Source organism: Pinus tabuliformis, chromosome 4_2 (assembly GCF_031772625.1).
Source record: "Pinus tabuliformis cultivar Carrire ecotype Pingquan chromosome 4_2, CPIR1, whole genome shotgun sequence".
Taxonomy (NCBI): domain Eukaryota; kingdom Viridiplantae; phylum Streptophyta; class Pinopsida; order Pinales; family Pinaceae; genus Pinus; species Pinus tabuliformis.
In genome coordinates, this window is record NC_142304.1 from 590,917,464 (window position 1) to 591,205,821 (window position 288,358).

The 288,358-nt window shown below is 36.4% G+C and overlaps 1 protein-coding gene across 2 annotated transcripts; it reads left to right on the forward strand.

The window, feature by feature from the left end:
- The first annotated feature begins 191,848 nt into the window (after positions 1-191,848).
- LOC149170681 (uncharacterized) lies at positions 191,849-194,389 on the forward strand. Of its 2 annotated transcripts, none has more exons than XM_089423974.1 (5): positions 191,849-192,654; positions 192,746-192,934; positions 193,082-193,253; positions 193,760-193,953; positions 194,044-194,389. In XM_089423974.1, exons 1-5 carry the CDS (start codon positions 192,367-192,369, stop codon positions 194,071-194,073), a joined length of 873 nt encoding a protein of 290 aa, XP_089280100.1. In that variant the 5' UTR covers positions 191,849-192,366; the 3' UTR covers positions 194,074-194,389. The 2 variants fall into 2 exon arrangements, with proteins under 2 accessions (XP_089280100.1, XP_089280101.1); XM_089423975.1 differs by having other exon boundaries at positions 191,862-192,654; positions 193,784-193,953.
- Positions 194,390-288,358: the final 93,969 nt, after the last annotated feature.

Consider the following 288,358-nt stretch of genomic DNA (forward strand, 5'->3'; position numbering starts at 1 on the left):
GATGAACATGAAGCATTCAACCTGATCAAGCAAGCTATTATTAATGCTCCATCTTTAGCAACTCCGAATTTTTCAGAGCCTTTTATTTTATACACATTTGTCTCAGATAAGTCATATGCTGCGATTCTAACTCAAGAAAATCAAGAAAAACCGGAAGCTCCAATTGCGTTTTTTAGCTCAAATTTGCAGGGTGCTGAACTGAATTATTCAGACGTGGAAAAACAAGCTTATGCTATTTTCAAAGTGGTCAAATACTTCAGACCTTTCTTACTTAAAATTCATACTAAGATCATAGTACCGTTTCCAGCGGTAAGGAATCTTCTAGTACAGAAGGATGTGGATGAGAAAAGGGCCAATTGGGTTACTGCCTTACAAGAATATGACATTGAAATCAAACCAGCAAACATTGTAAGAGGTCAAGGCTTCTGCAAAATGCTAGCTGGAGTATCACAAATTTCTGAAATTCCATCTGAAGAGGTACAAATGTGTGAGGTAAGCCTAAACGATGCAGAATCATTATATGCTGATATCATTTATTATCTTAAGAACAGGTATTCTCCTTCACACCTTGATCATACTAAGAAAAGAGCCCTAAGGTTGAAAGCGAAACAATATCAGCTCATAAATGATATTCTTTTTAGAAAAAATTATGATTATGTTCTTCTTAGGTGTCTTGAGAAAACTGAAGCTGAAAAAGTTTTGCAGGAACTCCACGATGGGTCGGCAGGCGGACACTACGCTAGAGATGCTACTGCACATAAAATCTTACGTGCAGTATATTACTAGCCCACGCTGTTTAAAGACTCGCACAGTTACGTGAGAAGATGTCAAGTCTGCCAAACCACTGCTGGAAGACAAAAGAAGTCGTCCCTGCCACTACAGCCAATAAACATCGAGCAACCTTTCAGTCAGTGGGGCTTGGACATAATAGGTGAGATCGTTCCTTACTCTTCTAAGCAACATAGATACATCCTCACAGCAACTGATTATTTTACTAAATGGGTAGAAGCAGTTCCGCTCAAGACGGCTAATTCTGAAAATATCATTGAGTTCATAGATCAATTTATAATCACCAGGTTTGGATTGCCATCCGCTTTAATGTTTGATAATGAATCATACTTTTCAGGAAATGCAACGACTAAATTTGCACTTAAAAGAGGATTCAAACTTAAATATTCAGCCAATTACTACCCACAAGGTAATGGGTTAGCTGAGTCAACAAATAAAAACATAATCAGGATTATTAAAAGAACAATTGATCAAAATCAAAAAAATTGGCACAAGGCTTTGATATATGTTTTATGGGCAGATCGGATAACGCAAAAAACTTCTATCGGCATTTCTCCCTTTAATTTAGTTTATGGGAAAGAAGTGGTTCTTCTGACTCACTTTGCAATTCCCTCTTTGTCTTTAGTGTTAACTCCCAGGTTGTTCCCTATGACTCCCAAGGGAATACGGCCGGGGTAACCACTAACCAGTCTTTGGATTTCAGCTTCTGGCCAAGCTGTAATCAGAGAGGGCTCTCTCTTTAAAGTTTAGCTCTGTTTTGATAGTATTTTAGGCCAGCTATGATGTTCAGGGTTTTGTTTTTGAAATGTGTTTGGTGATGATTCCAGTTAATATATATATAGGTATTTACTAGCATGTCTTAGTCCATTGGGCATGGAGTCAGTGGTCCTTTAGTTTGTTTGATACTGTGTGATACCTTAGTGATGCTGCAGAGCCAGATTTGTGTCTGAGAAACAACGTTAAAAATAGTTATTAAGTGGGTGTATTCAGTTTATGTAAGGCAATTAAGAATCTCACAAAAAAACTGCTGAAGAAAGGACAGTGGGAATGTCAATCTAGAAGCAATGAAGAATTTCTAGTTAACATTAACACATATAGAATTAATAGACACATGAGCAGTTAAGAATTCATGTATATCGTTAATCCTGAAGACAAACATTCATAGCAGTAAAAATTGAGCACAAGGTGTAGTGAAACAAATCCTGTACTATTCTTTTTCTTTACTGCTAGCTTAGTACAACATAAGTATGGTTTGATAAACATAAGAAGACAAAAAACAGAGATTTGAGAAAAACTTGTTATTTCATTAGACAGCACAGGAATTCTGCATCAGCACATCTAGCATCATCCATACATCAAATACTTCAGGAAATCACTGAGCTGGTCCAGCCCTCTGTATTAGATAAAACTGAAGGTATACAATAGATTCTCCTTGGAGTCAAAAATCACCAACCCCTTATGCGTTACTAAGGGGAGTATTTATACAAAATTTACATGTAAAAATATCAAGAAGAGGAGTTAATGGCTCATAAATGTTTTATGCCAACTCCTGGAGCTTGGTAGCTGAGGAAGTAAAAGCTGTAGTAACTTTTATTGCTTTAGTTGTCAAAAATAGTCAGAAATTTATGACTTGGTGGGTGTCGAAGTCGGCTAAGGCTAAGCTGTCCAAATATGCGCATTTGCTTATCCTTTAGGCTAGCTGTTATTTGTCTTTATGCTGAGTCACCCTCTGAGTTGCCTTTATTTCTGACTTTGTCATGCTGTTTTTCTTGTAGTGACCTGGAGCTGGCAGTGGCCGAACAACTGAGGCTACCGTGGCAAAATCTGAGGCATCGCTTGCCACCAATCCTCCTTAGGCATTTGATGTCTCCGAATTTTAATTAGGGTCTCATCTGCCTCTGTATACCTATAAAAGTTAGGAGGAGTTTCAAACAGATGATTTACCTCATTTTCAATGAAGAACAGGCCTTCAAGTTTTTCATACAAGCTCTGTCCTGTGGGGGGCCCTGTTTGCTCAGATGTACTGCCAGATGCAACAATTTGATTTTCAATAGTGGTTGCCATTCTGTTGGCAAATTGATCTCGAGAGATCAGTCTTCCTGCACCACTTAGGAGGCTGGGCAGTCCCTTTGATTGCAGCACTACCATCTTGACTTTATATTCCTCCACCTCAGCTTGTATCTCATAGCACTTCCTCTCCACAGTTTGTACATAGTTCCTGAGAGTTAGTACCTTTTTAGCAGTGAGGACAGCCTCGGTTCTGTTGGAAATGCCTATTGCTGCCAGTTCCTCCTTTTCTTGCCTGTTCAGGAAGTCTATCATCGTGTTGGCCTGTTCTGGCTTGTCTCCCAGTGTTGTCTTGACCTTATGGATTTCTGCTTGTGCTTGGCCCATTAAGTCCATCTGTTCATGTATTGTTTTAATTGACCTCCATTGTTGATTGATGGAATGGCCAATTTTGGCCCATAGAATCCTCTTTATGTCGGCCATGGCAGTCTCTAGATTCAGTTCCTTCTCTAGAGCCTTGATCTTGACCTTTAGGGCCTTTATTTCTCTGCCCTGCTCTGCTATAGTTACTTTTGACTTGTCATATTTGGCATCCAGTTCTGCCAATTTTTCCTTGGCCTTCTTTATTTCATTGGCCTGGAGCTCCATTTCCTTGATGGCCTTGGTCAATTCTTCTACACTTGTGCCGACATCTGGAGCTGCTGCTGTTCCTGCTGCTTCTGTTGTGGGGGCCACTGCTGCCCCTGAAGTTGTTGCTGTTGTCGAAGTAGTTGGAGTAGATTGGGAAGTGGATTCTCCCTGTTTATCTTGTAATGATCCTTCCAGCTCTTTCTCCAATTCCCTGATCCTCTGGTCTTGCTGCATTAGGAGGTCTAATTGGTCATCAGCCTGTTTTTGATTTTGAAGTTCTGTGGTTTGAGGGTGCTCTGTGGGCTGCAGCTTCAACCTCTTCTTTAATGCATTCAGGTCATCATCTTTCTTCTTCATAAGGGCCTTCACACCCTTTGGATCACTAGGATCATGTCCTAGATCAATGATGATGTCCTCAAGAGACTTTATTCTATTGTCCTTGGCCAAGGAGGACATTCTCTCAAAGTCCAACTGTGTATTGGTGTTTTTCAGGGACTCTTTCAGCTCATGGGCCATGGTTGCCCTCTCCACCAAGGTTGCATAAACCATTTCTCCAGCTTGCTTATGGAGTTCTATTTGGTCCATGGGATGGATGTCTTTGGCCATGACCTCCACCCTTGTCTTCACAAAATCTGCAGCTGACTTAGGCTGCGGTATTGTAGGCTTAAAGTGACTGAGGATTATTTTTTCCTCTTTAATGTCATACACAGACATTAGCCTTTCTTGCTGGGCTGGTGTTGCATCTATAAATTGCTTGTAGACCTCAGCCCTCAGCAGATCATTCTGAGCTTTTATTTGTTTGAAAGAAGCCTTAGTGCTCTTGGGCTTCTTGCTCTGCTGGGAGGAGGAAGATACCTCCAAACCAAGTTGCAATCCTTGCTCCTGCTGAAAGGAGCTTGTCCCTGTGTGCTGGCTGCCCTCCCTATTTTTCCTTGAGCTGTCAAGGAATTCTTCAGTGATGTCTTCTACTTTTGGGGAGTCTAGCCTTTGCCTTTTGGCTCCTGGTTGTTGGGAGGATCCACTAACTGGAGTGGACTCTTCTCTGTCTCTTTTCATACCCCTTTCTTCATGTGCTGGGGTCTGCAAACTAGGAGCAGTCAATGGCTCAGTCTGTGGAGGTGGAGTTTGCATTACTGGGGCTGCTGGTAGCTCCGTTTGTTGAGGGGCAGTCTGCTCTTGCTGCTGTTCTGTTTGCTGCCCTTGTTGGGGCTCTTGATGCTGCTCATTTGCAGGGGCAGGCTTTTCTTTCATTGTTTCCTCCTCTGCACCCATTATCCCTTTGCCTTTGTCTGCAGCTGGTGCTGCTGTGGAGGGTGCTTGTGTTACTGGTGCAGTTCTTGAGGCCGAGGTCCCTTCTCCTGTTGAATAAGGTCACTTGAAAGGTACCTGCTGCACAGAGTCTAGGTCAATGGTTTTTTCAAGATCCTTCATATTCTTTAGCATTATCTCTTCTTCAGTTAGCTTTTCTACTAGAGTACCTTACAGCCATTCTTGCTGGTTGGCATATCTCTCAATGTGTGGGTATTGACAATGCCTATAACCTAGAAGCCTGTATTTGTTTCTTCTGGCAGTAATGAAGCCCTCAGGTTCATAAGGGACCCACTGGAAACTGTATGATAGTTTATATTTGTCCTTGAGGATGAGGTCAGCATCTTCCCATCCTTCTTTTTTGTTCATGATGAAGGGGCCCAACTGGTGTTTGAACTTGAGGTGGGCCTTCTTTCTGGAGCTGTGGAAATGGGTGAGGTCAGACTGTATCAACTGCCTATAATATTCCAAGGCAAACATCCTCATGGGCACATACTTTGGGAGTCTGTAAGGACAGAGCTCACAGCCATAGACTCTGATGACTGTGTGATCCTCATATAGGTACCAATCACCTATTTTACATTTTTTGGAAAGCTGCAGAGCCTTCTGTATCTCAGTTGACATCCTGGGAGGAGGGGACCTCATCAATAGGCAAGATACTGGATACACAAATTGGTCAACAAACTCACAATAGGAATAGGGTGAGTTTGTGACTTTGTGGTAGACAGAGGTCCAGAAGATAACAGACCTTCTTTCCCCTCTATAATCCAGCTTTTTGATATAGCATGGAAAAGCCTCAGACTGATAGTACATGAAGAGGTGATAGATATAGGCCGAGTATTTGAAGACCCCCTGCCTATCCACTGCACCCAACTGATCGTGGATTTTGTTAGCAATGAACTTGGCAAAGTTATATTTGTGGGCAGGGGGTTGGCCTGGGCTGTAAACAGCTAGTAATACTAGCATTGTCTCATCCACATGTTCGCTGGTTTTGTATCCCAGCACATAAGCAATCATGTCCAGGAGCAATCTGCCTACTTCAGTGAAGTAGACATCCAAATAAGGAGGTGACCCTGCAGGCTGGCACTCAGGTCTCATGAATGTCCTGGTGACCTTTTGAATCTCCTCACTGGTCATCTTGGCACCAGTGTCCAGCAGATAATTCATGGAGAATGGGATTAGCAACTCTGTCTGATCAAAATGTAGCATTTTGTTGATGGACTCTGGATTAATGTAGAAGAGGATCCTCCCAGATGGGGTGCTGATGGCTCTGTGCTGCACATCATAGTTTTCAGCACATAGGCGAATGATTTCAGGAAACACATTTACAGAGGGGAGACAATAGTATGGCAGGTTGGACTCCCATATGCCATATGTATCATGACCATTCAGGTAGTCCTCTCTCAACTGCCTGAAGGTCTGCAGAAAGTCCTTGTCTACCACACAGTCTTCAATAAGGTAGTCCTTGTCAGCAAGAGGCAAGGACTACAAGTCTTTGTTGGGTGGATTTAATGGAGCAACACTGAGAGCTGTGGGTGCAGGGGCAGCCATTGTATGATTTGATTTTGAGGGAGATGAGTGCAGTGGTTTTGCAAACCTCCTAAGAGCTCAAATGATAGGCCAACTGTAGACAATGTCTGAAATGTTCTTCACAGTGAAAAAGGCAGGCTTAGCAAGCGTGCTTCTGTAGTTTTTAGTAAATTCACAAGGATTGTGAATTGCTAGGGGTAAATTGCAGAGGGTATGTGAGGTCTACTTAGGAAAGCAGCTGCAGCTGGTCTACACCCGGCAAAAGGGAACAATGCCGGGCCCCTCGAGGATAAATTTAGAATCTTGGGCCGCGTTTTTAACTGTTTTAGTGTTAAATTCTGGTTCCGGGGTAATGCAGGTTACCTTAGCTTACTTTTTGGTGGTAGACAGAGCTTGTATGGAATCTTGACAAGTGCTTTAATGGTGATTTTTACAGAGAAATGGTATGCACGGGCAAAATGGAAGAATTATGGTGAATACCTGGATATAACGCTTGAAAAGCCTGCGGGTCGGACTGTGGAGGTAGAATTGATGAGTTGGTATGGTTGAAATTTTGAATTTGCAGGTCCGGAGGCGCTTTGGCAGTGAACCAGCTGCAACGACTATGTCTTCTTTTGCGCGAAAATGACATAAAAACGGCTTAAACCGTGACTTTAACGACAAAATCGGAAAAAATAGGTAATTGGCGCCTTCCCGCCGATGACGTCAGCATGACGTCATGGCGAGCCCGGGTACGGGGGTGACGTGGCTGCTGAGGTGTGGGCCAGGGTGGCAGGACACGGTGGCGAATGGATAAGGTGGCAGGACTACGTGGAGGGCCACACGGCGCGGGGGCGGGGAAGGGCGCTACGTCAGGATGACGTATGCATGTCGTAAGGGGGAGGTGGTAACGGGATGGTGGTAAGTGGTTTCCCCGCACTACCTTTGGGGAAAGGAGGTATCGGGGAGCGGGGCTCCGAACAGCCCCGCCGCCTGCCACGCGTCCTGTGTACGGGGCGGAAAACCACCGTTCCCCGGATGCTAAAGGTCGGCAGATCCGACACTGAAAATGCCCGCCCACCGTTGGATCGTGGGTGGCAGACGATCGACGGCTGGCGGGCCTTCCGCCGGATCGTGCAGGTTGGGGGGGGGTCCCGCCCGCATATTAAATATTCGTTTAAATAATCTGGCGGAGAACCTTAGGTTTAGTGCTTTTTGTGGGTTTTTTCGGGGTAAGGTTAATCCAAGGGGGGAAAGGAGGTTTAAGAGTGGGTTTTGAGCAGAGGGAGGGGGTTCTTGTGGAATTTATTGGGCAGAGGTGAGGTGATGGCTTAGGGGGAGGCTGTCACTCCAACCTGAGGTCAGAGCAATCCCATAACAGGGTTGACCATAGTCCCTGGTGGACTAATGTCTCCCTTGACAAATTTATTTGGCTATAGTGCTAAAGGGAGGATATCTATTTAATGCTGGGATTTATACACCATAGTGTTATTATAGTAGGGAAAGGGGGACATAGGGGATTTAAATAGTAAAGTTAAGGGTTAATATGGATAAAAGAGGTAAATGAGGAATGAAATCACTAAGTTTATTTGAAAACCACTTAGTTTTAGGGAGTAGATCAAAATGAAAAGAATTTAGACAAGAAATGTGGCTTTTTTAAAGGAATAATCACCAACTGATGAGGGGATGTTAGTAATGAATGGAAAAGGGGAAAATTGGGAAGTTAGACATGCTTCTTTGCTTTGCTGCAACCTGATGGAGAAGAAGATCTTCTCAATCCACTGATTTTGCTTTGTGAAAATGGATTAGCATACCTTCAATTGTAAGGAAGGACAGTTCTGCAACCCCATCTGCCTACCCATCTATTTTCCTAGCATTTTTTGTTTCTTCTTGGAGGGTGCACTTAGACTTGCAGACCCTTATTTGCCTTTTCTTTTCTCTGGCTTTTTCCTTTTGATTTTCTATCTAATGCTACCCTTATTGCTTCCAAGGTCCCAGATTAAGCAGTTGGGAGCCTTACTTCTCTACCTAAGCTACTTGTCTGCCAAGATTAAACAGTTTGGACAGACTTCTTTCTCTATTCTACAGCTGAAAATTTAAAAGATGGCATGATCCAGATTAGGCTGTTGGACCATCCATGAAAATTGAGTCCACATCAAGCTATATACACACCTTGTCTTCTCTTGGAAATATGGGATCTTTGCATCATCAAAGCAGAGCATATTTGGACCTTCCTTTGCCAATCATGAAATATGAAACCTATTGGTATAGGTATCTAACAGTGGCTCCACATGGGGATGGTTTTTCCATTTGAAAGACCAAGAACAGCAGGTCAGAATGCCTTGGCCCTTGACTGCTTTTACCAAATTTGAAGTATGCTGCTTTGAAATGCCAAAATTGTGTTCTTCCCACCTTGGTGGATCTCTAAACCTATCTGCCTTTTGCTGACAGTTAATAAAACTTGAGAGGCTGCATTTTTACATTTTAACAGAAAGTAATATATACACCTGAATATGTACAGGGAAACTCAGGCTGCACTTATGGGTAGTGGTCAAAATAGTGCTTCAGCATCCTGCCATTCACAGGACCTTCATCCAAATCAGTTTCATTAAGACTTTTAAGGAAATAGGTATTGTTTCCTTGTACTGCTTGGACAACAAATGGTCCTCTCCAAAGGGAATCAAATTTTCCATGTTTTCCCTTGTCCTCTCTTCTTGAGTCCCACTTGAGAACTTTGTCTCCAATATTAAAGTCTTCTGCCTTAGTTCTTCTGTCAAACGCTTTCTTTAGCTTTTCTTGTAAAACTTGAACTCTGCTGTACACTTGATCTCTAGTTTGCTGCAAACATATTATTTGATTTATCCTTCTCTGCATATCATTTGGTTCAGCTTGACTTTCTTGAAGAAGTTTCATGACAGGAATCCCTAGTGATGAAGGGAATTTAGCTTCTAATCCATAGACTAACTCATATGGGCTGGTCCCAATCGATCTCTTGGTTGTTAGTCTGTCTGCCCATAAGGCATTCACAAGCTTCTTATGCCAATTCTTTTTGTTCTCTTCTAGCAATTTCTTTATGATGTTTACCAGGCTTTTATTTGATGATTCAGCAAGGCCATTGCCTTGGGGATAGTATGCAGTAGAATGGCCCAAGGTAATGTGAAATTTGTGGCAGAAATTCACCATTTTCTTGGATCTGAAAGCAGCAGCATTGTCTGTTATTATCTTGTCAGGGCAACCAAATCTAGCCAATATGTTATTCTCCAAAAATTGAATGATTGTTGAATCATTTGCTTGTCTGCATGGAATAGCTTCAATCCACTTAGTGAAGTAGTCTGTAGCTGTTAGAATCCATCTGTGTTGGCCTGAAGATGAGGGATGAATTTCCCCTATGAAATCCAAGCCCCATTGTTGAAAAGGTCTCTCTGTTGCAATAGGCCTCAAGGGAAGTGGCAGTAACTGTCTCTTTCCCTCAAACACTTGACATTTGTGACATGAGGTTGTGAATTTCTTGACATCAGAGAACATGGTGGGCCAGTAGTAACCAGCCCTCAGTATTTTATCCACAGTGGACTTCCAGTACAAGTGTCCACCACAGTCACCTGCATGCAATTCTTTTATGATATTGTTAGTTTCATTCTCAATTAAGCAGTTTAACAATATCCCTTCATGGTTTTTCCAAAGTAAATTTCCATCCATAATACAAAATTTAGAAGCTTTCATTTTTAGGAACCTACACTTAGTTCTGGACAATCCTGGGGGAGCACACAGGTTTTGTAATACATAACATATATCAGAGTACCAAGGGGATTGTTCAAAGGCTACATTGATCTTTGGAGTCGCCAGCTCCGGTTCACTGTCCAGCTGGTTGATGTCTAAGGCTTGGAAGTTTGCCTCTGTCAGTAGTTTGGCCAAACCTTGCCCTTTTATCAGTTTTGTAGGTTTTATTTCGATGTCAAATTCTAGAATATTTGCAATCCATTTTCCCCTTCTGCCCTCTAAGTTCTCTTGGGTGAGAATGTCTTTAACAATAGGACTTGGCACATAAGCTATAACATGGGAATAAAGGATATAAATCCTAAAGTCCTTAATGGCTTTAACCAAAGCATAAGCTTGTTTCTCCATGATTTGGTATTTCAGAGGTGCATCCCTAAGAGCTCTGCTAAAGAAAGCAATGGGCTTTTCATTTCCTTGGTCATCTTTCTGTAGTAAAACAACAGCAATAGTATGTTGGGAGGCAAAGGAAAAAATGATGAATTCTTTTTCAAATTGAGGATTTGTTAGGACTGGAGTCTGAGTAAGGGCCAATTTTATACCTTCAAAGGCTTGATTTGCTTCAACAGTCCATTTCACTTTTGAATCCTTCTTTAGCATGTTATTCAGTAATCTGCTCAATTCAGCCAGATTTGGGATAAATCTCCTCAGGAAGTTGATTTTACCCAAGAAGGCTTGTAATTCCTTTATATTTCTTGGGTGGGGCATTTGTAGGATAGCTTGTATCCTATCTGGGTCAATTCTAATGCCATCTTTTGAAATGATATGTCCCAATAGCTTACCTTCCTCTAAACCAAATAAGGATTTCTTGGGATTCAAGGAGATTCCATATTTCCTACATGTTAGGAAGATCTGTCTCAAATGTTTCAAATGTTCTTGGTCTGATTTTGAGAAAGGTGTAAGGTCATCTAAGTAAATGACAAGAAAGTCATGAATCTCCTTGGCAAAAGCAATATCCATTGCTCTTTGAAATGTTGCCCCTGCATTTTTCAATCCAAAAGGCATCTTTACATATTTGAAAGTTCCCCATGGGGTTGTAAATGCAGTTTTGTCTTGATCATCAGGGTGTACCAGGATTTGATTGAAGCCTGAGAATCCATCAAGTAGTGATATCCTTGAGGCACCTACCACTCTTTGGAGGATGTGATCCATCTTGGGTAAGGGATAATTATCTTTGAGGGATACTTGATTCAGATTTCTTAGATCTACACAAAGCCTTATTTCACCATTTTTCTTTCTTGTAGGGACCAAATTTGAAATCCAATCAGAAAACCTGATTGGTGCTATGATGCCTGCTTTAAACATTTTTTGCAATTCCTTTTCAATTGAAGGGAGGAGCATGGGATTAATCCTTCTCAATTTTTGTTTGAATGGCTTCTGATTAGGCTTGAGAGGGATAGTATGCTGGATAACAGAGGTGTCATAGGATTTTAAATCCTCATAACCCCATGCAAAGACATCCTGGAACTCTTTGAAAAGGTCAATGTATTTGGGTTTTTGATCAGGAGGCAGGGATGCAGATAGCTTTATTATCTTGGGCTTATCAACCGTGCCAATGTTGCACTCTTCAATGGCTGCATTTAGGGGCTGCATTTTTGGTTTTCTAGGGATGTCATTTGAGTCAAAGATGTCTTCTAATGGAGTTAGGCCTGTTGGGAGAAAATTGTCTCTCAGCTCTATGATTTCATCCTCTACAATAGCTGCTTCCTCATGATTGGTTTGTTGAATTTGTTGTATGTTCTCCTTGTTGAAAATAGTTGGATTTAGCATTTGTTTTGCTGTTTTGGGTGATATTGGGTGGTTGGTCTGTTCAAACTGTATTTGTGATTGACTTGCTCTTTCAGGTATTTGTGATTGACTTGCTCTTTCAGTGTCAATATTTAGTCCTGCAAATTCTTGTTGCAAGGTCAAGAAGTTGTTTATTTGTGCATCATCTTCAAATACCTGCCAGTCTTTGACATTGTTTGGAACAGAAGGTCTGTGTTTTACCTCAGCTGTAAAACAGTGGTGGGGCTCAAAAGGTAGCTTACAGGTACTTGCAAATGTGGCTAAACTGTGGGCATGCACGTTATGGGTTCTGGGAATCTTAGTAATTTGAAATTCAGTGAAGAAGCTTAGTGTTTCAGCCACAGCAGACCTATAAGACCCCAGCCTCTTGTCATTGGTGACAAAATTTCCCTTCACTTGTTGGATGACTAAATCTGAATCCCCCATAATTGAGACTTTTGTGGCTTGTAGGAACTTTACTAGCTTGAGGCCTAGTAAAAGGGCTTCATATTCTGCCATATTGTTAGTACACTTGAAATTCAGTCTATAGGCTCGGCCTTCTGCATGACTGTCTTGTTTATTATGTATCCAAACTCCAGCTCCTGCCCCTAATTTGTTGACTGACCCATCAAATTCAAGGAACCATAGGATCTCTTGTTCCGGGGAGAGATTAATGGCCTCCTTGTGTTCTGGAATTATAAGTTGAAGATGTGGTTTGCCATCTAGTTTGTTTTCTAGGGCAGTCTCCTCACTTGATGGAACCTGTTCACTTTCTTGAGCAGCAGCAGTGTTTAATGTTTGCTTAATCATGGTTTCTTGGGTAGCAGTTTTCTCATTGGTGTCTTCCTCTTGTATGAGTGTCTTGGGTTCAACCTCATTATCTGAGGGAGTTGTATTATCATTGAAGAGAATGTATGAGTCTGTGTCTGAATGGACAGCATATATGGGAAAGTTTTGAGGCTTTTCTTCACTGCTGACCATGTATTTCATTAATGTTTCTCTGTATAATCTCTTTGGTTGCCCAAAAACAGTGATGGTGGCATATGACATATCTAACTGCAGGGAACCTTGAAGTTTAGCCCCCCATGACCTTGATAACAACATCCCATACTTGGGTGGGATGTCAGCAACTACAACATCCATTAGAATTGTTTTGTTTGGGTATTGAACAAGAGAGACACATAGATCTTTTATTAGGCCTAAGCACTTGACTTGGCTGGAATCAAAGGAGAACAGGTCCTTGTATGGTCTGGTAATATCCAGGTTTAGTTTTTCCATGACTGATTTGGGCATTAGGTTGTGAGAGGCACCCGAGTCAAACATTGCATTGTGTAATATCTTGTCATGAACATGCAGGCTGACATAGAAGGGTAAAATGCCTACACCTGCTGTCTTTCCATCCACCTCTGGGCCAAAAAGTAGCTCTGGGGTATCATCCAACACATTAACATCATCTTTGTTGCTAGTAAGTTGGAGGGATTTCCTGATTTGTTGTTTGTAGATGCTGTGTTTGGCCAATTCTGAGAGAGGAATTGCTATCTTCAATTTACTAATTTCAGTTTCTAGGTCAAAGGGTTTTTCGGATTGGGTCTTTTGGCTGTGGATGACATTTCTTTCCTTGTTCACTAACTCTTCTTCTTGATTCTGATCCTGATTTTGAGGCTTGCCCTTCTTGCTCATCTCTTGAGGGGTGACACTTGGGTTAGGGTGCAAGGATGATGCATCCATGGGCTGCTGTTTTGAAGAAGTTGGTTCAGTGACTTCTTCAATGGTTACTTCTTTTGTAAGCGAATCTGTTGGGTCATTTGGCTCTGTAACTATGGCTCTTTTGGGCTGCTGATTATCTTTTATCTTTTCAGGCTGTGTTACATTTACAGTTCTGCTTCTTAGCTTGTATTGCTTATGGACTTCATAAACAGCTGTGTCATAGCCTTGTTTGAAGTCAAATGACTCACCTGATTTGATTGGGAACAGCTTGATTACCTCATCCTCATGGTCTTCTTGTGTCAAAAAGACTTGACTTTCTCCATCTAGACCCATTAAATTAATCTGAGAATCTTCATTGGGTTCACTTGATGTGGAAGTTTCAGCATAGTTTTCTTGGAAAGGGGGTCTTATGTCTTGGTCAGCACTGGTCTTGCCAACGTTTGGATTTTGAGTTCTCCTAAAAGTTGGATTCCTAGGAGGGTTGTTTTGTGGTGCTTCCCATGAAGACTTTCTCTCAACTGATTCCACTCTATCTCCCAATCTTTTCATACCAGTGAGTATTGCATCCAGTTTTTGATCAAAAGCTGAGGGTTCTTCTTTGAAGGTGGTTCTCTTTTCCAACCTTGCTCTATTTCTTTTGGCAATTAGGTTAGCTTCCACTGTGACAGCAACCTTTTGGGCATCTGCAAGGGTTTGAGGGTCTCTCTCCTTCAACTGATAGGCCATATCAGGGTCAAAACCATCAGGAAATTTGTACAAGGCCAAATAAGGGGGAGGTCTTAAATTTTGCGGGATTGCGTTATATACATTGTTAAATCTTGCACAATACTCCAAAACAGTCTCTTGGGGACCTCTTTTGATAGTTTCATATTCACCAAGTATGTGCAGAGGATCTTTCTTTTTCTCCCATCTGCTAGTAAAGGCTTGATAAAGTTCATCAGGAGTTGTGATGGAATTTGCATTCAGGGATCTAAACCAAGTTCTTACATCCCCAGTCAGACTTTGAACAAACATCCTCATTCTCACACTGTCATCATCTATTTCATAGGTCTCAAAATGGTCTTGCATCCTTTTGGCATGCTGAATAGCTGTAAGATGGCCAGTGGAGTCAAAATATGAGATTTTAGTTTGGTAGTCTTGGGGTAGAGCTGCAGCATTGGCTGGTAACTGCAAGGGTGCATATCTGTTAGCCATATTCACAAGGTTTTGGGGGTTTACAGGAGCAACTGGGATAAGAGGAACGATGTGTACCACAGGGGTAACAGGTGTGGCAGCACCTAGAGTGCTGGTCAAGGGGATATGTGCAGTTGGTGAAGATGTAAAAGGAGGGCTTTGAGATGTAGATGGTGAGCTCGGGGAGACAGGGGTAGACCTAAATAGAACCTTGATTGGGGTTGGAACTGGTTCAGGGTGGGCTGTCTCGGGAGTCAGATCAGTAGGATTTTCCTGCCTTTGCTGCTTCCTAATGATTCTAGGGATTATATTAGGATTCTCAAACACAGCTGGTGGATTTGGGTCAGGGTTTGACCTAGTGTGCCTGGTTTCCTTTTTAGGAGCCAGCTTCTGAATTTGTTTTTGGTATTTTCTAAGATATTTTTAGGGTTGTTTAAGGGACTGCTCAAGCCTTTTTAAAACCACTGTCTTGGCAGACAACAGTTGAAAAATAGTATGCTCAGGTCCCCAGTGGAGTCGCCATTTATGTTAACACCCAGGTTGTTCCCTATGACTCCCAAGGGAATACGGCCGGGGTAACCACTAACCAGTCTTTGGATTTCAGCTTCTGGCCAAGCTGTAATCAGAGAGGGCTCTCTCTTTAAAGTTTAGCTCTGTTTTGATAGTATTTTAGGCCAGCTATGATGTTCAGGGTTTTGTTTTTGAAATGTGTTTGGTGATGATTCCAGTTAATATATATATAGGTATTTACTAGCATGTCTTAGTCCATTGGGCATGGAGTCAGTGGTCCTTTAGTTTGTTTCATACTGTATGATACCTTAGTGATGCTGCAGAGCCAGATTTGTGTCTGAGAAACAATGTTAAAAATAGTTATTAAGTGGGTGTATTCAGTTTATGTAAGGCAATTAAGAATCTCACAAAAAAAACTGCTGAAGAAAGAACAGTGGGAATGTCAATCTAGAAGCAATGAAGAATTTCTAGTTAACATTAACACATATAGAATTAAAAGACACATGAGCAGTTAAGAATTCATGTATATCGTTAATCCTGAAGACAAACATTCATAGCAGTAAAAATTGAGCACAAGGTGTAGTGAAACAAATCCTGTACTATTCTTTTTCTTTACTGCTAGCTTAGTACAACATAAGTATGGTTTGATAAACATAAGAAGACAAGAAACAGAGATTTGAGAAAAACTTGTTATTTCATCAGACAGCACAGGAATTCTGCATCAGCACATCTAGCATCATCCATACATCAAATACTTCAGGAAATCACTGAGCTGGTCCAGCCCTCTGTATTAGATAAAACTGAAGGTATACAATAGATTCTCCTTGGAGTCAAAAATCACCAACCCCTTATGCGTTACTAAGGGGAGTATTTATACAAAATTTACATGTAAAAATATCAAGAAGAGGAGTTAATGGCTCATAAATGTTTTATGCCAACTCCTGGAGCTTGGTAGCTGAGGAAGTAAAAGCTGTAGTAACTTTTATTGCTTTAGTTGTCAAAAATAGTCAGAAATTTATGACTTGGTGGGTGTCGAAGTCGGCTGAGGCTAAGCTGTCCAAATATGCGCATTTGCTTATCCTTTAGGCTAGCTGTCATTTGTCTTTATGCTGAGTCACCCTTTGAGCTGCCTTTATTTCTGACTTTGTCATGCTGTTTGTCTTGTAGTGACCTGGAGCTGGCAGTGGCCGAACAACTGAGGCTACCGTGGCAAAATCTGAAGCATCGCTTGCCACCAATCCTCCTTAGGCATTTGATGTCTCCGAATTTTAATTAGGGTCTCATCTGCCTCTGTATACCTATAAAAGTTAGGAGGAGTTTCAAACAGATGATTTACCTCATTTTCAATGAAGAACAGGCCTTCAAGTTTTTCATACAAGCTCTGTCCTGTGGGGGGCCCTGTTTGCTCAGATGTACTGCCAGATGCAACAATTTGATTTTCAATAGTGGTTGCCATTCTGTTGGCAAATTGATCTCGAGAGATCAGTCTTCCTGCACCACTTAGGAGGCTGGGCAGTCCCTTTGATTGCAACACTGCCATCTTGACTTTATATTCCTCCACCTCAGCTTGTATCTCATAGCACTTCCTCTCCACAGTTTGTACATAGTTCCTGAGAGTTAGTACCTTTTTAGCAGTGAGGACAGCCTCGGTTCTGTTGGCAATGCCTATTGCTGCCAGTTCCTCCTTTTCTTGCCTGTTCAGGAAGTCTATCATCCTGTTGGCCTGTTCTGGCTTGTCTCCCAGTGTTGTCTTGGCCTTATGGATTTCTGCTTGTGCTTGGCCCATTAAGTCCATCTGTTCATGTATTGTTTTAATTGACCTCCATTGTTGATTGATGGAATGGCCAATTTTGGCCCATAGAATCCTCTTTATGTCGGCCATGGCAGTCTCTAGATTCAGTTCCTTCTCTAGAGCCTTGATCTTGTCCTTTAGGGCCTTTATTTCTCTGCCCTGCTCTGCTACAGTTACTTTTGACTTGTCATATTTGGCATCCAGTTCTGCCAATTTTTCCTTGGCCTTCTTTATTTCATTGGCCTGGAGCTCCATTTCCTTGATGGCCTTGGTCAATTCTTCTACACTTGTGCCGGCATCTGGAGCTGCTGCTGTTCCTGCTGCTTCTGTTGTGGGGGCCACTGCTGCCCCTGAAGTTGTTGCTGTTGTCGAAGTAGTTGGAGGAGCTTGGGAAGTGGATTCTCCCTGTTTATCTTGTAATGCTCCTTCCAGCTCTTTCTCCAATTCCCTGATCCTCTGGTCTTGCTGCATTAGGAGGTCTAATTGGTCATCAACCTGTTTTTGCTTTTGAAGTTCTGCGGTTTGAGGGTGCTCTGTGGGCTGCAGCTTCAACCTCTTCTTTAATGCATTCAGGTCATCATCTTTCTTCTTCATAAGGGCCTTCACACCCTTTGGATCACTAGGATCATGTCCTAGATCAATGATGATGTCCTCAAGAGACTTTATTCTATTGTCCTTGGCCAAGGAGGACATTCTCTCAAAGTCCAACTGTGTATTGGTGTTTTTCAGGGACTCTTTCAGCTCATGGGCCATGGTTGCCCTCTCCACCAAGGTTGCATAAACCATTTCTCCAGCTTGCTTGTGGAGTTCTATTTGGTCCATGGGATGGATGTCTTTGGCCATGACCTCCACCCTTGTCTTCACAAAATCTGCAGCTGACTTAGGCTGCGGTATTGTAGGCTTAAAGTGACTAAGGATTATTTTTTCCTCTTTAATGTCATACACAGACATTAGCCTTTCTTGCTGGGCTGGTGTTGCATCTATAAATTGCTTGTAGACCTCAGCCCTCAGCAGATCATTCTGAGCTTTTATTTGTTTGAAAGAAGCCTTAGTGCTCTTGGGCTTCTTGCTCTGCTGGGAGGAGGAAGACACCTCCAAACCAAGTTGCAATCCTTGCTCCTGCTGAAAGGAGCTTGTCCCTGTGTGTTGGCTGCCCTCCCTATTTTTCCTTGAGCTGTCAAGGAATTCTTCAGTGATGTCTTCTACTTCTGGGGAGTCTAGCCTTTGCCTTTTGGCTCCTGGTTGTTGGGAGGATCCACTAACTGGAGTGGACTCTTCTCTGTCTCTTTTCATACCCCTTTCTTCATGTGCTGGGGTCTGCAAACTAGGAGCAGTCAATGGCTCAGTCTGTGGAGGTGGAGTTTGCATTACTGGGGCTGCTGGTAGCTCCGTTTGTTGAGGGGCAGTCTGCTCTTGCTGCTGTTCTGTTTGCTACCCTTGTTGGGGCTCTTGATGCTGCTCATTTGCAGGGGCAGGCTTTTCTTTCATTGTTTCCTCCTCTGCACCCATTATCCCTTTGCCTTTGTCTGCAGCTGGTGCTGCTGTGGAGGGTGCTTGTGTTACTGGTGCAGTCCTTGAGGCCGAGGTCCCTTCTCCTGTTGAATAAGGTCGCTTGAAAGGTACCTGCTGCACAGAGTCTAGGTCAATGGTTTTTTCAAGCTCCTTCATATTCTTTAGCATTATCTCTTCTTCAGTTAGCTTTTCTACTAGAGTACCCTGCAGCCATTCTTGCTGGTTGGCATATCTCTCAATGTGTGGGTATTGACAATGCCTATAACCTAGAAGCCTGTATTTGTTTCTTCTGGCAGTAATGAAGCCCTCAGGGTCATAAGGGACCCACCGGAAACTGTATGATAGTTTATATTTGTCCTTGAGGATGAGGTCAGCATCTTCCCATCCTTCTTTTTTGTTCATGATGAAGGGGCCCAACTGGTGTTTGAACTTGAGGTGGGCCTTCTTTCTGGAGCTGTGGAAATGGGTGAGGTCAGACTGTATCAACTGCCTATAATATTCCAAGGCAAACATCCTCATGGGCACATACTTTGGGAGTCTGTAAGGACAGAGCTCACAGCCATAGACTCTGATGACTGTGTGATCCTCATATAGGTACCAATCACCTATTTTACATTTTTTGGAAAGCTGCAGAGCCTTCTGTATCTCAGTTGACATCCTGGGAGGAGGGGACCTCATCAATAGGCAAGATACTGGATACACAAATTGGTCAAAAAACTCACAATAGGAATAGGGTGAGTTTGTGACTTTGTGGTAGACAGAGGTCCAGAAGATAACGGACCTTCTTTCCCCTCTATAATCCAGCTTTTTGATATAGCATGGAAAAGCCTCAGACTGATAGTACATGAAGAGGTGATAGATATAGGCCGAGTATTTGAAGACCCCCTACCTATCCACTGCAACCAACTGGTCGTGGATTTTGTTAGCAATGAACTTGGCAAAGTTATATTTGCGGGCAGGGGGTTGGCCTGGGCTGTAAACAGCTAGTAATACTAGCATTGTCTCATCCACATGTTCGCTGGTTTTGTATCCCAGCACATAAGCAATCATGTCCAGGAGCAATCTGCCTACTTCAGTGAAGTAGACATCCAAATAAGGAGGTGACCCTGCAGGCTGGCACTCAGGTCTCATGAATGTCCTGGTGACCTTTTGAATCTCCTCACTGGTCATCTTGGCACCAATGTCCAGCAGATAATTCATGGAGAATGGGATTAGCAGCTCTGTCTGATCAAAATGTAGCATTTTGTTGATGGACTCTGGATTAATGTAGAAGAGGATCCTCCCAGATGGGGTGCTGATGGCTCTGTGCTGCACATCATAGTTTTCAGCACATAGGCGAATGATTTCAGGAAACACATTTATAGAGGGGAGACAATAGTATGGCAGGTTGGACTCCCATATGCCATATGTATCATGACCATTCAGGTAGTCCTCTCTCAACTGCCTGAAGGTCTGCAGAAAGTCCCTGTCTACCACACAGTCTTCAATAAGGTAGTCCTTGTCAGCAAGAGGCAAGGACTGCAAGTCTTTGTTGGGTGGATTTAATGGAGCAACACTGAGAGCTGTGGGTGCAGGGGCAGCCATTGTATGATTTGATTTTGAGGGAGATGAGTGCAGTGGTTTTGCAAACCTCCTAAGAGCTCAAATGATAGGCCAACTGTAGACAATGTCTGAAATGTTCTTCACAGTGAAAAAGGCAGGCTTAGCAAGCGTGCTTCTGTAGTTTTTAGTAAATTCACAAGGATTGTGAATTTCTAGCGGTAAATTGCAGAGGGTATGTGAGGTCTACTTAGGAAAGCAGCTGCAGCTGGTCTACACCCGGCAAAAGGGAACAATGCCGGGCCCCTCGAGGATAAATTTAGAATCTTGGGCCGCATTTTTAACTGTTTTAGTGTTAAATTCTGGTTCCGGGGTAATGCAGGTTACCTTAGCTTACTTTTTGGTGGTAGACAGAGCTTGTATGGAATCTTGACAAGTGCTTTAATGGTGATTTTTACAGAGAAATGGTATGCACGGGCAAAATGGAAGAATTACGGTGAATACCTGGATATAACGCTTGAAAAGCCTGCGGGCCGGACTGTGGAGGTAGAATTGATGAGTTGGTACGGTTGAAATTTTGAATTTGCAGGTCCGGAGGCGCTTTGGCAGTGAACCAGCTGCAACGGCTATGTCTTCTTTTGCGCGAAAATGACATAAAAATGGCTTAAACCGTGACTTTAACGACAAATTCAGAAAAAATAGGTAATTGGCGCCTTCCCGCCGATGACGTCAGCATGACGTCATGGCGGGCCCGGGTACGGGGGTGACGTGGCTGCTGAGGTGTGGGCCAGGGTGGCAGGACACGGTGGCGAATGGATAAGGTGGCAGGACTACGTGGAGGGCCACACGGCGCGGGGGCGGGGAAGGGCGCTACGTCAGGATGACGTATGCATGTCGTAAGGGGGAGGTGGTAACGGGATGGTGGTAAGTGGTTTCCCCGCACCACCTTTGGGGAAAGGCGGTATCGGGGAGGGGGGCTCCGAACAGCCCCGCCGCCTGCCACGCGTCCTGTGTACGGGGCGGAAAACCACCGTTCCCCGGACGCTAAAGGTCGGCAGATCCGACACTGAAAATGCCCGCCCACCGTTGGATCGTGGGTGGCAGACGATCGACGGCTGGCGGGCCTTCCGCCGGATCGTGCAGGTTGGGGGGGTCCCGCCCGCATATTAAATATTCGTTTAAATAATCTGGCGGAGAACCTTAGGTTTAGTGCTTTTTGTGGGTTTTTTCGGGGTAAGGTTAATCCAAGGGGGGAAAAGAGGTTTAAGAGTGGGTTTTGAGCAGAGGGAGGGGGTTCTTGTGGAATTTATTGGGCAGAGGTGAGGTGATGGCTTAGGGGGAGGCTGTCACTCCAACCTGAGGTCAGAGCAATCCCATAACAGGGTTGACCATAGTCCCTGGTGGACTAATGTCTCCCTTGACAAATTTATTTGGCTATAGTGCTAAAGGGAGGATATCTATTTAATGCTGGGATTTATACACCATAGTGTTATTATAGTAGGGAAAGGGGGACATAGGGGATTTAGATAGTAAAGTTAAGGGTTAATATGGATAAAAGAGGTAAATGAGGAATGAAATCACTAAGTTTATTTGAAAACCACTTAGTTTTAGGGAGTAGATCAAAATGAAAAGAATTTAGACAAGAAATGTGGCTTTTTTAGAGGAATAATCACCCACTGATGAGGGGATGTTAGTAATGAATGGAAAAGGGGAAAATTGGGAAGTTAGACATGCTTCTTTGCTTTGCTGCAACCTGATGGAGAAGAAGATCTTCTCAATCCACTGATTTTGATTTGTGAAAATGGATTAGCATACCTTCAATTGTAAGGAAGGACAGTTCTGCAACCCCATCTTCCTACCCATCTATTTTCCTAGCATTTTTTGTTTCTTCTTGGAGGGTGCACTTAGACTTGCAGACCCTTATTTGCCTTTTCTTTTCTCTGGCTTTTTTCCTTTTGATTTTCTATCTAATGCTACCCTTATTGCTTCCAAGGTCCCAGATTAAGCAGTTGGGAGCCTTACTTCTCTACCTAAGCTACTTGTCTGCCAAGATTAAACAGTTTGGACAAACTTCTTTCTCTATTCTACAGCTGAAAATTTAAAAGATGGCATGATCCAGATTAGGTTGTTGGACCATCCATGAAAATTGAGTCCACATCAAGCTATATACACACCTTGTCTTCTCTTGGAAATATGGGATCTTTGCATCATCAAAGCAGAGCATATTTGGACCTTCCTTTGCCAATCATGAAATATGAAACCTATTGGTATAGGTATCTAACATTTAGTACAATACATTGATGAAGTACCCACTTCCTCCTTACAACTAAGACAAATGGAAATAATTAAATTAGAAGAACAACGAGAACAAGCTAGGAAAACACATGCTCATCATCAAGCACTAGTAAAATCCTCTTTTGATTCAAACATAATGACCAGAAAAGATTTTCAGATGGGAGATTTCGTTTTGAAGTGGGACAAGGCTCATGAAGAAAAGGGAAAACATAAAAAATTTCAAAGGATGTGGCTTGGTCCTTTTCAGATTGTAGAAGTCGTAGGTCCATCAACGTTTGTGTTACAGGATTTAGCAGGTAAGAGGGATCCTTTGCCTGTTAATGGAAAAATTCTCAAGAAATATTTTCCATAGAAGATTATTCTTCTATTTTTGTAGAATAGTTGTTTTTCTTTTTCATAATAAAACCAGTTGTGAGTGGTTACATTAGGCATTTACGAAAAAGACACCAATTCTCTTTCATATTTTGAACTTTTCGCTTGTATAAATAGCAAATCTTTTGAAAAACTGATCTTTATTATTGATAGATACAGTTAAAAACTTTAGCTTAGATATGATACTAGTTTCAACTTCAAAATTTTGATGAAAACAACCTTTAGTAAAGAAATTGTTTTATCTCAGTACAATGAAAGGTATCAATAACAAAATAAAGATTCTCTGTAGAACAGTTGTTTCCAAAAACTCTATTATTGTCGTCCAGAGCTATCTTAAGGAAACAATGACTTCCTCCCTGCTAAGGAAAATCGCAACTTTCAGAGGAATAACCCAAGGATACACTTTATCTTGAAGAATAAGAGGTCTCATCACGAGCCAGCTTATCATTATCACATATATTATAACTTGCTGACTTTGCCAATACTGTACACCACAACAGGGCAATGACTCAAGATTGTTGCAATCAAAAGACAAGGGGTCTCATCACGAGCCAGCTTGTTCAGCAAAGTTATAAATCAAGTGAATGACTGTGTCATAATTTGGCTACCAAACCAAGACATTGTTCTTTAAGAATAAAAAGAAAATCAAAGCAATAAGTGTGGATATGGATTTTTCTTTGAAAGTTGTAGGTCACCTTAAGTAGGATACAGGATCATTGCTGGGTAACAGCTAACCCTGTCGAGGCTATAAACGCCTGCTGGTAGCAGAGGCTCTACCTACAACAAATGAGCATATTTGAAACTGGTTTACAGAGGAGACTTTGTTTTATATTTACAAGACCAAGTAATGGCTGATGTAAATACAAGGACTAGCCTGAGGAAGCAAATAGTCAAAGTAGAAAATGGTTGAAACAAAATATCATTGACGGTTTAGAGCGTAATGTACTCTATCTTTCCATAATAAAGTTTAATTTTCTGAAAATTTTTATGTTTTGGAAGTTTGAAAAAATTCAATAGATAAACAGAGATAACTGGTTCTTCCAAGTGAATCGCCAATTGTTGTGGCCACCAACAACCCCCCTCCTTATATAGTATTAGCAATAACACTAGGTAAGTGGGGATCCTTAGTAAAAAATTCAAGAAATTCAATTAAGGCTCATGCATTTTACTCCTTAAGAAAACATCGCATCACGCAAATAATGATAGGACATTTCCTTATGAGCAAAAATGATAAACTGTGAAGGTGCAACACGAATTCCATCACATCGCATGCATTAAGATATGCTCACATTGGAAAACCTTAAAAAATCGCCGATATCTGATATCGCATATCGCAATGTCGCATGAAAAACACATAACCATTTAATGATTGTAGCGATCCGCGATACTGCGATCTGCGATCTTGCGATAGCGCGATCGAGCGACCCTGCGATAACACATCTTAATGAAATTTGCGGTAATGCGATAATGCGATACTGCGATGCTGCGATGCGAATCGCAGAAACATTCCATTGCAGATTTCCCCGGATCAACATTTAAGAAAAGCTTTCCATAAATCGAGAACTGGATACGCGCTTTAATGATAAATAATGAATGATACGCCAGTTGTTAATGAAAAACGATTTTGTGTTTTTCGAAGAGTCAGTTCACGTCAGGTGGCATGTTTTTTGTACATCCGTAGAGCTTAAAGCTTTCTTGTCGATTTTTATTATCATTACTCTCTCCTCATGTGTGAACTGCAGGAACAAAAAACAGAAGTAACACAAAAGCAATGTGCAGGAAGCCATGAGGGAAAAGGGTAAAGCTCCAATGCTCAGAGACAGAGAAAATATGCCATCATAAACGGATACCACATGCAATAGAGTTGCAGATTCACAAAGCGCTGTTGAACTATCCATTACAGATCTTTCATTCACAGCCATGGTTGAATGAGTAGTTGAACAATGCTAATATCAACAGGCGGTTTAACGCTCAAGGTCAAAAGCTCACGAAAGCAGTATGTTTACAAATTTTGAAGCTTATACCTGGTGAAGGAAAAGGCGCTAAAGGCGAAAAATGCATCAGAGAGGTCCGGATCAAAGAACGGAGGCAGTTTCCAATGCGCGATTAGCGCCTATCGGAAAATTGCTCAAAAAGCAAAGCCTCTAACTGCTCAGTCACTTGTAAGCCCGAAAAACGCAAGAAAGCAATGGTAAAGAATAAACTGGAAACATAAATCTGAAAGAAGAGGCAGAAGCAATTCAAGGATTAACCAAGTGGAACTTGGATTATTACTGGGCATACACAGTAAATCCACATAGCCAGAGGATGACTCTCGAGTATATCATTGATTTTGCTGAAAAGATGGTGCCATCTCTTACCATTTCTGTTTGTTTAGCTCAACCAAAAGCAGAAGACAGTTAGCCGACTTTACCCAGGCAAATATTGAATGCTCGCAACGTTAAGGAGCAAATGCAGAAATAGTTAGATATTAGATTTAATTTTTAGAAATAGTTTTGCTTAGAAAAAGGGCGGTCATTTAAACCGTATCCTGAATCTGTGTAATTAAGATATTTAGTTAGTAGTATTTAAACCCTTCTCATGAATTTAGAGAAGGGTCCAGAAATTTATCAAAACTTGTCCTCAGAACATGCACTTTTGCACCCTCAGAGGAGGTTTTGGTGAATGAATGGATCAAGATTTGTCGATGTTTGCATTTGATATCTGCTACTGATGTTGCACTTCTGTACTCTTAGTGGATGTTAGAGCAAGGAGAGATAAATCATTGTTGCTTGAAGCTTATGAGTAGGACAAGTCATAAATGGTACTTTTATCTCTTGACCATTTCTGCTTATATGTTAAAGTGATATACAGTTTTTAGTTGTTTATGTATTATTGCATGAATGCTTGAGTTATCATTTGGCACTTTTGTACGGTGATAGCTATTTATTTATGCCTAATGTATGAATAGCTTATTATGCGATATGCTATTCACAACTGTTTCGTCTAAATTTTTATGCGAAGTGGTTCATCTTGATTGATTTCCTTTCTTATAATTGCTGAATGATCTTTATTACCAGTTGTTATTTGAAATCTCTTTAGATCGCATAATAGAAGAATTACATCCCGGGTTAGTATAGATTTATATGTGCTGTTTATTAGATTACAATAGCATAGAATTAGATTAAAAGTTTGAAATAGAATATCTTAGATAGGAACTGTTAGATCAGCAACATCAAATTCTACACACACACACATAGATTGGGAAAGTGGTCCCATTATCCCCAGACAGACCCACTATACCAAACGGATAAGGAGCTGCCAACCAAGGTCTGGACCGGGCGGGTATCCCCCTTGTTGTCGACTCGATTTTAGGGGCTTCAACACAAAGTAGGGTTAGAATTTACTTTTGACTAAGAAACATTTCCATTCATTTCAAGTAAAGAGTAATATTTTCATTTTTCAATCATAACAGAATTTTCCTTTCATGCAATTTCTTATTTTCCAATCTAGAGATAGTTGATAGAGTGGTCTTTATATGCCTTGGTATATTCCATTGCTTGAAGGTGGCATGAGAAAAGCTTAAACTACTATGCATATATCATTGTCACCCCTTAAGTTTGTATGAACCACGAGATGATAATTAAAGCTATAAACCTTAGGAGCTGCAACACTCTTGTTGCAATACTGGGATTCACAACTTTTTGGCACCATTGTCAGGGAGGTGTCCAAGTAGGTGATTGTTTCTAATTATAAGTTGTCTTTATATTTCATCTGTTTGTTTCTTTGCATGAACATTGTCTAATATAAAAAATAAATAAATAAAAAGAGGAAACAAAAAACAAACAAACATAGAATTGTCCATGCCTCATAGGAGTAGGGATAATCAAGGGAAATTTCTACCAAAAACCGCCACCCCTTCAAGAAGTCATCCATCCCTCTTCTTTGGTGACTATGAAATAGCCACTTTAACCATGGGGGAGTTAGAAAAATATTTAGGTGAGCAACCCAAATCTTTGAAGAACCCGCAAGGGAGGAAGAACCTATATCGCTTATCCAAAACATGGCTAAGAATAGGAATACTGACCTCTTCCCTATCCAATAAACCAATGTTTCCAAGATGAAGGATATAAGCCTCACTACTCTACCATTTCCATGGCCTAGCCTCTAAGGACTCTGACGCATTCATGTTCAAATTTTTTGAATTTTGTAGGACCTATGATTATATTTTTGATGAATAGGAGTTTAAGTTGTTTCCCTCCACCCTTAAGGATGCAGCCTTGCACTGGTTCATGAGCCTACCTAGAGGTAGCATCACTACCTAGGCACAAATGAAGCAAGCCTTTAATAATAAATACAAGTATTATTGTAGGTCTAAGGAGATAAAATAATAGATATTTAGGATGGTCCTAGGGATAGATGAGTCCTTATAATATTATGAGGAAAGGTTCTAGATCAATTACAAAAGGGCTAACTGTACCCTTGACCCCGAATCACTCAAGCTTGTACTCCTCCAAGGGCATAGATAAGATGTAATGGAGACCCTCGATATGTTGTCTGGTGGAGATATTTACCATTTGTCCTATGAAGACATCAAGATAGTATTCAAGAATCATTCTAGGGCTACAAGGAAGACAGGTAGGCCCAGAAAAGGCCCAGTCTACTCTTCTCCCTCCACCTCAACCATCAAACAAGAGAGAGGGATTATTCTAGAATACTTCAAGAGTGATATGTTACACACTTTTTCCTTACAAATGGATACTATGTAGATTAAGAGGAAGCAAGAGGAAGCATAAAGGACGCTAGCTATCATTTTCCACAGATGCACCAAGAGGCACCCTAGAAATGAGTGTCCATTGAACACCATAGAGGTATGCTCTGTTTGTGAGGAGAACCATGTAATAGACAAATGTCCCTCTCTTCTAGGCCTAAAGGTTGTACACGAAGGGGCATAGAATGGCTTGAAGCATCTTTTCTTCATCAGCCAAAGGAGACCATAAGGCCCTTAGCCATACTAACAAGGAATGTAGGGTGCACAATATCCTTCTTACAATCCATATCAAAATGTTCCCTTCCAACCTTGTTATCCTCTAGCTCACTCATCTTGGTCAATTCCCTCTCCTTGGTCCTATACTACTCAGTACCCTCCTCAACCTATCAACCCACCTTTCTAGACATATCCACCTTAGCCTCCTCAATGGGACAACCCTTCACAAGGATGGGGACTCAAGTAGCCCAGCCTCTTGCCTTAATTCCTCTTCCTCCACCTTAACCATAGTTACCCAACAATAACCCACCTAAGTAACCTCATATGCCTACCCAACCCAATACAAACTTGAACAATAAGCACGCACAATGGGTCTACAATAGGGAAACATCTTATCTTTCTTATGTTGTGTAAATCTAAGAGATCAACATGTATTTCCATATGGTGACCCACTTGCTCCACTTCAATATCTTGAAGAAGAGAAGGAAGATAGTACCCCTCAAGCCAATATACCTCCCTATCTTGAAAGGTTCGTCCAACCTGAACAACACACCCTCTAGAAAAGGTTGAACTTCTAGGAGAATTGAATAACTTGCGTGTTAAGATACCCCTTCTCCATACCATCAAAGGTGTACCCATTTACAACAATCTTATTAGGGAATAATTTTTCAAGAGGCCTAGAAGAAGAAAAATAGATGCCCAAAATATCAATGTTGTTGGGAAATTATCCGACCAAATGTTGGGGAAAGTAATCTCCCTAGAATACTTGGATCTTGGTAGCCTAGTAGTGGATGTGCACATTAATTGTATTGTAGTCCCCAACACCTTGATTAACCTTAGGGCCACAATTAATGTCATGACCACGAAAACCATGTTGAATCTAAATCTCCAAGGAGACTTAAGGAATACCACTACAGTGCTGCAACTTGCAAGTAGATCCACAGTATCCCCCGAGGGAGTTATTTAGGATGTGATGGTATCCATTAACTCTTGGGAATATCCCACAGATTTCCTTGTCCTCCAGCACAAAAGCAAGTTTAATTCCAGTACAATATTATTCTAGGGAGACCTTGGTTAGCCATTGCTTATGCTTATATTAGTTGTAGGTATGGGAACATGACCATTAAGAATGGGCATCTCTCAAATAAGCTTGTATTATATCCCCCTGCTCAACCCTCTGTTGAGCATGATTTACCCTTGTGGGTCGAGGAGGAGGAAGAAGAAGACTGTCATCAATCATCCCTATAACTAGTTTGTACATGAGACAACATTGTAGGAAGTAGGCATCTAGATGAGGATGACCTTATGTTGTAGTACTAAAAAACCCCCCATTTTATTTTGTTTTAGTTATATAATAGATCATGGGGACCCTTCTTCAATTTTAATAAAACTCTTTAGTTTTTAATAAAGATAAGGCAATTTTTAATTTGTAATAAAATACCCGCTCAGATGAAAGTTTCTATTATTGGAATCCAAATATCTTAGGTCCAAACTTACAAATGTTATGATTAATAAAAATCAGGATACACTTTTTGTTATTTAAATAATGCATTATCAACTTACTTTTATCGAATCGTTATAATATCGTAACTTTCCTTATAGGAAAGTTACGATAAAATCATTCTCTGATCAAACATTCCCGATATGTAAAACAAAAAGTTAAGTGACCGCTTCCTTTTAAATTAAATACTTTAAAGAAATTTTGGCCCCACAAACTGCCACTTGGCATATCAGAATCCCCAAACATCGTAACATTTTCACTATGCCTTCTCACAACTCCCGATATCTCAAACCTCTGATACTTAGCACTTCCGTTATACAAAACACTTGATATCGCAATATTCTGCTGCCCCCCACTTCTGATATCTGATATGTCTGATGTTGTTCCCCTCCGATATCTCAAACCTCAGATACTCTTGTATTTATCCATATCGGGACTTTTCATATTGGATGTTCAATCTTTAATTCCCTGATATTCCATTTGCCGATATAAGACTTCCAATATGTCTTCCTGCCTCCACTTATAACCATTGTCTTTAAACATGACATGTTGGGAGTCTCAAATATCATAATTTTTAGGGTGCGTCTAGGTGATTTCTCTGATAAAATTATTCCGATATGATGATGTGTGCAAGCCCCAGGTGAATTCATGTTTTTTCATTTAATATCCAAATGTGGTGAATTTCTGATTTTCGAAATTCTACATAGCCTTATTCATTGCAACTTGATTTTATCATGATTTTCCCTTTAAGATAGAAATCATTATGAAAAATCATTATTTGCACTAAAGTCTTTATGGTGAAGAAATTATCATTTACTCTTGTGTTTTTCCATTGCAGACAAATCCCGATAAGCACAATTCAGAAGAAATGTTTAAGGCAGCGAAAGCAAAGAATAAACTAGTTACTCAACAACAGTCGGCTGCTCTGTCAGCTGAAAATATCGATACGCTAGGGTTTTTTTCTGACACGTTCTCTTCTTTAGATGTTGGGAATGCCTCCTAGGAATCTATCTATTGGATATTCGAAGATGAAGGACCAAGGGTCACCCAAAGAAAAATTACAGCTGAGGATTCTACTCTAGTTTCTAATACTACCCATAGTGATGTCACAAATTCATTTTTACACAAAAATGTTGCTCGAACCAAGATCATTCCCTATAAATATACGATTTGGTGAGTCATGGAAAATTTGAACATTGTAGATAGAAAATTCATGAAAAATAATGATACAATAATTGACTCTTTCAACGGTAGTAATTTCAATGCAATGTACCATTTTCCACCACCTCAGTGAAAATATGACAAACAATTTGTGGAGAAATTCATGAGCAACATTGGTCATGCATCGGAACCCATCAAGGAAAGGAGAAGAGACCCTAACAAGCATAAGCGTGAGGAAAAGGGAATATATGCAATCGACTCTCTCGTTTGTCCTTATTGTCAAGTTGTTGCCATGGTATGTAGACTCTTTGCTTATGCTAATACTAAAAAATTCCTAGATCAATGGACTCCACTAATTGATGCTACCTCGGAAGGATATATATTAGAATGGGGAATATATTATCTGATAACTTAGCCACTCACATTCTAAATTTTAGGAAAAAGCATACACTTTTAAAAAATATAATTCCTCCTTTCTATATGAGTGCTTATGAAATGGACGCCCTATGCTTCACTACATATATCACCTCCATGGGATGGAAATGGCTCTTAGAGGATTAGACTCTTATTCATATATAACATAATATCCTTTGGGACTCTAAGTATCATCATCACTTTCATAAAATATGTCAGGTGTTATGCTGCATATTTATCAAATTATCTTTAATAAGAGAACTCCTAGGGTTTCCCCAGAAGCCGAAACAAACTTGTTCAGAGTTGGGAACTGGTTTGGTAACGAGTTATTTACCTACATCTGGGTCTTTGGTAGTCTTACTAATCCCCATGTCTTACCCCTGTATGTCCCTGAAAAACTTTTGGCTTGAGAGATAGCATACCAAACCATAGGTAATGGTATTTCTAAAGTATTGAAATAATCTGATAAGAAAGTATCGCCTACCCTTCCTTTTCATTGTGGTATCTATACATTAGATAATTTCAAACATGCAATTGGTGAGATTAACTCTATCTTAGATTTTAATTTGCCTACTATCCCTAAGAAACAGTGCGATCCTCATGGAACTGTCAAGAAGGTTACTCCACAGTCAAGCATCAGAAAATTCTCTCATGAACCAGATCAGTTTGATGACTTATTTGGAAAAGTTTCCACCTATTCAATAAATTCCAAACAGATTGCAGAACATCTAACTCCATAGGAAATCACTCAATTTTCCCAATACATAGAAGCAAGACTATCTCATTTACCTTTAGACTCATTAAATCTTTTCTAGGAAAGCACAACTCAAGAAAAGGTTATAGTTGTTCCCTCTACACAGGTTATTGATACCCCTGTACCAAAAGAGATATAGGTTTCTTCTTCGACTTAGACTAAAGGGCATTTGCCAATTTCTAAGCTCGAAGAGATATGGGAACAATGTAGCCAAGTTTTGAAAGGAAAGGAACCTAAGGTATTGAAGACTCCCTTGCAAGAGAAGGTTTTACACACTTATTAAACATTAGAAAAGACTTTTAATACAATAAAGGCCTATGATAGGCCTATGGATACTGAAAACATGGAAATTTTACCAACATTTCCGACATCTGAGTTCATATTAATGGTCGAAGAGATTCCCCCCCTTGACATATTCTATAGTTTTGAACATAAGGCCATTGTTAAAAAGAAAAGAAATAAAAGGAAGATTGATCACTCCCAGGACTTAGTCCCTGGAAACACCTCTTTCGAAGTAGTATGGAAGGGTTCATTGTCCACTCCTACAAAGGAACTAGGAAAAATCACTTAGTTCACAATATCATATTCTTCTACGACTATGGACAAAGCCACTAAGATAGATTAGATTTTGAAGGAAAAGGAGGATATAATTATGCACTTGGAATAGAGCCTTCATATTGAGAAGAAAAATATTTATAATCAATGGAAAGGACACCTTGTTGAGCTCTATAACAGTTTCAACACCCTTAAATTTCAACACGACTCCAATTTGCAGGTCAGAGATGCTCAAATTCAAGAATTGCAGAGCAAGATTGAACAAATGAAGGTTAATCCTGCATTACTAGAGTTCAAAAAGGAAGTCGAATAATTAAATATTTTCATTGCTCAACAACAGGTCATATTCTGTCAGAATTTAGCCATAATTCATAATTTGTGTCACACAGCCAGTTCCTTAGTCGACTAATTATCCAACCTCAGAACATACTTTGATGTTATTGAAGAAAAGATAGCATGTTTCATAACATAGAAAGAAAATGTTGAATGGATATTAGTTGATCTCCCTAGGATAGAGGAATCACACAAAGAAATAGTCTTCAAGGAATGGGAAATCCGCCTTAAGCATGTGGAGACAACAATATTCAATGCAAGGGATATCTCCAATGACCTCATTGAAACCATCATGGATAATTTGTTTCAGGAAAATCTTATTTCAGACTGACCTGAGGGAGCTCTACAAGATATCAAACTGCTAACAAAAATGTGGCAAGAATTGTCCAAGAAAAGGGCTGAAATAATTGAGAAGCTATCTAAAATTGACATAGAATTCCATTGGCATTTTTTAATCAAGCCTCATAGCTAATGGCTAATGCTCAGATGCCTATCCAACACAACCACTCACATGCTGCCAGTGTTGAGGGATGCCATATTTACTTTTCAAATGTGGATTCAGCCAAATTATCCACCTAAATTGAAGCCCATGACAAATATTTACGAACTATAGCAACGTATGGGAGGGCAGGCCTCTTCATAGGCTTAGTCAAGTTGTTACAACAAATTCTAGAATTGTCTTGTTGTTTTATTTTAAGCTTTGTTTGTTAAAAGTGCTCTGCTTTTACTCTACTTTGTTATATTTTTATTTCATTTGAAACCATAAATCCCCTTCATTTGTATGGAGAAGGGGTTCTGAATTTTGGAAAGAAATATTTTTTTTGCACTATTATGACTCAAGTTATCTTAATAGAAAGTTAAACCACTACTATTTTCTCTTGAGCAGAGTTACGATATATCGGGTACTACTATCTGTCTATTATTGCTTTGCTTAAGAGTTAAATGGTTATTTGATTACGTTTATCATATATGTGTTGTAAGCGATCGTACATTTTTCACTATTGATATGTGTGATTGAAATCATATATTATATGCATAAACAACGAAATCTTATGTGTAACGAATTCATCAACTAATTTAATTAAATTAGTTATCATTATCTTCTTTAACCTCATAATAACTTTATAATCTATATTGTCATGTTTCTTATGAGATCCTTTTAAATCACATATATAGATCATCTTTCCCAGGATAGATATTTAGTTTAAATACTCTTTATTTTCAGTTTTAATTACATCATAGCCTTACACTTATATACTCCATTCATTTTTTTAATTTATATTAAAGGAAACTGATCCCATAATTTCCAGTCAAAGCCACCATTCCAAATGGAAAGTGATATGCTCTAAGGTCCCTACCGGGTGGTTTTCCCTGATGTTGAGACAAACATTTCAAGTCTTCAACATTTTTGGCGCTAGAAGGAGGGTCATCAGACTATGAATGGAAGCAAGGCCCAATCCAAAATTAAAGTGTCATTCTAAGAGTTAGTCTCCCTCAAAGTCACCACAAACTTCAAGATCCCATTCCAAATCTCTGAAACCTAGATTTGAAGTTATTCAAACTGTTAAAATAGCAACAAGAAATTCCAATTTAATTTGTCCTTGAATTAAATCTAGAATTAAATCGAAATTCTATTCTCATAGCAACTTGTAATAGTTAACTAAGTTAAATTGACTTTGAAAATTCAAGTTGGAAGTCTATCTAGAGTTGTGTAGAGTGATCCCTAAATTTTAGGGGCCGAGGTTGAGTTATTTTGAGTTGTAATTAATTAGCTCAATCTAATTGAGTTATAGTTAGTTAAACTAGTTCTAACAGTTGGAGGAACTAGTAGGAGGTCTAGTAGTGGGGACGAGCACTAGTTCATCCTCAATTCCACACCAGTTAACTAAAGATCCCCTCATAAATAACTCATGCATGTCAGTTCATAGGAAGACCCAGCTAAGATTAGAGTTTAGGGACAGTGTACTATCAGTGGTATAATTTTCTGAGTTGTACAAATGGTGCATGCAATCAATTGATGGCCTATGGATGGATTGCACAGTTATGGAGTTAGTATTTCCCAATTAAATACAGGCTAATTCTCTCAGGAATTGTTCAAGTAGGGGCTTGGTAGGCAACAAAATTGGCTAAGTGTTGGCTTGAGCTTGTTTGTGAAACATAGAGTTAGATTGTACTAGTGCAGCAATTGTTTCGGGTTGAACAATCATTATATTTTCTTCTGAGATTTTATGGTTAATGCAATATAGATAGTCAGGGTTTGAGCAATTATTTTCCCCAGAGAAATATTGTGTTATGTGCGATTTATATTCTTCCTTTTTTGCTTATTGTTTTCATCGATCAATTTTGGTTTATGCTAAAGAGTAGTAAAAATTCTTGTCTTTTGTTTTAGCTTATCACATAAGTTATTGAATCTACAGTAAAAATCTACATGGTATCGGAGCTAAAGACAATATAGAAGAGGATAATACTAGTTTTTTGTGTAGGTGAAATTGAATTTGCAAGTTCATACTTCAGAGTCAGTAATATGTCATTCTACGGTTTGAGACTTGAGTATGCCCTGGAGGGTAGCTCGAATTACATAGTTTGGAAAGACATGATGGAGGCAGTGCTGGAAGAAAATAGCCTCAAAGAATTCATAGATAAAGATATTCCTAAGTGTCTAGCATTTGATGCTAAAGATCTGGCTAAATAGAGAAAATGTGTGGAAAAAGAGAGAAGGATTATCCTGGAAGGAGTTTGAGATCGCATTGTCTCAAATCTCCATGGCAAGGACACACCATTTTTAATGTGGAAGGTATTGACAGACTTATTTCAAAATAGCAGTGACCCTAGGAAGTTGGCACTGAAGGACAAACTCATAAAGATCAAGATGGAGAAGGGAGACTCAATTCCGAAGTACTTGACCCAAGTTCACTCAATGTTGGGATGAGCTTGGAAGTGTCGGGATTACCATTTCTGAAGACGATTTGGTGAGCCTAGCACTTCTAGGACTTCCCAAGAGCTAACACAGTTACTAGGACACTGTTAATGGGAGGGAGAAGCTACTAGAGTGGGAGCGGTTGTGGTCTAACTTGGTACATGAATATATTCGGAGGAACACTAGAGACAAATCCTCATCAAAGCATGATGATGAGGAGAATTGTGCCTTAGTGGGTAAGGAAAAGAAAGGGAAGGGGAATTCATCCCATTCCAAATCAGAATCTTGTAATGGAGGTAAGAAGAAGGACATGTCGAAAGTCAAGTGCTTTCACTGTCATGAGCTAGGACATTTTGCAACAAAGTGTCTGCTCAAGAAGGCCGATAAGAAGCCCTTAGGAGGGGCAGAAAGTGTGGCTCTTGCCTCACAATTCGAACTGGACTTTACCCTCATCGCTTGCATTGTGTCATCAATGATGAGTAGTGTGTGGTGCCTGGACAATGGAGCTTCTTTCCATATGATCCGTAACAAAGAGGTCTTCAGTAACTTGGAGGAGAAATATCTCTAGATGCATATCTATATCGGTTATGACAGGTGGTATAGTGGTACCGAGATCGGTACAGTTACTTTTCAGAGGGAGTCAGGTTCTCCCCTCACTTTGCGAGATGTTATGTATGTTCATGATTTGAAGAATAACTTGGTATTTGTTTCCATGTTGGAGGATAGAGGCTATGATGTCATATTTAGTAAGGGAAAGGTGTTCCTTTGTTAGATAGCCACAGGATAGGTGAAGAGGATAGGGGTTCGAGTGAAGAATATCGACAAGTTGGAGGTATAATATTGTGTTGCCTTCAGCACAAAAGTAGATAAGGTGTAGAGCCAAGACATTGGTGAGCTATGGCACAGGAGGTTGGGTCACTTGCACCATGGCGCTTTGAAGATAATTCATCAAATTTCTACTGGTCTTCCCAAGGGTACACTAGAGAAGGTAGAAACATTCAAAGGGTGTACATTGAGAAAATACACCAAATATTCTTTTGATGACAAAGACAGTCGAGCACAGGTGATCCTCGATCAAGTTCACTCAGATGTGTGTGGACCATTCTTGATAGCATCCACGACCAAGCACAGGTATTATGCTATATTTTTTGATGATTTTTCTCGTAAGTGTTGGATCTTCTTCATGTAGAAGAAAGATCAGACTTTTGAAATTTTTTGTGAATTTAAAGCACTGGTCAAGAAAAATACTGGCAGGAAAGTTAAATCTCTCAGGAGTGATAACAGTGGAGAGTATGTGTCAAATGAGCTAAAAAAATTATGTGCATCAAAAGGCATTTGATAGGAGTTGATAGCACATCATAACCCATAACAAAATGGGGTGGCTGAAAGGAAGAACAAAAGCATCGTATGAGCAGCACAGGCATTGTTTCATGATCAGGGCCTATCACTACACTTGTGGGATGAAGCATGCTACAAAGTTGGTTATTTGTAGAAACGAAGCCCTCATCGAATTCTTGGGATGAGTACATTGAAAGAGGCTTTTTCAAGGAAGAAAATAGATGCGGGACACTTCAAGATTTTTGGTTCACCAGTCTACTACCATGTAACAAAATATGAACCCAGAAATCTTGAGCCAACAATAGAGTTGGGAAAATTTGTGGGGTACACTGATACACCTCATAACTATCGGGTCTACTTTCCAACTAACAGATGATAGGGGTTCGTAGAGATGTAAAATTCGATGGGGAGAAGGCCATGAGATGTTCCCTTGAGAGGGAGATTTAGCTACATGCATTTGAGGAGCTTCTAGCTCCAAAGGAAGAGCCTTAGGATGATGTGGAGTAGCCACATGCAAAGGATCAGGAAGTGGAGACACCCACTCATGCAAAGTCTTCCATAGATGGAAGAAAGCACACCAGAGAGGATGATAGGTTATTTAATTATGCTAGAGAGAATGTGGGAACACCCACATCACAATGTAGGAAAAGGAGGTCACCGGATAGGTACACTCGCTACATGGCTCTGATAAATGGATGTGTAGAGACTAAGCCATCCTCTTTTGAGGAACCAGTGAAACAACCAGTTTGGGTTGATGCCATGGTTGAGGAGTATGACTCCATTTTCAGGAACAATGTTCCGGATATGGTCCCAAGACCCACAGACAAGTCAGTGGTGAGTTCCAAATGGCTTTACAAGGTAAAGAAAGTAGCAAATGGTAGTTATGAGAATCACAAGGCTAGGTTTGTGGCTAGACGGGTTTCTCAGGTGGAGGGGATTGATTACGATGAGAATTTTTCTCATTTTGCATGGTACTCATCAATCATATCCATTTTGGAACTGTCAACACATATGGGATAGAAGATACATCATATGGATGTAAAGACAACATTCCTCAATGGCATGATTGAGGAAGAGGTGTATATTGAGCAACTTGAAGGATTTAAGACCTTCAATAGAGAGTCACATGTGTGTGAACTCAAATGAGTGTTGTATGGGATGAAACAAGCACCTTGTGTTTGGTACAACAGGATAAATAACTAATTCACCGGGTTTGGCTTCACCAAAAGTGAAGCAGATGTGAACCTTTACCATATAGTGGTTGAAGGTAAATTGTTGATTATTATTTTATATTTAAACGATTTGATTCGGATAGGTGATGATAAGCTGATCAAGTCTTGCAAGAGAGTTCAAAATGAAGGACTTGGGGCTCATGCAATACTTTCTGGGTTTGGAAGTATGGCAAGGTGATGAGTAAATTTTGTCTATCAGGGATAGTATGCCAAAGAGATACTAAAAGGTTCCACACGAAGAGCAGTAAACCCATGGAGACTCCTCTAGCAGGTAACTGGAGGAAGGAGGATGCTACTTCCAATGAAGTAGTGGAGGCTACTATTTACAAGAAGCTTGTGGGTTCACTCATGTATTTGGTGAAAACATGACCGGACATGTGTTATGTAGTTACCAACTTGGTCAAGCAATGGTTAAGTTGACCAAGTTGTATTGGAAGGAAGCCAAACATGTGATGAGATGCCTTAGAGGCATTACTCAGTATGCCTTATGGTATAGAAGGACCGAGGGAGTGAAGCTTTAAGGCTTCATAGATGCATATTGGGTAGCGAGTCCATCCAACAGGAAGAGCACATCAGGTGGGATCTTTTGTATTGGGTCAATAGTTGTTTCTTGGTACAGTAGGAAACAAATATTAGTTGCACTTAGTTCAGCAGAAGCAGAGTACATGGTTGCTAGTCAAGCAGCTAGTGAGGCTATCTGGTTGACGAAGATTCATCTTGGATTGTTTGTTCAGTAGATGGATCCAACTATAATTTACTGTGATAATAATATTTGTATCAAACTCTCTAAGAATCCAGTTTTTCATGATTGGTCCAAGCATATTGATATCTGGTATCATCATCTTCAAGATTGTGTGTAGAGGAGAATTATGTTGTTGGAGTACATTTCCACAAAAGAGTAAGATGCACATATTTTGACAAAGGCCTTGTCAGGATGCAAATTCGAGTTTCACAGAGGCAAGATTGGGGTAGCAGATAATCCCTTTCTTATTGAGAAGGAGTGTTAAAAATAGCAATAAGAAATTCCAATTTAATTTGTCCTTGAATTAAATCGAAATTCTATTCTCATAGTAACTTGTAATAGTTAACTAAGTTAAATTGACTTAGTTGAATCAAGAAATTTGAGTTGGAAGTCTATCTAGAGTCATGTAGATTGATCCCTAAATTTTAGGGCCCCAGGTTGGGTTCTTTTGAGTTGTAATTAATTAACTCAGTCTAACTGGGTTATAGTCAGTTAAACTAGTTCTAACTATTGGAGGAACTAGTAGGAGGTCTAGTAGTGGGGATGGGAACTAGTGCATCCTCAATGCCACACTAGTTAGCTAAATATTCACTCATAAATAAATCATGCATGTTAGTTCATAGGAATACCCAGTTGAGATTATAGTTCAGGGAAAATATACTATCAGTTGTATAATTTTCCGAGTTGTACAGATGGTGCATACAATCAATTGAGGGCCTATGGATGTATTGTGTAGTTATGGAGTGAGGATTTCCCAATTAAATACAGGCTAATTCTCTCAGGAATTGTGCATGGAAGTAGGAGCTTGGCAAGCAACAGAATTGGCTAAGTGTTCGTTTGAGCTGGTTTTTGAAGTAGAGAGTTAGATTATACTAGTGCAAGAATTGTTCAGGTTGAATAAGAATTGTATTTTCTTCTCAGATCTTATAGTTAATGTAATATAGATAATTGGGGTTTTGAGAAGTTGATTTCCATAGATAAATAATGTGTTACGTGAGATTGATATTCTTCCTTTTCTACTTATTTTTTTCATCGATAAATTTTGGTTTTTGTTGAAGAGTAGAGTAGATTCTTGTCTTGTGTTTTAGCATATCACATAAGTTGTTGAATCTACAGTGAAAATCTACACAAGCAACCACCAAATATCCTAGAACATGTTCAAATTTAGTTGGCCAAACTTCTACAAAAGTACCTACATAACCCCCTGAAGTCCAGACTTTGATTCAAAGATTGGAAGGAATTTCCATTTCTAGATACAAATATGTTCAGTCTGATTTATCGGAAGGAAGTGTTACTTCATCCTTACATTCTTATAGTGTATTAAATAGATCCCAGAGTGAGAAACTTGGAGTTAAACCTTTTGAGTTCCCATTACCCACTCATCGGAAAAAGAAAATTACTCCAAAAACTCTCTCTTCTGCTAGTGAGATTACATCATCCTCTCCACTTCATACTACTTCTATTGATCCCACTTCTTCCTCTACCCCTTTTCCTTCCTCTTATCATCCTATAATCCCTTCCATCCACATTCCTCAGTCATAATCAATTGGTGTTATTATAATCAATAGCACTACAGGAGAAACCACTCCAACTGCTTAATCTCCTACAACCTCCACATCATATGCAACTTCCTATGTTCCTATTACTCCGCGAATGGAAAATAGACCATGGAAAAACCCTAGGGAAGTTTAGATGACTCGTCCATCACATCCTCTTCCCAAACATCCAAAAACTTTGGCTACCCAAGTTTAACCCTAGTGATGGTCTCCCTACAGAGGAAAACCTTCATAATTATATGTTGGAAATTAACCTTAATGGAGTTTCAGAAGAAGATTGTGTTTGTATAATTTTCCCTTATATATTTGAAGGATCTGCAAGGTCTTGGTATTTTTCCTTGCCTGTCGAATCAATTACAAATTGGGATATGTTCGAAGAAAATTTTTTGTTGAAATTTGGGGATGACCGCACAACAACCACTTTAATCAACAATTTGTCAAACCTTAAAACTAATCTGAATAAGAAAATCAAATATTTTAACTCAAGATTCAAAAAAAATTTAAACAAGATCCCAGATACTTCCAAACCAGGTACTGATGTACAGATTGAATGGTACATCTCTGCTCTTCCTTCAAATATTGTTATGTTTGTAGATAGAGCTAATAAAATAGTATTGCTTGATAACAAGAAGGAATCTCTATCTGTGGAAAAAAGAATTATTTCTCTTGAGAAGAAAATTACCCTTGAAGAAATAAAGCAAACCAAGTCACTTTTAAAGATGAATTCAAGAAGAAAGCTCCCAAATATCCTTTTGACTTGGAAGGATTGCAGAAAGTTTTGAAAATTATGTCAAACGAGATGGTCGATATCAAGAAACAGGTTGTTAAGTCTTCGAAAAAGTCATTTCAACCTTTTAAAAGGAATCATCCATCATAATCACAACCTCCTGCCAATATATCAAATTCAGAATCCGAAGAAGAGGACGAGGAAGAAGAAACAACCCTATCTGTAGAAGAATCACAAGACAAAATAGTTGAAGCTCATGCTTTATGGGATTTTATTCTAACCACATCAGAAAACGAAGAAGAAGAGGAAGCCCTTCCAGTGAGTACTATAAGTAAGGGACCTGCTGATACTTCTACATCAAATCAAAATAAAAATTCCCCCGCTCCTCCTACAAAAGAAAAAGGCACTATTAAAAATACTTCTGCTCCATCTTCTAATTTTGTTAAAACTACTTCGAAATCTCCCTCATCAGCAAAGACCTTAATAGTCTCTGATACCATTGAATAAAATATCATGGAAGACATGAAGAAGGTCAAAGCCAACATTTACCTATATGAGATCATTAAATTAAAACAACAACAAAAATTTATACTCAGAATTAAAAGCAGTCCCCGCATCTCCTTTACCTATTATTGTTAATGAAAAATCCTCAAAAGGGAAAGGAAAACCTCCAAATGTCCCTTTAGACAAGATTGATTCTTCTGATACTATTTTAGTTGGAAATAGATCAAATTCCCACACTCCTCCTTTTCTTTTGACTTTTAAAATTTTTAATATAAATGTTCACAATTGTCTAGTGGATTCTAGTGCATCATCTAATATCATGCCTTTTTCAATTTGTCTCAAATTGAATATTTGACCTGAGAAATATGTTGTTCAAATTGTTCAATTAGATCGGACAAAAGTCAAAGTTTTAGGAGAAATGAATTATGTTTTCATTAGATTATCTTCAAATTCAGATTTTTGTCAAATAATCGATATCTTGGTTGTAGACATCCTTGAATTCTATGGTCTTATTTTAAGCAGGGATTGGTCCGAGAAACTACATGGTTACTTTTCAACTGATTGGTCACATATGTGACTTCCCTATAATAGAAAGCCCAATCAAATGCGTGTTGATAGGGAGAAACATAAGAAATATTCAGTGACCGATTTAGATCAAGAAAATGAACCAATAGTATTTAAAAATAACATTCTTGGAAATTATTCTCTTGAATCTTTCTTTGGTAATTTTCTAGCACATAACTCTCCCTTTTCAGTTGATTTTGTTTCATCTAAGATTGAAATATTTTCTCAAACATATTCATCTATATGTATCAATATTGCAGAAAATCCTGTAAATAAATGTGACAACTTGTTTTGAACTCTTTACTTTGATGGATCAAAATCCAATAATGGAGTAGGAGTTGGTTGCATCCTATTAAACCTTGATGGACAAAAAACTATGTTTTCATGCATATTGGAATTTTATTTTACCAACAACATTGTTGAATATGAAGCATTGGTACAAGGCTTACAAAAAGCCATTAGTCTTGATTTCAAATATCTTAAAGTTTTTGGTGACTCGGAAATTATAATAAAAAAAGTTAGAAACAACATTCATTGTGCTTTTAGTCACCTCAGGCATTACCAATCTTTGATTCAAGATTTGACTTCCCATTTCACTGCATTCAATATAGCTCTGATCCTGAGATTACATAATGCTAGTGTTGATCTCCTAGACAAAATTGCTTCCAAGCTCATTCCAACTGAAGATTTCAGTCTTGTAGTTTTTCAATTGAATTATTTTTTCGCCACTCCATTCAAACAAAATAACTAATTGAAGTGTGTTTAACAATGAAAATGACATCCTAAGTTTTCTGACATTCAAAGGATCTTACACTGACCAGATCATTGATGAAGATGAGCATGATAAGAAGCTAAATAAATATTCTGAGGAAAATTCTTTGCCTGATCCTGTAGTGAAATTGGAAGATTTGTATGATTTGAAAGATAGGTTTAAAAGAGTTACCAATTGCAAAATTCATAGCTCTAATTTGAGATTCAAATTGGTTAAATTAGGTTTCGGTCATAAGCCTCATAACATCAATTTAGGCCTTGGACTCACACCAGATGTGAGATCTTCTTTCATTCATCTGTTAAAAATATACAAGGATGTATTTTCTTGGAGTTATGATGATCTTAAAACTTATGACACATCCATCATTCGACACATTATTCCTACGCTATCAGATGTAAAGCAAATTCAACAAAAGCTTAGGAACATTCATCCTAACTTGGAACCTCAGATTAAGACCGAATTAAATAAACTCTTCAAAGCCAAAATCATTTTCTCGAATCTTGTGCCAGTTATGAAAAAGAATAGAGATATTCGTATTTGTATAGATTTTAGAAATTTAAATAAAGCATGTGAAAAGGATAACTTTCATTTACCTTCAATGGAAGAAATTTCTCAATTTGTTGCTGGTTCTGAGCTAATGAATTTCTTAGATGGTTTTTCAGGTTATAACCAGATCCTTGTACATATCAATGCTAGATTGAAAACCACATTCAGAACCAAGTGGGGAACGTATGCTTATCAAAAAATTCCTTTTCGACCAATTAATGTTGGAGCCACATTCTAGAAAGCCATGGACATTTCCTTTAGAGGTTTGATCAATAAAACAATTGTAGTATACTTATATGACATTACAATCTACTCAAAAGAGAGAAGTAATCATCTCCATGACTTAAAACAAATCTTTGAAAGATGTAAAAAAATTGGAATCTCCTTAAATCCTAAAAAGTTATTTTTTTTCCCTTAGTGAAGGTAAGCTTCTAGACTTTATTGTGTCCAAAGAGGTAATCTGCATAGATATATAAGAATTAAGGTGATTTCTTAAATCCCCTTACCACACAACAAAATTTCCATGCAATCCTTTCTTTGGGCAGATTAATTTTGTCTAATGGTTTGTCCCATATTTTCACAAATTGTCTTTCCCTTATAGACCATGATAGAAAAGAAATCATTTTTCAAATGGGGACAGACCAAAAGAAACTCATTTGAATCAATAAAGCACGCAATCATAGGTGCCCCCTCGTTATCAACCCATAATTTTTCTAAAGAATTTTCTCTTTACACTTTTACTTCCAAACAATCCTATGCAATAGCGTTGACACAACCTAATGAATAACAAGTTGAGGATCATATTTCCTTCTTTTGTTCCAATTTAGAATGAGCCGAGCTAAACTATTTAGAGGTTGAAAAACAAGCCTTTGCATTTTTTAAGTCAATAAATCATTTTAGACCTTTCTTCCTAAAATCACATACCAAAGTAATTGTTCCTTTCCCTGCAGTTAGACAATTGCTTATCCAAAAGGAATTAGACAAGAAGAGGGATAATTGTGTTACTTCCCTACAAGAATATGACCTAGAGATAAAACCATCTAAAATAGTAGGGGGTCAAGGTTTTTGCAGGTTAATAATTGGAGCCTTCGACACTTCAACCAATGAAGATTCAAGTAACAATGTTCAAATTATAGAGGTATGCCCTGTTGACATTAAATCTCAATATGCTGATTTAATATTTTATTTAAAAAATGGTTATGCTCCATTAGAACTCAATTACAAAATAAAAAGAGCTTTGAGGCTTAAAGATAATCAATATCAACTTGTCAATGATGTCTTGTTTAGAAGAAATTATGATAATGTTTTATTAAGATTTCTAGAAAAATTTGAAGCATAGAAAGGTTTGTACGAGCTACATGATGGACTGGTTGGTGGAAACTACAACGGGGACACTATTTCTCATAATATGCTACATGTTGGTTACTATTGGCTGACTCTATTCAAAGACACCCATGCTTATGTTAGGAAATGTAAAGTCTTCTAAATTGCTTCTGCCTTTGCAACCAGTTAATATTGAGCAACCCTTAATGGGGACTAGAAATCATAGGTGAGATCATTCCTCACTCTTATAAAAAACATAAATGTTGGAAATAATACTGAGAGGGGGGTGAATCAGTATTATTAAGTCAAATGTTCCTTTTTAAAAATCAAATGATATACGCTACTTCAGTTAATTGAACCCGCATATATATGCAACTATGCAGAAGAAAACCCACGTATATAATGCAAACTTTTTAATTTACTTTATCTTTCTGATGTTGATTGTTAATCTGTGATTCAGAAGCAAATAACCAGTAACCAAAACCAGTAAAACAGAGCAAAAAGACAATCACACACAAGAACACAAGATATAAGGTGGAAACCCAATGTGGGTGAAAACCACCTGCTGCAATTCGTCTCTATCTTTTCTTTAATTAGAAACTTCTTTTTACAATTGTACTGGTGCAGTCCTTTACTAGTACGCAGGCTGCAACCTGCAGAGAGCTACAACCCTCTCTCGTTTTCCAGCTTCTCCTGGAAGGGAGCTACAACCCCCTTAGCTCTTGCACTAGCCAAGATACTAGTACGTAGGTGCTGGCCTACAGAAGGCTACAACCTTCTCTGTCTTTCAGGGACCACGTTTCATAAATTTTCAGACTGGATCCACAAATAACATCAATCAAGAATTTCTGCATCAACCAATCACCTTTTCACCAATCAAAACTGAATCAACATAAACACTTCTCTGACTACTGTACCCAGATCACAGTAACAGTACCACACACCAAATCTGAACCCAGAACACTGCAGCAATAAACAGAAGCAGCAAGAATATAAATCAAGATATGTACGCTACTTCACTATTCATCAATCTGCGTGTATACGCTTCTGTACCACAACCAACCTGCGTATATGCTTCTTTCATTCACAGAAAAGGCGTGTATACGCACCTGCACTTAACTGAACCTGCGTACAGATCTATAAAGGATAATTTATTCTTTTAAAACATTCAGTCATTAGTTAACCCAGATTATCAGATTTATAGATCAAGAGAGCGCCACATATAACTGATCAAAATCATACAGAGATACCAATGTTCAAGCCTTGAGATTTTGATCCATCAATAGTCCTTATCCTTCTTGCGCTCAGGTGCCTCCTTCATTCAGATCTAGATCTGCACCATAACCCAATCACCAGTATTCTAGATCTAGAACAATATCAGATATTCAATAAATCAGATGGTGTCTTGCCACATGATCTCCTTCCTCTTTTATAGTTTTAGGCCTTCCACAATACCACGGTCCAAAACCATAATAAACAATACCAAGGGCCCAATACCTGGGGTCAACACTTCTGACGAGATACCATGGTCCAAAACCATAGGTTCAAATTCCAAGGACTAACGACCACGGACCAAAAAATAAGTTTCCCACCATGTACGCGCTTTTATGTGCGTGAAAGTGCGTGTATATGCATACGCGACTTTTGAACGTCTAACCCGCGTGTATACGCGTCTTCGGCAAGGTGAACCTGCGTATACAAGATTTCCTTCATCCTGAGAGCCTGAACTGAGATCTGTCACCAAAGTGAGTTGCCATCAAGGACAACACTTGTACCATAGCGCCACACCTGTGCCATAATGCCAACAATCTCCCCCTTTGGACTTGATGGCAACCCAAGATCCTCATTCTCCCCCTTTGTCATCAAGGGCAAAGGGCTGTGCTCCCCCTGAGTACATGCTGATATCTCTGCTCTGCTGTGCTGAACATGCTCCCCCTGACTGTAGGCAATATCTACAAAATGATGTTCTGTAAAAAGAATCATGAATTACATATCATAAATGACCTTCCTATCACCAAGGGACTCGATACATACATCCATCACCCAACCAAGTGGGGATCATCCACCCAACCAAGTGGGGATACATTAGAAATTTACATATGATAACCAATTACATTGCATCAATCATCCCAGGCATAGTGGGGAAACCAAAATAGGCCGTTACATGACCTTGATAAAGAGAAGATATACATGACATAGAGACGAAATATCAAGACTATGCAAATCACCAAAAACTACTATCAGCGGCATCTGACAATAGCAGCAACCATGTTCTCCTTCTATTCTCCTTTCTGCAGCTGATCAAACAGCTTGAGTAATTGAACCAAGAGCTTCTAAGGTAATGCCAACAATGCATTATTAGAAGATTATCTGCTCCCCCTGAACCTGTGCTAGATCAACTCTGACAGACCCATATCAGATTCTCTGCAACCAGAGTCTGTCCTTGCTGATTTCCTTCAGAAACTCCATATACGCGACTGCACCTGTTGTGGTTGGGAAAAGTATCTATTCAGAACGCCCCTATCCCACTCTAAGGTGTGATAGTGCCTTAGCAACAAACAAGGAAAACTACTTGAGTATTCTTCTTTATGAAATGTAAATGAAGAGGAAGGATGTAACTAACCTGTGTCTTTTGCTAGTTTGTTGATCCAATCGCTCCTCTCTTCAATAGCTCCCAGCTCCCAGCTCCCTTACCGGCCCAGCTTCACCGAATTCCTGCAAGATCACAGAAGAGAGAAACTACACGAAGATATAGATTTACATTCATAAAAAGCTTAGGATCAGATTAAGCTAAACATGCAAATATAACAAAACATCATTGATACACAACATGTAGGAGAAACTCAAATAATTTTATTGATATGATAAGAAAGTCCAAGAGGAGATACAACCAAGTGAGTCCTGATCCAGCATCTACCTCCCAGCAAAGGAATCCCTTCCTCTTGTCCAACAAAGCATAAATCACCCAATATACTAATCTCAAACTCAAACCAACAACAATTCTCTGCAAAGTACAAAATTCCAGCCTCCGGATCTCTGGGATGAGGGATCCATATATAGATGTAAGCAGAGAGGATGAGTCAGCTTATGTTTTTACTTGTGGCTTCTCTCTGTCAGTTCTTGCTTCCACTTGGAGACTGAGAGCCTCTTACTCATCACTGGTCGAATTCAGTGAGGCAAGTGTCATTGGAGAAGATTCTGGAAGCTTCCATTGTCTCTCCACCTCGTTGAATGACTCTGCCACTTGTCCTTTCCCGCTCAACGCACCTGGGTAGTGCATTCAAGTGCGTTGCAACGCACCTAGCCAGTGTATTTGGGTGCTTTGCAACGCAGGCAGCTAGTGGAGCTTCTGAATTGATCCTGATTTGACTAGTTTTGAGCAGTTTCTGGTGGAGAACTTCTGGGAGAAGCTGTCATTGGTTGACCTTGTTCCTTTAGGAGCTGTAACAACATCTTTAGGGACTTAGGATCCCTTGATTTATGGACATTTCATGCTTATAGCTGTAAGGCACAAAAATGTCTATAACAGTTGCCCCCTAAAGTATGAGGCCGTTTATCGGGTGAAATGCTTTATTAGGAGGATCCGAAGTTCTTTCAATGCTGGGAGGAGACCTGTAATAAGATACAATACAATACATTATTTTTCATACTGTTTTCATGATCTAGATGAGGCGGGCATTCCCATGCTCAGCTTTATAAATTCATTTTTATGTACATAGGACAGACAATCGTCTGATGGTAGACCGATGATTCTGATGAAATCATCATCCTTTTGGTAGGATGATTATCTGTTCTGCAATGCTGTACATGTCAATGTCTTTATTTTTCCTGAATATATATCGCAGCCCGGATGGATGAAACTAGATCCGGGGTCTTCAATCTCGTCCGATCTTCACTCTAAGTACAAGTCAATCCATGTGAGAAATGTTTTGAAGTCGAACATGGAAAGACATCGCTTGATTACCAGTCAATGATGTAATCTGTTAACAAGTGCGAGAGGAATCATCGATAAGGATGATGACCCTCAAGGTACTGCAGTACAATTCACGTGGTGGGAATAAAGGACTTGGCGTCGAACACCACGCAAAATCTTTCGGTCGAAGGTCATTGATGTATACCTGTCGCCGGAAGTGAGACACTTGCCATTGAGGCATGCAAGCTTCAAAGTACTGAGTGGGGTGTTCCTAGATCAACTTCTTGGATAATGACCTGATGTCGACAAGAAGCGATCCGTCAAAGGAGGGTCTTAATGTATCCCACATCAGTGACACGGAACGGAGCAAATGATTTTGATGGAGGTGAAAACGATCTGATGATATATGGTTCAGGGTGGCGGTCATGAAAGAATGAAGTATAATGTATGGTAGTGGATGGGACACGGGTGACTTCTCTGGATGACTTCTCTTGAACATGTCGGTGACACTTATGTGATGGATTGGTAGCATTTACCCCAAAGGTGGATGGTATGGCGAGACCATGGTGATGTGACCGGTGAATGAAACAACCCAACCCGACTCAGGCACGGAGTGGAAGTGTCATGTTCAAGAGTGACTTGCTACCAATAAAGGTTCTTTGAGTTTCTTCCCAATTTTTCCCCAGTCATTGCTGACCAGTACCTCTTTATTTTTGTCAAGCTTGAGGAGGATAACATATGCTTGTTCTATAATTTGCCCTTCGGGCAAACCCATCGCTATGTTTTAACGATCCTAGCGATAGTGAAACTCGTTCTCGTCTAAAGACAAGTTTGTCACTATTAATCTTTTTAACAAGTCTAACGACAAATATAACTCGGTCCTTTTCATTTTTAGAGAGTCTGAAAAGGTACGTAATGTTAACTCCGGAGTTCCTTTTTCGTCATCTAATCCCTTAAGTCCGAAAAATTATAAAACAATACCGAAGGGATGAATTTTCGATAGTTTTAACGAGCCGAACAAAACAAGCGCTCGATCTTTTTGTGCAATAATCCCTCAGGTCCAAAAAGATTAAAATCTAGAGGAGGGATAGCACTTCCTGTCGCTTTAACGAGCTGGAAGGCCAAAACTTGGAAATCTTTTCATATTTTACGAGTCAAATGAAAAGAGCTTAAAGAAGACTCGTCTTTTGAGGAACGAGTGATCAAATGGGTAGCAGCTGATTCCAGGTAAGGGTTGGAATTTTCCAAGCACGGCAGTGTCACAAGGATGGCTAGTGAAATCACTCTTCGCAGCTGTTCCTCAAAAAGGGTAAACAATCAAATGGATGTGAATGATCGGCCAATGGAAAAGTGGAGGTGACGGTGCAAACACGACCAAGGCTTTAATGGCTGATAATGTTACATTCACGGTGGTTATTTAGCGAAGGATAGTTCATTTTTTAACGAGCTTAAACGCGGGTTGAAACACTTGCTCGATCTTATGTTTATTTTTTAACGAGCATGAACTATGCGCTAAAACTGCTCGATCTTATGTTTATTTTTTAACGAGCATGAACTATGTGCTAAAACTGCTCGATCTTATGTTTATTTTTTAACGAGCATGAACTATGTGCTAAAACTGCTCGATGATAAGTTTGCATGCCCCCAGCATAATAACGCAAATCGAGGTGCATAAGTTCACATGAACCCAACATAATAACGCAAATCAAGGTGCATGCCCCCCAAGCTTCATTGCATTCAACTCAGTGGTTGGAATGAAGGTTTACCTTTGAGATTTGAAAAGGGGATTTGTTTCATTTTTTAATGAGGTTGACACAGTAAAAGAACTATCCTCATGACTCCTTGTTTCATTTTTTAACGAGGTTGACACGAGATAAGAACCGTCCTCGGAGTCCAAATCCATTAGATATAGAAGGCTTCATATTCCACTGTGGCCACTTCCGCCAGATTACTCGGAGGCGGTAGGGAAAAAGTACCCATTAAGGCAGGGTCTTTTAGGAGACCTACTCCGATATTTTGGAGCGAATGATTGATTCCATGGATCATTGGAATGCTTCCTGTAACTTGTGAACTATTGGGGAGAAATGTTTGTTGGTCAATGATTGTAATTCCTCCTTGGAAGGGAAATGCAATCTTCCTGAAGTAGGTCGACACAACTGCGGCCATGGCATATATCCAGGGTCTTCCCAATAGGATGTTGTAATCAAGGTTTCCGTCGATTACTTCAACATCAATTTCTACTGTTTTCCCTCCTAGTTCAATTTTCAAGTTACTTAGGATACCATATGGTGTATATGTCCTTCCGTCAAATGCTTTTATCGTCGTCGCAGACTGCGACAAGGTTGGAGATCCTAAATTTTTCCAGCAACTCATCGACATAATGCATGTAGATGCCCCCTCATCAATAATTGTTCGATGAACAGTTTTGTTGAGGGCTTTCACTTGAATAAGGAAAGCTAGTTGAGCTGGTAACTGAGGGTCATATCCTTTATGATCAAAGGCCACAAGATTGGAATCCATTGGGTCAATCCCACCTATTGCTGATAATAAAGCTTGCTCTTGGGAGAGGCAATTTTGCGGTAGCTCAAGTGTCGACATAGCGGACGGCGATTGGGCCAGGTCCTCTATTATATTATAATTCTGTGCTATTTTTGCACGAGGATTAAATGTTGATTTGTACACGACTCCCTTTGGCGACTTTATCATTTGTTCAGGAATGATGGGTGGCACAACTTTGGTCAAAGTTGTTGTCGAACTACTAGGTTGTTCATTAGCCTTGTTATTCGACAGCTGTGGATTCCCGTAATCTTTATTCCTTGTCAAAGCATCATTTTGCTGCTCTGAGATAGACAACATAAGAACTTGGGATCGAGAAGCATTTTGATTAGCAACCAGTTTGGTTCCCGGGTTTGGAAACGGATCAGTTAATACTGCTGAGGTTTTTGAACTCTTAAAGAGTTTCTTAACTTCAGCGTTATGTGGACAATCTCTCGTCCGATGATCCTCATCGCATATATGACACCCCGCAGGGGGTTTCCTTTTCCCATAAGGGTTTGTAGAAGCTTTATCGTGCTTATTTTTTCTCCCTTTCTTTCTCTTCTTGCCCCCTGGTTGTTTCAGTTGTTTGCCCTTGTCGGCATTTACTTCTGAGGCGAGAAGTTCGTCTTTTGCATTTTGATCTGAAATATTACGGGCTTTCTTGGACGTAGCCTTTGTCGATTTCGCGTTTGTCGTGCCAATCACGCCATCGTCGGCGTGAGAGTCATTGTTTGATTTAGGAGGAGGAGGAATTGAGAATTCTGGTCTAGGGGCGTCAGGTATTTTGTCGTAGAGCGTGCCAGACTGAGTATAGACCAAGTCCAGATATTGCGCACGAGCGATGATTTGCTCTTCCGTTACGACTCCCCCCTTTTCCACATCTTCCGTAATTGTAGGAAGTAAGGACTTGATAAACCATTCAACTAATAGCTGATAGGGAACGTACGTTTTTACCATCCTACGACGACGTCGCCACTCATGTATATGATCAGATATGTGAGTGGTCGTTGTCTGTTTGAAGTTGGTTAGGAGTTCCGTTCCCGTTTCATACCTTATCGGTAATTGAAAATGGGTTAAGAAAGTCGTGGCTAAGGTACTGAAGTTGTCGAATGAAGCTCTAGGCAATTCGATGTACCATTTTGCCGCCGGACCAGTTAACGTCCTCTGAAAAAGGTGAAGTCTTATCGAATCATCATTCAGGGTGTTTGATGAACACCACAGATGAAATGTCATCACATGATTCGACGGATCTTCACCCGGATTTCCATTAAATTTAGGAATATCTGACGGAAGTTTATGCGGAATCGCTGGCCACCAAGGGGCATAAGCAATTGGATCATTCGTCAGCTGGTTTAGATCTGGTAATTCTAGAGTTGCTACAAAGGGCAACTGTTGATTCAGGTTAGGCGAAGCATACCCAGGATAAGATGGAATCGCTTGAGCAGTGGGTCTTTGCATACCAGCATAATGTATTTGATGCTGGCAACTTTGACAAGGTTGATGGGCATAACCATTATAGTATGGTTGTTGATAACCGCTTTGGAAATGCAGTTACCCATTACTTACAAAGACTTGTTGCTCAGGTCCTTGATATGATTGCTGGAATTGCGGTTGTTGAGATTGAACCAGCCCTGGTTGTTGCACCATTTGCTGTTGTCCAATACTGGATGATTGACCAAGATGAGGAGTCATAGTACTTGTTTGAGCCTGAGTCGCTCCAGATAAGGAGGCACTAACCTGAGGTTGTGATTGAGTTGTCGAGACAAGAGGTTGTTGTATTGTAACCTGAGAAACTTGGGGTTGACATACAACAGGTAGCGCTTGTACTTGCGATGCAATCACCATACTAGGTATAGTGGGAATATTCGACACAGGGTGGACTGGTTGCATTGAATATGCAACCCTTGGTTGCTGAGGCAGTATTGGTACCCAACCGCTGGATGTAATTCCAGTTTGACCTGAACTTTGTTGTAAACTCCCATATGGTTGTTCTCCGGGAGGGAACAATGAAAAGGCATACTGCCCTCCATATGGTGGCAATCCAGTACTTAAAGGGTATATTGGCCTTTGAAGACACATTGGATCAATTTGTCGAGTTTCAACATAAGAAATACCAGATGATAATCCGGATGAAGAAATAGGAACTAACCATGTCGTCGAAGTAGTCCCTGATGGGACTCCGGCTTGTTGTTGATAACTTGCTGGGACAGATGGTATACCATTGAACATCGTTGGAGTAGCAGTAGGAGGCTGTGCCACTGCTGTGTCGGACGACACAGTCCTGGATGTCGACGGTTGTTCAGACATTTGGGGTCTATCCAAAATATTACCTAGCGATTCTACAGGAACTTCCACTGGTGGTAGACTAACTTCTAATGTCGAAGGAAATAGAGTGACCCCGACTCCAAAATGTGTTGGAGTACTTGCTTGCGGATCTTCTACAATTTCCTCTATCGCAATCAAACCAGGTGGAAGGGGAAGACCGTCAGGTCCGTAAAATATTTCTGGTGCCGAAGAAGGGGTTGAATCGACAACGACAGATGTTTGAGGAGCAAGACTCTCCGAACCGGTTGCAGATGGAATTGGTTCAGTAACACCAAGGATAATTTTAGGGGTGAATGTTCGCCCTTTGGCGAAATTAAGGGGTTTTAAATTTTTAGTGGGCGAATATTTTGTATCATAGTACATTTTTACAAATCACCTCAAATAGCCCACCTTATTTTAAGGGAGAGGGTAAAAAAGGTAAATTTAGCCCTTGAAATTAGGACTTACAACCTTCCATTCGCCCATTTTCAAGAATAGGTTTTATTTAAGTGAATCCATTTGCCCATTTTCAAGAATAGGTTTTATTTAAGTGAATCCTATGGGCCAAATACCATATTTATAAAAGAGGTATGGTAAATTAATAAAAATATAAATAAATGAGAGGTATGGTAAATAAATAAAACATTTTTTATATTTACTCCATAAGTCACCTTATATACATGTAAGGGTGTAAACAAATAAAAATATAAGTAAAGTGGAGGTATGGTAAATAAATAAAACGTCTTTTTATACTTACTCAAAAGGTATGGTAAATAAATAAAAATATAAATAAACTAGATGTATCGTAAATAAATAAAACATCTTTTTATATTTAGTCCATAACCCTCGTTCTATTTATGAAGGCTCAAGAAAGAGGTTTTATTTAAGTGAATCCTATGGGCCAAATACCATATTTGTAAAAGAGGTATGGTAAATTAATAAAAATATAAATAAACGAGAGGTATGGTAAACAAATAAAACATTTTTTATATTTACTCCATAAGTCACCTTATATTTACAAACACTCAAAAAATGGGTTATATTTAGGTGAAACCTATGGCCAAAATACTATGGGACAAATACCATGGACTAGATTGTTATTAATACCATTCAAAAAACCATTATTAACCCTAATATTAGAATTAATAAAAATAAAAATGACACATGGTATTGACCCATGGTATTCACCTGGAATGTAGCCTATTTAAATGGGGGAATTAAACCAGCATGTAGCCTATGCTAAGATTCACTAGGACTTTACAAAGTTTTATTATTTAGTGAAAGACTCGCCAAGATCTTACAAGATTTTATAATTGAGTAAAATATTCGCCATGCCTGGTGAGAGATTCGCCAAAAAATTATATATACATATTATATTATTGATAAAATCGCCTTCCATTTTTCCTATATACCATGGAGATTCGCCCATTTATTATATTTATAAATTTAGGGGGGGTTCTTAAAATTTTCCTTGAGTAACACAAGTGTTTGCTCTCAGACTAGGATCAGTATCACTGTCCCTCTGTGGCTGTTGAACTTCTTCTATAGAGGCAGGGTTTCCAGAAATGTTTGGAGTAACCGGAATCTTGGATGCTGTTGGAACACTTGTTCTAACTTTAATAGGAGATTTCGAACCGGTTAAACAAGTTCGCTTTGTCTGTACTGTTTTCGATTCCGGAGACAAAGACGGTTGACTCGTAAGCCTCGGCGAACGACGGGGTTTCAATTGACTTTCTTCCACGATTGCGGATTACTCGATCAACCAAAATACAAAAAGGGGAAATATGTTTCCGGATTAAATGAATTTTAGACGCTTTTAGACACAACTTGCTTTTTCAGTTTTTAAGAGTCGAGAAAAAACAAAAGATGACTCTAGTCTCCTTCAATTTTTAATGAGCCTGAAGTGACAAGTGCTCAGATGGACCTTTTCCGTTAAGGAGTCTGAAAAGGAACGAAATGGACTGCTCTGGAGTTCTAGGCAGAGGGTGTGCCAAACCAATCGCAAAATCGCATAATACTTTTTAAGGTACGGGCGGTCAATCTTCCCGAATGCTGTGTTCAGTGCATTGCGATCAGTAGGGTGACCGACACGGCTTCCTATGGATAAAGGTTTTATGCCTATAGGGGTCTCCCAATATATACTCGACGGTACGTGGGAGCACAATCCGTACTGGCACTTATCGTCTCTCAGGAGGAATCACCCAACCATCAGTGAGGCCGACAGTCACCAGGTTTTACGACGCCGGAACACGTCTCTAGCCTAGACCTCTATGTTGTGCATTAAGTTACAAAGCCTTGTTAAGTTCATTCAATTTATTTTAGGTTGATCTTTCTTAGAAGTTTGCCTTTTTGGATCACCACGAGATGTAGATACAATTCCTAAATGCAGTCTAAAGATGATAAGCAAGCTTTTATCTCTTTTCAACAATGAAAATCCTAGCTACAAGGGAAAAGAAAGACACAATCGTTTCTCAAAGAGCATAGAGCACACTGTAAATGCACTTTTCCTAAATCAAACCATACAAACTGTCAAAATGCAAATGCACTTGTGCATGTATTTGTTTTCACTTTCTTAATATTGATGCCTAAAAAGAAAGTTGTTGTACAAATTTGAATTCGATTTCAAGTGAAAAGACAAACAAGTTTCTTTTTGAAATCAAAAAGACGATTACGACACTTTATGATTTTGAAGTAAACACTTGTTTCGACACTAGAAATTCACAAATTCAACCAAAAGACAAAAGTAAAAGCGCAATCAACTGTCAACAACAAACAAATTTACTCCTAAGATCAAAACGACACTTACGACAGGTCTGGATCTAAGGGCGATAGTATGACTAGTTTACTTTTGTAATGGAAAACTGCAAATGATGTAACAAATACACAAAAAAAAATACAGTTTCTTTTATACAACTGAGGCGGAATTAAGGAAAATAAAAGGGGTTTTCAGATAGGTACACACACTGATAACAGGCTGCAAAAATCAGAGATAAAACTGAACAAAATGAAGCAAAGAACCACAGCTGCACAGGGCAAAGGCTGATCAGCACACCCGTTGCACAGAGAAACTGAATTGCAGCGTAGGTAGCCCTCTCGGGACCTGCGCTGAAATGCAGAACCTCTTCACAGAGCCCGCGCTAAAGCAGAAACGTTAATTTTCTCTGGGTTCTGGGTCACGGTTTGCAGTTTAATCTATGGTTTTTGGCCGGATAAAAGCTATCAATAAGGTACAATTAGAAGGATGATTTAAAGGAGGACTAAGAGCTATCACAAAGGGCAGTTAGAGAATTTGTGGATCAGCTGTTCAGATCATAAACAGGCCCAGTGAATGGACTAGAGTAGCAGATCTCTACTTTGCATTTGTAAATGGCAAATGCAGTTCGATTCGCCACTCCTAAGTTTATGAGAAGAACAACAATAGAAACACAAATAAACTAACTAGATACGATCCCCAGCGGAGTCGCCAATTTGTTGTTGGGAAAAGTATCTATTCAGAATGCCCCTATCCCACTCTAAGGTGTGATAGTGCCTTAGCAACAAACAAGGAAAACTACTTGAGTATTCTTCTTTATGAAATGTAAATGAAGAGGAAGGATGTAACTAACCTGTGTCTTTCGCTAGTTTGTTGATCCAATCGCTCCTCTCTTCAATAGCTCCCAGCTCCCTGCTCCCTTACCGGCCCAGCTTCACCGAATTCCTGCAAGATCACAGAAGAGAGAAACTATACGAAGATATAGATTTACATTCATAAAAAGCTTAGGATCAGATTAAGCTAAACATGCAAATATAACAAAACATCATTGATACACAGCATGTAGGAGAAACTCAAATAATTTTATTGATATGATAAGAAAGTCCAAGAGGAGATACAACCAAGTGAGTCCCGATCCAGCATCTACCTCCCAGCAAAGGAATCCCTTCCTCACCTCCAACAAAGCATAAATCACCCAATATACTAATCTCAATCTCAAACCAATAGCAATTCTCTGCAAAGTACAAAATTCCAGCCTCCGAATCTCTGGGATGAGGGATCCATATATAGATGTAAGCAGAGAGGATGAGTCAGCTTATGTTTTGACTTGTGGCTTCTCTCTGTCAGTTCTTGCTTCCACTTGGAGACTGAGAGCCTCTTACTCATCACTGGTCGAATTCAGTGAGGCAAGTGTCATTGGAGAAGATTCTGGAAGCTTCCATTGTCTCTCCACCTCGTTGAATGACTCTGCCACTTGTCCTTTCCCGCTCAACGCACCTGGGTAGTGCATTCAAGTGCGTTGCAACGCACCTAGCCAGTGTATTTGGGTGCTTTGCAACGCAGGCAGCTAGTGGAGCTTCTGAATTGATCCTGATTTGACTAGTTTTGAGCAGTTTCTGGTGGAGAACTTCTGGGAGAAGTTGTCATTGGTTGACCTTGTTCCTTTAGGAGCTGTAACAACATCTTTAGGGACTTAGGATCCCTTGATTTATGGACATTTCATGCTTATAGCTGTAAGGCACAAAAATGTCTATAACACCTGCATAAATCGGCGTATGTACGCGGATACCCCTCATCCAACTCACGTACACCAATTTTTCTTTGAAATAGACAAGCTTCAATAGCAGGATGAAGCATCAACTACTCCCAGCTTATGTCTGAGGTATTCAAAAGTTTCCCTGGGCAGTGGTTTGGTGAGTATATCAGCAACTTGTTCCTTAGAAGGAACATACTCCAACTTGACCTTTTGCTCAAGCACTTGTTCCCGAAGAAAATGATACTTGATGGGTATGTGCTTGGTCTTTGAATGCATGATAGGATTTTTTGAAATGTTGATTGCACTTGTATTATCACATAAGATAGAGACAGGTGGAGTACAAGTGATTTGAAAATCCTGCAAGATTTGCATCATCCAAAGGAGTTGTGTGCAACAAGATGCAGCAGCCACATATTCTGCTTCAGCTGTAGATAAAGCAATCGAACTCTATTTCTTGCTGAACCAAGATACTAATCTGGACCCCATAAAGAATGCACCACCACTTGTGCTCTTCCTGTCATCCACGCTTCCGGCCCAATCTGCATCTGTGTAAGCATGAAGTGTGAGATCTGTATCTCTAGGATACCATAAGCCATAGTTTTGAGTTCCTTGAAGGTACTTGAAGATTCTCTTGACTGCCTGAAGATGAGTTTCCTTTGGATTTGCCTGAAATCTTCCAACTATTCCCACTGCATGCATGATGTCTGGTCGGGTACCTGTCAAATAAAGTAGACTTCCAATCATGGATCTGTAGGTTGGTTGATGCACTGCTGCTGATTCATCATTTGCACTGAGACTGCATCCTGTAACCATGGGGGTACATACTGGTTTTGCATCTTCCATGCCATATTTCTTCAAGATCTGCTTGAGATACTTGGTTTGAGATAAAAAGATACCGCCTTTATTTTGTTGGATTTGCAATCCAAGAAAATATGTCAGTTCTCCAAGCAAGGACATTTCGAATTCTTTCTGCATCACCAAGGCAAAGCTTTGACTCATAGCCTCTTCATTGCTACCAAAGATAATATCATCTACATACACAACAAGTATTAGCAATTTGTCATTTTCAATTTTTATATAAAGATTGCTATCTGCTGATCCTTTTGAAAAACCTTGTTGATGAAGATATTTGTCCAAACGGTAGTACCAAGCCCTTGGAGCTTGTTTAAGACCATATAGAGCCTTTTTTAGTCTGCATACAAGATTTGGATCATTCCCAAGAATGAAACCATCTAGTTGCTCGATGTATACTTCTTCTTCTAAGTCTCCATTCAGAAAGGCTGACTTCACGTCCATTTGAAATACTTTGAACTTCTGAAAGCTTGAGAGAGCAAGGAACATTCGGATGGCCTCAAGTCTAGCAACGGGAGCAAAAGTTTCTTCAAAGTCTATTCCTTCTTGTTGAGCATAACCCTTACAAACCAGTCTGGCCTTGTTTCTAATTACTTCCCCATTTTCATTCAACTTATTTTTGAAGATCCATTTTGTCCCTATGACATTCTTATCTTTTGGTCTAGGAACCAACTCCCAAGTGTTGTTCTTTTCGATCTGCTCAAGTTCTTCATCCATAGCCTTGACCCAACATTCATCTTTGCATGCCTCTCTTACATTTTGTGGTTCAGTGGAGGAGAGTAATGCCAAATAGCTTGAAGCTTCTGCAATTGTTCTTCTTGTTTGTACGCCTGCTTATTTCTGCCCCAAAATATGAGATTCTAGATGATTCTTCTGAACGTACCTGGATGGAGTCTTCTCTTCTATCCTTATCTGTTCCTCTAGTGCCTCTTGAGGTTCTTCTTCATCATCTGTCTGATTTGGAGAGTAGTCTTCATCCTCTTCGATATTTTCATGATTTACTTGCCTAGGGATGTATCCTTTTGATGCTACATCAATGCTGTCAACAATTCTTCCAAGTCTTTTATTGTAACACTTATATGCTTTGCTATGGGGAGAATAACCAAGGAGAATGCCTTCATCTGCTCTAGGTTCAAGTTTTCCAAGTTGTTCATCAGTATTCTTAATATAGCATTTGCTTCCAAAAATTTTGAAATTCTTTACCGAAGGAGTCTCACCATACTAGAGCTCATGAGGAGTTTGAGTGCTGTTCACTAGGACATTTGTTTTGTTGAGAATAACAACCGAAGCATATGCAGCTTCACCCCAGAAGGTTGCGGGAGTTCCAGACTCATCAAGCATAGCACGAGCCATTTGTTGGATTGTTTTGTTCATCCTTTCCACCACTACATTTTGTTGAGGAGTCCTAGCTGTAGAGAATTCCCTTCTTATTCCATGTTCTTCGCAGAAATCGAAAAATTCATTTGAGGTAAACTCCCCACCTCTGTCGGACCTGAGGCACTTAATTTTGTAATCTGATTCATTTTCAGCCAAGGCTTTGAAGGATTTGAATTTTTCGAATGCTTCGTCTTTGTGCTTCATAAGTCCTAACAAAACAAACCTAGAGAAGTCGTCAATGAATAATATCAAGTATTCTTCTCCTCGAGGTGACCTTGTCCTAAATGGACCACATAAATCTGTATGGACTAGTTCAAGAGGCCTGCTAGCTGATCCTTCCTTCTCAGGAAAGTTAGTTCTGGTTTGCTTACCAAACTGACATGATTTGCATATGGTGTTATCTGGAATTTTGATATCTGGAAGACCACGAACTGCCTGGTATTTGCATGCTTTCCTTATTTGTGAAAAGCTTAGATGCCCCAACCTCCGGTGCCATAACCAGTGTTCATCATCCTTGCTCAAATAGCATTGTCCTTGTCCTTCTTCAAATATGTATAGATTATTTGGAGTTCTTTTGCCTTTGATCACTGTTTTTCCCGTATCAAGATCACGAACACTACATCCATTTGATCAAAATACTGCCTCAGTTCCTTGATCGCACATCTGACTAACACTCAGTAGATTATGCTTCAAGCCATCAACATACAACAAATTTCCAGCTTTGACCTTTTCTTTCAACTGAGCATTGCCTTTTCCTTTTATGGCTGCAGGGGTATCGTTTCCGAAAGAAACCTTCTTTCCCTTTTCTAATGCAGTATATGATTCAAGTTTTTCTTTATCCCCTGTCATATGCTTCGAACATCCATTGTCGATATACCATAGATTTTCCTGTCCTTCTGCATAAAAAGCTATCCCACATCTTTCTAGTTGCGGTTCCTTCATTCTCCATGTTCTGGCACTTGAGGTTTGTTCCTTCTGAGTTGTCTTCCAAAACCTGCTCCTGCATTCAAAATCTTCATGGGCAAAGTTATTACAAATAGAACATTCAACTTCATTTTCAAGGGCTGAAAAATTGTTACAAGTCCTTTTCGTGATTCCAGTCATATTCCTTTGTTTTTGAGCTTCTCTATTCATGATTGTCTTATAGGCAACACATTGAGCTGCTTTGTGACCAAAGTTATGGCAAGAGAAACATTGGCCATTGAAGAAACTCCTGCAATTATCAAATCTATCATCCAACCGATTGTAGTTTCTACTGACATCCATTCTTGAGGCAAATTGGGAAGATTTTACCTGTGGCTGATTGTAGCTTCTGTTTGTCCTTAAGGTAGCTTTCCCCCGATTTTCTTGATAGTCTTTGTTCGTTCTTGAGGTAAATTGTCCCTGATTTACCTGATGATTTCTATTAGGCCTTTGCTCGCTCCTCCTTGCTGCATCAAGATAACTTTTGGAGGTGGTTGCTTGAGATGTTTCTCCATTATATCCCAGACCTGTCTTGATTAGTGGAGAACACTGCACATTGATAATCTCATCCAGAGTTTCAGATCCTTTAACAAATTTAAGATTAATAGCTTTCGTTTTCTCAATCTCCTTTCTAAGACCAACAATTTCACATTCCAATTTTTCAAGATGTTTTTCCCTTTCAGTCAGTTGACATTGCAGAGAATCAATAATCACATTTTTCTCTTCTAAGCAAATTTTGAGATTAGACATCTCTTCATAAAAACCTTCTACATCTATAACATCCATGTAGTCATCATCTTCAAAAGCCATTAAAAGTTTATACTCATTACCTCGTTCATCTTCATCACTATTTGATAGGCCATCACTGTCTTCATGAGTGTAGTAACTTTTCTTAGTTGTATTCTTTTTCTTGTTCCATCTAACAGGTTCCTTCCCCTTGTCAATCTTATCCTTGTGAGGAAATTTGGCAGCATAGTGACCGACTCTTCCACAAGCAAAGCATTTGAAAGGGAACTTACCTCGAAACCGCCTAGTACCCCGTTGAAGATTTCTGACAAAACTTGATTCTTCTTCTTCTTCTGACACGTGTCCTGACTCGTAGTACTCGCCTTTGCCTGAAGCCTTGAATGCAGCTTCTCTCCTGTCTGATGGACCTCCTTTCCTCATTTCATAAGCAGTTAGAATTCCGTGCAGCTGTGACATTTTAAGGCTTTGTAGATTCTCTTTTTCTTCTATTGCAGAAACTTTAGATTCAAACCTAGGGGACAAAGATCTTAGAACTTTTTCAACCACAACAACCTCTTTTATTTCTTCACCCAATTTTTTCATACAATTAACAATCTCATCTACACGAAGAAAATAGTTAGCCACACTTTCATCATTATACATCTTGAGATTTTCATACTGAATCCTAAGGGTTTGAAGTTTTACTCGTTTTACCTGATCATCTCCTTCATAGCTCAGAACAATCTTGTCCCATATCTCTTTTGCAGATTTAAACTGCATTACCTTGACAAATTTTGATTGAGATAGGCATCCTAATAGAGTATTGACCGCCTTTGCATTTGTTTCATATTTCTTCTTCTCAGCTGGATCTGTAGGAGTTGCTGATGGAAAAGTATACCCTGTATCTATGATATCCTAGACTTTTGTACCAAGAGATTGAAGATAGGCAGTAACTCTTACCTTCCAATAAACGAAATTTGTCCCATCAAAAATCGGTGGCCTGATTGATGCTTCCCTCTCGTAGTTGCTCATGATGCAAGATCTTTCTTCAAGTGATCAAGCTTCTTCTAAAGAACCTGCTCTGATACCAATTGTTGGAAATAATACTGAGAGGGGGGTGAATCAGTATTATTAAGTCAAATGTTCCTTTTTCAAAATCAAATGATATACGCTACTTCAGTTAATTGAACCCGCATATATACACAACTATGCAGAAGAAAACCCGCGTATATAATGCAAATTTTTTAATTTACTTTATCTTTCTGATGTTGATTGTTAATCTGTGATTCAGAAGCAAATAACCAGTAACCAGAACCAGTAAAATAGAGCAAAAAGACAATCACACACAAGAACACAAGATATAAGGTGGAAACCCAATGTGGGTGAAAACCACCTGCTGCAATTCGTCTCTATCTTTTCTTTAATTAGAAACTTCTTTTTACAATTGTACTGGTGCATTCCTTTACCAGTACGTAGACTGCAACCTGCAGAGAGCTACAACCCTCTCTCGTTTTCTAGCTTCTCCTGGAAGGGAGATACAACCCCCTTTGCTCTTGCACTAGCCAAGATACTAGTACGTAGGTGCCGGCCTACAGAAGGCTACAACCTTCTCTGTCTTTCAGGGACCACGTTTCATAAATTTTCAGACTGGATCCACAAATAACATCAATCAAGAATTTCTGCATCAACCAATCACCTTTTCACCAATCAAAACTGAATCAACATAAACACTTCTCTGACTACTATACCCAAATCACAATAACAGTACCACACACCAAATCTGAACCCAGAACACTGCAGCAATAAACAGAAGCAGCAAGAATATAAATCAAGATATGTACACTACTTCACTATTCATCAATCTGCATGTATACGCTTCTGTACCACAACCAACCTGTGTATATGCTTCTTTCATTCATAGAAAATGCGTGTATATGCACCTGCACTTAACTGAACCTGCGTATAGATCTATAAAGGATAATTTATTTTTTAAAACATTCAGTCATTAGTTAACCCAGATTATCAGATTTATAGATCAAGAGTGCACCACATATAACTGATCAAAATCCTATAGAGATACCAATGTTCAAGCCTTGAGATTTTGATCCATCAATAGTCCTTATCCTTCTTGCGCTCAGGTGCCTCCTTCATTCAGATCTAGATCTGCACCATAACCCAATCACCAGTATTCCAGATCTAAAACAATATCAGATATTCAATAAATCAGATGGTGTCTTGCCACATGATCTCCTTCCTCTTTTATAGTTTTAGGCCTTCCACAATACCATGGTCCAAAACCATAATAAACAATACCAAGGGCCCAATACTTGGGGTCAACACTTCTGACGAGATACCATGGTCCAAAACCATAGGTTCAAATTCCAAGGACTAATGACCATGGACCAAACAATAAGTTTCCCACCATGTACGTGCTTTTATGTGCGTGAAAGTGCGTGTATACGCATACACGACTTTTGAACGTCTAATCCGTGTGTATACGCGTCTTCGGCAAGGTGAACCTGCGTATACAAGATTTCATTCATCCTGAGAGCCTGAACTGAGATCTGTCACCAAAGTGAGTTGCCATCAAGGACAACACCTGTACCATAGCGCCACACCTATGCCATAATGCCAACAATAAATACATTTGACTGCTACGTATTATTTCACCAAATGGGTGGAAGTGATACCCCTCAAGGTGGCCAATTCTGAAAATGTTATTGAATTTATTGATCAAATTCTTATTAATAGGGTCGACCTTCCTTATGCCCTTATGTTTGATAATTCAACTTATTTTTCCAGAAATACCATGACTCAATTTTCTCTCAAAAGAGGTTTCAAACTCAAATATTTTGCAAACTATTATCCTCAAGGAAATGGCTTAGCAGAATCTACCAATAAAAACCTCATAAGGATCATCAAGCGAAAAATTGACCAAAATAAAAATCAAAATTGGCACAAAGCTCTATTTTTTGCTTTGTGGGCTGACAGAATCACTCATAAGGCCTATTTAGACACTTCTCCCTTTCACTTAGTGTATGGAAAAGAATTTATCCTACCACCTAATCTAGCTCCCTTCAAGTATAGCCCTAGTGCAATATATTGAGGAACAACCTTGCTCTGCTTTACAATTGAGAATGTCCCAAATTTTAAAGTTAGACAAAGAAAGAGATAAAGCCAAACAAGTTCATGCTCACCACTAGCAATCAGTCAAATCTTCATTTGATACAAGTTCAATAAGTGGGTAAAAATTTGAAATTGATGACATAGTTCTAAAATGGGATAAGACCCATGAAAAAAAAGTCAAACACACAAAATTTGGAAAGTTGTAGCTAGGCCCATTTCAGATCATTGAGAAACTAGGCCCATCATCCTTTATCCTTCAAATTTTACAGGGAAAGAGGGATGTTATTCCCATTAACGGCTAGTTTTGAAAAAATATTTTTCTTGAAGATACTTGTCTTGCTGTAAATATGTAAATAATCATATGTACATATTGGTGTCTTTAGCCTAGTAGTGTTAGGTAATACTCTTTTGACTTCATATTGGGGTCTCTCATCATGTACATGAAGTTTGACTAATTAAAGGAGAAGGGCTAGAAATTAAATTATAAAATTGAAGTTTAATATTGTATCTATTACAATCTTTGAAATATTTATATCCATTAAGTTGTAAATATTTCATAACTTGAAACTTTAAAAGATCTTGTTGTCCTATGATTGGTCATGAAATAAATTCTTTAAAAAGTAAAGACTATTTTGAAGTTTTATCATCTTTTGACTTCAATTGTCATCCACAACCCTTAAGGAGTTAATTTACCTCCCCATCCACTAATTGCAAATTTTTAGATTGTAATTCAAAAATATTTTAAATAAACTTGAAAGATAAGAGGTCTCATTATGAGCCAACTTACTATGATCATGGGAAACTAATCATTGTTGACGTTATCATGATTGCTCACCAAACCAAGATAATGGCTTGTGGCTACATAAATATAATACAAGAGGTCTCATCATGAGTCGTCTTGTCAATATCATTATAACTTGTGAATGGCTTTATCATTATCTGGTCACTATGCCAGGACAATGACTTTCAAGTAAATAAAAAGAAAATTTAAAAGAGAAAAAAAAATCAATACCTCTAAAAAATATTACTATAAGTAGATGGGATACTAGTACATTTTGGTTAAATTGTAACCATTTCGAGGCTATGGATACCTGCTGCAAGAAGTGGCTCTACTAGTGACAAATACGTATATCTAAATGTTAAGCTTCTATATTCTCTAATTTATCTTTGCAACTGATTAAATGACTGACAAAGATAATGAAGATTTTCATTAATGACAAGTTGTGAACAAATTACAAAGTAATGGGTTCTTTTATTTAGAGTAATCTTTATCAATCTAAAATTCAAATATTTACATCTTTCTAAGTTTTTCTTTAGTAGTTAAAATTTCATTTACTTTTACAGAGATAACTGTTTCACCCAGCATGTCGCCAATTATTGTAGTACTCAATAACCCCTCATTTAATTTAATTTTACTTATATAATAAATCATGGGGACCCTTCTTTAATTTTAATAAGACTCTTTAGTTGTTAATAAAGATAAGGCAATTTTGAATTTGTAATAAAATACCCTCTCACATGAAAGTTTCTATTATTGGAACCCAAATATCAGAGGTCCAAACTTAAAAATGGTATGATTAATAAAAAGATTTGATACACCTTTTGTTATGTAAATAATGCATTATCGACTGATTTCTATCATATTAGTATAATATTGTAACTTTCCTTATAAGAAAGTTACGATTAAATCAATCTTCGATCAAACATTCCTGATATGTAAAACACAAAGTTAATTGGGTGCTTCCTTTTAAATTAAATAATTTAAAGAACTATCATCCCACAAACTGCCACTTGGCATATCGGAATCCCCAAACATCTTAATTTTTAACTGCGCCATCTCAAAACTCTCGATATCTCAAACCTCTAATACTCAGCACTTTCGTTATACCTAACTCCTGACATTGCAATATTCCAATGCTTCCTACTTCTGATATCTGATATGTCCAATGTTGCTCCCATCAGATACCTCAAACCTCTGATACTCTTGTCTTTATCCATATCGAGACTTTTCATATCGTATGTTCACTCTTTAATTCCTCGATATTCCATTTTTTGATATAAAACTTCTGATATGTCTTCCCACCTCCACTTATAACCGTTATGTCTTTAAACATGACATATCGGGACTCTGAAATATCGTAATTTTTAGTGTGCATCCAGGTGATTTCTCTGATAAAATTATTCTGATACACTGATGTGTGCAAGACCCACATGAATTCACATCTTTTAATTTAATATCCAAAAGTGGCGAATTTATGGTTTTCTAAATCCTAAACAACCTTATTCATTTCTGCTTGATTTTATCATGATTTTCCCTTTAAGATAGAAATCGTTATGAAAAATTGTTATTTTTCCTAAAAGTCTTTATGGTGAATGAATTATCATTTAGTCTTGTGTTTTTCCATTACAGGCCAGGCCAAATAAGCACAATTCAGAAGAAATGTCTAAGGAAGCTAAAGAAAAGAAGAAACCAGTTACTCAACAACAATTGGCTACTCTGTCAGCTGAAAATCGTGATACGCCAGGGTTGTTTTCTGACATGTTCTGTTCTTTAGATGTTGGGAGTGTCTCCTGGGAATTTATCTATCGACTATTCAAAGATGAAGGACAAGGGTCACCCAAAGAACAGTTACAACTGAGGATTCTTCTCCAGTTTCTAATACTACCTAGAGTGATGTCGCAAATTCATTTTTACATAGAATTACTACTCAGCCCAAGATCCTTCCCTATACAGATATGATTCAGTGGGTTGTGAAAAACTTGAACATTTCATATTGGAAATTCATGACAAATAATTATACAGTCATCGGCTCTTTCAGCGGGAGTGATTTTAGTGGAATGTACCATTCTCCACCACATCAGTGCAAATATGACAAACAATTTGTGGAGAAATTCATGAGCAAAATTGATCATGCATCGAAACCCATCAAGGAATGGAGAAGAGACCCAAATATGCATAAGCGCGAGGAAAATGGAATATGTGAAGTAGAATCTCTCACTGGTCCTTATTGTCAAGTTTCTTCCATGGTATGTAGACTCTTTTCTTATCCTAATACTCATGAATTCCTGGATCAATGGAATCCACTAAATTATGTTGCCTCAGAAGGATATATATTATACTGGGGAAATATATTATCTGATAACTTAGCCACTCACATTTTTAATTTTAGGAAGAAGCATACAGTTTCAGAAAATATAATTCCTCTTTTCTATAGGAGTGCTTATGTAATGGATGCCCTATGCTTCATTATGGATTTCACCTCCATGGGATGGAAATGGACCTTAGAGGACCTGAATCCTATTCATATATACCATAATATCCTTTGGGACTCAAAGTATCAACCTCACTTTCATAAAATCTGCTAGGGTGTTATGCTGCCTATTTATCAAATTATCTTTAAGAAGAGAAATCCTAGGGTTTCCTCGAAAGTCAAGACAAATTTGCTCCAAGTTGGGATCTAGTTTGGTGAGGAGTTATTTACCTACATATAGGTCTTTAGTAGTCTTGCTAATAGCCATGTATTTCCCCTGTATGTCCCTGAAAAACTGTTGGCTCGAGAGATAGCATACCAAACCATAGGTGATGGCATTTCTTAAGTATTGAAAGAATCTAATAAGAAAGTGTGGCCTACCTTTCCTTCTCATTGTGTTATGTATACACTAGAGAATTTCAAAGATGTAGATGGTGAGATTAACTATATATTATATTTTAATTTTCCTACTATCCCTAATATATAGTACGACCCTCATGGAATTGTCAAGAAGGTAACTGCACAGTCAAGCATCAGGCGATTCTCTCATGAACCAGATCAGTTTGATGACTTCTTTGAAAAAGTTTCCACTTATTCAATAGTTTCCAAACAGATTGTAGAGGATCTAACTCCATAGTAAATCACTCAATTGGCCCAATACAAGAAGCAAGGCTATCTCGTTTACATTTAGACTCATTAAATCTTCCCAGGGAAAACACAACTCAAGAAAAGGTTAGAGATGTTCCCTCTACATAGGTTACTGATACCGCTGAACCAAAAGAGGCAAGGGGTTATTCTTCCACCCAGAATGAAGGTCATTTTCCAAGTTCTAAGCTTGAAGAGATATGGGAACAATGTAGCCAAGTTTGGAAATAAAAGGAGCCTGAAGTTTTGAAGACTCCCTCACAAGAGAAGGTCTTACACACCTCTGAAACTTTAGAAAAGACTTTGATTACAATAAAGGCCTCTGATAATCCTATGGAGACTGAAGGCATGGAAATTATACCATCATTTTCAACCTTTGAATTCATATGAAGGGTCAAAGGGATTCCTCCCCTTGACATATTCAACAGTCATGAACATAAGGTCTTTGTAAAAGAAAAAGAAAGAAAAGGAAGATTGACCACTCCCAGGCCTTAGTCCCTAGAAACACCTCGTTTGAAGTAGTATGGAAGGGTTGATTGTCCACTCCTATAGAGGAACTGGGAAAAGTCACTTAGTTCACAGAATCATATGCTTCCACGACTATCGACAAAGCCACTGAGATACAACAACTTTTGAAGGAAAAGGAGGACAAAATTATGCAGTTGGAACATAGTCTTGAGATTGAGAAGCAAAAGATTGCTAATCAATGGGAAGGACTACTTGTTGAGCTCCAAAATAGTTTCAACGCAATTAAAGTTCAACATGACTTTGATTTGTAGGTTAGAGATGCTCAAATTCAATAATTACAGAGCAAAATTGAAAACCTAGAGGTTAATCTTGAATTAGCAGAGTTCATAAAGGAAGAAAGAGAGTTAAATACTCTCCTTGCTAAACATCAAGTCATATGTTGTCAGAAGTTAGCCATCATTCATGATTTGTGTCACACAACCAGTTCCTTAGTGGACCAATTAATTGACCTCAGAACATACTTTGATTATATTGAAGAAAATATTGCAGGTTTCATAACGTGGCAAGACAGTGTTGAAGGGAGATTTCCTGATCACCCTAGGATAGAGGAATGAAAAAAAGAAATAGTCTTCAGGGAATGGGAAATCTGCCTCAAGAATGTGAAGAAAATAATATTCAATGCGAGGGATATCTCCAATGACTTCATTTAAACCATCAATGATAATTGGTTTTAGTCGAATCCTATTTCAAACTGCCCTGAGGGAACTCTATTAGATATAAAACTACTAACAAAAATGTGGCAATAATTGTCCAAGAAAAGGGCCAAAACAATTGAGAAACTATATAAAATTGACTTAGAATGTCATTGGCATTTCTTATTCAAGACTCACAACCAATGCCTAATGCTTAGATTCCTATCCAACACAACCACTCACATGTTGTCAACATTGAGGGATGCCATATTTACTAGTAATATGTGGATTTAGTCAAAGTATCCACCTGAATTAAAGCCCATGACATATATTTACGAATTGTAGTAACATATGGGAGGGCAGTCCTCTTCACGGGCTTAGTCAAGTTGTTACAACAAATTCTAAAATTGTCTTGTTGTTTTATTTTAAGCATTGTTTGTTTAAAATGCTTCATGATTTTACTCTACTTTGCTATATTTGTATTTCATTTGAAACTATAAATCCCCTTCATTTGCATGGAGAAATGGTTCTAAATTTTGGAAAGAAAGCTTTTGTTTGCACTATTGTGACTCAAGTTATCTTAATAGAAAGTTGAACCACTACTCTTTTCTCATTAGCAGAGTTACAATATATCAGGTACTACTATCTATCTATTATTGCTTTGATTAAGAGTTAAATGGTTATTTGATTACTTTTATCATATATGTCTTGTAGGTGATCGTACATTTTTCACTATTGATATGTGTGATTGAAATCATATATTATATGCATAAACAACGAAATATTATATGTGTAACGAATTCATCAATAATTTAATTAACTATTTAATTAAACTAGTTATCATTATCTTCTTTAACCTCATAATAACTTGATAATATATATTATCATGTTGCTTGTGAGATCCTTTTAAATCACGTATATAGATAAGCTTTCCCGAGATAGATGTTTACTTTAAATACTCTTTATTTTCAGTTTTAATTACATCATAGCCTTACACCTATATACTCCATCCATTTTCATAATGTATATTAAGGGAAACCGGTCCCATATTTTCTAGTCGGAGCCACCATACCAAATGGAAAAGGATCTGCTCTAAGGTCCCAACTAACTAGTTTTCCCTGATGTTGAGGCAGACATTTCGAGCCTTCAACACCTTATTGATCACTTCTTAATGAATCAACTTCCTACTACCATGCCAATTGATGAGCTAGTGGAAGAATCCTTAGAAAAACATGAGAACAATCCATGGGTTGAATTGTGCTCTATTGTCATTGACCTAGATAATGCTAATATTGTGGAAATAAACCCATCCAAAAATCTAAAAATCAACCCTTCCCTCTCAGCTGAGAAACAAGAGAAACTATGCATTGTGTTGAGGCAACATCTTGATGCCTTGGCTTGGTACTATAAGGAAATGAAAGAGGTGCATACCTAAGTTTTTACTCATCATATTACATCAAGAAGGGATGAAAACCTGTGTGCCAACCATAAAGGAGAATGAATCATCATCTTTAAGGATATTGTAAAAGAGGAACTACAAAAGTTGTTAGATGCAAGGTTCATTTACCCCATTTCAGATAGTGAGTGGTATTTTGGAGAATTTGGTATCTACGAATAAATACTAATTCCCTAGATAAGTAGCCATATCTAGAACGATAGTTTAAAGCACTTTAGCCTTTTCCTATAAGTAATAGATAAGCCAAAGAGAATGAGAAGACCTACTTGTAGTTACGCTTTCCTCTTGTCTCCTTTGTGTCGGTCCCGTCGCTCCTGCCCATACTTAACATGCTTGAGAAGTACCTGTAAACATCAACAAAAGACAAAGAACCATTCAAAGAAAAATATCTATTGATTACAAGTAAATGGAATCAGATACATTCACACATATAAGCATCATATAACAAGATAATCATATGGAAAAAGGTTCAAATACTTTATTGAATAAGGAATTACAAACATCAAGTATGATTCGAAGTCACTCCTCCAGCTTTGATCCCATCCACATCACATCGAAAGCATGACAAACTTGTAACATAACAATACTTGTCTCAAAGTCAATTCTCATAGCAACATTATTTCCATACAATTCAACATAGTCCAGCCCTTGATCACCTAGATGAGTGCTCAATTTATATGAATATGGAGGAGGTTATGTCATATATGGGGGTATTGATTGGCCTTCCATACTTAGAATTAGTTCCATGGAGGAAGGGATGAGAGGATAGGATGCATCTTAACTCATTCCTCATCCATTTTTGAGCTCATAGGAGTTGATAAGTGAGGGAAACTTCTAGAAGACTCCAAGAGATAAGAATATTCCCCAAACCCTATGTGAATTTCGCTCAATCTCGCCCAGCGTAGGTCAAAGAGGGCCTAAGTTCTCTACAGAGCACCCTAGCATGGACTCAACTGCTCTGTAGCACACCCTTACATGGGCCTACCTACACTAGTCCCTTTAGAGATCATTTCAGGATGTCTTCAAGTCATGAAACTATCTGGGAAGGAGGCATTCAAAAGGTTGACTTGTTTAGGCCATGTAGCAACTAAAATTGGGGTTTGATGAGCCCTAAAACACTGATCTAGATGATGGGAGTGATATGCCCAAATGGATCTGTAACAGCTGCCCCCTAAAGCATGAAGTCAAAAAATGTAAATGTCAAATGAAATGCTTTACGATGTGATGAGGAGGTTTCGAAGTGGAAGGTGGCATGCATCAATTACAATACCTATATCATGATATTTTGATTTTTTCATGAATCGCTGAGGGAAGGCATACCCATGCTTAGCATATAAACTTTCATTACATGTACATAGATAGTCGTCTACAGATATAGACCCATAAATGGATGACCATCAGTGTAAGGCCATTGTACATATGATTTAGTACTCTTGACATCGCAGCCTGGATGGATGAAACTAGATTCGGGGTCTTCTATCTCATTCAATCATTCACTCTAGTTCGAGTATAACCATGTGAATATGTGATCTGAAGTCGAACATGGGAAGACACCGTCTGATTACCAACCAATGATGTAAGCTTTTAACAGACGTGAGATAAATCACTGATAAAGATAATGATCCTCAAGGTACTTTAGTACATTCTGTATGGTGTGAATGAATGTTTTGATGTCGAACACCATACAAAGTCTTTCAGTCGAAGGCTAGTGATGTCAACCTGTCACCGGAAGCGAGAAAATTTCCATTGATGTATGCAAGCCTCAAGGTACTGAAAGGGTGTTTCTAAGTCAACTTCTTGGATAATGTGTTGATGTCAACAAGAAGCGACTCATCGCGGGATGGCCTTGATGTATCCCACATCAATGACACGAAACAAGTGTAATGATTTTGGAGACAGAATTTGACTAACAACACAAGGTTCAGGAATGACAGTCATGAAAATGAAGGTTTATGGTATTGCAAAGGATGAATTTTAACTTGATGACTTCTCTTGAACATGTCAACGATACTGAAATGAATTGGTAACATTGACCCAAAACAAAGTTATGGATGGTATGATAGACCAACGGTATGATAACCATCAAACTGATAACCCAACCCAAGTAGTCACAGTGATGAAGTGAAAGTGTCATGTTCAAGAGCGACCTGCTACTATAAAGTGGCTTTCCCCTTTTTCCATTTTCCCCAGTCATTGCTGACCAGTAACTCTTTATTTTTTATCAAGCTTGAGGAGGATAACATATGTTTGTTGTATAATTCCACCCTTCAGGTGAATCCATCGCTATGTGATGTTTTAACGAGTCTAGTGAAGGTGAAACTCTGTCTTGTCTAGATGGACAAGTTTGTTGCTATTTGATGTTTTAACGAGTTTAACGACAAAGATAACTTAGTGCTTTTCATGTTTAGAGAGTTTGAAAAGGGATAAAAAGAAAAATCCACAAGTTCTTTTTGTAGATTTGTCTCTCAAGTCCGAAAAAGTGTAAAATAATACGAGAGAGAACCTATTGACCATGTTTGGTCAACGTATTCCTTTTTCATAAATAATCTATCTCAGCCTGAAAATGGGTTAAACTTATACTGAGTAGATGTCATTTCCAATCTGCTAACGAGATGAAAAGTACAAGCGCTCGTTAATCTTTTCATATTTAGAGAGTTTGAAAAGAGCTTAAAGAGGACTCCAAGGGGTTCCTTTTTCGTTATTTAACAGAACTCGAGAAAGAGATAAAAGTATGCTCTGTGGTCAAAGGTACAATTTACAATCGGGCACATTAAATTCTATAAATCAGCTGTAAAACCTGCTCAAAACACCATCAAATGGATTAAAAATACTTGTTTCATAGGTAAAAATGGGTAAATACTAATATTTACTTGATTAATGAACATGAAATAAACATAAAACAAGTTTTTACCATTGGCTACTTACCATTCATTTTTGTGGTCTGGGCTAGTTTTTTACCTCAAACTTTAGCAGCTGATTGCAAGAGATTATGTGGACCATTTCTTGTGTCATCCAGACCAGGTAGGAGATCTACCCCTCCTCTTTCTTTTCAAGTCATCCTTTCACTGTTTCATGCAAGTTTTAGGGTTTTTTGGGGCTCCGGGGTTTCATTTTTTCACCTTGGGATCAGTGCAGGCTTTCACATCGAAAAATACGCTAAAGAGCACCCTGATAGAAGGCTTCCTACTCTTCAGCACACTATCTCTGTGCCTGGGCTACGTTGGGTGAGTTTTCCAAATTTGATTTAGCTATTTGCTCACAAAATTGTCTAGTTTTTTGCATGGAAAAGATCCTAACTAAGCTTATAATTGGATTTCAGGCTTTCATCAGATCAGAATGTCGATTACATGGCGAGAAAGAGAGAATGAAGAACAAGACATGGTTACCCTAAATAATCCGGGTACAGTTGAGGCCCTCAAAAACTGTGGGTTACTCAAATACTTCAAGTTGTCCGGAATGGGGCAACAAATAGAACTATTGCAGTTCCTTGTTTATGCATGGGATCCGATAGATTAGAATTTTTACATAGGGGACAAAATGGTCCCTATTACCATTGATGATATTTACTCTCTTACCAGACTATCGAGGTGAGGTGCCCCATCTCACTTTCTAGATTTGCCCATGGAGATGAATCGATGAGGGTTACATTCGATAGTTTTGTCAGCCAGTTACACAACCTAGCAAGGATGGGAAAATAAGCAACAGGGATGTAAGTAATTTGAATTTGATAACAATCCTCTTCACAATCACAAAGTTGGTTGGCAGTGTGACGCTTCGTCTGGCGAACATATCATATATGCAGTATGCACTGGAGTGTCTTGAGCCAAAAGTATTCAATTGGTGTGAGGTCGTGCTTTCTTCACTAAAAGAACAACTGACCAAGGTAAAAAGTGGTAAGATGAAGAGTTTATGCTATGGTTCGATCTTAATCACTTTTACCTCACATAGAATTCCATTGATGCAACTGTAGCATGCATCACTGGGTGTAGCTGGTCCTAGAGATCCACAGATGTAGAGGTGGGTCGAATTGATGGCTCGATATGCGGGTCAGTCAACAATCATTTTTTCCACTGCATTCTTCAGTTGGCTTGATCGAAAACACATCATCATCAAGGATCATCCATACTCAGGGATGGATTTTCGTGGAGATCCAGACTTGATTCTACCAGTTGGAGCACAATGGGGTGTTATAGGTAAATTGTTTGACCAAAGTGTTTTTTGATTTTCAAGTTTCTACATGTTTTTGTATTTTTAATGTTTCCAAGACTAAACTAAAATCATTCTTATGCATGCAGATGTGGGTACTATTCAACCTGGGAGACACCAACAAGAGGTAGGTGGGCCAGTGCGGAGAAACATTGGGAGAGTGGTCCTCCAGGATTTGGATTTGGCTGATACCTTGGCAGAGTTGCAGGATCACATAGAGGGATTAACCCTTGGTATTCTAGACGTCCGGATCGACGAGTTACATATGAGGCTTCAGCACCACACTATTGGTGTTCCTAGCTACTAGATAAGGCTTTTGCGCATGATAGCATATGTTTTGACCTATTATCATGAGCATCACTAGGTCTACTTGGGATGTTTTTTGCATGAATTTTGACATTTTGGGTCAGATGACCAAACGTGTATTGGACACAAATTTTGTAAAAAAATTTAAAACATCTATCTATTTGCTTTTAGAGTTTTCTATGGTTATGTGCAATCCTATTCAACTAATGATTTGAATTGAAACTGTTACTTTACATGTGTCGCAAATGTCTATTTAACACATAATTCGCTAGAGAATCAATTAATGTGTTAAAGTTTTTGGAAATATGTTGATATTGAATGTATTCAAAATTCCTTTCCAAAATACGAACTTTAAGGAACATATGAAGAATTGTTGTGTTTTGGATGGTATACACACTTGTAAGTTGTAGTACAACGAGTTGTGAGTCCAACCTAATGATGACACGGCGAATGCCAATTGAAATGGCATCAGAGAGAAGTTCGATCAACGTGCTATACTCAACAATGTTGTTCGTTGATTGATCGATACAAATCCATTGAAAAATCACTAACTTGCCACTTGGAGCACAAATGGCCCATGCTGTAGAAGATAGGTTCTGCGGACTACAAATAGCACCATCAGCGTAACCAGCAAATGGTTCTGAAGATGCCGACATCTACAAAAAATGCAAATCGGATTAAACCAGATAAGAAAACTCTAAAAGGCACACTGACACACACACACATGCAATGAAAGCATATATATAGTGAGTCTTACTACACTTAATTAAGCATAGTAACGTTTGAGGTACAACCCGTTTCGAGGTTGCGACAATGGAATCCCACCATAATCCACTAACTCGTAGGCACCTTTTTCCAAAACACGCTTGACAATATAAGGACCCATCCATAGCGGTTCAAATTTCCCTACTCCAATTTTATCAGCTTCCAGATCGTAAAGTAAAACTAGGTCTCCTTCTGAGAAGATACGAGGCTTGACATTTCTATTGTATTACGCCTTGATTCGTTTCTTATGCGCTTCATTGGCCAATGCGGCATCACGACGGGTTTCATCCAGATGGATAAGTTCCAAGAAACACGCTTCTTCTTTAGAAGTGTCAGGTAATAGGTCAATCGCGAGTTTGAGAGATGAAATTTCACATTATATCGATAAGATTGCTTCCAAACCATACACCAACTAAAAGGGTGTGAATCCAGTTGCATTTCTCACCAAGGTTTGATATGCCCACAAGGCAGAGTACATGATTAAATTCCAGTTTCGTTTATGAACCCCTATCATTCTTTGCAACATTCTCTTAAGGACCTTGTTGATAGCCTCAACTTGTCCATTAGCTTGCGGGTAATAAGGAGTATAACTATCATGTGACAGTCCTAACTTGGCAGTTAACTCACTTGTTATGTGATTGTGAAAATGCGACCCATGATCTATAACAATGCCCTATGGTACACCAAACTAGGCAACCATGTGGTTGAAAAAGAAAAGAGCAGTCGTTTTGCCACTATTGTTTAATGTTGGCATCGCCTCAGCCCATTTTTTAAAATAGTCAATGAAAATTGTACGAAAGTACATGGAAACCAAAACAACCATAGCATATACCCATGGCTTTCCCAGTAAAATGTTGTAATCGAGGGGTCTGTCAACTACCTCAACTTCAACAGTAACTGTTTTGCCCCCTAGTTCAACTTGTAGGTTACTCAAAATCCCACAAGGTGTATATGTGTGTCCTTCAAAAGCTTTTAACATTGTTGGTGATCATGACAACAATGGTGAAGCAAGTGTTTTCCAGTAGCTCATGGACATAATGCAAGTAGATGCCCCCTCGCCAATAATAGTTCAGTGAACATTTTTATTGAGAGATTTTACTTGAATTAAGAAATCTAATTGTGCTGGTAATTGTGTTGTATATCCCTCATGGTTAAAAACCACAATATTAGAATTTGTAGGATCTATTCCACTAATTGCTCACAGTAAATCCTGCTTCTGGGAGGGACAATTTTGTAACACCTCAAGTGTCGACATAGCAGAAGGTGATTGAGCAAGGTCTTCTACTATGTTATAGTTTTGAGTTGCTCAAGCTCGAGGCTTAATATCGATTTATGCACAACTCCCATTGTTGGTTTTATTGTCAATTATAGCGCGATAAGCGGTGGAATATTTTTAGATGAAATCAAAGTCGAAGGATTAGGTTGATTAGTGGCCTGATTATTCAATGATGACGATGGATTTCCATAATCTTTATTTTGTGTCGACACCAAAACTTTGTTTTTAAGCTTTACAACAAATAACATAAGTACTTGGAATGTGGAAGCATGGTCTGTCGCAACCAAATGTGTCTCCAGGTTTGGAAACAGATCAGTCAACATTGCAGATTTGTTAGAAGTCTTTAGAATTTTAGAGACTTCCGAGTGGTGTGGACAATCTCTTGTAAAATGCTCATCATTACATAATAAACATGGATAATGAGGTTTCCTTACTGAAGTAGAGGAATCAGACGATTTCTCTTTAGGGGGATTATCGTGTTTCTTCTTGTTTTTCCCCTTCTTCTTGCCTCCTGGTTGCTTTTGATTCTTGCCTTTGTCAGATGACACGGCATTGACTTCGGAAGCAAGAGTGTTTTCTGATGCATTTGAAGTTTGATTGGAAATTGCAAGTGTTTGACCAGATGGTCTACCTGCTGTTTATGTGCTCAAAGAACCAATAACACCGTCGTCGTCATGAGAGTCCTTACTCGATGGTGGAGGAGGAACAATGAAAGATGGTCGGGGTGCATTCAGAATCTTGTCATAGAGCATGCTAGATTGTGTATAAATCAAGTCCAAATATTGGGCATGAGAAATTACTTGCTCTTTTGTGACAACTCCACCTTTCACCACATCCTTGATGATTGATGGCAACAAGGATTTTATAAACCACTCAGCCAAAAGTTGATCAGGAACATAAGTCTTAACCATTCGATGACGACGCCGCCACTCATGAATATGATTTGATATATGAGTTGCAGTAGTTTGTTTAATGTTGGTCAGGAGTTCTGTTCCAGTCTCGCATCTGATAGGTAACTGGAAGTGGGTAAAAAATGTGGTGTCTAAAGCCGTAAAGTTGTCGAAAGAATCTCATGGTACCTCAATGTACCACTTCACAGCCAGACCAGTAAGCATTCTTTAGAAAAGATGGAGTCTAAATGAGTCATCATTCAAGGAGTTTGATGAACACCACAAATGAAAAGTCATGACATGATTTGATGGGTCTTCTCTAGGATTTCCATTGAATTTCAGAATGTCAGAAGGTAACTTAAGTGGAATTACCGACCACCAGGGTGCATATAAAATTGGATCATTAGTGAGCTAGTTTAAGTCTGGTAATTCAAGAGTTTTTATAAATGGAAACTGTCGGTTCAAGTCAGGTTGAGCATACCCAGGATATGATGGAATTTTTTGAGCAATAGGTCTTTGCATACCAGTATAGGGCATCTGTATCTGGTAACCTTGATAAGGTGGTTGTTGATAACCAGGTTGAATTTGCGGTTGTCCATAACCAACAAGGCCTTGTTTACCAATAACTTGGTAAGCTTGATATTGTCCAAACATAAGTTGAGCCTGTTGGGCAAGTCCAAATTGGGGTTGGAATTGCTGGAATTGAGGCTATTGATATTGAGGCTACCAAGGTTGTTGGGGTACAGGTTGTTGAATCTGATATTTCCTCGCAATGGTGGCTTGACCACGTTGTGAATAAACTATACCAGTGTAAGCCTAAGTCACTCCAGATAAAGGTACGCTAACCTGAGGTTGTTGAACCCCGAACACAAGCAGTTGTTGTACAACAACCTGAGAAACTTGGGCCTGCTGACCTGAAACTTATGGTTGCGAGGTAGGAGGACCAGTGTTTATAGGTTGAGATACAACCATTTGAACTTGTGACTATGATATATTGGTAATAACATGCATAATAGGAATAGCTGACACAGTTTGCATTGGTTGTGTTGGATACACAAGCCTCGGTTGAACTTGCATTGTTGGCTGCCATTGACAGACTTGCATTCCAGACTGACCTGAATACGGTGGGATATTGCCATATGGTTGTCCTCCAAGATATGGAGGATAAGGTGAATAGGCATATTGCTCTCCATATGGTGGCAATCCAATATGTAGTGGATACATAGGTCGATGTTGACTAGATTTCCCGGTTTGATATTGATATGCAGGATCAAACTGCTGAGTTCCTGTAAATGAAGAACCACGTAAAATTCTAGTATAGGACATGGGTAATGACCATGGTGTAGAAGCAACCCCTAAGTGGGTTCCAAATAAAGATTGGTAACCAACCAGGACGGACGGTTCACCATATAGATGTGACTCAGGAGTAGTAGAAAACATCAAAGAGGTTGCGATAAAAGATTATGCCGCAATTGCATCAGATGATACAATATGGGATGTTGACGGTTGTTTATCCATAGTTAACTGACCCAATAGATGTCCTAAAAAATAATGGGTACTTGAAAAGAAGTAGGATCAAAAGGAGCAGTAAAATTAGGAGTATAAGGGTAAAGATAAAGCCCTATTCCAAAATGGAATGGGGTTCCAGGCGTAGTATCTTATTCAAATTCTTCCTCAACAGCAATTAAACCAGATGGAAGAACTTCACCATTAGGTCCGTAATAGACTTCTGGTTTTGGTAAAGTGGAAGTTTCAGTAGTTACAGATGTTTGAGGGTTAACCGGTTGACCGTCTTCTGGTAAGGTAACAACTTCTGAATGTTCAAATTCGAAGTCCAGATGTTCCAGTAAAAGAACAACAGTTTCAGGGAGAGGTTCCTAAACAAATTCAGGTTCAGAAGTAACTTCTGATTGAACTGCGATAGGTTCTGGATTAACCTTTGGTTGAACTGATTCAAGTTCAGAGGTAATTTCTTGTTGAGAAACTTCAAGTTGAGGATCAACTTGTTGTTGAACAACTTTAGTTACCGTTTCACTAATGTCATTTATAGTGTCCTCAGGCAATTGTCAAACTTCTTCCTGAGTAACAGATGTACCAGAAATAGTTGGAGTAACTAGAGTCTCAGTACTTACCGAAATGGGTGACTCTGGTAATTCAGATGAAGAACTAGGAGTTCTTGATGTACTTGTCTCAGTTAAACGAGATCTCTTTGACTGAATAGGTGTAGCTTCAGGCGGAAAAGGCGGTTTTCTCATTGTTCCCCATGAACAACGGGGTAAGGATTAATGTTCCTCCATGATTTCTGATTAATTTTATTACAAAAAGAAATAAATAAAAAGGGGTAATCTAGGTAAAAGGTTTACCAAGCAACTGTGAACTACATAATACCTCCCGGCGAACCGAGAAGTACGAGCAGGCAATCTCCCTAAATGTTGTGCTCGGTGTATCACAATGTACAAGGTAGTCGACTTAGTTACCTAAGGATGGATAGCAACCTAGTGTTGTCCTCCCAAATATACCTGAAAGTACATGGAGGCCCAATCCATATAAGCATTATCTAATGCAAAACCGCATAGTGAGAGTATTCCCATATACTTTACATACTGTAACACTGCCCTATATACCCGAAGGTACGTGGACGAGCTACGATATACTCACATATGTGGAATGAGGTATCACACTTGAGATGTATTGCAGACAAGTTAGCAACAGCTTCTTTGTTTTACGACACCGGAACACGTCTCTAGCCTAGAACCACTAAATGTTTTTCATTAGGTGACAATGCTCCATTAGGTAAATTGAGGTTAATTTTAAGTTGATCTTGCTTAGGAATTTGCCTTTCAAGTTCACCACGTTATGTATTATGAAATTCCTAGGAATGCAACTATGATGATAAGCATTCTTTCCATTCAATTTAACAATGAAAATCTTAGCTAATAGGGATAGAGCAATCAGATTTCTTTCGATCAAAGAGCAAAGAGCACAATCTAATGCAATTTCCCTAAACTATTCCTATGAGCACACACAAACTTTTTCAATGCAAAATGCATGTATTTCTTTTCGATTTCCTTAATGTGAATATGAAAAAAAGGAAACTAATGCACATACAATCAATCAATCTTTAACAAGAACGAATACTTTATGACAGTTCTGTTTCGAAGGAAAAGAAGACTTTTACGACACTTTCTTTCAAACAAAGATTAATCGACTATAATCTAACTTTGACTATGGATCGATAATGACAAAGAAAACATTTAAGAAACATTAATCAACCAAGTCAAAGTAGGGCTAGCAAAGGAGATAAAAACTTGTTTTCTGAGACATGACATTCATTGACCAATCAACAAGCAATCAAACAGAGGAAAGTTGGTAAAAAACTCAATCCAAAGGTGGGAAACTGACCCTAGGAGGATCAGCGCAGCCCTGAATGGGAGACAGTGTGCTTCAGAGCACTATCCCTAAGCCAAGGGTGCTATGCAATGCATTGTGTCCCTCACAAGCCTGCGCTGGTGACAGTGAGCCATTTCAAGAGGCAAATTGACACAGTTTTTTACCAAAATTCAATGCAATAAAGCTGAAATACAATCAATGAAAACAATTAGGGTCTACAAGAGTGTCCTAGGAGGTGGATAAGCTATTAGGAAGGATGATCTTCCCTAGCGGAGTCACCAATTTGTTTTGGAGAATTTGGTATCTGCGGATAAATACTAATTCCCTAGATAAGTAGCCATGTCTAGAAACAACAGTTTAAAGAACTTTAGCCTTTTCCTATAAGAAATAGATAAGACAAAGAGAATGAGAATACCTACTTGTAGTTCCACTTTCCTCTTGTCTCCTTTGTATCGGTCCCGTCACTCCTTCTAATACTTAACATGCTTGGGAAGTACCTGTAAACATCAACAGAAGACAAAGAACCAATCAACACAAAATATCTATTGATTACAAGTAAATGGAATCAAATACATTCACACATATAAGCATCATATAACAAGATAAGCATATGGAAAAATGTTCAAATACTTTATTGAATAGAAGAAGGAATTACAACCATCAAGTCTGATTCCATCCACATCACATCAAAAGCATGAAAAACTTGTAGCATAACAATGCTTGTCTCAAAGTCAATTCTCATAGCAACATTATCTCCTTACAATTCAACATAGGTTAGCGCTTGATCACTTAGATGAGTGCTCAATTTATAGGAAGATGGAGATGGAGGTATTGAATGGCCTTACATACTTAGAATTAGTTCCATGGAGGAAGGGATGAGAGGATAGGATGCAACTTAACTCATTCCTCATCCATTTTCAAGCTCATAGGAGTTGATAAGTGAGGGAAACTTCTAGAAGACTCCAAGAGATAGGAATATTCCCCAAACCCTATGTGAATTTCGCTCACTCTCGCCCACGCAAGTCAAAGAGGGCCTAAGTGCTCTGTAAAGCACCCTGGCATGGACTCAACTGGTCTGCAGTGCACCCTTACATGGGCCTACCTGTGCTGGTCCCTTTAGAGATCATTTCAGGATGTCTTCAAGTCATGAAACTGTCTGGGAAGGAGGCATTCAAAAGGTTGACTTGTCTAGGGCATGTAGCAACTGAAATTAGGGTTTGATGAGCCCTAAAACACTGATCTGGATGATGGGAGTGATATGCCCAAATGGATCTGTAACAAGTGGGTATCCCCTCTTGTCATAGTCCTAAAAAAGGTAAGTGGAGGATATGTTTAACTATAGGGAACTCAACAAAACTACAAAGAAGGACCATTTCCCTTTTCCTTTCATTGACCAAGTCCTAGATGGCCTTATAGGGAAAAAGTTATTCCTGGATGGATTTATTGGATACAACCAAATCCAAGTCAGCCCTGAGGAGTAGGTCAAGACCACCTTTACCTGCCCATGGGGAACCTTTTTCTATAGAATCCTACCATTTGGTTTGTGCAATGCCTCTGCTACCTTCTAGAGGGAAGTCTTGCATATTTTTTTTTATCTCATGCATGACACTATTGAAATATTCATGGATGACTTCACCTTTTATGAAAATGACTTCCAAGAATCTCTTTCCAATCTGTGTAAGATCTTAAAGAAATGCATTGAAATGAATCTTTCATTAAGTCCGGAAAATTGTGATTTTTTTACGAATGAAGGGATTGTCATAGGTCACTTCCTTTCTAAGGAAGGGATCCAAGTTGACCCTAATGAGCTTATCATTATCAAAAGGGTTCCTATCCCTCAAAAGAAAAGGGATGTTAGAAATTTTCTTGGGCCAGATGGGTATTATAGAAGATTCATTAAGGACTTTAGAAAGTTGGCTTCACCTTTGTTTGGATTATTACATAAATATTCAAGAATCATTTGAAGAACTGAAAGAGAAGTTGACCACTGCACCAATTCTTAGAGGCCCCAATTGGGCATTACCTTTCCACATCCACATAAATCCATTAGATAAAGTTGTAAGAGCAACTTTTGGGAAAAATGGAAGACAAATTTACTATGCCATATATTTCATTAGTAAGAACCCCTCCAAAACTGAACTTAATTAGATAGTTACTGAAAAATAACTTTGAGTTATGTTGCACTTGTTCAATAAGTTTAGGAATTATATCATTAGGTACCAAGTATTTGTTCATATTGATCATGTAGCCATTAAATACTTAGTAAATAAACTCGACGTCAATGCTAGAATCATTAGATGGATTTTATTGTTGTAGCATTTTGATCTAACCATTGTTGACGAGCTAGGGAAAGAAAATGTGATTGAAGATTTTTTTCTAGACTAACATTACTTGCAAGAAATGAGGAGATGGTAGATGATCAACTTCCAATTGAACAACATTTTCCTATCTCAATGTTGTCTCCTTCATTTTTTTATATTGAAAATTACTTAGTTTCTGGGAGGTTTCCTCCTAATCTATCCTCCAAGGAGAAGAAAAAAATTGTTAGAAAAAGTGCTCCTTTCACCTGGATTAGGGGAAATCTCTTCAAATTGGGTTCAGATCATATCTTGAGAAGATGTGTAATGGAGGAGGAGGTCTTTGAAATCCTCTCAGCATGTCATACCCTGCGGAGGGCCTTTCACTACTAAGAGGACAACCCTCAAAGTTCTACAAGCTATCTATTATTGGCCTACTCTACACCGAGATGCTAAAAGCTACACTACTAGATGTGATGAATGAAAAAGGATGGGAAAACCTACACACAAGGATGAAATGCCCATGCAACCTCAAGTGACTCTTGAACCATTTGATAAATTGGGAATGGACTTCATTTGGCCAATTAATCCCCAATCCAAAAAAAGAGATACATCATTGTATGTGTCAATTACTTGACAAAGTGGGTTGAAGCAAAAGTAGTAAAGGAAGCAACCAAACAAAAAGTGGAAAATTATCTAAGATAAAATAATCTTCTACAGTTTAGGGTTTCCAAGGTAGTTGGTCATTGATCAAGGAGCTCAGTTTACTTCAAATCATATTAAGGGCATCATCAAACAACATCATATCAAACATAGAAAATCTACTGCATATCACTCTCAATAAAATGGGTAGGTGGAGGTCATAAATAGAGCCTTGGAGAACATTTTAACTAAAGTTGTTAACAACAACAGAAGATATTGGGAATCCTGAATTGTAGAAGCCACTTGGGCCTATAATACATGATTGGAAAACCACCACTGTATTCACCCTCTTTGAGTTGGTTTATAGAAAGAAGGCTTTGTTTTCCATTGAGTTTGAATACAACACCTTGAGAATGGCAGCACAATTGGATTTAGACATCACTACAACTCAACAAGAAAGGCTACTCTAGCTCAATGGTTTGGATGAGTTCAGTTTGTAGGCTCTCATGTACATTGAAGTGTTCTAACCATAGAGGAATATTTGGCATGATTAAAACATTAGGGAAAGGGCCTTCCAAGAGGGTGATTGGGCCTTGCTGTATGATTCTAAGTTCAAGGATTTCAAAGGAAAATTGATGACAAGGTGGTTGGGTCCTTATCTGGTAGAAAAATGTTATGAGAATGGATCTGTCCAAATAAGAACAATTGATGAGGAAGGAATTCCATTGCTTATTAATGGTTACCGGTTAAAGTTGTACAAGAAGCATATATCAAAGGAGGAGTTTACCATCTCAATAAACAAGGATCTGAATTTAATTTAGGGTCTCACAGCTCTCAAATTCATCCAGCTTCTGATCAACAAAAGAAGGAACAAAAAAAGGAAAAATAGAAAATCCTAGTTGAAAACATCCATGAGGCACCTAAGGCCAACTCTAGGGTTGAAAACATCTATGAGGCAACCCAAGAGCAAAATAAAGGGAAAAAAATGAAAATATACCCAGGTGAAAACGTCCTTTGAGGCACTTGTCTTAGGCATGTAGGTTGAAAACCTCTTTTGAGACATCCTGCAGGTCTCAAAAAATAAAAAATTAAAAAAAACCCAAAAAAAAGGAAGGAAAATATAACAAAAGGGGGGAAGTAGGGGAACCCTTACATTAATTCTGCTAACATGCTTTTTTGCATGCTTTCTAGTCATAGTCAAAGGGATAGCAATCAAATGAAGCATCGTGCATACCTCACTTCTCCACCTCCCAAGATAGCTACCTGTGTGTCCTTCATCATTCCATCCATCTCCCTAAGTTCCTCCATCATCATGCAACCTAGCGCACTCAATTCTGCCTCAATCCTGAAGTGTTATAAGATTGTCCTGAACTACTATAGGATTTACCAGAATTTTTGCAAGAATGTGATCAACATTGAGAGAGGGTTCAAATTTTATGTTTTCTTTTGGGGAATGAAGAAACAAGTCCACCACACCACCATCATCCATCCTCAACACCATTTAGCCACTTCTCCATAAAAAAATTAATCTCTACCCATGAAAAAACCCATTTTCACCCCTTCTTCCACAGTTTCACCACCTCCAATGTTTCTAGTCCTTATTCATGAGATCACCATGAATTATTAGAGCTTGTTAATGCATTGCATGAAAGTTATTGTGATTTTGTAGGGGGTTGTGTGACTGCTACAAGAAAGAATCCAATCTTGTAGCAACCTGCACAAACACTACAAAACCACAATTGGAAACACTTGACAACACTAGAATAAATACTTAGTCATGGTTAAGCATTGAAGGACCATATTTGTGATATTGGGCAACCACAGAAATATTGGGGAGTTGATGCAGGGACATTGTTCATCTCCAACAACAACATATCAATCCACCATTTTAAGAACCCGCATCAACAAACTTCGCTCAGTCAAACACCTATAAGAAAATATCTATAAAAACATTTTGTTTTCAAAAGCAAGGCTAAAGCATGAAGAAAATAGCTTGGAAAATGGCACCTTTAGAGACCAATAGATCAACCATTATCTTGGAGAAACATGTAGGCATCAAAGCTTCTAGAGACCTTCAGGTAGGCACATCTATGACACTCCTCACCTCTTCCTTTAAGTGCATGGTAGTTTGAAAATGTTTTAGATGTATGAGGAACAAATTTTTTATAGGCTGGAGGTGGCCAACAATCTTGGCCACCCTTGAACAGTTAACATGCAATTAACTCCCTCACCCATGCAACATGGAAAACAACAAAAAAGGAGGGTGATTATTGCGAGGAGTGGGGCCAGTGGATCTATAAGGGGAATATGTAGGTGGTAGGTGGGGGCCAACTCACATAGCATGTGAGCCCACTACCAGAAGAGGAATAAAAGGATAAGCATGAATCTCATTTGTACCGATAATTTCATTCCAAAAACAGTAAGAGAGACCCATTATGACATCGAGAGTTGAGATAGCTACAATCAAGGGTCCCCTATGGTGCTACAAAGAAGCTGCAAAGTCGAACAACTAGTGCTACAGGATTAGAAGTAGTTGCTATATAATTGCAGATATCTGCTACAAGATTGGCCGAGAGGTGGAAAAGGGTTCAAATTAATGCGAATTTTAATCCAAACCCCCACATCTATGAAGGAGTCTCCTAGGAAGGGATATTCTTTCCTTCATTTGCCACACTTTCCCAACTTGCTCTAATTTCTACATTTTTGTGCAACATTGCTTTCTTCATCCTTGAACAAATCCAACCATCTTCATCACTCTTGAGCTTTATTTAATAGGTCCTAAACCTCTTAACACCCTTATCCACCCTTTATTTCCACTTTCCCACCATTTTTCCACCATCAATCCTCTAAAAACCACTTTCGGCATGTTCCTGTAGAACTCCTTGTAGAATTTCCTGTAGATCCCCTGCAGCCTCCTGTAGAAGATAACGCAAGCAATTTTTCGAGATCTGAGCATGGTGGAAATCTCCAGAAGGGTGCTAGGGACCCTTTAGGTCCTCTCCACACCTTCCCAACCTCTTGCAAACCCCCACTGCATTTCCTTTTGCCAATAAACCTCTGCACAGTAAAAAATAGTTAAAACACATGCATAATAATTCTGCATGAAATTGCTCAAAAATACAAAAAGATGATTTTTCCATATTTTCCTTCAGAAGTAGCTTCAACACATGTATTTTACCTCTACAATAGTCCATGGCATCCATTTTAGTAGTTTTACATCTCTTTTCTTGTACAAGTAGGGTTAGTCAGTAAAACAAGGGTTTGCTAGGGTTTGCATTTCCTTTCATCTTTCATCTTCTTTTTGCAAGTAGACTAACCTCTTTTGAGTTAGCTTTCATCCATCATAGTTAAAAGCTTCTTCTAAGAACTCATAAAAGTTGGCTTAAGCTCATAGCGAACTTGTGCCAACTAATCAAGTGACAGCTTGCAGTAAGAGCTAGTACTTGTGCATATAACACCATCGCTTCCAAGTTTGTTACGAACTACCGGGTTGATAAAAGTAAAGTAGGGAGTCCCAGGAGTTGCAGCATCATTGTTGCAATACTGGAGCTCACCATCTTTTTGGCGCCATTGCCGGGGAAGCGTCAGAGTACTTTGTGATTACTGCTTTCTTCTATTTTTTTTCTGCAACATTCTGCTAAGTAGTTTATTTCATTTCAAATTCTGCAATTTTCATTTCAGCAAGCGTAGATTAGACATTTCCTGCTTTCATTTCAATTCCGCAATTTCATTTCAGCAAGCGTAGATTAGCTATTTCCTGCTTTCATTTCAATTCCGCAATTTCATTTCAACAAGCGTAGATTAGACATTTCCTGCTTTCATTTCAATTCCGCAATTTCATTTTAGCAAGCGTAGATTAGCTATTTCCTGCTTTCATTTCAATTCTGCAATTTCATTTCAGCAAAATAGATTAGTCCTTTCCTGCTTTCATTTCAATTCTGCATTTTCATTTCAGCAAGATATATTTTAGTTAGTTGCAATTTGATGTTCAATCAATTTCAATTTTGCAGGTACAAGGAGAGAAAAAAAAAATCAACCAAAAAGATTTCCTTTCATGCCTTGTAGGAGTAGAGATAATTCAGAAAAATGTTTGCGCAACACCCCCACTGCTTCACACAGCCAACCTTCTCTCTTCTTTGATGGCTGTCATTAAGAAGAACCCTTAGGTGGACAACAAGACATATTTGAAGAACCTATGGGGGAGAAGAAGAAGAAAACATTCCTCTAGAGCAAATGGATGAAAACAAAAATGTTGGGAGCAATACCTTTTCTTCCAACTCATCCATTGAAGGTGAAATTGGAAACATGTGGGAAGATTTCAAGAGTGAGATGAGACAGACTATTACCATGCAAATGGATACCTTGCAGATCCAAAGGAATAAAGAGGAAACCGAGATGGCTTTGGCCATTTTTTGTTCCAGGTGCACTAGAAAGAATCCTAGGAATGAATGTCCATTACACTCCATAGAAGTGTGTTTTGTCTGTGAAGAAGACCATCCTACGAATCAGTACCCTTCCTTGCCCAGAATTAAAGTTTCATATCAGAGGGCCAAAAGCACCACTGAACCACTCTATTTCATGAACCAAAGTAGGCCACATGGATCCAGACCTTACCATCAGGGAATGTAAGGGACATCCCAGACTTATTACAACCCCTATCAAGCCACTTCCATGCCTTCTTGGGGTCCCCTTACTTATCCTTTCTAGTCCACACCCCCTCCCTGGTCGTATCCATCTTAATATCATGCTCAACCAGCTACTCATCCATTTCACCCCTATGCTCAACCACAACCTCAGTGGAATGCACCTCATTAGGGGTGGAGGCCCCAGTACAACTCTCCTCCCGCTCCTTTGCCTCCACCACCTACTCAACCGCAACCATCACCTCCTGCTCCAACAAGGCAGCCCCAAATGCCTGCTCAACCGAACCCAAACCCAAATAACAGGCAAGCTTAGCAAGTATATAGTGGGAAACCACCTGCCCAACCACAACCCCATCCACATCCATCTCAAATATACACCCCCACTCAACTACCCATACCACCATTTCAAAACTGCACATTGGAGTAGCTCAACCCAATTACAATGTTGAGGCACAACATGTCCAAACGAATCCTCTTGAGCTCATCATAGCTCAGGAAGAGTACTGCAAAAAAGAGATTATATTAAAATCATTGAAGGACCACATCCAGCAAAAGAAGATTCAAAAGAGGATATCAAAGGACCATGGGCTGCACTTGATGAAGAAAAGACATAAAAATTAGAGATCGAGAGAGCTCCCTAATGGTTACCATCAAATCCTCCATGTATTCAAGAGAAAAATCAGCAAAAAGAGGAAGATGTGAAGGTCATGATAGAAGAAGACATGAAGAATGATACATATCAACAAAAGGACCAAGGATATCACAACTATATTGAGATATGGTTCCAGACAGTCACTAAGTTGCAACAGTACTCTCTTCCTCAACTATGCTTGATCCCTTCAAAGTCAAATCATTTGGTCTTTGAAATTCGGATACCTATCAAAGCATGCATTCCAAGCCTCCACATCATTTTGTCTCTCATATCGATGTGCACATGGCTCCATTGGAAGTATTCTTATACTTGAAAATGATTTTGTTTTCCAAGTAGAGTAGGGTAAAAAAAAATGAAAAATAAGAGAAAAATAAAAATCTAAGGTGAAAACCTCCTCGGAGGTGCCTCAGATTGGCTCATTGATTCAAAACCTCCTTGAGGCACCCTAGTTGTTTTCAAAAAAAAGAGAAAAAGAAGAAAGAAAAAATGAATTTCTAGTTGTATTACAGGTTCGCAGAACTTCAGGAAGCAGTAGCAGGTTCCAAGAAAGCTCTAAAACCAATAACAACACCTATCCTACCTTCCCTCACCCTTCTCCATCATTCTTGACATCCTTTCCACCTCATTGTGCTTCTTTTCTGAAAACTGTGTTTTCTACAGGAGGATCTTGTAGAAATTACAGAAAGCTAGAAATGGACTTCAAAAGCAGTTTGGGGAATAGGGAAGCTTCATAAAGGGTTTATAAATCCTCCTACAGTCTTCAAACCCCTCTTCCATCATTTCCATGTCTGCATCACACCCCAAGCTCATTTTTCTTACTGTCCAAAAAAACTGCAGAATGCTCTGATACAAAAATACATAGAGCAGAAATTTGTTTTTTCCCTAGCTTGAAAACCGTGCATCCATTTAAAAAAATATTTCATGGGGAGTTGTATAGGGATGATGAAAACATGCCCAAGCAATTTCAGTCAATTCCAATGTACAATTTCCAAGAAATTAGCCTCCATCACCTTCAGCCATTTTTGCATTTTCTCCATATCCATCCATCCATTTAAAAACCTGTTTCATGGGGAGATGCATATGGGTGATAGTAACCTTCCCAAGCAATTTAAGCCAATTCTAGTACATGGTTTCCAAGAAATTGACCTCTGTCACCTTCAGCCATTTTTAATTTTTCTCGAAATCTGTGCATCCATTGACTACAATTTTGCTATGGGAAGTGCATAATGATGATAGAAACATGCTCAAAAAGTTTCAGGTCAATCTAGTCTATTGTTTGGGAGCTATGGGCAAAACAAGTCGTTGTCCTGCAAAAATCTAGCATCTGTAGCATGAGGGTGCGAATCTGAAGGTTGAAACATACTTCTGCAGCTTAGATCCAGCCAAAGGATACCTACAAAAGAAAAATAGCCACACATCAAACAACAAAAAGCATGTAGCAGAAGGGATACAGGCATGCACGAATTGAATATGAGCATGCAGTAGCAAAAGAACCAAGCAACACACACATTTCGACTTACAGGTAAGTGTCTAAACCAATTCCTCTATTTGCATCCATATGATTCGAAACTTCATGAACGAATGAAATGGTTGGATTAAGCCAAAAAGGTGGCCAGTTAACTCGACACCCTCATCTGGTTCGATTGCACTCATCCGGAGATCACCCAGCACACATGTATAGTCAACTCACGGGAAATTTAAAAAACAGGTAGTGGCAGATGTTTTGAACTCTAGCGCAACTGATGTCAAGTGATTAATAGGCAGAGAACATACAGTTCATAATAACACTGCAGTGGGGACCAACGGTCTACATGGGGCCAACGTGCACTTGGCCAGCTCACCCTCCATCAACGGAAGTCTCCATAAACAGCCAATCGAACTCATCTTTGAAATACTCTCACCACCGTTGTTTCCATTTTATCATCATCCCCGCAGCTGCAACAAGCTCTATACCACCTCCATAGCAGCGAACCAGTCGTTCTCTACCATTTTTCAAAACCCTCCTGCTTATCGGCATTCTACAGGAAGCTGTAACAGTTCTACAGGAGCAGGAACAACGTCTACAGGAAGGTTTCTACAGGAAAGGCAGAGAACAGCTCTGCAGAAAGAAAACCCAGGATTTTTGTCGAAATTCAAGCTCAAAATGAGGTAGGCTCAGGAAAACTTCTCTGTGCATGATTTGTTTGAGTAAGGTGGTGAATTAAACACGACATTAGAATAAAAAAAGAGAGTGAAAGTTTGCCTGCATATTTCCCTGAGCCTACACAGTTTCTTTTTTTCTCTGCATCCAAAATCTCCTTTTCCTTTTTCAAATTCTCCTGTAAGGGAGATACATGTAGCAGTAGAGGCCAGCTTGTGTGTGTGAAAAAAAAAAACGAATTTGCATATCTATCTACTTGCTGAGAAAAGAACCTATGTCCTTATCCTCTGTTCTGTCAACAAATTGATTTCTTTTCAAAAACTGAGAAGCAAATTCAGGTTGGAAACTGTTTGAAGAGAGGAAAAATTGCAAATTGTTGTTGTGAAAAAAACACGAAAAATTCCAGGAGCAGTAATAGGTTCTACAGGAGCACCTACAACGAGTTCTACAGGAGGGGTAGTGAGTTTTTTTTTTAGAAGAAAACATGGGTTTTTGCAAAATTTATGGCTTCAGAATGTAGGTTCCAGGCATACCCACCTTGATTATCAATATGTGGAAAGAATGATATCATTTTAAGGAAGGATTAAACCTGAAAAAGAAGAGTAATCACATTCAAAATTTCTGCCTGTTTCTTAAAAAAAGAAGAAAACAAACAATTTTATCTGTTTCATGTTTCTGCAAAAGAAGTGATGCAATTTTAGGGAAGAATTAAGCCTAAAGAAGGGAGAAATTGCGTTAAAAAAGGTCTGCCTGTTTCTTAGAAGAAAAAACACAGTCTTCCCCTGTTTTCTTGTTTTCTTCAAAATTCTTGTCTCCATCCCTACATTTGGTGTTCAGAAGGGGTATAAGCACAATGACAGAAGGATTCATAGACTCTAGCATTAAGTTTAAGGCAGGGAGTCCAGATCAGCTGGCTCACCGTGGGTTAATTAAAATTTTAGTGGAAGAAGCCCTCCATACATTCACACTCCCTATAGCATGGGAAGTCTTCAAAAACATGACAACAGAAGGTGACATAAAAGCCCTCACCTATGATATCAGTCCTTCTGACAGTGAGGAAGAAGAGCAGAAAGGGGGAGAAGATGAAGCAATTGATGACTCAGCAGGACAAGAAAAGGAGAAGGAAGAAACTAAAATAGAAGAGGAAAAGGATGAAGAGACAGAACAGGAAGAAACAGAGCAAACAGAGAAAGAAAAAGAGACAGAAGGAGGAGAAAAAGAGGAAGCAGAGGCAAAACAAAGAAAAGGGTCCCCTGAGACTCTCGAAAGAGAGGCAACAGCTGGTCTCATAGACTTGAGCACACCAATTAAGCCAAAAGAAAAGAGAAAAAGGTAGGCCTCCATGTATTTCAAGGCCAGGAAAAGCACAAGAATTCAAACAAGCAGAATAGGAGGAGCAGTGGAAGGACATGGACAAGAAGGCAGAATTTTATGGCACACATGAGTAGACCACATCAGAAGCTTGGGATGATAGGGAGGCCACCAGGGCCATCAAAGATGAAGAGATAGATTAGTTGCTCAGAGGATGAGCAACACCTTCAATAGGGGGGTGATGATGAGCCCCAGAAATGGGTAATTATATGGGCTCATTTTACCTCTTAATTCGACTTAATCCACCATTCTCATTAGTTTATTGCATGTTTTTGATCATATTTATGCTAATAGAGTGAATTGGGTTAGTCATTATGCCAAAAATTCTAATGTGTGCTTTATGCAGATTTTTGGTCAATTTTGAGACAAAATCAAAGGTTTAATGAGCATTTGGCAGCCAAATTTGTGGAAGAACAAGGGAGAGGATTTGTAGGAGGGTGTCCCCTTCATTTATGAGCCCTTACCTTGAATTCTCCATCAAAGACTTAGAGCACAAAGCCAAAGGGTAGCCAAGCAAGTCAGGTAGGACTGTTGTTATCTGCCTCAGTTTTGTTAGTCAAGTTTTAGTTAGATTTTAGTCATTTGTTAGTCTATTTTCGTACTTTGGTGTAGCCCTGTATCAGCACATTTTCGAGCTTCTTGTAGACAGTTTTTGGGATGTAACTATTAGTTTTTTATCAATGAAAATGAATCTAGATTTGCACCAACTCTGATCTTTCTTAGGAGGCTGTAGCTCTTGGGGTTGGGCCCAACCGAAGTGCCCAATACCTCCTTTGTGTACTTTTATGTGTTTTTCTTGCATTCATAGAATAATTTCTGTTATTTAGGTTAAAATCTTGCTTTATTACTTAGGTTGTTTTTGATGATTAAGATAGTTTTTCATGCTTCAGGTTAATTTGACAGTTTGGTAACAGAAAAGATCCACAAAAAGGCTACCAAGCAGTCCTTGATCTCATTTCTCCCTCCTTGGGACCATGAATTGAGACCAAGGCACACTTGCTGCCACAAAAACATTGTTTTTGCTTTCCAATGCAATTGCTAGTGGTAGATTTTGAGTTGGAAAAGTTGATATCAATTGTGTTTCCATTTTTAGATCTGTTCTTTCTTAGTTTCCATAGTTCTCTTGCATGATTTTTTGTCTATAAACTTATGTTCATCATATTTCTGGTTTTTAAGGGCAGATTAGATCAAAATAGATAGATCTCTGTTTTTTTGAGTCTTTGTTTGGATTAGTTTTGGAAAGTAGTGTGCAGAGCACCTGTAAGACATTCCTACCTACCCCTCCTCCATCATACAACTTGTTCCAGTCCCTCACTCAAGATTTCTTTGCTTCATTCGCCACACTTTCCCAACTTGCCCTAATTTCTACATTTTTGTGCAACATTGCTTTCTTCATCCTTGAACAAATCCAACCATCTTCATCACTCCTGAGCTTTATTTACCATGTCCTAAATCTCTTAACACCCTTATCCACCCTTCATTTCCACTTTCCCACCATGTTTCCACCATCAATCCTCTAAAAACCACTTTCAGCCTGTTCCTGTAGAACTTCCTGTAGATCCCCTACAACCTCCTATAGAAGATAAGGCGAGCGATTTTTCGAGATCTGAGCATGGTGGAAATCTCCAGAAGTTTTTTAGGGACCCCTTAGGTCCTCTCCACACCTTTCCAACCTCTTGCAAACCCCCACTCCATTTCCTTTCACCAATAAACCTCTGCACAGTAAAAAATAGTTAAAACACATGCATAATAATTCTGCATAAAATTGCTCAAAAATACAAAAAGATGATTTTTCCATATTTTCCTTCAAAAGTAGGTTAAACACATGTATTTTACCTCTGCAATAGTCATGGCATCCATTTTAGTAGTTTTACATCTCTTTTCTTACACAAGTAGGGTTAGTCGGTAAAACTAGGGTTTGCTAGGGTTTGCATTTCCTTTCAGCTTTCATCTTCTTTCTGTAAGTAGACTAGCCTCTTTTGAGTTAGATTTCATCCATCACAGTTAAAAGCTTCTTCTAAGAACTCATAGAAGTTGGCTTAAGCTCCTAGCGAACTTGTGCCAGCTGATCAAGTGACAGCCTGCAGTAAGAGCTAGTACTTGTGCATATAGCACCGTCGCTTCCAAGTTTGTTACGAACTACCGGGTTGATAAAAGTAAAGTAGGGAGTCCCAAGAGTTGCAGCATCATTGTTGCAATACTGGATCTCACCAGAGACCATGGTGTTCACAATACAAAATTAATACTCATGCCACAGAGGATTTCCCGAAACTCATTGCAAAGTGGGAAGAAAGGACCAGACAAAGGGGGGCTAACATGGTTAACATTGAACCTCGTACCGATGATGGTATTCCTGCAACCAATATCAATATAGTTAGAAGAGGAGGAAAGAAGATGGGGGAGGATCATAGTACGGTGGACCCACCCTTGATAGTTAAGGTAGCATCCCCAAAGAAATCATATCACCCTGAGCGACAAAAACAGTATTATCACAAGGAAACTCAGTTATTTGAAGGGATGATCGAGGTGAAGGAAGATCAAAGAAAAATGGCCACACACTCAACAGTGATAATTTGATTGAAGAATGGTTTAAATTATTCCTGCAGATTGTCGAAGATGAATGCATGCTAAAGGAGTTGCGAAAAATTTTAAAGGCATCATAGCAGTGGAGGAAGGGGAAGAAGAACGATCATCTGCCAATCTACCAGAAAATCATACCAGAAGATTGCGACAAAACAAGAAGAGAAGTGGAAAGTAATTCCAAATCAATTCTTAGGTTGCAGGATTCCAAATTAGGGACACGATGCTAGACCTGGGATTAGATGTAAACAACCTACCTAGGAAAACGTGGGAGGCAATGGGGAAACCACAACTAAAATACTTGTCGATCCAATTAAGAATGGAAAATCAGTATTGTATCCTACCCATTGGAAGGCTAGAAAAATTAGAAGTATATGTGGCAGGGGTGAAGACACACACTAACAAAATGATCGACATAATGGGAGATAAGGACCCATACCCAGCACTCCTTGGGATCAACTCGGCCTATGAAAAATATGTTGTCATTGACCTAAAGAAAGAATTGATGATTTTCGAAGCAAAAGGAATGAGAGTGATACAACCCTTGTACCCTTATCCAGGACCCAAATTCACAAAACCCATACATGACAAGGACGAGCCAAGAATGATAGACCAAATATACGTGCCGACAGCAGGAAAAAGGGAAGATTAAATAAATCATACTGCAGGAGGATCTATCAGCTGGAGGAGTATTCATAGCTCAGAAACTGGTTCGGAAGCTGCGTGGGATGCATGGCAGCAAGGAGGATATGAACTCAATACCAAACGATGTGCAACGATAGGTCGAATCAATTGGATAGGAGCAGAGGTAAGAAACTATCCCAAGTTCCATGACATTGAACCAGTGGACATCATCTTGAACAAAGTAGACAAAGAAATGTGGGAAGATCAAAAGATACCATTTCTTGATATCACACTCCTTGCCACACCGGCGAGATGGTGAAGAACACACCGCAACACACTGCGGGAATGGGAAGCCATAAAGCAAGCTATGGAGGAGAGGTTCGACTAGGATGAAGACCGATCACAAGATAATATGAAATACATAGGTAATTCAAGTCCCGAGAAGCACGTAGAAGCCTGAATAAAAAGTTTGGAAAGACAAGGAATTATGAAATAACTTTGAGTACATGTATTCATACATACTCTAGGTATTGTTCCTCGAGCTAGGTACATGCAAGAGGAACTTCGGAGGCAAACAATGGATTGGGATGCCTTGGAGGCACAATTAATTAGCAACTTCTCATTCAGGAGTGATAATAAATGCATGACTAAGACACTTCATGCAATAAAAAGAGTTATGTTCATCCCCGGACAATTAGTTGAAGGTTGTATTGATGAAAATTTCCTATAGTGTCTTTATGACACAAACTCTCCAGAATATGCGGCGTAAAACAAAATCGACACAGAACCAGATGAGGATGGGTTAGAAGGATTGAGACACCTGACCTTTGAGGAAATAGAAGGAGAAAGAGACATACGGGAAAGTCCCTCAGGAGAAGGCGCTCAACTTCCACTGATGAAGCTAAGAAAAAAAAATGTTGGGATGGAGGATAAACCCAAAATGGCGTCGGTGGGAGATTATTGGGATGAACAAATGAAAAAAGTAAAAATTTTGACTTGTTTCAAGAGTATCAGGACTTATTTACAGCATCAATAGTAGAGGTAAAATGAAAAAAAAGGGACATAGGGGAGATGAAGATTGTTCTGAGGCTAGATGCTCGTCCAGTGAAGCACAGACCATATAGACTAAACCCCAGGGTGAAGGAAAAGGTTAAGAAGGAGATCGACAAAATGTTGGAGGCAAGGATTATATTTCTGGTGGATGAAGTAGAGTGGATAAGTCTGATAGTCATACAAAACAAGAAGGATGCGACAGAAATCAGGGTCTGCATTGATTACAGAAGTCTCAACAATGCATGTGTGCATGATCCATTCCTGACACCTTTCAGTGATGAAGTCCTAGACAATGTAGCAGGCAATGAATCATATTCATTTACAGATGGATTCTTGGGCTACCATCAAGTTCGAATAGGCAGAGGAAGACAAAAGGAAGTCAACATTCACTATCGAATGGGGGTCATATGCATACAATGTGATGTCGTTCGGATTGAAGAACACACCAACAGTCTTCTCGAGGATTGTCATAGATGCATTCTGAGACTACATTCATAGGTTTCTAGAAGTGTACATGGATGACTGGACAATATATATCCCACTGAAGAAACAAACAAGCTTACTAAGGGTCATGTTTGAAAGGTGACAACAATTGCAAATTTCCTTAAACCTTAAGGAGTGCATTTTTGCGGTCCCATTTGGAACACTGCTAGGCCACATCATCTACAAAGATGGAGTATGCATAGACCCAGTGAAGGTTGTGGAAATTGTCAACATGGAGCCACCACACAACGTAAAGCAACTGAGGTCCACTCTAGGCCATATAGGGTATTACCAGTGCTTCATCAGGAATTATGCATCAATCATAGCCCCAATGGAGAAATTACTGAAAAGGACGAAAGTGTTCATTTGGACTGAGGACTGTCAAGCAACATTGAATAAATTGAAAGAGAAATTGGTAAGCACCACGATCCTTGTCTATCCAGATTGGAACAAAATGTTTCATGTACATATTGATGCGTCAGGGATCACGCTAGGAGCAATCTTAGCACAACCAGGGGAAAGAAATATGGATCACCCGGTGTATTACGCTAGCAGAAAGTTGTCAACTACAGAAAGGAACTATACGACAATAGAGAAGGAGGCCTTGGCCATGGTCTATTCTCTGTAGAAGTTCAGGCATTACTTTTTGGGAGCGTCGTTCAAGTTTTTCATAGACCATTCTACACTAAAATACTTAGTAAACAAACCAGTATTAGAAGGTAGGATATGATGATGGTTATTGCTATTCCAGGAATTCACTTTTGAGGTGGTTATAAAACCTGGTAGATTGAATGTTAGGCCAGATCATTTGTCATGACTAGAGACTGGAGAGAATGAAGGAGAACTAGATAACCAATTACCCGATGTCACCTTGTCCAGAATAGAGGTGGTCGTGGATCACTTAGAAGAGATTGCTACACTACTGACAATAGGGCAATGCCCAGAAGGGTATACAACAACATAGAGGAGAAACTTAATAGTAAGGGCAGCAAATTACCAACTAATCGTAGGACACCTCTATAATATGGGCCTGGACCAAGTACCGAGATGCTGCATACTTTAGCATGAAAGAGAAGATGTGTTATGGGAATTTCATGCAGAGGTCGCAAGAGGCCATGTGGGAGGAAAAGCCACCGCAAGGAAGATACTACATGCAGGACTATGGTGGTCGACCCTTCACAAAGATTCTAAGGAATATGATAAGAATTGTGACGTCTATCAGAAGGCTGGGAAACCTTCCCAGTGGGATGAACTGCCTTTAAACTCCGTTCACACAGTGAAAATCTTCGAGAAGTGGGCAATAGACTTCACTAGATCCATTACACCACTAGCAAGGTATTCACACACAAGATACATAATAACCTCTACGGAATATCTCACCAGATGGGTAGAAGCAGCACTCGTCATAGACTGTATAGCTGACATTCCCGCAAGGTTTATTATCGAGAACATAATCTCAAGATTTGGATGCTCGAAGAGCCTTGCAAGTGACCAAGGAATGCATTTTATAAATGAAACCATAGAGGCTCTTCTAAAGAATTTCATGATTCAACATATTAAAAGTAGTCCATATCATCCAGAGGCCAACGAGACTGTTGAAGCATTCAACAAGATATTGGAAAAGGGTCTCACAAAGATTATATCAGCAAACAGGGATGACTGGGATGAAAGAGTACCAGCAACTCTATGGGCGTACAGAACAATGGTGAAGAGATTTCACAAAAAAAATTGTTTCAGCTAGTATACAAGAATGAAGCAGTGGTGCCAGCAGAGTTCATAATACCAAGCATGTTCATATCTGAAGCAATGGGAATGACGAAAAATGTAGCATTAAGAGAAAGACTAAGCCAACTAGTGGAACTTGAAAAATCCAAATTTCTTGGCATGACAGGCATATCAAGAAGAGGACATTCAAAGTTGGGGATCATGTATTATTATATGATAACAAGTTTTAAAAATTCCCAAATAAACTACAGATGCACTGGTTGGGCTCGTTCATAGTTGCGGAAATCAGAGATTTTGGAGCGGTAAGATTGGCACAATTGGACAGACACATGCTACAAGGATGGGTAAACGACGCATGCCTAAAGACCTTCGATAGATCATCAAACAAAAACTCAAGATAGAGGAGGGCCTCAGAAACGAGCCCGCAAGTAGGTAGGAAGTAATAAAAGTTGACCAGTCATATTAACCAATTAGTTGAAGTCAGGGTTTTTTCTTTTACATCTTTTTTGCAAAAATAAGCAACAGTGTCAATAAGGTTGCGGTAACATTGTCATCACACCACAATCCATTTGTGGTTGAGGGGGGGGGAGTATAATTAGCAGCTACTTGTAGGCGTATGCTTTCACAACCCTTAAGTTACATGTAGGCAGGCGTTTTTTCAGTCTTTATGGTCACACGCTGTATCCGTCCTTTCTGCCGTACCAATAGTCATTTCCATAAGAAGTAACCAATAATGCAACTCTCAAGTGGGAGCCGTAAAATATTTTCCCATTAGGAACAAATTTAGTTAATAAATAACCCCCATCCCAACAAAATTAATAAACCATGCAGCCCACGCTGTCCTTCCAAGCCCACGTCATGAATGTTAGGTCCAAGTTAGCTGACGGCAACAAAGAAGGGATAGGATACATGGGGAAAGTTGTTGGAGTAATTAGTTGCCAAAGTCTAGTCAAGAAACGTCATGTCAAGCCTGGCTACTTAATTTGCAAGGATAATGAAGGAAGCTACAAAATTTCAATTGTATATAGTAGAGGAAATCCAGGCCTGCTTTGAAGAACAACTATAGAGATGCAGGAGTGTGAAGCATCAGGTGAAAATTGTTTACCAGAGACGCAGAGAAATGGTGAAGGGAATTATCTTAGTTCCACAAGATAAGCTAGATGAACGAATTGAGCTGGTGGAGAATCTGTATGGAAAATATGATAAGTCGATCTTAATCGATAATGACCTTACGGATTGCTTCCAGTTCCCGACTCTGAAGAGAGAGGTCTACACAGAAGAAGTCCAGAAGGAATATGGCACCAAAACCTCTAGAGTCAGGGAACAATTCAGGGGATTGCAGAGGTCGACATTAATCAACTTGAGAAGTTTACTAGTTTTTGGAACTCAATTCGCTGCCATGCAATGTACCAAACTACTGGCCAGCAGAATGCATGGGGGGTCCTTGTGGCTTGACAATGAATACACAATTCATGTAGACGATATTCATCATCTAACATGGTTGTCAGCCGGTGAGAGCGCAGTAACCACATCATTCCAGGTAGGCGCTAAAAGAGCCAAGAAGTAGGGTGAAGAGAACTACTATGCGAAATATGGAACAGAACAAGGTGGAAGAGGAGCAAAGATTGACATGATAAGCAAAGTCAACATCATATTTTCCTACTACATAATAGCAAGCAAAACCATGAGACACCTCTCCAGAAACGAATGCATTATGGATGCAATTTTGGTTGCGGAGCACCGCTCGAACGGGGCGGTACTCAAGTGGTCAGATTTTGTTCTAAACAAGCTCTTTGAAGCATGTGAAGATGTTTGTAGGCGGAGTACCAATTTTCTGTTTAGGTACATTCTGATGTCTCTAGCGATGTGGAAATCAAGGAAAATGTTAAGGATGGAAACTTTTCGTGAAGTTTAAAAACATTGGCCAATCTCACTAATCTGTAATATGCAAACTATAAAATGTTTATTGATATATTTGTAAAATTATTCAAATTTATAATGATTTTATATATAGTCTCTATTTAATGTTGGCAATTTTTAAGGTAAAATAATTTTTTATTCTAAAATTTGGGTGAATCGTCTTTTATAAAAATTGGAAATTGGTGAATCTTTTTTGTGGAAAAATCATGGAAAATTAGCCCACTGGGTGAACATTAGCCCCTAAAATTTTCCATGGTGGAAATGGAAGCCACCAAGAGGGAGAGAAATGATGTCTATCGTGGAAGGACAACTATTAGCACTTCGATATGAACCTTGGAGAGCATCAGGGGATCCGAGCACGAAGGAAGTAAATGAAACGACTTTCAAAGAATGGTATGAAATGATACTAATTGCAGTAAGTTCAACGCAAAGGATACCCAAAACTCTGCTAGATGAGTTTTCTAGAGAAGTCTATTTCAGTGCCTCGCATGAGCACACCTACCTTTGACAATGGTGCGTCCATCCTGAAACATGCAAGATGAGGCCACAGAAATTCATTCTCACTGAAGCGGAACTACATAGTGAGCTAGGATCATGGTCGGGAGTGGCATGTGAGATTATTGAGGGGAAGTACAAATATATGTTCAAGGCCTTAAAGCCACAGGGGCAAGAGGGAGAAGCAGGGAAAAGTAGCAGATAGAGACCAGCCGAAGATGACCTCCACTCGATGGTGCTACAAATGGAGGATAAAATGTTCGCACTGAGGTAGACAATCGCAATATTTGACAGGTAATCAAGTGAGAATAACCAACCCTTACAATTTCAAGGTTCCACTATGCTTTTTCCCATTGTTACAACTCTGTGGCCATGAAAATTCCCACTGGGGTTTCTCCCACTCCATCCCAGCCAATAGTGCCCAAGCCTAAGAAGAAAAGAGTTATTCGCAACCCAGTCATTAAAAAGCTGAGAACTGCTTCGACAATTCAAATTGTTGATCTTATTGATGAGGTCATACACTCAGTCTCTGCATTCCTGATAGTTGAAGAAATTTCGCCCACCACCACCACCGTCCTACCTCAGTCGCGAGAATCTTGTCCTCACACGGCCTCCACTTTCGTGACCCTATCATAAACCCTCCCTTCTGAAAGATGACAAACAATTATAGAAATTAAAGTTGAGTCAACAAAGCAGTTTAAGGGCGCCACCTCTGCCAACGGCACCCAGCAAACATCACTATTACCTCTACTCTTTGGGTTGGACCCACCACAGGGAAAACACCCAAACACAACTATTCCGCAAGAGGAAGGGGGTGAATCGTACCAGCCACTCTTTCCTATAAATTTCTCGGTGATCCCAAACCCTAATATTTTCCCCCCTACTCCCCAGTTCACCCCACAGTCAAAGCCCATTCATTCGCCCACCTCCCACTTAAAGAAATCCATAGCTAGCAGCCTGCCAATACAACAAAATTTTCAAGAACCCATCACAATGCAAGTTGATACACTACAAGACTGATCCTCAGCACAGTTGCTTGCATTCATACAACAAGCAGCACAAAGGGTCGAGAAGATACATGATGATCTGGCCAAAGAGCATGAGAAGCAAAGACAAAAACTGTAGGAGGTGACAGAAGAGTGAGATCACCTGCGATGTGCAAATACAGATTTGCAAGCACATGTTGACTAGGTAACACAAAGATTCCGATCGTTATGGCCAACGATCATTGATGCAAAAACCGAAGCCCCAAAATATATTACAGCTTGCATGCTGGTGAGATGTTGTGACCATATTAAAACACCATGCTCAAATCTAGTAGCCACAAATGCTGATATGAGAAAGAAACTGGAGACGGGAAGATCAGCGCTACCAAACCTAGTCGAGATATATGTGAGGACCATCGAGGGCAAGATCAACAAAGTAGAAGCAAAGAAACAAGCACTCATTGATGCACTCGCAGATGGATACGCATTGATGGACAGAGTTCACGACTAGCAAGGAAGCCTGGTGTTGAAAAATCATCTGGTATATCCCATGAGAGAGAAAATACAGATATTGTTCACCAGTACAAGAGACTACATGGATTCTGTCCACCTTCAGCAGATTAATGAACAGATCATTGCAATCCAAGCGCAAGTCGATCAGATCGAGGAAGAGTCAGCAAGAACTAAAAGGGTGATAAGAGACCTGTGCCCACCAGTCCATCTACAGGTTCTAGCTCTAAAGGAGGTTTGCAACACCAGCGGAGAACAATGGGACAATCTACAAAGTCAATGACCAACTGAGTTAACATCTAATATGGCTGAAGACTTCACTCAATAGGCTGACACAATCCTCGCCGGATGGGAAGCCGCCCTACAAAAGTACAAAGAATTCAAGCAGCAGACCACGACAATTGTTCTGGAGTTGGAGCCTTCATTTGAAATGGGGGGTAGTAGAAGGAGGAAAGTGCAAGGGGAGCAGACACCACCCTGCAAGTGTTGGCCAAAACAAAAGAAGCATTAGCCCATTAGTCAGCAAAGTCAGCACAGCCACCAATCGAAGCACCCACGGGAACACCAACAGGACCGATCGAGATCGAAATGAATTAACTTGGGGATGAGTCAAAGAATTATGGTCGAGGCTTGTTGGAGCCTTCGTTTTGATTTTGAAAATATTTTGATTATTTTGGCTTGCCATAGAACGAGGAGGAAAAGGGTGGCGGCAGCAACGGTCAAGTTGCAAGGAGGACAACTGGAGAGGAAAGCAAGAACAAGCAGTTGTGGGGTGGTTGCAGCAAAGTGTCAGTAGAAGCCAGAGGCAGCAGAGTGGATAAGGCAAAGGGGTAGCAACCAAGGGAAGGAATAGCCAAGAGGGAACTAGCAGTCCAAGTAGTAGGGGAAATATAAAAGTAGAGACCCGTAAGGAGAAGGGTTGGTTGTTGCGGGTGGGTTGGATGGTTGCAGTTGGATAGAACTAGAACGCGGGAATATGGCCAAGAAGGACCTTGGAGTTAAAGATTGAACACCTAAATCTATAATCATGTATTCATTGTAATCAACTGTGGATGATGTCGATATGATATGTAATGTTCCTTTCTTGATTTAATATGAATTAAGGTCTAGACTAGTCTACTAGCATGATGCACATGGTTGTTTATGATGTATAGACCCACTTAAAATTTTAGATATAATGTAAGGTTCATGCATGTAGTATTTTCTTAGCATTGAATTGTATTTTGTTGTCTCAAATATATATGTTATGATAGCTATATATATTAATGGTTGATGCATCCTTGATCCGATGACGAACCCTTCTTAGTTCTGGTCACAGCATGCCTCGGGTGAGACTCCTTATCCCCTGGGTAAGGTGAAAATGTCAGCGTTGTCCTAGACTACAGTGGTCCATTGTTGGCCCTTCGCACCTGAACCCGAGGTCTTCTCCCCTAATGACTCTTTTGTGCCAGCACAAATATATATATTGCTAATATTGGAATTCAAACTTACAAACTTTCCTTCATTTCTTACAATCATTATCTCTTTATACTTATTTTCCAAAATCTCATCCTAACAATAGGTTTAGTGTCCTTTTAGGGTAGTGGAATACTATCATAAAGTATATCGCTTCCAATTTTGACTTCATTTGACATCCTCCTTTGATCCATAAACTGCCACGGATATTTCATTGGACAATTCATCACCACACATTTGATAAAATTTTACTTAAAAATCTGAAATCTACACTATGAGGGTTTATTTCTCTTTAGATTTCTAGATCTGTAAATTACTATTTACTGCATGTGAATGCAAATTATAAAAAATAAAGAAAAACCAAATAAAAGGATTCAAAAACCATAATTGGCATAATATATATCCTAGGAAACTCTTTTGGGAATTTCTACTCTCTTTCTCTAGATAGAAAATGGATGCAAGTACAAAAAGTGAGGTTTGTAGCCTGTGGGATAATATAGTGAAAATATCCTCTTTGTGTGCTCTTTCTCTCTATCCCTCTTGGATACTTTTTCATCTATGGAGAAAAATGTAATCGAAAAGAATATAACCCCTTTTCCTCCTAGTGGCTTGGTTATAACACAACTAGATATACAACTAGTGGTCAGGTTTGACTCCTTCAAATCTTTACTGGAGTTACAATATGGACTCTCCTAGAGTCTTGTTCATCATGATCACATGGCCATCCCATTTTCCATGAATAATGGTGGCTAATGTGGCATCCTTTCAAATTATGGTGGTCAAAATAGGAAGGTCAACTTCTGAGTGGCATAACTTTTGCATACATACACTGATTGAGGTGATTCTTACATTGTTGGAGAGGAATCTGTGTAGAATAGGAAAATAATGTGCTACAGTAAAGGGAAAAAAATTTGTCTCCATAAAACATTTTTTTATGCCTCTAAATTATTTCGGAAGGTTTCAGACCCCAATCTTCCAGATTGGATCCCACTAGAAAAAATGCTCCTTTGAGCTAATTCCTTTAATTTTTCCAACCTAAAAGAAATTATATGGATGAAAAACAATATAATGATTCAATATAGATCACACCTTCCCATTTTGGGAGGTGTTTTGTCCTGAAAACTTCTACTAAATAAGGTGCGGAAATTTTTCCTCCTCCTTCTCTCGAGTGTACCATTTAGCATTGCCTAGAAGTTGTCCTTTCAACCTAAAATTCCAAAGGTTATGTTTCCTTAGCCTTGTAGTTATAAACATCTTCTGTAAAATCATATCTTCTTTCAACTTTTCCTAAGAATTTGGTGGAAAATCCATTACATAAAGTAGGACTTGTTCCTCTTCTTGATCTAGCATGGAAGTCTCATAAAGTTTTGAATTCTCTACATTCACAACTAATTAAATGCACATGTATGAGGATAGAATGAGTTTATACGTGTTATCTCCCACCTTTTCCAATATCTCAAAGGGACCATATCACAGATCCTTGATTTTATTACCACGATCTTATAGCCTCACCTTGTTGTATTGTAACCATACTCTGTCTCCCACCTTAAAGAACTTCTCTATTTTGTGTTGATCATGCCTAGACTTATATTTTCATGTGACTTTTGTAGTATCTCTTGTACTTGTATATCGATTTTCCTAATATTTTCTACAAATATTTCCACGCTTAAGGAATCCCCTACAAGATCCTCCCTCACCCCTCCTTACTATCCATATGCAATATCCAAAGTTGATGGTGGAAAATATACAGAACAAGTTTCAAATTGGGACTTATGATTAGAAGTGTGGATTGAATTTTTATAAGAGTGTTCTATATATACTAGACTTTAATCCCAGGTCTTCGGATGCTTCTGATTATAACCTCTTAGAAGCTACACCAAAGTCATGTCAACTAATTTTTTTTACCCATATCTTTGTGGATGGAACATTGTAGACCTATTTAGCTTCATGTCCATCTTCTCCCATAATGTAGTACAAAATGCACTAATAAATCTTGTGCCCCTATCTGAAATGATGCTCCTTGGTATCCCAAAGTGCACCTAGACCTATCTAAAGAACACATTTATTGTGTCTTTCTCTCTAATGGTCTTTTTACAGGGCATTAGAACACACATCTTGTTGAACTTATCAATTACCATGAATAAGTAGTAATTTCCATTCCTAGTTGTTGGTAAACCTCCCACAAACTCCATATAAATTATTTACCAAGGACAAGTGTGTACATGTAAGGGATGATATAGATTGTGTTTCTTATTACTAGGTTTGTTGGTACAGCAAAGCATGCATCCTCTTATGAACCTAGCTACATGTTCTTAGATCTAGGTCCAATACACATACCTCTGCAAGTTGGCCACTGTCTTCCGTACACCAAATCTCCCTGCAACCTTCAAAGTGTGAACCTCTCTAATTAGCTACAGTCACTTACCTTTAGGAACACATAACTTATCCAATCTATAAAGTAACCCTTCCTGGAGATGGTATTCAATTGTGTTGTCACCATCATGCACATGACTAGATCTACAACTATTGAAACACCTCCTTGAAGTCCTCATCCTCTAAATATTCCTCTAACTATGCATCATAGGTTAATGGATCCATGTGCATCAAAGTTACCAAGGCTTTGATATTTGATTTGGGTGGCCTTGAAATCTATCGAACAACTTGTTTGTGTTTCCCTTATTATACTTGATCACTAAATGAAATTGTTGTAGAAACCCCATCCACTTGTAATGTCTATTCTGTTGTAGCTTACTTTGGCCCTGTAGGTATTATAGTGATTGGTGATCTATGTGGATTATTGTCTCATTCCCATCATATAATGTTTCCACTTCTTCACAAATTTCACCAGAGTATAGAGCTCCTTATCATAGGTAGGGAAGTTAAGAGCTTCCCCATGAAATAATTGAAAATGCTAGGACATAAACCTTCTTCCCTGCATCAAGACCATTATAACCGCACTCCCACCCCTTATGATTATCTCAAATAGTGGAAGGTGTTACCTTCTTAGTATAACCTAACCCCCAAGGTATGTTATGAATATGGGGTTACAAAATTCCACTTCTCTAAAGTACATAATTAGATTTCAACTTCACCATGATACTCAAATTGTCAAGAGATTTTTGGTGATATAAAATTTATCTCAATTTGAGCCTCGGATCAAAAGTTATGCTCATTCCAAGTTTGACATATTAAAATAGGTCATTTCATTATACTATATATGTGGCACCCACATGGCCTCCACATAACCCTGATATTTCATCATAGTGGATCCCACCATGGCAAGTCCACACTAGGTCTCATGAACTACTTGTTTGTATTACTGCATCAACCTTATCAATAAGCCAAAGAAAATGGGCAGTGGAAGTCCTCATACTAGAATTATTTCCAGATTGGTCCCACTCCATTAGTGAGCTCATATTGCCTTCACAAGGTAGTGAGTGGTGGGCGATGACAGGTTTCTGTGTTGGAACCATAGTTGGATCTACCTAACCCTTTTTAGTGTTCCTACTCTCATGTTCAATGAATAATAGTTTATAGTGACAAGTGGTGGGACATAACAAGGTTTTGCAGTGAGAACCATGGTCAGATCAGCCAACCTTGTTGGCTTACTTATTATATGGTAATACACATGTAATGGTCTACAACATTGAGTAGCGAGCAATGAGGTATAGTTCTAGTACTCCAGGTTTTTCTTTGTACCCACTCTCATTCATTTGTTTGTTTTCTTAGTATTTGATGACATGTATCAACTCCCAAACTCCTTGTGCACAAATGCTTACAACTGATGGCCAATGTTGGTCTTGAAAACATATACACACATGAAAGAACTAGTTGGATGAACCTTATAAGAAGGAAAGGATGATACCTCACACACAACTTCCTAAGTTTTATGGCCTAAGGATCTGAGGCTTGAGCATCAACTCTTGATTCCAACATGTTAATTAGTACATGAACAAGTTTGAGCTATTTATTCCTTCACAAGATTTAGAGATCAATTGTGAAAACAATAATACATAATTCCTAGCATTCATCGTGAACATAATAATGGACAACATAGTCTAGGAATGCAGTAGGTTCACGAACATGCAAGATGTCATCCTAATAATGAGCATAAAAATGAGCTTTATGACTTAGATATTCATCTACATTCATCAACACACAAGTTCTTGCACCATTCACAACATAACCAGGAACATCATAGTTCATAAGTAAATATGCATGAGTAAGTTACATGCATCTATTTATTTAAAGATAGATAGCAACTGAAGGATGGAATTCAACTCTCCACCCAACCATATGCCAATTTCACTCGCATTTTACCACCCCAAGCTAGATCCATAGTCAGAGGGAATGCTTGTTGAAGTGACTCCACACCAATGGCTTACTAGGCACTTGGATATTGAGTTCATTGTCCACGTGGTTTATCAACTATCCTCTAACAGTAAGCACCACAGTAACTCACTTACTCTCTTGATTCCATTCACAAGACTTCACCAGGGTCCATATGGGGTATTGCTCATTCCAGGAGATTTAATCCAATGTCTAGGTGGTTTATCAATTGTACTTTTATAGCAAACAACAGAGGGGTCAGGGGTCTATAGTCCACTATCCTGGTGGTTAAAAACTCTCTAGAAAGCACCATAGTGACTCAAATTTCCCTATCCAAGTGGTTTATCATCTTTACCTATGATCTTGAGTCAAACAAAGCATCAATATTGGTCTTTTCAACCTGTATATTTATGTGTAAGAGGCTATTATGTTCTTTCTCTTCCTACTGTTGAAAGATAATCACAAAGCTCCTTCTTCACTGATGTAAAAACAATATTCTCATCCACATATGAGTTTATTTCGACCTAGTTTCTCTAATTAGTGTCCATGATATTCTTCTTCTTATTATTTTTGTTTTTGTTCTTGGGGTTAAGTTATGGATGCAACTTCTAGACTTGCTCCTTTGTATGACCGTAAATGTTACAATGGTTGCAGGGATCTTTGCACTGGTGTACCCTGGCTACCTTATTTTTATCTTTTTCCCTTTTCTACTTCTTCTTCCTCCCTTGGAAGTATCTTAGTTATCCTTATGCTTTCGATCCACTTGATTGTCTTTTCTTCAAGCCTCGTCCACCAATATGGGCTTGAACAATATCACTTACTTCCTCAGATGCTTGAGTAGACACCTCAGGTACTTGAGGAGTAAATTTATGTTATTTGGGAAGATACTCAACATTATGGCCATGTTTTTAAATTCTATGGTGTACTCATATACACTCTACCCCTGCTTCTACCTAAAGTCGTGTCACTGAATCCACTAGTTCTCTCATACCTAACAAGGTAAAATTATGACTTTATGAGGGTTTTAGATTCCTCCCACTTAGTCATTGAAGGATATATCTCCAACCTCAAGGTCTCTATGTGGATTTCCCACCAGGCCAAGGCATGGACTTCTAATTTTAGTCATGTAAATGAAATATTTTGTTCTTCTTCTATATGATGAAAACTGAAATAAACTTCTAAATGATGCAACCAATGATTTAGATTTAGAACATTAATATCACCTTGATAAGGATTGATATTGACCTTTTCTTCCATTTTGAACAAGGATAGTGAATGTTTCATGGCCCTTGAACTGGGTTGATGCTTTTTGGCTTGCTTCTTTGGCTCTTTCTTGGTTTCTTCTTGATCTATTTATATCCCCTTTAATCGAACCTCTATGTTAAAACCCCCGTATGTTTAGAATAGAATGAGTTTATTGGTCAAGGTTTTCCTGAGGAGATTCACATTAGGGTTTATATCTATAACTTGTGCTTTCATCCACAAAAACTTCTCGTCTACAGGATCAAGAGGGTTATTCATAGATTCTTCGATCATGACTAAGGTTTTATGAATTTTGGCTTAGTTGATCTATATCCCCTACAAACATCCATAATATACCCAAAGAAACTTATTCTAATACTAATATTATTTGTAAACTATCATTAATATTCCACTAAACAATTTATCACAACAAATCTAATAAAATTATACTTAAAAATATCAAATCTACATTATGAGGGTTTATTTCTCTCTCGATTTTTGGATATGTAAATTATTGTTTATTACATATGCATGAAAATTATAATTATGCAGAAAATAGAAAGCAATAAAATTAAAAACCTCACAAACCACAATCGTCGCAAGGTATATCCTTAAAAACCCTTTTAAGAAAAACTCGGCTAGAAGGTGAGGTCACTCTCCTCTCTTTCTCTAGATAGAAAATGGATGCAAGTACAAAGAAGTAAGGGTTATGGCCCATGGGCTACTACGGTGCACAAATTATCTTTGTGTCCTCTCTCCCTATTTTTCTTGGCTAATATACTCATCTATGTAACAAAATGTAATTGAAAAGAATGAAACCCCGTTTCCTCCTAGTGGCTCGATTATAATAGCTTAATAGCCAGCCAATGGTTAGGTTTGATTCCTTCAACTCATAACTAGAGTTGAAATATGGATTTTTCTAGAGTCTTCTTCATCATGATTATGTGATTAGCCCCTTTTCCATGAATAATGGGGGTTGACATGGCATCCTCTTAGATTATGGTGGTAAACATAGGAAGGTCAAATTCTCAGTGGCATAACTTTTTCATACTGACTTGGATTGAGGTGATTATTACACTTTTTGAAAGGTATCTATGTGTACAATAGGGTATAAAGGTTCCACACTAAATCAACAAAGTTTTATCCCCCAAAAAATGCTATTTGATGCCTCAAAATGGTCCTAGAAGGTTTCAGAACCTAATTTGCCTAATCGGGTGCCGCTAGTAAAAATGGTCCTATGATCTTTTTCCTCCACTTTTATCACTCTAAAATCATCAAGATGGATGACAAACAATATAATGATCCAATGTGTATCATCCTCCGACAAACTATACTCTTATTCTTTCAATTTGATCAATTTATAATTTCTCCATATTTTGCATGAATAGCTAAAGTCTTATTTACTTCCATAGGTTATCTCATTTAGTTTAGCATATATATGATTGTACATTACTTCATATCCCATGAACTTTTCTTAATATTCATAGTCAGGATTTCAAATATATATTATCAAGCATAAGAAAAATATTTAATATACGCCTTAATTATTCTCATGCACTCATTAATGCATCTCTACAACATAAACCCATTCTCTTATTACTTAATGATCTACAACATCATGTTACAAAAAACATATCAAGGTTCTCTGATATCTTTTAGAATAATTACAAGTTGTTTTAGCTTCCTTTCTCATGCAAAATAAAGGTGTATTTTGAATATAACAACAATCTAAATATACCCTAAATCAATTTTATGCAAAATTACAACAATGACTAAGTCTCAAAATTGTTTTATTATAGCTAGCTCAACATTATGGTTCATTGTTCAAAGTTCACCTAAAGGAAATTAGGTCAAAGTATTATTACGAGTTCATTGATCAATTTTACTTAATCAAGTTCGTGTATCATCATTCTTTCCCTCTTCAAAAGGGACCTCCTTGAATCAAAGTCAACCAAATAACCATGGATCCTCCTCAATAAAATTACTCTTTTCAAATTATTACTAGGATATCATTAATATTTATTTCCATGTCAACCATATTAATCCAATCAATTTACATATAAGTTTATCATATTACTTATAAATCTTTAATTACCAATGATATATGATAATACAAATTGTGAGACTACCATGAACGAGGATGATCATAAACATTTTCCTTTTCTTTATTACTATTTTTTAAGCTCTCAAATTCATGGACAGGCATTCATATTTATGTAAAAATAAACTATGAAAAATTACTCACAAGAATTAATTATATATATATATATATATATATATATATATATATATATATATATATATATATATATATATATATATATATATATATATATATATATATATATTTCAAATTATTTTCTAATAAAAATAATTTATAATTAAAAAAATATTTCAAAATAAAACTTTAATTTATTTTATAAAATTAAATACTTAACACTAAAAATTAAAATTACAATGCTACTATTTAATTTCCAAACACTTAAAACAATACTTACAATAATAATTTAAAACTAAATTATAATTTACACAAATAAGCACAAAAATACAACTATAAAATAACTATAATATCTTAAACTCACAAATATGATTGACTCGTAACCAAATTATAGTAAACTATTTTAGTAATGAAAATCATGTGACTTAGCCCATGGGGCATATAATAAAGGATGATGGAGTGTACTATTAAGTCACTCCGTGATGTAAAGGTCACCGGTTCAAAACTTTGTGGGCAACATTCCAGTCATGTTAAGGGCTAGTGTGGCCCAGACTGGGTGCGATCCCAGGGTGATTTTGACGGCTTAGATGCCTCTGGGTCACAGTTTCTCAAGCCACATGTCAAGCCTAATATAATCTTTGGAGAACTCAAACCAGTTGACAAACCAGAAACAAAACAAAAAAATAAAAATAATCAAGCGACTTAATCTAGACCAATTTAAATTGATCATGAATTAAATTAAATTAAACAAATTAAATATTTTGATTCAAGTGAATTCATTATCCAAAAAATATCAGATATAATTTTTTTCAAAGAAAAAATCGTAATTTTATTCAACCTGAAAACCAAGGAACAAAATTACGTTTTGCAGATGCCCGAAAGTATTTGATAATATCAACCTTTTGACCAATGCACAAAAAGAGACAAAAAAAACTACATAAAATTGTCGGGGCTAAGTGTGATAATAATTAGTTATTTCCCCTTTTTTCCTTTCTTTTTTTCCACCTTTCACCAAGATCCTTGATTCGAAGCAGTTGATACTATTTCGAATTGGTTTCCTTCCACATTTGGGGGAACTTATTTATCTGAATCTGAACTCTCAAATGTATGAGTTCATTTTATGCCCTCTACTTCCTATTCAAATGGTATGACCATCTTCTGCTGCTCTGCTACTATGACCTTTGCTACTCCTTGAATTTTGTCACTTTCCTCACGTTTAATTTTTGGAGTTAGGACCACTACTAAATCAATGGCTTTTTTGGCATGTTTAGCAAGATCCTTCTGCTTCTCTTCTCCCTCCTCCACTTGGGAGCCTTGTAATTATGTGCTTTTGGTTATTGGGAAATCTCATCCAATTATTCATATTCATCAATTGAAGAAGTCGAATTTGAAAATCGTCATCCCTTTGGCATTTGTGATCTTTTCTTTCTATTTTTTTTTGGCTTGAGGACACAAGTTTTGCAGGTGCCCTGTATGATGGAAAATCCAACACCTAAATGCAGTATTTTCAAAGTCTAGCCATTGTGTCCACTTGAAAGTTTGACAAGTCAGATGGATACGATCTAGTAGGTATTTTCTTTTGTTTATCTCCACATAGATGTGGGAAAAAGTAAAGATACATTTGTCCATTCTTTCTCGATGCATCTTTAGAGATCTCCCCAATGAATTTCCAATGCCTTCTAAAACTTGATGGTGTCAAAAAGGAAGAGAAAGATTGTGAAACCTTACCCATACCGACATTTTTGTAACCACCATTTTTGTGGCATCAGAAGTTGGAAACCATGGAGTGATGAAGAGACCCGCCCATCCCCAAAACCATGGTCATTCATTTATGACATAGTCCATATTTGTTTGATTGTCAAATCAAATTACAATAAATATCACAATTTTTAGTACAGTTGAGGTAGATATATTGATGTAGATATTCAGACTTGGTACATAAGCCATTAAATCGATAGATCGAAGCTCTAACTTGGAGAACAATGAAAATACCAATCACTTCTATCAATTTTGCTGACAAATCTAGCGATTTCTCCATATTTTCAACTAGGTAAGTCCCTGGGATAGTCATATTTAGGGTTTGTGTGGTAATTTTCCCTCTCACTCCATCCTTGAAAGAACTTGGATCATTAACCATTGATGTTTTTATGGGTGGAATGATTGATTTTGGGGTTCCACCCTGCAATCTAAAATTTATGATGATTGTAGAATTGCAATTGATGTTGTACTCTTTCAATTTAATGGAATCCTCTTGCAATGGTTTCCCTGCATAAATCAAGGTTTGAAGATTTGTTGGAATACCCAATTTTTCTTGAATATTTTGCTTAAGATCTTGTACCAAATCCTTGGTTGAAACCCTCATGAGTATTGATTTCCCACCAAGAGTTTTTACAAAGATTTAAAAATAAGCTCCCATTGTCTAATCTGAGTTGTTTTTTTTATCAATAACAAAAAAAATCAGAAATATGATTAACTTGTAATCATAATTTTATAATAAGAATCAAGTGACTTGGTCTATGCAAATTTAAATTGATCATAAATTTTATTAAATTAAAGATTTTGATTCAAGTAACTTCATTATCCAAAAAAATGTTTTAATAAATATAATAAATAAATAAAACAATATGCTTTAAATGTTGGTTAAGAAGATTATATTGAATATGGGTTTGGAGTATGTCTTAAAATTGTTTTTGCTTAGCTAAGGACTCATTTTCCTTAAACATAAGGAAACAAGTTAACGACCTAAGACCTAGAGGTATCTAGTAGGAGTGAAAGGTTGCCTCCTTACAGACCATCAATGAGTCATTCCAAGTGGCATAGTTTTCCTTGAATAACGGTGATGAGTCAGCCTACGTTCGTGAAGAGTAGCCAAAGATGGATTTCTTCACTATTGATTTTCTAGTTTAATAATTAAATTATGATAAGTTTTCCCACTGATAAAAAAAAATTGAATAAACTTAAAACTTAATCATATAAAAAAGAATATGGATATAAACAAAGTCTTTCAGTAGAAATTACATGAAATAATTTTTTTTGTCATGGTTTGCCTCTTCATCTGGTCCTAATGATGAACCACACTTGTTGGTTTGAAATGCGTTGGCCAAATTTTTTTTTATCTCATGTGATTTCTACCGAAAGACTTTATTTAATTCATTATGGATCACTGAAGCTTGAATACAGGGGAAAAAAAGAAAAAGAAAAAAAGAAAGAAAGAGAAAAAAGAAGAAGAAGAAAAGAAAGAAGAATATGAATATGTCAAGAAGAAAGATCCAAAATATAAAAAACTTGAATGCATTCAATTCATAATAGTGAAGAAGGAATATCCAAAATTAAATTAAAGAAACTTAAATGCATTCAATTCAAAATAATGAAGCTTCATATTTTTATGCGTGTGGATTGCTAGATATTTTGATATAATGTATATTCGTGCTTATCAACTAAGCTAAAATAAAGTTACAAAAAACCAAGAAAGACAGTGAGTGAAGTTATAAAATAAAAGATATTTAAAAATAAAAATAGTAATTTCACATAATCTTATGAGTTATAATAATCACAAGATAATAATAATTAATTTAATAATTAATACCTATAAACTATTTTTGTTGTGAGGAAATTATTTTTATTAATAAAAAAACTTGGGAATTATATAGCAGATTATAAATTATTGATGAGTCTTTCACTAGGTAGACCAGACCATAGCCAAAATTGGATTCACTATAACGCTGAGGGAGCCAAGTGAAAAGAGTTAACAAAAAAATAGAACACTAGCAATTGACACACGGGCCAAGCTCGCCAAGTACAAAAAAATCCTAAATATGAAAAATATAACAATTAGGTTGTAGATTCTGAATCAAATCCTGACATTGAGATAGGTGCTACTGGATCGAATGAGGGCTAGTATATCGCAGGGGTAGGCCAAGTAACGCTCCATTCACTCCATTCCCCTTTCCAGATAGTGAAGATGACTGTGGATATGCTTAAGAGAGTAGAGGATATCTGTCTAAGCTTCCTTGCGATCAAGCGTAATTTTTCCCATGAGAAATTCCATTTTCTAGTATAAATCAATAGGTTGCATGGATTGGTTGTATATTTCATGCATGTTTCTTATGTCTAGAACCCAATCGACCCATTCCACAAAGACTTCAGTGTGAGGATGAGAAGACTTATGAGAAGAGGCGTCATCTTCCATGCTAGAAAGCTCTGCTTCTATATGTGGAGGAGTGAGCTTTCAAAAGTGAAAGGACGAATCATGGATTCTATAGTGCATGTAGGTGTTGCCTCAGTATACCCGCTCTTTATAAGATGTCTCCTTTTTGAAATATGCCTCATTTCGTGGACATAATAAAGGATTCAAGAGCAACCTTTATTACCATCTAAGGAAAATGTATCCGATGGCTTTGTAGAAAGAGAGGTAAGTCATTGAGGGTCACAATGAAGGACCACTATCAAGATACTTGTATAAATTATTGAGGCTGGTCGGTAAGGAAAACAATGCAATGAAGCACTCACCTAATGCCTGGTGAGCCTAAGACCTTTATTTCTTATTAGGATTGTAATTTTGCCTCTAAAACAAGGCTAAAAAATAATAAGATAAAAGACAAAAAAACATTCACCTCAAGAATGAGGAGGAGGCCCAGACTGACTATAAACCTGAGACAACTCCTCCCTAAATTATGCCCACTCAGAGTAAAAACATATGACCTGAAAGAAATTATCCAAGCCATATACCAAACTTTAATACCCAACAAAAGAGTAAGAGGGATTACCTTCGATGCCCATGATAGTGGTCGAGAGAGAGGAGAGTGCAAGAATAGGAAAATTGATTATGAGCCAATAGGGAGGGTGATGAAAACAAAAGATTTAAAACATAGGGGCCACAAATTTTGTAAACAAGAAAAAATCCCATAGGTGATACAAAGATTCTCACTAGCCCATGTATTCCTTGCACTAGTTTATTATGGTGAGTTACCTCATATCCTTACTAGAGAATATGCCTTGCATGCCAAGAAGGAAAGATTGGAGAAAACTCTCTACTATAAAGGAGGAGATAATGCTTTATGACATCAAAAAATCCACCCAAGAGGGCCATCAATAGAAAAGGTGTTGATAATGAATGGGTTAAGGCAAGAAATGCGCTACTTCCACTATATCTTTGGACCAAAACCACACAATTTCTTGCAGATTGATCACTATTCCTATCCTCCCATAATGGAAGTCAAAATAGGCTTTGATACTTACCCTTTTACCTCCCAAAGTGATTTATGACAAGAACAACAAACTAAGTGACCAAAGTTCTTCTATTCACGTACTTATTTCGCCATCTGACAAAGAGGATGGCCCTAACTTTGTCTTCCTTGAATTCATAATCAATTAGCTTCATCAAAATTAGATTAAGAGGTCTTAGGCCTCCCATACATTAGGTAATTCTAGTCTATCATATTCTCTTGGAAGGTGAAAGGGGGATCAAACAAGTGCGCATTAAAAACAACGAGGAACATGGTGCCACAACCTTGTGCATTATTGTTAGGTGGGATGGTGGCACCCCACTCCCTCTCATGGATGGCACATGTCACCCATTCAAGGATCTAGAAATTTCGTCTTGGTGATCAATATCCTTGTCCATTTGTCTTTGGAAATATTCTTTGAAAGGGGAGTCTTCCATAAGGTTCCACCATAAGGGAATTAGGCCCTGGGATTCGTCGCAACCATGATTGGAAAGTAAGTTAGCCACTTCGTTCCCAGCATGGTGGATATGTAAGGGAATGGTAGCAGGGAGGAGATTCATGAGGAAGGAAGCTTGGTAAAGTGTGTCTTCTAGGTGCCAACTTAGCGAAAAAAAATTGACACATATGTGCCATTTTGGGTTTTTTAGCATATTAATAATTAATTGAGAATCACCTTCCACTGTTATCTTAGTGAAGTTATGAGATATTTTTATTTCAAGCCCTACCACTATACCTGAAATTTCGGCAACATTATTTGTGCTTATGCCCAAGGATTCAACAAAGATATGAAGGAGGGTTCCATGATGATTTCATATTATGCCTTTGTATCTTGAAGGACCAGGGTTAACTTTCAATGCATCATCGAAGTTAAGTTTAAATTAGTGGGGAAGGGGGGGGGGGGGGGGGGGTGACCAAAGGGAGGGACTGGAAGTGATAGGAGGAGGGAGGACAGGGAGGGAGAGAAGAGGGAAGGTTCTAGCACTAGATAATATCTAGTTCAGAGCCATGGGATTACCAAACGGATAGAGACCAAGAAGTTGCAAGAATTGACTCTTTGATATTAGTCTAAATAATGGTCTAAAGATAATTTTCAAGAAGGGTGGAATTTTTAAATATTCATTGATTCCTTTCTTTCTAGATCTCCCAAAGGAGGAAACCAGGGGCCAAATACCAAATTCCATTTACAATAGGATTGGTAAAGATACTAGAACACAAGTTAGCAATATTATTAGGGATACTGAGAGGGTATATGTATGAGTTTGAAAGGATTAAGTGGAGGTGATGCCATAACTCAAGGGAGTAGGAGTAGTTATTGAATAGATGTTCCACATCTTCAAAGTGTTGAAGACATGGGGCAGTGGGAGGGACCCACAAAATTTCTTTTAATTAGATTACCCTAGGTCAAGTTTTTATTCTGAAAAAGTAGCTAGAGCAAGAAAGCTACCTTTGGCCACACATGCTACTTCCATATTTTGACCCATACTTCATGTGTTGGTAAGGAATCATAACCAACTACTAAATTATATGCTTCTTTGATAGTGAAATTACCTTTCAGAGTATATCCCTATCTGGTCTTATCAAGGTGAATGTAATGAGAGATTTTGCTTCTTTGCATTGATTTCCAAAATTGCTTCCATAGGTGTTCATCAGGCTTGGGTTGCCAAAATTCCTAGGGTTTCCTGTGTATCCATTTGGAATGTGTAGCAATCTAGGACCGATATTATACTACTTTGTTGTAACCTTGGGCATTGAAATGAATCATCATAACTTGTAGTTGTGCATTGTTACTTAGTTTGGGAAGCTATTTCCAGGTTTCATCCCAAAATAACGCAGAGTTGGCATCTTTTATTTCCCAGAAACAATGTTGTTAGATTAGTGATGCTCATTTTTTAGCCAATGTCCATATAGAGGAGCTAGATATTGTTAGGATAAACGTAATAAGCCCCTAGATAGAAGATTTCGATGCCAAATTCACTTCCATAGGTAAGCTACTCCTTGTATCAATTTCCACCATATTTTTTCTCCAAGAACTTCAACAATGTGTTGAATTTTCTAGCTATGGTCAATGTTCATAATGTTCATTTCTACTTGTGATAATAAAATATATATTATATTTGCAATAAAAGAAAAAATATTTGAAGCATGTTCTTCATGCTTGCAAGAAAAGAAAATATTTATTGATTTAATTCAAAAGGAATTTTTGTAAGGCATGTTCTTCATGACCTTATCAAGAGTGGCAAAATTAAAATTCAATTTTGTATTTTAGACACCACAAGATTCCCAAGTCGGTCTCCCAGCGACAAAGTCGGCCTAGCATAAGAGGCACCTATTTGACCCCTTCCTTTGTGTATATATAAACACCAGTTGATCTCCACTCCAAGGAAATTCACATCTTATCATCAAGTGTATTTCTAATCTAGCATAGCAAAGGAGGATGAGGAAGAAGAAGGTCAAGTTAAACAAGATGAAAAAGAAGTCGAATTCAAGAGAAGTCTCCTCACACATGTGATCTTCTTCCCTCGCACGTGTGATATTGAAGTTCCAAACTTTTGTGGTAAAGTCTAGTCATAGGTCTAAAATTTCTGAGATAAAGGAGAGGCTAAAATTCAACCCTAGTGTAGACCTAGAGTGAGTTTGTGGAGATGATTCTTGAAGTGATTTGGTGAAGTTTGACTTGACATCTTGAGGCATCTTGTTGTTGTCATCTTTCTGGTTAGTTTGACTTTGATGTATCTCTTTTTGCATTGATTCTCTAAGGAAAAGGTTGGTTGGGTCTTTCCCCAATTGGGTTTTCCTAGGGTAAAATATTGTCGTCTCTTTGTGAATTTTGATCTTTATTTCTTTATTGTCTCTATGGTTGAATTTATGAATGTGTAATTACTTAATGATACATTAAAAGTGATAAATAATCGTATACATCATTGGAAGTAATTATCAAGTTTCAAAATTAAGTGTTTGTATTATGTGCACTAGAGTAATCAACACCATAGTCACTAGATTTGAGATACCAAGGCGTGCTTCAAATTGGGTTTTCATATTTTTTCCCATGACACCAACTCCCATTTTTGATCAAATTTGTATCCTCCCTAGAGGAATTTACATTGAATTCTTTTGATTTACTGTAGAATTGAAAAGGGTTTCATTAGTATAGAATATAGGTAGATGTGAAGAGCTTGCAGTACTGCTTTGAGGAGCACAAATCGACCTGCTATATTAAGATACATGAAGTACAACTCTCTATTTTTTTACTTATCTAGGTTAAAAGGTCCTCTAAAATGATCCATCTCAATGAGTTATCAACTAGTGGGGCTCCAAGATATTTCGATGGGAATGTTCATCTTTGAAAAACCTTAATGTGGGTGATATGATGCTGAATAGGGATATGTGTGTTAAAGAAAATATTAGAGATTTAGAGTTATTTATTTCCATACCTAAGGTGAGAGAGAAATTATCTAGCACATGAAGGAATGCTTAAGCCTCTTTCATCGTGGGGGAACCTAAACCCATGGTATCATCCACAAATCACTGATATGTGAGCAACATCTCATCCATGAATAAGTGAAGACCTTTTAGCTAATTCTCCTAGAAAACAGAATTGAGAAGTCTTCCAAGGTTTTTTGTAGATATAATGAACAAAAAGGGGGATAATGGGTAATCCTGCCTAATTCCCTTAGTGGGTTTGAACTATTTTGAATGAGAACCATTCACTAAGATAAAGAAGGATGTTGTAGAGATGATATTTTTGATATAATTAATCCAATCTAGAGAGAATCGAAAATCTTGAAGAATATGGCACTGGAAACTCTAGTTGAGCTTATCAAATACTTTTGAGAGGTCTAGCTTTAAAAGCATACATGGTTGGCGCTGAATTTTTAGTGAGTGGATGACCTCATGGGCTACCGTGATCCCATCAAGAATCTGTCTGTCCTCCAAAAACCATATTTTATCTAAACAAATAATATTAGGAAGGAGGGGTTCCAACACATTGGCTATGATTTTAGTGATAATTTTATAGAGTACATTACACAGGGCAATAGGTTTGTAACCACCCGGTTCCTCCAAATTGTATTATTTGGGGATTAAGGTGGGGATGTGGCATTTAGAGCTTCTAATATGGTATGTGATATATGTGATTCTTCCACGACTAACCATACATCTTCAACTATGATTGGTCAACAGGTTTGGAAAAATTCATTGGTGAAACCATTAGGCCTTAGGGCCTTGTTACATGACAGTTCCTTAGCAACCACTTCTACCTCCTCTGTTGTCACTTCTCATAATACAACAATGCTAAATTACTTAGAGACAAAATGAGGAATGTGTGCCATGATATTGCAAATTTCTTCTATTCTATAAAGACCTAGTGCCATTAATATTCCCTTAAATGAATGATGAGTTTTCGAGTGATGTATTGATACTTGTAGAGTTTTTCTCCAACTGGGTTTTTTATAGAAGAAATTAGTTGTGGTGTCTATGTTGGAGAATTTATTTATGAAAGAAAGCGGTGTTTTGTTCACCTTCCGTGAGCCAACAGATTCTTGACTTTTTCTTCCAAAGTTTCTCATGTTGTTTCTGATGCTCTTCCATGTGTAAAAGTGATTTCCTCCTTTGTAATAAACTTGTCAGACCTACCATTTGAGATTTGTTCTTGTTAAATAGTGACCATTTTTTGCTAAATCTTAGATTTTCCATCGAATATATTACTAAATTTGTATTTATTCCAGCTTTTTATCTACCATTTAATGTCCTTTAGCTTTTGTTGAAGTCTAAACATGTGAAATCCCTCCAAGCCTACCTTTATGTCCACCAAGTCCAACTTTTATGTCCACCATTATTGGATATTCTCCAAGAAATCAACATGTTTCATTCATAAATTTACAAACTTGAAAGAGTGATTGCGAGGCCTTCATTAGATATCTATATTTAGATAGATCACCTAATGGTTAGATCCATGGCTTAGTAGAATGAATGCCTCCATGAAGATGTCCCAGTGGAGAACTGAGTATGAGACAATGAAGCAGTATAACTTAGATGCAATTTGTTGGTTGCCTCCTATGTAATTGTCGCATGTGGATGTCCCATTGATAAATTATAAGTATTGGAGATATAGATTAGAGATAATATCTCCTGGAATCTTATTGATTTAGTGTCCATCCAATGGATTTCACCTTTCTTTTTCTAACATTATTTAATTAGATTTAAATCTCCACATAAAGTTAGGGTTGAGGGGCTAGAAGAAAGTGCATGCAAGAGATTTCGACAACAAAAGTTGCTTTGTCTCACATGAGAGTTGAACCATATACATTTGAAAGAAAGCATGTTTCTAAGGATCCTGTAAGCCTAAAATATATTTTGAGAATACATTGGGTAGAGAACATGTTTATTACCTAGACTTCTTGGGCATTACAAATTATAGTGAGCCCACCAGAATGTCCCTGAGCATAAATTGTTGTCACGCTATGGTATTGGCCCCATTTACTGAGCATTTTGGAGAGAACTTCGATGGGGGTTTTAGTTTCTTGAATCATCAAAATGTTCAAGTGTTCTAAGATCCATTTATCTTTAAGGTCCATCTATGCTTCCCTTTACAATTGAGACCCCATATGTTCCAAAAGAGAATATTAATTTTAGAGGTATTTTGGTAGGTGGAAACACATATGAGATCATTCCTATTCTCCCATAATTTACCAACATACCCCCTATTTCCCATAGGTACCGCTCATTTTTTTTCTTCATTTTCTTTATTCATGTTGTCGCTTTTAAGTTCCCTTCATTTTTTGAGCTTGGAACTCGAGCTTGCTTGGCCTAGCGAAAATTGAAGTAGGATCATTCGAGCAACTTGACCTAGTGCTCTAGAAGGGTGAATAGGTCACAACCTTTGCATGCATTTTTTAGATTTGGGAGATCTTAAGCATCAAGTTGCATTTTATCAACTGGTTCTACGGTTATATTAAGGGCTTCTAGTGGGGGGTCTTGTGGCTCAGATTTTGGGGATTAGGGGATATATGGCTCAACTTTTGAAGAAGGCTAGGGTTCTAACACATTGGGTTTCCCATTCGATTCATGCATCTCTACTTCATGAGGCATTTTTGTGGGCATTGGGTCAAAAGAAGATAGAGATGACAAGGTCTTGAAGGTATTTTGAGAGGAGGGACCCGCTTTTCATGTTGACGCTTATGATTTCTTAGTGGAATTTTTCTTACGGTTTGAGAATTTGTTGTTTTCCTTCATAAAAACCTCTTCGTTAGTTGCATTTTCATCTGTCGTATTTGAAGTGTTAGTAAGTTGTGGGAAATTCTGATACAGGTGGCCATATTTATGGCATTGATGAAACATGAAAGGAATATGCTCATAGTCAAGGGTTTGTCACCAGAGTTCATCTTGAAAATATATTTCAATGGATTTTGGTATTGGCTCTAATATGTTCATATAAACACATATTCTTACATAGGAGGTGTATCTGGCCTATTTAGTTGCCTCAAAATATTTGATGTAGTTACCAAGAGTGTTTCCAATCTCGACTAGAGTTTTTTCCTCCCAAAACTCTCATGGTAAAGTGTACATTCATATCCAAACAAGAGAAACCTTGAAATATTATTTTTCTGGTATGAAATTTTCTATCGATTACCATAGATAGATTCTGGTCAAGTTAAAGGAAAAATTATGATTTTGTCTGCTAGATATGCAAAAATGATTGTGAAAAAACCTTTTGTGTCAAGCTCAAGCTTGACCTATCCCTATGGATTTCATTTAAGCCAAATCCATTGTAGGGGGAATTTTTCTAGTGGTAAAATACCCAGAATCTTGCCAATGAATGCATGATCCTTCATGAAATAGATATTGCTGGCAATGTGCTCAGATTTGACTTAAAATGTAGGACTACTTTTGGAAGGAAGCTTCCAAGTTGTCGTCTTCCTAGAGGGGAAGTGGTTGTTGCAATATTGTCTAGTTTCCTTTGAGAATTTTCCCCACATTTAGAGGTCGAGATCCTAAAGGTTGCCCTGATTTTTTCAATCTTGCAACTACTTAGATGTATGAAGAGTACTCCCTCTTTTATCATTATCCATGGGAAGAGTGACGGAGAAGGAATTAAGTGATTCAAAAATTAGGGTTTAGTAATGACTAGGGATTTGCATTTCTCTTTGATTCTACCAAAATACATATAAATTGTTTAATTAAAATAAATGAATGAATTTTTTATTTCTCTATGAGAAAAGGCATTTTCTTTTGTAAGTAAAAACTTTGTATTACATAGGTACAAAATTTACAGTGATAGAAGAGAAACTAGTGGGCCTCCTTATGACTACAAAACAACATTACAGATGGAACCAAGAGCAAGAGAACAAAATGAACCAAGAGAAAATAACTTAATAGAGGTGGGAGCATAGGAGCAACATTACCATAAGGAGAGCTACCTCAGAGGTGGAGCATTGCCTAATTATTGTTCCAGTGGGTCTTCCTTGACCACGGGATAGGGCTTGTAATAATCGGTGTCACCGAGGAGGGGATGCACCGTTGAAGCCAACTGGCTAGAATACATTAGCTACACTGACTACTATTGGAGAGACAAGACCCCATAACTGACGAGGTTGTCACTTCAGCTACAGGACGAACCCATTCCAACAAGAGGGGCCTTAGAATCATTGTGTGTCTAGAAATGCTTAGGTGAAGGATTATGTTGCCTAGCGAACAATGTGTCTGCCCATGCTGGAGAGAGAGAGGGGGAGTCTATAATTGTGTCCATCAAGGGTGACATAGAACCTTGGAGTTGCATGCCTAGAAGACCCCCAATGTGTTGGTAGGCCTCCTTGGCATGATGTAGGTGGAATTCCATGTCCAAGACGTTTCCTTCTAGAAGAGTTTTTACATCCTCTTGGTCTCTGAAGTGATGATTGAGGAGGTTTCTCAGGGCCCAAAGATGGTCACCTGTCACCCAGAATTCTTATGCCTATGCCTCTACTACCATTCGACAAAAATGATGGGGTATGTTGCAATCAAAGTGATCATCTCCCTACCCATGCTAAGGTGGGAGTAGAGGTCTTCCTCTGCCATGGCCTCCTCTACGAGGGCAACCTCTCTCGCATGCCATGACCTCTCTTGAACTTTTTTGGAAACTTATCACCTGATATCCTGCTACAGAGCTTAACTCCCACTATGATAAAAGGCATTGGCATATGAATGAAGGATTAATATATCGACATCATGATAAATAAAGGGTTTAGTCAATAATAAAGTTAATTAGCTTGATTCAACTACAATTTCATTACTATATGAACAAGTAATAATTTGTGTTTGTGGCTAAACATGCTTGAATTTGTAAAAATAAACAATAGGCTAAATAAAGGATTTATTTATGGAAAGCAAACCAATATTTAACATATAGAAAATTCATTAAATAAGGAGATGAAAGCATAGGCGTGACTAAAGATTTCTACCATTTTTAGTCTAGAAATGATTTACTAACAAATATTTGCTTTACACAACCATTATATTCATTGAATACAAGAAAATTTAATTGGTTACCATTAAATTTAGATATTTTTGAAAAATTGACTAACACAATGATGGAAATTTAAAATTACTAGTAAATGAAGCCATCCAATCCTTCTTGGGATAAATATATTTGCATCAATACAAAACAATGTAAAGCACACATAAAGGTAAACCAATACAAAAACCATTGTCAAAACATTTTGTCCTTTATTGATGGAAATTTGACTTGCATTATAGGTTGTTGTTTCTATGAGCAAGGAGTATTTGGGCCATGAAGCTTCAATGGGAACAGATTGAATCACCCTTGTTGGGATACTCTCACTACCACTAGGAAATAACAAAGAGTACCCAAACCAATGAGTTGGAGACATGGAACTTTTATTATATGATAAGACAATAACATCGCAAACTACATTATTGACAATTCACTATCGAGGTGCAACATCACAAACTAATAGAAATTTCCGAAAAAAATCATTTTAGCGTGTAAATCTAAATACAAAGTGTCTAAATAAGATTTGTTTATTTTTAATAATATAATTTTAATAGAAATGCTAGAAAAAACATTTTAGTGTGTAAATTTTCATATTAAAATTTTAAATTTACATCAATAATATGTAAATGGATTTTTTATTTATTTTTCATATACATAGAGAATGATTAGATATCTAAAAAATTAAAAATGTATTTTAATAAGAGGAGTGAACTTGATTATTTTAATATCTTACTTCTCGACATGGAACAATATATTGAGATTTTTAACAAGTTTAATAATCTAATTCATCTAATAATTTTTTTAGCAATTCTAAAAAGTATGTTAGGACTTATATAAGGATTGCAACAAGGTTTTGATACCATATGTAATGGGGCAGACTTTAAAAACAATTAAATATGAAATTACTTAAAAAAAAATCAAATTATTAGCTTATAAATATAAAGAACATTTCATTAATAATTACATAATTCATAATTGTAGTTGGTGATGAAAATATCCTTGTGAGATTGGAGGAAAATATTCATTTGCAACTTTGTAGAGATCAAATTGATGTCCACTAGTCTTTAATCCACTGAACCACAACCCATGTATTGAGGAATATTCTCCACCCAACCATAGGCTCAATTGCACTACGTCTTTCTATAGATAGCCACCACAGAACCCTCTGGTAGTGAATCCCTCCTTTGTTAGAATTCTCTCTAGGAAAAAGAATGTCTCACATCCTCCTCATCCATCAAATAGAACAACTTGTTCCAAAAACGAAATGAAAATCTTCATGCATGGAATCCATGTGTCATACTAAACAAAATAAAAAAATCTTAAATTTTTCTTAACTTGGTTTTCCGTAAATTTACTCACTCTTATTTTACTCTTTAATAGAAAAGTTTTATTTATTTATTCATTATGAACCGCACTTTATTGCTTTCATTTATTTATTTATTATTATTAATTACATAGCAACACGGGTTATTATTATTATTGTTATTTTCATAGTAAGGGGCATTACAAGTAATACAACTACTTTAAAGTTCAATGAAATAGTCTCATCCTTATTATTGGAGGAGAGAAAACAAAAAAAAACATGGGAAACCAAAACAAAGATGCCTTGTAGGTAAGAGAACACTCTCTAAATAGAAATAAAAATAATTTCTCGAGTGAGAGATCTAAATTTAGAGGAAGATCTAAACCCCTAAGAAAGTTTGTCAAGGTATGTTGGAGAAGTGGAAAACAAGGGCATTATAAAAAAGATTGTAGATCCAAAATTTTTGAGAAAGGAAGGGTATTTGAAAATGCTCCTTCGGTAAAAGCAAAAACCTCCTCAAATAGAAGATGTAATGTGTAATTGGATTCTTTAAGCATTGTTGGTCAACTTATGTGTATCATTTCATATGACTCCCCATAGGAAGTGGTTTTGCAAGTATGAAATATTCAATAGTGGTGATGTTTTCTTAGGAGATGAATCAACAACCAGAATCATAAGATGAGGAAAATTTAAGTTGAACCTCATGTGTGGAAGGATTAGAATACTTCCTAGTGTTTTGCACATCTAAGGATTAGCCAGAAATTTGATTTTTGTAAGAAAGAAGAGCGGTGTAGATATAAAAACAATGTTTTAAAAGGATACCTACAAGATGGTTTTAGGAACGATGGTATTGCTAATGATACTATGGATTGGAACTCTTTATACGCTATTGGAAAACACTTTTAGTGATGGGTGCAATAGTTTCGTTGTTCTTGAGAGTAGGGCTGAAGAAAGAAAAACTTTTGCAACTTCTGGATAAAAGACTATGATGTGACATAAAGGGCTAGGACCTATCAGAGATATAGGCCTTTGAGTATTACATAGTAATGGTATGGTAGAAGGTATGTCTAATTGTTCTCTAGATTTTTATTTTTGTGAAAATTGTTTATATGAGAAGCAAAATTGGGTAAGATTCTTGTTTGGTTCTATTAGGTCAGAGAGAATATTATTGTTGATGCCCAATGATGAGTTTGGACTTGCATTGGCTTCATCGCTAGGAATTTTTTTGCACTGTCTCATTTATAAAATGACTTCTTGAGAAAATAAGGCTCTTGTGGAAAATAAGATAGAAAGAAAAATTAAGATGTTAAGAATAGATAATGTTGGAGAATTCTATAGGAATGAATTCAAAGAATTTTGTAAGAAGTGTAGTATAGAAAGGGAAAATTACACTCCATACACACCTCAACAATGGAGTTGTAGAAAGGATGAACAAGATGCTAATGAAAAACGTAAGGTTCATGCTGATTGGTGTCGAGTTAGGATAGGAATTCTAGGCTGAGGGAGTGGAAATACTTTTTGTACTATGTCTCATTTATAAATGACTTCTTGAGAAAATAAGGCTCTTGTGGAAAATAAGATAGATAATAAAAATTAAGATGCTAAGAACAGATAATGTTGGAGAATTCTATAGGAATGAATTCAAATAATTTTGTAAGAAGTGTAGTATAGAAAGGGAAAATACCACTCCATACACACCTCAGCAAAATGTGGTTGTAGAAAGGATGAACAAGGTGCTAATTAAGAACACAAGATTCATGCTCAATGGTGTCGAGTTAGGATAGGAATTCTAGGTTGAGGCAGTGGAAATTGTGTGTTGTCTGATAAATAGATCACCCTAATCAGTGTTAGATTATAAGACTCCAAAAAAGGTATAGATTGGTAAGAAACATTCTCTTATGTTATCACTCCGTAATTTTTTAGGTTGCAAAGTAAATTACAAAGGTAACCTTAGAACCACTTTGGAAACTAGGAATCATTCCCTTCCAGTTTTAGAGAGGGATCTCTCTTTATGATTTAGCATTGTTTTACTGATGATATTAGGCTAGTTATCATGTTCAAGTTTAGGTTTTTTGTGTTGTGGGGGTTGAGATAGTGGAATTTAGCCATTGGCCAATGGAGTCACATGTTTATATTGATCAAATGCAGAGTTTACAGGCTAAACTTACAGGGCAGGGTAGGCAAGTTCATTGGATCCTTTAAGATCTATGGTATGGAGGAGAAGAAAAAGATTCAGCAATCCAATTAAAAACAGAGCAATTAAGAATTCTGTTAACATAGAAATTATTCATAAGTTAGACACAGAGTGTACTTTTAAACAAATTCTATTCATACTCTTCTTAGAATAATTTAGATTTCAAACACATATATGAAAAACAATGAAAACATTTAACAGAGAAAGATGCACTTCATCAATGGAATTGACAGAAGAATCCTGTAATTCTTGCGTTGTATTACTGAAATATGATCGATGATAGCTCTGTGAGATTCTTTACAACATAAGTCCTTTCTTCAAAACTAATCTCAACCCTTCATAATTCGAATTATGAAGTACGTATAGAAAATATTACAAAATATCTCGATTCTAAAGATCAAGATAGGATCCTAAAAATATCTAACAACTGATTACAAAAATAATAAAAAAATTTAGGAATCTTCAAACTGCTGGAACTGCTAGCCCTATTTCTGAGGATGACTATTGATGACTAAGCCTCCAACTTTGTTGCGTTGTTTGCCTTGTTGTAGAAGATAAAAATTACTCAAGTAATTCACACAGGTTCTCCCATCTGTCTTCAGTAGGGATAAAAAATGTAACTAATTTTCTATAGGCCTCATCGACATCTGTGTACTTCTGGAAAGTTGGTTTGATTAGGAACAAATGTATGATCTCATGACTGATGAACAAGTCAAAATCTAAGGCCTCCAGGAATGATTTTCTTGTTATGTGTCCCTTTATACCTGCAAATTTTGACTTAGCTTGGGCCATAGTGGAAATTTTCTCCTGGTACTCTGCCAATCTCATCAGTTTATCTTCCCTACCAATCGATTTTGGTATACCTTTCCTGTTCAGTACTTTCATCTTCTTATGAAACCTCTGTATGCTGGTTTCTAGACTCTGACACTTATTTTCAATTTGTAGCACACGGTTCCTCTTGGTGTGCATCCTCCTTACTTCTAAAATGGCCTTTATCTTCTCTTGAATTCCCAGTTGCTCTAATTCTTCTATGTTTTGGAATTCAGGAACTTAATAAGTTTTTTTGCATCCCAAGACTTCTGTCCTAAGTCTATTTTAATTTTCCTTACTACCTCCTTGGCCCTCTGTATCAATTCTTGTTGCTAAAAAATAATCTGTATGGAAGGCCATATTTTTGTGATGGCTTCACTGATTTCTATCCATATATTTTCTCTTGCTTGGGCCATAGTTTGACCCATAACTGACTCACTATGCAACTGCTCAATTTTAAGATTTAAATGATGGGTTTTCTACAACTCTGCCACATAAAAATTATCAATTTTTAACTTTTGTTCTGACAGTGTCTTAAGCTGAGCTCTTAACTTAACAATTTCTTGTTCCTGAATGGACAGATCGTCCATGGCTTTAACAAGATCACTTGCAGAATCTGATGTCTATGTTGGTGCTGAAGTTGATGTAGATGCTCCTGGGGTTGTGGTCGCTAAGATTGGGATTGATGTAAGTGGAACTATGGCCAACTGTGTTGCCTATTATTTCTCTTTGAGTAGTTTCTCCAGTTCTACTTCCATGTCCCTAATCTGGCTGTTCTACTAAATAATTGTCCGGAATATATCTTCTTTTTTCTTTTCCATCTCTCTGACTTCGTTAGCCTATGGATCTTCTGTGGTAGGCATTTTTAGTTGTTTCCTTAATGTTGCTATTTCAACATCCTTTCTTTTCACCAACTCTTCTGTTGCCTTTACATCTTTGGGATTATATCCCAATTTGATCACCAAGTCTTCCAGTGACTTGGTCTTGGTATCCTTGTCTAAGGATGAAATCCTTTCCAAGCTGTGACTGTGTATTATTTAAATATACCTGCAATCTAGAAGCGGACATTGCAGCATTTGTTAGTGTAGAATACATCATTTCACTAGTTTGTTTGTGGATATCCATTTGATCTATTGGATGGATCTGTTGGGTATCAAAACTAAATATAGATTCTTTGTAATCCACTGGTGTCCTTGGGGCTGGCACTTTAGCTTCTAGGAATGTAATTTGCATTTTCCATTTTCTGTATCAAATGGTGAAAGTAGCTTGTGTTGTGATGTAGTTGTCTACTTCCATAATTATGTGTATGTTGTGGCTTTTAGCATCTCGTTCCTCTATTTGATTTACCTGTATTTGGTAAAATTATTAGGCTTAGTAGTATCTTGAGCCAAGTCCCTTGTTTGTGGTGTTTCTAGAGGATCTTGAGAAACAAAGGAAGATGGAGAGCCTATAAAAATGTCCTCCTATCTTAGACCTGCAAAGATGTCTTATGATGTTGTTGAAGTATGTTTACCTGACATGACTATGGTAGTCTTCCCTTCCTCCTCCTATATAAAGACTGGTGGTGGATTCTTTTTAGGCTTCTTAGTGTAGATTAAAAATTGCTTGGCTTCAATCTCTGTTACTGGAGAAGACTCTTCTTCTCTGGGCCTTTTATCATGTTTCTCCTGAGGGATGGGTGTCTGTGAGGTGGTTGTAGATAAAATCTTCTCCTCTGCTTCCTGCAAGGTGTTTTCCTCCCACTGGTCTCAATTCATATATTTCTCAATCTGGCAGGAGTGTGCGTGTAGGGAGTAGTCTTTTTCTCCACCCTCAACTTTGAAATCGTGCCAAAAGGGTCATACGACCAAGTGAAGCTCAGTTTGAAGTTTAGTTGCTTCAATAGAATCTGCTTCTTTACCAGTTGTTCTGGTATTACACACAAAAGGTCCTACCGGAGCTTTGATTTTAAATTGTGCCTTTTTCTTGGTTGCCACAAAATGCAGGTCATCCATATGTATCATTTGTCTAATGTATTCTAATGAGAACAATCTCATAGGAACAAATTTTGGTAGCCTATAGGGTGGCATTTCACACCCATAGACTCCGATCTCAGTGTAATTCTGGTATAAATACCAATCACCTGTCTTCACCTGGTCACTAAGATGCAAAACCTTGTTAATATGTGCTCCTATCCTAGGCTCCAAATCACTGTGTAGTAGACAAATATATGTATACAGAACCTGATCCACATAGTCTGTGAATGTGAATTCGGTGGAGTTTCTTCTTACCAAGGAGGTCCAATGTATAACTGATTGAGCACTACCCTTCTCATCCATCTAGGGAAACTTTTCTGCTTGATGATAAATGAACATAAAACTAACACAACAACATATTTGAAAGCTCCCTCTGTAGGAAACTTCATGAATTGCTCATGCATTGCCTCTGCAATATATTCACTTTAATTAAAAACAACAGGTTTCTCACCAGTGGTAAAAATTGAGAGGAAGCCAACAATGGCCTCATCAACCCAGTGATCAGAGTGATAACCAAGTAGGTATGAGATAATGCTGATGATTTCTTTGGTTACCTCAAGGAACATAGAAGATGTGTATGGAGGGTTTTTTTTGGCTAATTGGGCATCTTTAGGAAGAAATATTTCGAATATTTTTGCTCTCAGAGGGAAGGTTAAGCTCTTGTAGAGCTCTATGAGAGAGTCTATTGAAAGTGGCTTAGAAGACTCTAGATTTGTCACTTGGAGCATTTGAGATATGGCTTCAGCTATGATGGTGATCAAAATTTCACCATTTCGACTCATAATCGCTCTTTGGAAGGGTACATAACTCAATTGACATCGGGAGACTAGTTTAGGGAAGTGATGGGTCTGTGGGAACATGAATTGAGGGAGGGTATACTCCCATAGATTCAATTCATCACTTTGATCCAAGAATTTCTGCTTCAACCAACCATGAAGTTCGAACAAGTCAAATTCACAGTTAGTTTCAGCGATTTTATATTGTAGATCAACTAAGGGTAGATGATCCAGATCAATAAGAGGGGGTAGCATAGGATTTTCCTATGGTTTCTTTCCCTTGTCCTTAGGGGTTCTAGTCTTAGGAGGCATTGTCAATATTTAAAAGTAACAGCAAGGGGATGATGATACTAAGATTACTTGGAAAAGGAAGCTCGCTGCAGAAAGTTGGAGTGGGGTCTCTGATAGCGACTAGATCACTATCGTTAGGCAATTATCTATTTACTGCGACAACATGGAGGATGAGAGCTTGTATAGGTCGTGAAAAATAGGTGGAAGAAAGTAAATTGGGGTTTTAACCGTGCTTATAAGGTAATTTTTAAATTATTGTTTGTTTTTTACCGTTACAGGGAGCAGGTCTATTACCATGGTAGCGAGAGAAGTTAATGGGCATAACGGCTTGTTGATGTGGGCAAGGGAGTGCCAGATGATAGTCTATGATTGGGAGTGAGATGGATTCTTGGGACGGGTTTAAACGGAAAGGAAGATTAGGGGAGTGGGGTCCGTTATGTTGAGGTGGCGGACGGTAAGTGGGATCGAGAAGGGCGTCGCGACAGATAGGGACTAGTGGAGGAGCGAATGGTCAACGCCGCATGAATTTTCAAAGGGGGGGCACAATGAGTGAAAAGGTGAGGGGGGAGGTGTGACATGTTGTGGGGGTGACAGGTAGTGGGGCTTTCGGACCCTCCACCACCCCTCCTTCCACCCCCCTCCCCCATGGATAAAGTGCAAAGGATCTCAGGGGGGCCAAAAACGCTTCCTCGCCTTTGATCCGACCGGGGAAATCCTCAACCTTTGATTTGTTGTTGGTCATCAGATGCCACCAAATCATTTTGTCGCATTCCAACTTATTACAACTTGTGAAATGTTTATAAATAATGTACACTATTACAAAAAAATAATCATGTTTAAACTCATGATTAATGTATTACAAATCAAATTAACTAATTTAAACAAAATTAACCAAATCTAGGGTGCATTTGATTTTGCAAGCCCATTTATCCATTTTTCTAAGGTTTTTGGGTTATTTTTTCCCTATGTCAGTTAATCACGATTAAATGGTGTGATTAACTGCACTACTAAAGCTCAATACCGATTAAACTGTGTGATTGATTTATTCACTCACCTAATTAAGTTTATTTTCAGACTAATCACGTTTAGACAGTGTGATTAGACTACCTGTTTCTAATTCTCCTATTCACAATGTGGCATTTAAACAAGTCGCACACATTATTTACAAAAATTCTTGCAGTAAGCTTTCATGCAATTTTGATTTTTCTTGGTGGCATTTAGACTTGCTCACCGAGGGGGACATTTTCATATATTTTTTCTCTTTTTGTTTTTCTTTTCTTTTCTTTCATTTCTTTCTTTATTCTATTTTTTTTGTTCCCTACTATTTATTTTTCTTTTTCTTTTTCTATATATATATATATATATATATATTCATTTTCTTTTGGAAAGAAATTTCAAACATGAAACATTATTTACATTTTTTTCAAATATAAATTATCAGGTCAAAATAACTCATCCTATGAAATATAGGACCCTAACATCTTAAACATATTAGGATATTTGGATGTGATGCATATTTACACATTCCAAAGGAGAATAAGAGTACGTTGGATAAGTGAACTAAAAGCTACATCTTTATTGAATATAAAGATGGTCTAAAAGGTGATAAGCTTTGGAACCCATAAACTATGAAGGTTAAAAACAATATAGAGAATTCAAATATGTTGTCACATAGGAAGTCTTAGTAAGGGTTGGGGGGGGGCGAGATAGAAACGACAGAGTTTAAATTGAAGGGTGGTGAATTAGACTCTATAGAAGAACAATAATCAAAAGAATAAGAACCATTGAATTTGACATTAAGGAGTTTGGTTTGGGAAAAAAGGAAACCAGAAAGGTATATTCAACCTTATTTTCATTAAAATTTTGCTTTGTTTATTGGTAATGATGATCCTACAAATGTTATGGAGGAAGTGGATTTAGAGGATGTGAAACTCTGGAAAACTGCTATGGCTGAAGAAATGGAAGTCTTGGACAAGAATGAGGCTTGGGATCTAGCAGAGTTGTCAACCAGAAGAAATCCCATTGGAAGAAAATGGGATTTTAAGAAGAAGTTGAATGTAGAGGGTAGAGTGGAGAAATACAAGGCTCAATTAGTAGAAAATGATTATTTCCAAGTAGAGGGAATTGACCTTGGTGATATTTTTTCTCCCATTTATAAGTTAAGCTATATTATATTTCTTTCATATGTTTGTGATGCTTTTGATATTGAAGTAGAACATATGGGTGTGAAGACATCATTCATACATGGGGATCTAGAAGAAGAAATATACATGAAGCAACAAGAAGGCTTTGCTATGAAAGGAAAGAAAGAATAAGTATGTAGGATGAAAAAGTATTTATATGGGTTAAAGAAATCACCAAGGATGTGGTATAAAACAATTTGATACTTATGTATGAGGACTTGGCTTCATAAGGAGCAAAGAATATCATTGTGTATATTTCAACTTAGATGGTGATTGTTGAGGCAAATTAATTACCTATCATTTAATTGTCAACCCAGGGGTTTCGTAAAACTTGTGAAACATGCGTGCACTATATATGCTAGAAATTAACTTTCAATTTAGATCAATCTAACTACGAGACCAAATATTGAAAAACGAAATTCACCTATTCTAATTCAGCACTCAATTCAAAAGAAATTATAGTACAATTATAGTACAACGCGCGGAATTGAAATCTTAATCTTTCAATATTGCAGGAACTGAAAAGCACACCACTCTTTCCGAAATGAAAGTAAAAACGATCATTCTTAACCTCTCACACAGGAAAATATATGAAAACAAATAAAAACAAATTCTCTTAACTTCTATGTAGAAAACAAATAAAAACAGTCACTCTTAACCTCTCAGACATGAAAATATATGAAAGCAAATAAAAACAAATGCTCTTAACTTCTAGGTAGAAAGAAAATAAATACAATCACTCTTAACCTCTCACACAGGAAAAGATATGAAATAAATAAATCTTAATCTATGAAAGTAATAAATCTTAATCTATGAAAAACAATAAATCTCACACATTGTAGGTGGCCAATCCAAAAGCATGAGAGATGGCAAGTTGAGAGGCTCCAAATGTAAGCATAACCAAATCAAGGTGAACATCACTCATGAGCATGGTGCCAAATCCAAATTCTATATTCAAAACATGAGAATTTCCCCAACTTTACACATGCCTCTCAAAGGAGAAGACTCTCCTATTTATACAAAAACATAAGAAGCTACCTCATTAATGGAGGTCCATTATTCTATCCCTAGATCCCTAGAAAATCTCATAGAGTTACAACTCAAATAGGTAATGATGAGACACATATCCTCTTTGACATTTATCCAAATCTTCTTCCATATCTTGAAGATAATTCGTATTTGAGAATTGGAGGCCACATAAGGGTGCCTTGGAAGCTTCCAAATGACCTACACATGTCATGAAACTCAAGCCACTTTTAAGCATTAGCAAGTATATGTCATTTTTCTAAGTTTTAACCATTTAATTCACTTACAATACTAGAAATCATTAACTTTTGGAAAACACAAATGTAACCCATATAATTATTAAAATGGAGGCTAATGAAAGGTTATATGGTCATGAAGTTATCACATGTGAGTGCAATGGTGGTGTCACACGGAAAGAGTCATTAGTGCGGACACAACCGACCTCCCTAGAAGCAAAAGCTTTCTAGTGACAAACAAGACAAATAAAGCTACCTTTCTCTAAACATGCATTGCAAATACAAGTAATCAGGAGATCTTTAACATACCTTTAGTCCAACGCTTTGTAGTAGTCCAGCCTCGCCGATCCGTATGAGCTCCTCCTTCTCTTCGAAACCTGCATTCACTAACAAGCCAAAAGATTAAATAGCACCTGATAAACTCATAAAACAATACATATCTATCATATAGACCAAGGAGTATATGAAACAAACCATGAATAATAATCTGTTGAGAAAAATAAGTTCATTTGCATTAAAAGGTAACAAAAGGAACCATTACAACCTGAGCCTTGGTGTTGTGCAAGTCCCTCCTAGGGTCCAGCAAGAGTTTTCCTTTACTTTGATCAGCTCACCCACTCTCAAATAAGGCTAGGAAAGGATGGGAATCTCTCCTCTCAAGCTTTACAAGGGAGTCCTAATTCCAGCAGCATCTACCCTTAGGAATGTTCAGCTTTCAACCTCTCCTCCCTCTGGCCCAATGCCTGTATTTATAGTGCTTTAGAGGAAGTTAATCAGGTCCACCATCAATGGGATAAGCCCCTCTTTGAATGGGATAGCTCCCCTCTTGATGGGATAAGTTCCTCTTTCATAGGGATACATGAACCATCTGGAGGCGCTCAATACACGTCAAACAAACTTCTAGAATGCTCTAGAATCAACCACAAGTAACTTTTTTGAAGTGAAACTTACGCCTTTTGACCTTTACAGGAGTACGCACCCACCCCTTTACAGACAGAGCGTACAAGTACGCAGGTATTGTGAACTTGGGGTGCGTACACGCAGGTAAGGCTAAGAGAAACTGCGTACCCAGAGATATATAGATTTTTAATGACTTTCTCTCTTTCTTGGAGTTTGACATGGAGAGCAGAGGTATGAGGCTTGCCAAGGAGGATAGTATAACAGTTGATGGAGCCATACTAACTGCAAATAGTCATGGTGACAAATTTTAGTGTAACAGATTGCCCCCTAAAGTGCGAAGCCTGTAGTAGATAAGAGTTTCATATCATCTAGGAAGGGTGAAGTACTTTATCATTTCAAGGATTATCTTGTGGAGAGCCCAATCGGAACCTGCAAGTATTCAACACAAAATACATATATATGATCATATCATCGCTGAGGTAGGCATTCCCATACTCAGATTAAAAACTTTAACTAATTGACTATCTACTGCTCTGATACAGGAATGATTCTGCAGTACATCATAATCATAGACTTTTGTAGACACAGTATGGACGCAGCCATCTGTTTATAGTTAGTCTACTGTATAATGAATACAAAACTCCTCGCAGCCTGGATGGTGGAAACTAGATCCAGGGTCTTCATTTCTACTTCCCGAACAGGTACGATTCTATCCATGTGAATAAATGAGTTGATGTTGAACATGGTAGAAACCACTTGATTACCAGTCAATGATGTAAACTGTTAACAAGCGTGAGAGAAACCACCAGTGATGTCAATGGTTCTCAAAGTACCCAGTACAATCCATGAGATGTGAATGAATGGGTTGATGTCGAACACGTCACGGAATCCTTTGATCGAAAGTCAATGATGTAAACTGTCGTCAAAGGCGAGAAACCTGCCGTTGATGCATGCAGACTTCAAGGTACTGACGATTCCTAGGTCATCTTTCTAGATAATGTGCTGATGTCGATAGAAAGCGACCCGTTGCAGGCAAGCCCACAACACGAAATCATAGATCAAGTTGAAGAAATGTAGCTGTAAGGACTGACTCAGGGATGGTCAAAGTGGATGACGAGTATTTTGCAGATGAATGTTCATTGCAGAGACCTCTTGAACACATAACGACACGACAGATGGATTGGTGACATTTGACCCAAAGTTAATACCCGGCTGAAGACTTTCAATGTGGTTAACTGTGAGGCAAAGGATTTCCCAACCCAGGTGAATGAAAAGTGTCGTGTTCAAGAGTGGTAATAAGGCTTCTTTTGAGACAAAGGATAACAAATGGGCTCATTTTTCTCTCTTTTCCCCCACCATTTCTGGCAAGTACCTCTTTATTTTTTACAAGCTTGAGGAGGATAACATATGCTTGATTATAAGCTCATCCTTCGGATGAGTCCAACTTAGTTTTGATTCGAACCCTAAGAAGGAGTGGTCCGTTCCTGTTTGTAATTGAACAGGTCCTTTACTGTGAAATTTTAACGAGTCCAGTATAGGAGAAACTTGGCGTTTTTCAATTTTAGAGAGTCTGAAAAAACTTAAGAAGACTCCAGGGTTGAACTTTTTCGTAAAGTTGTGTCTCCCAAGCCCGAAAAAGTATAAAATAATACTTGAGAGAACCGCTTGATCTTGCGACCAAGGAGTACTTTTATGATTAGTGTCTTTGACCTGAAAAGTAAAAAGCGATCAAGGACACGTCGTTTTATTTCTAGTATCGAATTTGAAACGACAAAAATCCGGCAATCTTTTCCTGTTTTTACGGTCAGAAAAGGGCTATAAGGGGACCGTCTTTTAATTCCGTTTTAACGAGTGTAAAAGAAACGCTCGGCAATCTTTTCATGTTTTAGGAGTCAGAAAAGGGCTTAAAAGATGACTCTGAGGTTTCACTTTTTTGTAAGTTTTAACGAGTTTGAAAAAATGATAAAAATGTACTCATATGGCCGACTTTCAATTTAATTTACGAGCAGGAAAAGACAGAAAGAACTCGGCATTTTCATTTGTTTTACGAGAATGAAAAATAGCAAAATAATCTCGGGATTTTCATGAGTTTAACGAGTCTTGAAAATAACTGAAATTGACTCGAGCTAGGTTTCATTTTTACAAAAGCTTGAAACAGAGAAAAACTATGCTTCAAAGTAGTTTCATTTTTACACAAGCTTGAAACAGAGATAAAATTGTGCTTGATGCCCCCTAAGCATAACTGCTAGAGCGCATGCCCCCCTAGCTTCATTTCATTCAACCAGTTGGATGAAAGGAAGGTTTGAGTTACGAGATCATTTGAAAGACTCGACCTAAAACTGTAAGAAAATTATGCAAAAACTGAAATAACTAACCTAAATATACAACTTAACATCTATGAGGTCTAGTCAAACTCTCGACTCAATTAGAGGAGGATTTGTTTCATTTTTTAACGAGATTGACACAGGAAAAGAACTATGCTCGGATTCGGTTTCATGTTTTACGCAAGCTTGAAACGAAAAACTATGCTTGTTATAAGTTCACATGCCCCAAAACAAGGTACATGCCCCCCAAGCTTCATTGCATTCAATAAGGTGGATGGAATGAAGCTTTACTTTCAAGATCGTGGAAAGACTTGTGGGAGCTGTTTCATTTTTTAGTGAGGTTGACACAGGAAAAGAACTATCCTCAAAACCCTTGTTTCATTTTTTAAACGAGCTTGACACAAGATAAGGAACTATGCTCATAACTACTCTCTACAGTCTACCTAACAAAAAACTTTACTCTAAAAACCTTGATTCATTTTTTAACGAGCTTGACACAAGACAAGGAACTATGCTCTAAAATCCTTGATTCATTTTTTAATGAGCTTGACACAAGACAAGGAACTATGCTCATGACTACTCTCTACAATCTACCTACTTAACCTACCCTTGTTTCATTTTTAACGAGCTTGACACAAGACAAGGAACTATGCTCAAAAAGTTCGCATGCCCCCAGTATAATGATGCAAAGCGAGGTACATGCCCCCCAGGCTTCATTGCATTCAACCAGATGGATGGAATGAAGGTTTACTTTCAATATTTAACTTGAAAAAGGAGTTGTTTCGTTTTTTAAAGAGGTTGACACAAGAAAAGAACTATCCTCATACCTGATTCATTTTTTAACGAGGTTGACACAGTAACAGGAACTATCCTCATACCTGATTCATTTTTTAACGAGGTTGACTCAGTAACAGGAACTTTCCTCAAACCTGATTCATTTTTTAATGAGGTTGACTCAGTAACAGGAAATTTCCTCAAACCTGATTCATTTTTTAACGAGGTTGACTCAGTAACAGGAACTATCCTCTGAAACACTCTGATTCATTTTTTAACGAGGTTGACACAGGAAAAGAACTGTCCTCATGACTCACTGATTCATTTTTTAATGAGGTCGACACAGTAAAAGGAACTTTCCTCGTAGCAGCCTATTTCATTTTTTAACGAGGTTGATACAGGAAAAAACTATCCTCGCGACAACCTGTTTCATTTTTTAACGAGGTTGAGATAGGGACAAAAACTATCCTCGCTCACACTGATCATGGCTTCCAAGAGGTCTTCATCAGAAGGAAGAATAGTTCTCTGGAAGGAACACATGTCAAGGGACTCAAAAGGGATAAGAACATCGTGTTCAAGTAATCCCATAGAGTTTTCCATGTCAATTACCGGATCTAAATCAAAGGAAGATGAGCAAACAGTGAGATGCTCACTTACATCGGTAACTGAAAACATGGGACCAGTTGCCACATAATTAACCCGTGGCAGGGTAGATACCACGTTAGAATCAGGAACATTTAGGGGTGTCGTATTGTTGGTAGTTGAAAAAAGACTAGGGAACGAAAGCTGGTCTACAGTCACAATACTGCCATTGTGAGGGAAAGACATCACGCGATAGAGTGTCGATACGACAGCTTTCATTGCATAAACATAGTCTCGCCCAAGGAGTAAATTGAAATCCAAGGGACCTCGAACTACCATAAGATCAATACAAACAGTTTTACCTTCCAAGGTAATAGAAAACTTAGGAAGGATCCCTAAAGGTTCACTAATGGTTCTGTTAAAAGCTTTCATATTTTGCGTAATAGGTGCAAGCTGAGGGGAACCCAAAGCTTTCCAAACAGTTGAGGATAAAATACTAACAGAAGCACCTTCATCTACCTGAGTACGATGTATGTCCCTACCACCAGCCTTAACAATGATTTGGAAAGGGATGGAGGAAGGAAGACGAGGTTCTGTCAGTCTATTCCAATCAAAGGAAAAGACCTTAGTACTTGGAGGGGGTTCTGTAGAAACAGGTGAAATGCCCCCCGGCATAGAAGAATCTGATGTAACAAGAAGAACCTGAGCGGTATGAAGTTCACTCTCCAAAGGGAAAGTGGGATCGACCGAATGTGAAATTGAATCGACCACTTGATCAACTAACGGATCATCAACCTGAGTGACATGAGTTTCACTCTCCAATGGAAGAGTGTGATCGACTGTACTTGAAATTAGATCAATCACTCCGTCAGTTGACGGTAGGTTGGGAGAAAGTTTACGGTAACCAGTTGGAAATTCTTGCTGTGGAACAGTAAGGTTTTCCAACAATGTTGAGGCTTCATCCATGTGAGGGCAAATGTGAGTTTGATGACTCCCTTTGCATAACTTACAAGGAAACCTAACTTTACCCTTTTTCCCAGGAACCTGACTATCACTGGTTGATGGATCAATGGAAAGTTGATGAGATTTTTCTGACCATACTTCCAAGACCTTTGGAATACCAGGACAATTGACAAGGAAGTGATCACCCTTACAAAGCCTGCAAGGATATTTGGGTTTACGATGCATGTTGGAGGTTTCCTCAACACAACTAACACTTACAGCCATGGTTGGTTGGTTGACTTCTTTCTTATCTTGCTTCTTCTTTTGCTTCTTCTTCTTCCCTTTCTTCTTCTTCTTAGCCTCCTGGTTACTAGCATCAAGGCTTTCACCAGGCGAAGAGGAAGAAATGGAGGAAGAAAAATTAGGCGAAGAAGGTAAAGGGTCAACAGAAGGTTGGTGATGTTGAGATGGTGAACTCTGTTGAGGTGAAGCATCCGGTTGAGGTGGAACAATTGGAGTATTTTGGGCCAACGAAGTTGAAAATAACCATATCGGTAAACCTATTGTAAATCCAGGTAATGACAAAGTAGCCATATAAGGAGGACCAACATTTCCAAAGTAAGGAAAAGTACTAGGATTCTCGTTAGGAGGGGTTCCTAGGTTGGTAAATTCTGGAACATTTGCCATTATATTCAACTTCAGTGAATTTTATTAACAATTTAAAACTAAAATTAACAATTCACAATTCACACTTAACAACTAAAATTCACAATTCACACCTATGGTCTCTAAAAGTAAAAACAAACAAATTAACACGCGCTATCAAATCTAGGAGTCAAACCACACACAAACAGTAGCCTTCCGGACCGAAAACACTAGTTGGTGATGAATCCCAACATCGTAGAATTCAGTACAGAAGTGGCGGGTGGAACAGTTACCCTGGCAACCTGCTTAATGAATAGACTGGACCAAGTTCCTCCACTTTAACCGTCTTGAGTGAAGTGAACCCCCCAGAAAATCCAAGTGAGTCTAGCCGACGTCTGCTCCAGGTACAGTGGGATCTTCCCTCCACTGTCACCTTGGGTAGAACCCTAAAGATAATGGTCACTAAGGTCACCAACAGCAACAAATACACCTGGGGGAACAGTCTACGACCCGATAGCACGCAAGGGCAGAGTAACAAGCTCAATCCCCTTGCCGGATCCTTGACAATAATCCAAGGTTTACCGACAAGTGACCCCAGGCTCCTCGACAATAATCTGAGGTTTACCGTTTGTAGTACGTGCGTATCTGGCGTCTTTCCCAATGAAGGAGGATTGATCCCCTCACTGGTTCGAACACGGTCTCGTGCTTCTCCTTTAAGAGGAGCTTTCCCAGAGTGCAAATGAAACAGTTGGATTTATCCTACCACAAGATGAGCTACTTGTTTGGTTTTGCTGTCTTAGAGAGTTAATTACTCTCCTACTCCAAGACACTAGCCTAAGCTATGTTGGTGTATCAGAGCCCTAGAAATGTAAAAATTACTAGATGAATTTTAATTAAGCGTTGTGTTATTAAGGCTGTTATTACTCAAAGGGGTAAATGGATATGAAACCAATGGTGCTATGACCCGACTCAACTGAATGCAATCGAATATGATAATGTAATCTTTTCAATTCGATGAATCCTAACTAAAGTAAGGAAAGAGTTTCCATTCACTTCCAACAATGCAAAAATTGATCACTAAGAGAAAATATAACAAATTCTCTAATGCACTAATTTTATCAAGAAAAACTAATGCAAATCAATTCCAAACCATTTTTTTATTTTTATTTTTGTGTAAGTTCAAATCAAGGAAAGCTGATCTAAATCTACGATTGATTTTTCAGAATGTAAACTATGCAATTGTAATCTATGCACAATTCACTTGAAAAGTATGCAAATGTAATCTATGCACATTTTTCATTCATATTCTGAAAATGAGAATTCTAATTATGCAAATGTGATCTATGCAAGAGAATTCTCAAACACAAGATGATTCTAATGTGATCTAAGAACCAATCAAGTGCAAGTCGAGAAAATTGGGTGAGAGTTCCAAAGATCAAAAAATAAAAACACTCATAGGCGATTAACACTCATACACAATTTAGCCCCCCCCCGACGAATGAGGGGGAAATTTTTTTGCAAAAACAGAAGCAAAAAGATGCAAAATTGTGAAAAGACTGAGACAAACCTTCAAGTAATGACCAAAGGAAATCAAATTAAGAATTTCTCAAAAAAGAGACTCAAAACACCCAATTGATGAAAGCTTAAAGTAGGAATGCCAATGAAATTAGCCAAGATGAAAGCTTCTGACAGGTGAATAGTGGATCTGGGCAGCAAAAACAAGCTATAAACAAAATCTAAAAGATAAAAAAGAAGAAATTGAAATTTTCTTAGTTTTGACAGGGGTACGCAGGCGACCTGTTTGCACATGTGCGGGTACGCTCTGTGCACAAAGCGACAGTGCGTACAGGTACGCACTGTGCTACACCCAGAGGCTGCGTACTTCGAGCAAAACAAAGAAAAACTAAAATCTAATTTAACCCTAAGCTAGCCCGCCCAAACACACAGTCAAACAGCCAAAAACTAGAAAATAAATAACTTTTCTCAGATCAAAAGTTCATACAAAGGAAAAAACATTTATATTAATGGATTCCCCAGTATGGTCGCCATTTTGTCACACGGAAAGAGTTGTTAGTGCGGACACAACCGACCTCCCTAGAAGCAAAAGCTTTCTAGTGACAAACAAGACAAATAAAGCTACCTTTCTCTAAACATGCATTGCAAATACAAGTAATCAGGAGATCTTTAACATACCTTTAGTCCAATGCTTTGTAGTAGTCCAGCCTCGCCGATCCGGATGAGCTCCTCCTTCTCTTCGAAAACTGCATTCACTAACAAGCCAAAAGATTAAATAGCACCTGATAAACTCATAAAACAATACATATCTATCATATAGACCAAGGAGTATATGAAACAAACCATGAATAATAATATGTTGAGAAAAATAAGTTCATTTGCATTAAAAGGTAACAAAAGGAACCATTACAACCTGAGCCTTGGTGTTGTGCAAGTCCCTCCTAGGGTCCAGCAAGAGTTTTCCTTTACTTTGATCAGCTCACCCACTCTCAAATAAGGCTAGGAAAGGGTGGGAATCTCTCCTCTCAAGCTTTACAAGGGAGTCCTAATTCCAGCAGCATCTACCCTTAGGAATGTTCAGCTTTCAACCTCTCCTCCCTCTGGCCCAATGCCTGTATTTATAGTGCTTTAGAGGAAGTTAATCAGGTCCACCATCAATGGGATAAGCCCCTCTTTGAATGGGATAGCTCCCCTCTTGATGGGATAAGTTCCTCTTTCATAGGGATACATGAACCATCTGGAGGCGCTCAATACACGTCAAACAAACTTCTAGAATGCTCTAGAATCGACCACAAGTAACTTTTTTGAAGTGAAACTTGCGCCTTTTGACCTTTACAGGAGTACGCACCCACCCCTTTACAGACAGAGCGTACAAGTACGCAGGTATTGTGAACTTGGGGTGCGTACACGCAGGTAAGGCTAAGAGAAACTGCGTACCCAGAGATATATAGATTTTTAATGACTTTCTCTCTTTCTTGGAGTTTGACATGGAGAGCAGAGGTATGAGGCTTGCCAAGGAGGATAGTATGACAGTTGATGGAGCCATACTAACTGCAAATAGTCATGGTGACAAATTTTAGTGTAACAGGTGGTGATAAAGGTGAAAGTGGATGATATTTTGAATACATTTTGGAGACTCTCCGCAGAGTTCAGAAGCTGTGAGAGTCCTTCAATCCATATAAATATCGCTTTCTTCTTCTGCCTCTGTTGATGCCTCTTCTTCTGACTGTGTTGCGTTGCTCCAGGCCCGGTATATTGGAACTCGCCATAATGTGCAGTCTTTTGTTTGTAACATTATGTTGCTGGGCAAAACTGAGGATACTTCTTTCTCAGCATCTTTCAAAATTGCATAGGAGCGACAGCTTGAATGCTTCTATCCAACTCACCAAGTTGATAATTGATATGGTATTTCTTAGCATCTCCATGGCGGATCTACCTCTTATAGATCAGGGAGATCAGATCAGGGCCGCAACTGCCTTTGTGCATTAATTAAAAATCGTTTTTTTTCCTCACACAATTTGCCAAGTAAGGCTCCAGAGAACCCCAAATATCTCCCAATATGTTACGAATTTGAGAAAATTGTTCTTGGGTTTTATAACTAACCCCGTTCTGAGAAAAACCCACTTTTTATTTTTTCAAAATTCGTTTTCATTTGGCCAGAAATCATGTTTTAAAGCTGGTGTTTTTAAGATGCTACGCATTTCTAGCAAATGCTCAGGTAACTGCTGGGTCTTGAAATTAAATAATGGATGTTACTTCTCCTACCAATCTCAAGCTGCTCTAAAGCACAAAGCACGGCTAACATTTTCCAAGTATTCAATATTAGCATCAAGTTCTCTCTCTTTTACCTCTTGTAGATCCTAAAGCTTGCTTTGAAATTAACTGTTTAAGTCTTATTGACTCATTCTTCTGTCCAGTTTCATAAGCAATTGATGCTTCCTTCATATTGATTATTCTCATGACATTGGGGATTCTTCAAGAGAGCATCACAGAGAAAAATAATCAAAGCTCACCAGTAGCAGAATTGTCTCGGAGATACCTCGCAGCGTCGTTGGCTTGTCACATTAGCAATCACAGGAATTTTTATAATTATATGATCATTTGTTCTTCAAAGATGCAATCCTAATCAACAACAATAATATGTATTTTTACTGTATATGCTTATGCTTAATGTGAGTTATTTTGTTCTTACAAATGTGAGGTGAAATAAAATTCCATGCCAATCATGCAGTATGGTTAAGCAGATATTGCAGATCATGAAGCTACAAGTTCCAATCCGAAGAATTAGGTATCAATTGAGATTTATGGATTTAGTTACTCAATGTCAATTCAAGAACGAAGTGAATGAAGGTTTGCACAAGTGGAGAACATTGGAGATCAATTATGAGATTTCCAGAAGATCAAATTCACCACAGTGTTTTTCGCCAAATATGCAGCCATTCAAGCAAGATTTTTTTATTTTTTATTATGATGGATTTTTGAATTTGGATTCCAAGCTAATGAATTTTTTTTCTTTGCAGGTAGCATGAGAGCCAGTTATCAATTTGTCAATTCTCTCAAAAAAATTGATAATTTTTATTAAAAAAAAAATTACATTTTCCTTATTCAAAAACATGAAGAATTGTTTCTTTTTTAATGTTATTATTTTTTTTAATTAAAAATCTAACATGATTTTTTTTATTTTTTTATTATTTAAAATAAAAACATGAATTTTTTATTGAAAATATTTGTGATGTTAATGAAAATGTAAGAAAAATAAATAAAATCTAAAAATTTTAAAGCCTAAAAACTTTAAAAAAAAATTGCAATCAAGCTTGATTTTATTTCCTAGTTTATCCTACTTGAAAGAATATATTTTTTTAACTTTTTAAGTATATGAATCTTTCCAATGGAGCCATTTACAGATTAGACTTTCTAGAACGTTCATATCCAAATTTGTAAAATGTACTTGATTGTGCATAAGGACATGAAAAATCATTTTTGCAAAGATCTCTTGAAGAACAGATGAATGTCGTGGCGCAATCGCATTTCGATACCATTCCTCAATGTAGTCCTTGTGCTCCAAAGAATGTTTGATCTGCATTCTAGATCCTTTGTCCATAAATGGTTAATATCGAATTTTTTATATTTTTTTTATAAAAATGATATGCAGCTAAATGATTCATGCATTTACATGCTTCAATCATGCATCTAGGAAAAAACTGAAAAATGAACTCTAGACTGAAATCTAGTTCCTATGCACACTTCCCCGGCAATGACGCCAAAATGTTGAGGCAAATTAATTAGCTATCATTTAATTGTCAACCCGGGGGTTTCATAAAACTTGCGAAGCATGTGTGCACTATATGTGCTAGAAATTAACTTTCAATTTAGATCAATCTAACTATGAAACCAAATAATGAAAAACCAAATTCACCTATTCTAATTCAGCACTCAATTCAAAAGAAATTATAGTACAATGCGCGAAATTGAAATCTTAATCTTTCAATCTTGTAGGAACTGAAAAGCACACCACTCTTTCCGAAATGAAAGCAAAAACAATCATTCTTAACCTCTCACACAAGAAAATATATGAAAGCAAATAAAAACAAATTCTCTTAACTTCTAGGTAGAAAGCAAATAAAAACAATCACTCTTAACCTCTCACACAGGAAAAGATATGAAAGAAAATAAAAACAAATGCTCTTAACTTCTAGGTAGAAAGCAAATAAAGACAATCACTCTTAACCTCTCACATAGGAAAAGATATGAAATAAATAAATCTTAATCTATGAAAGTAATAAATCTTAATCTATGAAAAACAATAAATCTCACACATGTGGCCAATCCAAAAGCATGAGAGATGGCAAGTTGAGATGCTCCAAATTCAATCATAACCAAATCAAGGTGAACATCACTCATGAGCATGGTGCCAAATCCAATTTCTATATTCAAAACATGAGCATTTCCCCAACTTTACACATGCCTTTCAAAGGAGAAGGCTCTCCTATTTATACAAAAACATAAGAAGCTACCTCATTAATGGAGGTCCATTATTCTCTCCCTAGATCCCTAGAAAATATCATAGAGTTACAACTCAAATAGGTAATGATGAGACACATATCCTCTTTGACCTTTATCGAAATCTTCTTCCATATCTTGAAGATAATTATAATTTGAGCATTGGAGGCCACCTAAGGGTGCCTTGGAAGCTTCCAAATGACCTACACATGTCATGAAACTCAAGCCACTTTTAAGTATTAGCAAGTATATGTCATTTTTCTAAGTTTTAACCATTTAATTCACTTATAATACTAGAAATCATTAACTTTTGGAAAACACAAAGGTAACCCATATAATTATGAAAATGGAGGCTAATGAAAGGTTATATGGTCATGGAGTTGTGACATGTGAGTGAAATGGTGGTGATAAAGGTGAAAATGGATGATATTGAATACATTTTGGAGACTCTACAGTGATCATTGTACTTATTTGGTATTTTATGTGGATGATATATTGCTAATTGGAAATGACAGCGAAATCATCAAGGAAGTAAAAACTCAATTATCCTCTAAGTTTGACACAAAAGACCTTGGTGGTGAAAAATTTATCTTGGGAATGGAAATTAAATGAGGACATGAAAACATGAAACTCTAGTTATGTTAGAGGAAGTATGCAAAGACAATATTGCAAATGTTTAATATGTGGGAATATAAACTAGTAAAGTTTCATATTCTTGTAGGTGTAAAGTTATCTACAAATCAAGGTCCCAAGACACGAGAAAAGGAAGAGGATATGTCTTGTGTTTCATATGCTAGTGTGGTTAGAAGTTTGATGTATGCAATGGTTTGTACTAACTTGAATATTGTACATGAAGTGGGAGTATTGAGTGGATATATGTCAAAACTAGGGAACGAGCATTATGCAGCAGTAAAGAGGGTTTCTAGATATTTTTTTAGCACTATTGGCTATGGATTGTGCTACCAAGGAAGACTAGTATTGGATAAAGTGTTGGATATACATGGTTTTGTTGGTGTATACTAGGCCAAAGATTTGGATCATATAATATCTAGAAGTGGGTATTGTTAAGAAATTTATTCAGAGAACATAAATTAATACTAAGATTTACCGAGATGAAAAATAACTAGCAACAAACATATAAACACATAAACACACAAGTTTATCTGAGAAAACCACAAATCCAGGGAAAAACCTAACCCAATGAGATCTCATTAGCATTGGCCTAAACCCTAACCAATCTGGCCAAGTGAGCCTTCACCGCTCACCTCCAGGCCTACATTACAATGAAGTATTCCCAACCTTTTATAGGCTCCATTACAAGCAATACCATGGACCATAATACCATGGGTACACTATACCATGTGTCCAGAACGTCACAATTTTAACCTGGTCAACTTTGACTCTATCCCGAGTCAAGTTTACCTAACAATTCCCCCCTTAAACTTGACTTGGGGTTCCTTGACTAACTCTAGCCAAACCTGCTAAGTGAGACAACCCTGCTTACTCTAGCCCTTAGCCCCTCAAAAATTTTACCTAGGGTGTTGTTAACCTGGCATCCCCCCTTCACCTAGGTCTAATCTAGACTTTACCAGTGATTTACTCAGGGGTACGCATGCCTTACCAGGTCTTACAACCATATGCCCATTTACATGCAATAATTAACTTCATTATAATAATTTTAATTTTTTTGTTTCTACATTGCTGCTATCTCAACACATCCTCTCTCACATTTCCTTAAAGATTTGTACATATGATATCAATGTCCATATAAAAGGAACCCATCTACCGGCCTCTGTAACCACTAGTCCTCTAGAAGTTCATTTCAGGTACATGGTTCATCAATTTATTCATATACACACATATTCTCCTGAGCCACTTACTATTGCTACATTTTCACCAATGAATGCTCAACCTTCCATCGTTGCCTCAGTTTCATTTTTGTCTATTACGAGCCCACACAATTTTTTTATTACATATATGCTTTGTTGGGTTGGCTTGACAGTTAATTCCTACACTATAACTGTTATGTCCTATACCTTCTCTGTTGCATTTAGCTTCCATAGAACACTGCCCCCAACTCATCCACAAGTTCGATATGCCACTTTATCCAAAGCTCTCCTTTACCATTTGATTTGGCCAAAACAAATTTATGGACGTAAGCCCTTCCGGAAACTCGCAGTCAATGGCTTAGTTGAGCTCGAAGGATGACTGGAAGGATTCTAGAAGACTCGTGCTCTTGTAAAATCCTGTGGTCATGGTTGTGTCCATGGCCATGATCTCATTAAGCTTGTGAAACAGGACCATTCGACGGAGTTGAGTCTTTGTTCACGACGCGATGCTTCTCTAACTTGTAATGACACTTCTCCAGCTTGTAACCGTGCTTAAGATTTTCAACCTTGTCATGACATTGCTTCATGGTCTTCGGAGCGATGTTCGAGGCATCATAGTGGGCATTGACTATGCCCATAATGTCATCCCAGACCTTGATCTTGAGGTAGCCTTTGATGTTGCCTCATTTCTCTTTGTATCTATCCAATAGCCTCGACACTGTTGAGAGGTGCCATTCACAACGGGATACCAACAATGTTGATCCGCCCACCATGGCCCCTGCATTGTCAATAATTCAGATGTTTCTGCCCCCGAAGTCATGCGATATCTCATGTTCCATTCCTCAAGGAGTGAGGGCCCGTTCTTCCTTAATCTCATCAACAAAATGCTTGTCGTGGGCTCTTAAAAAAATGCTTCCTGACACAGAAGAAGAGCACTCGAAGTTGATACTCTCCTTGGACGGACCAGTATAGGCCCCTCACATTCTACGCTGGCCACATAAAAAAATTTAGAGGGGCTTCACGATCCACATTATGTGACCTCTTTTTAGATCTCTAATCTCCTCGACAACACTTTTACACAACTCAATTTTTTTTATTTTTTTTTCACACAACCGTGACCATTGATTTGCTATCTTTTTTTGCACCAAATATTACCAGATATGGTTTCTTCACATGTAATATGTCTGCAATAAAACTCTACACATCAAATCTACGCAAATCTTCCCAATCAAACTGATCTCGCTTCTTCACTCACATATCTCCTATTCTTTTAAGTAGATCTGTCTACAATTAAATTGTACACAGCAACAACAAAATTGTACACACAATCAGTTCTGGCACCAAACCTACCACAGATTTTCTTCCACCAACTCTTCAACCAATGCCACCTTTTTACTGTGATCCTTTTACCACGTAAAAGGATCCAGTAAATTCCTTCTTGATCGAGATCAAATGTTCCAACTCTTGGCTCTGATACCAATTGTTAAGAAATTTATTCAGAGAACATAAATTAATTATGAGATTTACCAAGATGAAAAATAACCAGCAGCAAACCTATAAACACATAAAAACACAAGTTTATCTGGGAAAACCCCAAATCTGGGGAAAAACCCAACCCAATGAGATCTCATTATTAGAATTGGCCTAAACCCTGGCCAATCCATCCAAGTGAGCCTTCACCGCTCACCTCCAGGCCTACATTACAATGAAGTATTCCCAGCCTTTTATAGGCTCCATTACATGCAATACCATGGACCATAATACCATGGGTACACTATACCATGTTCCCAAAACATCACGGTTTTAACTTGGTCAACTGTATCCCGAGTCAAGTTTACCTAACAGGTATGTGTTTAACCTATTTGGAGGAGCAATCACTTGGATGAGAAAAAGACATTTTGTAGTGGCACTCTCAACTACAAAAGTTGAATACATGGTAGCACTCATGTAAGCAAGGAAGTAGTATGGTTACAAAGATTGTGTTCAAGTATTGGGTTGGTACAACATACTGTAAGGATAGATTGTGATATTCAGAGTACAATATTATTGAAAAATAAGCCATCTTATCATTCTAATACAAAGCATATTGATGTTTAGTATCACTTCGTGAGAGATATTACTGAAGACAAGAAAGTGTCACTGGAAAAAGTGCACATTTTGAAGAATGTTGCAAATTCATTAACAAAATCTGTGAGCAATGAGAAGTCCTCTTCGTGTAGAGAAACAATGGAAATTATTTCCCTAGATTGTTGATCATGTATTCATGTGACCCCCTGTGTGCAAAGAAAACAACAAATGGGAGAATGTTGTGTATGTGTTATATTCTTTTCACGACTATCCCCATGTGTTGTACAATGCACGATGCACAACGAGGGAGGAGGGGTGGGGGGTTGAAGGGGGGCATAAGGCCCCCTGCATGGTGGTGCAAGGGTAACAATGCCAAACAAAACTCGATAGTTTTTTTGTGTATTTTTTGTGGTTTTCGACCCACAATATTGCTAAAAGTATTTTTGTGGTGCATGGTGGTTTTGCCCATGGATTTGTAGTTTCAATTAAGGAACCATGATTATATTCTAGTATAGGGTAAATGGATTGGTGGTTCATGGATGTCATTGGAGATATAAATGTTGTATTGTAACTCTATACAAATATATTGAAAAATATTTTTGGTTTTCCTAGATAAAATATTTGTGCTTATATGTGTGTTTTCCATTGCATATTTTTTGTTTTATCAAAAATCTATTTGTAGCAATTAATTGTACATGGTTAAAACCTACATAAGATTCAGATCATAAACATATCATCTTCAACTTAATTATCATGAACAACACCTATAAACTACTATAACATAGGCCCTCTCTACGGGGTGTTATCATTAGAGTTGGATATGGATGCCACTAAGAGGTTTTTGACATGAAAGATGGAACATAAGGCCTTAAACATGGTCAAGGAAGGAAAATGGGTTCCTTGGAATATTATTAAATCTTCTTGGACTGAATAATATTGAAAGTAACCAAACCAACAAACAAGTCCTTTATGGAGATCTTTGTAGTGTTCTAAGTGGAATATAGATGCCATAAGTTAGTTTTCTACACTTGCAATGGGTATTAAGGTCTAAAAATTCTCAAGGGGGAAAATAAGGTCTACAAGCACTAATTAAACCTTCTCAAGGTCAAGTGCTATGAACAACTACTAGAAATTATGACATGGTTCCTCACAAGGACGCCTTTAGCCTAGGAGTTGGATATAGGTGCCATAAATATGTTTTCATAATATGGAAGGGTCTTGGGGCCTTGGCATGGGCGCTTCACTGGGGTAACAATACCATACCATGCGCGTTCATATTCGGAGACATATATTGAGGAAAAAATGAAATAATATATTGGAGGATATATATGGGGTAAAGGGTTTTTATATTGGAAGGCATAAAAAATTGAGCTCAAAGTTAATGAAAAAATATGAAGGGGTATAAAAATGTTAATGAAAAAATGGATAGCTACAATATCTGGTGAAAGTAGGGGTTTTTTAAATTGGGAAGGTGCATTGGGTTCATATTGGTAGGGGGTTAATTAATGTGATTTTTGGAGGTATTTTCCAATATGTAGTCGAATTAGGGGTATTATTTAATATGTTATGAACACACGTGATATGTTAGAGGCTCATTAAGTGAAGCCGCCAAGGGCCTTGACAATGATCATGCTATGGAAATAAGATCCTCACATATTTAACCTTGGTTAGGGGAGAGAACCTGCAACTTAGGCCATAAACATATCTTCTCACTCTTGATCACCATGACCACATCCTTGAACCACAACATGGGACCCCTATATGGTATTGTTGGATTACTAAATAGATATGCACATCATGTTTCAGCAAATACTAAAGGGGGTGGGGGTGAATCAATATTTTTTCTCAATTAAAACTTAAAATAAACATTTAGAAATATATATGTTGCTTTACTTAAGGAATACACATATGTACACTCTTTTAGTGAATACAATAAGCATATGTGCATATTACTTAGTTTTCACAAGTTTCACCAATAGTTAACTAGGTTATCTAAGCAATTGTGCATGAAATAAATCCAAATATCAATACATCATGAACAAATAGCACATAGGTACACCCATATTTTTAGCTGGAAACACAATTTGGGAGAAAACCATCATAGTTGTTGTCTGCTTCGTCTTCTTAATATTATTATAAAGAATATTTACATTTTTCACTGGTATAGGCTTTTGCTAGTGCGTAGGATCCTACCTACTAGAGGCTACTTGTTGGAATAATGTAGAAATGATATGTCCAGATAGAGTTGATGAGTTGTGTTCTCGTAGTTAGTGTTGAGTCTATCTGTCATGAGTTGTGTCTTTGTAGTTTGTGTTGTGAGTTGGTGATCTGAATTATTTGGATCTAGATTGTCCTAGAAGCTGTCTATGTGTGCCTATATAATGTACTGGTTGTCCAAGCAGTTTGATCAATGAGATTTAATTTCATTCTTGTGTTTCTCTATTTTTCTAATATGGTATCAGAGCCAGAATAGTGAGGCTTTAGATCTAAGATCAAGAGGGCCCAGGTCTGTGAGGGTTGTGAGATCAAGGGCAGTGAGATCTTATTGTTAATTCGTTGCTCTCCAATTTCTTTTTGGCTGAGACCATAGACAAATCTGATTGGTGTTGTCCATTGTTGTTAGGTGGTTATTTGGAGCATAAAATTGTGGACAGTTTGATTCGTTCACTGAACCAGGTGTGGCGTGAAGTTTGTGAAGTTATTTATAAACCTTTGCGTATGTAGCAGAGGTGTGAGAAGTAGTTGGATCTTCTATTCAACATGTATTCTCTCCACGGTGGTGAGTCATTGGTTTGATTATTATTATGTTTCCAAAATTATTTTCCAAGCCATAAAGAGAATTTTTTTTATAAAGAGTATATTGCGGTAGATTAAAGGAGTTGTATGGGATTCATTTTTTCATGGTGAAAAAGTATTTACGTGGTATAAGCAGTTAAATATCTTTTTTTTAGGTGAAAGTTAAAAATTGTTGGTAAAAAGGTGTATTTGGTTTAAAAAGGGAAAATAATTTTTTGGAAACAAGGTTTGGTAAAAAAAAGGAGAAATAAGAAGTAATTTTGGCTTAAAGTTCTGGAAACAGGGTTTGGTAAAAAAAAAGGAGAAATAAGAAGTAATTTTGGCTTTGTTTTTTTTACTTGAAGTAATATAAAGATTTTTTTAAGATCCCATGCATTTGGTTTTGGATTTGGTGAATTTGGATCTGGTGGTTTTGGATCAGGTGAATTTGGATGTAGATCTAGTGAATTTGGGTGTATATCTGGTGATATATATATATATATATATATATATATATATATATATATATATATATATATATATATATATATATATATATATATATATATATATATATATATATATATATATCTATATAGATATAGATATAGATATAGATATAGATATAGATATATTTGGCGAAGATATTCAAATGAATCATGGGGAAGAGGTTTGGTGAAAATATTTGCAACTTGTTCTCTTGAAGGAATATATTCCAACTTTATTTTTTGCTCCAATACTTGCTCTCTAAGAAAATGATACTTTATTGGAATGTGTTTAGTCTTTGAATGCATAACTGGGTTTTTAGAAATACTAATGGCACTTGTGTTGTCACAAAGAATAGGCACAGGTTGTGGAAAATTAACTTGGATGTCTTGCAGTGTTTGAATCATCGAGAGTAGTTGAGTACATCAAGATGCAGTTGTAACATATTCTTCTTTAGTAGTTGATAAGACTATTAAGATTATTTTTTTGATGAACCAAGAGACTAAACATTGTACCAAGAAGAAGGCTCCTCCACTAGTGCTTTTGCGATCATCATTGTTACCAATCCAATCTGCATCAATATATGCTTTAAGTGCAAAATATGTGTTCTTTGGATACCATAGTCCAAGATCTTGAATGCCTTAAAAATACTTGAATATTCTTTTGACAACTTTGAGATGAGTCTCTTTATGAATTTATTGGAATCGTCTGACTATGCCAACTACATGCATAATATCAAGTCTAGTACCTGTAAGATAGAGTAAACTGCCAATCATAAACTTGTATTTAAATTGATTAACAATAGGGGAGTCATAATCTTGGCTGAGACTACATCCTATTACCATAGGTGTGCAAACAGGTTTACAATATTCTAATCCATTTTTCTTCACGATCTCCTTGAGATATTTAGTCTAAGAAAAAAAATACCATCCTTAGTTTGATGTGCCTATAAACCAAGAAAAAATGTTAGCTCACCAAGTAGAGACATTTAAAATTATTGTTGCATGGCTAAAACAAACCCTTGTTTCATTGAATCAACATGGCTCCCAATTATAATGTCATCAACATAAAACACTACTACTAAGAGTTTATGTTTGTCTACTTTGATATATAGATTACTATCTACATAACCTTTCTTGAACCCTTGTTGTTGAAGATATTTGTTTAGACAATAATACCAAGCTCGGGGAGCTTGTTTTAACCCATATAATGCTTTTTGGAGTTTGCAAACAAGATTCTTATCATTGTCAATTATAAAACCCTTAGGTTGTTCAATATAGACTTCTTCTTCTATATCCCCATTTAAAAACGCAGATTTAACATCCATCTGATATTCTTTAAATTACGAAAGATGTCAAATGCTAAGAACATTCTAATTGCTTCTTGACGAGCTACAGGTGCAAATGTTTCTTCAAAATCTATTTATTCCTATTGAGCATATCCTTTGTAGACAAGTCATGCTTTATTCATGACTACTTCTCCATTTTCATTTAATTTGTTCTTAAACACCCATTTGGTCCCAATTACATTTTTATTTTGTGGCCTTGGAACTAGTTCCCATGTATGATTCTTTTCTATTTGGTTAAGTTCTTCATTCATTTCCTTAATCCAACATTCATCTTTGCTTGCTTGGTGCACATTTTGAGGTTCAATAATAAACAATAAAGCTAAGTGACTAGAGGATCCAATAAATGTTCTTCTAGTTTGTATTCCAGCCTCTTTATCACCAAGAATTGGGTTTCACGATGATTTTTCTGCATATACTTAGATGGGGTCTTTTCTAGTGCACTTACATTTTGATTTTCTTCTTCTGATGCCTCACATTATTCTTCACCTACAATTACTTTGATCCCAATGGGGAAATTTTCATCATCATATCATGTTTTTCTTTTGGGACACATAGATCCTTTATCAACTACTACTTCTATAAACTCAACAATATTTTGAAGCCTTTTATTATAACATTTGTACCCTTCGCTTCTAGAGGAATATCCAAGGATAATTCCTTCATCAGCTCTAGGTTCATATTTGCTAAGCTTATCATCATTTCTTTTGATAAAACATTTTCTTCCAAATTTTTTTAAGTAATTAACATCGCTGATTTTCCATACCATAGTTCACGTGGTGTTTTTTCATTGTTGACTCTTGCATGGGCTTTGTTGAGGATATCAATTTTTGTTTGTATTGCCTCTCCCAGAAGGTGTGAGACACTCTAGTTTCATTAAGCATTGCATGGGCCATTTGTTGAACCATTTTGTCCATTCTTTCTGCAACTCCATTTTGTTGAGTAGTTTTGGCTATAGCGAATTATCCTTTCATACCATGTTGATCACAAAAATCAAAGAATTCATCTGATATGAATTCACCCCCTCTATCAGATATGAGACATTTGATTTTCAATTCTAATTCATTTTCAACCATAGCCTTGAATATTTTAAAATTTTCAAAATCCTCATCTTTAAATTTTAGTAGACTAAACCATCATATTCCAGTGAAGTAATCAATTAATAGCATAAAATACTACTCACCTCAAGGGGAATTATTCTTCATTGGTCCACATAAATCTGTATGAATTAGTTCAAGGGGTTTTTCTGAAGAACATTGCTTTACCTTGAATTGAACTCTTGATTTCTTTGCAAATTGATAGGATTTTCAAATGCTATTTTCTATAGGTAGGATAGCTAGCATGTCACAAACATCTCCTTTCTTTGTCATTTTGTACAGTTGACTGAAACTGAGATGTCCCAACCTCTTGTGCCATAACCAACTTTCTTCAGTTTTTCTCAAGTAGCAATCAACTTACTCATGAAGATAGTGAAATTTCTTCTGATGATGAGGATGATGAATTAGACTCTAATCAAGAATTCAAAATTATCATGGCCTTCGAAGATCAATTAGCAAGTGAATCAGATAATTGCGATGATTTAATGGATGCATTAAAAGAGATTGATATATTGGTGAACATAAACAACAATCAAGAAAAGGAAATCAATATTTATAAAGATAATAGCCTAGTTGGATAAATAAATCAATTAAAGGTCTATCTAGAAGAGGCTAAAATAGTAGAGGATGAATTAAGGAAACAACTTCAAGAAAAGAAAAGAAAAATGTGAGAAATTAGAATCTGAAGTGGGGCTAAGAAAATAACTTGAAAAAACAAAATCGTAGTTGAATCTAAGTCTCATATTTTCAAAGGGGTCAAAAAAATAGAAGAAATTATTAAGGTTCATCATTACCCATCAATCAAAAAAGGCTTGGATACAATGCAGATCAAAGTAAAAAAACTTCTGAGTCTACAATATCTACAGGTACAAGTACAAAGAGTTATGCAAATACTGTAAAAAAATGCCACCAGGGCTCAACAAAGACAAGAAGGATCAAGTCATGATTATCTAAAGTAATGCAAGAAACCAAGACAGGAAAGGTATTCTTCTCATAATCAAGAACCAAGTTATTCAATAAGGTTTTTCACTCCTAGGTACTCTTACTTCAATGGTCAATGTTTTATTTGTCATAACTTTGGACACAAGGCAATTCATTGTGTAGCTTATGAAACTATCAATACTAGAGAAGCAAGAACTCAGTATAATTTGAATAGGTAAAGGAAGTCTTCAAATAATCCTTTCTCTCCTCTTATGAATGAATTTGAATGTACTATATGTAATAACTTTGGGTGTGAAGAGAATGAATGCAAAATTAGGATGATTCCCCCTCTTCTTCATCTGAAATGTAGTTGGCATAATTTGGTTCTTTCTTCTTTTGCCTTTACTTGTAGCTTTGAAGACAACTTATCTAATTTTTGATGTATTCCATTTTGTTCTCATTTTGTAGGAAGTCAAAATCCCATGGAGTCTTTCTAGAGAAAGTTGACTCAAGTCTTGCATTTCCTCAATGGTTGAAACTTTTGCATTTATTAGGATTTAGCGATATCAATATCTTTTCAATAATAGTAGAATCCTCAATCTTGTCATCAATACCCTTCATAGTGTTTACAACTTCGTCTACTCTAAGAAAAAAATTTGCAATGGTTTCATCATCATGCATTTTAAGAGACTCATACTAAATTATATATGAGTGCAATTTAGCACTTTTTACCTTAATATCATCTTCGTAGCTTTCACGGTGTTGAGTTGCATTACTTTCATGAATTTGGATTTTACAAGTCCTCCCAAGATAACATTGATTGCTTTTGCATTTCTTTCATATTGTTTCTTCCTTGCATCATTTGTGAGAATGGATCCTGGATATTGATATCCACTTTCAATAATTTCCCAAAGATCAAATCCTAGTGATTGCAAATACAATCTCATTCTGAACTTCCAAAACATAAAGTTTGTTCCATTAAACAACAATGGCTTGGTAGAGAAAAATCCATCCTGGCTACTCATGTTGCTCCCTTCTAGTGATAAAGCTACTTCTAAAGGGCCTAACTCTGATACCAATTGTTAGAAAAAACTGAGAGGAGTGAATCAATGTTTTATCTCAATTAAAACTTCAAATGGACATTCAAGAACGTATACACTACTTTACTTAAGGAAATACGTGTATGTACATGATTTTAGTGAATACAACAAGTGTATGTGAAGATTACTTATTTTTTCATAGTTTCGTCAATAGTCAATTGGGTTATCAGAGCAACAATGCATGAAATAAAGCCAAAGATCAACACATCAACAAATAACACATAGGGGCATGAAGATTTTTAGGGGAAACCCAATTTGGGAGAAAACCACCATTGTTGTTGTTTCCTTCATCTTCTTATTATTATTATAAAAAATCTTTACATCTTGCACCGGTGCATGCCTTTTCTAGTGCGTAGGATCCTACTTGCTAGAGGCTACTACCTCTACTATATTTTCTAGCTGCTACTAGAAGGAAACTACTGCTCCCTCAAATTTCTTTTGATCCACATTTCACAATCTTTCAGACTAGGACCACCTGTAAAAACATTGATCTAGTAGGCCACTTTTCAAAATTGCACCCACAACTAATAACAAGCTCAATTACCGAATAACTGAAATTTAAATATCAATAACTTGAATCACTAATCAACCAAGCCAAATCTCAATCACAACATTTTCTTTTCTCATCAATCAAATCAATACCAACCCAAACACTGTCAAATTATTTACTTGAAAACCAAACACTATCCAATACCAGATCAGAATGTATAGAGGATTGTCATTAACTAAACCTGCATATATACGTGTTTTCTATGCAAAACAACAACGCACAGATCTTAAATCATTTTATATAACCCTGTGAGAAAATCATTCATCTTAGTGACTTCATCAAGCTTTGATATTCATCAACCAACCATCATAAATTACTAGGTTCAATCAACAAGAAGCTATATCAATCAAGGCACTTTTACTCATAAGGTATACGCAACTGTTATGAACCAGATCTGTGTATGTACGTGCTATTTAGTAGAAAGAGTAATGTACAGATCTCAGAGAAATTAATTATTAAACATCTATAGAAAAAATCAATCAAGATCTCTAAACTAGACTCTCCATATTTATAGACACAACAATAATAATCCAACTCTCTTCCCTACCTTTCTCATGAACCATCAAGCAACAAGAAACTTAATCAATGCCAAAAAAATTCTCTGAGTGAATTCAATGTTATGAAACCAACTCACAAAAAGATAGAAAAGATAGATCAACGCCTTAGAAATTCAGGCTCTTCGAGGGGGAAACCTCCTTTACATTACCCAAATGAACAATTCTTGGATGATAAAAATGACAAAACCTCCTTTCTATATATAGGAGTCTAAGGGGTCACAATATAACCAAGCCGACCTAACAATAATAATATAAAGGCAAAAAAATAACAATAGTGGGATTCTATGGGGAACAATAATAACAATAAGGGATACAATGACAATAGTAATGGGGGAATCACTAGTATTATAGGGACCTAACATGCCCCTCTCCTTCAAAAAAGTGTTGTCCTCAATGCTTGAGTAGTTCTAGATGCTTCTGTATAAAATTCTCATCCTCCGATGTGGAATGTTCAACAGGTAAGTTCTTCCACTTGATGAGATACTCTGAAATTGATCGATTTCATAGATGTGGAGCTCTTGTTTCTTTGATTCCTTCAAGTTCCAATATGATTTTTCCTTCCTCATCAAGTTATGGCAATATTGCTTGAACTGGAATCTTGTCACCTATAACCTTCTTTAAGCATGAAACATGGAAAACAGGGTGCACTCGGGAAGATGCAGGAAGCTCCAATTTGTATGCCATAGTACCTATCTTTTGCAACACCTTGTACAGACCATAATACTTTGGTGATAATTTATTATCCTTGTTAGCTTGCTTAAGGGACATTTGTTTATATTGTTGTAGCCGTAGGAATACCCAATCACCTACATCAAAACTTCTTTCACTGCTATGTTGATATGCCTGTTGTTTCATTCTATTCTACGCCAAGTTGAGGTTCTCCTTTAAGAGTTGGATAACTTGTTGCTGATGCTCGATGTAATCTTCCACTGCTTGAACCTTAGAATTGTCTCTTAAATATGATGTGATGGATGGTGGATGATATCCATAAAGTGTCATAAATGGGGTCATTTTTGTTGCAGTATGGAAGGAAGTGTTATACCACCATTTAGCCAGAGGCAACCATTTGACCCATTGTGTCTATTTATCAGATACAAAGAAACGAAGATATCCTTCCAAACATTTGTTTACTATCTCAGTTTTCCCATCAGATTGAGGATGATAAGATGAGCTATGAGCTAACTGAGTACCAAGACAAGAAAATAATTATGTCCAAAAATTTCCAGTGAAAATGGGATCTCTGTCGCTTACAATAATCTTTGGGTTTCCATGTAGCTTTTGAATTGTTTCCATAAATGCAGTAGAAACTGTACTCGCTTTAAATGGATGAGATAATGCACAAAAGTGTGCATACTTGGTAAGTATGTCAACTACCACCATGATAACACTCTTTCCTTCAGACTTGGGTAAACATGTGATAAAATCCATTGAAACCTCCTCCCAACGTTGGCTTGCAATCAATAAAGGTTGTAATAATCCTGGGGTCTTAATTGTTTCAACTTTATTTTGTTGGCAAACCAAACATTCTGCCACAAAATTTTGAATATCTGATTTAAGGCCATCCCAAAAAAATCCTTCTTAACCCTGTGGTAGGTTTTTAGAAATCCTTAGTGCCCTCCCAAGGGAGAGGTGCGCAATTCCCTAAGAATATTTTGTTTGAGTTGGGAATTCTTACATAGGTATAACTTATCCTTGTACCATAACAAATCATTTTTCCAGCTAAATGTATCGGATGTACTAGGATCTTGTTGTATCTTTTGAATGAGTGCCCACACGTCCTCGTCATTTTTTCTTTCATCCCTTCATTTACCCAATTTGGTTGGATAATAGAAATGGCGCAAAGAAATGCTTGCACATCCTCATCCTTTCTTGAGAGTGCATCTGCCACAACATTTTGCTTCCATTTTTTGTAGATGATTTCAAAGTCATAGCCCAACATCTTTGTGACCCATTTTTGCTGCTCTTCTGAAGATAATCTTTGTTCTAAAAAGTATTTAAGACTATCATGATCTATTTTTACCTTGAAGTGTCTTCCCATTAGGTAGAGTCGCCATTTCTTAAGTGCATGTAGTATTGCGAGCATTTCCTTCTCATAAATAGCTTTTGTAAATACTTTCCTTTGGTTGGACAACTTTCGAAAGCAATGGGTCTTTCTTCTTGCATTAAAACAGCACCAATTCCATTTCTTGAGGCATCACATTCCACAATAAAGGTTTTTGTGAAGTCCGGTGTAGCTAAGACTCGTGCTTGGAACATTGCCTCTTTAAGATGTTCAAAGGCCTTTGTTGCTTCTGAAGTCCATGAGAATGCATCTTTCTTCAATAATGTTGTTAGAGGTGCTGCTATTCTCCCATAATTCTTAACAAACTTGTGATAATACCCTATCAACCCAAGAAATCCTCGTAGATGCTTTATGGATGTGGGGATTTTCCATTCCTTAATGGTTTTAATTTTGCTAGGGTCTACCTTAACACCTTCATGAGATACAATATGACCCAAATATTCCACCTCTTGTACTCCAAAGAAATATTTGGAGATTTTTGCATTTAATTGTTTCTCCTCCAATAGTTTGAGCACCATGTCAACATGTTGGACATGATCCTTCCAAGACTTGTTGTAGATTAGTATATCATCAAAAAATACTAACACAAATTTTCTAAGGAAGGGTTTGAAAATGGAATTCATTAAACCTTGAAATGTAGAAGGTGCATTAATAAGGCCAAAAGGTATGACCAAAAATTCATAATTACCATGAGTTCTAAATGTTGTTTTTGGAATGTCTTCAGTCTTCATTCTGATTTGATGATATCCTGAATGAAGATCCAACTTGGTGAAGTAAATTGATCCATGAAATTCACCCAATAATTCATCAATGACAGGAATGGGAAATTTATCTTTAATAGTTAGCTTGTTGATCTCCCTATAATCTAGACACATGCGCCATGATCCATCCTTCTTGAGAACCAATACTACTAGAGCAGAGAAAAAACTTTGCCTAGGTTGAATTATACCAGCCTCTAGCATTTCTGCAACCATACATTCAATTTCACTCTTTTGGACATAGGAATATCTGTAAGGCCTGATGTTTGGAGGAACACTTCCTAGAATCAAATTGATAGCATGATCATGATCACGAATAGGTGGGAGGCCTTTGGGAGTCTCAAATACCTTGGAATGATTTTCCAAGACTTTTTGGAGATCTGGAGAAATGGATGATTTCGATGTGAGAACCTCCAGTGAACATAATTGTGCAATTATGCCTCGTTGTTCTTTCTTTAGAAGCTTTGTCATTCCATTAGATCTGATTATCTTTCCTGGTTTCCCTGCGATACCCCTTAATTCAACTTCCTTTCCTTCTGCAGAGAATTTCATGAAAAGTTCATGAAAATTAAAAGCTATTGTACCCAAGGATTTTAGCCATTGGACTCCTAGTACAACATCAGCACCACCCATTGGAATGGAAAGCATTGGGTTATTCAATGCATATTCTCCCATGGATAACTTGATATTATGGTACTTTCCTGAGTAATTTATGGTTCCTCCACTTGCAACCATCACTTGACACTCTAGTGCTGGATATAGGAAGCAATACAATTCCTTGGCTATCTTACAATGAATAAAATTATGGGTACTTCCTGAATCAATCAACACTATTATCTTTTTCTTCTTGATATGCCCTTCTATCTTGATAGTTTAAGGAGTGGTAATTCCAGCCAATGCATTACAAAATATGGTCAGATTCATTTCTTCTTTTTCTAGGGTTTTTTCCTAGTTTATATCCTCTTCTTTTGACATTTCTTGTTCCTTTTCTTCCTCCTCTTCACAATCTATGTAAAATAATTTCTTCTCAACGCACTTATGACCTTTAGTGTATTTGCTATCACAACTGTAACAAAGCCCTTTTGCTCTTTTTTCTTCCATTTATTCTGGTGTCAACCTTATAGGTTGTGGATGGCTAAGGGAAGCAACACTTCCATCTTTATGATTGTGCGTGGTAGGCTTCCTTGTTTCCATAATTTTGCTTTCCATTTTTCTTGCCAACCTGAATGCCTTCTCCAATGAATCTGGTTCCCAAAGGCGAACCTCATGTTGGATGTTATCTTTTAAAGTCCCTATGAACACATCAATCATATGCTCCTTTGGAATATCCTTTACCCTTATATTCAATTTTTGGGAGTCCTCAATGTGCTCCATCATTGAACCCTTTTGTTTGAGATTTATCAATTGACTAAAAAAAGTGTTGCTTTTTGTATCCTCATAATGTGCTATCATTTCATCTGTAAAAATAGCCCAAGTGAAAATTTCTTTACGAGAGCAAAGCCATCGATACCATACAAATTGATTTGGTTCCACATATAAAGTTGCAATGCGTACCTTTTGTGTGTTTCGCACATTATGGAGATCAAAAAATTGCTCCATCTGTAGTATCCATGTTTCAGGATCCTTGCCATCAAACTTCCTCATATCGATTTTTGGAACATGGTGGTTCTTTGATCCAATGTTCGAGTCTATGAAATCATGATTAACATTTATTTTGTTCTCATCATGAGTTTCCTTTACTACCCTTTCGCCATTAGTAAGTATTTATTGTAGAAACTTTGTCAAATCTGTCTTCAAATCTATCTTCAAATCTTCCATGCTTGTCTTCAAATCTATCTTCAAATCGTCCATCTTAACTTCCACGCTGTCCATCTTAGCTTCCACACCGTCCATCATAGCTTCCACACCATCCATCTTAGCTTCCACATCATTCATCTTAGCTTCTACGTCTTTCTTTAAACCATCCATCTTAGCTTCCACTCCTTTCTTTAAACCATCCATCTTAGCTTCTACATCTTTCTTTAAACCATCCATCTTATTTGTTGTTACTTTTTGTGCGAGTGAAATTTGTTGCACTTGGTCTTGTAATTTTAATATATCATGTTGCATTTCTTCCACTTCTTCATGAGTCATGATAGAGCTTTTAGGTTTCTTACTAGGTGTTTCCATTTTCTTTCTTCGGGGAATCAATTACGGATAATAATGCTTCACTATGCCCTTTGAATTCCTTCAAACTAATTTTTCAAACCAAGCTTATGCAAAAATTTTAAAAAACTACACACCTTTTTTCACTTTGTAGGAGCTTGATATTGAATCTGATGTATCTCTGTAATTTTGGATCTCCCAAGTCTGAAATTGCTTCCTGCGGTAACCCTCTGAGTAATCTTTCTAACCCCGCAAGTCTGATCAAGATTGGATTCTCCAATTAAGAGTTATGCCAAATCTCCCACGATGACCTGAGTATAGACTTGTTCAGTAGAGTGAACTTGTACAACATGCCGTGGGTCACTATTTCAACCTTAGGTTCTAAAACTAGTACCCAAAAAACTACAACCCATACTCTTTCTGTAAATTCTTACGAAAATTCAATCTGATGCTCAGAGAGAAGTTATTACGATTTTCCCAAGGTGACCTGTTTGGAATATAATTCGGGGGTCTGCAAAAACCGTAACTTCCTCAGATTATATCTATGAAAATATAGCGAGATAGGATCTGAAATTTGGAGCCGTGGTTTAGACCAATTTCTTCTCAAATGGTTTTTTCTGTTAGCTTCTGAAACTTTGTAGAGAAAGCGTTATAGCAAAAATTCCACGATGACCTATTTTAGATGAAATTTTGGAGCTTGCAAAAACCCTAACTTCCTTAGATCATATCTCCGGAACTATAAGGGGACAAGATATGAAATTCGGACCCAAGGTTCAATAAGATTTCATCTCAAATGGGTGTTTTTGTTCATTCTGAAACGTCGCAGAAAAAAAGTTATAGCGAAAATTCCAAGATGACCTGTTTGGAGCAGTGAAACCCTAGAATCCAAAGCTCTGATACCAAATGTTATGAAACCAACTCACAAAAAGATAGAAAAGATAGATCAATGCCTTAGAAATTCAGCCTCTTCGAGGGGGCAACCTCCTTTACATTACACAAATGAACAATTATTGGATGATAAAAATGACAAAACCTCCTTTCTATATATAGAAGTCTAAGGGGTCACAATATAACCAAGCTGACCTAACAATAATAATATAAAGGCACAAAAATAACAATAGTGAGATTCTATGGGGCACAATAATAACAATAAGGGATACAATGACAATAGTAATGGGGGAATCACTAGTATTATAGGGACCTAACAATTGAATCACTGTCACTCATATCTCTGCATAATGTGAAAACAATAACAATTTACAATCCAGGAGATACAAAAGGATTTCATAGGACAAGCAACTTCAACAGAAGATAAGTAACAATAAACTCAAAGAAGTGTCATCAATATTCAACCGTGAAGACCAACAAAAAACAAAAAAATTAGGTCATGTCCCTATAATACTAATGTATTCCTTCATTGTTATTACTGTAGCCCCATTATTGTTATTGTTGTGCCCAATAGAAGCCCACTATTATTATTGTTGTGCCCTTACATTATTATTGTTATGTCAGCTCTGATTATATTGTGACCCCTTAGACTCCTATTTATAGAAAGGAGGTTTTGTTATTTGAATCATTCAAGAATTGTTCATTTGTATAATGTAAAGGAGGTTTCCCCCTCAAATAGTCTTATTTTGAAGTCATTGATCTATCTTTTCTTCTATTTTGTGAGCTGGTTCCATAAAATTTGGAATCAGAGCTTTGGATTCTAGGGTTTCGCTGCTTCAAACAGGTCATTGTGGAATTTTCGCTATAAATTTCTTTCTACGAAGCTTCAGAAGCTAAATAAAAAACTCATTTGAGACGACATCTTGAAGAACTTCGTGTCCAAATTTCAAACCATTTCTCGCAAAATTTTCAGAGATATGAACCGAGGAAGTTAGGGTTTTTGCAGGCTCCTGAATTCCATCCCAAACATGTGACCTTGGGAATATCGTCATAATTTTCTCTCTAAACATTAGATTCAAATTTCATAAAAATATATAGAAATAGGACATAATTTAGTTTGTTGGGTATCGTTTTCAGGGCTGAAGGTCGAAGTAGTGACAGGTGGTACTTCATACAAGTTCACTCTACTGAAACATTGTATAATTAGGTCATTGTCGGAGATTGGGCATAACTATTTCTTAGAAAATCCAATCTTAATCAAAATTGTGGGGATGGAAAGAGGACTCATAATTATATGACATGACGAAATTTCAGAACTTGGAGACCCAAAATTTAAGAGATACATCAGATTCAAAATCGAGTTCCTACAAAGAAAAAAAGAAGGAAAGTGTGTAGTCATTTTTAAAATTTGCATAAGTTTTGTTTCAAAAATTAGTTTGAAGTCATTCAAATAGAATTGTGAAGAATAATTATCATTAATTGATGCCTCAAAGAAAGAAAATGGAAACACCTAGTAAGCAACTCAAAAGCTCTTCTATGAATCATGATGAAGATGAATAAATGCAACATGATATATCAAAATTACGAGACCAAGTGCAACAAATTTCACTCTCACAAAAAGTAAGAGAAGCTAAAATGGATGGTTTGAATAATGGCATGGAAGATAAGATTTATGGTTTGAAGAATGGCATCAATGAATAAAAAGGAAACATTGAAGATTTGAAGAAAGACGTGGAAGGTTTGAAGGGAGGTTTGGCAAAGTTGCTACACGAAATGCTCCCTAATGGTGAAAAAGTAGTAGAGGAAACTCTTGATGAGACCAAAATAAATGTTAATCATGATTTCGTAGACTCTAATATTGGATTGAAGACCCACCATATTCCAAATATCGATATGATGAAGTTTGATGGCAAAGATCCCGTAACATAGATACTACAGATGGAGCAATATTTTGATCTCCATAATGTGCAAAACACACAAAAGGTATGCATTGGAACTTTATATTTAGAACCCAATCAGTTTGTATGGTATCGATGGATTTTCTCTCGTAAACAAATTGTCACTTGGTAAATTTTACAGAGGAAATGATAGAACATTATGAGGATACAAAGAGCACCACCTTCTTTAGCCAATTGATAAATCTTGAACAAAAGGGTTCAATAGTGGAGCACATTGAGGACTTCCAAAATTTTAATATAAGGGTAAATGATATTCCAAAGGAGCATAGGATTGATGTATTCATAGGGAATCTAAAGGATAACATCTAACATGAGGTTCGCCTTTGGTAACCTGATTCATTTGAGAAGGCATTCAGGTTGGCAAGAAAAATTGAAAGCAAAATTATGGCAACAAGGAAGCTACCACTTACAACTATAAAGATGGAAGTGTGGTTGCTCCTAGCCTTCCACAACCTACAAGGTTGACACCACAAAAATTGGAAGAAAAAATATGTAACGACCAAAAGTCGTATACACAGCGGAAATATTTAAAATACCTTGTAAACAAAGACATGCATGGTAAGGCAGTAATTGTAATTGTATATTGAATAAACGAATTGATGATAAAATGAGTACAAATGAGAATGAGGGTCCTGTATGTATAGCCAAGTAAGTACCCTTTCAAAAATAGGCATGTCTTTAAGACATGCCTTTTCATTATTAACTAACTAACCATTAGTTAATTTACTTTTATTTATTATTATATTTATATTATTATGATTATTATTTATTATCTATTTTTATTTATTTTTACATAATTTATGTTCATAACATTGCCTTCTCCTTCAAAAAGCTTTGTCCTCAAAGCTTGTTGATGAAAGGGCTTGATCTCTTTTCTACTACGAATGTCTTCTACTTGATATCTTTTTTTGCTACGAATGTCTTCTCATCTCGGAACAATCATCTTTGTCGATACAAGTTGATATGATCCTTGGAGTGATATATAAAATTGTCTTACTGAGAATGGATCGGACCATCCTAGATTAACCTTCTGTGGAATCTTCTGATCACTGGAATTTTGTAACAAATTGTTATCAGTAGACTGAATTGAGCTCACTTCAATATTCTTTGTAACATAAGTTTGTTGTTTATGTTCTGAGTGATACAGATTTGTAGATTGATTAAGGTGTCTACTCTTGTGATTTGGATGTAGATAAGGAGTTTGTCTTGTTTGAACTTCCTTTAACATTTTTATGACAGTTTCCTGATTTCCATCAGGTATTGTTGTTGTTGACTTAACTACTGAATCCTTATTTGGGGTGTCCTTTGTTTGAACGACAACCTCTGAGTACGTTTTTACTTCAATAGGGTTTGGATTTGCTTGAACTGTGAGATTAATTTTCTTGATCTTTGTTTCTTTAGTTTGGACTACTACATCTGGAGATTTTGATGTTTCCTTTGTGACAAGTTCTTTGAACCTATTCTTCAATGACTTCTTTTCATCCTTAAGTTTTTTAATCTGTTTGAGCAGATTTTGATTATGATTTTTGAGACCTAAGCATTCCTCATTCTCTGAGTCAACTTTATTTTGGCCTTCACGCTTCTCGTCTTTTAAACAGTTGATTTGTTCTACTAATGTTTGTTTAAGGCTCTTTAAATGTAAATTTTCTTCTTATTGTTCTAATAAACGCTCCTTGAGTTCTTTCTTTGATGTTTTAGCTTTCTTGACTTGTTCGAGTAGCTTTTCTTGGTGATCTCTGAGGCATGAAATTTCTTTGTCTTTGCTACAGATGACTTCTTCAAACTCTTTTTGCTTCTTTGATATAGTTTTTTTGTTATCTTGAAACGTCAGATCTGAGATATCCTTAAGGTCTTCTAATGAAGATTTTATTGATTTTGATTTACTTCTTATGTCTCGAAACATGACCATCTTCCCTTTATAAGGAAACGTCAAAAATTGTTTCTTTAGGTTTAACATGAATGTACCCAAATCCTTAAACCAGGGTTGACTGAGTACGATGTTAGTGTTTTTATCCATCCTTACAACATGAAATTGAGATATGTAGTCATGATGACCTATTGTCACTTGTAGATCACTAATTTTATACTCGTTTTGGTCAAAAAAAAAAATTACACCAATGCTTAGCTTTGGAATTAATAGTTGATTTGCCAAGTTGATGTTGATATAATTTTTATCATTGCTTGGGTTGATGGCAACATTAACTTCTCTTCCTTGGATACTTCCTTTTAATGTAATTACTATGTGATTTGTAACTGAAAGACTATTATAGGAAAACCTTTCTTCCTTCGTCATTTTAGAATTGAGCTCCACCATTTTTTTCAATGATTAATCCCATTTGTTTTGTCGAGACGACTTAAAGTATTATATTTTAAGTTCCTTTGGACTTTGTACTTCAAGCCTCCTTTAAAAGTGTCTTTTTAATATATATATTTTTTTATAATTCTTCAAAACTCTTTTAATCCAATTTCCTATTATCCTTAATATTTCAAAACTCCTTTGTATTCTTTTTATATAATTCTAATTACGTTTTTTTTTTCCTTTTGTACTTTAAAAACAATATTTAAATTTTGTTTCAATTACTGCTTTTAAATATCTTATTTTCTTTTGTATTTATTTTTTAAATTTCATATAACTCTTTAAACTTTAATTCAACTTCACTCTAACGTAAACTCTTAATTGATATTTTCTCCTTACGTAGCCTTTTCTAATAATACCTGTTTTGTACTTGTATATTTTTTCAATAATTTTATGACTTGAATTTTTCTTTAAATACCCCTTTATAATATAATATTTCTCTTTATATATCTTTTATTTATAATATTTTTTTTTTCTTTTTGAAAATTTAAAACCCTACTGAAACGTGGCTATTCACCTTTGGTGTATATTATAAAATATATGTTCACTTATGTACTTTTGAATCGGTTAATGTTCTCTACGTAAAAGGTAAAACTTACCATTCACATAAAGAGATTTTGTATTCCTTTTGTTTTTCTTTTATTCTTGAAATACCATGGGAAATTACCATGGGTTTGTTTCTAAAACCTCCGTTAATATTTTCCACATAAAAAGCAAAACTTACCATCCACATAAAGAGATTTTGTATTCCATTTGTTTTTCTTTTACTTTTAAAATACCATGGGCAATTACCATGGGTTGGTTTCTAAAACCTCCATTAACATTTTCCATGTAAAAGTAAAACTTACCATTCACATAAAGAGATTTTGTATTCCTTTTTTTTTTCTTTTACTTTTAAAATACCATGGGCAATTACCATGGGTTTCTAAAACCATGGGCTTGTCAACCACTTAATGAAGAATCAAGATAATATTATTTACTCTTCTTTCATACGTATAGTTTTAACTAGATTTGGAAAGATTCCCTCTTAACTTTATCATGCACTTTTTTATCAATAATGTAGAACCTTTTTATATATATGAATGTTCTCCTTCAAAATTTACGTCGGACTATATTTATTTTCATTTTTTTTAAATCTTTTTTATTTTTTTAATATTTACATGTACTTCTTTTAATTTTATTTTTTTCTTAGACTATCGTATTTTTTTGCTTCTTTTTTTGTTTTTGTTTAATGGCCAAAGCCTCGAATGACGAAACCGGTGGAATGGAGAATCTCCAAGACTGGTGTAGTGAAACGCTGAAATCAAGATGACAACAAGTTTGATGATAGATTGATAGCCAAAGGCCAGATCAGATGTACCTCGTACCTCTAATACCAATGTAATGACCAAAAGTCGTATACGCAACGGAAATATTTAAAATACTTCGTAAACAAAGACATGCATGGTAAGGCAGTAATTGTAATTGTATATTGAATAAAAGAATTGATGATAGAATGAGTATAAATGAGAATGAGGGTCCTGTATATATAGCCAGGTAAGTACCCTTTGACAAACAGGTATGTCTCTGAGACATACCTTTTCATTATTAACTAACTAACCATTAGTTAATTTACTTTTATTTATTATTATATTTATATTATTATGATTATTATTTATTATCTATTTTTATTTATTTTTACATAATTTATGTTCATAACAAAAGAGCAAAAGGGAGTTGTGATAGAAAGTACGCTAAAGGTCATAAGTGTGCCGAGAAGAAATTATTTTACATCGATTGTGAAAAGGAGGAAGAAAAGTAACAAGAAACTTCAAAAGAAGAAGATATACACCAGGAACCAACCCTAGAGAAAGAAGAAATGAATCTGACCATATCCTGTAATATAATGGCAGGAATTACCATTCCTCAAACTCTCAAGATAGAAGGACATATCAAGAAGAAAAAGGTAATAATTTTGATTGATTCGGGTAGTACCCATAATTTTATTCATTATAAGATAGCCAAGGAATTAAATTTCTTCCTATATCCAACACCAGAGTGACAAGTAATGGTTGCAAATGGAGGAACCATAAATTGCCCAGGAAAGTGCCATAATATCAAGCTATCCATGGGAGAATATGCATTGAATAGTCCAATGATTTCCATTCCAATGGGTGGTGTTGATGTTGTACTAGGAGTCTAATGGTTACAATCTTTGGGTATGATAGCTTTTAATTTTCAAGAACTTTTCTTGAAATTTTTTTGGGAAGGAAAGGAATTTGAATTAAGGGGTATCACAAGGAAACCAAGAAAGATAATCAACTCTAATAGCATGACAAATCTTCTAAAGAAAGAACAATGGGGCGTAATTGCACAATTATGTTCACTTGAGGTTCAAACATCGAATCCATCTATTTCTCTATACCTCCAAAAAGTCTTGGACAATCATTCCAAAGAATTTGAGACTCCCAAAGGCCTCCCACCTATTCGTGATCATGATCATGATATTCATTTGATTCCAGGAAGTATTCCTCCAAACATCAGGCCTTACAGATATCCCTATGCCCAAAAGAGTGAAATTGAATGTATGGTTGCGTAAATGCTAGAGGCTGGTATAATTCAACCTAGTCAAAGTTCTTTATCTTCTCTAGTGGTATTGGTGCACAAGAAGGATGGATCATGGCGCATATGTATGGATTATAGGGAGCTCAACAAGTTCATTATTAAAGATAAATTTCCCATTCCTGTCATTTATAAATTATTGGATGAAATACATGGAGCAATTTACTTCACCAAGTTGGATCTTCATTCAGGATATCATCAAATAAGAATGAAGATTGAAGACATTCCAAAAAAACATTTAGAACTCATGAGGGTCATTATGAATTTTTGGTCATGCCCTTTTTCCTTACCAATGCACCTTCTACATTTCAAGGTTGATGAATTCCATTTTCAAACCCTTCCTTAGAAAATTTTTGTTAGTATTTTTTGATGATATACTAATCTACAACCAGTCTTGGAAGGATCATGTTCAACATGTTGACATGGTGTTAAATCTATTGGAGGAGAAACAATTATATGCAAAAACCTCCAAATGTTTCTTTGGAGTACAAGAGGTGGAATATCTGAGTCATATTGTATCTCATGAGGGTGTTAAGGTAGACCCTAACAAAATTAAAGCCATTAAGGAATGGAAAATACCCACATCCATAAAGCATCTGCGAGGATTTCTTGAGTTGACAGGGTATTATCGCAAGTTTGTTAAGAATTATGGGAGAATAGCAACACCTCTAACAACATTACTAAAGAAAGATGTGTTTTCTTAGACTCCATAAGAAACTAAGGCCTTTGAGAATATTAAAGAGGCAATGTGCCAAGCACCAGTCTTAGCTACATTAGACTTCACAAAACTTTTATTGTGGAATTTGATGCCTCAGGAAATGGAATTGGTGCTATTTTAATGCAAGAAGGAAGACCCATTGCTTTTGAAAATCGTCCAATCAAGGAAAGTATTTACACAAAGCTATTTATGAGAAGTAAATGTTGACAATACTACATGCACTTAAGAAATGGTGACCTTACCTAATGGGAAGGCACTTCAAGGTAAAAACATATCATGATAGTCTTAAATACTTTTTAGAACAAAGATTATCTTCAGAAGAGTAGCAAAAATGGGTCACAAAGATGTTACATTATGACTTTGAAATTATCTACAAAAGAGGGAAGCAAAATGTTGTTCAAGATGCACTCTCAAGAAAGGATGTGGATGTGGAAGCATTTATTTGTGCCATTTCTATTATCCAACTAGACTGGATAACCAAATAAAGGGATGAATGGAAGAATGACAAAGAAGTTTGGGCACTCATTTAAAAGTTGCAGCAAGATCCTAGTACATCTGAGACATTCAGCTAGAATAATGATTCATTATGGTACAAAGATCGCTTGTACCTTTGTAAGAATTCCCAAATCAAACAAAATATTCTTTGGGAATTGCACACCTCTCCCTTAGGAGGGCACTCAGGATTTTTTAAAACTTACCAAAGGATTAAGAAGGAATTTTTTTGGAATGGCCTTAAATATGATATTCAAAATTTTGTGGCAGAATGTTTGGTTTGCCAACAAAATAAAGTTGAGATAATTAAGACCCCAAGTCTGTTACAACCTTTATCCATTCCAATTCAATGTTGGGAGGAGGTTTCAATGGATTTTATCACGGGTTTACCCAAGTCCGAAGGGAAGAGTGTCATATAGTGGTAGTTGATAGACTTACCAAGTATGCACACTTTTGTGCATTATCTCATCCATTTAAATCTAGTATAGTTTCTACTGCATTTATGGAAACAATTCAAAAGCTACATGGAAACCAAAAGATTATTGTAAGCAACAGAGATCCTATTTTCACTCAAAACTTTTGGGCGCAATTATTTTCTTGTCTAGGTACTCAATTAGCTCATAGCTCATCTTATCATCCTCAATCAGATCAGTAAACTAAGAACGAGCAAATGTTTGTAAGGATATCTTCATTGCTTTGTATCTAATAAACATACACAATGGGTTAAGTGGTTACATCTAGCTGCATGGTGGTATAACACTTCCTTCCACACTGTAGCAAAAATGACCCCATTTATGGCATTTTATGGATATCATCCACCGTCCATCACATCATCTTTACAAGAAAATTCTAAGGTTCAAGCAGTGGAAGATCACATCGAACATCAACAACAAGTTCTCCAAATCTTAAAGGATAACCTCACTTTGGGGTAGATTAGAATGAAAGAACAGGTTGATCAACATCATAGCAAAACAAGTTTTGATGTAGGTGACCAAGTATTTTTACGGCTACAACCATACAAACAAATATTCCTCAAGCAAGCTAAGAAGGATAATAAATTATCACCAAAGTATTATGGTCCTTACAAGGTGTTGCAAAATATTAGTACTATGGCATACAAATTGAAGATTCCTGCATCTTCCCAAGTGCACCCAGTTTTCCATGTTTCATGCTTAAAGAAGGTTATAGGTGACAAGCTCCCAGTTCAAACAATATTGCGAGAACTTGACGAGGAAGGAAAAATCATATTAGAACCTGAAGCAGTCACGGAAACAAGAACTAGACAGCTACAAAATTGATAAATTTTAGAGTATCTGATAAAGTGGAAGAACTTACCTGTGGAAGATTCCACATGGAAGGATGAGAATTTTATACAGAAGCATCCATAACTACTCAAGAGTTGAGGACAACACTTTTTTTGAAGGAGAGGGACATGTTAGGGCCCTATAATACTAGTGTATTCCCTCATTGTTATTAGTGTAGCCCACTTATTGTTATTTTTGTGCCCCATAGAAGCCCATTATTGTTATTTTTGTGCTCTTAGATTATTATTGTTATGTCGTCTCCAATTATATTGTGACCCCTTAGACTCCTATATATAGAAATGAGGTTTTTCCATTTGAATCATCCAAGAATTGTTCATTTGTAATGTAAAGGAGGTTGCCCCCTCGAAGAGGTTGATTTGAAGTCGTTGATCTATCTTTTCTTCTATTTTGTGAGCTAGTTGCATAACACATTATTCAAAGTAGATTTGGAAGTCTCTATCCTTTGCCCTACATACAACCTCTGTCATTCAAAACTCTGTCAAAATCACACGCACTGCCATATATATCTGCATACACATTATTCTACAAAGTAATGAGTGCGACCCTATCCCTGCAACAAAAAAGTAAGTGACCATAAAAACTATGTTCCATATAGCCACTGCACAAACACTTTACTTTGATCTCATAAGTTCAAATACATTAGATCTATGCCATCACATATTCAGATCCATACTAAAGCGAAAAATAAAATTATTAGATATGCTCCTACAACTAATTGACTAACATATTAGAAACCAGATCAAGAAATAATAGTTTTTGCGAGATCTCCATCAAATATCTCATTAAATAGTTAGATCTAAGCCTTGTCCTTGCACCCTTGGTGCACACCTGTTCGAGACGAATCAAAAACAACTCAAAAAGAATGCACACACATTTGCTCAATCTCCTTCTCCTTTATAACTTTTTTTCCTTTTCGATACCACCAACAATTCTATGGGATTTGTCGACAGTAATTGTTGACGGGATCAACTAGCCATTGTTGACTCAAATTTTGGGAGATTACTATGGAAAATGCTCTTGATTTTTTATTTTCCATGCACAGGGTTGTGTACGGGACTTCGTCTCACAACAATAGCATATGGTTTTGCAAACTTTAATTTTTAAAATCTTCTTCAAATTAAATTTATGACTAAGATTTCAATACCTTCCTTATCCTCTGCAATACTTGATCAAACATCCATATCATCTGCAATAGTTTAATAAATATCTATAGACATCAAGAATCATCATCAATCCATAGCCTAACTAGGATCATCAATTCTGCCCTAAGACAAGAGTGTGATGACATAATATGATAAGTTGACATCTAGGTTGACATCAAGCTCAACACATTAGCCATAATGCCAACACCATGAATAGGTTTTTAGCACCAATAACGGTTCTTAAGGTCTAACTAATTTCCATAGGCATAAAAAAGTATTTTTAGAGTTAAGCACCATGAAAAAATCGTTGAACTTGAACTCTCTAAGGGGATTTCGGCATTCAAGTTGGATATGGACACCTTTAGAAGGTTTTGCACACTGTGGATGGGCCATAGGGCCTTAACCATTATCAAAGAATGAAAAAAGTGGCTTACAATTACGTTGAATCTCCTCAATCTCAAGAGCCTCAAATAAGTCTTCAAACCAACACATTAGAACTTTGTAATGGATATTTTTCCTTTGAGTGGGATATAAGAACCATGAGTACGTTTTGCACATTGTAAATGGTTAACGAGGAATAAACATGTTGAGGGTGGAAACAATGGCCTTGAGCTTTAGTTGAACCTTCTTAATCTCAAGCACCATGAACAACAACTACAACTTATGACATAATCCATCTTTAGGGAGTCTTTGGCCTCTGAGTTGGAGATGGGCACCATTACAAGTCCTTGAGCATCATGGATGGGTCTAAAGTCTCTAACCATAGATGAGGTGGGAACAATAGCCTCCAATTGTAATCCTTACATTTGAAGCTCAAAGCACTATGGATGAGTTATCAAACTACCTCTTATGACTTCTATAGGATATCAATCACTTCCAATAGGATATGGGCACCATGACTAGGTTAGTTGTTAACCAAGAATGGGTCTCAAGGTCTAACCAAGGTCAAGGGAGGTAAATAAAGACCTTACACCCTAAATTACTCTTCTCACTCTCAATCAACATGAAAAACATATAAAACCGACAAAAAATTCCCTCTATTGGGGATATTTCAACTATGAATAATTTACAATGGGACAATATGGAGTTTTCAACAAATTGTTGGGTATTTAGGTCTAATGGCCCTAGAGATTTAACAAATATTCTTGAACTCAATTATTGTGAAAGATGCATTTAAAATTTATAGAAGACTTTTTTATGGGATCTTTGGCCTCTAAGTAGAAATGGTTACCATTAACTAGTTTTGGGGAATATTGATGGATCTATGGCTCTAAACCATGTTAAAAAATGAAAACAAGGACCTTATGTAAGAAAGTGAACCTTGTAGGGATCAAGAATTGTGAACAAGGTCTCCAACCATGACATGTGCCCTCTTGATGATGTCTTTAGGCTATGGGTGGTATTGCATGCACCATTAAAAAAAAGGTTCTAGTGCTAAATATTTTGTTTCAAAGCATCACAAGGTGAGGAATATTTACATGGTTATTATTGGATGAGTTAGTTGAATTGGTTTTAGCTTCGAAGTGACAAACCTAGTGGTTTGAGTTGTGTAAACAAGAGAATGCTCATTTTTCTAGCTCTTTATTAGTATTTCTATCTTCAATCTAGTTTTTAAGCAAAGTCCATATATTCATTGACAATGAAGCTACACACTAATAGAGATCTATATATAAATTCCAAAAATATATATCTTTTGAAGTTTTAGTTTTTATTTTTTTATTTTTTATTCATAGATATATAATGGATAAGTCTTTTGCTTACATTGTAACTTTATTTATTTATTTATTTTCAAGCCTTTTTTAAAACAAATTATATCATGCACAAATAAGTATCAATGACAAATTAATTGATTACATTAAGACCCTTAAACACGATCTTCATGCTTGAACTTGTAATTCACTTTTTTATTTTTATTTTTTAATTAACATTAAAAATGCAAGAATAGTAACACACAAGAAGAGTTTGTTATATACAATTACACAAATCTCAATAAATTTCATCATTGTATAAAGAGGCCCATATGGGAGAGATGTTGTCCTATACAGTTATATTAAAAAATAATAAAATAATACTTATTAACACATTCAAAAAAAATTATGTTTTTTCTGCCTTATGGAAATTTGTGATTTATTCACTATTTAATATAGAGTCATAAAATTAAAATTAATGTTGATATTACAACCCAATAAATTAAAGATGTGTATAATTCATTCCCTATGTGCATGTCTAGATATAGTATTTAAAACAAAATATTAATAATAAAAATTATTAGAATGTTAATTATAGATAAAATATTTTAATGTTATATAAAGTAACATAATTTATATCAAATTTATATAGAAATAAAAAATTAAATGTAAAAAGTATTTCAATATTAATACTAATATTAAATAAAATTATATATATATATATAATATTTGAATATTTATATTAATTAATACATTTAACAAGGTATATTTATTTTGAGAAGAAAAAAAAAGTTAATGAAGGTATATAGGTAAAGAAATCTTATTTCATTGATATATATATGCCTTCTCCCTTTTCTTTTTTTAAGCATAAAATATCATATAAAGAAAATATTAACATCATATAGTTGTATATTAACACCATATAGTAGTTGTATTATGTGTAAGAGAGAGGCAAAGAAATCATATTGGATAGATATATGCCCTTTTTTTAACCTTAAGCATGTATATTGCATTACATCAAATAAAAAAAGGATTAACATCATATAATTTATTGGATGTACAATTTGTCACATGGAAAATGAGGCTAGTAACATATCAATATAGTCTAAAACTAATTAAAAAATCTATATGCTTTTTATTTTATTAAAAAATCTATATGCTTTTTATTTTTGAAAGTGAGAGACATGTACATAAAAATATACTAATAATAAATTTTTTTTTAATGTGTATAATGTAGTTCATAAATAAAATATTTTAATGTTTATATTGAACAAAATATTTCAATGTTAACGGTTGAATGAATTATATAAAGTAATTGAAAATAAAGTAAAATTTTCCTTAAATTTCACATTCAATAAGAGATTTACATATTGAGAAATTTGATTCATTTAGACTCTTAGTAAATTTGGACTTAACATGAATCTTGATCTAGTACAATAAGGAAGGTAGCACATCACCATTAGAAGAACATGATTTTTTACAAGTTTTTTCACAAATAAAAACTATTTATATTCTAGAATTTTTAGTTGATTTTAGGCATTTCATATTTTTGCATTATATATAGATAAATTGTATACATACATCTAAATATTCCTCATGGCAGATATATTGTTATTTTTCTAGATTTCCTTTGAAATGAAACATTAGCTTAGTCACAACCTTCTAGGGTTAATTCAATTAGTTGAATTCTTTCTCTAATTTATGTAGCCAACATAAAGGTCATAGAGAAGTTTAAATTTGATCAAATCTATTAGGGTTAGAAGCACTTATTGTGGCTAGCATGTGAACTACCTACCTTCCATTTATGTATTATAGGGAAGAGAGGGGCCTCCAATTAAATATTCCAGTTTAGAGTGAGTATCCAAATAACTAGCATGTGAGTTGCTATTCATCTAACTATTTTGGGGAAGAGGAAGAAGCTCCATCCTATATTTATAAGAAAAGAAAGCATCTTCCTAGATGTTAAATCTTATGTAGATTGCTAGACTAAATTAGTAATATAGTTAACTACACTAATTTCATCATTGATCTTATCCTTATCTTATCTTTATCTTATTCTCAAGATTAGAGAATCAATTAATATCTTCAAAATGAATTGAATAACCATTTCTTCAAATATAATAATTATGTTAACAATTTTTCAATTTATTAATAACCAACTTTTTAATAAAATATATATATATATATGTTTTTAACATTTTCAAAAATAATTTTCCCGTGATATGCATATTTAATTTGGAATAAAGCTTCTAGAATTTGAATTTAATCATCAATAATTTTTTTTTTTTCCGAAGAAATAGAATTCATAATTTCTATTAAATAAGAAATTACATGCTGTTGATGCCATTGGCATATGCTGTAGTGTGGTTATACCACTGCTCAGGAAAATAACAAATTACATCATAATAAGTCCAACAGAGATACGGCGAATCTGTATCTCTCAGAGAAAAAACTATGTCCCAGCAAAAAAACCAAAAATGAACCATAACTGTAGAGTGTATCCGCTATACAGAAGCAAGTTCTGTACTGTGGCTATTATGTACAATGTATATCATAGCATAGCAAAAGGTCGAAACTGTACTGTGGCTGTTATATACAGTGAGAATCATAGCATATCAAAATTAGGTGGGGGCATTTCCCCCCTGTAGGAGGCCGTCGATATATGGTCGATGAAAAAATCTGTGCATCCCATCCGGCTTGTATTCCTCGATCAGCCAATCGCCTAGAGGTCGATCCGCCGCTTCTTTCGAGAGCCGGTCAGCAATTGAATTTCTTTCCCTGTAGATATGAGAAACAGTGATCTGGTCAAAATGTGTTTTGAGAAAAACAATTTCTTCCAAGATATGTTTCAAAGAAAATGCATGACAGATAGTTTTGTTATTTGCCCAATCAATCACAATCTTTGAGTCCCCAAAAATTTGTAGTTGCCGACAGTTTTTGGATAAAGCAAAATAGAGGAGATGTCTCAGAGTAATGAGTTCAGCATGGTTGTTGGTGCCCGGACCAAGTCCCAATCTTAGGTGGAAGTAGTGTGTATCTGAGAGATAAAGAAGAATGCCCCCCCACAGCCTTGCCTCGTTGCTACCCCATCAAAATATGCCCACGGCATATCCTTGTTTATAATTTCGGGCAAGATGTTCCTGGGAGTGATTTGTTTATTCTCAAATGGGATATCCGTGTATGCCGCACATATGGACGGTGGAAGTAGGTGCCAATTGACCATGCTGTCCTCAAAGATTATGGCATTACGCCTGTTCCAGATGAACCAGGACACCAACAGCGGTAGGTTCCTAGCTTTTTCTGAGGCCACAGCAGACCACCACTGTTCCCAGGCCGTAGGAATGTCAGCTCCCTGCCAAACAGTATTTAAATTGAGGGCATGTGTGACCTGGTTCCATAAATCCTTTGTAACCTCACAGGTAAGAAAAAGGTGTATAGTTGTTTCTTCCTCCTTTCTGCATAGGACGCACCATGTTGGTCCAGCAAAAGCTCTTTTCCTGAGGATGGATCCAGTTGGTAATTTGTCAGCAAGAATATTCCACATGAGCAATCGAGTTCTTGGTTGAGCTTGTAAATGCCAGATGGCTGACCACCAGGATTTTAGCATGTCGGGCTTCTTTGCCTCGATCAACTTGTAGTATCCAAACTTCGGAGCATAGTAACCAGATTTTGCATGCGCCCAGATTAACTCATCCTCTGCTTCCTGTAGCTTGATGTGTGATTCCGTTAGTGCCTGTATGTAGCCTTTCCAATTGGAGTACCATTCATCTGTCAATTGCCACTGACGGTCAGTTATCCAAGCCTGTGTAAAAATGGTTGAATGTTGCAGATCACCAATCTGTGCAAGATATTTTATGCCCCTGTTGTTGAGATAACGAACCAAACCATCCGGTAGTAGGTGCGCATTCCCCGAGCCAGGCCAAGGGTCTAAGCCTATGCGGACTTGTGAACCATTACCAATTCGCCATAGCAGGTTGTCTCTAATGAGCGGCATAGCGTTTAGAGTGGCCTTCCAGATCGCAGATATGCCTTGACGGTTCCAATGGGGTCTGCGGATCCAGTCAATGATGCTTGAGGGCCAGATATACTTTTGGTGGATGACTTCCGCCCATAAACTGTTCGGTTTGAGAAGTGACCATCCCTGCTTTGCTGTCAACGCGTGGGTGAATTCCGATAGACATTTCAGACCCCAACCTCCCCAACTCTTTGGTGTAGTGACCAAAGACCATCTTGTCCAGGAAAAAGTCTTTCCCTTTTTGTTGCCGTTCCACAGGAATCTGTTGCAGAGTTGTTGTATTTTTTGAAGAATGTTCTTTGGGATCCATGTGAGAGACATCCAGTAAACTGGGGTTGCCTCAAGAACAGATTTGATCAACAGTAGTCTACCTGCTTTAGACAGAAGGCGATGATGCCAACAATTTATCCTTTTTTCAATTTTGTTGATAAGCCAAAACCAGTGCTCAATTTTGTACCCATCCGGCCTTAGTCTGAAGCCAAGATATTTGATGCCATCCAGCAAATTATTTTCCAAGAAGGGGAAATGCTGGGTCGCCAGCTGAGATTCCTGATATGTGCACCCCATCATGGACCTGGTAGATTTCTCCCCGTTGATCACCATGCCCGTGGCTTTACAGAAGAGCTGAAGAATATTATTTAGTGCTATGGAGTCCTGGACACTTCCATTCAAAAAGATTAAGATGTCATCAACAAATAATAGGTGAGTAAGATAGTATTGTTCAGTAATATTAAGTCCACTGAAGTCGCCATTCCTTTTAGCAGTAGCAATGAGCCTACTGAGCCCTTCCATGACAATAAGGAAGAGAAGAGGGGAAAGAGGGAAGCCTTGCCTGATACCTCTGTTTATGTTGAAGCGGGCAGAGGCCGAACCATTGATAAGGATAGCAAAGGAGACAGTAGATATACATCCCATTATCCAGTTGGTGAGCATGTGGGGGAAGCCCAAAAGGGTAAGGATCATTTTCAAATAGAGCCAGTTTACCTTGTCAAAAGCCTTTGCAAGGTCAATCTTTAGTGATATGCCTTTGAGGTTCTTCAGCTTTATGGAATGTAAGGCTTCCTGGGCAGTCCCAATAGCCTCTTGGATGTGGCGATTTTGGAGGAAGGCAAACTGTTCTGGAGATATGTGAGTGGACAGAATGGGCTTAATGCGATTGGCAATGATTTTGGCAATAATTTTGTAGAGACAATTACATAATGATATAGGACGAAAATCGTTGAAGGATGAGGGGTCATCAGTTTTAGGAATCAAGGAAATAAAAGTCTGGTTCATAGGCAGATGGATGTGCCCAGTGATCCGACTCTCCTCAATGACTTCTAATAAATCTTCACCCAGTATATCATAGAAAGCAAGATAGAACTCCACAGGCCATCCGTCCGGCCCTGGACTTTTGTCTTTTTTAAACCATTTGAGAGTACTTTCCAGTTCCTGTGTTGTGACCGGTTGAGTAAGATCTTCGATGTCCTCCTGCCCCACAAAACGGGGGAAGTTACCTGCCAGATTAATGATGTCTGGGAGGTTGATAACATTCGGTGCAGTGAATTGTTGCTTGAAGTGTAAGACCCCCAATTTGGCAAGTTGCTGGTGCGTGGTAGCCCATCCATCTGGTTCACATGGCAGTTTCCAAATGGTGTTTGATGCCTTTCTGCCATTAGCAAGATTGTGAAAGAATTTAGTATCACTGTCTCCAGCTTTGAGCCAAATGGCTCTGCTTTTTAGCCTCCACAACTCCTTTTCATGTAGTATCCTTGATTTTTGCCCAAGTAATTGATTCAGTGCAGATTTCGAGTCATCGGTGAGGTAGCCAGTACCCTTTTCATCTGTCAGTAAAGCTATCTGATCTTCAATGTCCTTTAGTAGCTGTTCATCACTGATTCTCTTTCTCCTCGCCCAGGTTTCAGTCAGATCCTTTAGCTGCTTTAGTCTATCACAGAAATCCATCGCTTTTCTCCGCTCTCTCAGGGGAGGTTGTGAAGTCCAGAAATCCGAGACCATCTTCATATAATCCGGCTCTTTGAGGAATCCAGCAAAGAATTTAAAAGGGGAGCGTGGCTTCAATTTTTTATCGCTGACCTGAAGAAGAATCGGATGATGATCTGATAGACCCCCAGTGCTGACCCATTGTCTATACAGGGGGAACAATTGAATCAGCTCCTCATGCATCATAAATCTGTCTAATCGTCGCCCTAGAGCTGCCTCACCAGTACGCTGATTGTGCCACGTTGGGAGCTTCTTATTCATAGGTATGTCCACTAGTCTATGAGCATCAATTAAAATGTTCATTTGCTCCGCAATAGGATCACTCTGTGCATGATGTCCCCAGGATTCTCCAACCCCTAAGGAGAAGTTGAAATCGCCCCCCAGCACTGTGTTCGGAGTGATATGATTGCCATTCAGGAAGTTTTGCCAGAATGAAAGCCTATTCTGGTTGGGACCATATATGTTAATAATCCTGATAGGGATACCCAAATCTCCCATGAATATGTCCATACCAAGGAATCCTCTGCCCCCCCAAATGGAGAGAGGCCTGCTTTTTCTGGGATTAATACCAATGACCAGGCCATCAGATCGGCCACACGCATCCAATCCATGTAATATCCATCCAGGGAGAAGAGTTTGTAGACTTCGTACCGCCGCCTCAGATGTGCATAAAGTTTCCTGAAGGAATATTATGTCGCATTTTGATTCATAAATAAGTCTTTTCAGAGCTAGACGTTTTTTGGGGTTGGCTAGTCCCCTACAATTGTAAGAGAGCCAGATCATGGGGAACCGCAGATCAGGGGCTCAATAGCTCTAAGTGCCCGTTCAATGGTATATTGTCGCCCCTGGGCGACATCGGCAACAGCATTTTGTATGGCCGAGTTAATTTTAGATGGTCGACCCCTCTTTGGCTTGCGGTAACGACCAGGGGAGGATCCCAGACCCAGTAATCTGGGTCGAGCCCGGGGTCTGAGATGATAAGGGTATGATCCGGATCCCACCGGAGATGAGGAGGATTCAGGGAGACCCAGGTCCAATTTGTGAGAGGAGGGTGTAGTGGAGAAGGTGGGTGGAGGAGGGGCAATGGTGCAAGGGATGGAGGGAAGGGGTATATGTTCAGTGTTGGGGGACCGCAAAGAAGAGTGAATAATAGATTGCATAACATCAGAATTATAGTGAGAACAGTTGGGAATAGAATTGTTACCCGGATGAGCAGGTGCAGTCGCCGCAGTCTTTGATCGGGTACGAGGCGGCCCAGGTGTAGATGATGCCTGTCTTCTGGTGTTCTTCATGGCGCCTTCGCTAGCCTGCTTGGATGGAGTCTCTTGTTGGGTCTGCTCCCCTTCCGTAGTAATATTAACTCCAATGTTTTGGTCCACTGTAGGCTGCTGTCTTGGTCCCTTTGTATCTTCAGAAGTCACCCCCGAGTTTAGTGGGCAATCCTTATAGAGATGACCAATTTTATGGCATCTACGGCATCTAAACGGTACACCTTCGTAATCCAGCAATTGCTTGCGAGAGACATGGCAGTGGTGCAGAGTGATTTTTTCCTCTAGTCCCGTCCTGGTATCAAGATGAACAAGTATACGGGCCATTGTCATGATTCCCATTTTCTCATAGGATTTGTCATGCTCCAGGTAGGTGCCGAGGGTGTCCCCAATTCGCTTGAATACATACGGATCCCAAAATTGCATAGGCAGACCAGGAAGACGAACCCAAATGGGTCCAGCCCCCAATTGTTCACGTTCCGGGTCGAACAGGGGATCCCAACGCTTGAGCATGACTGGTGCTAACTCGATATGCCAATATTGGGAGAGAATCCAATGAGTATATTCAGGCCTGTGGAAATGCAGTGCGAACCAACCCCTCGCAAGGACCTTGATATCAGGAAGTTCTTTAAGCAGAGTGCCCCATATCTCCTCCACCCAGAGCTTGAGTCTTTCCACTGAGTAGGTACGCCCCCTTACCCTACTGACCAGGACTCTACGGCCAGTTTCCATCACATTCAGCAGCGGAGCTTCTTCCCCAAAAGTGATGTTGAAGTCTGAATCAATGGCACGCAGGCATCTGCCTTTTTTCAATTTCTCTGTGCGCTTGCGAAAGGGAAGGTCCTTTAGCAGCTTCCGACACGGGTCCGATGAACTGTGCTGTGCGGAGCCCGCAGATCGAACCGGGAGAAGAGGAGAGTTAAAGCAGCCCGAGCGAATCGGGGAGCGGGGTCTAATACAGCTAGTGCCCGGAAGAAGAGAAAGCGGGATGCGAGATGAGGCCTGTTGGTTCTGCGGCATAAGTGAGACGGAGGGTGTAGGTGAGTTCGATGGAGGCGGAGGCGGTGGGGGCTGAGGGAAAGCAAGCCGAGTGGTATTCAGGAGCGGAGAGTCGAAAGAAGGCGAGGTTGTAGGCAGGAGCCCAATAAGTGTAGAGTAGCAGGGGAAGGGGCGGACAGTCAAGGGCCGAAGAGTCGGCCAGGATGCAATCAGAGGGTTTCTTCTTTCCAGTGAGCGGCAGATGCGGATGCAGAGAGGAGGCAGCTGTCCCAGAGGCCAGTTCAACACTCCGAGGTTTCATAGAAGGCCTCTTCGTATGCGCCCAGATGTCTTGGTGAGGCGTGGGGTCCGCCTCGTAGTCCACAAGATCTTCGTCGCCCATGCTGCCTGTCAATACAGAGAAGTCCCAGAGGGGACCGTCCGGGGGACCGCCCTGCAGAAAGTATGGAAACCTGTGTATCAGAAGAAACCGGTGGGGGTCCGCAGCGTAAAACAAGGAGCCAGAATAACCCGTGAGCAGTTGACGCCAGGCAACCGACAAGTCTGTTGATTCACGAGGTCCAAACAATAATAGTTTTCATAAACCGCGGTCGGATCTTCGTGGGAAACCGCCAAAGTAAACCATATCCATTGCTGCATGTAAAACGGTCCAGGATTCACTGGTGCCCTAGGGTTCCGCCATGACTAGGGTTTCAGTTGCTCCGCCTCGCTCCCGCCTCTCGGTTAATCATCAATAATTATTAAGTGGATGGTAGGGATTTAACCTCCATGGAATATTCTAGAATATTCATAGTATACACAAATCAAAGGTAAACTTTATATAAATTAAATGACTGGTAAATGCTTATGGTGTTGTTTACAGAGGCCACAATTTTGGGTAAATGACCAAATTCTCTCCGATGAATTTTTTTCATGAAATTCAATCTTGGGAGTGTTTGAATCCTTCTTTGTTGTAACCTCGATTTCCAAAAAGAAATCCAATCTTGGAAGTGTTTGAATTGTTTTTTGGTTGTAACCTGGATTTCCAAAAATTTCCGCAGGATTTAGTTATAGGTACCAATCCATAATAAGCATAAAAAACTTACTTAATTATAAAACATACCCATGACTTATATGTTACTAACAATTACCATTTATCTTTTGTTATTATTTGTAATTAAGGTGAGTCTAGGCAAATTCACCCTATAAAATCTAGAATGAAGTCACACCATCCATTAGATAGAAAAAGTCTACATTAAAGTCATCCATTCTATTAGATAGAAAAATGAAAATGATTCACCCATAATAAAATAATATCGCCAAAATTATTTGTGCAACTCTTGAAGAATCTAGATATTCCTTAAAATACTTGAAATCCCTAAAGAAAAAACAAAACAAAACAAAATATCTTCTACGCTTCCTCATAAAATTTAAATTTAAAATTTAATAAAAACTAAACCCCACAAACTAACTAATCACCTGTAATAAATAATCACTATATACCTGAACCAAGCGTCCCACACCCAACATCGAGAAGATCCCAACGACCCCATTACCTCAATGCAACCGCCCAAAAAAAGCTCCGAGTGCACCCAAAAACTTCAAATATTAAAAATGTCCACTGCACGCAATCCAAAGGTGCAAATCGCTTTTGGAAAACCCTGTCAGAAAATATCAATTACCTTTTTAACTCGAATCAGTGTACCCTCCAAAAATTCCCACTCGTTTGAGGCGTGCTATGGTCTATGGTAGGCCACGATTCCTTTTTCCTGTAAATATCTTCCATCGCTATAATCTAATCAAATCGAATCGAAGCCTCACAAAGTCTTCGTGGAAATTTTCCCCATAAAAAAAAAAATGGGACAAGGACGTAAGAGTGATTCTGATTCTTTTACTGCAATATCTTTTATTTGAGACTGGTAATTGAGCAGAGCTCAAACAAGAATTCCTTTTATCTCTGGCGTACACCAGTTAAATCTGTGTCCAAACCCTAGTTGTCAGACTTTTGAATTTTGGGGTCACCTGTAGGATCACAATAAATAAAAATCTTTACCGTAACTGATTGTGATACGCCGAAGATAAATGTTTTTGTGGGGATTTATACTCTTCTGTGATTGCGAAGAAATTAAACTTGAAACAAATTTTAACAGGTAGTGTAACACTCTTCCTCATGAATTTGAATAAGAAAATGAATTTTTAACAGGTAATGTAACACTTGTCCTAATGAATTTGAATAAGAAAATTAATATTAAAAGTACCACTCAGAACGATATTTTTTTTTTCGAGATGATAATCATGATAATTATGATATCTGTGACTCCTGTAGGGTGAGCGTGACCGGGGCCATAGATATTTTTGAGTGGTAACTTGGGCAGATATTATTATACCAATTACAAATCTCCACCAGAAAATTGGGATATTTTGAAGAGACAGCCTGTGATTAAGGAAATAATATGGAAGCAGGGAATTCCAAATTTGTACGTCTATTCAGATATTAGGTGCATTGATTCTTTTGCTTTAAACTGTTATAGATATTTCGAGGGGTGGTGGTAGATATTTTGGAGGCTTCCAAAGCATATTTTCAAATACCGATGGTTTAGGGGTTTCCATGGCTGACCGTGCTGCTGGCAGAGATATTTTCTGGTCTGTAACACTTTTTTCAGCCATTGGAGGGATCCCTATTTCCATATATAAATATAGTACAGTGTATATTTGAGTTCTGTGGGCCTTGGAAGTTGGGTTGGAGCTATAGCAGTGCACTTTTTAACCTTTCTGCTACTGCTTTTATATGACATGTGGAATCCTCCTTCAATTCGGTGTTTTGCAGGCTGAGGAAGCCATCAGGTCTAAGGGAGGAAAAACAACGTTATTGTTAACAACAACAATCTGATTACCCTTTTTGGTTCAGAACCAGATTAATTTCTTCAGCGATGTCTACAGTTTCTTTTAGTAGTTCTCAGATATTTAGGCCTTATGATTCTTCTGAATGTGATGAAGAAGGGTCTTGTAGTGATGGAGGTGATATTGCAGGATGTGAATATCTGAGCAGCAAATGCTCAGGCTCCATTGATTTCGATCTGGAAAGTGAGGCTGCTATGTCTGAAAGTGATGAATGTGTGGATGCTAAAATTTCTGCATCCTTCAGATTCAGGGCAGGTGCAGCAGATTGCCAAGCTCAAAAGGGGGTTCATCGCCAACGCCAACAACATGCCAACTTGGTAATATGTTGTAGAGCATAGTGATCTGTGCAATCTCCATTAATGCCATCGTAGTCTGTTTCATTGATTTGTTTTTGATGTGTGTCCACAGGTTTGGGCAGATCCTTCAGTATCAGAAAGTTCATGGACTGATGAAAAGCATAGCTTGTATCTGAATTCGATCGAGGAGGCCTTTGTTAGGAGCCTCCATGAACGGGGACATTATACACATTCCTGTGAAAGAAGGGATACTCGGAGGATAATTCCCTGTATGTCTGACAAGGGCTTATACCGCGACGAGGTTGGTATTTTTGCATATAAAAAAACCCACCATTTTCTGATTCACTGAGGAGGGTATCTGTTGTTGTTATCTGTTTTCAGTTTTGCTTTCATTGTAAGGAAGATAGGATCGTATGAAGGGCTAATGACGAGGATCCATTGTTTACAGGAGGTTGAATCTGAGATTTCATGTGATTACCAGCCGATTCTATCTCCAGAGGAGAATGGGGCTGAGACTCAAAGGTGTTGTAACCATGAAGACATTCAAAATCATACAAAACGGTCGAGATTGGAGGATACATGCATCAAACAATCAGGCCTGCAAGAAGAAGATATGAATGGTAATCTCTCCCAAAATATGGAATGGTGTCACATTCTTCACACTTATTTCCGAATAGGTCTTCCAGAATTTCCATTTTTTGAAAAATAAAAAATTAAGAATTTCCATTTTTTGAAAAATAAAAAATTATGAATGAGGTAGATTTAATATTGCAAGAATATTTTTTAGGGTGGAGATTGAATAATGAGAGAACATTGTTTTTGGTATGCACAATCTAACTGCTGAAATTAAAGATTCCCAAACATTTTTTCATTTTTTTATTTATAACTTCTATTTTTCCATTTATAACTTTCACTTCTGTAACAAATTCTCAGCCTTACCTGACCACTCTTGTACTGGTTTTACCAATTGTCAGTGTTATAAATAGCACATAAATATTTTAATGGCTATCAATATTTATCACCCATTAATTTATATTTTTATGGGTATCTGAATTGTCATTATAATTCATTTCATGAGTATCCATGTTCAGTTTTTTTATATTTGCATTCCACCTTGATCTTGAAGCTCATCAAACTTACATTACATCAGGGAAGGCAAATAACTGCTTGAAGGATCCACTTGGAGAAGAAACCACAGAACGAGTTCTGTCAAACGAATCTAGTCCAGAGATTCGAATGCAATGTTTTAAAGATACTTCTGAGCATGGTCATGAAGGCCGACACACAGAAACCTCAGAACCTTATATGCAGGAGGATCAGGTCGAGGCATTTCTTACACAAATATATTTGTAGATTTGCGTGAATTAATAGATGTAACAAGCTCATGTATTCCCCATTATCTGTTTTCAGGTTGTTCCATCCATGGAGAATTTTTCTTAGAGCTCTACAAAGGCAGCAGGATTATCTTCTTTTCATGTTCAACCAGAAAGGAAATTGTTCCATCGATGGAGAATTTTTCTGAGAGCTCTTCATAGGCAGCAGGGTTATCTTCTTTGCATGTTCACCCAGAAAGGAAACTGGAATTGGCAGTATGAAAATGGTACATAACTATTATGAATATAGAATGTACTGCTATTGGCTTCATAGGCAGCAGGATGAAAATGGTAGAAAACTATAATAAACCCTCGATGTGATGTTGTAGACTGAACAGTCTTGGCTATTTGTATATATGAGGTGTTGCACATCCTTTTGCTTTTCTTGGTACCTTTCTGATGTAAATAGATGGTACAAGAAAAAACTTGTTAAATATCAAATGGAAGTTCCAAGGAAAAAATTTCCATATGGAAGTTACCAGGAAAATGCTGATATAATTTTTGGGTCATAATTATATAATATCTGTAGGAGAGGACAAAATAAGTAAAGTTTGAAAAGTATTGCTTTGATAGGTAAAGTTTGTATCGTTAAAAGGATAAAAAAGTTTATAATGGGTAAACAATTTTGTTGGTGTTTAATGTGATTTTATTAAAGTATAAGTTTATAGTGAAATTTAAAAAAAAGGTTTACTATATTAAGTTTTTTGATTTTATTTTTAATTTTATATTATTTGATTAATTCGGTGTGTTATTTTGGAATAGAGTTTTTGAATTTCAACTCAATTATCAATAATTATTAGGTAGATGTTATGGATTTAATTTATTAAGTAGATGTTATGGATTTAATTTCTATTAGTATTCATAATGAAAAAGTCGATATTTACTTTAAAAGTAAACATGTTTTTCCTATCTTTTTAATTAAATTGATTAATTAAAAAGAAATTGTTATATAAACAAGTGTAATGAAATAAATTATAATATTTTAGACATGTGGTATTGATAAGCCATGGTATTAACTCATGATATTGTAAAAAAATCTATTTACAAGTTAATAATCTCCATAATAAAATTGAGAATATATATAATTTAACTCATATATTAACTATTTTTTATAATTAGTAATAAGATGATGATTTAAATTTTTGGTTAATAGAGATGAAATTATAAATTTGAAGTTTACACTATCTAAGTAAGAAGAAAGAAATAAATTATTTTAAAGTCTACGAGGCTAAAGATAACTTATAAGACAATATATTACCGAAATAAACTCTATTCTAAATCTCGACATACTTTTTAAACCTTATCACAACACATCAACTTAAACCAAATAAAACTAATAATAAAATATTTTTCCCACCCCTCAAACTTCAAAAACAAAACTAATAGATATTTTTTAAATGTGTAAAATCCATCCATCAAAAATAAACCATCCTATAAAGTGTGAAATCTAATCCAATAACTAATGCCCAAATGGCTTTCTGCTGTTGAATTCTCAACTATTCATTTTAAATTACTTATATAAGCACTCTGTACAAACAAATACTTTTAATTGCCTGTGTACTCTCGCTCTATAGACGACCGAATATCACGCGTTCCAAGTGACACAATGAATTCCATGCAAAGAACTTCAAAGCTGACATCTGTTGAATGGAATTTAGGGACCACCAAATGAGTTGAAAATTGCAGCAAGTTAGATATTTTTAATGAATTACATGGACACGTGTTAATTACCAAGGCGTTTGAGTATCTTGGAAGTTTATCCCATGTGAGCTATTTCAATTCCTTCTTCAATGTGACAATACCAATTAGGTACGACGTTTGAGATATCACTTTATTAAAAGAAAATTCTTATTATTAGGTTTGAAATCGGAGAAAACTTTATGTTGATTTCTACTCAAACATTGTAAAATGAGAGATTTTGGATCCACACATTTATTATTATTATTATTTGTTTTTAAATAGAAAATAATATATATTTTTTTCATGAAAAATATTATATATATATATATATATATATATATATATTTACCAAAAATTTATTTAGATTTTTTATGTGGTAATAATATACATTTGTATATATTTATTACCATTCAAAAAGAGTGAGGTTAAAATGATATAATACAAATAGATATAATATACAAAGAGGATGATCAAGTAGTGTAAAAATCGCTTTATTTTTTATTTTTTAGTTTTTAGTTTTTAGTTTTTTCTGAACATATTGCCATTACCTTGCTTTGAGATCCAGTGGAACTAGAGCCATGTCAGTTGCGAATGTCTCTGTAGGATGTTCCTTATCCGAATCTGACCCTTCTAATACGTGGACGTGCTTTGTGCCCATCGTGGCATCCACTTTGTGTATCATATTTATTTGATGATCTAACTCTTGAAATGTTGTTGCATTTGTCCCTCTCTGATGGTGAGGAGAAAATTCATTATGATCCTAAGTGCCCCCATCATCTTTTCCAATGTTCTTCAAGTTTTCTTCTTCTTCCGCTTCATGGAGCTATGGGTCTATACACTGCTATCCTTTTGGCTTGTGTGCCTTTTTCTTTTATGGGTTCTTTTTCATCTAAGGGCATGTGTTCTGTAAATGTCATGTTTGAAAGTAGTAATGACATCATAATTTTGTATTCTCATAGTCTAATTTTTGGTACCATTGAAATTTTTTATGTTTCAACATAATGTGATTTGGTAATCCTTTGCTAAGGTCTACCTCCACAAAGATTTTGGCAAAGGTAAAAATATCATTTTATGTTATTTTAAGGTTCCTCTTCTTGAACTCGCCCAAAGTGTTTCCAATGCCCTCTAAGACTTGATGGTGCCAAAAATGAAGTGAAAGATTTGGAAGTCTCACTCAAATGGATAAGTTTCTGACTACCATATTTGTTGCATCAAGATATGGAAACCATGTGCTAATAAAGAGCCCATCTCTACCTTAAAACCATGGTCCTTCATTAAGAGGAAAATTCAATTCTTTCTATGTGTCAAATTGGACCATGAAGAATCCTTTGGAGCATAAATAAATGTCACAATTGGGTGTTCAAGAGGAAAAAACCCACCAATGTAAAACTTGTAATTTGTGCTAGAATCCATTAAACCTACATATAATCGCCTTGGGTTGAAGAGTCACGAACAAAGAATTTACCTTTGGAAGGTTTACTTCCATGATGGTTGCTCCATTTGATCTTACGATTTACGAGCCTGGATTGCTTTGAATATGTTTTGTTGGGGAATAAGACTTCCTTTCACTATATCTTTGAAAGTGGAATATGGACCATTTGGTTTCTTGGGTCCCACAGCACTAGTTCTTGGAGCTCCTACTCTCAACCTTGAGTTTAGGATTAATGTTGAGTTCCTTTTGATTTTATAGTCTTGGATCTATAATGTGTCTTGGAGCACCTTCCCTTTATATTGTAGGCATTGGAAAATTGCAGGAAAACCCCATTTTCCTTAATAGTTTGCATTAAAGAAATGACAGAGTCAAAGCTTTTTGTCCAAAGAAGACAGGATTTCCCACCCAACTTTTTTATTATAATCTAATTTTTTTTTTTGCTCCAATGCGTCCTAAGGTGTATACGTAAGCCCCAAATGATAGAGCATATCATTTTTTAGAGAAAACAAATATTTGGGCACAAGAGATAAAGCCACTGACGACTCTATCGCCCTTAAGATACAAAGGTACCAACTTAACAAGAACTATAACCCCAAAATGAGAAATATAGCCCCCAAAACCCATATTTTTGTGCAAAAAACATGAAAAAACACCTTGAAAATGAGAAGTGTTGATGCTACATCAACACTTTTTTGGTGGTTGTTAAAATTCCAATTATTTTAGTAATGACATTAAAAACCAAAATTTTGTGCAATAAACATGAAAAAGCACCTTAAAACAAAGAGTGTTGATGCAACTTATGCAACATCAACACTCGTTAATTTTTGGGTTAAAATTCTAATTTTTTAACAATGACAATGGAAACTATTTTTTTGTGCAATAAATATAAAAAATACCCTAAAATAAAATAAAATAAAAGTGTTAATGCTAAATAACTTTTTTGGTTAAAATTCTAACATTTTTTAGTAATGACATTAAAAATATAATATCATTACTCTAAAAAACCTTAAAATTCCAATAGAGGTTGACGATCACGTTAAAGATAAAATATCACAACTTCAAAAAACCTAAAAATTCCAACAATTTTCAACCATGACAATAAAGATAACTATCATGAATTTGAAAAACTTTAAAATTTTAACATTTTTCAACCATGGCATTAAAGATAAAACATTATTATTCCGAGAAACCTTAAAATTTTAACATTTTTCAGCTATGAAGTTAAAACCAAATATCATGACTTAAAAAAACCTTAAAATGAATACCTAAATAAAAGAGTAATTATACCAAAAGTTAAAAGTATATCTCTTTTAAAATCTTAACCTAAGACAACTTTGCACAATGCAACGGAAACTTAAAAATCAATAGTTATCAAATTGACACCTAGTAGGGGTAGCCTCGACTCATTGCAATGAAAATTTAAAAATCAACCATCAAATTGGCATATAGTGGAGGCAAACTTGACCCATTGTAACAAAAACTTAACAATCAACTATCAAATTGACACATAGTAGAGTTATGTTGGTAGTTGAGCATTGACACAATCCTGCAACCAAAAAGGAGAGTAAAAAAAATAAAAAAATAAAAATGAAACAAAAATAAAAATAAAAAAATTAATATTAAATAAAAAATAAAATTAAAACATTAGAAAGAAAAGTTAAAAAAAAAAATTAAAAACCTCACGAAAAAAATAAAATAAAAAAATTCAAACATAAAATAAATAAATAAATAAAAACAAAAAAGAAACCAACATAAAAATTTAAAAGATAACAAAAAAAATTGCATAAAATTGAATAATTCACACAAAAATAATTAAAAAAATTAAATACAAAGACAAAAATATTAAAAAATAAGGAGAATATATATATAACCCCGATGGGGGTTTCAAACCCTGTGACATCAAATTTGAGCGTCAAGGATGTTAACATTCAAAAAACAGATGTGTCAGATGGTAATTGTTGGCATTATGACTAATGTGTTATCTTTGATGGAAACCTACTTGATGAGTTGTCTTTTGATGGCAAACTACTTGATGTAGATGCCAATAAGATGGGTCTACATATGATTTTAATTTGACAAATAGTATGTACGTAGAGGTAATGTATAGCAGAATATTGGCAGAACTTGCAGATGCAAGAAACAGAGGACAATCCATTCAAAGTACAGGTAAATGGTGTAACAAGATCATGCAGAGATCTTGAATGTGAGATAACATGTTTTGTTTTAAGTTGATTTGAAGATTGGAGGATGTGTGGTTTTTATATTGATATACAAGTGACAACATAAGAAGGTGAGAAGGTTGTAGCAATCTAGAGCGGGGAGTGCTCGAATTGGTTCCAGAGGGAAGAACCAAAGAAATGTTAACAGATTGATTTCAGAGGCGATAAGCTTACTGAGGCATATGTAGCAAGAAGGAGACTTGTTACTGCAGAGGTATTGTTGAAGATCACAAAGGAAATTCCACAAAAGATGTGGGTAGAATTGCTGAGTAATGAAGGAAGCTGGTAAGACTTTCTAATTGAAAGAAGAGGTGGTCAGAACCAAGTATTTCATGGTGATTGAAATACAAGAGAACAATTGTGTTCTTAAGAAGTGCAGATGAGTTGAAGCCTAGAAGGAGCAGAGAAGGGTGCTCAGAGGAGGTTCCAAAGATAGAGAACCAAATTCTTGCCAAAAGACCAAGTATAAGGGAAATCTTGGTGAGGTAAGTGGCAACAGGGAAGACTTGTTGTTGTAGAGGCTTTAGTGCAGCTCATAGTGAATGAGTGAGGAGCTCATGAAGATAGAAATGGAGGAGGAAATGACTATTGATAGTCATAGCAGAGAATCTGAAGAAGACCACAACAGAAGAAAGATGAAGAAGGAGGATGCCAAGAGAAATGGCAAGAGAATGAGTCAAGAGGAACTTGACAAAGAGATTGCTGAGATGAAAGAACTTGATGAATTGATGATGATACTAGAGGAAAACCAGAGATTAGGTTGGGTATTAAAGAAGAAGCCATTGAAGTGGCATAAGTTACAGAGCAAGCTACAATAGAGGCAAGTAAGGTGGTTGATGGGAAAACTCAGAGAAGCTAAGTTGGAAATGGAAGTGTTTATTTGTGAACCAAAGCAGGGTGAAGTTCCGGGTGAAGAATAAGGAATTATTGATGATTTTATGAAATGTTGGACAAATGCAGACCATCAGGAGAATGTAAAACCTTGTATTGTTGAATCTAATAATTTTGATGTGATTATAGGTTTTGCGGAGGGTGAGCAATCTTTTGAAGCTGTTAAAAGTATGGGAGAGTATCTTTTAGAAGGTAAAAACTCTGAAGTCAAGAATGATGGAGAATGTCTTGTGAATGAGGAAAGCAGTGAATTATTGTAGCAAAAAGAACTTAGTAATACATTGATGTTTGAAGCTGTGACAACACAGGAAGAATTTCTTGTGAAAGGAGATGAAATTCAGTCTGAAGAACTGATATGTGAAGCAACAGTTGAAATTGTTGAACCTTGTAATTTTCAGATTGATAATTTGTGTATAAATGTAGGAATCATAAGTAATGATGAAGTACTTATGAAGTGTCACAGAGAAATTGAATTGCTGGAGTATTTTCTAGGAAACTCAGAGTATCACAGTATGATTGTAGAGGAAGGAGTTCATTACAGTGAAAAAAATCAGAAAGACATCATTAGAGAAGATGATGTGGAGGAGAGACTAACTGACAGTCTCATGAATTCTGTTGAGAATTCAGAGTAACATATTGATGTGCTGACAAAGGAGGAAGAATTAGAGCAGCAAGTTGAATTGTTACCAAAGGAAGAAAAGGCACGGAAGCCTTATGATTTTTATTTTAACAATTTTTTTGTGAGTGCAGGTTTAGTTGCAGATGCTGGAGAAAATTTGGTACAAATGAGTAGCGAAGTAATGATCAAAGAAGAAGATTCTGTGGAAGAATTTAATCCATGGAATAGAATGTTCGATTGCTGGAGAGAATGCTCGAAAGTCAGGATTCAATACAAAAAGAGATAACCGTGAAAGAGGGTAAGGATGAAAGGGAGGATGAACAAGTAAAAATAAGTGAAGAACAAGCAAGAATCAACGGAAAAAGAGTAAGTGATAACATTCGACAACTTCAAAGAGTTGAACAACAAATTGAAGAGTTAGTGGACAACAACAACAACCTGAAACAAAAAGAAAGAGGTAGAAGTAAGTGGCAGAATATGGACCAGTCCAAGGATATGCTAGAAACAGAGATTGAAGAATTATGGTAGTTAATGATGAAACAATCCGTATGGAGGAGATTGATAGTAGTTGGAAGGATGATCAGTTAGAGTATGAACCCGATAGACAAGGAGAGGAAGATGAAATAGAAGACAATAGACATACAACAACAACAAAGGTGAAAGGCATTTGGGCAGCTACAAACTAAAGTTTGGGACCCTGGAGGTTTTCTATCAACTTATGAACACACATGATCTGGAGATCATGAATATTTTCTACTTTGGGAGTCTGATGCAGGAGCAATCAGCTCAACAATATCATTGTATTTTAGTAAGGCATAGGGGATCTTGTCTTTCCAAGGAAGTTGGCTTCCTAAGTATGAATTAATGTAATTATTTAGGCTTTTGAATGATTTTAATGAGAATAGGATTTAATTGAATATTGTGAGACATATTTGTAAATATTCTCGAATGTAGGAGAATATGAGAGATTTAGGATAGTTGAGAGATTGAGGAATTTGAGAATTAATTGTAAATCTCAGATCAGGAGTTAGTTCATGATTTTGAGGATTGGAGAGGATCCTTAAGGATGAGGAAGATATTTTAGGATTTTGTTGAGGAGTTTATGGATCTAAACCAGGAATTGGTTTTAGAATCCCTTTGTATAAATGTAAGCCTAAAAGGCAAAGTCAGAGGTGAGATAGGTTAGCTGGTTGGATAGATAACCAAGCTAATTAGAGGGTGATTGTAAGCTTATGGGCAGATTGTAAACAAAAGCCACTAATTAGAAGAATCAGGCCAGAGAGGGACAAAGAGTCTCAATATGTAATCATTTGTTTATATATTTATATACAGAGAATTCGATTCTGAGTGTGTAAGTGTGTGATTCAATATGGAATGATAAATTCTGTGTGTATTAGAGATTCTGTATAATATATGTATGCAGGCAGAGTTCGGCAGAATACATAGTGAAGAAGAATGAGACAGAGGATCGTAATGGAGCGTGAACCGATTGCAGGATCAAAGTAATATCCAAGAATGACAGTGATTAAATAGTATGCAGAATTAAGCTCAGGAGGGAGTCGCGCAGGGGAACAATGGAAGGACGAAGAACCATTGAAATAACTGAAACCACAAATAACACTGAAGAATGGCGTAAAAACCCAAGTGGAGAGCGGAGCAAAGAAGTGAAGCATTAACACACAGGCATCGTTGGATCTATCGGATCAACGGATGGAATCAAATTGCATGGAAGGATCGTTGTTAAAATCTTACATCACAACATTTAAATGGTAAGGAATTAATCTTGGCCCACAAGGATTTGCGGCATGCGACATCATTGTGAACTGTTGGATCGTATGCCCTGATCAACGGTGGAGAGGCTTTAATAAATCTCACATCGCAATGTTTCGTTGATGACTGAACTAACCTCGGCAACAAGCGATTGTGATATGCAATTGTGATGTCCGATGCGACCAGAGATTTGGTCGCATCGCAAATAGCTATGGGAGATAGACCTTAACCCTTAACTAGTGCGACATGCGATATGCAGAGTGTGATAGAAGAGCGGACTCGAGAAAGTAATGACTGTGGTTTATGTTTATTGAATTTCGGGTGTGTTATTGCATCCCGGATGCGAAAGTAGAAGCCTTAAGAATCTCGTGTAACCCCGAGAGTGTGATTGCAATAAGGCATGCATTGAGAAATGTGCGGAGTTTGTGGAAAGCGCGGAAAAGGTATGGTTGTGTATGCTTTATTATGATTTCTATTATAAAAGGATTATAATAGATATAGCACCGATAGAAGGTTGTGAGGTTTAAGTTCGTGAATAATCAAAGAATAAGAGTGGGAATTGGATATATGTGCGGCATAAGGATCAAAGGGAGTTCATGAGGATCCATGAGAGATTAATGAAAGGTTAATGAAAATGATGTGAATAAGTTCCGATATAAAGGATTTAATAAAAGGGCCTTAACCATTATTCATTATTGAAGATTTGACTCGGTAGAGAGTTAAATTCCTGGGGCAAAACAGATATATGCATTTTGACATGCATAGTGTGGGTAGATGCGGGTTTTCCTGCGTCAACAACATTGGTTTTCTCCCACACTGGGTTTCCAGCCAAAATCTTGGTGTTCATGTGTGTTTCTTATGTGTGATAGTTTTTGTTGTTCTCACTGCATATGGTTACTGTTTAATTAATGTCTATTGAAGTACTGATATATTGGTTCAAGTTAACAGATGATGAATTAACGGAACATTAAGTTGGTTGGATATACGCCAGTTGTCTTCATCAAAGTCGCATATATACGTAGGTTTATTTCAGTAAAGTAGGATATTGAAAACGTCTAAGTGAGTTTGAAAATACTAATTTCCCCCCCATCCCCCCCATCTCAGTATGTTTCCCAAAAATTGGTATCACAGCAGGTCCTTTAGCAAAATCTTGATCGCTTGAAGGAGATCCGTCAAGATGATGGGAAAGAAGAATATAGCTTGAAGGAGGGTTTTAGAAAATTGTGATAATGACATATCATATTCAGTGACAGTTGCATATGCAAGAAAATTTTCAATTTTGGGAGAACCCTGCTTTATATTGATCAAGAATGAAGAAAACAATTATAAATAATTATCAGGTATGGGATTTTTTCAAACTATGATCCATTTCCTTGTCTATGCAATAATGATAGTGATGGTATTGGAAATGGTGAAGAAGGTGAGTCTGATCAAGAATGTCAATTACTTATGGCATTAGAAGATATAATTAGTAATGAGTCTGATGATAATTTCATGAATGCCCTAGAAGAAAAAGGTATTTTTATTGATGAAATATCTCATCTTAAGATTTGTTTAGAAGAAGATAAATTAGCAGAATAAACTTTGAAGAAACAAATCATAGAAAAGGAAGAGCATAATGAAAAGCTAGAATGTGTTATAGTAAGTCTAAGGAAAGAAATTGAGAAAACAAAAAGCCTTAATCTTAGATTTTCTAAAGGATCTGAAACCTTAGATGAAATCATCAAGGTTCAACACTCTTCTCTTATAAAGCCAAGTCTTGGATACAATGAAAAAGCATCAAAGACTAAATCTTCTACAGAAACAGGAAGCTATCTCAATGCAGTAAAAATAAGAAGTCAACATCACTCCAGCCTACAACAAAAGAATAAAGGACCAAATACTTCCCAAGCAAACTCTACTCAGTTCAATTAAAAGGAAAACAACACTAGAAAGTACTATACTCCCAGACTCTTCTACTTTAATAAACAATGTTTCGCTTGTCACAATTTTGGTCATAAGATTGTTCAATGTGTTGCTTACAAAACTATCATGACTGGAGAAGCAAGAAAACAAAAGAATCAGGTTGGGGTAAAGAAACACTCTTACAATGCCTTCTCGTCTCTTTAATATGAAATTGAATGCTCTTTTTGCAATAACTTTGGGCATAAAGAATCTCAATGTAGGAGGGTGAAAACATGAAGCTGGATTACACTTGTGAGAAACGCCACTGAAAAGTTCACAATCTCAAATTTTCGGCTGAACAAATATTTTATTCGACCAAATTTTCTAGATTTATTCTGCTGAATTTTCAAAATTTATTTGGCCGAACTTTTGGCCATTTAGACTAACGTCGATCATTAAACAGATTTTTTTCCGAAGTTGAAAAAATCGGCAAAAAAACTAGTTTGGCTGATTTTTTTGATATATATATGATGAGCCAAACTTTGTTGTGAAGTTTTCTTCTTTGTTAATTTGTGATTGTGATTGTTTGAGCCGAGTGCTATTACTACTCTGTTAATTTGTGATTGTGGTTGGTTGAGCTGAGCATTGTTACTGTTCTGTTAATTTGTGATTATGGTTGGTTGAGCCGAGCGTTGTTATTGCTCTCTTAATTTGTGATTGTGGTTGAGCAGAGCTGAAGCTGAGCGCTTCTATTAATTTTTTATTGCAGTTGAGCCGAGCCGAAATCGAGCACTGCTAACATTCGTTTGTAATTTAATTTTTTTACAACACTCTTTAACGGTCTTATGAATATTATAATGCTTTTGTTTTTTTTGTAGCATGGCACCAGAGGAATTTTGGTTGGTTGCACTCGTTGCTGAAAACTTTCTCAGCCTCCTCATCCGGACCAGGTAAGTCATCTAAAAAACCAAAAGGTTATGGAGATGAATTTTGATGAATATATATATGTTGTTCCTTGTAAAAGAAAAGATGACTCTTTTGGTAATTTCTTGATATTTTATTATTTACATTATAAACATGAAAGAAATATTACTTTTTACCATTGACTGTTGGCAGAGGTCCTCTTCTCTGTGAGAGCATCATAATCCAATTATCACTGAGACCGTGAACTATAACATGTCCTTATCTTAATATCTTATTATTTACATTATAAACATGAAGGAAATATCACTTTTTTTCCATTGACTGCCAGTAGGGATCCTCTTCTCTGTGAGAGCAACAGAATCCAACTATCATCGAGACCGTGAACTATAACATGCCCTTATCTTAATATTTTATTATTTACATTATAAACATGAAGGAAATATTATTTTTTTCCATTGACCACTGGCAGGGGTCCTCTTCTTCGTGAGAGTAACAGAATCCAACTATCAGAGATTTTTGATTTGGATCATCCATAGTATTGTGTGCCTCTTGTCAACGTTTCAAATCCCAATGGGGATCCATCTTCAAGACACAAGTGATAGATTGAAGGAGGAGCTTACCAACCAAAACAAATAAATACATAATACATAAAAACAAAAAACCGCCTAATTTTTAAAAAACTAAACCTAAGCCTACATGAGACTAATCAATAAATAAAAATATTTAATTTTTTATATAAATGTAGTTGTTTTATTATTAAGTAATATTTAATAATCATTTCTTTTAATTTTTATTATCAAATATCCAATATTTTTAAGTTTATTTCCTAAAGATTTTTAATTTAAGTGAAATTTACATCCTTAACATAATTAATTTTATAAAACTTATTATTAAATTATTTTATAAAATATGTAATAAATTAATATCTTTAAATAATAATAATAATTTTTAATTATTAGTAAATTAATATTGATAATTTTTTTTATTAAAAGTGAAAAATTAATTAATTTATAAGTAATATTAATAATAAATGACTAACAATAATTTGCTAATTTATATTATATTAATTTTATGATGAAATATATAACTATTTATCTCTTTAGAATTATTATGTTAAATTAATATTAATATCTACTAGCAATAATAAGAGAAAGTCCTAATTTTTGATAAATAGAATTAATTTTTATTTATTACAAATAAAATAATAATGATTATTAACTAATAAATAATAATAATATTAATAATTATTATTTAGTTAATAATGATTGATAATTTAATTCTTATAATTATTATGAGTACATATTATAAATGAATAATAAATGATTTATTTATTAATAATTAATACTTAATTCTTGATGAGTTTGTTACAATTTTTAAATTTTTTAATAAATTTCTTATAAGAGGTAATTTTTAATTATTAATTAAATCCACTTATTAATGTTTATAAGTATTTATTTATTAATTTATTTATGTTTCATAAATAATTAGAGAGTAAGGTCAGAAAAGAGGGTTCATACTTAGAGTACTATACCTTAGAAGACCTGGAAGTGTTGATATGCCTAATCACTGGAAGCCAATTTCCATTGATCTCATTCCCACCATCCCTGTTGAGGTTATTTGGACATTTCCTAATCTCAAGCGCCTCTCTGATTTTCCTTTTTTGATAATGATCTTCCCTAGTGATAATCTTGGCGCTCTCGAGACAAACATGATGCTTGGTTTTTTAGGAGTGCTCTGCAAGTGCTGAAGTGCGTGATCTCCCATTCTTGATATTTGCTCCATGTTCTTTAAGTCTAGTTTTTAAGGAACGCCCTGTCTCTCCAATATAACTTTTGCCGCAAGAACAATCGATCTTATAAACTCCCTTGAGTTGCTGTTGATCGATGCTATCCTTGATAGATCTCATCTTTTGCCTAATTGTTCCAAAAGTCGTAAACTGAGTGAATATGTCCTTCTTTCTTAGAACATTGGTGATTTTATCTGTAACCCATTGAATGAATGGAAGATAAATTGTCCCGCAATTTTCTTTAGGGCCTTTAGGGAGAACCTTTCCTTCAGCCCTTTTTATAGCCTTCTTAATATCTTTTTCCTTGTATCCTATATCTTTAAAGACTAAGACTGTGAACTATAACATGCCCTTATCTTAATATTTTATTATTTACATTATAAACATGAAGAAAATATTACGTTTTTCCATTGACTACTGGCAGGGAACCTCTTACCTGGCTCTGCCAGAGCAATAGAATCCAACTATCACAGAGTATGTGAACTATAACATGCCCTTATCTTAATATTTTATTATTTACATTATAAACATGAAAGAAATATTACTTTTTTCCATTGATTGCTGGTAGGGATCCTCTTCTTTATCTCTATGAGAGCAACATAATCCAACTATCACTGAGACCGTGAACTATAACATGCCCTTATCTTAATATTTTATTATTTACATTATAAACATGAAGGAAATATTACTTTTTTCCATTGACTACTAGTAAGGATCCTCTTCTCTTTCTTTGTGAGAGCAACAAAATCCAACTATCATCGAGACTGTGAACTATAACATGCCCTTATCTTAATATTTTATTATTTACATTATAAACATGAATTTAAGTTTACATAGTATTGTAAAATTCTCAAAGGCATTCAAATTGTCCATAGTCAACCCTCTAAATTACAATTTTCCTATCCACCGATATATATGGGAGGAAAACAATGAAATAATCACCTCGTTAAAGACTGCAATTTTTTTTTAATATAATACTACCTAAGCACCTACGGGGGATTTGAACCGGTGACCTATTGCAAGGAGTGCCTTAACAGTACACCCATTCACCATCAATCCAAAGCCCCGTGGGCTTAAAGACTACAAAATTAAGCAAAGAACTGTTCTACAAATAATTTTTCACAAATAAATTTTGTTCATGAGTAAAGGTACCCTCAACGTTAGCTCCTGGCTAAATGAAGAAAAAAAATTAATTAAATACTCACCTCAACTCAAACACAATAAAAAATTAACAACCACAATCACATATTAACAACACTCGACTCAACCACAATCACAAATTAACAACGACTACAATCACAAATTAAAATCCCCTATAAATCGAACCAAATGCAATAAAAATAACCAGTTGAATATAAAGTATTCATATTATTTTCATATTATTTGGTAACATACTTTCCTTACTTCTGTTGTTATATGTTCATTTATGTTTCCTTTTTTTATTATGTGTAATTCATTTTTCTTGTGATAGGAACATCCATTCCCATATAATTTATAATGCTGTCATTTCTAGTGAATTTTGTGCACTGTTATTCAAGGTTGTTGGTATAAGTGCATCACTATATCCACCATTCAACATGAAGGAAAGTATCCATCTCATCAAGTGGTAGAGCATATAGTCCTAATTGTAGTTCTAAATCTTGGATTTGAATAGGGATTTTATGAAACCTTCCTACTCTTTTGACCTTGTATCCATTAAATACTGTAATTGTCAGGGCATTGGTGGGGTACACAAATAGGTTTAGTTGCTTAGTGAAATCAATGTTGATGTAGTAAGTTTTGTTGAAACCCATGAGTATCATTACATTTCTATCTTTTATGATTCCCATCAACTTTAGGTTCCTAGGTTGTAATTGCCCCATCATGATTGCAAGTGGAACTGTAGGATTGCTTTCCTATTTCTCTGGAACATGGGTCTTATCAACTTCCTAAGATGAGGCAGAATACATTTAATTGGAGGTTCTTGTACTTTCTCTTTTCAAGTAGTAGTTTCTTTTTGAGATACATCTTTTTCATTTCTATTTTTTTGAGTGCATGAGATTGAAGCTAATTAGAGTGTTGGCATTGCTCTGTCATCTATTTTTGGTGTTTTAATTTTAATATTATTGGGTTGACTTGTTCTACCTTGATTTATCTCTGAGAACAACTTTGATGCTTCTTGGTGACATACTTTCATTTCTTTTGTTGTTATATGTTCATTATGTTTCCTTTTTCATTATGTGTACTTCACTTTGCTTCCCTATTTACTTGGAACATGGATCTTATTAGCTTCCTAAGATGAGACAGAATACACTTAATTGAAGGTTCTTGTACTTGCTCTTTTCAAGTAGTAGTTTCTTTTTTAGATATATCTTTTTTATTTCTATTTTTTTGGGTGCATGAGATTGAAGCTAATTAGAGTGTTAGCATTGCTTTGTCATCTATTTTTGGTGTTTTAATTTTAATGTTATTGGGTTGCTAATTAGAGTGTTGGCATTTCTTTGTCATGTATTTTTGGTGTTTTAATTTTAATGTTATTGGGTTGCTAATTAGAGTGTTGGCATTGCTTTGTCATGTATTTTTGGTGTTTTAATTTTAATGTTATTGGGTTGCTAATTAGAGTGTTGGCATTGCTTTGTCATCTATTTTTAGTGTTTTAATTTTAATGTTATTGGGTTGACGTGTTCTACCTTGATTTATCTCGTAGAATAACCTTGATACTTCTTGGTAACATATTTTCCTTGCTTTTGTTGTTATATGTTCATTTATGTTTCTTTTTCATTATGTGTAATTCACTTTTCTTTCCTATTTGCTTGGAGCATGGGTCTTATTAACTTCCTAAGATAAGGCAAAATACACTTAATTGAAGGTTCTTATACTTTCTCTTTTCAAGTAGTAGTTTATTTTTGGTAACATACTTTCCTTGCTTTTGTTGTTATATGTTAATCTATGTTTCCTTTTCATTATGTGTAATTCACTCTACTTCCCTATTTTCTTGGAACATGGGTCTTATTAGCTTCCTAAGATAAGGCAAAATACATTTAATTTAAGGTTCTTGTACTTGCTTTTTTCAAGTAGTAGTTTCTTTTTGAGATACATAATTTTCATTTCTATTTTGTTTGGTGCATGCAATTGAAGCTAATTAGAGCGTCGGCATTGATTTGTCATCTATTTTTGGTGTTTTAATTTTAATGTTATTAGGTTGAATTGTTCTACCTTGATTTTTCTCATAGAACAACCTTGATGTTTCTTGGTAACATAATTTCCTTTTTTATTTTGTTATATGTTCATTTATGTTTCCTTTTTCACTATATATAATTTACTTTGATTCGCTATTTGCTTGGAACATGGGTATTATTAGCTTCCTAAGATGAGGCAAAATACACTTAATTGAAGGTTCTTGTACTTTCTCTTTTCAATAGTAGTTTATTTTTGAGATACATATTTTTCATTTCTATTTTTTTGGGTGCATGAGATTGAATCCAATTAGAGTGTTGGCATTACTTTGCCATCTATTTTTTATGTTTTAATTTTAATGTTATTGGGTTGCTAATTAGAGTGTTGGCATTGCTTTGCCATCTATTTTTTGTGTTTTAATTTTAATGTTATTTGGTTGACTTACTCTATCTTGATTTATCTCGTAAAACAACTTTGATGCTTCTTGGTAACATACTTTCCTTGCTTATGTTGTTATATGTTCATTTATGTTTCCTTTTTCATTATGTGTAATTCACTTTGCTTCCCTATTTTCTTGGAACATGGGTCTTATTAGCTTCCTAAGATGAGGCAGAATACACTTAATTGAAGGTTCTTGTACTTTCTCTTTTCAAGTAGTAGTTTTTTTTTGAGATACATCTTTTTCATTTCTATTTTTTTAGGTGCATGAGATTGAAGCTAATTAGAGTGTTGGCATTGCTTTGTCATCTATTTTTGGTGTTTTAATTTTAATATTATTGGGTTTTTAATTAAAGTGTTGGCATTTATGTCATCTATTTTTGGTGTTTTAATTTTAATGTTATTGGGTTGACTTGTTCTACCTTGATTTATCTTGTAGAACAACCTTGATGCTTCTTGGTAACATACTTTCCTTGTTTATGTTGTTATATGTTCATTTATGTTTCCTTTTTCATTATGTGTAATTCACTTCAAGCTTCCCTATTTTCTTGGAACATGGGTCTTATTAGCTTCCTAAGATGAGGAAAAATACACTTAATTGAAGGTTCTTGTACTTGCTCTTTTCAAGTAGTAGTTTCTTTTTGAGATATATCTTTATCATTTCTATTTTTTTTGGGTGCATGAGATTGAAGCTAATTAGAGTGTTTGCATTGCTTTGTCATCTATTCTGGGTGTTTAAATTTTAATATTATTGGGTCACTAATTAGAGTGTTGGCATTACTTTGTCATATATTTTTGGTGTTTTAATTTTAATGTTATTGTGATGACTTGTTCTACCTTGATTTATCTCGTAAAATAACCTTGATTCTTTTTGGTAACATACTTTCATTGTTTATGTTGTTATATGTTCATTTATGTTTTCTTTTTCATTATGTGTAATTCACTTTGTTTCCCTATTTTCTTGGAACGTGGGTTTTATTAGCTTCCTAATATGAAGAAAAATATACTTAATTGAAAGTTCTTGTACTTGATCCTATCAAGTAGCAGTTTCTTTTTAAGATACATCTTTTTCATTTCTATTTTGTTGGGTGCATGAGATTGAAGCTAATTAGAGTGCTGCCATTGCTTTGTCATCTATTTTTGGTGTTTTAATTTTAATGTTATTGGGTTGACTTATTCTACCTTGATTTATCTCATAGAACAACCTTGATGCTTCTTGGTAACAGATTTTCCTTGCATATGTTGTTATATGTTCATTTATGTTTCCTTTTCATTATGTGTAATTCACTTTGCTTCCCTATTTTTTTGGGATGTGGGTCTTATTAGCTTCCTAAGATGAGACAGAATACACTTAATTGAAGGTTTTTGTACTTGCTCTTTTCAAGTAGTAGTTTCTTTTTGAGATACATATTTTTCATTCTTATTTTGTTGGGTGCATGAGATTGAAGCTAATTAGAGTGTTGGCATTGATTTCTCATCTATTTTTGGTGTTTTAATTTTAATGTTAGTGTTTTAATTTTAAGAAGACAACATAGATATTAAATTTACTAGAATAAAACTAGGTCTATCATTTTTCATTTTATTTTATTTTCCTCTTTCTTAACTATATTTTGAAAGAAGCATATATAAATAGACCCATTTAGACCATATAAATAAACATGTATTATAGTTTTAGTAAGAAAATTTTATAACAAGGTAATATAAGTGTTAAATTTACTTCAACAAAATTGGTCTATCATTTTTCATTTTTTTCTTTTTCTTTGTTAACTATAGTTTTTAAAGAAGCATATAAATAGACCCATGTATGGCATATAAATAAACATGTATTATAGATTTAATAAACAAATTTTATAACAAGGAAAAATAAGTGTTAAATTTCCAAGAATGAAAATAAAAATAAATTAAGAAATACTTTCAAACTTGGGTGATTTGAAGCTAAGTTGAATTAGAAATATTTGTATCTATGGAATGAACATAAAAATAAGTTAGTAAATACTTTCAACCTTTAGTTGAGTTGGAGCTAAGTTGAATGAATTATATATTTGTAGTTGAGTTGAATTAGAGATCTCTAGTTGTTTTCTTCTTGCAATTCTCCAACCATCCAACCAAGTAGAAACAACCTTTCTTGCTACCTATCCTTCTAACAGATTTGTCTAAACAATGGTCTTTTTCACAACCTAACAATACCTGTATAAATATATTAAATTCATTTTATTGAATTTGTTTTTTTACAGGGATCAGGAAACCCATTAAACATGGTTTAAAAATGGACATTATGCATAGAAGTTTCTTGTTATCCTGATCCAGGGCAAGTAGTGATTACTTATGTGTTATGCAATATTGTGATGAAAAAAATCATCTAAAAGAAAAATGAATGTACCTGAAAGAACAAAAAACAATGAAGCATATTATATTGCATTGATAGAAGGCTTATGAGCAACTAGGGAGCATGGATCCTGTTAGGTCCCTATACTGCTAGTGTAACCCTTTATTGTTATTAGTACAACCCCCTTATTATATTGTTGTGCCCATGTAATCCCCATATTTTTATTATTGTGACCCATAGAAGCCCACCATTTTTATTATTGTGCCCTTACAATATTATTGTTATGTCGGCTCTGATTATATTATGACCCCTTAAACTCCTATATAGAAAGGAAGTCTTGTCATTTGTATCATCCAAGAATTATTCACTTGTGTAATGTAAAGGAGGTTTCCCCCTCGAAGAGGCTAATTTATAAGGCATTCATCTATCTTTTTTATCTTTTTGTGAGTTGGTTTCATAACATTTGGTATCAGAGCTTTGGATTCTAGGGTTTCACTGCTCCAAATAGGTCATCATTGAATTTTCACTATAACTTTCTTTGTACGATGTTTCAGAAGCTAAAAAAAACCCATTTGAGAGGAAATCTCGCTAAACCTTTTGCCTGAATTTCAGATCTTGTCCTGCTATATTTTGGATGACATGATCAGAGGAATTTAGGGTTTTTGCAAGCTCTAGAATTTCATCTAAAACAGGTCATCATGAAAGTTTCATTATAACTTGTTTGCTACTAAGTTTCAGAAACTAAAAACAAACCCATTTGAGAAGAAAGCGGTCTGAACCTCGAGTCTAAATTTCAGATCTTGTCTCTCTATATTTTAGGATATATGATATGAGGAAGTTAGGGTTTTTGCAGACCCCCGAATTACACATTAAACAAGTGACCTTCAGAAAATCGTCATAACTTTCTCTCTGAGCATCAGATTGAAATTTCATAAGAAGTTACAAAAATAAGATGGATTGTAGTTTCCTGTTTATATTTTTCAGATCTGAAGGTCAAAAAGGTGACACGTGGCACTTCATACGAGTTCGCTCTTCTAAAAAGGTATAATCAGGTTATCTTGGGAGATTGTGCATCTCTTTCTTGGAGAATCCAATTTCGATCAGACTGGTGGCATTGGAAAGAGGACGCAGAGGGATACTGTAGATCATGATTTTAGAACTGGAAAATCCAAAATTACAGAGTTACAGCCATTTCAAGATCGAGCTCCTAAAATCAAGAAAAGGAAATATGAGGAAGTTTGATGGCAAGGATCCGGTAAATTGGATACTACAGATGGAGCAATAATTTGATCTAGATGAGGTGCAATTATTACAAAAGGTACGTATTGTATCTTCATATTTAGAACCAGATCAATTTTTATGGTATAAAGGGTTGTGTTCTTGTAAAGCACTTGTCACTTGGTCAATTTTCACGGAAGAAATGATAGCACATTATGAGGATACAAAGAGTAACACCTTCTTTAGCCAATTGATAAATCTAAAAAAAAAAAAGGTTCAATGGCAGAGCACATTGAGGATTTCAAAAAATTGAATATAAGGGTAAATGATATTCCAGAGAAGAAAAGGATTGATGTCTTCATAGGGACTTTAAAGGATAACATTCAACATGAGGTTCGTCTTTGGGAACCTGATTCATTGGAGAAGGCATTCAGGTTGGCAAGAAAAATTGAAAGCGGAATTATGGAAACAAGGAATCCTACCACTCACAACTATAAATATGGAAGTGTTTTTTCTTCTAGCCTTCCACAACCTACAAGTTTTACATGACAATAATTAGAAGAAAAAAGAGAAAAAGGACTTTGTTACATTTGTGATAGAAAATACACTAAAGGTCATGAGTGCACTGAGAAGAAATTATTTTACATAGATTGTGAAGAGGAGGAAGAAAATGATCAAGAAACATAAAAAAAAAATAAGGATATACACCAGGAACCAACACTAGAGAAAGAAGAAATCAATTCGAAGATATCTTGTAAAACATTGGAAAGAATTACCAATCCTCAAACTCTCAAGATAGAAGGACATGTTAAGAAGAAAAAGGTTCAAGAAGTGAAAGATCACATTGAGAAATAAGAAATGAATCCGACCATATCTTGTAATGCATTGGTTGGAATTACCACTCCTAAAACTATCAATATAGAAGGACATATCAAGAAGATAAAGGTAATGGTGTTGATTGATTCAAGCAGTACACATAATTTTATTCATTGTAAGATAGCCAAGGAATTGAATTGCTTCCTACATCTAACACCAGAGTGTCAAGTGATGGTTGCAGGTGGAGGAACCATAAATTGCTCTGGAAAGTGCCATAATATCAAGTTATCCATGGGAGAATATGTATTGAATAGCCCAATCCTTTCCATTCCAATGGCTGTTGTTGATGTTGTACTAGGAGTCCAATGGCTACAATCCCTAGGTACAATAGCTTTTAATTTTCAAGAACTTTCATGAAATTTTCTTCCGAAGGAAAGGAAGTTGAATTACGGGGTATCACAGGAAAACCGAGAAAGATAATTAGCTCTAACGGACTGACAAATCTTCTAAAGAAAGAAAAATGAGGTGTAATTGCACAATTATGTTCGCTAGAGGTTCCCACATCGAAATCATCTATTTCTCCAGATCTCCAAAAAGCCTTGGACAATCATTCCAAGTTATTGGAGACTCCCAAAGGCCTCCCATCTATTTGTGATCATTATCATTCTATTCATTTCATTCCAGGAAGTGTTCCTCCAAACATCAGGCCTTACAGATATCCCTATGCCCAAAAGAGTGAAATTGAATGTATGGTTGCAGAAATGCTAGAGGCTGGTATAATTCAACCTAATCAAAGTTCTTTCTCTGCTCTAGTAGTATTGATGCACAAGAAAGATGGGTCATGGTGCATGTGTCCGAATTATAAGGAGTTCAACAAGCTCACTATTAAAGATAAATTTCCCATTTCTGTCATTGATGAATTATTGGATGAATTGCATTGATCAATTTACTTCACCAAGTTGGATCTTCGTTCAGGATATCATCAAATCAGGATGAAGACTGAAGACATTCTGAAAACAAAATTTAGAACTCATGAGGGTCATTATGAATTTTTGGTCATGCCTTTTTGCCTTACAAATTCACCTTCTACATTTCAAGGTTTGATGAATTCCATTTTCAAACCCTTAGAAAATTTGTGCTAGTATTTTTTGATGATATACTAATTTCAACAAGTCTTGGAAGGATCATGTTCAACATGTTGACAGGGTGCTCAAACTATTGGAAGAGAAACAATTATATGCAAAAGCTCCAAATGTTTCTTTGGAGTACAAGAGGTGGAATATCTGAGTCATATTGTATCTCATGAAGGTGTTAAGGTAGACCCTAGCAAAATTAAAGCCATTAAGGAATGGAAAATCCCCACATCCATAAAGCATCTGCGAGGATTTCTTGGGTTGACAAGGTATTATCACAAGTTTGTTAAGAATTATGGGAGAATAGCAACACCTATAACAATATTATTGAAAAAAGATGCATTTTCATGCACTCCAGAAGCAACAAAGGCCTTCGAACATCTTAAAGAGGCAATGTGCCAAGCACCGGTCTTAGCTACATCGAACTTCACAAAAACCTTTATTGTGGAATGTGATGCTTCAGGAAATGGAATTGGTGCTATTTTAATGCAAGATGAAAGACCCATTGCTTTCTAAAGTCATCCAATCAAAGGAAAGTATTCACACAAAGCTATTTATGAGAAGGAAATGTTGGCAATATTACATGCACTTAAGAAATGGCGAACCTACCTAATGGGAAGACACTTCAAGGTAAAAACGGATCATGATAGTCTTAAATACTTTTTAGAACAAATATTATCCTCTGAAGAACAACAAAAATGGGTCACAAAGATGTTGGGTTATAACTTTGAAATCATCTACAAAAAAGGGAAGCAAAATGTTGTGGCAGATGCACTCTCAAGAAAGGATGAGGATGTGGAAGCATCATTTTGTGCTATTTCTATTATCCAACCAGATTGGATAAACGAAGCAAGGGATGAATGGAAGAAAGACGAAGAAGTGTGGCCACTCATTAAAAAGTTACAGAATATCCCAGTTCAAACAATATAGCCAGAACTTGATGAGGAAGGAAAAATCATATTGGAGCTTGGAGTAGTCATAGAAACAAGAACCCGAGAGCTACGAAATCGATCAATTTTAGAGTATCTCATCAAGTGGAAGAACTTACCCACTAAAGATTCCACATGGGAGGATAAGAATTTTATACAGAAGCATCAAGAACTACTCAAGCATTGAGGACAATACTTTTTGAAGGGGAGGGGCATGTTAGGTCCCTATACTACTAGTGTAACCCTTTATTGTTATTAGTACAACCCCATTATTATATTTTTGTGCCCATGTAATCTCCATATTGTTATTATTGTGCCCCATAGAAGCCCACTATTGTTATTATTTTGCCCTTACATTATTATTGTTATGTCGGCTCTGATTATATTATGACCCCTTAGACTCCTATATATAGAAAGGAGGTCTTGTCATTTGTATCATCCAAGAATTGTTCATTTGTGTAATGTAAAGGAGGTTGCCCCCTCAAAGAGGTTGATTTATAAGGCATTGATCTATCTTTTCTATCTTTTTGTGAGCTGGTTTCATAACAAATCCAATGGAATTGTAGTCTTCACCAATTTCGAACTTGTGTGCAACTAGATGAAAGACGTGTACCAAGTTAAAAAAGGGAAGTTAAAACAACTACATGGACAAGCAAAAAATATTGTTAGTCAATTTCAATGATTTAGCATAAGATATTATGCAAATGTTAAGATGTCTAGTGGTCTATTGTATGGGGCAATGCCAATTCAAGATTTGTGTGTGAAAGATGAATTAGTGTTAAGAAGTTCTCCATCAATATTTATTGAAGGACACTGTAAGATATATTTGATGTGTGTGTGTGTGTTTTTTATTTAAATGTGTCATTTTTAACGACCATGTGTGTTTTCAACTCTATGCCAAGTATGCCCCCACTATGTAAGTAAGCACAACTTGGTGAACTTTACATGTTTTAAAAAAAATTGTATTTAATTTTCAAAATGTGCATGCTTCAAAATTTGTGTTTTTAGTCTTGAGTATATTTTAAATGAAGAGCTTCATATTGTTACATTAATTGTCTGAATTCTTTCAATATTTTTAAATAGAAATTTTAAGATCTTAAAATGCACGATGTAATTTCAAGGGTTTCATCAATTAAATGCACGAGGTAAATTCACATGTTATATCCATTTTCTTAATTTTCTTAATCTTTGTAAATAGAAATTTCAAGATTTTTAAATGCTTGAGGTAACTTCAAGGGTTACAATAATTTTCCGAATTTTTGATCTTTTTAAATAGCAATTTTAAAAATAATTATAAATGCGTGGGGTAACTTTTTAAATATCATGCTTCTATATATCTATAAATATTCATTCATGGATGAGAAATTTCCTCATGATCCTTCGAGGCGAGCATCAATAGAGTCTCGTGCATCTACTAAAGGGGGAGGTCGGGGTCATGGATCAAAGAGAATATCAAATGAACTGAGGGAGGTCCATCGTTCACATCGTGGTATATATGTGTGTGTGTGTGTGTTGGGTCCCTATAATACTAGTGATTACCCCATTACTATTGTAGTTATAACCCTTATTTATATTTTTGTGCCCCTATTACCCCCATATTGTTATTTCTGTGCCCCATAGAATCCCTCTATTGTTATTTTTGTGGCTTTATATTATTATTGTTAGGTCGGCTGGATTATATTGTGACTCCTTAGACTCTTATATATAGAAAGGAGGTTTTGTCATTTGTATCATCCAAGAATTTTTCATTTATGTAATGTAAAGGAGGTTGCCCCCTCGAAGAGGCTGAATTCTAAGGCGTTGATCTATCTTTTCTATCTTTTCTTGAGCTGGTTTCATAACATTTGGTATCAGAGCTTTGGATTCTAGGGTTTCGCTGCTCCAAACAGATCATCGTGGTAGGTCTGTGACGTTTCAGAATTCGCAAAAAAACCCATTTGAGAAGAAATAGAGCTGAACCTTGGGTCCGAATTTCAGATCATTTCGAGCTATATTTTCGGAGATATGATCTGAGGAAGTTGGTCTTTTTGCAGACTCCTGAATTACATTCTAAACAGGTGACCTGGGGAAAATTGTCATAACTTTCTCTCTGAAGATCAGATTGAAATTTCGTAAGAAGGTACAGAAAGAGAACGAACTTTAGTTTCTTTTATGCATTTTTCAGATCCATAGGTTGAAACAGTGACTTGTGGCACGTCGTACAAGTTTGCTCTACTGAACTAGTCTAAATCAAGTCACTGTGGGAGATTTCGCATAACTCTTCCTTGGAGAATCCAATTTGGGTCAGACTTGTGGCATTGGAAAGAGGATGCAAAAGGCTACTACAGGTTGCAATTTCAGAATTGGATGATCCGAAATTACAGAGATACATCAGATTCAATATCAGGCTTCTACAAAGTGAAAAAAGGTGTGTAGTTTTTTTTTAAATTTTTGCGTAAGCTTGGTTTGAAGGAATTCAAAGGGCATAGTAAAGCATTATTATCGGTAACTGATGCCCCGAGGAAAGAAAATGCAAACACCTAGTAAGGAACCTGAAAGCTCTAGCATGACTCATGAAGAAGAGGAAGAAATGCTACATGATATATCAAAATTACAAGAACAAGTGCAACAAATGTCACGCTCACAAAAGCTAACAGAAGCTAAGATAAATGGTGTGGAATCTAAGATAAAGGGCTTGGAAGCTAAGATGGATGATTCGAAGACAGATTTGAAGAGAGACATGGCAGATTTGAAGACAGACATGGACGAATTGAAGATAAATATGAATAAGTTGCTACAAGAAATGGGCACTAAGGGTGAAAGGGTACTAAAGGAAACTCATGATGAGAACAAAAGAAATGTTAATCATGATTCCATAGATGCTAATGTTGGATCGAAGACTCACCATATTCCAAAAATCGATATGAGGAAGTTTGATGGCAAGGATCCCGCCACATGGATATTACAGATGGAGCAATTCTTCGATCTCAATAATGTGCAAAACACACAAAAGGTACGTATGGCAACTGTATATTTGGAACCAAATCAGTTTGTATGGTATCAATGGCTTTGCTCTCGTAAACAATTTATCACTTGGGCAATTTTTACGGAAGAATTGATAGCACATTATGAGGATACAAAAAGCAACACTTTTTTTAGCCAATTGATAAGTCTCAAACAAAAGGGTTCAATAATGGAGCACATTGAGGAGTTCCAAAAATTGAACATAAGGGTAAAAGATATTCCAGAGGAGCATAGGATTGATGTGTTCATAGGGTCTTTAAAGGATAATATCCAACATGATGTTCGCCTTTGGGAACCTGATTCATTAGAGAAGGCATTCAGGTTAGCAAGAAAAATGGAAAGCAAAATTATGGCAACCAGGAAGCATACCACTCACAACTATAAAGACGGAAGTGTTGTTGCCCCTAGTCTTCCACAACCTATAAGGTTGACACCACAACAATTGGAAGAAAAAAGAGCAAAAGGGCTTTGTTACAGTTGTGATAGCAAATACACTAAAGGTCATAAGTGTGCTGAGAAGAAATTATTCTACATAGATTGTGAAGAGGAAGAAGAAAAGGAGCAAGAAAGGTCAAAAGAAGAGGATATACTCCAGGAACAAAGCCTAGATGAAGAACAAATAAATCCGACCATATCTTGTAATGCATTGGCGGGAATTACCACTCCTCAAACCATCAAGATAGAAGGACAAATCAAGAAGAAAAAGGTAATAGTGTTGATTGATTCAGGAAGCACCCACAATTTTATTCATTGTAGGGTAGCAAAAGAATTGAATTGCTTCCTATATCCAGCACCAGAGTGTCAAGTGATGATTGCAAATGGAGGAACAATAAATTGCTCTGGAAAGTGCCATAATATCAAGCTATCCATGGGAGAATATGTATTGACTAGCCCAATGCTTTCCATTCCAATGGGAGGTGCTGATGTTGTACTAGGAGTCCAATGGCTACAATCCTTGGGTACAATAGCTTTTAATTTTCAAGAACTTTTCATCAAATTTTCTACGGAAGGAAAGGAAGTTGAATTAAGGGGTATTGCAGGGAAACCAGGAAAGATAATCAGCTCTAATGGTATGACAAAGCTTCTAAAAAAGGAGCAAAGAGGTGTAATTGCACAATTATGTTCGCTAGATGTTTCCACATTGGAATCATCTATTTCTCCAGATCTCCAAAAAGTCTTGGACAATCATTCCAAGGTATTTGAGACTCCCAAAGGTCTCCCACCTATGCGTGATCATGATCATGCTATTCATCTGATTCCAGGAAGTGTTCCTCCAAACATCAGGCCGTACAGATATCCCTATGTCCAAAAAAGTGAAATTGAACGTATGGTTGCAGAAATGCTAGAGGCTGGTATAATTCAACCGAGTCAAAGTTCTTTCTCTGCTCCAGTAGTATTGGTGCACAAGAAGGATGGATCATGGCGCATGTGTCCGGATTATAGGGAGCTCAACAAGCTCACTATTAAAGATAAGTTCCCCATTCCTGTCATTGATGAATTACTGGATGAATTGCATGGATCAATTTACTTCACCAAGTTGGATCTTCGTTCGGGATATCATCAAATCAGAATGAAGATTGAAGACATTCCGAAAACAGCATTTAGAACTCATGAGGGTCATTATGAATTTTTGGTCATGCCTTTTGGCCTTACCAATGCACCTTCAACATTTCAAGGTTTGATGAATTCAATTTTCAAACCATTCCTTAGAAAATTTGTGTTAGTATTTTTTGATGATATACTAATCTACAGCAAGTCTTGGAAGGATCATGTTGAACATGTTGACAGGGTGCTACAACTATTGGAGGAGAAACAATTATATGCAAAAAGATCCAAATGTTTCTTTGGAGTCCAGGAGGTGGAATATTTGGGTCATATTGTATCTCATGAAGGAGTTAAGGTAGACCCTAGCAAAATTAAAGCCATTAAGGAATGGAAAATCCCCACATCCATAAAGCATCTGCGAGGATTTCTTGGGTTGACAGGGTATTATCGCAAGTTTGTTAAGAATTATGGGAGAATAGCAGCACCTCTAACAACATTATTGAAGAAAGATGCATTTTCATGGACTCCGGAAGCAACAAAGGCCTTTGAACATCTTAAAGAGGCAATGTGCCAAGCACCGGTCTTAGCTACACCGGACTTCACAAAAACCTTTATTGTGGAATGTGATGCTTCAGGAAATGGAATTGGTGCTGTTCTAATGCAAGATGAAAGACCCATTGCTTTTGAAAGTCGTCCAATCAAGGGAAAGTTTTTAAGCAAAGCTATTTATGAGAAGGAAATGTTGGCAATACTCCATGCACTTAAGAAATGGCGACCCTACCTAATGGGAAGACACTTCAAGGTAAAAACGGATCATGATAGCCTTAAATACTTTTTAGAACAAAGATTATCCTCTGAAGAGCAACAAAAGTGGGTCACAAAGATGTTGGGTTATGACTTTGAAATCATCTACAAAAAAGGGAAGCAAAATGTGGTGGCAGATGCACTCTCAAGAAAGGATGAGGATGTGGAAGCATTGTTGTGCGCCATTTCTATTATCCAACCAGATTGGATAAACGAAGCAAGGGAGGAATGGAAGAATGACGAAGAAGTGTGGGCACTTATTCGAAAGCTACAACAAGATTCCAGTACGTCTGATACATTTAGCTGGCAAAATGATTCGTTATGGTACAAAGATCGCTTATACCTCTGTAAGAATTCCCAGCTAAAACAAAAGATTCTTATGGAATTGCACACTTCTCCCTTAGGAGGGCACTCAGGATTTTTAAAAACTTACCACAGGGTTAAGAAGGAATTTTTTTGGGATGGCCTTAAATCAGATATTCAAAAGTTTGTGGCGGAATGTTTGGTTTGCCAACAAAATAAAGTTGAAACAATTAAGACACCGGGTCTATTACAACCTTTATCCATTCCAAGCCAACGTTGGGAGGAGGTTTCAATGGATTTTATCACAGGTTTACCCAAGTCTGAGGGAAAGAGTGTCATCATGGTGGTAGTTGACAGACTTACCAAGTATGCACACTTTTGTGCATTATCACATCCATTTAAAGCCAGTACAGTTTCTACTGCATTTATGGAAACAATTCAAAAGCTACATGGAAACCCAAAGATTATTGTAAGTGACAGAGATCCCATTTTCACTGGAAATTTTTGGACAGAATTATTTTCTTGTCTTGGTACTCAGTTAGCTCATAGCTCATCTTATCATCCTCAATCTGATGGGCAAACTGAGATAGTAAACAAATGTTTGGAAGGATATCTTCGTTGCTTTGTATCTGATAAACAGACACAATGGGTCAAATGGTTGCCTCTGGCTGAATGGTGGTATAACACTTCCTTCCATACAGCAACAAAAATGACCCCATTTATGGCACTTTATGGGTATCAACCACCATCCATCACATCATATTTAAGAGAAAATTCTAAGGTTCAGGCAGTGGAACATCACATCGAACATCAACAACAAGTCCTCCAACTCTTAAAGGATAACCTCGTGTTGGCACAAAATAGAATGAAACAACAGGCAGATCAACATCGCAGTGAAAGAAGTTTTGATGTAGGTGATTGGGTATTCCTACGGCTACAACCATATAAGCAAATGTCCCTAAAGCAAGCTAAGAAGGATAATAAATTATCACCAAAGTATTATGGTCCGTACAAGGTGTTGCAAAAGATTGGTACTATGGCATACAAATTGGAGCTTCCTGCAGCTTCTCGATTGCACCCAGTTTTCCATGTTTCATGTTTAAAGAAGGTTATAGGCGACAAGCTCCCAGTTCAAACAATATTGCCAGAACTTGACGAGGAAGGAAAAATTATATTGGAACCGAAAGCAGTCACAGAAACAAGAACTCGACAGCTACGAAATCGATCAATTTCAGAGTATCTTATCAAGTGGAAGAACTTATCCGCTGAAGATTCCACATGGGAGGATGAGAATTTTATGCAGAAGTATCCAGAACTACTCAAGCGTTGAGGACAACACTTTTTTGAAGGAGAGGGGCATGTTGGGTCCCTATAATACTAGTGATTACCCCATTACTATTGTAGTTATACCCCTTATTTATATTGTTGTGCCCCTATTACCCCCATATTGTTATTTCTGTGCCCCATAGAATCCCTCTATTGTTATTTTTGTGGCTTTATATTATTATTGTTAGGTCGGCTGGATTATATTGTGACTCCTTAGACTCCTATATATAGAAAGGAGGTTTTGTCATTTGTATCATAAAAGAATTGTTCATTTATGTAATGTAAAGGAGGTTGCCCCCTCGAAGAGGCTGAATTCTAAGGCGTTGATCTATCTTTTCTATCTTTTCTTGAGCTGGTTTCATAACAGTGTGTGTGTTCATTTACTTAAATGGTAAATAAGTAGAATCATATGTATGTACACATATATATTGAATTGATTTTCTATTTTTTTAGATGCTTCGCTCACTATGTTGTTGCGTGACGGTGGTCAACATTCTCTGGGTGGTCAACATTCTCCAGGTGGTCATCAATCTCAGGGTGGTCAACATTTTCCGGGTGGTCATTGTTAGCGCTTGAAATTTCACCTCAGGTTGAGAAAGGTAAACCTCAAGGCAACATCAAACCATTTAGCCTCGTAGCTAGCCCTACGGGGCAGGAGAAGGCTCTCTCCGGTCTATCTCGGTAAAATCTTCAATAGATGAGATGACCAATAAGGTAACACTGATATTAGGCTAGTAAACTGATCAAAAAGGTTGATTTGGGGTTTTTTGGGTTTTTGGTGGCAAATTGAGGAGAGGGCAATTTTGGGTGCGGGGATTGGACACAGTTTCTGCAGGGGGTTCTTTGGGGCGAGGTAGGAGACAGTATTGATGCCTTTGATTGAGGTGGATGGTCAGGAATGAAAGGTGAAGAGCTAAAGAGAGCAAACAATAACTTTGAATTCTCTTTAGACAGTAGAAAACATTGAAATTAAACAAACTTAAAAGCAGAGCATGGCAGGCATGAATTCTTACTTTAACACTTCATTTGTTTAATGTGCAGAAATAAAAGAAAGGAAATGAGTCACATAACAAGCTTACAAGTACATTGAGAAACACACCATCAACACATGAGTCCACAAGAATCCCAAAGAGGACTGCAAAACCCTGGTCTTCCTTAGCCAAAAATTGCAGAGATACAGTGAATAATACAATGATAGCTTCTCCCTCAAGAGTCCAACCATGAAAATGAGCAAGAAAGTACATAATATAGATGATCTAACATCTTTCCCTGCCTCCATGGGTCGAGCTCACTATCCTAGGAGCTGTTTCAACCACTTCTAAACTAAGCACTACAAACTAGGCAGTCAAAACAACTTGCCTCTATAAGCTAGGAAACCAATTCATTCATTTAATATTTACCCTTTTCATGAATGAGTCTTCTAGAAATGTTACATAAGAGTAAAAGTGTCTTAAAAGTACAATAATTACATCAAAGAGAATCATAATTCACCCCAAAAAGTCAAACTGGGTCAAACTGCGTTTTTCTGAGCTGTACAGTGCATTTTGGAAAAGTTTGCCTGACGGGTCGCGCGCCTTTGGAGCCGCTTTTGGGGCACTTGCAGGTGTCCAAATTGGGCAAGAGTAGGCTTGTTGGAAAGGTCTGTGAGTCTACTTTCCAACCCAGCTAGAATTTGTGAATGTGGAGTTCATTTGCCCTGTCAAAAATCAAATCTCCCAAGACTGCTTTCTGTAGTTCAAAAAAGTGGCAGAAAGTCATTTTTTGCTAGTTTTTTGACTTTCTGGAGGCCCAAAACTTCACCAAATCTCAAGTCCATCCATGAGCATGTGTAACTTTGCATGAAAAATCTGGAAATGCTGAGTTTTTGTCAAATGGAGTTGCCATGATGAAGGGTCGCGCGGGGGGTGAGACCCGTTAATGGGAAAAGCCTGCAAATTGCCTGAAAATGCCAAAATTCACCCAAAATTCTCAAAATTTCTTGGGATTTGTGCTGTGGCTAGGTTATTTAGTGCCTTTATCCTTGAGTGAAGCCTCAGCCAAGATACGGAGGGGATTGGGCCTCTTTCTCCGTTTTAGTGCCTCGGTCAACCGCCTTTGAAACATCTTCATCTTTGCCTTGCACACATGCATTCTTGCCCAGTAATGGTTCTTCATGTTCCTCAGCAATTTCTTCTCTTGGTTGGCCTTAGTCAACAACCTCTCCAAGTGTGCATTTACCCTGATGAGCATGGACTCTCGGTCAGCAGGCAATGGATCGCCGGGTCTTCTTCGGTTCAAGATTCGGTCACTACGAATCCTCCACAACTCATCAAGTGCTTGCTCATCTTCCAGCTGTTTGTTGCGCTGCTCGAGGTATGTGATGGTCCATTGTGCCCCCTCTAATTTCCTCTGCAAGGCATCATTTTCAGCTCTAAGGTGCTGAATGATCTCCTTTGCCTCTCGGCTAGGAGAACTGGCCTCAAGATCGACAAGCTCAATATCTGGAACTCCTGATGGCCCCTCATCAATCATGGGCTGTTTTCCCCTCCCTGGTACCTGTGCTGGTGAAGAAAGCGAGGCCCCTTCCACCTGATGTGGAGATAACACTCGCTGAGCTGATGATGAAGGCGAGACCCCTTCCACCTGCTGTGGAGATAGTACTCGCCGAGCTGCTGCAAATAAGGCCCTCGGGCCTTTCTGATAGGTAACCAAAGGTGAGGAGCTGACATGTCTAGTGACAGGGATGTCATGCTGCTGTGATGGTCCTCCCTCCTCGTGAACAACCTCAGGATGTGGCGAGGGTGGTGCTGTGAAAAACTCACGAGAGATGAACTCCTCCCATGAGATGCCCTGCTGAGCCAACTGATGCAATACTACAAGCTGAATCAAACCATAATGGTACAGGCTCCTATACTGCTGTGCCGGGCTCTTCCTCTACAACATGGGCACCATCCTCTGAATGTTTTGATAGAAGAAAAGAGGGATGTTCATCATCCTCACTCGGGTGAAGTGCATCAAGAGGCGAATATGGTATGAATATACCTGTGAAAATCTGCCCTCACAGGTAAAATAGTGCATGATGAGCCTCATCATGGGAGCATACTCGCTCCTGAGAAACCTGATTGGAAACACACCTGCCAAATGTCTCATGAATGGTGGCCGGACAAAAGGCTCAAAGTGAACACTATCCAACACCTTGCGCTTATTCCACACCTCCCCAACATTAGGTATCCCTGTGGCATGTGAGATCACCTCGGGTGTCAATGTAAAGTTCACCCCTGCAAGGTTGACATGTCCATCATGCAAGTGTAAAACAAATAGGCGAGCCAACTCTCTGTGGTGCTGAATCCGAGAGATCCTCTCACAAAACTCATAGCAAGACATATACTGGAAACATGTGACTGCCATAGGACAAGCCTGTAACTCTGCTAAAGAGGTGGGCTCCTCTCACCTATGATGACCACCCTTTCCACCCTTATGAGGCCTCCTCTGTACCTCAATCTCTGAAGCTGATGACTGGTCATCACTTTGCTCATAGGTTTCGGTTTCTGACATTGTTTAAAGAGCAAAGTGGACAAACTGTGCTACTGTTTCTGCCTGTAAAAAGCTGATTTATATGCTATTTCAAGGGGACAAGGAACATGAGGGAAATGTTAGGGGAGGGACATTTTTACAAGGAAAATGGGAATACATGTATACAACAGGGAATTTAGGGAAAAACACTGCAAATATCACTGCATATGCATCATTAAATACATGTGTTTACATGGGTATTATGAGGGGTAGGTTTTGGGCTTGATTTTTTATTTTTTTAGGGAAAAGGGGTAGGGTTTATTTTATTTTTTACAAATTTAAAAGGGAAATTTACATGGACATATAGGGAAAATGAAATGGGAATGAGGAAAAATGATTACAAGGGAAAAAACCATTGAAACAACAACAAACCTAGCAAATTTTTACAAATTTAATATACAACCATATGGAGCGTTTTCTCTTGCACAATTTGATCATTAAAAACACATTCATGATGTCCTTCAAACATAACCAGCAATCATTTCCAAGTTTGGAGAACCTACCTCAAGCAATTTGATGATTTGGCGGGTGCTTGAACAAATTTGCAAGAAGGTTGGAAGGGAGGTCGCTGACGGGTCGCGCGCCTCACCCAACGGGTCGCGCGCCTCTGACGGGTCGCGCCCGTTAAAAAACTGAACTGCGGGAACCCCTCTGACGGGTCGCGCGCCTCTGACGGGTCGCGCGCCTGTCAAACGCCCGAATTCGCTCAACTTTCACTCCTTTCACTCAATCACTCGCCCAAACTCTCTTGCAAGTGTCTTGGATGCACAATGAGAGTAAAAGGAGGGAGATTGGGTCTTTATAGGTTTCATTTGAATAAATTTCATGCTCAAACCCACTTTCTAATGTTTCTCTTTGACACTTTATAAAACTGACTTTTTGGTTTCCTTTGTCCTGAAATTGACTCATTTAGTGCTTTGGCTTGATTCTTTTTGCAGGGAGATCATCTAAGGGATCTTGGCAAGGGGACCAGGGTTACATGCTGTCCGCTGAAGTCTTTTGAAATTTCATCACTTTTTACAAAAATTTGAAAAATGACCTTGGCTTTAAAAACAGAGTTTTTAAATCCAAGGTGAAAATTAACTGTACAAGATAAAAAACTTCGAAGAAACATCTTTACAATCATCCCTCTGGCTTGCTGAACACTTATTGACCTTCAGACACATGACCTTGTAAACATACTTGACCAAAACCCTAGACCTAGGAAATTGACCTCAAGACAAGACAAGACAAGCTTGAAAGAGCTTAATGACTGAAATGACCTGATCCAGCAATGCCAAGAGGGGTACAAATACACCAGCTCCTCCATCAGGATTATGGCATGCCTAATGGGATGCAAACATTGACACTGATGAGACACCTACTTATGCAAATGCAAAGAGTTTTGATCGCTAATGGAGGGCTTAAGACCGACTCTAACAGTCATCATTCTCAATCAGATCATCATGATCAACATCATTTTGGTAAATTATATAAAAAAATAAAATAAAAAATAAATAAATAAATAAATAAATTATGTTAAAACAAATTTTTACATGTAAATAAATTGTATGTACATATGTGTGTACATGTCTATATTACATACATGTATGAAATACATTTGTTCACATGTTTTTATATTTATGTAATTTTATATATTGATCCAGAGGGTGAAAATGTTGGTCCAAGTAGACATAAACGAAGCCAGATAGTTCAAGAAGAAGGTCATACACCAACTACAACTTATCCATCTGATATTCCTGATGAGCTTCCTTGGAACACAAATATCCAACAATGTATATTAAAAAGGTGCAAAAATCATTATTCAAAATTATGGAAAGATCTTGGGAGTTTGGAGCTCCCTGCAGAGAGTCGAGAAAACTTAGAAATAGTTGTGCACTCTTTAAGCTCATTTCTTGATATTTACAAGAAGCTTGGGCCAACCACATATTCATTTATAGATATGATGAGGCGTAGAAAGGAAGTAGTGATGGGTCTTGATGAATGGGTCGAGGTTAGTAAAAGGGCTATAAAATAAAATGCAAAATCATGTTTAATTTCAAAGAAGGGCTGAAAAGAAAGATGTTAAAGGTGCAATATTTCAAGCACCCTGATATAGCCAGCGATTTTTATGATAGGTTCCTTGCAACGTATGGAAAGCTACCATGGAATGACGAGGTTCCAATTTATTTTGAAAATTTATTTTATGCATAATTCTTTTTGGGTATGAAACTAGATTATAATGACCTTCCATCTGAATATTATGGTATTGGGAGAGGTTGGTTATATGATCATAAGGGCGCATTACGCGATACAAAATTTCCTCGCCCTCAACCACTTTTGGTACGCCAACCTCCTCGTCTGGTAACTTTGTGGTCAAAGATGGATGCTACTTCTCAAAGTGGTCGAGAAGGAAGGGATGCCATTATAAACAACATACATAGTGCATTGACTGGAATTGATATCGGCCTAAATAAAAAAATAACAAGAGCTAATGCATGTACTAATTTTGTATATAAAATAGATGAGGAGATATATAATATGAATATTGAGGAGCTTAAAGCACATGCAAAGGTTTGTCGTTATGGTTGGCAATATCTAATTGTTCATGAAAAAGAGGGTGTGGGATTAGTTTGTGTTAATGGTTAGGGTGGATATTTTAATGTAATTTATAATGTATGTGTTAATGTTGATTCACATACATTTTGTTATTTTTTTTCCAGATATAATTTAACAAAAATGTATCATATGTTCACCATTTGCAGTTAACTCGTTTATTGAACGAAAATTTTGATAATTTCATGGTCCCAGTTTCAGGTTCCAATGAAGATATTTCGAGAGATGTTAGTTTTTTTGAAGAGTTCATGTTAGTACTGTTATTATTCTACTTTTATTATATTGGTATTGTGAGGACATATTTTTCAAAGAAATAATTATGTATATATAAATAAATGTTAACAGATTCTGATTCCAACTGATGTTTTGGACATATCGCCACCCTCTTCCTCCCTGTTAGGAGATGTTCCATACGTATTGAATATTTCACTTATGTTTTGTTATAAATTGAAGTGCAAGTTTTATTAAAAAACGAGATAGATTTATATTATAGTTTTAAAATTTTGGAATTTTAGGTTTGTGGAGACGATTTCCATTCTCCAGGGACTTTAGCGATGGAGTCAACAATGGGGATAGGATCATCTAAACAATTTGAAAAATTCGTGTAACAATTTTTTTAATATTGCGAGTTTATGCATTTTCATGTGCAATTTTATTTTTTTAATATATACATGTACATGTATTTTACATGGCATCTAGGAGGGCACAATGCATGACGAACACCACAAGGGCACAATGGAAGGGGAACACCATGAGGTATTGGATGGAATTTGTAACTTTTTATAAAAAAAAATTGGTGATTACATTCTCATTTAATTTTAAAACATTAAAATTTATTTTTAAAGTACATAATCTTTATTATGATTTAATACATGCTAATTTTGGAGTTTATGTACATTATGCATGGTACAATTTGCATGATGTATGGTTTGATGCTTAAAACTTGGTTTTACATATTTAAATTCATGAATATGTAGCAATGAAAGTAATTTTTCATTTAGTTCCAATAAATTTTGCATTCAATCATTCCTATAATGTTAGTAGATGTTTTTTAGGTTTTGTTTAAAGTTGTTTTGTCAATTGATTTAAATTGAATATAGTAAAATTGGAATTTACAAAACATGGCCTACATTTTGCATTTGAATGAATCTTATAATTTGTTGTAGATGTCTTAAAATTGCATTATAAAATATGTTATGTACATTTTGCATTCATGTATAGAAAGACTACTATGGATGTCGGTTGATAGTTAACTTTTAATATAAAGTTGTTTGAATGCAGAAACATAAGTTAGATAAAAATGCATTATAAAACATGTCCCACAATTTGCATGATGCATGCATCGTTTGATGATTTTAAATATTTTACATATTTTCATTTAGTTGGTACATTTTGCATTCAATCATTCCTATAATGTTAGTAGATTATTCTTAGCTTTTGTTTAAAGTTGTTTTGTCTTGAGTTATTTAAAATTAATCTATTAAAATTGCAAATTAGAAAACATGACCTACATTTTGCATTTGAATGAATCTTATAATTCAATGTAGATGTCTAAAACAATGATAACTTAAAATTGCATTATAAAATATGGTATGTACATTTTTGCATTCATGTATAGAAAGGATACTATGGATGTTGATTGATAGTTAACTTTTAATATAAAGTTGTTTGAATGCACAAACATAAGTTAGATAAAATTGCATTATAAAACATGGCCCACAATTTGCATGATGCATGCATGGTTTGATGCTTTTAAAGGTTTTACATATAATTTAAGTTCATGAATATGTAGCAATGAAAGTAAATTTGCATTTAGTTGGTACATTTTGCATTCAATCATTCCTATAATGTTAGTAGATGATTCTTAGGTTTTGTTTAAAGTTGTTTTGTCAAGTTATTTAAAATGAATCTATTAAAATTGCAAATTACAAAATGTGACCTACATTTTGCATTTGAATGAATCTTATAATTCGGTGTAGATGTCTAAAACAATGATAACTTAAAATTGCATTATAAAATATGGTATGTACATTTTGAATTCATGTATAGAAAGGCTATTATGGATTTCGGTTGATAGTTAACTTTTAATATAAAGTTTTCTGAATGCACAAACATAAGTTAGATAAAATTGCATTATAAAACATGGCCCACAATTTGCATGATGCATGCATGGTTTGATGCTTTTAAAAGTTTTACCTATAATTTAAGTTCATGAATATGTAACAATGAAAGTAAATTTGCATTTATTTGGTACATTTTGCATTCAGTCATTCCTATAATGTTAGTAGATGATTCTTAGGTTTTGTTTAAAGTTGTTTTGTCAAGTTATTTAAAATGAATCTATTAAAATTGCAAATTACAAAATGTGACCTAGATTTTTCATTTGAATGAATCTTACAATTCAATGTAGATGTCTAAAACAATAATAACTTAAAATTGCATTATAAAATATGGTATGTACATTTTGCATTCATGTATAGAAGGACTACTATGGATGTCTGTTGATAGTTAACTTTTAATATAAAATTGTTTGAATGCACAAACATAAGTTAGATAAAATTGCATTATAAAACATGGCCCAAAATTTGCATTCAATCATTCCTATAATGTTAGTAGATGATTTTTAGGTTTTGTTTAAAGTTGCTTTGTCAATTTATTTAAAATGAATCCAGTAAAATTTCAAATTACAAAACATGACCTACATTTTGCATTTGAATGAATCTTATAGTTTGTTGAAGATGTCTAAAACAATCATAACATAAATTTGCATTATAAAATATGGTATGTACATTAAATTTCATTAATGTGTAGAAAGGATAATACATTTTTCATTCACGTATGAAATTGTTTAAGGCCAGAGAATGTACATATAAATTATTGTCGCGCATGCAAACATAATATCAATATCATCAATTCCTCAATACACCTACATAACAAGCAATATACATATAAATTTGTAACTCAATACAAGACCTAATGAGTATTGCTTTCACATAATCACATTCTCAAGAATGTACAACTTAAGAGTGCACAAAAAGAAAGGCTAACAATGTACTTCAACTTTAAGTTCTCAAAGATGAATCCAAGGAGAAGAAACTTTTGGATAGTTCAATTAAAAAAATTCTAATGGAATTCCATCCTCAATGATCCGTTCGTGGTCAGCTTTTGACATTCTCTATTTTTTAACTTTCAATTAATATTTTTATTGAACTTATATCAATTGTATGGGTACTACACACACCAAGTGACTATATTGACGACTTATGCCATCGGGTTGATAGTCTTGAAAGTAAAAAATACTCTCAGTTTGATGAGTTTCTTGGAAAAAATAACATTTCAGTATAATGGACCGTCTTTCATATATAAAACCATTATCATCGTAGTCTTCCAATGACTTCATCTTTCGTTCTGTGCACCACATCAAATAATGCTTGACATTTTCTATGTTGTCAATGGGTGCAACTACAACAAAAACATCTACACAATAAAACAAGTGAAAATTCATATCATAATTAACATGAAATTAACTTTACGAACATGCACTTGATTTATATACTTATACGCATTGATTTTAAAAACACGATATATATATATATATATATCCTTTGAAAGAAATTGAAATGTTACCTTCTCTAACCAAATCATAAACTTGATCACCTTCAAACTTGATCACCTTCAAATGATACTATAGCGTCCTCTGATTCCATCTCTTTGAAGCTTGCAACTGACATTTGACCCTTTGTATTTAGTTATGTATGTTGCCAAGCTTTTACATACATATTGTTTAACAAGCATCATTGGATTGTGTGTCCTCTATGTAAACAAGAATATTTTCGTTTATCAAATGCAAATGCATTTCGATAATCCTTTGTTTTAATTGAATGCAATTTTCGAGTCCCTTTTATTGTTTCAGCTTCATATGTAATCGATATATCTACATCTTGGACTCCAATATGCCAAAAAAACCTATAGTAAATTCAAACAAGAATTTCAATATGTTAATTAAATACAATTTACATATCAGAGATAATCATTACCATATAGTTTAAACTATATAAATTATAAATGTTTAAAATTGGAAAATTAATAAAAATGATCGTATATTAAAATTGTATACAAGGTAATTTGTATATATGTACATACCTTCGTACCTCCCTTGATGGGTTAGTCTGATGGCTTAGTGAAACATCGCACCATTGAACAACTTGTTTAGCTCAGACAAGTTAGTTTGCAGAGTGGTCCCTACACTGCCATGTTCTTCTTTTCCATGATCAGTCTCAAAGAAATTCCAAGAATGTTTAATGTGGGTTTTCTTATGAAGACGACACAGACAAAAGAATGATCGTGAATATTTGAATTGACCTGTGCCTCCATTTGGCCATATCCGATGTTTATTGAATTTTATTCCACAATCTTTATGTGGAAATAATATACATTTTCATATACTTAAAACCGTTCAAAAAGAGCATCCAAAATGGCCTTGGAGTATAGAAAATAACGAACAATGATAAAATAGATATAATATACAAAGAGGATGATCAAGTAGTGTATAAATCACTTATCTTCCCCTTCTTTCCTTTCTTTTTTTGGACATGTTTCCATTACCCTGCTTTGGGATCCACTGGAACCAGAGCCATGTCATTCGCGAATGTATCTGTAGGATGTTCCTTATCTGAATTTTGACCTTCTAATACATGGATGTGCTTTGTGCCCATCGTGGCATCCACTTTGTGTATCATATTTATTTGATGATCTAACTCCTAAAATGTTGTTGCATCTGTCCCTCTCTGATGTTGAGGAGAAAATTCATTATGATCCTAAGTGCCCACATCATGTTTTCCAGTTTTCTTCTTCTCCTGCTTCACAGAGCTATGGGTCTATACACTGCCATCCTTTTGGCTTGTGTGCCTTTTTTTTATGGGTTATTTTTCATCTAAGGGCATGTGTTCTATAAATGTCATGTTTGAAATTAGTAATGACATCAGAATGTCATATTCTCATAGTTTTGGTACCATTGAAACTTTTTATGTTCCAACATAATGTGATATGGTAATTGTTGCAGGTGGAAACACCCTAGGGTCTTGGGTTGAAAACCCCAATAGAGCGGAGGGAATACAACAACAAGAAATGCATAGACAAACAATTTAAATGGCTAAACTACTGAACTGGGAAGAAGTGGACTTACCTGGAGGTACTACGTTTGGATCGATCCCAGAGGGTTCAAACCCTCCGCTTCTTCTGATTCCTTTAAAACCTATAAACTATCCAAGAAAATCATATACAATAGTAGTAACAGAAAGAATGTTCATGATATACATGTTAGATCATATAAGTAAATGAACAATTACGCATTAATATAAGATTTATAAGAAAATCATGACATGGATCAATGCATAAACATGATAAATATCAGGAAAAAAACAACATTTCTTTATTGATGTAAGCTAAACGAAAGGTGGAAAAATACAACCTGAGTCTTCCTCCAACTCCAAGTGGAACCGTCCTCCAGATCTGTCCTGTCCCGGCCTCAGCAATCTTCCTCCATCAATACACACAAGGATGTCATAATAGGGATGAAGGACATTGAAAAAGAGGAAACAAAGGTTTCCTATAACTTGGGGAGTGCAAGAGGTACAGGGATTTCTTCAGACTTGATCAGGGATCAATCAAATATAATATCAATATCTCATCTCTTCTCCCCTTTAGGCCTTCCCATGGAGGTTTATTTATACTTCTCCAAATTAGTTTTTTCAGTTGGGAAATAGTTGGGCCACGGGCTGTAGTAGGTGAGTAACAGGTAAAACCTGTAAACTCCGCCTGAATTTAAAGAGATTTATCATTTTTAAGTGTTTTAAGACATATACGTGGATTGGGTATATATTGACCCATGTGTACATGCTTTTAACATAGTGCAAAGGAGCGTATGGGAAATAAAACACTATTTTTTAGAATTTGGACCAAGTCTGGAAAGGAAGGGTTGCCCTAGGCCATAACCAGAGTGTCAGATCTAACAAGAGTGGTAAATGATGCTATAACAAATTCCCCCTAATATATGAGGTTAGAAGGGATACATGATGGCCGAAATGTATTAAGTGTATAGAAGGAATCATGTCGAGACCAGGGAGGAGTTCACTAGAATTCAGGCTTCCAAGCCAGCAAAAGAGATCAGAAAGAAACTGTTGTTTGAGGCGGGCATACCCATGTTCAGAGATAATAAATCATGTTCGCATGTCAAGTATAAAATTTGATCCAATATGTATACAAGTATAAAGGAACTAAAAATACATAATGGATCACCGATCATATCCAAATAAGTACATGTCTCAATATCACATATAAAGAACTAATCAATGATGCTAAAGTAGGAAGCTGATCACTGAATTCATAAATTTGATCCAAAAAGTACCAAGTCATATGGTGGAATAAATGGTACTACACTGCAACTCGGGTGCCAACATATAGGATGTCACTATAAGGAACTGCAACATATAAGTTGGATGGTGTCAACTAGCAGAAACATGAGAAACTGACAAGTGAACCAAGAAATACTGATGCAAACACTACAACAAAACCAGCGATTAACGTCCCTTTTTACTTCTTTTTTGTATCTAGAGCCCATTTTTGGTGCTATTTGTATCCATTTATCAAATATGGTGCAAAACTTGACACAAAATTTGCATCAAGTTTTGCACCAAATCTTTTACCAAGTTTAGCACCAAGTATTGAAATAGGTTTTGCACCATGTTTTGCACCAAATTTTATGCCAAGTTTTGTGTCATCCTTTACACCAGGTTTTGTTCCAGGTTTTGCATCAAGTTTGGAACCTAATTTTGTTTGACATACTTTTGCATCCTCATTTGCATCCACTTTTTGCACCTACACTTGCATCAACTTTTGCATCCTTTTTTAAATCATTTTTTGCATCCATTTTTTCATCCATTTGTGCATCCCTTTTGCGCCAAGTTTTACATCGTGTTTTGTGTCTAGTTTTGCATAGAATTTTGCATCTACTTTTGTTGCATCCACTTTTCCCTCTTGTTTGGCATCCATATTTACATCCTCTTTTGCATCTATTATTGTACCCACTATTGCATCTAATATTTTTGTGCCACAATTAGCGCCTAGTTTGGCACCTCCTTTTGCACCCACTTTTGATTATAATTTTGCATCCACGTTTGCATCCTCATGTGCGTCTAGGTTTTCATCAACTACTACATCTATTTTTGCATCCCTTTTTGTATCCAATTTTGGACCAGGATTTGCATCGGGTTTTGTGTCTCGTTTTGCATCTACTTTTGCATCGACTTCTATTGCATCCACTTTTGCACACAATTTTGCATCCACTGTTGCACCCATTTTAAATTTCACTTTTTGCATCCCTTTTTACATATTCATTTGCATCATACTTTGATTCTTTTTTTGCATCTATCATTACATCCACTTTTGTTATGCCACAATTTGCACCATGTTTTTCACTCACTGTTGTATCCACGTTTGCTTCCAATTTTGCATCCATGTTCACATCCTCTTTTGCATCAAATATTGCATCTATTTTTGCATCCACTTTTATGTCAGGTTTATGCATTGGGTTTTGCATCTCGTTTTGTATCTACTTTTGCATCTACTTACATTATATCCATTTTTTGCATCCAATTTTGTTTTTCCTGTTGCATCAATGTTTGCTTCCACTTTTACATCCATTGTTGCATCTTATTTTGCATATTTTTTTGTCTATTGTTACATCCACTTTTATTGCACCATATCTTGCGCCTACCATTGCAACCACATTTGCTTCCACGTTTGCATCCCCTATTGCATCCACTTTTGTTTCATCCATTTTTGCATATACTTTTGTTTCCGTTGTTGCATCCACATTTGTTTCACCACAATTTGTGCCAAGTTTTACACCTACCATTGGACCCATGTTTGCTTCCACTTTTTACTTCATGTTTGCATCCAAGTTTGCATTGACAACTACATCTACTTTTGCATCCACTTTTGTGTCAGGTTTTTCATGTTGTTGTGCATCTACTTATGTTGTATCCACTTTTCATCCAATTTTACTTCTATTGTTTCCCCCATTTATATGTTCGCTTTTGCATCCCTTTTCCAACACTCGTCATATTTTCTGCATTGATGATATTCCTTATGGCATTGACAATTATGAACAATTGATGACAATGTCAATAATATTGACAATGATGAAAATGAAGATGATGGCGATGACATGAATTGTGATTATGATGATAAAGACGATAGTGGTTACAATGACAATGATGATGATGGCAATGATTATGATGATGACGATGCTAATGACGTTGGCGAATCTTCCCAATTTTAGATGTTGTCATTGTGATCATAAGCATTATCTTTGGTGTCATGATCATCATTTTCATCTAGGTCATCATAAAAAACAATAATGGCATGAATGATGATGATGCATGATTACAACAATGTCGATAGAAATTACATTAATGATGATGATGGGGATGATAAAAATGACAATGACGATGATAATGGTGGTGATGATGATCATCATCGATCATCTGTCAAAAATAGAGTTGTTATTTCTCTTACGTATATCAATGTGTCCTAAACAACCCTTTTCTGGCACTGATCACATTTTTTGGGTTGATGATATTTCTTACAACATCTACAATTATGAACAATTGCAAACAATGTCCATAATGATGATGATGATGGCATGAATGGTGATTATGATGATAATGTAATGATGGCAATAACAATGACAAGGATGATGGTGATGATGATGACAATGATTATGATAATGAGAATGACCTTACAATCTTATGGATTCGTGAACAATTACTAGTTTCAATACCATCTTCTGGATACGTATTACTATCATACTTTTTAAATTTTCTGTCTCTCTTGAGGTATCTTACTATAATGGTGTTGTCAACACTAGAAAGATATATTGTTGTAAGGGTGGTTCTAATGTTAGCACTAGCAAAGTTTAGTAGGGAGGATGCTACTACAAGAGGAATTCCTTCTAAGTTACTATGACATTCAAAATGAGGCTTTATGGGCTGCTTGTTAACACATGTTCTCATGCTCATATAAAATTAATGTGAAAATTTGCTTTAATTGGTTCCCATGCATAATTGATATTGATAATGGGGTGGTATAAAATTGTAATGGGCATATCCGTTAGTTAGTTATGATGGGTCAACAACATTGAAACCATCCAAGTGACATTTCACCTTGGAACAATCGTCGCTCGTGCGAAAACACGAAGTTTATGTAAATGAAAGTTGTGATTGTAGTGGAATTAAAACCATCGAGAAATATCAAAGAAGACGCTGCCTACCAGTTTTGAAAGACAACCAAGGCATTGAACAACTATTTGCGTTAGGATGTAGTGAGGGAATCGAAGGAAATTTGGCAGCCCTAAGTTGCCATTACTATTGCCAATCACACATTCAATAGTAACCATAAAAGGTAGCCACATATAAACAGAACCTCGAGGTGTTGACAGTCAGAATCTATTGTAATAGCTTTGACGTATATATAGTTTTGTGTTTAGATGAGAATGAAGTGGGCTTCATCCAGGGTTCAGCTCAATCCTCGTCCATTCCATGCAGTGGTGTTTAATTCGCCAAGCAAGAGAATATTACGTGAGTGTTCAGAGTTAAATCAACAGAAATCAAGGACGTGTGATTGTCAAATTATTGCTCCTCCCTTATGATTGAGCGCTTGATGCGATGGTCATTATCCTTGGGTGATACTTTTATTCCCCATTTTCTATTGAAAAAGTAGCGTTTTTCTTTGCATTTATCTTTTAGACTTCTTGCTTTCACCAATTGATTTAGAGCTTATGGAGTCTCAAGTAGCACCAATCCCCTTGCTTCTATTGGATTGAATAACATGATTTCTCTTTTGAAATCCATAATATCTCATTCACATGCTTCCTATTTCTCCCATAAGACTTTAGCACAAACTCCATGATCATGTTTGTGTCCCTCTTAATAACGCACTCCTTAGAAGGGGCCATAAAATCTTTTATTAGGACTAAACTTGGATGTCTCTTCTTTCTTGCCCTTTGATTCTTCATTCAATCATACCACCCATCAACTTGTTATTTTTCCATTTTTATTATAATGAACTTTGTTGTTGGGAAGGTGCCTTTCAAGTATTTTGTCTTTGCATATAGATACACATAAAGTATCATTATTTTAATCTAATGGACGTGGTTGTTAAAATCACCAATATTTAATTAAATATGCATTGTTATACCTTTGCTCAAGTCAACTTCAATTCAAATTCTAACACATGTGTGTATACCCTTCCTTGCTTAGTTTGTATATTATTGTAAGTCCCCAATATATTTATGTTGGCTTTTGAAAGATCATCTCATCCCAAAATAAGTAGGGGGGATTCAATATTCAAATCCGGCAGAGTGGGGTTGAAGAAATGGATATTGAAGATGGATTCAATTATAGAAACTATCTTTTGAAAAAAGGTTAGTTTTGCCCCAAAAAGAAAGTCCCTCCTTTGAGACCTTGCCACAACTTCCATAGTTGTGAAATTTTACAATAATAGAACCTCTAGAGTAGAGGTTTACCATATACTTAGAACTTAGGTTGGAATTGATTTGATTCTTGAACACTTTAGATGATGACTAGAGATCATTAAATACATAGTTTGAAGCGTTTGCTTGTAGTTATTAATGAACTTGTTAACCATCCATAGATGAATACTTCCCTTGCACATGTGCTTGATTTTGTCAGTAATGAAAGAATCCTACTATGTTTTTGGTATATTCGACAAGACTACATCTTTAAAATAAAGAAGATTCAATTCTTAATGCTTTGCAATCCTGTAAGAGGGAGGGACAATCAAAGTCACGCAGGAGGAGGTATTCCCTTTGTTTAGCGAAACTCTATAGAGATAAAGCACTAAATGCAAGATTAACCCCTTGTTTATGTGATAATTAGGGAATATATATCTATTCTCTCAAAGATTAGTCTTATTAAACCGGAGGTCTTCACCGACTGTTGTGGTACATTTCTGCACAATGGGAATAAATGATCTGAATTCGACCATGCGAGAAATCGTTTGATTACCGGTCATTGATGTATGCCGTTAACAAATGCAAGACTACTCACCGATAATGATGATGAGATCCAATGTACCCAGTACAATCTAACAAGTACGAATAAATGAGTTGTAGTCGAACACTTGGACGAATATATCAATTAGGAGACAATGATGTTTTCCTACTGTCGATAGCGAAGGAGTCTGCCACTGATGACTGCAAACCCTAAGGTACTACTAAACGGACTCTAGATCTCGTTCCTAGAGTAATGAGTTGAATTCGATGGGAAAATATCCACTAGAAGGAAGGCATTAAGGCATCCTTCATCAATATAACATGAGTGTAACCCGTAGGCCAATAATGTGGAAGGAATCGGGTGAATAAAGGTGTAGTAACCCAACCGAAGCATGTTTTTGGCATACACAATATGTAGCTAGTGCACAATAGAAACCCTCTGAACCAACCAATAATGGAAGCTGGCACAGAGGCAAGGAATCCACCAATAGGGTCAAAGGGAAACCAAGGCACTACACGAATCCCAATGTGTGATAATGAAAGTTGGTGTTGAACACAAGGGAAAACACTCAGTCAAAGACCCATGATACTGATCGATGCTGAGCACAAGGTGACCTATCAATAATGAACATAGGGCCAGTGTGTGCTCTAGATCTGCTCTCAGAGAAATTTGTCATAGTCAATAAGAGCAAGACTCGCGAGCAAGAAGTCAATGAAGACCTTCTTGAACCAGCACAAGCAAAGGACCAAATAATCGATGTGATAAAAAACATGACTCTGACAACTAGGAATGGCCGACTGAAAAATAGGTCAAGAGGCACTGCAGAGAGACCGACTTAGGTTTACTTCCCTTGAAAAAAAGCACGACTCAACTGTGACTACATGGCAACATATGATAACTTTGTATAAGTTTGTCATGCAGGAGGTATAAGAAAACTCTCCATATGATTGGAAGAGATAACCAATCGTAGGAGCACGGACTCAATAACAAGGTTAAGGCTCTCCTAAGTCAAACTAAAGCCCATCCTAATGAAGGAAATACTTTATTTTTTGAGTTCTTCGTTCAAGGGAAACATGACTGACTCTAGCTGCCATCAATTATGGAAATAATGTCACATTCCCACTCTTTTTGGGATATAATTTTTTTGTCTTTTTCATATTTATGAAGCCTGAAAAATAATAAAAGAATGTTATAGTATAATGGAAAGAACGAGTGTCCCAATACAGATGCACTAGTTCCTGAGAGGGGAACATTCTTACGCTCAATGCAAGGTGAAGAAATTGGTCAATGACACTCAAAGGAATGTTCTTTCCATGAGTAAAAGGGTGTGTCAAGTTGTAGACGCTAAGTGATTGCAAGGTTGATTTCATAGAAGACATGGTCAAAAGGTGGCTTAAACACAAGTCCCAGTGAAGCTGGCTCAAGGCCATAAGGTAAAAATGGTCAACATGCAATGCAATAGTACAACTTAATGCAAAGGAGCCTCTAGGGTATAAAGCTAGAAAATAGTGAAGAAGAAGGAGAATGAGTCTCCAATGCACAAGTCATGGCGTGAATAAAGAGGACTCATGAGCCTATTCAATATAGCAAAATGGGCAACATATGCTAGTGAGGATCTAACTAAGATGCCATGTAAAGGTTGGCTCTACCATCATATCATGATTTTATAAATCGACGAGTGAAAATGGTCTGTGAATAAAGACATGATGGGGTCGACCCTATGGGAAAACATCGTAGTATGGAGGCTAGTATGAAAAATGCAGCAGAAAATGATATTCCCTAACCTATATGCTAGTAAGAAAGTGATACCTGCCATGACGAGTCTGCAGTCATGGGACTGAAGCAATTTCTCAAAAAATATCCAAAGTATCCTGTCAAAACAACCCATCCCAACACTCCAAGCCAAAAGGTCAAAAAGTCCACCAAAGAAAAATCAACTTTAGAAAAAATAATTTTCATTTTTCAACCTATATAAGGACTTTTGGACTCACAGTTTCTCATTTGTGTTTTGAGCAATTGGGTGAAGGAGTTGTGGAGAAAAAACCAAAGCAAGCTTCCTCCATCAAATTCAACTGTTCAAATTGCTTCAAATCTTCCAGGTAACCTTCTAATCATACTTTTGATAACTTTTGATGCTTTTTAGATGTTTTTTCATAAATTTGACCGTAAGGAATTATTTTTAAAATTTTTGCTCTGCGTATACACGGGTTGGATACATGTAACCCGTGTATAGGAAGGCCCTATACACGACTGTGTTAATAACGAACCCGCATGTGCGCGAGTTTAAAATTAAAAACATGGATTTAATGATTCAAAACATCATTTTTTGTAGGATGACAATTACCTGGCGTGAAAGAGAGCATAGTGCCATTGATAACCAAGTGATGGAGGATCAAAATGCATTAGATGCCTTGAGAGGATGCGATTTGTTAAAATTCTTCAAAATGTCGAATATGAAGGCAAATAATTGATTACTTGAGTTGCTAATCCACTACTAGAGTGCTGAAGAAGATGTGTTCGTTATTGATTAGATGCCCCTACTCAACCGTAAGGACAAGAGGTAGTCTCAATGTAGAAGACTATGTCTGTATATACTGTCCTGGAAACCCTGAAAAGGTTGGAAGTCAGATTCCAATCAAGTATGTAGATAGTTTATCACTGAGAATCCTACTATTTACCATAGCCAGTGTAAATGGTTTTGTTGCTCTACGTCAAGCTTCGCGCGTTTCCATGAGCCTTGTAGTGGATTGCCTCAATACAATCTTTGATTGGTGTACACCTCTACTAGCCAACATGAAGAAACAACTCACTTCCATCAAGAAGGGTTAGACGAAGAATTTTGGATACAGAACAATCTTATGTTCTTTATTTTTTGAGAGAGTACCTAGGTTTCATCCCAAGGTATTATCCACCATCAGTAGCCCAAGAGATCCACGGATGGGCAAGTGGGCTGACTTGAAGAAACGACTACGGGGCGGTGAGGTCCCTAGGACTACATTTGATGATGAGTTTTTCCTTTGGTGGGGACAATAGGTCATTGCAGTCGAAGGCTACCCTTATGCCAGAATGGATTTCCGAGGAGATCCGGATCTAGTATTACCACTAGACATAGCATGGGGTGCCATAGGTATAAATGATTTTTAATTTTTGAATTTTGAGATTTTTTTGGATTTTAAATATAAATGAATTAAAAAAACTTTTTTATGGGACAAAAAACTTACAAAATTATTGATCATGACATAGATTTTGGACTAATGAGACCTGATGGTCTTGCTCGACATAGGCATCATGGAAAATATGTCGAAGGGGTTGCAGCAGAGATTGAGAGGGTCCTCCATGCAGTCCAGAGAAACTTGGTGATTTTAACTAACCAAGTACCCATGGTGGCCATAAAGGACTTACCAGAGGAGATGAAATGACGCGTGGTGGGAGTACCATGGGATTGGGTGCGACTATTTCGGCAGGTGGATAATGCCATCGTTTTCTTTCTTGCTGCTCATCTTGAGTAGGATCATCAGACAGATGATCAGATCTTTTTTGATTTAGACATGATGATGGGCATAAGCCCAAATTTTGTAGGACATTTTGTCCCAATTTTGTATATTATTTCAGACACAAAAACTCTATCTATATACAAACAGTTTTATGATGATCATATATACAGATGATACTTTGATTATTTTTTATGTTTTAATGTGATGAATGATTTATATGCCAATCCAATGCTTGATTAGAAATAGAATATTCTAAGGAATTTTTTGATCGTGGAATATGAACAAATGTGATGTAAACAAATGATCTTTGCAATAAATGCACTCTCAGAAATTGGCGATACAAATAAGGATCTCTTACCCGATAGATGTTATTCAGTTGAGATACCACCAGTTGTGAATCCAAATAAACTACTAACGAATCAATATCAAGAGATATTGCCTCAAATAGTAAATTAATAACAGTAGTATATTTGGAAATATTATTCAAAGTGAGACCGAAACATACTCCTCTCGAAACCATCAACTAGCCAGATGGATAATAAATCACCCAAGCCATGGAAGCAAGGTTCTGGGTGTGTCTACTGGCACCATCGGTGAACCCTATATATATCAAATCATCCATCAATACTTGCGAAAGCAGATAAAAAATATCGACATCACTAAACTGATAGATAGATATGTACAATCATACAATATATATAAACAAGTAAATGCATGGCCGAAGCCTAAGAAAAGTACTTCTTAAGGTAGAGTCCATTTCTGGGCTCCGCCAACTTGTTGGGATTCCTAGAGATATTCACCGGAATGGTTTGTGAGATAACATAAATATTACCTTCATCAGAAAACTGTGTTGGGGCCAAAGGGTTTAAAACTGAATGAACATCACTAGTAGAAGGACTAGACAAACTTGATTCTACTTCCCACAAATGAGGGAGGAAATACGAACGATGATCCAAATCATTTGATGGTATTTCAACACTCATCATTACTTCTAGAATTGATTCTTCAGATGGCATGTTATGAAACCAGCTCAAGAAAAAGATAGAAAAGATAGATCAACGCCTTATAATTCAGCCTCTTCGAGGGGGAAACCTCCTTTACATTACATAAATGAACAATTCTTGGATGATACAAATGCAAATACCTCCTTTCTATATATAGGAGTCTAAGGGGTCATAACATAATCAGAGCTGACATAACAATAATAATGTAAGGGCACAATAATAACAATAGTGGGCTTCTATGGGGCACAATAGTAACAATATGGGCACTACATGGGTACATCAATATAATAAGTGGGTTATACTAATAACAATAAGGGGTTACACTAGTAGTATAGGGGCCTAACATGCCCCTCTCCTTCAAAAAGCATTGTCCTCAACGCTTGAGTAGTTCTTGATGCTTCTGTATAAAATTCTTGTCCTCCCATGTGGAATATTCAGTGGGTAAGTTCTTCCACTTGATGAGATACTCTAAAATTGATTGATTTCGTAGCTGTCGGGTTCTTGTTTCTGTGACTGCTCTAGGTTCCAATATGATTTTTCCTTCCTCTTCAATTTCTTGCAATATTGTTTGAATTGGGATCTTTTGCAACTTTTGAATAAGTGGCCATACTTCTTCGTCCTTCTTCCATTCACCCCTTGCTTCATTTATCCAATCTGGTTGGATAATATAAATAGCACAAAACAATGCTTCCACATCCTCATCCTTGAAGAGTCTTCCCATTCGGTAAGGTCGCCATTTTTTAAGGGCATGTAGTATTGCCAACATTTCCTTCTCATAAATAGCTTCCTTGAGATGTAGCAGTAAAAATACCCAATCACCTACATCAAAACATTTTTCACTACGATTTTGATCTACCTGTTGTTTCGTTTGATTTTGCACTGAAGTGGCGTTATCCTTTAAAAGTTGGAGAACTTGTTGTTGATGCTCGATGTGATCTTTCACTGCTTGAACCTTTTTCTTCTTGATATGTCCTTCTATCTCTAGAGTTTGAGGAGTGGTAATTTCTTCCAATCCTCTACAAGATATGGTCGGATTCATTTCTTTATGCTCGATGTGATCTTTCACTTCTTGAACATTTTTCTTCTTGATACGTCCTTCTATCTTGATAGTTTGAGGAGTGGTAATTTCGAACAATGAATTACAAGATATGGTTGGATTCATTTCTTCTTTCTCGATGCAATCTTTCACTTCTTGCACCTTTTTCTTCTTGATATGTCCTTCTATCTTGAGAGTTTGAGGAGTGGTAATTCTTGCCAATGCTTTACAAGATATGGTCTGATTCATTTCTTCTTTCTCTGGGGTGGGGTCCTGGCGTATATCTTCTTCTTTTGATGTTTCTTGATCCTTTTTTTCCTCCTCTTCATATTCTATGTAAAATAATTTCTTTTCAGCACACTTATGACCTTTAGTGCATTTGCTATCACAATTGTAACAAAGCCCTTTTTCTCTTTCTTCTTCCAATTGTTGTGGTGTAACCCTTGTAGGTTGTGGAAGGCTAGGAGAAACAACACTTCCATCTTTATAGTTGTGAGGGGTACGCTTCCTAGTTTCCATAATTTTTCTTTCCACTATGTCACAAAGCCCTTTTACTCTTTCCAATTGTTGTGGTGTTGCTCTAAAGAAGGTGTTGCTCTTTGTATCCTCATAATGTGCTATCATTTCCTCCGTGAAAATTGACCACGTAACAAGTTGTTTACGAGAACAAAGCCCTTCGTACCATAAAAATTGATCTGGTTCTAAATATGAAGATGCAATACATACCTTTTGTAACAGTTGTACACCATGTAGATCAAAATATTGCTCGATCTGAAGTATCCAATTTACCGAATCCTTGCCATCAAACTTCCTCATCTTGCTTTTTCTTGATTTTAGGAGTTCGACCTTGAAATGACTGTAACTCTGTACTTTAGAATCTTTAAGTTCTGAAATTGTGACCTATAGTAGCCCTCTGTGTCCTCTTTCCAATGCCACTAGTCTGATCCAAATTGGATTCTCTAAGAAAGAGTTATGCACAATCTCCCAAGATGACTTGATTATAGACCTTTCCAGAAGAACGAAATTGTATGAAGTGCCACGTGTCACTGTTTTGACCTTTGGATCTGAAAAATCTATACAAGAAACTATAGTTCGTCCTCTTTTTGTACATTCTTACGAAATTTCAATCTGATCCCTAGAGAGAAATTTATGACGATTTTCCCTAGGTCACCCATTTGGAATGTAATTCAGGAGTCTGCAAAAAGACCAACTTCCTCAGATCATATCTCCGCAAATATAGCGCAAAAAGCTATGAAATTCGGACCCGAGGTTCAACGCGATTTCTTCTCAAATGGGTTTTTTTTTGCAACTTCTGAAACGTCGCAGAAAAAGGTTATAGCGAAAATGCCATGATGACCTATTTGGAGCAGCGAAACCCTAGAATCCAAAGCTCTGATACCAAATGTTATGAAACCAGCTCAAGAAAAAGATAGAAAAGATAGATCAATGCCTTAGAATTCAGCCTCTTCGAGGGGGAAACCTCCTTTACATTACATAAATGAACAATTCTTGGATGATACAAATGAATACACCTCCTTTCTATATATAGGAGTCTAAGGGGTCATAACATAATCAGAGCTGACATAACAATAATAATGTAAGGGCACAATAATAACAATAGTGGGCTTCTATGGGGCACAATAGTAACAATATGGGCACTACATGGGTACATCAATATAATAAGTGGGTTATACTAATAACAATAAGGGGTTACACTAGTAGTATAGGGGCCTAACATGGCAAGAAAATATCTAAGCAATCCTGAGCAGAAGTTGAATCTAGAGTCTAGGCCAGAGCCACATTCCCATTGAGCTCCTCTGGTGAAAAAGGAGTCAGATCATAATCTGCAGATTTAACAATAGACTGATAAGCAATTTTTGCTCCAAACATAGGACATGCCATTCCACCAACCTGCCCTCATCTAATGTGGTGGTAGATGAGGGTAAGGGCCAAGGATCCCAAAAATAATTAGTTCTAAAGAACTCTCTTCAAGAAGGTGCCTTGGAGGATGAAATAGCATTCATTCTAGCTGTAGGAGTAGGAAGACCAAAGGTACCCATTAAGGAAGAGTACATTCCAACTCCTGAATTCTATATAGGCTGCTAGGGATTATCCACTAATGGAACAATAGACTCAGAAGATGCATGAGAGTCACCCGGAGAATAATCCATCTGATCAACCTTTACAATTCTCCCTTCATGGGGAAAACAAAGGATGTGAAATAACGACTATACCATCCATCTCATAAATCCAATTTTTTCCTAAAAGGAGGTTGTAATCCACATTCACATATACTATTTCTACTCCAATATTTACCACCTTCCCCCCAATACAGATGGGAAAGGTTGGAATACTCCCGTGTGGCCTATGAGAATGACCATTAAATGTTGTCAAGAGAGTAGGTGAATGAATTGCTTGAGGCGATCCAATATCCTTCCAGCATGCAGATATGGACACTACACATGTGAAATCTCCCTCATCAACTATAGTTTGAAAGATATTGGTTTTTCGATATGTAGAATTTATCTGGAAAACCATATGATGTGGGAGTCTCTTCTTGATGTTTGACATATCAAATGTAAGCAAAAGATAATTTTTTGGATCAACGGCTTCGATCGCAGTGAGTAATACACTCCTTTGTGAGGGGAACAATTGTAGTACCTCTAACATCGACATAGCACAAGGACTCTGAGCTAGATCTTCTACAATCGAGTAGTTCTAGGTTGCCTTAGCATTAGGGTTAATGGTCGAGTGTTTTGCGGAGCCTTTCAACATCTAAGGTATAGACTCAACAAAGGGCCTCTCAATATGGAGTGGCTCTAAAGCATCGGGAGTAGACTTAGCCTTAGATGATTCTGATTCACCATAATAATGTGATCACGTAGCAATGTCAATATGTGAACTCATCATATAAACATTTGATGTATTTTCTCCTTCCTTGTTTCCCCCCTGCGGGGGTACCAGTACTAGAGTTCGTGCCAGCAAGTAACTACTGCCCTTGGGGAAAATGGTTAGTTAGGATAGCCTGGGAGCTAGAAGACCCCTGCTGAACTAATAAGCACTGAGAATCTTGGATCTTAGGGAAAATATGAGTCAAATGATCTCCATTGCATAACTTGCATGGAAAATTTACTTTTTTCTTAGACTCTTTTCTACCCCCTCCAACATCATTTCAGGTTTGTTTGCATTACCCTTCCCATCCTGGTTCTTTTTCCTACCTTGTCCTTTCTTCTTCCCATCAGATTTTTTGTTTCCTTTGGGGTTAGAAGTTTGGACAACATTTATAGACATAGGTTGAGAAGGTATAGGAATTGATGGCAATGCCTGCATAGAAGAAGCGGTTTGTAAAGACAACTGTTGCAATTGATTTAGCAGGTTAGTCGTGTTAGCATTGATTGATCCGACTAGCCCGTTAGCATGGGGACCTGGATTCATCTTGGCTATATCAACCTTGGACCTAGGAGCATCATGCATAATTTTTTGAAGAACCCCAGATTGAGAATATATAAGTTCTAACTGTTGGGCTCTAAAAATAGCCCATTCTTGGTGAACACACAAGAGAGCGATACATCCTTATAAATATCAAGTTGTAAATATTCAAGATACCATTCAAGAAGGAATTCTTGTGGAATATCAACTTTAATGAGCCTCTTCCTTCTTCTCCATTCTTGGATGTGATCCGAAATGTCGCTTGTCTGGTCCTGGTGAAAATTAGCCAATACCTCAGTTCCAGCATCATAACGAACATGCAACTGAAAATGGTTCAAAAATATTGTAGCCAAATCATCGAAAGAAGTGAAGATTCCCCCTGCGAGTTCAATGTACCACTTAGCCGCATTTCCAGTTAGGGTACGTTGGAATAATCTCAACTTGATTGAATCATCTATCAGGGAGTGTGAAGAACACCATAAGTGGAAAGTGGTTACATGGTCACCCAGATCTTCACCAGGCTTCCCTTCAAATTTAGGTATATCCGAGGGAAGTTTGGCTGCGACCAGAGGCCAGGCCGGTTTATATCTAGTTAGATCATTAGTCAATTTAGAAAGATTTGGCAAGTTTAAAGTTGCCAAAAAAGGTAGCCGTTGAAGACCCTGAGGATTCCACTAGTCTGGGCGGAATTCCCAACGTTTTGAAAATAATACCCTAGATTTATGAAGGCACCAAGTTGCCTAGAGTAATTAGTAGACCCACCTGAACCATAAGGAGCTCCTTGTGGTCTAGAAAAAACTGGAGTTTGATCAACTCCTGCCGAAAAAATTCCATAGCCAATGAAATTTCCCCCTAGAGAGGTGTTAAAAGGAGCAGAGAGCCCTTGGTAAGGGTTCCATGCATGAGCATAGGGAGAAAAGTTCTGGAATGAACTGACAAAAGAATATGACATATTTTCTTGTTGGCCAAAATAGGATTGATTCCCGACTCCAAGTCCACTAACTGTAGGGTTTGTCCAACCTTGAAAAAGATTATAATTTTGACCCGTAGAGGGAAAATGTGCTAATCCTAAAGGTGGGTTGGAATGTGGTATATGACCACTCCCAAAATGGAAACCCTAAAAAGAAGCTAACCCACTTTCCATGGAAGTCATAGACGTGGAGGTAGCTAATGGAAAACTTAATAGAACCGAAGGAATTGCATTGCTCAGCATTCCAAAAGGGAAAAAACCAATGATAGAGGCAAAATATTGGGTGCCCCCACTTGAAGATGGAATGGAAGTAGAGAAAAATATAATAGTGATAGGAGTAACTAAAGGTATGGAAATCGTTCCTCCTCCTTGAACGGATACAGGAGTTTGCATACTAGTAGCACTCATGGTGGATGCCATGCTCCCAGCAGTGGTCATCGAAGGAAAAGATTGAAATAAACCCGGGCTTGAAGGCCTATTGGTCAGAGTCAAAATGTATAATAAAATGTCCGGGTGATCGGGAGGAAGAGGAGAATTAGGAGTCAAAAGAGACTCAGGAATCCCTTCGACCTCAATAATGTCTTCCATTTGGAAGAGGACTCTAGAAAGGACTAGAGTGTTCCTCTCCAACTCTCTACTTGTACCAGGTCTATCTTGTAAATCAATAACTCCAAATGGAGGATCAATCTTTGTTGCATCTGTTACCACTGGTTGAAAATCATTGGCAGAATTTCTCCTACGCCCTTGAGGAGAAGGCTTAGCATGCGTAGGTGAAAGCCCATGAAGCCTCCTAGACCGATGATCTAGTTGATCAACCACTTTTAATTATTTTTAAGATACAATTAAAGAATAAAAAAAATTGTAAAGCTAGGCCAACTGGGAGAAAATAGAACTCTCTATAAAATCCATAAAGATATCGTCAATCAAACTACTTCCAAGTATTTCCGCTCTGGGTGATGAGGATCGGACACCAAAATACAAGAAAGCGAAAATCAAGGACCTTTTGAAAATAGTCTAGGGTAATGATGGCCTAGGCCTACTAGCGAAGGTAACAAAAGTAGTTACACCGACCTTTAGACAATAACCTTTGTCAGTGCAAGCACCCAAGATTTGCAAGGGTACCCTCCAAAAGTACTGATGAATGTGATGCAACGTCTGCCTTAGGTGCCACGAGATTCCCCTCGCAACCACCTATGTGATCTCTACGAAACGCAACTATGGGCACCAGTTGGTATCAAAAGTCGGGTGGAACATTCATAGGGTGGGATCCAACAAGTAGGAGAGGGGGTATCTCTCTTCCTTGTCTTCACTCTCCCTCGTACTTGAATCCCAGTCACAGAGGTTTCTCGGTCTTTCTAACGACACTAGATTTCACTCATTATTCAAGTTCTATGTTTGATCAGTTTTGCGGCCTTGGAGAGTTAACTCTCCACTCACCTATTCCAAGGCCCTAAAGAACTTAAAATTGTTGGTGTTTGTTAGTGACAAATTAAAAAGTTCTAGTTCTTTTTATTAAATCGATTGATTTTAAAGAGTCGTTCTTTAAGTCAAGGGTATAATGGAAGTGAAACTGATGATGTTTTCGATGCAAAAGAAACCAATAGAAACTTAAATATATGCATGCAGTTATTTTCTTTCGATGAAGAGGGATTTCTGCTTGGTTCTACGAAAAAATTATATAATAAAAATACTTTTTTTTTCTCTTTTCTTTTCATAAACACTCCACACACACTCAAAATCTAAAAAGGACTAGGAATGCTTATGATGAAAATTAGCCTAATACAAATTTTAATGACGATGCAAAATCCTATGAACACTCATACTATAAGCAAATGTGCTTCTTTATAAAATCAATAAGCCAACTTGAAAATAAAGAGGGAAAAGATATAATAACAAATTTCCCTCAAAACCAAGCAAAACTAATTGGAAAAGTTCACATCGCTAAAAAACAAAGCAAATGAAATAAAAAAAAAAAGCTTGGAAAGAAAAAGAAAGGCAAATGATATGTTTTTGTCTTTTATTTTTAGAAAACTAAAGAAATTTTCGAGATCATAAAAATAACTACTAAATTTCAAAGATCTAGAAACGAGTGCAAAGAGTCCTTATACCTTGCAAGTTATTAAACTCATTAATAAATGAAACTTGAAACAAGAAAGACTACAAACATGTACAAACTGATCTGAATAGTAGTAAAAGACTTCAACAAACCGAAAAAATGTCAAAAATAAAAACTCTCAAGATTGCCAAAGAGACACTCAAAGACACAAAAAACAATAAGGTCAACCAAAAAGGAAAGAAAAAAATATGGGTTATAAATGAAATCAAAACCAATTTCTTGTCTTGGAAAAATAGAACATCTAAGAACTTTAGACAGAAGCCTTGAACCCAAGACCCAAACCAAAACCTTGCTCAAAAGAAATCCTAGGCTAACTGGGCTTTTCACTGAGAAGGAGATTTGAAAATGAAAACTTGCAAGAGAACAGAGTTCTTCAGACAGCAGATGACCATAAAATAACAGAATTCACCAAGCAACAGACCTAACTGAGCAAACGATTTTGAACAAAAAATTCAAAATTATGTATACGCGACTGTGTAAAGACACAGAGGCATGAACATGCATTTCAAACATAGGAAACTCGCGTATATGCAAGTCTATTTGAGGAAACTAGTGTGTATACGCGACTGTACCCCAAGAAAAGCGCATATAAAAGACTCAATCAAGAAAAACAAAATATCAAGGCTTGATCTAGAAGATCAGACTTGATTCTTGGGAAGCTAATAAGTTAATGACACTGTAAAAACAAGCAATCAAGAAAACAAACCCTGATCAAGAACAAACAACCCAAACTAGGAAAAACAAGAATGTTTTCCCCAGTGGAGTCACCAATTCTGTTGCGGGTGGGAAAACCCTAGGGTCTTGGGTTGAAAACCCCAACAGAGCGGAGGGCATACAGCAACAAGAAATGCACATACAAACAATTTAAATGCTTAAACTACTGAACTGGGAAGAAGTGGCCTTACCTAGAGGTCCTACGTTTGGGTCAATCTCGCAGGGTTCAAACCCTATACTTCTTCTGATGCCTTTAAAACCTGTAAATTATCCAAGAAAAGCATATACAACAACAGTAACAGAAAGCATGTTCATGATATACATGTTATATCATATAAGTTAATGAACAATTACACATTAATACAAGATTTATAAGCAAATCACGACATGGATCAATGCATAAACCCGATAAATATCAGGAACAAAACAACATTTCTTTATTGATGTAAGCTAAATGAAAGGTGGGAAACTACAACTTGAGTCTTCCTTCGGCTCCAAGTGGAACCATCCTCCGGATCCATCATGTCTCGGCCTCAGCAATCTTCCTCCATCAATACACACAAGGATGTCATAAGAGGGATGAAGGACATCTCAAAAGAGGAAAAAAAGGTTTCCTATAACTTGGGGAGTGCATGAGGCACAAGGATTTCTTTAGACTCGATCAGGGATCAATCAACTATACCATCAATATCTCATCTCTTCTCCCCTTTAGGCCTTCCCATGGAGGTTTATTTATACTTCTGCAAATTAGCTTTTTCAGTTGGGAAACAATTGAGCCACGGGCTATAGTAGGTGCGTAATAGGTAAAACCCATAAAATCCCCCTGAATTTAAAGAGATTTATTATTTTTAAGTGTTTTAACACATATATGTGGGTTGGGTATATATCGACCCACGTGTACACGCTTTTAACATAGGGCAAAGTAGCATATGGGAAATAAAACATTGTTTTTTAGAATTTGGACCAAGTCTGGAAAGGAAGGGTTTCCCTAGGTCATAACCAGAGCATCAGATCTACCAAGAGTGGTAAATGGTGCTATAACAGTAATCCTTTGTTAAGGTCTACCTCCATAAATATTTTGACAAATGTAAAAATATCTTTCTATGTTATTTTAAGGTTCCTCTTCTTGAACTCGCCCAAAGTGTTTCTAATGGCCTCTAGGACTTGATGGTGCCACAAAGGAAATGGGAGATTTGGAAGTCTCACTCAAACTGAGAAGTTTGTGACTACCATATTTATTGCATCAAGATATGGAAACCATGGGATAATAAAGATCCCATCTATACCCTAAAACCATGGTCCTTCATTAAGAGAAAAATCCAATTCATTCTATGTGTTGAATTGGACCATGAAAAATCCTTTGGAGCATATATAAATGTCACAATTGGGTGTCTAAGAGTAAAAACCCCACTGGTGTAAAACTTCTAATTCGTGCTAGAATGCATTAAACCTACATATAACCACCTTAGATTAAAGAGTCGCGAACAAAGAATTTACCTCTAGAAGGTTTACTTCCATGATTGATGGTTGCTCCATATGATCTACGATTTACGGGCATGGATTGCTTTGAATATGTTTTGTTGGGGAATAAGACTTCCTTTCACTGTATCTTTGAAAGTGGGAGATGGACCATTTGGTTTCTTGGGTCCCACAACACTAGTTCGTGGAGCTCCTACTCTCAACCTTGAGTTTAGGATTGATGTTGAGTTCCTTTTTATTTTATAGTCTTGGATCTTTAATGTATCTTGGAGCACCTTCTCTTCATACTGTAGGCATTGGAAAATTGCAGGAAAATTGCAAGAAAACCCCATTTTTCCTTAATAGTTTGTATTATAGAAATGACAGAGGCAGAGCTTTTTGCCTAAATAAGATAAGATTTCCCACTCAAGGTTTTTATTATAATCTAAAAAAATTTCTCCTCCAATGCATCCTAAGGTGCACACTGTGCAGACCCCAAATGACAAAGCATATCATTTTGTAGAGAAAACGAATATTTGGGCACTAGAGATAAAGCCACCGATGACTCTATCGCCCTTAAGAAACAAAATTTCCAACTTAACAAGAACTATAACCTCAAAATGAGAACTCTAGTCCCCAAAACCCATATTTTTGTGCAAAAAACATGAAAAAACACCTTGAAAATGTGAAGTGTTGATGCTACAACAACACTTCTTTTTGGGTTAAAATTCCAATTATTTTAGCAATGACATTAAAAACCAAATTTTTGTGTAATAAACATGAAAAAACACCTTAAAACAAAGAGTGTTGATGCAACTTGTGCAACATTAACACTCTTTAATTTTTTGGGTTAAAATTCTAAACAATGACAATGGAAACTATTTTTTTTGTGCAATAAATATCAAAAAACACCCAAAAATAAAAAAGTGTTAATGTTGAATCAACATTTCTTTTGGTTAAAATTCTAACATTTGTTAGCAATGACATTAAAAATAAAATATCATTACTCTAAAAAACCTTAAAATTTCAATAGATGTTGACAATAACATTAAAGATAAAATATCATGACTTTAAAATACCTAAAAAATCCAACAATTTTCAACCATGACATTAAATATAACTATCATGAATTTGAAGAGCCTTAAAATTTTAACATTTTTTAACCATGGCATTAAAAATAAAACATTATGACTCCGAAATACCTTAAAATTTCAACATTTTTCAGCCATGAAGTTAAAACCAAATATCATGACTAAAAAAACCTTAAAATGAATACCTAAATAAAAGAGTCATTATTCCAAATGCTAACAGTATAGCTCTTTTAAAATCTTAGCCTAAGGCAACTTCGCACAATGCAACAAAAACTTAAAAATCAATAGTTATCAAATTGACACCTAGTAGGGGTAGGCTCGACTCATTACAATGAAAATTTAAAGATCAACCATCAAATTGACATATAGTGGAGACGAACGTGATCCATTGTAACAAAACTTAACAATCAAGTATCAAATTGACACATAGTGGAGTTATGTTGGTAGTTGAGCATTGACACAAACTTGCAACAAAAAAGAGAGTAAATAAATAAATTAAAATTAAAAAATAAAACAAAAATTAAAAATTAAAATGAAACAAAAAAATAAAAAATAAAAACTAATATTAAGTAAAAAATAAAATTAAAAATTAAAAAGAAGAAGTAAAAAAATTATAAACCACACGAAATAAATTAAACAAAAAATTCAAACATACAAAAAAAAGCATAAAAATTTAAAAGATAACAAAAAAATAGTGCCTAAAACTAAATAATTCACACATAAAAATAATTTAAAAAATTAAATACAAAAGCAAATAAATTAAAAAATAAAGAATATATATATATATATATATATATATATATATAACCCTGATGGGGGTTTCAGATGCTATGACATCAAATTTCAGCGTCGAGGATGTTAACATTCTTAGAACAGATGTGTCAGATGGTAATTGTTGGCATTATGAATAATGTATTGTCCTTGATGGCAACCTAGTTGATGAGTTGTCTTTTGATGACAACCTACTCGATGCAGATGTCAACAGGATGGGTCTACATGTGACAAGGAGTTTGGTCAAAGGCATGGTAGTTTAGTGACAAAGGAATGATAAAGATAAAGTTTCAAGAAGTATACATGAGTTTTTTGAAACAAATCCGCGTACATATGTGGGTTTGAAAAAGTAAATGCGCATAGAATTTCACACCATGGTATTCTAAATGCCAAGGGTCTTTACCATAGTATTGACCCATGGTATGGAGCCCAACAACAGATATTTGATCCCATCAACATAAGTGTGGTTTTGACCTATGGTATTGAATAAGGGCTAAGCTATATAATGAGATGAAGATCAAAGTACTTACTGTGTGCAAGTGATGAATAGTTAGATCTGAAGCAAGTGTGCATGTATTGGGATATTAATAAAATGTTTGATCTGAAACTAAGTATGCACCCAGGGATTTGATGATAGACCAGATCCAATAGATCTAAGATGACTATCTTGATAGTGGATTGGTTTGATCTATGATAGTTGTGTCTGACACGTGTTTTATTATCTATGTCTAGGGATGAATTTGTTTTGAAGATCTTATGGGAAAAAAAGTTATAAGTCAATAATTGTAGATCTGTACGTAGGTTTGATAACATGAAACACGAGTACATATGTGGGTTTAAGGCTGGTAAGTTACATATCTATTCAAATTTGTACGTTGGCGTAGTTCTTGAAAAGTGCATATATACACGGGAATGTTTTGTGGAAAACACGTATATAAGCTTGGTTTTGTTGAATAAGATGTCTGACCAGTCTAATTAGTCTTGTTGTGTTTATGACGACTGTCAATAAAGTCTTACTTGGTGATTTTGGTTTAACAATGATGATTGATTCAGATGAATTGTTTGATTGATGAGTGATGATGTTGCTAATTTATGTGATTGAATATCTGTGATGGTTTAGTGATTATTTCACAATGATTTAGTGGTTCAGAGTGTAACTGAATGTGTGTTTTAGAATTTCAGTAAATCAATCTCAAGGTTCAATGTTTTGAGATCTATACGCGGGTATGCTTCAAGGAAATTACGTATACACTCAAATTTTCTAAAGTAAAGTAGCATATATATTCTGGAATTTTATTCATCAGGGTTTTTAGTTGGATCAGTGAGTTGATGCAGTGTTTGGGTTCAATTTTTTTATTTTGTTTAAAATAATCTAACTGCTTTGATTGTTTGCGTATAAGGTGATTGATTTGGGTCTCAATTGGTTCAGTAATTGGTTGATTGGGTTAGTTCAATGATTGAGTGATTTGCTGTAGTGATCAATTTTAGTTTCGAAATTGGGCTTAAATTATGGTAGTAGGACCAGTCTAAAAATATGATGAAAAGTGGCCTACAAGTTGTGATGTTTTGTATCAGGTGGATCCAGTGTGAAAATTTATGAAACGTGGTCCACAGAAGTGCTGAGGGTTGGAGCCTTTAGTAAGGAAGTCAAAGCTTCCTTCTAGTGATAGTTGGTAAATTAGATCAGGGGGTAGGAGCTCCCTTCCTACGGGTGTCGGTAAACAATATCAGGGGGTTGGAGCTCTCTTCCAGTGGGTGATAGAAAACAAGAGAAGGTTGTAGTCTTATACAAGGGGGTGCCTGCATGCTGGTATGAGTATACTCCAGTACAAGATTGTAATAATTTTTTCTTAATAATAAAAGAAGACAAAGACGACAACAACAATGGTTTTCTCTCACAATGGATTTCGACCTAAAATCCCAGTGTTCATGTGTGTTTCTTATGTGTGATGGTTTTTTTTGTTCTTACTGCATATGGTTACTATTTAATTAATTTCTATTGAAGTACTGATACATTGGTTCAAGTTAAAGAGATGATGAATTAACTAAAGACTAAGTTGACTAGATATACGTTAGTTGTCTTCATCAAAGTCGCGTATATACGCAGGTTTCTTTTAGTAAAGTAGTATACAAAATATAAGTAAGAAAAGAAAAATTCTAAGTGAGCTTTAAAATACTGATTTGCCCTCCCAACCATCTTAGTAATTTTCCCAACAATTGGTATCAGAGCAGGTCCTTCAGCAAAAACTTGATCGCTTTAAGGAGATCCGTCAATATGATGGGAAAGAAGAAGATTGTTTGAAGGAGGGTTTCAGAAAACTATGTTAATGACATATCAGATTCAGTGATAGTTACAGATGCCAGCAAATATTCAAGTTTTGGAGCACCCCACTTTCTATTGATCAAGAATGAAGAAAACAATTATAAAGAATTATTAGGTATGGGATTTTTTTCTAACTACGATCCATTTCCTTGTCTGTGAAATAATGATAGTGATGGTCTTCCAAATGGTGAAGAAGGTGAGTCTAATCAAGAATGTCAATTACTTATGGAATTAGAAGATAGAAGTAGTAATGAGTCTAGTGATAATTTCATGGATGCCCTAGAAGAAAAGGATATTTTTATTGAAGAAATATCTCAACTTAAGATTTGTTTAGAAGAAGCTAAATTAGCAGAAGAAACTTTGAAGAAACAAATCATAGAAAAGGAAGAGCATAATGAAAAGCTAGAATGCGAAATCGTAAGTCTAAGGAAAGAACACGAGAAAGAAAAAAGTCTTAATCTTATATTTTTTAAAGGATATGAAACCTTAGATGAAATCATCAAAGTTCAATGCTCTTCTCTTATAAAGGCAGGTCTTGGAAATAGTGAAATAGCATTGAAGACTGTAAAGTATTCTACAGAAACAAGAATCTATCTTAGTGCAGTAAAAAGAATCAGTTAACATCACTCCAACCTGCAACAAAATAATAAAGGACCAAATACATCCTAGGTAAACTCTCATCAATTCAATCAAAAGGTAAACAACACTAGAAGGTACTATACTCCTGGACACTTGTACTTTAATAGACAATGTTTCGCTTGTCACAATTTTGGTCATAAGGTTGCTTAATGTGTTGCTTACCAAACTATCATGAATAGAGACGCAAGAAAACAAAAGAATGAGGTTGGGGTAAAGAAATACTCTTAAAATGCCTTCTCTCCTCTTCAATATGAAACCAAATGCTCTTTTTGCAATAACTTTGGGCATAAAGAATCTGAATGCAGGAGGGTGAAAACATGAAACTGGGTTACAATTTTGTGAGAAATGCCCATGAAAAATTCACAATCTCAATTTTTCAGCCGAACAAAAAAAAATTCGAATGAATTTTCAAAATCTATTCGGCTGAATTTTCAAAATTTGTTCGGCCGAACTTTTGGCTATTTAGACTAACACTGACTGTTAAATGAAATTCTTGCCGGAGTTGGTAAAAAATAGTTCGACCGATTTTTTAATTATATATATGATGGGTCAGACTCTGTTGTGAAGTTTTCTGATTTGTTCATTTGTGAATGTGGTTTGTTGAGCCAAGCGTTGTTACTTCTCTGTTAATATTTTATTGTGTTTAGTTGAGTTGAGCATTGTTACTGTTATGTTAATTTGTGATTGTGATTTTTCAAGCCAAGCGTTGTTACTACTCTATTAATATTTGATTGTGGCTGAACTGAGCTAAGCATTGTTACTGCTCTGTTAATTTTTTATTGTGGTTGAGATGAGTTGAAGATGAGTACTGCTGTTAAATTTTTTATTGTGGTTGAGCCGAGCTGAAGCCGAGCGTTGCTGAGGTTTGTTTGTAATTTAATTTTTTTTACAACAATTTTAACGGTCTTACATATATTATAATGTTTTTGTTTTTTTGCAGCATGGCGCCAAAGGAAATTTGTTTGGTTGCACTCATCACTGGAAGCTTTCTCAGCCTCCTCATCCACACCAGGTAAGTCGTCCAAAACACCAAAACACCAAAAGGTTATGGAGATGAAATTTGATGAATATATATACGTTGTTCCTCGTAAATGAAAAGCTGAATATTTTGGTCATTTTTGATATTTTATTATTTACATTATAAACATGAAGGAACTATTACTTTTTACCATTGGCTGTTAGTAGGGGTCCTCTTCTCTGTGAGAGCAGCATAATCCAACTATCACCGAGATCGTGAACTATACCATGCCCTTATCTTAATATTTTATTATTTACATTATAAACATGAAGGAAACCTTACTTTTTGCATTTGACTTCCGGGAGGGATCCTCTTCTCTGTGAGAGTAGTAGAATCTAACTATCACCAATACCATGAACTACAACATGCCCTTATCTTAATGTTTTATTATTTACATTATAAACATGAAGGAAATATTACTTTTTTCCATTGCTACTGACATGGATCCTCTTCACTGTGAGAGCAACAAAATCCAACTATCACTAAGACTATGAACTATAACATGCCCTTATCTTAGTATTTTATTATTTACATTATAAAAATGAAGGAAATATTATTTTTTTCCATTGGCTGCTGGCAGGGATCCTCTTCTCTGTCTCTATGAGAGCAACAAAATCCAACTATCATCGAGACCGTGAACTATAACATGCCCTTATCTTAATATTTTATTATTTACATTATAAACATTAATGAAATATTAATTTTTTCCACTGACTGATGCGAGGAATCCTTTTCTCTGTCTCTATGAGAGTAGCAGAATCCAACTACCACTGAGACCCTGAACTATAACATGCCCTTATCTTAATATTTTATTATTTACATTATAGACATGATGGAAATATTACTTTTTTGCATTGACTGTTGGCATGGATCCTCTTCAATGTCTCTATGAGAGCAGCAGAATCCAACTATTAACGAGATTGTGAGCTATAACATGCCCTTATCTTAATATTTTATTATTTACATTATAAACATGAATTTAAGTTTACATAATATTGTAAAGTTCTCAAAGGCATTCAAATTGTCCATAGTCAACCCTCTAAATTACAATTTTCCTATCCACAGATATATATATGGGAGGAAAACAACGGAATACTCACCTCGTTAAAGACTGCAAAATTAAGCAAAGAACTATTCTACAAATAAATTGTCATAAATAAAATTTGTTCATGAGTAAAGGTTCCCTCAACGTTAGCCCCTGACTAAATTTGAAGAAGAAAAATTAATTAAATACTCACCTCAACTCAACCACAATCACAAATTAACAACAACCACAATCACAAATTAACAATGCTCGGCTCAACCACAATCACAAATTAACAATGCTTGGTTGATGGCTTCCCCTGCAAATCAAACCAAATGCAATAAAAATAACCATTTGAATATAAAGTATTCATATTATTTTCATATTATTTGGTAACATACTTTCCTTGCTTCTGTTGTTATATGTTCATTTATGTTTCCTTTTTCATTATGTGTAATTCACTTTTCTTGTGATAGGAACATCCATTCCCATATAATTTATAATGTTGTCCTTTCTAGTGAAATTTTGTGCATTGTTCTTCAAGGTTGCTGGTATAAGTGCATAATTGCATCCACCATTCAACACAAAGGAAAGTATCCATCTCATCAAGTGGCAGAGCATACAATCCTAATTGTAGTTCCAAATCTTGGATTTGAATAGGGATTTTATGAAACCTTCCTACTCCTTTGACCTTTCATCCATCAAATACTGTAATTGTCAGGTCATTGGTGGGGTACACAAATAGGTTTAGTTTCTTAGTGAAATCAATGCCGATGTAGTAAGTTTTGTTGAAATCCATGAGTATCATTACATTTCTATATTTTATGATTCCCATGAGCTTTAGGTTCCTAGGTTGTAATTTTCCCATCATGATTGCAAGTGGAATTGCAGGTTTGCCTCCCTATTTTCTAGGAACATGGGTCTTATTAGCTTCTTAAGATGAGGCAAAATACACTTAATTGAAGGTTCGTGTACTTTCTCTTTCCAAGTAGTAGTTTCTTTTTGAGAGACATATTTTTCATTTCTATTTTGTTGGGTGCATGAGATTGAAGTTAATTAGAGTGTTGGCATTGCTTTGTCATCTATTTTTGGTGTTTTAAGTTTAATGTTATTGGATTGACTTGTTCTACCTTGATTTATTTTGTAGAACAACCTTTGATGATGCTTCTTGGTAACATACTTTCCTTACTTCTGTTTTTATATGTTAATTTATGTTTCCTTTTTCATTATGTGTAATTCACTTTGCTTCCCTATTTGATTGGAACATGGGTTTTATTAGCTTCCTAAGATGAGGCAGAATACACTTAATTGAAGGTTCTTGTACTTTCTCTTTTTAAGTAGTAGTTTCTTTTTGAGATACATATTTTTCATTTCTATTTTGTTGGGTGCATGCAATTGGAGATAATTAGAGTGTTGGCATTGCTCTGTCATATATTTTTTGTGTTTTAATTTTAATGTTATTGAGTTGACTTGTTCTACCTTAATTTATCTCGTAGAACAACCTTGATGCTTCTTGGTAACATACTTTCCTTACTTCTGTTGTTATATGTTCATTTATGTTTCATTTTTCATTATGTGTAATTCACTTTGATTCCTTGTTTTCTTGTAAAATGGGTCTTATTAACTTCCTAAGATGAGGCAAAATACACTTAATTGCATGTTCTTGTACTTTCTCTTTTCAAGTAGTAGTTTCTTTTTGAGATACATCTTTTTCATTTCTATTTTGTTGGGTGCATGAGATTGAAGCTAATTAGAGTGTTGGAATTAATTTGTCATATATTTTTGATGTTTTAATTTTAATGTTATTGGGTTTCTAATTAGATTGTTGGAATTGCTTTGTCATATATTTTTTTGTGCTTTAATTTTAATGTTATTTGGTTGACTTGTTCTACCTTGATTTATCTCGTAGAACAACCTTGACGCTTCTTGGTAAACATATTTTCCTTGCTTTTGTTTTTATATGATAATTTATGTTTCCTTTTTCATTATGTGTAATTCACTTTGCTTCTCTATTTGCTTGGAACGTGGGTCTTATTAGCTTCCTAAGATAAGGCAGAATACACTTAATTGAAGATTCTTGTACTTGCTCTTTTCAAGTAGTAGTTTCTTTTTGAGATACATATTTTTCATTTCTATTTTCTTGGGTGCATGAGATTGAAGATAATTAGAGTGTTGGCATTGCTTTGTCATCTATTTTTGGTGTTTTAATTTTAATGTTATTGGGTTGACTTGTTCTACCTTGATTTATCTCATAGAACAACCTTGATGCTTCTTGGTAACATACTTTCCTTGTTTATGTTTTTATATGTTCATTTATGTTTCCTTTTTCATTATGTGTAATTCACTTCAAGCTTCCCTATTTTTTTGGAACATGGGTCTTATTAGCTTCCTAAGACGAGGCAAAATATACTTAATTGAAGGTTCTTGTACTTGCTCTTTTCAAGTAGTAGTTTCTTTTTGAGATACATCTTTTCATTTCTATTTTGTTGGGTGCATGAGATTGAAGCTAATTAGAGTATTGGCATTGCTTTGTCATCTATTTTTGGTGTTTTAATTTTAATGTTATTGGGTTGACTTGTTCTACCTTGATTTATCTCGTAGAACAACCTTGATGCTTCTTGGTAAGATACTTTCCTTGCTTATGTTGGTATATGTTCATCTATGTTTCCTTTTTTATTATGTGTAATTCACTTTGCTTCCCTATTTACTTGGAACATGGATATTATTAGCTTCCTAAGATGAGACAAAATACACTTAATTGAAGGTTCTTGCACTTACTCTTTTCAAGTAGTAGTTTCTTTTTGCGATACATCCTTTTCATTTCTATTTTGTTGGGTGCATGAGATTGACACTGATTAGAGTGTTGGCATTGCTTTGTCATCTATTTTTGGTGTTTTAATTTTAATGTTATTGCTTTGCTAATTAGAGCGTTGGCATTGCTTTGTCATTTATTTTTGGTTTTTTAATTTTAATGTTATTGTGCTGACTTATTCTACCTTGATTTATCTCGTAGAACAACTTTGATGCTTCTTGGTAACATACTTTCCTTGCTTTTGTTGTTATATGTTCATTTATGTTTCCTTTTTCATTATGTGTAATTCACTTTGCTTCTCTATTTGCTTGGGACATGGGTCTTATTAACTTCCTAAGATGAAACAGAATACACTTAATTGAAGGTTCTTGTACTTGCTCTTTTCAAGTAGTAGTTTCTTTTTGAGATACATCTTTTTCATTTCTCTTTTGTTTGGTACATGAGATTGAAGCTAATTAGAGTGTTGGCATTTATTTATCATCTATTTTTGGTGTTTTAATTTTAATGTTGGAGTTTTAATTTTAAGAAGGCAACATAAATATTAAATTTACTAGAATAAAATTGGGTCTATCATTTTTCATTTTTTTCCTCTTTCTTAACTATATTTTGAAAGAAACATATATAAATAGACCCATTTAGGCCATATAAATAAACATGTATTATAGTTTTAGTAAGAAAAATTTATAACAAGGTAATATAAGTGTTAAATTTACTAGAATAAAACCAGTCTATCATTTTTCATTTTAATATTTTTTTTTTCCTTTGTTAACTATAGTTTTTAAAGAAGCATATAAATAGACCCATGTATGACATATAAATAAGCATGTATTATAGCTTTAATAAACAAATTTTATAACTAAGCAGAATAAGTGTTAAATTTTCAAGAATGAAAATGAAAATAAATTAATAAATACTTTCAAAGTTGGGTGATTTGAAGCTAAGTTGAATTAGAAAGATTTGTATATGTGGAATGAACATAAAAATAAATTAGTAAATACTTTCAACCTTCAGTTGAGTTGAAGCTAAGTTGAATGAATTATAGATTTGTAGTTGAGTTGAATTAGAGATCTCTAGTTGTTTTCTTCTTGCAATTCTCCAACCATCCAACCAAGTAGAAACAACATTTCTTGCTACCTAGCCTTCTGATAGATTTTTCTAAACAATGATCTTTTGCACAACCTAACAATACATGTATAAATATATTAAATTCATTTTATTGATTTTTTTTACAGGGATCAGAAAACCCATTAAACATGGTTGAAAAATGGACATTATGCATAGAAGTTTCTTGTTATCCCAATTTAGGGCAAGCAGTGATTACTTATGTGTTATGCAATATTGTGACGAACAAAGTCCTCCAAAGGAAAAGGAATGTACTTGGAAGAACAACAAACAATGAAGCATATTATATTGCATTGATAGAAGGCTTAGGAACAACTAGGGAGTATGGATCCAATGGAATTGTTGTCTTCACCAACTTTGAACTTGTGTGCAACTAGAGGAAAGGCGTGTACCTAGTTGAAAAGAGAGGTTTAAACAATTTCATGGAGAAGCAAAAAATATTGTTAGCCAATTTCAATCATTTAGCATAAGACATTATGAAAATGTTAATAGGATGTCTAGTTCTCTATTGTATGGGGCAATGTGAATTCAAGATTTGTGTGTGAAAGATGAATTAGTGTTAAGAAGTTCTCAATCAATATTTATTGATGGACATTGTAAGATATCTTTGATATGTGTGTGTTTTTTTATTTATAAATGTCTTTTTTAATGACCATGTGTTTTTTTCAATTCTATACCAAGTGTGCCCCCACTATTTAAGTAAGCACAACTTGGTGAACTTTACATGTTTTAGAAAATTTTGTATTTAATTTTCAAAATGTGTGTGCTTCAACATTTGTGTTTTTAGTCTTGAGTATATTTAAATGAAGAGCTTCATATTGTTACATTAATTTTATGAATTCTTTCAATGTTTTTAAATAACAATTTTAAGATCTTAAAATGCACGATGTAATTTCAGGGGTTTCATCAATTAAATGCATGAGGTAACTTCAAGGATTATATCGTTTTTTTGAATTTTCTTAATTTTTTTAAATAGAAATTTCAAGATTTTTAAATGCCCAAGGTAACTTCGAGGGCTGCTAAGAACAATTTTCTCAATTCTTGATCTTTTTAAATAACAATTTTAAAAAGAATTGTAAATGTATGTTGTAAACTTATATATATATATATATATATATATATATATATATAGATATATATATATATATATATATATATATATATATATCATGGATGAAAATTTTCCACATGATCCTTCGAGGTGAACATAAATAGAGTCTCGTGCATGTACTAGAGGGGGAGGTCGAGGTCATGGATCAACGAGATTATCAAATGAATCGGGGGAGGTCCATCGTTCACATCGTGGTATATATATATGTGTGTGTGCATTTACTTCAATGATAAATAAGTAGAATCATATGTATGTACACACATATATTGAATTGATTTTCTGTTTTTTTTAGATGCTTCGTGCACTATGTCGTCGCGTGACGATGGTCAACATTCTCTAGCTGGTCATCAATCTCAGGGTGGTCAACATTCTCCGAGTGGTCATCAATCTCATGGTGGTCAACATTCTTCAGGTGGTCATTAATCTCAGGGTGGTCAAAATTTTTCGAGTGGTCATCAATCTCAATCAGATCATCATGATCACCATCATTTTAGTAAATTATATATAAAAGAAATTATGTTAAACATATGTGTACATGTAAATGAATTGTATGTACATATGCATGTACATGTCGATATTGCATACATGTATAAATACATTTTTTCACATGTTTTTATATTTATGTAATTTTATATATTGATCTAGAGGGTGAAAATGTTGGTCCAAGTAGATGTAAACGAAGCTAGATAGTTCAAGAAGATGGTCATACACCAACTACAACTTATCCATCTGATATTCCCGATGATCTTCCTTGCGAGACAAACCTCCAAAAATGTATATTACAAAGGTGAAAAACTAATTATTCAAAATTGAGGAAAGATCTTGGGAGTTTGGATCTCCCTTGCAGAGAGTCGAGAAAACTTAGAAACAGTTGTGCACTCCCTAAGCTCATTTCTTGATATTTATGAGAAGCTTGGGTCAACCATAGATTCATTTATAGATATGATGAGGCATAGAAAGGTAGTGATGGGTCCTGATAAATGGGTCGAGGTTAGTAAAAGGGTTACAAAAGAAAATGCAAAATCCATGTTTAATTTCAAAAAAGGGCTGAAAAGAAAGATGCTCAAGGTGCAATATTTCAAGCACCCTGATATAGCCAACCATTTGTATGATAGGCTCCTTGCAGCATATGGAAAGATTCCATGGAATGACGAGGTTCCAATTTATTTTGAAAAATTCTTTTATGCAAAATTCTTTTTGGGTATGAAATATGATTATAATTATTATTCTACTTCTATTATATCGGTATTGTGAGAACACATTTAAAAAAAAAAAATATGTATATATAATTAAATGTTAATAAATTCTGATTTCGACCATGTTTTGGACATAACGCCACCCTCTTCCTCCCTAATAGGAGATGTGCCACAAGTATTCAATATTTTACTTATGTTTTGTTGTAAATTGAAGTGCAAGTTTCATTAAAAAATTAGATAGATTTATCTCTTAGTTTTAAAATTTTGGAATCTTAGGTTTGTGGAGATGATTTCCATTATCCAGGGAATTTAGTGATGGAGTTGAAAATGGGGATACGATCATCTAAACAATTTTAAAAATTCTTCTAACATTTTTTTTAACATTGTGAATTTATGCATTTCCATGTGCACTTTTAAATTTTTAATATATACATGTGCATGTATTGTACAAGGCATCCAGGAGGGCACAATGCATGGAGAACACCACAAGGGCACAATGGAGGGGGAACACCATGATGTATTGCATGTACTTTGAAACTTTTTATAATTATTTTTTCATGATTACATTCTCGTTTAATTTTATAACATTCAAATTTAATTTTAAAGTACATAATCTTGTGTATATATGCAATTACACATGTTGTGCAGGACACCCATGATTCAAATGAGAGCACCATGAGGTTGATAGATCATATATTTCAGCGAGATTCTCTAAATTTATGTAACTTTTTATTTGACAGTCTTTTAATGTTATATTTACTTTTATCATGATATAAATTTTGCACATATTTAAAGTAAAACTCTCTATTATGAATTGATGCATTTTATTATTTGAGAACTTTTTATTATATATTTACTTTTATAATGATATAAATTTTGGACATATTTTAGATATTTAACTCTTTATTATGATTTAATACATGCTAATTTTGGATTTTATGTACATTTTGCATGGTACATTTTGCATGATTTATGGTTTGATGCTTAAAACTTGGTTTTACTTATTTAAATTCATGAATATGTAGCAATGAAAGTAAATTTGCATCTAGTTCCAATACATTTTTCATTCAATCATTCCTATAATGTTGGTAGATGATTCTTAGGTTTTCTTTTAAATTTGTTTTGTCAAATTATTTAAAATGAATATACTAAAATTGCAATTTACAAAACATGACCTACATTTTGCATTTGAATGAATCTTATAAGTTGTTGTAGACGTCAAAAATGATGATAACTTAAAATCGCATTATAAAATATGGTATGTACATTTTTCATTCATGTATAGAAAGACTACTATGGATGTTGATTGATAGTTAAGTTTTAATATAAAGTTGTTTGAATGCACAGACATAAGTTAGATAAAATTGCATTATAAAACATGGACCACAATTTGCATGATGCATGCATTGTTTGGTGCTTTTAAAGGTTTTACATATTTTCATTTAGTTGGTATATTTTACATTCAATCATTCCTATAATGTTAGTAGATGATTCTTAGGTTTTGTTTAAAGTTGTTTTGTTTTGAGTTATTTTATAATGAATCTATTAAAATTACAAATTACAAAACATGACCTACATTTTGCATTTGAATGAATCTAATAATTCGGTGTGGATGTCTAAAACAATGATAACTTAAAATTGCTTTATAAAATATGGTATGTACATTTTGCATTCATGTATAGAAAGACTACTATGAATGTCGGTTGATAGTTAACTTTTAATATAAATTTGTTTGAGTGCACACACATAAGTTAGATAAAATTTCATTAGAAAACATGACCTAAAATTTGCATGATGCATGCATGGTTTGATGTTTTGAAAAGTTTTACATATAATTTAAGTTCGTGAATATGTAGCAATGAAAGTAAATTTTCATTTAGTTGGTACATTTTGCATTCAATAATTCATATAATGTTAGTAGATGATTCTTAGGTTTTGTTTAACGTTGTTTTGTTAAGTTATTTACACTGAATATATTAAAATTGCAAATTACAAAATGTGACCTACATTTTGCATTTAATGAATCTGATAATTCATTGTAGATGTCTAAAACAATAATAACTTAGAATTGCATTATAAAATATGGTATGTACATTTTGCATTCATGTATAGAAAGGCTTCTATGGATGTCGGTTGATAGTTTACTTTTAATATAAAGTTGTTTGAATGCACAAACATAAGTTAGATAAAATTACATTATAAAACATGGCCCACAATTTGCATGATGCATGTATGGTTTGATGGTTTTTCATTAGAAAACATGACCTACAATTTGCATGATGCATGCATGGTTTGATGTTTTGAAAAGTTTTACATATAATTTAAGTTCGTGAATATGTAGCAATGAAAGTAAATTTGCATTTAGTTGGTACATTTTGCATTCAATCATTCATATAATGTTAGTAGATGATTCTTAGGTTTTGTTTAAAGTTGTTTTGTCAAGTTATTTACACTGAATATATTAAAATTGCAAATTACATAATGTGACCTACATTTTGCATTTAATGAATCTTATAATTCATTGTAGATGTCTAGAACAATAATAACTTAAAATTGCATTATAAAATATGGTATGTACATTTTGCATTCATGTATAGAAAGGCTACTATGGATGTCGGTTGATAGTTTACTTTTAATATAAAGTTGTTTGAATGCACAAACATAAGTTAGATAAAATTACATTATAAAACATGGCCCACAATTTGCATGATGGATGTATGGTTTGATGGTTTTAAAGGTTTTACAAATAATTTAAGTTCATGAATATGTATCAATGAAAGTAAATTTGCATTTAGTTGGTATATTTTGCATTCAATCATTCCTATAATGTTAGTAGATGATTATTAGGTTTTGTTTAAAGTTGTTTTGTCAAGTTATTTAAAAAGAATCTATTAAAATTGCATATTACAAAATGTGACCTACATTTTGCATTTGAATGAATCTTACAATTCAGTGTAGGGGTCTAAAACAATGATAACTTAAAATTACATTATAAAATATAGTTGTACATTTTGCATTCATGTATAGAAAGGCTACGATGGATGTCTGTTGATAGTTAACTTTTAATATAAAATTGTTTGAATGCACAAACATAAGTTAGATAAAATTGCAATATAAAACCTGGCCCACAATTTGCATTCAATCATTCCTATAATGTTAACAGATGATTATTAGGTTTTGTTTAAAGTTGTTTTTTCAATTTATTTAAAATGAATCGAGTAAAATTTAAAATTACAAAACATGCCCTACATTTTTCATTTGAATGAATCTTATAGTTTGTTGTAGATGTATAAAACAATCATAACTTAAAATTTCATTATAAAATAAGGTATGTACATTAAATTTCATTAATGTGTATAAAGGTTAATACATTTTGCATCCATGTATGAAATTGTTTAAGACTAGAGAATGTATGTACATATAAATTATTTGTCATGCATACAAACATAATATCAGTATCATTAAATCCTCAACACACCTACATAACAGGTAGTATACATATAACTTTGTAACTCAATACAAGACCCAATGAGTATCACTTTCACATCATGACATTCTCAAGAATGTACAACTTAAGAGTGCACAAAAAGAAAGGCTAACAATGTACTTGAACTCTAAGTTCTCAAAGATGAATCCAAGTGTTATCACAAAACCTAACCCTGACAAGCTGCTGATAGACCTTGAGTAATTGTTTCAAACCAACTTTTGGCTGAGGCTTAGCCTCCTCAGCCTGAGAGGGCTCTCTCACTAGGTTAAAGATTTTGATAATGGATTAGATGGCTAACTCTATGAGCAAGTGAAAAAATATGAATGGTTGAACACGACCAGTAAACATCCATTGGGCTTATGGAGTCAAGAAATGATTCAGTATGACAATAATATTAACTTTACATGGAAGTCAGAGCATCTAGAGTTCAACATATCAGTAACACATCAAAAATATGCAAGAAGACACAGTCTACAAATACATGAAGGAAGTTAGAGCATAGCCAATGAGTTCTAAGTAATCATGCATTCATACTACCGCAAGCAATGAAATGAAGACAACCATAGGACAATTTAAACATTGAACTCTTTCTGAATCCTGAGGAGCAAAGCCAAATCATTGTATTACATTAAAACACAATCTTACAAAAAAGCACAGTATGAGTGTTCTTTGAAAAATTTCCAACCCTTAGTGCATTACATCTCTTGTCATATATAGAGTTTCCTTACAAGATTGAATTCCTTCCTCCAACATGAGGGGAATTTGAATTTCTCTAGACCTGAAACCTACTGATATTTAAACAAACTATTAATTACAACTAGCTGTTAACTAACAGTCCTAGAGACCTAATACAACTAGGAGTGTAACTCCTTATTATGATTAAAACAACCTTATCTAGGAACTAAAAATTCCTTTTGACACCTATAACTCCATGAATTCGAATTCGATGATGCCCATAACCCTCCAGTTGGCCTTTAATAACTTCTCCTTCATCTGTCCTAAAAACTAGGAGACTGTTCCCTGCTCTGTTCTAGCTGAAAAATAGGTGTTGGGATAGAGCTCGTATCTCCTCATAAAAAATGTATTTTGAAAAACTGAAGGAGGCTTTTGTAGAACACTCAGTGCTAAATAAAAAGCCTCTCTTGGTTTTTTGTAATACCTTTCCTGCTACCCAAAAACTGTCTTTGAATATAAGGTGTAAACTGGAAAATTCAGATTTGTGAAAAACTCCTCCTACAGCAGTTTCGTAGCGCAATTTGAGTCATCAACTTCTCCCAGATCATAATGAATTTGAAGAAACTGAAAGAGGTTTTTGTATTTCAGTATGTTAGGAATAAGAACCTCTTTCACTTTTCCAAAATATTCTTTAATTTGCTCAAAACACCTCCTGGAAGTTGACTACTTAAAACAATTTTTCTGCTAAAAAAGGTTGCTTCAGTGATTTCATAGCACAGGGTTTGGTATGAGTATATGTCTTTAATTTCTTGAATATACCTTTGTTTAGGGTTCAAAACTTCTTAAGTGTTCTTCTTATATCTCTGCAGCAGCACCCTTTTCAAAATAATCTCCTTTTTCCTTTGAAGATTAATTCAAAAACAAAGCTGCAGCTACATCAATTTCATAGCGCACTACAAAACTGCTGTGTGAATCAAAAAACACAGTTTTTCTCAAAAATTATCCTTCTTGGTATTTCTTCACAACTTCATGTTATGCCAATAGGCCACATATCTTTGACATAATTCATCCATAAACAGCTTCAAAAAGGTAATGTTCTAACCAAAATTGTGTTAAGGCTCCAATCACTTATTGCTCGTTCTTTTATGCTGAGACTGTCCTCCTAGTTTGCTCAATTGAATTTGCAGGTCCTCAACTTGTCTCACTTACCTCTGGCTCTGCCTCTTGTAACCTTCTTAAGTGCCTAGTCACAGGCCTTCTTAGCTTGAAAACAAACTCTGAGACCTGGTCATCAAATTGAAGCTTTTTTTGGAAGATTTAACTCTTTTGGTTTTGTTCTTGCTAGCTTCAAGTAGCTCTGCTTGGACTAGAGGAGTCTCTTCTATGTCGATGGCCTGGAGGAGATTGTTCAAACTTCCCTTTGAATTTGGGCTTTCATCAACAATCACAGTCTTCCCCTTTTCCTTGGTTAATTGACTTCTAGTTACTCTTCTTTGGACTATTTTATCAATAAACTGCTCTTGTACCACTTCCTTGATATGAACCTTATTCTTCTGTGACTGCAGATATGACCTCAGGAGAAACTAGTAATTCAAGCACTCCAACCTTCAAATTTAATTCTGTGAAATTGAAAGCAAACTCTTTGGTGACTTGCATGTGGCCTCCTTGAAGTTTTTCACAAAATCTCCAATAGCCAACCTGTTTGAAAGCTTGTTCAACTTCACTATTCCTCAAGAGAACATCTAAACCTTCAGGCTCGTTCCCTAAACACCTGCCTAACCTATGATCCTTCTTCTCTGTAGACATCTCCATGGAATTCCTGCAAAATGAAAATTGAAAGAGCTTGCACTGTCTTAATCTTGATCACTACCTCACTTGAAATGGAAAGGGGAGTTGCCTCGCTTGGACTTTAAAGAATTCTGATCAAATTCCTATCAATTTGCCTCCTATGCATGACAAAAAACATGATCATAACTGAAAACACTTGGACCCTTTTTTGAAATTTAAAAATCATGCGTACCAAGACACCTAACGAATCTAATGATGAAAATGAGTGGTTTCATGTGATAAGCATGGTGCATGGACTGACAGTTGATGATGTAATATTAATGGATTCTAATGGATTGGACAGCTAGGTGAGATTTGGCATGAATCTGCACGAATCCCTGATTTCATAGCGCAGCTAGTGCAAATTCTGGGTTTTGCACTACGAAAACTCCTAGGTAGTTTCGTAGCGCATGAAAACCTTGACACAAGTTTTACACATGGAAATTTAGGTGTGATGTGGGATCAGTGATAGGTAAAACCAGAGTGTTGACCCTATTTGACAATGCTAACAAGACTCCCTTCTAGGTCCTAAACTCTAAAATAAACCATGGAAAGACTAGACCAAGACTAACACCAATCCTTTGGAATCAAACTGATGTTCAAAATTTAGGAATTTTTTCTTAAGTGATAACAGTGGCTCCACTTGGGATAGTGTGCCATTGTGGTACACTAAGAACTTGCAGTTCCAGTGCTTTATCCACTTATGACAAAAACAGAAAATTGATTGACAAGCATTCTCTTCCAGCTTTTTGGGCCTTCACCTCGGGCTAAAGCTTGATGATCATTGTAAAAGAAAGAAATCTAAATCTACTGAAAAATGCTCAATCAACCTACCCTAAGCTTATTTGCATCTTCCTACCTACCTACCCTATCAACTGAAAACTTCTTTCAGCTCAATCAATGTGAAATTTCCAATGTAGCCAATCATTTGTTTTATCTAATAATTGAGTTTTTTGACTGCATTGGAGTTCAAAGCAGCTATGATATTGTGATGACCACTGCCACTGGAATTGCCTCTAATCTTCGTAGAAAAACTGAAACAATGGAGAGTAAAACTCTTCCATGTATATAGCTATAGGATCCCAAAATACATGATCAGCTTGATGATCCTCATAACATCCTGTTGCTTCTAACAACTGATCTTTAGTCACACAACATTTATTTGATAAGTTATCCAACTACCTTTCTGCATGATTTCCATAGACAATGTAATTTTCCTCAATATTATGATCATTCTTTGAAGTAATCTGCTACAAGGAATTACATAAGTGATCAACCTTTTCCTCTGCTTGAGGGTTATAAAAAATATCTTCCATTATTTCTTCTTAATGTTTGCAATTATTTTCATCTTCATTATGAGCAAAAGACTGGCAAGTTTGTTGCATCTTCACATTAATCTCAGAGGATGTAACATGGTTTTCATAAGTAAACCCCTGCTGATCTTCATGCTGCATTTCATGGGATGTTATCCTTTCTTCTTGGTGTTGAAATGCATTGTTATGAAGAGCCTCTAAAATTTCTTCATCCATAAATTCATCATCATCATAAAAATCCTCCAAATACTAAATAAAACTCAAAGAGTGTTTATAGCAATATTTAACCAGCAATAAGGAAGGATGACATTCTTTATACATCTCATAGAATTCATCATGAAAATTAGCAAACGAATATATTGAACCATTTTCCAAACTTTTATACCAAGACCATGCTTTTCCTTCTACAGAGGTCATAAACATCTTCATGAGACAATCTTTAGGGAAATGAACCTTAATACTGTGTACATGCATATGGAACCTAACCAAATGAAGAGCAGCATTGTCTTTCTTTTCATCTTTGAATATTGGAAGATCATCTAACCAATCAACCTTTGGCATAGGATTTGGAAAACCAGGGATATGAGACTGATTCATAGGGGCATACCTGGCATTCATTCTTGCAATGGAACTAATCTTGAAACTTCATCAAGCTACTGATCTTCTAGCTGTGGAGTCACCTTCCAATTTGTTATTCGATGTGTGGAGTCACCAAGGTAGTTTTGCAGCCTCGAACATATTTTGAAGCTCCTGCTACCTTCAAGAGTTTAGCTTCCTGATTTTTCGGGATATGTATATCTTCACACTCCCGACAGACACACCAAAATTTTATCACAAAACCTAACCCTGACAAGCTGTTGATCAGGTAGGCCTTGAGTAACTGTTTCAAACCAACTTTTGGCTGAGGCTTAGCCTCCTCAACCTGAGAGGGCTCTCTCACTAGGTTAAAGATTTTGATAATGGATAAAATGGCTAACTCTATGAAACAAGTGAAAAAATATGAATGGTTGAACACGATCAATAAACATCCATTGGGTTTATGGAGTCAATAAATGCTTCAATATGACAATAATATTAACTTTACATGGAAGTCAGGGCATCTGGAGTTCAACATATCAGTAACACATCAAAAATATGCAGGAAGACATAGTCTACAAATACATGAAGGAAGTTAGAGCATAGCCAAAGAGTTCTAAGTAATCATGCATTCATACTACCGCAAGCAATGAAATGAAGACAACCATAGGACAATTTAAACATTGAAATCTTTCTGAATCCTGAGGGGAAAAGCTAAATCATTGTATTACATTAAAACACAGCCTTACACAAAAGCACAGTATGAGTGTTCTTTGAAAAATTTCCAACCCTTAGTGCTTTACATCTCTTGTCATGTATAGAGTTTCCTTACAAGCTTGAATTCCTTCCTCCAGCATGAGGGGAATTTGAATTTCTCTAGACCTGACACCTACTGATCTTTAAACAAACTATTAATTACAACTAGCTGTTAACTAACAGTCCTAGAGACCTAATACAACTAGGAGTGTAACTCCTTATTATGATTAAAACAACCTTATCTAGGAATTAAACATTCCTTTTGACACCTATAACTCCATGAATTCGAATTTGATGATGCCCATAACCCTCCAGCTAGCCTTTAATAACTTCTCCTTCATTTGTCCTGAAAACTAGGAGATTGTTCCCTGCTCTGTTCTAGCTGAAAAATAGGTGTTGGGACAGAGCTCGTATCTCCTCATCAAAAATGTATTTTGAAAAAATGAAGGAGGCTTTTATATAACACTCGGTGTTGAAAAAAAACCTCTCTTTTGTTTTTTCAATACCTTTCCTACTGCCCAGAAACTGTCTTTGAATATCAGGTGTAAACTGGAAAATTCAGATTTGTGAAAAACTGCTCCTACAGCAGTTTTGTAGCGCAAGTTGAGTCATCAACTTCTCCTAGATCATAATGAATTTGAAGAAACTAAAAGATATTTTTTTATTTCAGTATGTTATGAATAAGAACCTCTTTCCATTTTCCAAAATATTCTTTTAGTTGCTCAAAAAACCTCCTGGAATTTGACTACTTAAAACAGTTTTTCTGCTGAAAAGGGCTGCTTCAGTGATTTTGTAGTGCAAGGTTTGGTATGAGTATATGTCTTTCATTTATTGAATCTACCTTTGTTTAGGGTTCAAACCTTCTTAAGTGGTCTTCTTATATCTCTACAGTAGCACCCTTTTCAAAATAATCTTCTTTTTCCTTTGAAGATTAATTCAAAAACAAAATTGCAGCTACAGCAGTTTCGTAGCGTGCTACGAAACTACTGTGTGAATAAAAAAACACAGCTTTTTCTCAAAAAATTATCCTTCTTTGGATTTCTTCACAGCTTCATCTTATGCCAATAGGCCACATATCTTTGACATAATTCATCCATAAACAACTTCAAAAAGGTAATGTTCTAACCAAAATTGTGTTAAGGCTCCAATCACTTACTGCCTGGTTCTTTTATGCTGAGACTGTCCTCCTGGTTTGCTCAATTAAATTTGCAGGTCCTCAATCTGTCTCACTTACCTCTGGTTTTGCCTCTTGTAACCTTCTTAAATGCCTAGTCACAGGCCTTCTTAGCTTGAAAACAAACTCTGAGCCCTGGTCATCAAATTGAAGCTTTTTTTGGAAGATTTAACTCATTTGGTTTTGTTCTTGCTGGCTTCAAGTAGCTCTGCTTGGACCAGAGGAGTCTCTTCTATGTCGATGGCCTAGAGGAGATCACTCAAACTTCCCTTTGAAGCTAGGCTTTCATCAGCAATCACAGTCTTCCCCTTTTCCTTGGTTAATTGACTTCTGGTTACTCTTCTTTGGACTGTTTTATCAATAGACTGCTCTTGTACCACTTCCTTGATATGAACCTTCTTCTTCTGTGACTGCAGATATGACCTCAAGAGAAACTAGTAATTCAAGCACTCCAACCTTCAAATTTAATCCTGTGAAACTGAAAGCAAACTCTTTGGTGACTTGCATGTGGCCTCCTTGAAGTTTTTCACAAAATCTCCAACAGCCAACCTGTTTGAAAGCTTGTTCAACTTCACTGTTCCTCAAGGTAACATCTAAACCTTCAGGCTCATTCCCTAGACACCTGCTTGACCTATGATCCTTCTTCTCTGCAGACATCTCCATGGAATTCCTGCAAAATGAAAATTGAAAGAGCTTGCACTATCTTAATGTTGATCACTGCCTCGCTTGAAATGGAAAGGGGAGTTTCCTCGCTTGGACTTTAGATAACTTTTATCAAATTCCTATCAATTTGCCTCTTATGCATGACAAAAAACATGATCATAACTGAAAACACTTGGACCCTTTTTTGAAATTTAAAAATCATGTGTACCAAGACACCTAATAAATCTAATGATGAAAATGAGTGGTTGCATGTGATAAGCATGGTGCATGGACTGACAGTTGATGATGTAAGATTAACGGATTTTGATGGATTGGATAGCTAGGTGAGATTTGGCACGAATCTGCACGAATCCCTAATTTCGTAGCGCAACCAGTGCAAATTCTGGGTTTTGTGCTACGAAAACTCCTAGGTAGTTTCGTAGCGCATGAAAACCTTGACACAAGTTTGACACATGGAAATTTAGGTGTGATGTGGGATCAGTGATAGGTAAAACCAGAGTGTTGACCCTATTTGACAATGCCAACAAGACTCCCTTCTAGGTCCTAGACTCTAAAACAAACCATGGAAAGACTAAACCAAGACTAACACCAATCCTTTGGAATCAAACTGATGTTCAAAATTTAGGAATTTTTTCTTAAGTGATAACACCAAGGAAAAGAAATTGTTGGGTAGTTCAATTAAAAAATTCTAATGGAATGCCATTCTCAATGATTCGTTCATGGTCAACTTTTGACATTCTCCATTTTTTAACTTTCAAGGAGAAGAAATTGTTGGGCAGTTCAATTAAAAAAATTCTAATGAAATTCCATCCTCAATGATCCGTTCATGGTCAACGTTTGACATTCTCCAATTTTTAGCTTTTAATTTTTTTTATTATTATTAAACTTCTATCAACTTTATGTGCATTGCACACACCAAGTGACTATATTGACAAATTATGACATCAATTTGATAGTCTTGAAAGTAAAAATTACTCTTAGTTTGATGAGTTTCTTGGAAAAATTAACATTTCAGTATAATAGACCCTCTTTCATATATAAAATTGTTATCATCATAGTCTTTCATTAACTTCATCTTTCATTCAGTGCACCACATCAAATAATACTTGACATTTTCTATGTTATGTTTTCTATGATGAAGAAACATCTCTTTAATGCTTGCAACTGAAATTTTCCCCTTTGTATTTAGTTTTGTATGTTTCCAATCTTTTACATACATTTTGTTTCACAAACATCATTGGATTGTGTGCCCTTTCTGTAAATAGGACAAAAACACAAATATTTTCTTTTATCAAATGAAAATGCATTTCAGTAGTCCTTTGTTTTAATTGAATGAAATTTTCAAGTCCCTTTTACTGTTTCAGCTTCATATGCAATTGATCTATTGTAAATCTACATCTTGGACTCCAATATGCCAAAAAAACTATAGTAAATTCAAACAAGAATTTAAATATGTTATTTAAAATAAAATTTATATATCAAAGATAATCGTCGTCATACTGTTTAAACTATATAATTTATAAATGTTTAAAATTAGAAAATTAATAAAATTATCATATGTTAAAACTATATACAAGTTAATTTGTATACAAGTACATACCTCTGTACCTCCCTTGATGGGTTAGTCTAATGGCTTAGTGCAATATCACACCATTGAACAACTTGTTCAGCCTAGACAAGTTGGTTTGCAAAGTGGTCCATTTGATATCTTCGAAGTGCTCATTTTATACATGCCCATGCACCATAATGTTCTCCTTTTCCATGATCAGTATTAAAGAAATTCCAACAATGTTTAATGTGGGTTTTCTTATGAAGAACAACACAACCAAAATAATGATCATGAAGATTTGAATTGACCTGCACATCCATGACCATATCCAATGTTCATTGGATTTTATTCCATGACCTTTCAACTAGTCATAAATCTTATCAAAACAATGTTGTATAATATGTGTATCATGTTTACAATCATCGCTGATATAAAAGTGATATTCTTTAATAACATGTCAATTTTCACTCGTGATTTCTATATCATCAACATTTTTTTCAACATGTCTATATAGAATATGGACAAACATAGAGACTTGGTCAAAATGATAATATTCTCTATATTTCATTTTGTGCAACAAATGTGTAATTCTCTACAAAATCAACTATTGACAAAATGGTCCCTGATGGAAAATTTTCACAGGATTTTTTGAATTGCAGGTCTTGCCATCGAGCTCTATGTGAATGCTTGGTGTACTTATAAATTTTTGTCTCAAATTTCTTCAAAAACTCTATCACAAAAATTTCTTCTTCTTGTAAATCAATCCTTTTAGCACTTGTACTATTATTTGAGCTAATCAATGTATGGATATATTCATATCTCTTTCATTTCACTTTTAGGTTAGACAAGGATTGATTACTTATATCAATAGAATATTTCCTGTGAAATAAAGTCAAATTTCCACAATGATAACATTTTTTACCACCAACACATTTGTTTTTGTAAAATAATTCATGCATTTCTCTTGCACATAGAATTTCGGATATGAAACCATTGATAGTGGAAGGAGGAGGTGAATTTTTCCAAAATGTTTTACCAAAATTAAGGAAGGTGTCATAATATAATTGAAATTCCACATGATAATTACAACAACAAGTGTCGCATACAATGATATGTTTAACATACCATGGTTTTTGTTGCACAAAATAATTGATTGAGACATTAATTCCATGATTCTCTTCTATGAACTTATTGAACAACTCTATATGAGTGGTGTCCAAGATATGTCTTGCATTTTCTTCATGCTAATTTCGTGATATTATTCATCGCATCACATCCCTTTCTTTTGGTGAAACACGTGAATTTTGCATCCAACATTCATAGATTATCTTTTTAATATCTCAAAGTATATCTTTGTATGGTTTCCTAGAAATAACTTCCCAACAAGAGAGCTCATCATTTACATCTATTTGCAATTGAAATTTCGTATGTTTGTGCAATGTTTTTCGTGAGGTCCCTAATGCTTTTGCCATAGATTTTACCAAATGATTTTCTTTATTACTTTATGAAACCACTGCCATTTGTATTTCTCTACGTGCAGCTATATTATTTTTCCTTCAAGATCTTCCAATTGATTTTAGAACGCTATTTATATTTTGAATCACATTTTCCTTCACCTTTTTATCTCTCGCTGATTTTTGAATACCCAATAGAGTTGTAGCTTCTTTTAATTTCTTTGATGTTAAGATGCCTCTCAAAATTTGAGCTTGAACTATCACACTTTCATCTTTGAAGAACCTCCCAAAATGAGCTTAACACGATATCGTATAACATGGTCAGCTTTTTTATCTCCATATATGTCAGTGCCAACATTTTCTAACATCTCGTCATCGATATTGATTTCATCTATACATATGAAAATTAAATGTAAATGGGTATAAATATTCTTTAAATAATTAAATTAAAAATTAGAGTTTGAATGAAATTGAAATTAATAAATATGTATAATTTCAATAATACACATGATATATATATATATACTTGATAGTGATTCAACTTCTTCACTTGAATCTCTTTCAACATCTTCAACAACATCATCAATCATTAATTCATTATATTTTTCACTGTCTTTCAATATTTTCAATCTCATCATCAATGTTATGAGGAATATCTCTCTCTATTTACATTGCAAAATATTTTTCAAATTAGTTCATCAAATAAAAATTAAATTTCACAATACACTAATTAAATTTTAAATGTCATTTATAATATTTACATTTACATACCTGTGTCAGCTTCTAGTTGAGATTGATTTTCCCTTTCAAAATTTAAGCACTCTTCTTTCTTTCTTTTGTAAGAGTTTCTCCCATATTCTTTATGAACCTCAATGTCTCTTGTTTAAACATATTTTCTCTTGCAATTTCTTTGATTTCTCATGATAATTCAATCTATATAGATTTTTAAAATCCAACCCAAAAAAATCAATTTCAAAATCTTGTGAAAAAAACTCACTTTCAAAATTTAGAAAAAAATTCACTTTAAAAATTTAGCACAAAAGACTTACTTTAAAAAAAACTCACTTTAAAAACTCACCCAAAAAAATTTACTTAAAAAAAACTCACTTTAAAAATTCAGCACAAAAAACTCACTTTAAAAATTCAGCACAAAAAACTTACTTCAAAAATTAAGCCCAAAAAACTCACTTTAAAAATTCAGCCCAAAAGACTTACTTTAAAAATTAAGCCAAAAAATCTCACTTTAAAAATTTAGCCCAAAAGACTTACTTTAAAAATTAAGTCCAAAAAATTTCCTTTAAAAATTCAACCCAAAAGATTTAGTTTAAAAGTTCACTCCAAATGAGGAAAGAGTGCAAAAATAATGTTTTGGCTCCATTTATTTATATCCTCCGGGCAAAACAATTTTTTCAGAGAGTTGCATCGTTTCATTTTTTGTAGCCCGTGGAAAATATTGACATATTTTTTGCCGAACTTTAAAAAAATCTGTGAAACTTTTAAATTTATTCGGCTGAATTATTTTTCTGTTTATTTTAACGGGCGTTGATGATAAACACAAGTTCGGCTGAATTGTGGATGTAGTTCGGTTGACTTACTTTAACCTGCAACTCTGCAACAACTTAGCTCTGGCCACCTTTTTCCAACTTCAAAATGGTTAAAATCCATCAAATTTGGTGAATTTACTTTCGGAACCAATACCAGCATTTGCAGAATTGAATCTACTTTCAGTGGATATAAATTTATGGAATTTCATAGAAATTTTCTAGTTTTAATTAATTTTCTAGTAAAGTGTGTGCAAAACATTTCTAAAGGTCACTATGATTGAGTGAAATAAAAATATGTACCTTCCAAAATACACTATAAAAAAATATGAAAAATTTATGGTTCATTACATTGGTTCGTCTTCTATAATGGGTAGTTTCTAGATTTTTAGTTTATAACTAATGCGTTGAGAAACTTGACGCTCAGCTAAACATTTTCAAAATCCGCAATTTTTTTATATTCGTTCAATTCAAAATATTCTAGTAATTATGATGTGCATCAGTTGGTTTCATAAATATAATTATATCGAAGTAGAGTCTGTCTAGATTGTTGCAACACATTTTTTCTCAAAAACGCCAAGTTAACAAAGAATACACTAATGCTAAAAAACATGGCATTTTATGAATCCCTTGATTTTTAAAGAACACACAGTCAAACAATTGCTAAGTTGACATATCAAATGTGAATAAAAAAATTCCAAAAAATAAGTAATAGAAAGCTAATAAAATTTTTAACAAGTTTTATTTTTATTGTAAAATTAAATTCTAAACAGAAAAATTGCTTTGGCTTGCCGAAAGTTGAAGAACTTCTAAAAATGATATTTTTTCTCAAAAAATGGCAAAAAGTGTAACCCAACTTCACATTTTCACCCAGGAGCAAAGGATGATCAATACCTCAAGATACGAAATTGGAAACAACATCTAAGGTATGGAAGAAGAATACCATCGAATCTGAGAACTGTGGTCTAGCTTTATATGCAGGAGATCAAGAAAACCTATGGTACATTGATAGTGGATGCTCAAAACACATGACATGTGATAAATATAAGTTTATGTCTTTTAATGAAATAAAGAAAGAAAAGAACGTAACCTTTGGAAATAATGCACCTGCTGCTATCAAAGGAAAATGAACTGTTTTGCTAAAAGAAAAGGTTAAAGCTAGAAATGTTTTATTTGTTGATGGGTTGAAGCATAACTTGTTAAGTGTTAGCCATATGTGTGACCAAGGGAATGAAGTTGTTTTCATATCAAAGAATTGTGTGGTCCGAAATCTCGATATAGGAAAAACCATAATAAAAGGAACAAGAACTCCAGGTAATCTCTGTCTTAGAAGGCGGTCTAGAACATTGTTACTTAAGCAAAGCAGAAGAAGATTGATTGTGGTACAAAAGATCGAGACATCTAAGCTTCACTCAAATACATAAGTCAAGCAAGCTAGGAGTAGTTCGTGATTTTCCAAACATATCTTTACCAGAAAGTACTATATGCAAATCATGTCAATTCGGTAAGACAACCAGGGTACAATTCAATGCCAAAGAAGATTCCGCAAGTAGGTCCACTGAACTTATTCATACTGATTTGTGTGGGCCAATGAGGAAATGTTCACCTAGAGGTGAACAATATTTCATCTTATTTATTGATGACTTTACTAGAATGTGCTAGATTGGTTTATTAAAATATAAAGATGAAGCATTTGATAAATTTAAATTATTCAAAGATTTAGTAGAGAATGAATTAGACTTGAAAATCAAATGTCTCAAATCTGACAGGGGAGGAGAATTCATATCAAACATTTTTTTGACTTTTGTGAACAACATGGCATCAAGAGGAAGTTCTTTATAGCTAAGACTCCTCAACAAAATGGGGTAGCAGAGAGAATAAATAGAACAATTCAACAAATGGCACGTGCCATGCTTGATGAGTCTGAGACAACTCGTACCTTCTGGAGCGAAGCAACACATACATCGGTAACTATTCTCAACAAAGCTCATATCAATGTGAATAGTGATAAAATGCCTTATGAACTTTGGTACGGTAAACCTCCAACTGTTAAGTATTTTATAGTTTTTGGAAGCAAAAGTTACATAGATAATAATGATGATAAACTTGGAAAGTTTGAAGCTAGAGGCGATGAAGGAATTCTCCTTGGATACTCCTCTAGAAGTAAAGGATATAAATGTTACAATAAAAGACTACAAAATATTGTTGAATGCATTGATGTCATGATTGATGAAGCATCCACAAGTAACAAAAGGAGGCACCAACAGATGACAAAGATACTCCTACAACAATCCAAAAGAATGTGGAAGAAATAATCAATGAAGCATTAGATGAACCAAGTGACAATATAGAAGCACCAAAAAAGACTTTATCAAGGTATGTTCAGAAAAATCATCTAGAATCTCAAATTCTAGGTGATAAGGAAACTAGATTACAAACTAGAAGATCTCTTGTTGGAACTTCTAGTCATCTAGCATTACTATCCACAATTTAAACACAAAATGTAAATCAAGCTAGCAAAGATGAATGTTGGGTTAAGGCTATGAATGAAGAACTTGACCATATAGAAAAGAGTCACACATGGGAATTAGTACCTAGACGTCATGATAAGAATGCTATTGGGACAAAAAGGGTATTCAAAAATGAATTGAATGAGAATGGAGAAGTAATTAGAAATAAAGAAAGACTCATTTGCAAAGGTTATTCTCAACAAGAAGGAATAGAATTTGAAGAAACATTTGCACCCGTAGCCAGAATTGAATCCATAAGAATGTTTCTTTCCTTTTCAAGCTTTCATCATTTCAAAGGCTATCAAATGGATGTTAAATCTGCATTTTTAAATGAGAACTAGAAGAAGAACTTTATATTGAATAACCTGAAGGGTTCATTCTAGGAAATGATTAAAAACTTGTTTGCAAACTCTAGAAGGTATTATATGGGTTAAAACAAGCCCCTCATGCATGGTATTATCGTCTTGACAAGTATCTTAAACAACAAGTCTTCACTAAGGGATCTGCAGATAAAAACCTATATATAAAAGTGGATGATGGTAAACTTTTAATTGTTATTGTTTATGTGGATGAAATCATCTTTGGGAGCAATGAAGGATCCATGAGTCAAAGCTTTTCTTCTGTCATGCAACAAGAATTTTAAATGTCTTCACTTGGTGAACTAACATACTTTCTTGGTTTACAAGTACAACAAGTAAAGAATGGCATATTTCTCTTGCAAACAAAGTACCTCAAGCGGATTATGAAGAAATATGGAATTTAATATTTCAAACCTGTATACACATCCATGGTGACAAGATGTAGTCTCAGTTCACATGATGATTCTCCCACAGTCAGCCAACCAGAATACAGATCCATGATCATAAGTCGACTTTATCTTACACGAAGAAGACCAGATATCATGCATGCAGTTGGGATTGTTGGGCAATTCCAATGTAATCCAAAGGAAACTCATCTTCATGCAGTCAAAATAATATTCAAATATCTACAAGGCACTCAAGACTTTGGTTTATGGTATCCCAAAGATGCAAATCTTACTCCATGCTTATGTAGATGCAGATTGAGCAGGAAATGTTGATGATAGAAAAAACACTAGTGGAGGAGAAGTCTATATGGGGCCCCGCTTTGTATCATAGTTTAGCAAAAAACAAAGCTCAGTTGCTTTATCTACTGTAGAAGCAGAATATGTTGTTGCATATTGTTGCACACAACATATCTAGATGATACAAACTTTGCAGGATATTCAAATCAATCCTTCTCCACCAATTTCCATTCTATGTGATAATACAAGTGCCATTAGTATTTTGAAAAATCTTGTTATGCACTCCAAGATCGAGCATATTCCAATTAAATATCATTTTATAAGAGAACATGTGCTTGAACAAAAGTTCAAACTGGAATATGTTCCCTCAAAAGAACAAGTTGTTTACATATTTACAAAACCACTTCCACGTGATGCATTTGAATATCTTAGACATAAATTAGGAATGGTCTCTGCTTCATCACTCTGTTGATCCTTCAATTTCAGAGGGAGTAATACATATGTGTCTTGATGATGACTCCCATGGTTGTTTTTTATATTCATGATTTCTTACTGAGAGTGCATCTGATGTCATAACAGTGAACTGGTATAGACAATACAGGCTCAAGGGGGGGCTGAAGTTAAGAAGTTTCAATATTTTACTTTATGTACACAAATCCTATGAAGAGAAGTCGTGCATATATGTGAGTTCTGAACTAAACAATCACATATATTTTTCTATGATGAAGAAACAAGCTCCAATTCTGCTTGTTGGTTTTGGAATTGGTTGAGTACACTCTGCAGATATGGCACATGTTCAGGAGGAGCATTTTTTATACTTCTAATAATGCATTGTTGGCATTATGTTTTCTTTAGAATTCCTTACTACATAATGATGCTTATCAATGGTGATGCTACTTATGTTGTTGAAGTTCTTGATTTATGATGAAAAAGTGCATGTTGTTGTTCATGTTGCTGCTAATAGATGCTTATGATGCAGATCCTATATGGTATATGATAGTTTCTCATGACTATCATGGTCTTATTGTGGTCT

Coding starts and splice junctions, on each gene's coding strand:
- LOC149170681 (XM_089423974.1), top strand. CDS start 192,367: ATGTCTACAGTTTCTTTTAGTAGTTCTCAGATATTTAGGCCTTATGAT. Junction 193,254..193,759: donor GCAAGAAGAAGATATGAATG/GTAATCTCTCCC, acceptor TTGATCTTGAAG/CTCATCAAACTTACATTACA. Junction 193,954..194,043: donor CTTATATGCAGGAGGATCAG/GTCGAGGCATTT, acceptor ATCTGTTTTCAG/GTTGTTCCATCCATGGAGAA.